Here is a 288,358-nt window from a genome sequence, read left to right on the forward strand (position 1 = left end):
TGATCTGTGATATCAGAACAGAGGCTGTTCTATAGCCTCAGAACAGAGATGATGAAAAATGCCAGAGGTTGGTGAATCTGTGGAATTCATTGCTGCAGATGACTGTGGAGCCAAGTGATTGGGTATATTTAAGGCAGAAGTTGATAAGTTCTTGATTGTTCAGGGCATTAAAGGTTATGGGGAGAGGCAGGAGAATGGGGCTGAGAGGGATAATGAATCAGCCTTGATAAAATGATGAAGCAGAATGTACCAAATAGTCTAATACTTCTCCTCTGGCTTATGGTCTTAAGCAGCACTTTGAATTTCAAAATGTTTCATTTCTGCTTTCAGATTCCCGTACCTCATCCAACACCTCGCCCCCTTCGGTATTCAGCATGACTTCTTGGCTCTTAATCCTAGAGCGCTCAGCGTACTTTGTTCATGATCAATATCAGTGATTTTGTAGAGGCCAAATGTCATACTTCTAAGCTTGTTAATGATATTAAATTACTTAGGATTCTAACTATAGAAGAGGATGCAAAGACACTTGCATGGGATATGACAAACTGAGCGAGTGAACAATGTCAGATAGAATAAAATGTTGCAAAATGTGAAGTTGTACGCTATAGTGAATGTTACTGAAAAGCAGGGTATTTCTTAATAATAAGAGATATTGGGTAAATTTGGGGTACTGCTTCGTCGAGCACCTCCACTCCATCCGCCGAAAGCGGAATTTCCAGGAGGCCAAACTTTTTAATTCACATTCCGACATGTTGGCCCGCAGCCTCCTCTTGTGCCATGATAAGGCCATCCTCAGTGGAGGAGAAATACCTCATATTACATCTGGATAGCCTCCAACCTGATGACATGAAATTTGAGTTCTCCTTCCTGTAGTAAAAATGTTCCCTCTCCCTCTTCTATTTCTCACTCTGCCTCTTACCTGTTCTCACCTGCCAGTCTCCTCCTCCTAGTATTCCTCTTCCTTCCCTTTCTCCTGTGGTCCACTCTCCTCTTCTATTAGATTCCTTCCTCTTCAGCCCCCTACCTTTCCCACCCACCTGGGTTCACCCATCACCTTCCAGCTATCCGTCTTCCCTCCCCTCACCTTTTTATTCTGGCGTCTTCTTTCCTTTCTACTCCCGAAGAAGGGTCTTGGCCCAAAACGTTGACTGTTTGATCATTTCAGTGGATGCCGCCTGTCCTGCATTGGGTAATACTGGTGTCAAAACAATATGGATGTGCTTGAGTTAAGTTACTGAAGGTCAACATGCAGGTGCATCAGGCAATAAGGAGAGTAAATAGTATGTTAGCATTTATAATGAGAGGATTTAATTACTCAGGTATAGAAATCTAGGGTCTTTGTGAAGCTGCAACTAGATTGTTGTTTGTAGCTTTTGTCTCTATATTTTCATAGAGCGATTGCAGTGATGTTTCACTTGCCTGGTTCTGGAGATCAAATGCTCACCATTTCTGGGGAGATTGAGCAGTATTTAGGAAAATGAGAGGAGATCTTATGGAAGTTGTTAAATGGTTTGACAGTCTAGAGGCAGGGAGGAGGTTAGTACTTTGATGTGTTTGGGGGACTGGGTGGTGAAGGGAAAGGAGGCACAGTTTAAGAAGGCAAGCAGGTCATTTGGCACTGAGATGAAGAAATATTTCTTAACTCGGAAAGTGGTGAACTTTTGGGGATCTTAATTCTGGAGGTTGTGGAGGTTCAGTCATTGAGTTCTTTCAGAATATAGATCAATAGGTTTCTGCATTTTAACAGATTCAAGCGATATGTTGATAAAGCTGGTATACAGGACCAAGGCAGGTCAGCCACAATCCTGATGAATGGCAGAAACAGCTCAAAACACCAGATGATTTGCTTCTTCTCCCATCTGGAGCAGCTTGGTAGCTTTACAACACCAGCTGTAAATTTGGGATTCAGTTCCTGCCTCTGTCTGTAAGGAGTTTGTACGTTATCCCAGTGACTAGGTTTGTTCCGCGGGCTGAGATTCTAAATTGGAGAAAAGCTGATTTTGATTGTCTCAGAAATGATCTAGCAAGTATGGATTGGGACAGGCTGTTTCCCGGCAAAGGTGTACTTTGTAAGTGGGAGGCCTTCAAAAGTGAAATTTTGAGAGTACAAAGCTTGTATGTGCCTGTCACAATAAAAGGTAAACATAACAGGTGCAGGGAACCTTGGTTTTCAAGAGAAAGTGAGGCCCTGGTTTAAAAAAAAAGAAGGCGCATTGCTGGTATAAGACCATAAGATACAAGAGGAGAATTAGGCTATTTGGCCCATCGAGTCTGCTCCACCATTTCATCATGGCTGATCCATTTTTCCTTTCAGCCCCAATCTCCTCTCTCCCCCACCCCCCCCATATCCCTTCATGCCCTGACCAATCAAGAGTCTATCAACCTCTGCCTTAAATATATATAAAGACTTGGCCTCCACAGCTGCCTGTGGCAATGAATTCCACAGATTCACCACTCTCTGGCTAAATAATTACCTCCTCATCTCTGTTCTAAAATGATGCCCCTCTATCCTCAGGCTGTGTCCCCTGGTCTTAGACACTCTCACCATAGGAAACATGCTCTCTACATCCACTCTGTCAAGGCCTTTCACTATGTGATAAGTTTTAATGAGGTCACCCCTTGTTCTTCTGACTTCAGTGAATACAGGCCCAGTGCCATCAAATGGTCTTCATATGACTAGCCATTTAATAATGGAATCATTTTCATGAACCTCTTTGAACCCTCTCCAGTTTCAGCACATCCTTTCTAAGTTAAGGGGCCCAAAACTGCTCTCAATACTCCAAGTGAGGCCTCATCAGTGTTTAACAAAGTCTCAATATTACATCCTTGCTTTATATTCTAGTCCTCTTGAAATTAATGCTAACCTCGCATTTGCCTTCCTCACCACAGACCCAACTTGCAAATTAAGCTTTGGGGAACCCTGCACAAGGACTCCCAAATCCCTTTGCGACTCAAATTTTTTATATTTTCACTGCATTTAGAAAATAGGCAACGTTTTCATTTCTTCTACTGAAGTGCATGACTATACACTTGCTGACACTGTACTCCATCTGCCACTTCTTTGCCAATTCTGCTAATCTGTCTAAGTCCTTCTGTACCCTCTCTACTTCCTCAAAACTTGCCCCTCTGCCTATCTTTGTATCATTTGCAAACTTTGGAACAAATCCATCAATTCTATCATCCACATCATTGACATATAATGTAAAAAGAATCTATCTCAGCACAATCACCTGTGATCACCACTAGTAACTGGCAGCCAACCACAAAAGGCTCCCTTTATTCCCACTCTTTGCCTCCTACCAACCAGCCACTGCTTTATCCATGCTAGAATCTATCCTGTAACACCATGGGCTCATAGCTTGTTAAGCAGCCTCATGTGTTGCACCTTGTCAAAGGCTTTCTGAAAATCCAAGTACACAATATCAACCAATTCTCCTTTGTCTATCTTCCTTGTTATTTCTTCAAAGAATTCTAACAGATTTGTCAGTAGTGGAAAAGCTTTTGGAATGTATTCTTAGGGACTGGATATATAAGTATTTGGATAGATATGGACTGATTAAGAGTAGTCAACATGGCCTTGTGCATGGTAGGTCACAGCTAACCAATCTTATAGAGTCTTTCAAGGAAGTTACCTGGAAAGTGAATGAAGGCAAGGCAATAGATGTTGTCTACATGGACTTCGGCAAGGCATCTGACAAGGTTCGCATGGAAGGTTGGTCAAAAAGGTTCAGTTGCTCGCTATTCAAGATGTGGTAGTAAATTGGATTAGACATTGGCTTCTTGGGAGAAGCTAGAGAGTGGTTGCTTCTCTAACTGGAGACCTGTGACTCATGGAGTCCCAAAGGGATCGGTGTTAGATCTGTTGTTTGTCATCTATATCAATGATCTGAATGATAAAAGCAGTTAACTGGATCAGCAAATTTGCAGATAACAGATTGGAGGTGTAGTGGACAGTGAGGAAGGCTATCATGGCTTGCGGAGGGATCTGGATAAGCTGGAAAAATGGGTGAAAGTATGGCAGATGAAATTTAATGCAGATGTGCAAGATGTTGCACTTTGGTAGGACCAACCAGAGTAGGTCTTGCATGGTGAACAGCAGGGTATTGAGAAATGTGGTAGAACAAAGGGAATGCAGGTCCATAATTTGGTGATAATAGTGTCACTGGTAGATAGGGTCATAAAGAAAGTTTTTGGTACATTGGCCTTCATAAATCAAAGTATTGAGTACAGAAGATGGGATGCTATGTTGAAGTTGTATAAGATGTTAACGAGGCCTAATTTGGAGTATTGTGTGCAGTTTTGGTTACCTACGTACAGGAAAGATGTAGATAAGGTGGAGAAGGTACAGGGAAAATTTACAAGGATGTTGCAGAGTCTGGAGGACCTGAGTTAGAAAGAAAGCTTGAATAGGTTAGGACTGTGTTCTTTAGAATGTAGAAGATTGAGAGGAGATTTGATGGAGGTATTCAAAATTATGAAGGGTATCGATAGGGTAAATGCAAGCAGGCTTTTCTCACTGAGATTGGGTGGGACTACAACCAGGGGTCATAAGTTAAGGGTGAAAGCTGAAAAATTTAAGGGGAACATGAAGGGAAGCTTCTTTACTCAGAGCATCGTGAGAGTGTGGAACGAGCTGTCAGAACAAGTGGTACATGCAAGCTCAATTTCAATGTTTTAAGAGAAGTTTGGATAAGTACATGGATGGTAGGAGGATGGTCAGCTATGGCCCTGGCTGCAGGTTGATGAGAATAGGCAGTTTAAGTAGTGCCAGGATGGGCTGAAGGGCCTTTTTCTGTGCTGTATTTTTCTGTGACTCTAAATAATAGAACTCATGAAGGGTTTTGGCCTGAAATGTCAATTGTTCATTCATTTCCATACATGCCGCCTGACCTGCTGAGTTCCTTCAGCAGTTTGTTTGTGTTGCTCTGCATTTCCAGTATCGACAGAATCTCTTGTTTTTAAAAGAATTTCCTTTAAGATTTTTAAAAAACCTGTCTATCTGAACTTAATCATTTGCCCATATCTTAGATTTTTTTTAAGATTATGAGGACACGCAGTCCTTTTTTATTATCATCTAGTAATGCATGCATTAAGAAATGTTTCTCCAGAATGATATCACAGAAACACATGACAAACCGACTGAAAAACTGACAAAAACCACATAATTATAACATATGGTTACAACAGTACAAACAATAGCCCCCCCCCCCCCCATAATTTGATAGAAGAACAGACCATGGGTACGGTAAAAAGTCTCAAAGTCTCTCAAAAGTCCCATCATCTCATGCAGACAGTGAACCTCCAGCGCCGCAAACTTGCCGATGCAGCATCCTGGAAGCACCCAACCACAGTCCGACTCCGAATCCGTCTGAAAACTCCGAACCTCCGACCAGCACTCCGACACTGAGCACCATCTCTGCTGAGCGCTTCGATCCTGGCCCCGGCAATAGGCAAAGCCGAGGATTTGGGGCCTTTCCCTCCAGAGATTCTTGATCGCACAGTAGCAGCGGCAGTGAAGCGGGCATTTCAGAAGTTTCTCCAGATGTTCCTCCGTGCTTCTCACGGCTGTCTCCATCAAATCAGGATTGTGCACGGCCCCATAGTTAACAAATACGATATCATTCAGAACGGCCGCGCGCGCTGCGTTGTGCCGCCATCTTCTCCTCCCTCTTCTGTGTTCCAGGTCAAAATTTGGGTAGTAAGTCACCTTGCCTTGTATGTTCTTTATATGCTGCATGCAACCACTATGCAGCTAAATGAGACAAAATTAAATAATGTCATTTGTGGGGCTTGAAGTTCACCTTCTATTTAGAGACTGAGTATCTAGACTCTTTGACTTGATGCCAAAGTCCTGGATGTAACATTCTGGAGCTGTGCCTAGTTTACTGTGCTGGGGTGGGAAAGTTTGTGAAGGAAGTGTGCTGAAAGTTGCATGTTTGGATTTTCAGTATTTGGTCAGTAAAGCTGGTCATCAGAACTGAATCCAGTGGAGTAAAGAGGTCAGTAGCAGCAAAGAGTTTAAACAAAAGCTGGCTTTGGAGCACTGATCATTAAGTGATTTTTTTTTAAATCTGGAGGTTGATGTACTGAAATTTCCTTTTGGCGGTGGGGGGGGTGTTCTGACTGGGGCCACTACACTTTTGATGTATAGTTTGGCTATGGGCGTGCAGGTCAATATTCAAAATACTGCAGCTTGAAGTTAAATAGAGAACATTTTATTAATAGAGTGTGGAGGATGGTAGTTGAGTCAACAGGAAAACAAGAGCAGTGGAGAATGTGATCTAAGATAGAGAAATATGAAGAGATACATTTTGGCTGAAAGAGTAGGGAGGAACAAAGGGAACTAGTTGGCATAGTTGTACAGGGTGTGCATGGGCAGAGAGCCTAGGAGTACATGTACATAATATTTTTATAGGTGGCTGAACTTTGTGAGTTCATAAAGCATATGGAATTCTGAGTTTCATGAAAGGAAGTATGGAATAGAAAACATTTATAAAGCAACACACATCAAACTGCTGGAGGAACTCCACAGGATAGGCAGCATCTATGGAAATGAATAAACAGCCAAAGTTTTAGGCTGAGACCCTTCAGGACTTTCTTTGATTTTATAAAACACAACTGGAATATTGTATGAAACTCTTATCATCGCACCTTAGAAAGGATGAGAAGCCCTGGGAGAGATTCACTGGAAAATTTCAAACGATGAAGGATTTTAGCTATTAATTGAAAATGGAAAAGCTTGAGTTATTCTCTCTGGAGCAGGGGGTTCCCAGTCTGTGGCCCACGGATCCCTCAGTTAATGGTGGGGGTCCATGGCATAAAAAAAGGGTTGGAAACCCCTGCTCTAGAGCAAGGAAGGCTGAGATGATGTTTGATTGAGCTATACAAGGCCATGGTGGAATTAGAAAGGTAGGTAGAGGAAAACTATTCCTATGAGTGAATGATTCAACGTCTGGGAAGTGAGATTAAAAGTTCTGGGGAAAAAAGACCCAGAGGATGTGAGAAGGATTTTTTTTTTTATCTACCCAAGAATAAGTTACAAGTTGGAACATGCTGCCATAATTTAAACAATTGAGACATCCAACATGAAATTTGATAGATGCTTTGAGGAAAAATAATTAGGAGTGTTACTAGAAAGGGTGGCAGATGGACTAGATTGTGATGTACAAGGGAACGGGATTGACTGGAATATCTTGAATGTCCCCCTGTGTCATAATGATTTGGTGGTTTTGGAATCATATAGCATTTCTTTAAAATATTCTTCAGAAATCAAAATTCTTGTCAATTGAACAGCAATTTACAACTTCTCTCAAGGGTTCTGAGGATTGGGCAGCTAAGTGGAGCTGAAACCAGTGATCAAATCAATCATAGCCTGATTGAATGATAGAGCAGCCTTAAAGGGTTGGGCAACCTTCTATTCCTTTTTATCTGCTCCAGAAAGATATGTGAAGTGAAAGAATAATGCTTTGAATATAGAGTACTGTGCAAAATGTATGGCTAGGCTGCCTAAAACTTTTGCTCAATACTGTAGTAATTTTAAGTATTGTACTACTGCAGCAAAAAAAAAACAGATTTCATGGCATATGTGAAGTGATAAATCTGATTCTGATACAGGTCTCTATTGTGGACTGAGAGTGGGAAGAGGGCAGGGGGAGGGGAATCATGGTTGGGGAAAAGGGGAAGGGAGAGTGGTGGGAGCTGGAAGCATTAGAGAGACATATTGTAATGATCAATAAACCAATTGTTTGGTATCAAGTGACTTTGCCTAGTCTCTCAGGGCGGGGTATGTCTGCTCCCACACCAACCCCTGCTCCTGGCATTCCTCTGCCACCTGTCCCACATACCTCCCACAGTGCTCCACCCTCGCTATCCCCAAATCTTTTGGATTTATAAACTCGCTTTCTGCTCCACATATGTATATATGCACTGTATCTAAGACTTCTGCACAGGTTTATATTATCCTTGGTATTGAGTTTGCGACTTATGCCCTTTAGCATTCAATAAGGTTTAAGGTATTGTAACCTTCAGGATTTTTAGCTGTTCCCAGGGATGTAATAACATTCCAGTCAAAAGACCTTTGTAGAGGGGAGCCTGGTGAGAGAGATGGTAGGCTGTCTGTTTTTTGCCAGAAATGTGTGAATTAGACTGCTTGGCTAGCCTAAGGACGACGACTCAATTGTTGACACCATTTCAATGGGAGCTGAAGAGAATTAATTTAAAAGCATAGGGAAAAGAAAGGAACACCCACACCTTTTATTAATAGAGAAATACTAATGGACAGAGCCAAAGTCTGCTTAATGTTTTAAGATGCAGAAAAGCAGATCAAAAAAATTGCATTACCATCACAACACCTTTGATTAAATATTAAGACACTTTGACAGAATTAATTCCAGTAACCCCATTTCTCATATTGGCATTTTTTGTGATGTATATTTAATTAAATAATGGTCCAAATTTTCTTGAATTGAGTCCTTTTCTTCCTCCTCCCCCCCCCCCAATCGCCCATTATATCGCTCACATTCCTCACTCTCCTGATCCATACAGTTGATCAGAGTGTACGGGAATCAAGTTAAAAGAAAGTACGAGGGGTGATTGATAAGTTCGTGGCCTAGGGTAGAAGGAGTCAATTTTGGAAAACCTAGCACATTTATTTTTCAACATATTCCCCTCTTACATGTACACACTTAGTCCCCTCCTACATGTACACACTTAGTCCAGCGGTCGTGGAGCATACGGATCCCTTCTTTGTCGAAGTAGTCCACAGCAGGGGTGATTGATAAGTTCGTAGAAGGGTAGAAGGACATGAGTTATTAACTTCAAACTTTCTGCATTATCACTCAGAGTTGAACTGCACGTGCATGTAACAAGAGCATCTTGGACCTCCAGGTGGTCCACAGCAGGAGTGATTGATAAGTTTGTGGCCTTGGGTAGAAGGAGATGAGTTATATGGCGCTCGTTTCATGCACGTGCAGTTCAACTCTTGAGTGAAAATGCAGAAAGTTCTGGAGGTCCAAGGCGCTGACTTCTACAAAGAAGGGATCCGTATGCTCAACAACTGCTGGACTAAGTGTGTAAATGTAGGAAAAATAAATGTGATAGGTTTTCTAAAATTGACTCCTACCTTAGGCCACGAACTTATCAATCACCCGTCATAATAAGCTGCTGGATAAACACATTCGGTCCAGCAGCATCAGTTGGGAGGGAGAGGAATTGCTGATGATTCAAGTGGGGACCTACAGGGTAGAAAGTGGAGTGAGAAGATAGCCTTCAAAATTAGGGTTTTGGTTTAGACCCATTTTCTGCCGAAGGCAGATTTGTTTATTCTGATTATTTTTCAATGACTTAAATAAATAAGGTGATCTTTTTAATGAGAGGTAAATAAAAAATCTGATTTAGAAATGTCTCTGTGCTTGAATTTGCAGATCAATTGAGTAGTTAAGTGTTGTGTCTGTGTACAACTACATATCAATTAAATAAACACACATAAAAGTTGCTGGTGAACGCAGCAGGCCAGGCAGCATCTCTAGCAAGAGGTACAGTCGACGTTTCAGGCCGAGGCCCTTCATCAGGACTCACGAAGGGTCTTGGCCTGAAATGTCGACTGCACCTCTTCCTAGAGATGCTGCCTGGCCTGCTGCGTTCACCAGCAACTTTTATGTGTGTTGCTTGAATTCCCAGCATCTGCAGAATTCCTGTTGTTTTCAATTAAATAAAGATGTGCGCATGGGATGTGGCTTTATCTGGCAAATTTACATTTCAGTGAGAGAGAGAACAATGTACATGCACAGACAACGGTGCATGCGCAGACAGCAGATCAATGCATAGTGCTGGGGGGGTGGTCATTGCTCTAAAAGAACTAGATCCATACATTACACTTCCTCCCCCTTTAGATTAATGTACCATAAAACTGTTGGTGATGAAAAGCTGTCAGTAGTGCCATCTTTCAAATATCTGGAGAGCATTCTCTCTGAGGATAGCGGCATTGACGACGACATCCAGAGCCGCATTAAACAGGCATCAGCTGCCTTTGGGAGACTTCGGCGTAGGGTCTTTCAGAACAGGAGCCTTCGTCCCTCCTCAACGGTTGCCGTATACCAAGCGGTCTGTGTCACCACCCTCCTTTATAGCTGTGAAGCTTGGGTAACCTACAGCCGTCACATCAAGTCCTTGGAGCGCTTCCACATAAGCTGCCTCCAGCACATCCTGGGAATTACCTGGCGTGAGCGGGTGCCTCACACTGAAATACTTGTAAAGACCAACTGCAGAAGTATTGAGGCCATGATCACCCAGCGTCAGCTGCAGTGGCTGGGGCACGTGATAAGGATGCCCCCATGTCAGCTACCCCACAGAGTGTTATACGGCCAGCTACATTGTTGTCGATCTCAGTTGGAAGGCCGAAGAAGCGCTATAAGGATCAGATGAAGAATGCTTTAAGGAAGTGCAAGATCAGACCCAAGGACCTGGAGGAGGTTGCTGCTGACCGTACCACTTGGTGACAGCTGCATAGGGATGGGGTTAGTATTCTGGAGATGGAAAGAACAACCAGAAGACAGCAGAAGAGAGCCAGGAGAAATGCAGCCATGGTTGCCACCACTACCACATATACATGTCCCACCTGCAATAGAGCTTGTGGGTCCAGGATAGGACTGTATAGTCATCAAAGATCTCACCACTAAAGGAATGGACGTCGTCATCAGATTTCGACGGACAACCAAAGAAGAAGAAACTATATATGTACAAAACATTCAATTTTCCTTTCATAAACCCATATTCCAAATAAACATGCTTTCACAATAACAGTCCACAAGTAACTTCACAGTTCTAAAGCTTCAGTCTTTTGGATGCCTCTGTACCTGTGAAGTGGAATTGGGTTTGGTAGGTGTCTTGTCTAAGACAATGTTCTCAGTTTTCCGTGTCACGCTGCTGTCATGGGATCATCACTGAGAGGTAAGTCCTGTGACTGTAATGTGCCCATCTTGTCAACTCAGGTGTGCTCTGCAGTTGAACATCCAGTATCTGCTCCACATGACATCTCGGTGTCTGATCTCCAACATTCTCTGTGTACGCTAGTTGTCCAGTTCTTGTTGGGTCATTCCTTGTTTCCCTTTGTATTTTGGAATTTGTTACCTGCAACTGGTCCACCAATGCAGTGTGGAACACTTCTGCTGGGTCACAGTATGAAGACTTTTTCTTCAGTTCCTAATAGTGGAAGACATGACAAGCCATTAGCGTTGCTATGTTGTTTGGTACTCTTGAACTCTATGTCATAAGAGTGGGCTCCTAGGAACAGTGCCCAACATTGTAACTGGGTAGCAGTCATCACTGGAATTCTCTTCTTGGGTTTGAAAATGGACACAAGGAGCTGGTGATCTGTCACTAGTGTAAACTTTTGTCCGTAGAGGTAGTGGTACAACTTCTTTTATTCCCCATACTTTGAGAGCTTTGAGTGCCAGTCTAGTTGGACTTTTCTCAACCATTCACATCCGAAAAGTGCTGGCCCTCCACTTTTCAATACGTAAAGCTCCAACTGTTGCGTTTGGCCTCCATGCATCACATTTACTTTCAGTTTGCCTTTGGGAGACACTTCCTCGCCTTGTAGATCTTTAGCATCACTGAGGTCTTCTCTAATGGTGTCTTAGAAAACAGTATGTTGTAACTAGCGTTTAGAATTATAGACAAAGCTGATTCTTTATCCAGCTGTATTTTCAGTGTTACAGCAGACATATCTATTGTGGCCAAGATGATTTTGTGATCTGCTTCAGTTATACTTATGCAGTTCTAGGCATGACATTTCACCTTTGTCAGGCTCTATGTTGTTTGATCCTGTTTTACATTCGGTAACTTTATGCATTTGCTTAGTTTTGTGTTTGAGACTTTTCACTCTGTTGTGCTTTTTGTCTGCCTTGCACGCCCTGTCTATGTGACCTTGTCTGTGACACTTACTGCAGACACTTTCTTTTAACCAACAGTCATTTGCATCACGGGAGGATTTGCCACATCAATAACATTTTTCGCTTTTTACACCATTCATGGACATTTTGTGCATTTCACATTCTAATCCCTTTTTCTGTAATTCTGCTGCATCCTTTGCTGCAGTCTCTAAAGATATTGCAGTGGTCTGTGCCCATTCTAAGGTTAGGTCTATTTCACATAATAGTATCTTTTGAGTGTTTTGACTATGCATGCCACATACATGCCTGTCCCTCTAAAGTCTTAGTACTGGGAAAGTTTACGCAGTTCTGCAATGTATTCAGAAAGGCTTTCATCTTTTGACTGGTTCCTTTTGTAAAATCTGAATTTCTTAGCTATTACCAGCATTTTAGTGCTCAAGTGATTTTATAAAATTGTTACAATTTCGTCGATCGTACTGCTTACTGGCTTTGCAGAAGTTACTAAATTGCATAAGAAACTGTACGTTCTTGGGCCTATTAAGCTAAGAAATGTAGGGGCTTTTTGTTTTGCTCCTCCACGTTGTTCGCATTACAATATAGGTCAACCCTCTCGATATACGACACCCAGTCTTCATTAGCGCTCTCAAATTCGTCAACTTTCTCAACTGAAACCATCACTGAGTTATTTTCGCTTTTAAGTTCAGCCCGTCTTTCACTGTCATTCATGTGTTTCTTTGTTAGTGTCCATGATGGCTTTCTCGTGCTGTTTACCTCTCGCTGTTTCGTTCTGTAATGGTGCGTAATTGTCAATGCAGCTTGTGATATTTTCTGACATTCAGGTTTGTACTTGTCGCTAACTTATTGTGTCTGTGCACAACTACATATTAACTAAATAAAGGCACGCACATGGGTGATGGCTTTAACTGGTGTATTCACATTGCAGCGACAGAGAGAACAATGCACATGCATTGACAACAGTGCATAAGCAGACAACAGATCAATAAGTAGTGGTGGGGTGGAGGGGGAGGTTCATTGCTCTAAAAGAAATAGATTCATACATTACAGTTGGCTACAAGTTTTCACATTCAGCATAACAAACTGATTTGGAGTTCAGAATTCAATCGTTGGATTTTATCCATATAGATCTGAGCAATTCATCAATGTAGGCAAGCTATCATCTGCAATGTTTCCGTAAGCCCTGATGTGCTATCACACTCATTGTGACATATACAAAATTGCTTCCCAAGTTTAATTTGAATAAATTTGCAGAGACAGCACAGTTCCTACATTGCTCCGATGAACCAACTGGGTACAAGATAGAAAGATTCCTGTTTTAGAGTTAATACTAATTTGAGTTTTAAACTAAGCTTCCAAAATAAGTTGATGTCACAGTTTTGCCTCTAAAACTGCTACATCAGTCACCTCACTTCACTCAACATTGAACTAATTCCACAACCTACAGGCTCTCTTTCAAGGACTCTATAACTCATGTTCTCAGTATTATTCACTTACTTATTTATCGTTATTATTATTATTGTTGTATTTACACAGTTTCTTTTGCACATTGGTTGTTAGTCTTTTTGTGTCGTTTTTCATTGATTTCTTTGTACTACTGTGAATGCCTGCAAGAAAATAAATCTCAGGTTAGTATATGGTGACATATATATAGCTAGGGTGCATAAGTTTTTTGCACAGTACTATAGTAATTTTACATATTGCACTGTACTGCTGCCACAAAAAAAAACCAGATCTCTTGACATAGGAGGGGTGAGTGATAAGTTCGTGGCCTGAGGTAGACGGAGTCAATTTTAGAAAACCCAGCACATTTATTTTTCAACATAGTCCCCTCCTACATTTACACACTTAGTCCAGCGGTCATGGAGCATACTGATCCCTTCTTTGTAGAAGTGGTCCACAGCAGGGGTGATTGATAAGTCCGTGGCCTAAGGTAGAAAGACATGAGTTATTAACTTCAAACTTTCTGCATTATCACTCAAAGAGTAGAACTGCACATGCATGTAACGAGAGTGTCTTGGACCTCCAGGTGGTCCACAGCAGGGGCGATTGATAAGTTTGTGGCCTTAGGTAGAAGGAGATGAGTTATACAGCTCTCGTTACATGCATGTGCAGTTCAACTCTTTGAATGAAAATGCAGAAAGTTTGAAGTTAGTATCTCATCTCTGACCTTAGGCCACAAACTTATCAATCACCCCTGAGTGATGATAAACCTGATTCTGATCCGTGTTTCTGTTGTGGACTCAGAGTGGGGAAGGGACAGGGAGAGGGGAATCATAGTTTTGAAAGGGGAGGGGAGGGGAGGGAGCAGGAAGCACGAGAGAGAGGGACAGACTGACTCTGTAAGATCAATAAACCAACTTTTAGGATCAGTGTGCTTGCCTGGCGTTTCGGGGCTGGGTGTGTCTGTACCTGCGCCACCTCTGCCCCTGGCACTCCTCTGCCATCTGTCCCACTCCTCTCCTGCAGCGCTCCACCCTCGCCATCCTCAACATCCTTTTCTCCCACCAGAGTTACAAACTCACTCTCCATTGCAAGTTTCAAAAGCCTTAGGCACCTTAGCTATATATATGTGCCCAGAACTTTTGCACAGTACTGTATATACTTTGATAATAAACTTGCATTGAACTTTGAACACTAATCCACATTTCAGAATGGTGTTGCAAAATGATACTTGAGATTCAAGATGTTTACACACAACGTGCCCGGTTCTCTGTTACAGCTGGCCTGTTTTAGATAAAAGCCAGCTCTTCCTTTTGTGTGAAGGAGGGGGAAATGAGACAAGTTGGGCAACGCTGCTGCTTAGTGGGCAGCTTGAGTGCATGTTTGGAAGTGGTCCAGTAACCTGCTTGTTCACTAAAGCTGCTGTGTGCTTGAAGGAAAATCCACACCAGGATAAACAGAAAAATACATATATTTGTAAATGAAGAATCATTTATTTTAAATTACAGAAAAGTGCAGAGCAATGTTTTTGATAATGGAGAATATTTTGAACTGCTTTGGACCAAATTGAGGAAAAAGCTACGTTGCACTAAGAATTGGATATGAGCACTATACAACTAAATGTATTTTACGGAAAGAAAAATGTTGATGAAGTTGCTTTATGTTATTCCTGCAAAATAAAATTAAATTACAGCAAAGAATTTGAAGGCATCAATCGGGAACTTTCTACTAGAGGCATAAAGTAAATGTTCTATTGTTCCAAGCTGGTCCACACAGTGAAGAAACTATATCACAAAGTACTTGACTGAAATTGTCAGCGCAATTCACATTCTCCAAATTATTCTTTCCAAAGCTGCTTTCATGAAATATTGTTACGCCTGAAAGTAATAGGAGTGTGCTACCTCGTCCCCACCTGCTGAGCTGCCAGAACACCTGCACAGATAATTCCTTTAATTAAAAAGACAAACTCAAAACTGAATGGAGATCGAGTCAGGTAATTGACAATAGCACTCAGCCTTCCTTTTGCAAGCAGTCCTGTCGGTTACATCAGGTAGTTCAGGTGGTATGATTCATGCAATTAATTTATTTTAAGGTTTCCATATCTCACACTGAACATTCTTTGCTGTTTCTGCATAGTATACAACTTTTATGGTATTTGTGTCAAAAATCAGCAGAATAATCATAGCTCTTTGAAAATTTCTGCTAGTCACATAGGTGCTGATCACAGTCATAAATAGTCACTGCCTATTTGATAAAGTAAGTGGTAATAATACATGTGCTGTTCTCTGGGTTTGCCAAAATCTGCTGACATTCTCTGTTTATGAAATAAATGGAAATTCCTGATGCTTGGAAGTGTTGTAAATGACTTAAGTACATTAGAGTCTAAGGAAGAGGTGCAGGAGTGGGCCATTTGACTCGTTGGGCTTGCTCTGCTAATCAACAAGCTCATTACTGATCAGATGCTTCAAACACCCTTTCTTGCCCTTGCCTTGCATCCTTTGATTACATTAAAACTCTGTTTTCAGTGCAGTCAATGAGCTCACAACCCTCGAGGACTGAAAATTCCATGGGCCTCAGCATCCTTTGAATGAAGAATATTTTCCTTTCTTTAAAATCTTAGAAGCTCCCTCACTCTGTATTTGACAGTACTCCTTAATTCTCAATTCTCCAAACAAAGAAAACATCTACCTAGTTGAGTCTTTTAAAGGTGTTGTTCACTTAAATGTGGTCACTCATACTCCTCTAATCTCCTAGAGAACTGAGTTCTACACGACTTGATTTCCCTATCTCCCACTAGTCAGGTGAATACATGTTGCTTTCTTTTTTAAACAAGTGGGTCAAAATTGTACATACTGCTCCAAGTGTGACCATATACTGTTTAACTGTATAACATTTTACTTTTGTACTGTGCTGGGGGTAGCAGATATGCAGAAGTCAGTGTAATAATACATTGCTTAAACAAATGTCTTGAGAAAATTGAGGCACAACATTGTTACAATTAACCTTGGTGGTGATTGGCTGTATCATTATGGAGTTAATTCAGTCGAAGGGAAAGACCAACAGCGTTCCTGCCATTGCACTGTGAGCTCCCAGTTCATAGCTTTGACCTGGAATCAGCATTGTGAATAAGATTTTTTTCTGAACAGTTATTCAACTCACATTTCCACTTGGGATAGAGTTAGTGTCCTTATTAGCTGAGCAAACATGCAGTTGTAGCCCCCTCAGTCTCCATCCCTTGTATGAATTTTTTCCCCTAAAGAGTAGAAGTTTTATGCAGGGTCAGCTTACAACTCATAAAACGTGTCCACCATTAGAAGGAGGTATGACTTGAGTAAATGGATGCAGAATAGGAAGAGCAAATATGGGGATCTGTTCAGTGCATGGATGCAATGGTTTAAAGAGCTGGACCACCATCACCTCAACCACCAATGGTGCCATGCTAGCCTTATCAATGATGCCCACCTTCCAGAGATAAGTCATTGCTTCTGAATTCAGTAAATGCATGATAGAAATTTTGGTCATCAGAAGCACTTAAATAGTAATGAATGTTCCTTCAGTACAGATCTCTAAATATTTTAAATGCAAGCTGATACTCAGTTTTTAATGTCAACGTACCTATGGAGGGCCAGAAGTACATTTTATGAATGTAATCGGCCACAGGATCTTACTGATTAAAGCTTATACTAGATCTATATATTAGATCTTTCCTCCAAGTTCTTTGTGTTGATGTTGAGTAGTGAGTTTCACCTTTCGTCTCCTACATTTTTAATAGATAAGTATGTCAAAATCCACATACAAATTGTTTTGTTGATACAGCAACACTTGAGAGAAAGGTAAGTAATGAAGTATCACACATGAAGTGCTGTCTTTGACTTCCCTTGTCAGCCACAGTTGCCTCATCCTCCCGTCAGAATGCTTCTTTGGCCTTTTGTCTTCTGAATTACTACAGGAAACTCCTGCCATTTTTTTTCTCTAGCATCCTCTCTTCCAATCATCTTTGACCAGCTCCTCTCTCATACATAGAACATAGAATAGTACAGCATAGTACAGGTCCTTCGGCCCACAGTATTGTGCTGACCCTCAAACCCTGCCTCCCATATAAGCCCCCACCTTAAATTCCTCCATATACCTGTCTAGTAGTCTCTTAAATTTCACTAGTGTATCTGCCTCCACCACTGACTCAGGCAGTACATTCCACACACGAACCACTCTCTGAGTGAAAAACCTTACTCTAATATCCCCCTTGAACTTCCCACCCCTTACCTTAAAGCCATGTCCCCTTGTATTGAGCAGTGGTCCCCTGGGGAAGAGGCGCTGGCTATCCACTCTGTCTGTTTCTAGTAATACCTTGTATACCTTTATCATGTCTCCTCTCATCCTGCTTCTCTACAAAGAGTAAAGCCCTAGCTCCCTTAATCTCTGATCATAATGCATACTCTCTAAACCAGGCAGCATCCTGGTAAATCTCCTCTGTACCCTTTCCAATGCTTCCACGTCCTTCCTATATTGAGGCGACCAGAACTGGACACAGTACTCCAAGTGTGGCCTAACCAGAGTTTTATAGAGCTGCATCATTACCTCGCAACTCTTAAACTCTATCCCTCAACTTATGAAAGCTAACACCCCATAAGCTTTCTTAACTACTCTGTCTACCTGTGAGGCAACTTTCAGGGATCTGTGGACATGTACCCCCAGATCCCTCTGCTCCTCCACACTACCAAGTATCCTGCCATTTACTTTATTCTCTGCCTTGGAGTTTGTCCTTCCAAAGTGTACCACCTCACACTTCTCCGGGTTGAACTCCATCTGCCACTTCTCAGCCCACTTCTGCAACCTATCAATGTCTCTCTGCAATCTTCGACAATCCTCTACACTATCTACAACACCACCAACCTTTGTGTTGTCTGAAAACTTGCCAACCCACCCTTCTACCCGCACATCCAGGTCATTAATAAAAATCACGAAAAGTAGAGGTCCCAGAACCGATCCTTGTGGAACACCACTAGTCACAACCCTCCAATCCGAATGTACTTCCTCCACCACGACCCTCTGCTTTCTGCAGTCAAGCCAACTGTGAATCCACCTGGCCAAACTTCCCTGGATCCCATGCCTTCTGACTTTCTGAATAAGCCTACCGTGTGGAACCTTGTTAAATGCCTTACTAAAATCCATATAGATCACATCCACTGCACTACCCTCATCTATACGCCTGGTCACCACCTCAAAGAACTCTATCAGGCTTGTTAGACATGATCTGCCCTTCACAAAGCTATGCTGACTGTCCCTGATCTGACCATGATTCTCTAAATGCCCATAGATCCTATCTCTAAGAATCTTTTCCAACAGCTTTCCTACCACTGATGTAAGGCTCACCGGTCTATAATTACCCGAACTATCCCTACTAACTTTTTTGAACAACATTTGCCTCCCTCCAATCCTCCGGTACCACTCCCATGGACAACGAGGACGTAAAGATCCTAGCCAGAGGCTCAGCAATCTCTTCCCTCACCTCGTGGAGCAGCCTGGAGAATATTCCGTCAGGCTCTGGGGACTTATCCGTCCTAATGTATTTTAATAACTCCAACACCTCCTCTCCCTTAATATCAACATGCTCCAGAACATCAACCTCACTCATATTGTCCTCACCATCATCAAGTTCCCTCTCATTGGTGAATACTGAAGAGAAGTATTCATTGAGGACCTTGCTCACTTCCACAGCCTCCAGGCACACCTTCCCACCTTTATCTCTAATCGGTCCTACCTTCACTCCTGTCATCCTTTTGTTCTTCACGTAATTGAAGAATGCCTTCGTGTTCTCCTTTACTCTACTCGCCAATGCCTTCTCATGCCCACTTCTTGCTCTTCTCAGCCACTTCTTAAGCTCCTTTCTTGCTATCCTATATTCCCCAATAGACCATCTGATCCTTGCTTCTTAAACCTCATGTATGCTGCCTTCTTCCACCGGACTATATTTTCCACCTCACTTGTCACCCATGGTTCGTTCACCCTACCACTCTTTATCTTCCTCACCGGGACAAATTTATCCCTAACATCCTGCAAGAGATATCTAAATATCAACCACATGTCCATAGTACATTTCCCTGCAAAAACATCATCCCAATTCACACCCGCAAGTCCTAGCCTTATAGCCTCATAATTTGCCCTTCCCCAATTTAAAATTTTCCTGTCCTCCCTGATCCTATCCTTTTCCATGATAATGCTGAAGGCCAGGGAGTGGTGGTCACTATCCCCCAGATGCTCACCCACTGAGAGATCTGTGACCTGACCCGGTTCGTTACCTAATACTAGAGCTAGTATGGCATTCCCCCTAATCAGCTTATCCACATACTGTGATAGGAATCCGTCCTGGACACACTTAACGAGCTCTGCCCCATCCAAACCTTTGGAACTAATCAGGCGCCAATCAGTATTAGGGAAGTTAAAGTCACCCATGATAACAACCCTGTTATTTTTGCACCTTTCCAAAATCTTCCTCCCAATCTGCTCCTCGGTATCTCTGCTGCTACCAGGGGGCCTATAGAAAACTCCCAATAGAGTAACTGCTCCTTTCCTGTTCCTGACTTCCACCCATACTGACTCAAAAGAGGATCCTGCTACATTACCCACCCTTTCTGTAGCTGTAATAGTATCCCTGACCAGTAATGCCACCCCTCCTCCCTCCTCCCTCCCCCCCCCCCATCCCTTTTAAAGCACTAAAATCCAGGAATATTGATAATTCATTCCTGCCCTGGTGCCAGCCAAGTCTCTGTAATGGTCACTACATCATAATTCCATGTATGTATCCAAGCTCTTAGTTCATCACCTTTGTTCCTAATGCTTCTTGCATTGAAGTACACGCACTTTAGCCCTTCTACCTTCCTACCTTTACACCCTTTATTGTACTTCTCTTTCCTCAAAGCCTGTCTATATGTTAGATCTGGCTTTACTCCATGCACTTCTTTCACTGCTCTATCGCTCCAGATCCCATCCCCCTTCCAAATTTGTTTAAACCCTCCTGAACCATGCTAGCAAACCTACCTGCAAGGATATTGCTCCCTCTCGAGTTCAGGTGCAACCCATCCAATCTGTACAGGTCCCACCTTCCCCAGAAGAGATCCCAATGATCCAAAAATCTAAAACCCTGCCCCCTGCACTAACTCCTCAGCCACGCATTCAACTGCCATCTCCTCCAATTCTTACCATCACTATCACGTAGCACTGGTAGTAATCCTGAGAACGCCACCCTTGAGGTCCTGTTCTTCAGCCTTCTGCCTAGTTCCCGAAACTCACACTTCAGGACCTCATCCCTCTTCCTGCCTATGTCGTTGGTGCCAACATATATCACGACTTCTGGTTGCTTTCCCCCTCGTACCAGGATGTCGTGCACCCGGTCAGAGACATCCCGGACCCTGGCACCCGGGAGGCAACAAACCATGCGGGTGTCTTTCTCATGTCCACAAAATCTCCTGTCTGTTCCCCTGACTATAGAGTCCCCAATGACGACAGGTCTGCTCTTCTCCATCCCACCCTTCTGCATCGCAGGGTCAGACTCAGTGCCAGAGGCCCTGCCACCGTGGCTCACACCTGGTCGGTCATCCCCGCCAACAGTATCCAGGACGGTAAATTTATTATTCAGGGGAATGGCTACAGGGGTGCTCTGCACTACCTGTCTACTCACCTTCGCTTTCCCCCCTCTGACTCTCACCCAATGACCTGCTTCCGACAGCCTGGTGTGACTACCTCCCTGTAGCTCTTATCTATGACTGCCTAATTTTCCCTTACGAGTCAAAGGTCATCCAGCTGCTGCTCCAGATTCCTAACATGGTCTTCCAGATTGCCCAGCCGCATGCACTTCTGGCAGATGTGACTCTACGGGAGAGGGGAATTCCCCCACGACTGCCACATCTCACATGAGAGGCACATCACTGTCTCAGGAGGCATTGTAAAGACTAACTGGGAGCAAGCTTATCCTCCTCCCATGCCACTGTAGTTACGTTTACTTAACTATAATACTGATATATACAATTTTAGGTTTTTCCCTCTGAAACTGTAGGGTGAATTCTATCAGATTATGATCACTACTTCCTGAGGGTTCCTTTTCACTTGGAAAAGGCAAAGAGGGGGATTAGAGGGTCATTTTTGGATTGGGTGCCAGTCCAGAGTCCTGAGGAAGGGTCTCGGCCTGAAACACCGACTGTTTATTCATCTCCATCGATAGATGGATAGATATACTTTATTAATCCCGAGGGAAATTTGGTTTTGTTACAGCCGCACCAACCAAGAATAGAGCGTAACTATAGCAATACAAAAATCCCCAACAATCAAACACCAAAATGCAAACTATGCCAGATGGAAAATAAGTCCAGGACCAGTTCTATTGGCTCAGGGTGTCTGACCCTCCACGGGAGGAGCTGCACGTTCGATGGCCACAGGCAGGAACGACCTCCCGTGCCGCCAAGTGTTGTATCACGGTGGAATGTGGCCGAAGTCCAACAGTAAGAAGTTCAATATCCAGTCTGCAAACACGTTCCTCGATCGTAATATACCCCGGATTGCACCATCAGTTGTTAGCCAGAACAGTAAGCACCAAACTCCTTTACGCTCGCTGTCGGTGCACTTCCGGTCAGTCGCAACGGTATTACCCACCAAACTCCTCTTCTCCAACAGTCTCTGTTGTCTCGACCTAGTCCTCTTTCCTCGGCTTTGTGATCCCCCTCTGTGTGTTTTCCTCCGAATTTCAGCAGGGGTGTCCGCCGCTCTGTTCGCTAAGCCGGCCGGTATTTGCTGGTCCGTGGAATACACAATGCGTCCTTGCTTCTGTCCCGCGTGTCAGGATGTAACCATTTCCAGCGCTAAAGAAAACTCAAATAAAACTCTCTCTACCAGCATGTTAGAGAGGGTGCAGCTTCGATGTGTTACCGTGAGAAAAAAAAATACAAAAAATAATGTAAATTAAAAAGTAAGAAGAAGAAAGTAAGAATAGATCGGAACTGCTGTACCAGGCTGCATGCACGACTGGCGCATGTGCATTTTTAAGTGCCTGACCTAAGTTCCTCCAGCATTTTGGGTGTTCTTCAGGGGTTTTTATCGGGCCTGCTACTTTCCACATTGTACATTAATGATCTGGAGGACGGAATTGTTGACTTTGTGATCAAGTTTGCAGATGATACCAAGATTGGTTGAAGGGTAGGTAATATTGAGGAAGCAGGGATGCAGATGAAGGACTTGGACAGATTGGGAAAATCGCTGAAGAAGTGGAGGTCAGAATGCAGCATAGAGAAGTGTCAGGTCATGGACTTTGATAGAAGGAGTAAAGTCACAGACTATTTTCTAAATAGAGAGAGGGTTCAGAAATTGGAGATGCAGAGAGGGATTTGGAAATGCAGGGTAACATTAAGGTTACCGTGCAAGTTGAGTCAGTAGCAAATGCAATGTTAGCATTCATTTTGAGAGGACTAGAATATGAAAGCAAGGATGTATTGCTGAGGCTTTATAAGTTCTTTGTCAGACCACGTTTAGATTATTGTGAGCGAATTTGGGCCCCATATGCTGGTATTGAAGACAGTCCAGAGAAGATTTATGAGAATGAATGATCCTAGGGATGCAAAGGTTAGTATACGAGGAGAATTTCAAGGCTCTGGGCCTGTTCTCATGGGAGTTTAGAATGATGAGCGGGATTTCATTGATAGGGTTACGAGCAGAATTATGCAATTCAGCCCATTGAATAGCCTAATTCTGGGCTGAACTAGAATTCAGAAAAGTTCTGAATTCTTAATATTGAAAGGCCTGGATAAAGTGGATGTGGAGAGGGTGCGTCCAGTAGTGGGGAGTGTCTAGGACCAGGGGGCATGGCCTCAGTATGAAAATCCGTTCTTTTGGAACAGAGGTGTGAGGAGGAATTTCTTCCGTCAGAATAGTGGTGCATCTGTGGAATTTATTATCACAAATGGGTGTGGAGACCAAGTCATTGGGCGTATTTAAAGTGGAATTTGATTGGCTCTTAATTAGTAGGAGTACAAAGGTTACAGGAAGAAGGCAGGAAATGGGGAAAAATAAATCAGTCATGATAGCATAGCAAAGCAGATTCAATGGGCCAAATGGCCTAATTCTACTCCTACATTTTATGGTCTAAACTGATTGAGTTTGTTTTGTGGTAGAAGATGCGGCGGGAGAGGGCAGGAGCCTATAATTGGAGAGAGAAGGGGTGGAGTGTGGGGGAGAGAATCTGTCCTGATTGGTGAGTGGATCTTTGGGATGGGTGTAGAAAAGAGAGATTAGGCATATGTGCTCTGGTCCAGGTGGGAAGGGACATCTTGTGCCTATGCTTTAAGTTGGTGTTTTTCTTGTGTTACGTACCCCGTAACTGGGTTGCCAAACCAGCAGAAATGGATCACTCAGTTGGAGTCTGGATTACTAGATCTAAGAAAGTTTTATTAAAGAAACAAGCAACACAGTAATCGAAAGGATAATAAATGCAACAGTTCAGCAATGATAAACACACATGTGCACAGAATTAAGATAACAGGATCAATCAAGCTCTATTGTTGTCTAGGGGTAAATGACCAATTTCAAAGTGACACAAAGTCCAGTTCAATTTAGTTCAGTTCGCAGTAATCGTTGCCATGGCGATGGACAATGTGGGGGGAAGGAGAGAGAACGAGAACGGATGATCGTTCCAAAACGGCTTCCACTCACAGACCAGCGATATTGCTCACAAGCAGCTTTCGGGCGAGTCCTTTGTGATGTCACCTGGGGTCACCGACTGTGACCCCTCCTCCAGATGCGGTCGATCCTCTGCAGTGAACCCGGCACCCAAGCAAGGGCGGACACACACCGGGTTCCCGCTGATCGTACCTTTCCACCCTGTGCGTTTGTGGCCCGGTACTTCCCACTGACTCGTGAGAGGCGCACCGCTTCCAGGGTCTTGTTACCTCGAGTGTCGTGTGTGTCCTGCCTTAGCGAACCTGTCCCTTTTTATCCCCCTGCTGGGGTATCGCCTGTCCATCACTTCAAACAGTTCAGGGTTCAAAGGGGGAGCTGCTCTAGACAGCTCTCTCTCCCGTCCCTTCATTATACATCTCCAGATCGCCTGTCCATCACTTCAAACAGTTCAGGGTTCAAAGGGGGAGCCGATCTTGACAATACCCAGACTGATGGCTCCTTCATTAACATCTCCCAAATGCTGCTCATTGCGTTCCTTATCTCTCCCTCCCCTGAGGACAGGTGGCAGACCAACTGCTGATGCCACTGGTGCTAGCCCAGGCCAGCAAACATCTTAATTTATGTGTATTCTCGTCACACTTGGTGGAAATGAGGGCGAATGCGAAGGGTAGTAGCATGATGGGAAAATTAAGCCTCTCTTGTCGGGGTCTCAGTGAATGGGTGTGTTGCTTTTGGGTGCTGAGCGATTAAGAGGAGTTGGATAAAGATATGGATTAGATTAGATTAGACTAGGTTCAACTTTATTGTCATTGTGCCAAGTACAGATACAAAGCCAATGAAATTCATTTAGCATCTGACCAGAAATGCAAACAGTAGTGTTATTTACAAAATAACTGCGAATAAAAAAAAGTGCTGCAGCACACAAATATAAAAGTACTGAGACAGTACAATACTGATGCAATACTGCTTAGCGCTGTGATGAGAGGTTCAGCAGTGTCACAGCCTCAGGGAAGAAGCTCTTTCTGTGCCTGCTGGTGCGGGAGCAGAGGCTCCTGTAGTGCCTACCGGATGGGGGGAGAGTAAAACGTCCATGGTTAGGATGAGATGCATCCCTGATAATGCTTTTCGCCCTGCCCAGGCAGTGTTTATGGTAAATGTTCTCAATGGTGGGCAATGGAGCATAGGTCTCAATAGATTTGAGGGTTGAATATTTCCCCTCAGTCCTCTGAAACAAAGGTTGGGTGGGAAGTGTTTTTCCTCGCTCATGGAAAGGGTCATTATAATGTTCACTCTGGGCTGTGGGGGGGGTGCAATAATTTTCAGTAGCTTAATCATTGCATCGTAACTTGAACTAGGCAAGTAAATTGTTTTTTGTACTCACCCCAGGTTTTAGTGGCAGTGGGTGCACAATGCAGGATTGCTTCCAGTTTTGACAGTGAGCTGCCAATAATATTGAGCAGCCAGGATGAAAGGCACATGAGTCACTTTGGTTCCGAAGGGTTGCTGTTCCAGATTCGACTGAAGTGCACCATTGGGAGAATAGAAAGTGTATTCCTGGCAGTGTCAGAGCTGAGGGAGGAGTGTTTGCCTCTGATACTAATGCTGAGATGCAAATTGTTGCATTTTCCCTATGCCAATAAATGCGACCCTCTTGAGTAACAAAATGCAACAACAAACTAATGACATAAGGTATTTTAAATGGTGCCTTTTCTGTGGCAAGTTATAGACAGTGGTACGCTATTGCCTTAGGGAGATGTGGTGTGTGGGATGGTCACGTGTCCCACATAATGACATCAAGATTCAGTATCTCTTCACCTCCATAGTTGTGGCAGATAATTTCATTCAGTGAATCGAGATAACTATTCAGTTGGATGATCTATCTTCTAAAGTTACAGAGAACAGCTATTAATTATATTTTTTTCTGTGTTATGTAATATGCAGTGTCAGGTAATGACTTCAGTGCAGTGATATTTACTCCTTATTAAGTGCTATAGAGCTGCTGAATTTGGAGAAAATTTCTGTGTCTTGGGAAAAGCTTTCAGACAGACTAATGGGGCTGCTGAAACACAAATGAATTTCATGCACAGTATAGGTGAGCATTAGGTCTTTGAATGTACTATACTTTGTTCTTTAAACTGCAGGGGACTGCTTTTTAGAATAGATTAACTGTTACCATAATGCAATACTGTAAAAGCTTTCCTGAAGTAGGTAAAGGCATTTTATATCTGTTGATTGTGATTTTATTCCACAGTTCATCTTCTATAAACAGCTGGAAGCTAGTTCCCAATATCAAAGTTATGAAGATGTGACATCTTTTGAATTTGCTCTGATTGATATCACAATTTTGTGTAGATCAGGCAAAGGTAGTATTATTGGTGTCCGATGCGTTAGAGCATGGGTGTAGAGGAACATCTACCCTGGTCACTGTCATAATAGGTTAATTCAAAATTAATTTATAGTCAATAGCATTATGCGGGAGTAAGCACGTAAGAAAATTAATAGTCAAGAAGAGCAATCTAACATCTGTACCTATGCAGTGAAGTATTTTTGGTGTGTGGAACAATGTGGATCAAATTGTTCCATCATTGCTGATGTTTTCTTCAGACCACATCTCCTCCCTCTTCCTGTAGAATGAGACCTGAATTATGTGCTGGATGAGCCCATGGTATCTAATGGTACCCTTGTCATGGACTTGCTTTTGGAAGCACCTTAAGGTATGCTGGACAACTTGCAGTTTATACTTGACACACAGGCTCTAGATGGAGGTTTGCCAATTCATGTCGCTCAAAGCGAATTAGCAAATTCTATAGAAATTAGCAAGTTGCTCTTATATACTGTTACTAAGGTTTTGTTAACAGAGACTCCTTCAATGGTTGAAGGATGTGGCTCTCTCTGGTTGCTGCATGAACCACACCCAGATGGGGAATGGCCAGGATAAGTAGACCACTGGCAGCTGTGGAGGGAGGAAGGACTGTGTGTATGTAGGAGTGCTTTTGAAAGGAAGGGGGCCTCTCCACAGAGATAAGTACATCCCCATATGACTCCTTGGTTAAGGAGGTAATGTTACATAATTGGATCCATTTCTTGAGAGATCCAGATCTACATCTCGGTGTGGAGTTACTAAATTTTGACCTAATATATACTGGAAATTTTAACATGTTGATTCAGTGCTGTTCATGCTCTTTAACGTCAAATCACGAATGTGAGGTTGTATAGTTCATTTTTCCCATCTGAGATCTCTTAGATTGTCAAGCCCTTTCAAAATGTATATTAAAATTTGCGGCTGGAGGTAACACCAAGTGCTTGATAGTTTTGTTTTATTTGTGGGTCTCAATATGATATCCAGATAGCATTCAACTGTTGTGCTTTAGAAATTAAGACAAAATGGTGTCTGCCCTTTTGCTACAAACTGCATCAAAGCAAAAAGAATTCAATGAAATTGTATTTACGTCTGAATTTTCAGTTTTGCAATGTGTAGCTCCATAATTCACTTCCATTAACTGTGGCTCATTTGGAAGTGCTCCCACCTCAGTGCTGTTACCATATGATTATATGGCAGAGTGCAGATAAATAATAATAATAATATGTACTCGCATGCAAGCCACATAATGCGCATGGAACTTTAATATGCTGTAACAACCTTATGTGTGATTGCAGCGAAGGAGCCTCAAGCAATGCTGTATTACAACATGGATGGTTTCATGTCTCAATGTTCCAAGGGTCGGTCTTTATATAAAAATGATACTGTATAGTGAAGGCAAAACGAAAGTGTACAGATGCATGTGATGACGGACAAACCCAATAGTGTTTTCCAGGGAAGCCAGAAAATTCTCAACACGCACTATACTTTTATATCTGTTCTTTCCTTTTGAAAAAATGTGTACAATGTATGTTTAAATTATTTTTTCTTGTGAATGCTGCTGTAAGTAGGTTTTCCATTGCATTTGTGCATACCTGTACTTACATCTATGACAATAAACTTGACTTTGTGCAACATGAACATTTGTATTCAGCTTTGCTGCTGAAAGCTGGCATAAGAGTTGTATGAAATAATTAACTCAAGTTTACAATCCCCTTCCATGTATTTTTACATCTTTGTATTTACAGGAGACTGTCTCTTAGTGATGTTTCATTAGGCATCCAAGAGAAGCTTGTGAGTTCAAGTGGAGATTAAGCACAAAATTCCGGGCTATGCTGTGGTGTACTGAGCTGCCAAAGGTGCTGTTTATCAGAGACGGGGCACTGTAGTTCACACATGTCCACTGTGTCCACTGTGCCACTAGCCTACTTTTCTGCTTTGGTTATATCTTGTAGAAACTACCCTCTTGACAAATTTTGACTTGGCTTCCCAGCCATATGTTCTACGAGTGAAGTTCTGAACAAGCCTTGTGTGAATTTGTGGCTTTCCTCCATAAACTGGTAATCAGAGCATTTGTTTGAGTAAGGCAGTAATTGCATAAAGGCAGTGTTAGGCAGGGACTATGATGATATCCTGATGGAAATGTGAAGCTGGCCTGAGCTCTGAGATTATTTTCCAATCTTGCTGTCAATCCATTGATTAACATTTCAAGTATTTGCTGGATATGGAACAAGGTTTGCTTACTTCTGCTATTGAGCATGGTTTACAAAGTAGGGGTCTTGGGATGTGCTATGCACTTAATCATTTGAAAATACCTCATTGTGCATACCTTGTCTGCAGATAAAATACCACTGCTCTTTGTCAGTTGGGTTCCTTTCAATTCATCAGCACAATACTGAGTCAATTATTACTGTGCCATTTATTCAACTTCGGTCTGAAACATTTCTCTATTTTTACAGGTCCATTTGAATTCTCAAAATAAATCTATCCGTTGCTAAGTATGCGTTGAAGTATTGAGACTGAACAGAGCATTCATGAATTTAGAAACTGCTATTTTTAGGCATGTGTAACTTTTGACCCATTTACAATACAGAGTCAAGAATGTCTGTAAGGAGCACTGATTTCAAAGCACCTGTTCACTTCTCTCATATTATCATCAAATTTGCTGCCATTTGGAGACTCACGAGAAGGAACTGTTTTTTAGACCAGAGGCGACATCCGTCTTTAAGGACCCTCAAAACCCAGGACATGCCATCATTTTATTGCCACCATCAAAGAGGAGATAAAGGCACCTGAAGACATGAACAGCTTCTTCCCCTCCACCATCAGATTTCTGAGTGGCCTACCTCACTTATTTTCTGCTCTCTCTTTGTACTAACTACTTAATATAACTAAATGTGTGTGTGTGTGTGTATATATATATATATATATATATATATATATATATATATATATATATATGTGTGTGTGTGTGTGTATATATATATATATATTCACAATCAAGCATACTTTCTTCAGCCAATGATTGGTGTGTCAAGGCCGACCTGGACGGGAAAGGCAGTTTCCCAGAACAGATAGCTTTCACCACATTGCGTCCAGATATAATCATATGGTCTGACACCAGTAGAGAAGCGGTTATTGGTGAACTCACAGTCCCCTGGGAAGACAACGTCGATGAAGCCCATGAGCGCAAGTTAACCAAGTATGCAGAATTAAGATCAGAGTGCAGAGACAGAGGGTGGAAGGTCTCATGCTATCCATTCGAGGTAGGCTGCAGTGTGTTTATTGCATTCACTTTCCAGAAGTGGCTGCGTGACCTTGGCTTCACTAGAAGAGAGATCAAGTCAACCAGCAGGGCTGTAGCTGAGGCAGCAGAGAAAGGATCAGCATGGGTGTGGGCCAAGTATGTCCAGAGGGGCAGATAGTCAGACAGTGTATACATCTTTTGCAAACCCTTCAGTAGTTGCATAGACACCTGAAGAGCAGACTATCTGTTGGATGGAAGTGACCAACAACTCTGATAGAGGCAGATGCCAAGTTTTTAAGCTTACCAGTGGGAGGTTCTGCTTTAGCATTGCTAGCCGACCATCTCGAGGGAATATATATGCTATATATATATATATTCATTCGTGTGTGTATATATGTGTTTCTTATTATAATTTATAGTTTTTAAAAATAGTATTATGTATTATTGCCACCAAAGAACAAACTTCACAGCATCTGGAGAAGTCGAAACTCAGAGTTGTATACTGCAAAAATACTTTGATAATAAAATGAATATTTGAGATATTAAACCTGATTCAGATTCACTCTTTGAAACTGACTGTGGCTAGAAGCTCATTAAGAAATTAGTCACTTTATCAGAAATAATCTCAAGGATAAACTGTACTACAAATATTAGTAACCGTGGACTGTATGGCCTTATTTGGGAAGAGAAGCATCCATATTTCTTTTGTTAAAGTGACACTCCAGAATTAGTGTTTGTAGGAAGCCAAACTGTAATTTTTATAAGGTTATCTTGAATAATTAAGATAAAAATGTAGCAGTAAAGTTGGAAATAGATGAAAAACTGATAAAACGATATAAATTCAGTGGTGAGGGTCAGTGTAAATGTCCAGTGTCACTGTTTCAGGGATGCAGTGGATTCTGGTTAATTGGGACACATTGGGACTAGTACATTTTGGCCCAATTAACTGGCTGCCCTAGTTAGGTGAAGTTTCATGGAAATAGTTAAAAGGTATTAAAAAAGCCAAACTCCCATTTAACTGAGTAGCAATTTCTGTATTTAAATGAAATACAGAACAAATTAGAACACTATCAATACATTTACAGTACTATAAAACCATGTTTTGGTTCCTAATAATTACCAACAGTGGAATCTACCTGCTGTGTTCTTTTGATTGATTGTAAATGATCAAAATCTGTGCATGCACTTAGTGCAGATCATGGACTCTCCTGATTCATACAGTGCTTTAAATGATTGCATCCACCAAATCTTCCTTTTCATTAAAACATACGATTGTCGATACCTTGAGGAGAGCGGCCACTGGAACTCAGTCCTTCCATGAAGAGTGGCCACCGCGCCTCTAACCGCCCGTGGCCTCCGTGGAGAGTGACCACTGACCTCCCCATATTTGTGCTGATGCTTCAGTCACCCTGGACGTTTCGAAATGGAGTCATTCATGGCCCCGTGCCCCATCTCTGTTCTTATGCACGAGGCAGTTCATGCTTGTGGCCCTCTCCAGGGACAGCAGAGCACTAGGTCATTCGATCGAACTCCAAACTGCATGTTGCAGGCTCCATCAGTTTCCAAAACACAGTCAAGTTGGTAACACAAGTTGATAATACAAAGACTGTTGAGATATCTTAAATGATAAAGCAACCTTTCTCTGTTCCGCCTTGTGTATTGTTGATCCTGATCGCATCATGTCACATGTTTTCTGATGAGCTGATCTGCAATCTGGGGGATGTTTTGTCCAAAGGAACCCGTTTGTAACCAGCTTCTTTCCAAGGTTTGGATGACCTCTGCCTTTTCAGAGCTTGTCTATTTCTTGTTGGGTCTTTACTGTTTCATCACCTTGATACTCTTTTTCACTTGAAGAGACCATCCCCAAATTCTGAAAGTGAATTTTGAAACGATCAAATATGGTGAAAAAAAAACTGGAAATCTACGATAAGAGAATTAAATTTAACAGAAGCTATGATCAGTCTCTATACCTCACTTGGCAGATTCGACGTTAAGGACTGGTTACCACTGGTAATGATGGAAGATTCTCGTGCTGAATGCAGAATAGCAAAAGTATGGAAGTATGCTGGATGTGGGTGAAAGCTGATCTCAGAGGTCTACAAGCGAGTAAGTGGAATGAAAAACCACTGCATTGAAATCTTCAGAATGGATGGCATAATTGAGGCAAGAATTTACGTTCAAGCTAGTAAAAGGGAACTGTGGAACTTCTCTAAAAGAAGCTGCTCTACACGTAGCAGAGAGTCAACATGGGCTCTGGTGGAAGATTGGAGCTGAGAACCCTGCTGTGTTGTATGAAGCAATTAGGTGTCGATTTGGTAAGGTGGTGTAAAATACAGGTAGTGTGAATAACTATCCTGATCCAGAAGTATATTCTGAATTCTTAAAAGCAATTTTCCACGAGACAAAAAGATTTTGTGACATGGAGGTAACCTGTTAATAGTAGCCTTTTTTAATTACCTCTCAGCTTTTCATTATCCTTTCAATTAGTAAAACTGCAAAATGGCTTGATATGTTAGTTTACATGCACAGCAGCTATCATCATCACCTCTGTGTGCAGAAAGACTTTAATATCTTATATGTATGTTCAACCAATTGCATCAATGTTCAGTGCTGTTTCTGGTGAAAGTACACCTTTCCTTCGTTCCATAAACCAACAATTTCCCTCCACTGCACCTTCCTCTGCCCTGGGTGATGCGTTCTCTGTTTCTAGGAGAATTTTAATCCGTTCAGGCTTCACTTAGTGCTTCTAAATCATGATGTTCTTTCTTTATTTTTTGAATATTGCTTTGATATAGGGTGGCTCAGAAATGTGTTTGTACTTTGAGTATTTATTATTGAATTTTGAATTATATTTCTGCCTATTTTAGAAACAATGTTTGCTGTGGAAAGCGAGGTGTCACAGTGGGCAGTGCTGGTACTGCACAGCTTCGAGTAACCAGTGTTCAATCGTGACATCTGGTGCTGTCACTGCAGAGTTGGCATGTCTGCCTCATGACGATGTGTGTGCTTTGGTTTCCCTCCACCTCCCACAGATGTGCTGGCTGCTCGATTAATTGGTTACCACAAGGTATCCAAGTATGGGTGGATGGAAGGAGAATCAGACTGGAGTTGATTTGCATATGAAAGGGAGGAATGGGATTACTCTGAGAAGCAGCATAACTCTGTGGGCCAAATGGCCTCATCATGTGTCATTAGGCAAAATGTGCTACTCTCACACTCAACCCTCAGTTTTTAAAACTTCCAGCTGATTATACCATGCATCAAGGCAAATTATTGTTTATTTCACATCTTTGGTCAGAGGCTTGTAAATATTGTGTATAATTTATGCTTTAATTGTGAATTCTACGTATATGATACCTGTGATGCTGCTGCAAGTAAGCACCTGTACACACGTGTACTTTGGCATATGACAATAAATTCTCTTTTGACTTGATTCTAGTGACGATGGGCACTGAACAAATCGTGAACAGCTTGTCGGAAAGCTTGTAATGTTCCCAGAGGAAACAAATGCACAGAGTTGGCCCATGAGTCAATGCAGCTCAATAGGGAAGTCTTGGTTGTATTCAGTGTAAATTTAGTACATTTAATTCCTACAATGTACTTCCAGGAAAGCGATTGCTTTCCCTTATGACTCACTGGTTGGTATTTTACAAGAGCTGGTGCCATACTGAAATGGACATTCATCATATCCTGGGCAGAGAATATTGCCAGACTCCTGTAGACCATCGTCACAGTTAAGTTGGCTTCTGTTGTTAACTGGGAACACACATATTTATCATTGTCACAAACTTCTGGACAGCTTTGAGGAGAGTTTTTTTGTCTTATATAGCCCAATGGCTATCACCAGTGACAACAAATCCAAATACCACCAGGAAGTTAAAAAAAAACTGGTGTCCTGGAACAACCACACCAACTTGGAGCTGAGTGCCCTCAAAACTGTGGAGATGCATATTGATTTCAGGAGAAATGTGTCTCCTCTCCACCCACTCACCGTCAACAATTTGACAGTTAGTACAGTTTCAACATTCGGGTTCCTGGGCCTCATTATGGTACAGAACCTCATGTGGGAGAACCATTTCTCATTCATTAACATAAAAGCTTGGCAGGGGATCTACTTGTTGTGGCAGCTGGTAAAGTACACCTTCCCCAGTACGTACTGGTACAATTCTACACTGCCATCACAGAGAGCATCCTCACATAAACCAGCAGTGTCTGGTTTTGGTGCAGCATCCTCTCATAACATATGAAAACTACAGTGAACTGTCAAGTCGCGGAAAAGGTCATTGGCTGCGGTTTACCATCATTGCAGGGATGGTATGTGTCCGGGAGAAAGAAGCCGACAGGAAAAATCATTGCAGACGTTACCCACCTTGCAAACTGCCTTTTCTAAGAGCTCCCTTCTGGAAATTGTTATAAGGCTATTAGAATATAAAGTTCACGCCATCTTAAGAGTTTCTTTCCCCAGGTATTTTATCTGATCAACTATTTCACTTATCCCCCATCACCCCCTTCATCTGTTACCCCCGTCACTGCACTGTAAACACTTTAAACCACATTTTGTAATGCTGTTTACATTGTAATTCCATGCTGGTATTTATGTATTTATGCACATTTTATTCCATATCTGTACTTTAACTTCTAACTTTATTTTTATACACACTGAGCGGCCACCTTAGGTATATCCATACAACCTTGTTAATGCAAAAACCTAATTATCCGATCATGTGGCAGCAACTCAATGGATAAAAGTATGCAGGTATGATGAAGAGGTTTAGTTGTTATTTAGACCAAACATCAGAATGGGGAAGACACATAAAAATTGCTGGTGAACACAGCAGACCAGGCAGCATCTATAGGAAGAGGTACGGTCGAATTTTTATGTGTGTTGCTTGAAATTCCAGCATCTGCAGATTTCCTCGAGAATGGGGAAGATATGTGATCTAAGTGACTTTCACTGTGGAATGTTTGCTGGTGCCAGAAAGGGTGGTTTGAGTATCTCAGAGACTGCTGATCTCCTGGGATTCTCATGCACAATAACCTCTTGGATTTACAGAGAATGGTGCGATAACAAAACTATCCAGTGTGCAGCAATTCTGTGGGCCAAAGCGCCTTGTTAATGAGACAGAGGTCAGAGGGGAACGGCCAGATAAAAAGGCGACAGCAACTCAAATAACCACACATTGCAATAGTGGTGTGAAGAAGAGCATCTCCGAACACACAGCACATTGAACCTTGAAGTGGGTGGGTTACAGTGGCAGAAGACCAGGAGCATACATTCAATAACCACTTTATTAGGTACTGTACCTCCTGTACCTAATAAAGTTGCCACTGAGTGTACAATTCTTTATATTTGTTGAATGTTGTTTTTTTTTGTTGCATGTCACACCCTGACCAACACACCACAACAACTACGGTGAATAAAGTTGATCCTTGGACAACCAATCCTCAATTAGTCGTCCAAACAGTATCAAGTGAAATAAAAAGAATTTGAATTCTGCTATGACAATTTGACAATGTAAATTTAGTTTTAAAGCAAACATATTAAGCATTTAGGAAAGGTATTAACCATATATAGTTAGCATAATATCAAATTGGTACAAAATCCAAACGACCGATAAAAAGCGCTTTTAGAAGGTAATCTATTGCCTACTGTGTATCAACAAATTGGTATGTTTGCTTACAAAATACAAAATCCAGGATATCAACTGAAATTTGCAAAGCTCCTGATGCATCTGCCAGATAAAATGGTGGGATGAGAAAGTGGAAACATTTTTTAAAAATCTGAATAATTAATAGCTATTAATTAGAGTAAGATGAAGGTTATTCTTTCTCATTAGGTTGGGCTGAATAGTAACTGATAGGGAGGAACCAAAAGGGTCATGAAAGAATGTCATTCACAGGGTAGGGGGAGGTGGAAGAGAAATATGTATTTTTTTTCAAGGACTTATTGCCTGCTAATTAAATGCATGGAAGACTGTCAAGACTGCTTAACTTGAGTGTGCATTAACATCTGTGTGCCCATCAACTCGGGGTAAAAAAAAATGATGTATTTCATTTGTCAGAAGCACAAGGGAGTTTTCAGTGGGATATTCTTAATGGAAAAGGAGGTGAAAGAAATGTGTAGAGGCCAGAACTAATCTGCCAGGTCATTGTCATCTTTCCTGGCAGGTGTGGTGAGCTGGATTAAGTGGCAAAGTCTGATCAGAAGCAACATGAGTGAAAAGCCATCAGTTCTGCTGGGGCAGAAAATTTGTTTGAAAACCAATATATTGTGCAAATTTGTTTTGAGTACTGTGTCTGAGAAAAGCTGACATCTTTCCTGTGCTGCACTTATCTATTTGAAAGAAATGTCAACACTCGGTAACCATAGATGTGATGGAAAACATTGGCCAACTAGAAGCAATTAGAACATTTTGAGGTAATTGCTTTCCACAAGGAACAATTACTTACAACTTTCTAAGTTAAGCCCTAATGAGTGGATGCGAGTGTTAACTATTTCTTTGTTCACTTCAACCATGATTTCTGCAGCTCTTGTAATAACTGGGAAAAGGTGAAAAGCAAATAATGAGATGTGGAATGTGTTACAAAGCTGCAACATGACTGAGCAGGGAATGAAACAGCACATGTGATATTCTCTGAATCCACCTGAACCCTGAGATTGTGTTAAAGTCTTAATATATTGAATTTATGTGCTGTTAAGCCACTGCAATAACCTGATATCCTGCAATGTTCCAAGTTGCAAATGATGCAACGTTAAGGCTGTCATTTCTGGATCAATGTCTTTATATATTTTATTAACAGCCTATCTCCATGCAACCTGGTAATAATTGGATAGCGGTCAGCGAACTGCAGGTAATTGGATAACACAGGATTATGCTGGAAATATGGCATGGAAACAGGCTATTTTAGCCCAGCAAATCCATTCTGCCTCTTTTGCTCCACTTGAGCCTCCTATAATCCCTCCTCATCTAAATCAGCCGCTATTCTGTTCTTTCACAGTTCTTTCACTTTCTACACAGTGGTAGCAAGTTCCACGTTCTTGATATTCCTTTGATAAGGAAGTTTCTTCTGAATTCCTGATTGCCTGTGGTTGCTGGTGCCATCGAAATTGACCTTCCTCCTGTTTGCAATCTTAACTAAGAACTGGTCGGGCACTGAGGAGCATGGTAGAACAAAGGGATTTGGGAATACAGGTCCATTGTTCATTGAAGGTGGTGTCACAGATAGATAGGGTCATAAAAGAAAGCTTTCAGCACATTGGCTTTCATAAATGTGAGAGTATGGGAGATGGGATGTTATGTTGAAGTTGTGTTAGACGTTGGTGAGGGCTAATTTGGAATATTGCGTGCAGTTTTGATCACTTACCTACCTACAGGAAAGATGTAAAGAAGGTGGAGAGAGTACAGGGAAAATTTACAAGGATGTTGCAGAATCTGGAAGACCTGAGTTCTAAAGAAAGATTGAATAGGTTAGGACTGTATTCTTTAGAATGTAGAAGTTTGAGAGGAGATCTGATAGAGGTTTACAAAATGATGAGGGGTGTAGATAGGGTAAATGCAAGCAGACTACAGCCAGAAGTTATACATTAAGGGTGAAAGGTGAGAAGTTTAAGGGGAGCATGAGGGGGAACTTCTTCACTCAGAAGGTTGTAAGAGTGTGGAGTGAGCTGCCAACGCAAATGCTGCATGCAAGCTTGATTTAATAGAAGTTGGGATAGGCACATGGATTGTAGGGAAATGGAGGGCTATGGTCCTGATGCAGATCGATGGGAGTAGGCAGTTTTACTGGTTTAATGGTTTTGGAATAGACTAATGAGCCAAAGTACCTGTTTCCCTGCTGTAGTTCTCTATGCATCTATGACCAGTTCTGTCTTTCTCCTTAATTATCTTGAAACCAGTAGAACTGTGATCACAAGATCCGAAGTGATACCCAACACATACTTCTGTCATTAAGGTCCACAACACAGAAAGAGGCCCTTTGGCCCATCTAATTGGGCGGGACTGTTATTCAGCTTAGTCCCATTGTCTTGCAGCTGGACCATAGCCTTCTATACACCTCCCATCCATGTACTTATCCAGACTTGTCTTGAATGTTGCAATTGGACCTGCTTCGACACTTCTGCTGGCAGCTCATTCCACAGTCGCAGCACCTCAAAAGTGATACTTTATAGTTCCACCACCTCAGCGTGTCTGAAGGCAAATCATTTTGCCCAATCTTTCAGGAGTCTGCGCTCAACGTTTCTTTATCAAGTATACTTCCTCCTTTTGTTGTGCCGATGAACTGAGGAGCTCTGTGCATGGATTGTCACTGTGCTCTCAAGGCTCCTTGCTCTTGCTTGCCTCTTGTAGTCTCTGGACCCCAACCCCCAGCCCCACCCCCACCCTTCACTTTGGATGCCTATTTGGCTCTTCTGTGTTGGTGCTTTCGCTCAGCCGTAGACTTCCTCTGTACCCATCACTGCTGGCAGGCAGTTTATTCTGCTCATCACTGTTGCTCAGAGCTGCATGCTCCTGTATCCAGCCTGCCTCTCCTATCATTTCAGCCTTCCCTAGGGTCACAAGGTTCCTAGGCATTTCTGTCACTCCAAGTGAGGCACCTCAGGGAGCTAGTTAAGCCGTAGCTTATGGTGCTGCATAGCCATGCTTCACTGCAGGGCTATTTGGAAGTATGTGTAAACTGAAGCATGTCATTTTTATGTTCACTATGTGGCAGGTGATGCGGGCTGGCCTGAATGATCCCTGGAAACATCACCTCAATGACGGAGGGCTTTTTGCACACAGACTGAAAAAGAGCTACAGCCCCAGCCCCACTTCCCAATTGTTGGTCTTGTGATTGTGATCTTTGAAGTGCTCACCTTAGCAATTTAATTTTAAGGATGTGTTGGCCAGTGAGTGAAAGGCACGTTCAGGAATAGAGGGATATGAAATGAAGGGAAAACATATAAATTGTTCTCTTTCCAAAGGAAGATAGAATTCTCAAGGTCACCTTTAAATAATGAGGTATGTATAATAATGTGACCAGATGGCTAAGACCAGTTTACTGGAAAGCCTATTTGAATAAATTATTATAAAAAATGCATGGGAAGCTCTGTTCTCATTTATTATGATCATTAATTAGAGCAGAGACAAGTGTCAGGTCTTCAGGGTTGACCAGTTGTATTTGCTTGCATTAAGTATGACGTATATAAATATATTGTGTGTGTGTATATATGTGTGTGTATGTATGTGTGTGTATGTATATATATATATATAGTGTGTATGTGTGTGTGTGTGTGTGTGTGTGTGTGTGTGTGTGTATATATATATATATATATATATGTATACACACACACACACACACACAAGACCTAGCTCATTTTCAGCATCAAGCTGTAAAATAAGAGCTAACCTGTTGCTTCAATTAGAACATGACGTTTATACTGGTTCTGTACTGTGCTTGGGTTTCTGCCAGCTTCTGCTCTCTTCTCTTTGCTTTTCATTGGTTATATTCCAACATTTTTTTTCTGTTTCCTTACACCCCAAGCTCTACAAAATAGTCCACACTGCAACGTTTTGGATAAACGTTTGTATGTGCTGCCCACCGTGTTCACTGAGGAGTCCGATCATCTTGATATAAATCTGGGATGCAGCTATAATTGAACATAATTGGGATTGAAAATTTTATTGAAAGGATAGTCAAACATCTCGCAAAGGCACAAAAATGCTTTCTGGGAAACAAGCAACACACACAAAAGGCTGGAGGAACTCAGCAAGTCAGGCAGATCGATGGAAATTAATAAATAGTCTGTGTGTTGGACCGAGAACCTTCAGGACCGGAAAGCCGACAGATTAAAAAGGTGGGGGGACAGGGAGGAGGCTAGCTAAAAGGTAATAGGTAAAGCTAGGTAGGTGGGAAAGATAAAGGGCTGGAGAGGAAGGAATCTGATAAGAGAGGAGAGTAGATCATAAGAGAAAGGGAAGGAGCTGGAGACCCAGGGGAGGTTGGAAGAGGTAAGAGGCTAGAGTGGGGAATACAAAAAGAGTGGAGGGCGAGGGCATTCCTTTTCGCCAGAAGAAGAAATTGATAGTCAAGCGATCAGGTTGGACGCTACCCAAATGGAATATAAAGTGTTGCTTCTCCATCTTGGTCATGCCCTCATCGTGGCACAACAGGAGGCTGTGCACCGAAGTGACAGAATGGGATTCTGGATTAAAATGTTGCACCAGTGGGAAGCTCCCCGTTTTTGGAGCTGCGGTGCTTGACAAAGTGGTCCCCCAAATTACAAGCTTGAGATTGATGTAAATATTTACCCGAATAGGAGGAACTTTACTGTGTACTTGGCTGTTAGAGCTGATTCGGTACTGGCTGATCTGAAGCCAATAAAATCATGCAAACACGAACCATTGTTACTTTGAAGTTTTCTTAACGGCTCCATGATACACTCCCATAAATGTTCTTATGCTGATCATTACATGTAGCATGAAGGAATTTAACAAAATCACACAAAGAAACATTCAGGAGTTGAAAAATGCCAGGTTTTAGTGTGACTAAGCTGAAGGAGTCTGAGATTTCCACTTGCACCAAAAATGATTGTGCATTAGATATATTTCTTCGTAATCTCCCATCATTTGCTGTTTCTAGACTTTTGCTTTTCAGATTGTTAAATATGAAATAATAAAATCTAAATTCTGGCTTTTAATTCTGTAATTCTATGAGAAATATCAGTAACAGATCAAATATTTAAGAGATCGTGGATCAATACCTTAACAAAGACACCAGGTGAAATATTTACCTCTCCAAGGACCTGTCCAAACTTTACAGCCTCCTCTGCACTGCTTAAATCGACTTGCCAAGTAGTGCCCAAATTTTAATTTAAGACCATCAGCCTCCCGTAAGGGAGTAGTAAATGAATAAACTACCTTTTTTAACCAAGTATCAAAGAAGTCAAACTAACACGATAAAGATGTGTGGAATCTTTGATTACTAGCTTGGCCATAGAAAACAGGGTCGTGGTGGAGAGGTGTTATTCTGACTGGAATTTTGTGGCCAGTGGTGTTCAGCAGGAATCGGTGATAGGATCTCTGTGGTTTGTGATTATATATAAATGATTTGGACATAAATGTACATTAGCAGATGATACAAAATTAGTAGATGTGTGGATGGTGAAGAAAGTCATCAAAGGAGACAGGATGAAGATCAGTTTTAGATTTGGGTGAATAAATGGTAGCTGAAGTTTAAACAGAATCAGGTTTATTATCACTGGCATGTGTCATGAAACTTGTGGCAGCAGTACAGTGCAAGACATGAAATTATTATGCCACAAATAAATACGTACGTAAATCGTGCAAACGAGGAATAACAGGGTAGTGTTCATAGACAGTTCAGAAATATGATGGTGGAGCAGAAGAAGCTGTTCCTAAACTATTGATCCTGGACACTGGGGCCTTCATACCAGGTGGTGATGCAACCAGTTAGAATGCTGTCCGCTGTATGCACAGAGGTGCTGAACCTATGGCACGCGTGCCCAAGATGGCACACTCAAAAGTTTTATGGGCATACAGCATAAAATTTAAATAAATTTGTTATAAACCCCACTTGTAATAAAAGATACTTTATGATTATCCTTAAAGCAAAATGAAGCAGCAAATAATTCTTGTTTTACAACCTGCATTCAGTGAGATGTTTTCACAGGAAATGTCTTGTGCTGGCTCAGCGCCAGCAGTGAGAACTTGTGACATTGGATGATACGCTTGAAATCCTCGCAGACCTGGTCTACGCATCAGTATTTGGATAGTAAACTGATTGGGCCAGTTGGTATTGGCTTCAGTTTGTTTATATTTTTTCTTCTGACGTTTGTGAATGAACAGAAAATATCCAGTAATAATAATTAGATTAGATTATGAGGACACGCAGTCCTTTTTTATTGTCATTTAGTAATGCATGCATTAAGAAATGATACAATTTGTTCCTCCAGAATGATATCACAGAAACACAAGACAAACCAAGACTAAAAAAAACTGACAAAAACCACATAATTATAACATATGGTTACAACAGTGCAAAGCAATACCATAATTTGATTGAAGAACAGACCATGGGCATGGTGAAAAGTCTCAAAGTCTCTCGAAAGTCCCATCATCTCACGCAGACGGTTGAAGGGAGAAACTCTCCCTGCCATGAGCTTCTAGCACCGCAAACTTGCCAATGCAGCATCCTGGAACCACCTGACCACAGTTCGACTCCAAGTCCGTCCGAAAACTTCGAGCCTCCGACACCGAGCACCATCTCTGCCGAACGCTTCGACCCTAGCCCCGGCAACAAGCAGTAGGCAAAGCCGAGGATTTGGGACCTTCCCCTCCGGAGATTCTCGATCGCACAGTAGCAGCGGCAGCGAAGCAGGCATTTCAGAAGTTTCTCCAGATGTTCCTCCGTGCTTCTCACGGCTGTCTCCATCAAATCAGGATTGTTCACGGCATCCTAGTTCACAAAAACGATATCATTCGGAGCAGCCATGCGCGCTGTGTCGCGCCGCCATCTTCTCCTCTTCCTTACAAATGGTAAATATTGTATGTAGTTTTACACTCCATGATACTTTATTTTAAATGAACATATTTATAGTAGTAAAACTCTATTTAAGTTTATCATTTGCACCTATATTAATATTAAACAATGAATACATGTAAATAAGCAACAGGACTCAATCCTTTTTCATTTAAAAAAATCCATAATGATTGTTACTAATTTGTTAATCAATGGTAATCTCTGCTGAATATTACTGTGGCATGTGAGAGAATTTTTAGAAGATTATTGCCAATTTGGACATGCACTCACACAAAGGTCCACCCATCACCCTTGTACTAGAGCTTTTGACCTGAACATACAAAATCTCCTCAAACTCCAAGTGAAGTAGAGCCACTGGTGTGTCTTTGTCATGATTGAATGTGTTGGGTCTAGGATGATCCTTTGAGATGTTGTGGCCCAGGAAAGTGAAGTTGCTCACCCTTTCCATTGCTGATCTATCAGTGACGACTGGTGTGTGGTCCACCGACTTCCCATTCCTGTAGTTCACAGTCAGTTCCTTGGTCTTGCTGGTGTTGAGTGCAAGGTTGTTGTAGCAACACCGCGCAATCACCCAGTCTGGGCAATTGATAGCTGTTGCACCTTTGGAGGTCAAATATCAGGAGAAAGTATACAGTAAATGGTAGTACCCATACTAGCAATGACATACAGAGAGATCTTTGGGTACAAGTCCCTAGTTCCCTGAAAGTGGCAATACAGGGTGGTAAAGAAGGTTATGGCATGCCTGTCCTCATTGGTCTGGGCATTGAGTTATAAGAGGCAGGAAGTCATATTGCAGTTGTATAAAGCTTTGGTCAGGCCGCATTTGGTATATTGCATACAGTTCTGGTCACCACATTACAGAAAGGATGTTGAGGCTTGAAGGGAGTGTAGAAGAGGTTCACCAAGATGCTGCCTGGATTTAGAGAGTATTAGCAATTAGGAAAGTATAAGAAAACTTGGACTGTTTTCTTTGGAATGTTGGAGGCTAAAGGAGACCTGACAGAAGCTTATAGAATTATGACAGGAATAGTCATTTTCCCAGGGTAGAAATGTTAAATTTTAAGAAACAAATAGATACCAGAAATGTTAGAGGCTTACCAGCATGCTACCTGAATTAGAGAATTTTAGAAGGAGAGGTTGTACAGGCTTGGGTTGTTCTCCCTAGTATGTTGGAGGCTGAGGGAAAACCTGATGGAGGTCTTTAAGATTATGAGAGGCATAGATAGGGTAGATGCTCAGAATTTTTTACCCAGGGTAGATATGTCAACACAACACAAAGAAGGCATTCCAACTGGTGAAAGATCTTACCAAAGAAAAATGAGCCAAAGTGAACACCATCCAAGACAAAAATGGCAAAAGTCTCACAGAAGAAAAGGAAATAATGGAAAGGTGGACAGAGTACTGTTCAGAACTGTACAACTACCAGAGCAAAGGGGATCCAGACGTGCTGAACGTGCGGGAATCTTCCAGTGAGGAAGACTATCCAATCATGCGTGAAGAAGTTGAAGCTGCAATACGATCACTGAAGTGCGGGAAGTCAGCAGGAGTTGACAACATCCCTGCTGAACTGCTGAAGCATGGAGGAGAGGCCACGATAGACATGCTTACCACCATCTGCAATAAGATCTGGCAGACAGGTGAATGGCTGACACCTTGGGCTCAGTTGCTGATCATTGTGCTTTCCAAGAAAGGCAATTGCCAACTTTGCCAGAATTACCGTACCATCAGTCTGATCAGCCATGTATGTAAGGTAATGCTCAGAATCATCTTGAACAGACTGAGACCTCAGGCAGAAGACATCATTGCCGAGGAACAAGCAGGCTTCCGTAAGGGCAGAAGCACCACTGAGCAGACTTTCAACCTCTGCACCCTTTGTGAGAAACACCTTCAGCACCAGAGAGAGTTCTACCACGTCTGCATAGACTTCAAGAAGGCATTTGACAGAGTCTGGCATGATGTCTTATGGACCACCATGAAGAAATTCAACATGGGGCAGAAGCTGATTCGTACAATCCATCAACTTTACGCCAAGGCAACCAGTGCAGTACTCGCTCAGGGCTCCATCGGGGAGTGGTTCCATACCTCTGTAGGAGTCCGTCAGGGCTGCCTCCTCTCCCCCACTCTCTCCAACGTCTTCCTGGAACGAATCATGAGTTTTTCCCTTGAAGATCATGTGGGCACTGTCAGCATCGGAGGGAGAAACATTACAAACCTAAGATTTGCTGATGACATTGATGGACTTGCAGGAAAAGAGGACGAACTGGCCAACCTTGTCAGCCATCTTTACAGAGCCTCCACAAAGTTTGGAATGGAAGTAAGTGCCCAGAAAACCAAGCTCATGGCTAATGCCAATGGTGCCATCACAACAGGCATCTCAGTCCATGGTCAGAAACTTAAGATAGTGCAGCAGTTCAAATACCTAGGGGCAATCATCAGTGATGAAGGATCAAGACCAGAAGTCCTGGCAAGGACCACACAGACAATGACTGCACTTTTCAAACTCAAGACAATATGGAGGGACAGCAACATCACCATGAAGTACAAGATCAGACTCCTGCGTGCATTGGCATTCTCCATCTTCCTGTACGCATGTGAGACACGGACCCTCACAGCAGAGCTACAGAGGAAGATAAAGGCATTGGAAATGAGATGCTATCACAACATCTTGGGCATCTCATACTTGGACCACATCACAAATGAGCAGGTTCGCGAGACCATCCAGCACCACATTGGCCCCCATGAAGACCTTTTCACAACGGTGAAGAAAAGAAAGCTGAGATGATATGGCCACGTAACAAGATCCAGTGGCCTTGCAAAGACCGTTCTACAAGGAACTGTGGAGGGGAAAAGAAGGAGAGGTAAACAGAGGAAAAGATGGACAGACAACATTAAAGAATGGACAGAGAAAACACTTGTGGTGACCCAGGCTCCGGCACCCAACCGTGACAGATGGAACAGACTGGTACAAAGCTTGTCGTGATGGTGCCCCGACAACTCCACCAGGAGTTAAGGGTGCAAGGAAGGAAGATATGTCAAACACCAGAGGAGATGCTTTTAAGGTTAGAGAGGGGAAAGTTTAAAGGCGATGTGAAGGGCAAGTGTTTTTATTTTACACAGAAAGTGGTAGGTGTCTGGAATGGATTACCAGGAGTGGTGGTGGAATCAGTTTGGTGGAGTTGAAGAAGCTCTTAGATAGACACAGGAATATGATGGGAAATAGATGATGATCAGGAGAACAGTTGGCACAACATTTGACCCAATGGCCTGTCCAGTGCTGTACTGTTCAATGTTCTACTAGAGGATACAGCTTTAAGTTGAGAGTGGAAAGTTTAAAAGAGATCTGAGGAGTATGTTTTTTTTCCACGCTGATTGGTAAGTGCCTGTAATGTGCTGCCAGTGGCAATGTTGAAAGCGGACCCCTTAGAGGAGTTTAAGAGGTATTTAGGCAGGCACATGAACCTGCAGGAAATGGAGGGGATGCAGATCCCTGCAGGCAGATACGATTAGTTAAGTTTAACATCATGGTCAGCACAGGGATTGTGGGCTGAAGGGTCTGGACATGGTCTATACTGTTTGCTATACCGTATTTCAACATAGCCTTGAATTATTTTTTAAAATTTTGTTGTACAATCATAGTTTGCAGCACTTGAATGTTGGCATGTTTCAGGTACAGCCTAGTGCCTCTGAGTCAACAGGAGTCTTGAGCACAAAATTATAGACTGACACCTTTTGCAAAGCTGAATGAGAGCCATACTGTGGATTGGTGCTGTCTTTCAGATGAGGCACTAAACTCAAACCCATCCACATGCTTGGGTGATTGATTAAAATTTTATTTGGAAAAGAAGAACAGAGGAATTCTCCTTGATGTCCAGACCAATATTAGTCCCTCAATCATTATTAGTGAAAATTATCCTGTTATTAGTTCTTTGTAAATTTCTGGGGTTATGTCTTTGGCATTTCCTAGTATGTGTCACAGTGGCACCAAGATTAATGCTGCAACCTCCCAGCTCCAGAAATCCAGATGCTTGCCATGCAGTTACCCTTTCTCCCCGTGACCATAATTGTTTCTCCCTGGTGTACTGGTTTCCTCCCATGTAACAAAGTTCAAGTACAAGTTTATCGTCATTCAATGTACACATGGATACTGCCAAACAAAACAATATTCTTCCGGACCAAGGTGCATACCACAGAACATATAATCACAACTAACATCATCATCACCATCATTACGTGCTGTGCTGTATGATGTGGGCAAGTGTGGTCTTTGACCATGATTGTTCGTGGCAAATTTTTCTACCGAAGTGGTTTGCCGCCTTCTGGTCAGTGTCTCCACACACAATACGTAAGTAATATTACCACAATTAAATTAACAAATAATAAGGTGCACTTACAACTCAAGTGAAAAAGTAAACAGTGTAGCACTACTGGTGCTTCATACTTGCTGAGACCTGAGTGGTGGCAGGGAATTCAGTAGTGTTACAGCCTGGAGGAAGAAGCAGCTTCCCATCCTAACAGTCCTCACCCTAATAGTACCTCCTGCCTGATTATAGCAGGTCAAAGAGACTTGGATGGATGGGAGGGAGGGATCATTGGTAATGCTAAGGGTGCTGCATATGCAGTTCTCCTGATAAATATCTCAGATGGATGGAAGAGACACCCCCAGTGATGCTCTCAGCAGTCCTCATATTCCTTTGTCGGGTCTTGCAGTCAGATGTCTTGATGTGCCAGTTGGTTAATTAAGTGTTTGCAATGATTTTCCCGTGGTGTAGGTAGGCGGCATGAAAATAGGAGGCAGGGAAGAAGTTGATGATGTGAGAGTAAAATGACCTTACTGGAGATGGGTGCTTGATAGTTGGGGTAGAAAAAGTGAGCTGAAGGACCTGTTTCTGTGTTGTTTGAATCTATGATAATTCTACATCAGTACAACTGATAATACTGACTTACTGATTATAATGATTTGCAATGATGAGAGGTAACCTTCCTTCTGTTGTTCTATCTTGTATAATTAAAATTGGAAGATGAAGTTCATTAATGAAATAACAGGTTACAAATGCACGTTCAGTTATGACACAGTATCTCAGCAGTAATGTTGCTAGAATAAAGTTTACAAGTTGAGGTCAGTGTTTTGAGATTCATATAAATTAAAAAGCAGACAGGGACTATATTCCTTAAATAATTGACAACTTATCATTAGACAGCTAACCTATTGAATGGAATCAAAATTATGAGCTTGCATTTAGCATTCTCTGTTGTCTCCTAGGCTTATATAGATAGATAGTTACTTTATTGATCCCAAAGGAAATTACAGTGTTACAGTAGCATTACAAGTGCACAGATATACAAATATTAGAAAAGAAGTAGGAAAGAATAAAAAAAAACCTCTAACAGGAGGGAGGTCATCACTTTCCTGGCTATATGTTAACTCATTATAGAGTCTAATAGCTCAGGGTAAGAATGACCTCTTGTAGCGCTCTTTGGAGCAGCACAGTTGTCTTAGTACAACTAAGTGCTCCTCTGTTCAGCCAAGGTTGCATGCAGAGGGTGAGAAACATTGTCCAGAATTGTCAGGATTTTTCAGAGGGCCCTTTGTTCTACTACAGCCTCTAGTGGTCCAGTTTGACTTCTATAACAGAGCCAGCCTTTCTAATCAGTTTATTGAGCCTGTTGGCATCACCCATGTTGATGCCATTGCCCCAGCACACCACCACATAGAAGATTGTACTGGCAACAACAGACTGGTAGAACATATGAAGGAGAGGCCTGCATACTCCAAAGGGCCTCAGTTTCCTCAGGAAGTAGAGGCGACTCTGGCCCTTCTTGTACACAGCCTCTCTGTTGATGTTCCACTTAAGTCTGTCATCCAGGTGCACCCCCAGGTACTTGTAGTTCTTCACCACATCCACGGCCTCACCATCAATAGTAACAGGGAGCAGTGCAAGCTTGGTCTTCCTAAAGTCCATCACCTCCTTTGTCCTACTGATGTTGAGCTACAGATGATTCAACATGCACCATTTGACAAAGTCCTCCACCAGGGCCCTGTATTCATCCTCCTGTCCTCCCTTTATACACCCAACTATTGCTGAGTCATCAGAGAATTTCTGCAGATGAATGTCTCAGTGTTGTGTCTGAAGTTCAAGATATATAGGGTAAAAAGGAAGGGAGCCAGTACAGTCCCCTGTGGGGCCTCAGTGCTGCTTTTAGCCATGTCTGACACACAGCTCTGAAGCTGCACAAACTGTGGTCTGCCATTCGGGTAGTCCATTATCCAGGATACAATGGAACTGCCAAACTGCATTGAACGGAGCTTTTCTCCCAGCAGTGAGGGCAGTGTAGTATTGAAGGCACTTGACAAATCAAGAAACATAATCCTCACAGTGCTGCCCTGCTTTTCCAAATGGGAGCAAGCTCTGTTCAGCAGGGAAATGACAGCACAGTCGACTCTAATGTTCTCCTGCTAGGCAGACTGCAGGGGATCGAGGGCTGATCTGAACAGGGGTCGGAAATGAGCCAAGACAAGCCTCTCCAGGGTCTTCATGATGTGTGAGGTCAGGGCCACTGGACAGTAGTCATTCAAGACCTTCATTTGGCCCTCTTTGGGTACTGGGACCACACATCATGTTTTCCTCACAGTCAGCACCCTTTCCAGGCTGAGACTCAGATTGAAAATGCCCTGGAGAACTCCACACAGCTGCTCAGCACACTCCTTCACGACCTTGGGGCTCAAGCCATCCAATCCCAGTGCTTTGCCATATCTGAGTTTCCCCACAGTCCTTCTCACTTGCTGAGTGGTGAAGGTGAATCCATGATGACTGGGGGATACATCTGTCCTTGTGAGTTGATGTGGCTGAATTGTTTGCCCCAACTTCCATAAAATGAATCCAGTCCTTTGGCTTTTTTTTTTCCAGACTGACCTTTCAAACATTCAGAATGGTGCTATAAGTAACATGTAAAAGTTCTGATGAGGGGCCTGGGCCCGAAATGTAGACTCTTTATTCCTTTCCGTAGAGGCGGCCCAACCTGCTGAGTTCAACAGCATTTTGTATGTGTTACTCTGGGTTTCCAGCATCTGCAGCAATTCATCTTCAAGTAACATGCATTTTTTTTTGGTATATTTATATCTTTCATGACAATGAATAGGTCAAGTGAGCAGAAGAGTGGAGCAGGGAATTTGCTTCTGAGAGCGGTGGGAATGGCAAACCAGGCACAGATGTTAGGATACTGGCATGTGTCAAGAAATAGGAGGAAGATTCCCTATTATGCTCCAGAGAAAAATGTATGAAGTATTTAAGAAGGCGTATAGACTTTATTAACTATGCTGTAGATGTTCAGAGCAGGAGGTCATAATAAAACTACATAAAGTTACATAAAAACAAGCTAATCTGTAAAGTTCTGGTTACTAAATTACAAATTACAAAAAATTGCAAAATATTGAAGTACCACTGAGCCTGCAAGGAAATCTTCATTGATGTTTCCTCGTCTGGAGGGTATGGTCACCAGGAGATTGACTATGCTGGGAATATTTCCTTTGTAACAGAGGAGACTGAGTGAAGTTTAAGGAAGAAGTGTAAAATTTAGATTACATTAAAATAAAATGTAAAATAGAGAAGGCACAGAGTTGAATTTATGGACTAAGCTTGGAGGTCAACTCAGATTAAATACTTGAAAATCAAAACTAATCTGCAAGTGTTGAAAATGTGAAAGGAAAACAGAAAATGCTGGGAGCACTCTGCAGGTTGGGCTGCATCTGTGGGAAAAGAAACAGTTAAATTTTCAGGTAGGGGACCCTTCGTCAGAGGGAATGAAGGATCTTGGACCTGAAGTGTAAATTCTGACTCGCTTCTGACAGATGTGACCTGATCTGAGTATTTTCAGTACTTCAAACACAAGAAAATCTGCAGATGCTGGGAATCCAAGGCAACACACACAAAATGCTGGGGGAGCTCAGCAGGCCAGGCAGCATCTATGGAAAAGTATAAACAGTTGACGTTTTGGGTGGAGAGTCTTCTTCAGGACTGGAAAGGAAGAGGAATCAGAGTGAGAGGGTTGGGGGAAGGGAGGAAGAATGACAAGGTGGCAAGTGATAGGTGAAACTGGGGGAGGGGTGAAGTAAAGAGCTGGGAAGTTGATTGATGAAAGAAATAAAGGACTGGAGAAGGGGGAATCATAGGAGAGGATAGAAGACCATGAAAGAAAGGGAAGGGGGAGGAGCACCAGAGGGAGGTGATGGGCAGGTAAGGAGATAAGGTGAGAGAGAGAGAAACGGGAATAGGGAATAGTGAAGGGGAGGGATGTATAATTACAAAAGGTTTGAGAAATCGATGTTCATGCCATCAGGTTGGAGGCTACCCAGACGCAATATAAGGTGTGACTCCTCCATGCCGAGTGTGGCCTCATCATTTCTGATAATAAACTCTTCTTCTATGGCTGAATGTAACCATGGTCTTTAATGGTCTCCTCCAACAGTGTAAATTCCTGTGAGTCACTACTTCAAGAAATAAAGATAGTTTTAGAATTCTAGCGTATGAAAAGAAATCAATTCATAAAGAGATTATTTTTAGAACTCTGATTGCTAGGGGCAATATGAATTACTTTTCCAAATTCTCTTGCTGGAGGAATGCACCCCTTCCTTACTTTCACACCATAGAAACAATGTACATTGTAAACTGTTGAATGATTAATGGAGTAATTTTAGAGATGCAAACAATATATGTACTGGAGATGCTGTTGTTTATATAATTCATGTTTTTCAAAACAGGCAGAAAAAAATAATTTATATTCCGAAAACCAATTAAAAGAAATTTTAGTGCCACTTGGGAAATCTTCCATATAGTGAAAATTTTTCAGGTCTTTCTTTCACCAGGTAACATCCCCCATCTCGCAGAGTGTTTTCAGACCATAAAACCTGCCCTATTGCTGCTCAGTGTAATTGTCAAACCTTGCGACGCTTCAGCTGCTTCCTCTGTGGTGTTGTGTGAGCTCAGTACCTCTTTTCAATGGGGCTAGTATTACCCAAACACTTGCCAATCACTGGACCATCTCCCATGCAACTAATTCGAATGCTTTTTAAATAGAAGTATATACAAGTTGGAGAGGAAGATCTTCCAGTGCACTGTTGGAATCCAAAGATCACAACATTCTTCCATCTTATAACTTCATTTATCTTAGCTTGCTGTAAACTCTACAAATCCTTGTGTATCACAGTTCGAGGTCTGCCATTTCTTTAGATTTAATCTTGAGTGCTGAACCTCAAGGTTTCTCCCTACGGGTGTGAAACCTCAGGATCTCTCTCCACGTGAAGTAAACTACAGAATTTACCTCTATCACCTGTCAGCTCGTACTCCTTCCCTGATCCACGCCCCCCCCCCCACCCTCTTATTCTGGCTTCTATCCCTTTCCCTTCCAGTCCTGGTGAAGGGTCTTGGCCTGAACCGTCGACTGTTTATTCCCCACCGTGGGTGCAGCCTGACTTGCTGAGTCCCCCTCAAGAATTTTGTGCATGTTGCTCAATATTTCCAGCACCTGTAGAATTTCTTGTGTTTATATTTTACCTCAAAGTGCTTTTGATATCATAATCTTCCCCATACATTCCCCAAGCCCAAGCAGTCTCTCTTTCATGGAGTTTGCTGGAGGACGGTATGATGTAATTGTTTAATATTTAACAAGAATTGGAGTTGTATTCTCTGGAGAATGATGATAGAATTAGTGACAGTATCTTTCGGCCCAAACTCTAGATTAGATTTTAACATAATAGTTACAGCATATTAAACAGGCCATTTGATCCATCAATTTGAGGCTTGAGTTTATGCTTCAGATGACTTCCCCCCCCCACCCCCCTTACTGCCATCCCTACTCCTCCCATCGGCAATTTTTCATCTATCCCCATTCATGTTTAGTTTTTCCTTAAGGGAAGTCCTTCAGCCGTGTAATCGCCATTCCATTTTGTACAGTCATTTGGTATGCTCCTCAAGTAATTAAATATTACGTGAATTTTCTCTAGTGCCTCCAAAATTTTTATAATATGTGAACTGGAGACGCTCACTCTGTTCCAAGTTTATCTAACTAAGGTTCTTAATCAAATGGTGTCAGCTGTGCCTCAGTGGGTAGTATTCTTGCTGCTGAATCAGAAAGTTGAGTTGGTCCCTCTCCAAATTACTTCAGCACAGAGGTGTCATCTACCAAATGAAATATTAAACAGAGGCCCTTTCTGCTTTCTTGTGTTAAAGATCCCTTGGTGCATTTTGAAGAGGAGCAGGTAAGTTCGACGCCCTCCCCCAGATTGTCGGTACCAAGAGTTATCCTTCCGTAATAATCACGAGAGAAGCTGGACGTCTTGAGAAAGCCACACACAGTGCTGGAGAAACTCAGCAAGTCAGCCAGCGTTTATGGAGTGAAATAAGCAGGCGATGTTTCAGATTAAGACCCTTCATCAGGACTGGTAAGGAAGGGTGAAGAAGCCAAAATCCTTCAAGATGCTTTAAATAAAAAAAAATCTGTTCATTGCTCTACGTGGGAGTTTACTGTGCACAAATTGTGCCTTATTTTATACATGTCACAGAAGCTACGCTTTAAATTTACATCTCCATGCCAACTTCTTCGGCAAGGACTCTCCGGCCTGCACTGGTCACCCCTTCTCCCATCTTCAACTGTCCTCCCATCTTCAACCCTCCTCCTTTTCCTGGACACCTGGCTCTGATCTTCTACCTGCTCTGGATCTTTTCATTGCCAACTGCCGATGAGATTTTAACATTCCTTCCTCCAGTTCAAACCTCACTCCTTCCGCACCAATCCTAGCCTCACTGTCAAACCCGCAGATAAGTGAGCTGCTGTAATAGTCTGGCGGACTGACCTCTACCTTGCTGAGGCCAGGTGACACCACCGAGCATATCTTTCCCTCCCCCCACACTTTTAGCTTTCCACAGGAATCACTCCCTATGCGACTCCCTTGTCCATTCGTCCCTCCCCACTGATCTCCCTCCAGGTACTTATCCTTGCAAGCAGAGCAAGTGCCACCACACTTGTCCCACAGCTCCTCCCTCACTACCATTCAGTGCTTCAAACAGTCCTTCCAGGTGAGGTGACACTTCATCCGCGAGTCTTTTGGGGTCATCTACTCCCGGTGTACCCTCCTGTGTATCGGTGAGACCTGATGTAGGCTGGGAGACCCGGGCACCTACACTCTGCCAGAAAAAGTGGGATCTCCCTGTAGCCACCCATTTTAATTCCACTTCCCATTCCCATTCTGACATGTCAGTGCAAGGCCTCCTCGACTGCTGCAATGATGCCATGCACAAGTTGGAGGACCAACACCTTATATTCCATCTGGGTAGCCTCCAACCAGATGGTGTAAACATCAATTTCTCGAGCTTCTGGTAATTGCCCCCCCCCCACCTGCCTTCACCATTCCCTATTCCTAATTCCTCCTCTTGCTCCTTCCCCTTTGCTTTCTTCCATGGTCTTCTATCCTCTCCTATCAGAATCCCCCTTCTCCAGCCCTTTATTTCTTTCACCTTTCAACTTCCCAGCTCTTTACTTCATCCCCTCCCCACCACTCCCAGTTTCACCTATCACCTGCCACCTTGTACTTCTTCCTCCCACCTTCTTAGTCTGACTTCTGTCCTTCCTTTCCAGTCCTGAAGAAGGGTCTTAGCCCAAAACATCGATGCTGAGTTCCTCCAGCATTTTGTGTGTGTTGCTTTCAATCTTATTAAAGTGTTTTAGGCCATTCTGAGACTCCGAAAGGCCCTGTATAAATGCAGATGATTTCCTCAAATCAAATGGCTGATTAAATTTAAGGCGAGGTTTGAATTTTGCTAAGAGCAAAGAAAGGCCGTGAAGTTCTTGCTACAGTACATACAGAACAGAGAGACCTGGGTACATAGATCTTTGAGGAGGAAAGATTAGTAGGGAAAAAGATCCACTGTTTAAACAAGTGTAAAATACAAAAGTAGGAAGGATATGTATTCTTAAACAAAATAATGGGATGGCCCTGGCGGTGTGGATGGACTTGATAAGGTGGGATTGTTCTCTTCAGAGAAATTGGAGAAGTGTTTAAAATAATGAATCATCTAGATAATGAGAATGGAGAGTAACACACACAAAATGCTGAGGGAACTCAGCAGGACAGGCAGCATCTATGGAAAGGAATAAAGAGTTTTGGACGAAGACTGTTCATCAGAATCTCTTGTGTTTACAGAGAGTAACTGTTCTCTTTGGCAGGATGATCAAGAACTGGACAACAGGAATTCAAAATGATTGAAGGGACCAAGCGTGGCATGAGGAATAATAATTGTTGTCCATCAAATAATAAACACAAGATCATAGTGGCCATTGGGGTGGTACAAATATATTCACTCATTGCATTACAAATAAATTCAGTAGATACCTGAAGACCATGCATAGCTGTGGAGAAAGAATAGGGGAATGAGATTAACAAAATTATTCTGAGAGAACTGGGATGGGCACAACTTACATTCATGCAGTCAAGTCCTGTCCTATTGCGATCACTGTTGTCCCTATGTTGGTCTGTTCTTATTTGTTCCAGCTCATTCCCTCTTCATCCAATGATGCCCTTTGTACTTTTTGCAAATGTCATTGAATGCCTATCTAAATGTTACAACTGCTGGTCTTGAATTGCCAGTTGAAGTGATCAAGTATGGACAATGCAAAGAACTAGGATTCATCGAGCTACTTACAGGATCTCAATTCTCTCTGTTTCATCTTCACTTCTGTTCTTGAATACGTTCAAGTGGATATATGTGCAAGAGTCAGGAAGGTGATAAGAGGGAGATGGGAATGCAAAACGAAGCTTACAGTCAGATAAACCAAATGGCCTATGCCTCTCTCTCCTATTTCCAGTGTACATAGGCTCAATTTCTGCAGTAGTAAATTTGCAAAATACAGTACAAAAATATCCCTAACCTCGGTGAGTATTTTTAAATTAAACATATGGCTGATAGCTCATTCAAACTGCTGAAAAATAGCAGCACTACCCTGTTCCACAGATGATTTTTACTACTGTCACTTACTAACCTGTTGTTTGCCTGTTAAACTCTAATGAGAAAGACAATAATATATACACAAAAGTAAATAGAATTGCTCAGGCTTGCAGAAGCTGCCTTTGTCACACTGAAGTACAAATATAAACGGACCAGTTCTTGCTGGACTGGATCTAGTGCTTGGAATCCCATTCATGTTCATATGGTCTGGGTACGTTGTGACTTGTCTTGCTGACCCAAATGTGAAGAGCATGTCTTGTTGTCTCTCAATCCTCAGTGTTGTGGTCCCAGTAGTGATATATGAAGGAAACTCTACCCCAAAATCACCACTAGGAGATTTGATCACTGGCAGAGATCCTGTCCCTACCTTCTGATGGATTTTTAGTAGTTTTTCAGTGTTTGTGAACTTTTTAAACTATGAAAATAAAGTAAGCGATGAAATATTAAATTACTTGGAAAAAAAGATAAACACTTAAAATAATTAAAGGCATTAAATTGAACAGATGTTTTTATAACCTTCACCTTTCTTCATAATTGCCATCTAGCAATTTCATTAAAATCTGTGGAGTACGAGATTCTGTGCAGCATCTAAGAACTATTTCCCCAGCAAAGAGGAGTAGGGTTAGGGTTAGGCCCTTTTAGCCCTTCAGGTCACCCTACCATTGAACACTATCATAGCTGAACTTCCAATTGCGTACCATGATCCCACCTTCTTGTATCTCTTGACCTATTTGTATTAAGAAATGTATTGATTTCCTTTGTGAATATACTTAACAACTTGGCCCCCATTGCCTGCTTTGAGGGTGAGTTTTACAGTTTCACCTCCCTTTGGGTGAAGAGCTTTTCCCTGAACTTGGCTCCAGTGGCTTTACCCATATCCTGCAGGTCTGGATTCTCAGCTAATTGGGAACATCTTTGTCCCATCCTGTTAGAATATTAACAACAGACACAAAATGCTGGAGAAACTCAGCAGGCCAGATAAAGAGCAAACAGTTGACATTTTGGACCAAGACTCTTCATCAAGACTCTCCTTTCATTCTTCTAAACTCTAGTCAATATAAGTCTAATCAACCTATTCTCTCCAAGTTCTACCACATCAGGAGCTAAGCATTAGTTGCACCCCCTCCATAGGAAAAATATCCTTCCTCAGACAAGGGGACAAAAACTGCACCGAGCTCCAGATGCACAAAGACCCCATACAGCCGAATTATGACATTTTCACTCTTGTACTCAAATTCTTTTCCATGGAAGGCCAATTTGTCTTTAAAACTGCTTGCTCTACCTCTTACCTTTCCCCGGTCTATCACCAGGCTTAGAATCAGGCTTATTATTATTGCCGTATAATGTAAAATTTGCTCATTTGTGGCAGCAGTAATAGTGCAAGATATAAAAATTAATGTAAATTACAAAAATAAATTAGTAGCGCAGAAGAGGAACAAAGAGTTAGTGTGGATGAGTTCATGGAGTGTTAAGAATCTGATTGATGGAAGGGAGAAAGCTATTCCTAAAATGTTGAGTGTGTTTCTTCAGGTTCTGGTACCTCCTCTCTGATGGGAGTAACAAGAAGAAGGCAAGCCCTAGATGGTGAGGGTCCTTAATAATGGATGCTGCCTTTTTGAAACACCACCTCTTGAAGATGTCCTCAATGGTGGGGAAAGTTGTGCCTGTGATGGAGCTGGCTACATCTACTGCTCTCTGCAGTCTCTTTTGATCCAGCACTTTAGAGTCTCTACACCAGGCAGTAATGCAACCAGTCAGAGTACTCTGTAGAAATTTGCAAATTTGGAGACATACAAAGTCTCCTTAAAGTCCTAATGAAGTAGAGCCACGGGCATGCCTTCTTCGTAATTGCATCAATATGTTGGGCCCAGAGCAGATCCTCTGAGCTCTTGATGCCCAGGAATTTGAAGCTGCTCACCTTATCCACTGTTGACCTCTGAGGAAGGTGAGTCTGAGTTCTCCCGACTTCCCCTTCCTGAAGTCCACAATTACTTCTGTCATGCTGACTTTTAGTGTGAGGTTGTTACAACACCATTCAGATCTATCTCACTCCAATAGGCCTCCTGATCACCAGCTGATAATGGTATATCTTCTTGTTTCTGGAGTTAGATTGGACAACCCTTATAGTAAAATACTATATCTTTCATGCATTTATCAACTCAGTCAAGTTGTCTCACACACATTGGATGTTCATTGCAGACTCCTTACAGATCACCCTTCCCTGACCACCCACCACCTTCAGCTTTATGTCATCCCTCACCTAGATCATCGATGTATATTGTGTGTACTTCAAGCTGAAGCACTGATTTCTGCGGCACCACACTAGTCGCTGCCTGCCACTTGAAGAAATACCCATTTTTTTCCTTCTCACTGTTTGCTGTCTATCTATCAGTTCTCAATCCATGCCAGTACATTACTCCAATCCCATGTGCTTCAACTTTCCACACTAACCTATGATGTGGGTCCTTATCAAAAAAAACTTTCCAAAAGTAAAAATACACCACAGTCTAAAAAACATTAAAAAGATTGAAGATCAGTTTTATTTGTCACATGCACATCAGTGAAACTCTCAGTTTGTGTCAGTGACCAAACTCTGAATATGTACTAGGGACTTCCTGCAACGTTACCATGCTTCCAGTACCAGCACAGCATAGCCACAACTCGCTAACCCTAACCTGTACATCTTTGGAATGTGGGATGAAAGCGGAGGCAACCCCGATGGACATGGGGAGAATGTACAAGCTCCCTACAGATAGAGACAGGAATTGAACCCCAGTCACTGGTGCTGTAAAGTGTTCCATTAGTGGCTGTGTTTTACTGTGTTGCCCCCTAAGCTCCAATAGGCAGTAGGTGGTGCTGAGTTACAAGGAGAGATTGGATCGGCTGGCATGTTTTCCCTGAAACCGAGCAGAGAGGTGACTTAAAGGTTTATAAACTCACAAGGGGCATAGATAAGAGTCACAGTCTGGACCCCTGAACAGGAGAGCCTAAAATTAGAGAGTAGAGGTTTAAGGTGAGAAAAGGAAATTTAAAGGAACACAGAGAGGCAGTTCTTTCCACGTTGTGGATGTATGGAATGAGCTCCCAGAGGAAGAGGTAGACACAAATATAGTTAAAGTGTTTAAAAAGACATTTAGACAAGTACATGGATAGGAACATTTTATAGGTAATGGGCTGAATGAAGGCAAATTGGAGAGCTCAGCGAGACACCTTGGTTAGCACAGACGGTTTGGGCCACAGGGCCTGGTATAAAACTCTATGACTTTCACACTCATAAACCCATGCTGACTTTGCTCAATTCCATTTATCTTTTCCAACTGTTCTGCCACTGCATCGATGGTAATAAGTTCTAGCAGATTCCTCACTCTGACAGATTAACCAGTCTGAAATTCTGTCTTTAATTTCATTTTTAAACTGTGGTTATACTTGCCACCTCCAGACTGGAAGAACTGCTCCAACCATGTGTTCATCTGATGCATCTTCTTGTTTCTACTCTGTTTGGCACTGAAGGAAGGCTTGAATTACTTGGAGGAACTTGCTGATTTATGAAATATTTATAGTATTCCACTTGCATGGCCTCAAGCCTTTTCTCACTCACGTTGTTTGTACCAACATTACCATGAGCTAGGGCTATTCATCCTGCTCAAGAATAATCTGCAGTTGTTCTGAAGCACCAGGGAGGAAACATACCATCTTGAAGTCTCATTTCTAGTCACAAAACCACTCACCTACTCCCTTAATAATTGAATCCCCCATGTCCATATCCCTCTTTTCCTTCCCTTTCCATGCTTGGTGTGCGGAATATGGCTTCTACTACTGTCTTCTCTTAAGAAGCCATCTTCCCCTCAGTATCAAGAGCCTTTTGAAGGGATGGACAGCCATGGGGAATTTCTGCACTACCTGCATTTTTTTTTACTCTAACCTGTTCTCTTCCTGTCTGTGAAATCTTTATCTGTGGTATGACCATCTCACTCAACGTGCCAGCCTTGCAAATATCATTGTGGATTATGCACCGCAGTGAATCGACCCACAGCTCCAGTTTGGATTTATTTATCATATGTACATTGAAACATGCAGTAAAATGCATTGTTTGCCTTAATAGCCAACACACCCAAGGATGTGCAGGTGTCACCACACACTCTGGTGCCAACAGAGCATACCCACAATGCTTGGCAGAATAACACAGAGCGCAACAAAATGTAACACAGCAAACAACAAACCCCTTTCCTCTCTCCCACCCTCCCTCCTACCCACCCACATGGATTGACCTCCAGCTCCAGGTCAGCCCTCTGGCTCTCTAAGCTTCAGCTATCAAGCTATGACTTCTGGACTTCCGATCGACCTTCAGTATCCTTGATATCATACCAGTGCAGGAGGGGGCTAAGGTCTTATGTCTCAGTTAACGTTAAATTAGCGGAAGCTAAAAGCCACTAATTACATTGGAACATTTTTTCACTCTGAACATTCCTGCCAATAATCTCAAGACTTAGTCTTTACTTCTGCCTAGTTTATCAACTATAAAGGCATGATAGAGTTATAGAGATGTAGATCGTGGAAACAGGTCCTTTGACCTAAAATCATCCATACTAATCCCATTCGCCTATCGAATCTCATCCCATTTGTCTGTATTGGGAAATACTCAACTAGTGCCACTTACCAGTCAACTGACCCCCCCCCCCACCCCACCCAATCATCACTTTTGAGTAGTGTGATCACCACCTTCTCTGCCCCAGCTGTGTTGGCGTGTGGCCAAGTAGTTAAGGCGTTCGTCTAGTGATCTGAAGGTTGCTAGTTGGAGCCTTGGCTGAGGCAGTGTGTTGTGTCCTTGAGCAAGGCACTTAACCACACATTGCTCTGCGACGACACCGGTGCTAAGCTGTATGGGTCCTAATGCCCTTCCCTTGGACAACATCAGTGGCGTGGAGAAGGGAGACTTGCAGCATGGGCAACTGCTGGTCTTCCACACAACCTTGCCCAGGCCTGCGCCCTGGAAACGTTCCAAGGTGCAAACTCATGGTCTCATGAGACTTAACGGATGCCTAAAAGTGATCACCTTCTTCATTGCCTCACATCTCTGTGAGGTGGTAAACTCTTACAGTTAGATCATCCCCAACTTTAGATGTCCTTGCAGCCTCACATTAAACTTTTGCCCTGCAAAGTGTAGTTAATCTCATCAAGTTGGAGTTTGATGGCTGGCACAGTATGATGAGCATGTGGACAGATGAGGCACCACTTTTTTAATAGGTGTGCAACTTCAGGTTTAGTTACTTACAGTACCTATAAAAAGTATTCACCCCCCTTGGAAGTTTTCATGGTTTATTGTTTTACAACATTAAATTTAAGTTGGTTTATTTGACACTGATCAACAGAAAAAGACGCTTTTGTGTCAAAGTGATAACAGACCTCTACAAAATGATCTACAATAATACATAAAATAATTGATTGCATATGTATTCACCCCCTTTAATATGACACAACAAATCATCACTGATGCAGCCGATTGGTTTTAGAAGTCACACAATTAGTTAAATGGAGATTTGGTTTTGGAGACCTGTGCACAGTCAAGGTGTTTCAATTGATTGTAGTTAAAATGCACCTGTATCTGGAAGGTCCAACTGCTGGAGAGTCAGTATCCTGGCAAAAACTACACCATGAAGACAAAAGAACACTCCAAGCATCTCTGCAAAAAAATGTTATTGAAAAGCGCATGTCAGGAGATAGATTCAAGAAAATTTTCAAGTCACTGAATATTCCTTGGAGTACAGTTAAGTCAATCATCAAGAAATGGAAATAATATGGCATAGCTGTAAATCTGCCTAGAGCAGGCCATCCTCAAAAACTTAGTGACCACACAAGAAGGGGACCCATGAGGGAGGCCACCAAGAAACCTGTGACAGCTTTGGAAGAGTTACAAGCTTCAGTGGCTGAGTTGGGAGAGACTGCGTATACAACCACTGTTGCCCAGTTGCTTCACCAGTCACAGCTTTATGAGAAAATGCAAAGAGAAAGCCACTGTTGAAAAAACTCACATGAAATCTCATTCAGAGTTTACCAGAAGGCATGTGGGAGTTAACAAATTTCATGACACGCGCCGGTGATAATAAACCTGATTCTGATTCTGATTCTGAAGTCAGCTGGAAGAAGGTTCAATGGTCTGATGAAACCAAAATTAAGCTTTTTGGCCATCAGACTAAACACTATGTATGGTGTAAGTGAAAGACCACACATCATCAAAAACACACCGTCCTTACTGTGAAGCATGGTGGTGGCTGCATCGTGCTGTGGTGATGTTCTACTGCAGCAGGCCCTGGAAGGCTTGTGAAGGAAAAGGGTTAAATGAATTTAGCAAAATACAGGGGAATCCTGGAGGAAAACTTGATGCCGTTTGCAAGTGAACTGCGACTTGGGAGAAGATTTGTTTTCCACCAAGTCAATGACCCCAAGCTTAAAGCCAAACGTACACAGGAATGGCTTAAAAACAACAAAGGTAATGTCTTGAGTGGCCAAGTCAGAGCCCAAACCTCAGTCCAATTGAGAATTTGTGGTTGGACATGAAAAGGGCTGTTCACTCAGGATCCCCATGGAATCTGACAGAGCTCGAGCAGTTTTGTAAAGAAGAATGGGACAAAATTGCAATGTGCAGACATGCAAAGCTGATAGAGACCTGTTTGCACAGACTCAAGGCTGTAATTGCTGCCAAAGGTGCATTTACTAAATACTGACTTGAAGGGGGTGAATACTTATGCAATTATTTTGCATTTAGTAATTGTAATAAATTTAGACCAATTTGTAGAAATTTATTTTTACTTTGACACAGAAGAGTCTTTTCTGTTGATCAGCATTAAAAAGCCAAATTAAATCCACTTGTGATTCAGTGTTGTAAAACAATAAAACATGAAAACTTCCACGAGTGGTGAATACTTTTTATGGTTATCTTGAGCATACTGTGCATGTCAATGATAAATGTCTGTGGTTCTGTTTGCGGTCTGATCAATAATCTGTTCTCTTTGCAAGTAAATGACAATGCTCTATCTTTAGGAGTGCAATGCCTTGTAATGAGCTCAGTTGCATTTTTGATTATTCAGATGTATTCAATTTAAGGAGCTTATGTCCAGCTAGTTTCAAAATGAAACATGGGAGTTGAGATGTGTAGCCTTTACATTCCTGATGTTACAAATAGTCTGAAATCTAATGAAAGGTCACTGACCAGAAATATTAACTCATTTTCACCCTGCTACATCTAGTCAGAATCTGCATAATTTTACCTTTGCACTAAATTATTGAGATTGGTTAAAATAAAATAATGGAGTACTTTAAAAAATAAGAGCCAAGATTTTGTAAGCAGTACATTTTGAAGTTGAAAATTTTTACAGGATTGAGGTGTTTCATTTGAGAGGAAAGCTTTCAATTTTAAATAAGTATTTTGCATTACAATGAGTTGTATAACATTTAACTTGTAGCTCCTGGTAAGTTGATTGTGGTGTTGGAAAAGTATCATTTAGTGAAAAGTAAATTTCAAAACTTTTATTTACTAACTTGTAATGATTGTATGTTACTATTATTTTGAGTTTACCATAAGCATGTTTCCCTTTTAAGAGCATTGCGTGCGTTTCCCTTTTAAGAACACCTTGCTTAGTTATGAGCATGTGCCGAAAATTGAATGCAATGAAGAAACAGAATAGTAGACTCCATTTTGCACATCTCGGATGTATTTTTATATTTCAGTAGTGCAGGAGCTAACCCATCAGAATTTGCACCGACCTAAAGTGCGTGAATGAAATTATAGCATAATTGTGATTATGAGTTTATATATTCATCCAGCTTTTGTTTCATCTCCCCCCTTTATTATATACGCAATGCACTGAATGTCTCTTCGACACAAGTATTTTTCAACTCTGATCCTCATCAGCCCTGTTACTTCATTCAGTGTGTAATGTCCGTATATCCTGAAGGCAAAAATACAGATACCACAACGAAATGGTTTGATTTGATTGTTGAAGAGTGTGTCTTACAAAGCATCAGCATGCTAGTTTGGTTAGCGAGCTGCATCGGAACTGCGTAATTACAGATAAAGGTCGCAGTCAATGTACTGTTTTCAAGTGCTTAAAGAGCCATTTTAATCTAACCTGTTAGGTGTGGAAAAAAAACCCGAGGCAAATAAAACAACAGCCAATCCAATTAAATTAATTTCTTGCTGGGCAGCTGAAGTTAAAAATGCCCCCTCACTGTTTCTCACATCAGATTATTAGTCACTGTAAAATTAATACTGCTAACTAGCCATCAGTTCATCTGAACAAAGCTATTTTTCTGTTATGTATCTAAATGTGTATGGGGCACACTTTTTTAAGTGTCCCAGTTATTTTCCACTGTACTGAGAACACTGTGTGTAAAGCCCTTGTAGTAAAAGGAGTTTAAAAGACACGTTTACCAGCATTTCCTGATCAAGTTGAAGTTTAATTGTCTTTCAACCATGAGCATGAATACAGCCAAAGGAAACAGCATTGCACTGGGGTCAAGGTGCCAAACACAGTGCCAACAGTTGCACACAGCACAAGTCACATACAGCACATATAAGATAGGGGTAAACATAGTCACACAAAAAATAATACTGCTCAAGTCCCTGAATGTCATGTCCTGTAGGTTGATGGTACGTGATGTTGTCGCCAAGAACAAGCCCACAGCAACCTGCAGGTGAATGCAGTCCAGCTTGTCTTCCACTGAGCAAACACTGGAGGGCAGCACCAGCAGAAAGGGACAGGCCCCAATCCAGCATGGACGTCGTGCCGTGCCACCTCTGGCGTCTCAGCTCCTGGGCACCTGAAAAAGACAACTCCGCGGCGTGAGGCCTAGTTTGTGCCACAACCAAAGCCAAGCAGCTCCTCCGCCATTGGTCTCGCCAGTAAACCAGCGAACCAGGCTTGCAGATTCTCTATTACCAGTGTCTTGTGATTGCAAGAAAAAGATCCAAGACTCGCTGTTAGACTGCACTCTGCCTTTGTACACTAATATCTATGCCTTTCTGTAGAAGGCAGTAACACGGTCTGCCCCACGTTCAGCTCTTCCGCTAACGAGCAACTCACTGATGGGGACAACCTACAAACTTGAAGTTCTTAATGTCCGGCAGTGTCCTACAATAGTAAAAAAAAAACTTATTTAAAAATGATAATAGCACCTTTGGTTTGACCCGGAGAGGTTACTGTCTCACACCACCATCTTACTGGAAAGTATGATCAGTGGCTCTGATCATATTTATAATGAGGCCCCATGTGCCACCTAGGCACTAAGGGTTCAGACGACGATATTTATAATAGAAACTTCTTATAAATATAAGTTCATAATTACAGATTCATGTGGAGGTGGCATAGTTGTGTTGTTCTTGTATCTGACCTCCAGAGAAATTGTGTTCCAATTAGTTATATTTCTTCATGAGATGTCAAAAATCTTGCTGTTTATTTTGAGGTATTAATATTGTACAAATATGTGCAGGTGAAGACCCAGTTTCATCTATGGGCCTTAATAAAGTGGCCACTGAGAGTATCTGCTGTTGTAGCCTATCTAATTCAAGACATGTTGCATACTCAGAGATGTCCTTCTACACACCACTGCTGTAATGCATGGTTATTTGAGTTACTGTTGGCTTCCTATAAGCTTGAATTAGTTTGACTGTTCTCCTCTGACCTCTCTCAGTAAAAGGTGTTTTCATCCACAGAACTGTCACTCACTGACTATCTTTTGATTTGTCGCACCATCCTCTTTTAACTGTAGAGATTGTCGTCTGTGAAAATCCCAGGAGATCAGCAGTTTCTGAGGTAGTCAAACCACCCCATCTGACACCAACAAGATTTCCATGGTCAAAGTAACTTAGATCACATTTCCTTTCCATTCTGATGTTTGGTCTGAACAACTGAACCTTTTGACCATGTCTGCATGCATTTATGCATTGAGTTGCTGCCTCATAATTGGCTGATTAGGTATTTGCTGTAAGGATCAGATGTACCTAGTGAAGTGGCCACTGAGTGTAACATCTCTGTAACATCACCCAAAGACAATAGTTGGTCCTGACTTTTCCATTCATTTACTTTTGGGCTCTGGGCATCACTTGCAAAATCAATGTTTATTGCTCTAGCACGAGGAAATCTGCAGATGCTGGAATTTCAAGCAACACACATAAAAGTTGCTGGTGAATACAGCAGGCCAGACAGCATCTCTAGGAAGAGGTACAGTCGACGTTTCGGGCTGAGACCCTTCGTCAGGACTAACTGAAAGAAGAGCTAGTAAGAGATTTGAAAGTGGGAGGGGGAGGGGGAGATCCGAAATGATAGGAGAAGACAGGAGAGGGAGGGATAGAGCCAAGAGCTGGACAGTTGATTGGCAAAAGGGATATGAGACAGGAGGCCTAGGGAGAAAGAAAAGGGGGAGGGGGGAAAACCCAGAGGATGTGCAAGGGGTATAGTGAGGGGGACATTGGGAGAAAAAGGAGAGAGAGAGAAGGAATGTGTGTAGATAAATAAATGACGGATGGGGTACGAAGGAGAGGTGGGGCATTAGCGGAAGTTTGAGAAGTCAATGTTCATGCCATCAGGTTGGAGGCTACCCAAACGGAATATAAGGTGTTGTTCCTCCAGCCTGAGTGTGGCTTCATCTTTACAGTAGAGGAGGCCGTGAATAGACATATCAGAATGGGAATGGGACGTCCACGGTCTGATATGTCTATCCACGGCTTCCTCTACTGTAAAGATGAAGCCACACTCAGGTTGGAGGAACAACACCTTTTATTCCGTCTGGGTAGCCTCCAACCTGATGGCATGAACATTGACTTCTCAAATTTCTGCTAATGCCCCACCTCCCCCTCGTACCCCATCCGTCATTTACTTATAAACACACATTCTTTTTCTCTCTCTCTCCTTTTTCTCCCTCTGTCCCTCTCACTATACCCCTTGCACATCTTCTGGGTTTTTCCCCCCCTCCTCCTTTTTCTTTCTCCCTAGGCCTCCTGTCCCATGATCCTCTCATATCCCTTTTGCCAATCGACTGTCCAGCTCTTGGCTACATCCCTCCCCCTCCTGTCTTCTCCTATCATTTCAGATCTCCCACTCCCCCTCCCACTTTCAAATCTCTTACTAGCTCTTCTTTCAGTTAGTCCTGACGAAGGGTCCCGGCCCGAAGCATCAACTGTACCTCTTCCTAGAGATGCTGCCTGGCGTGCTGCGTTCACCAGCAACTTTTATGTTTATTGCTCTAGGGAAGTTTCTGATGAGCTGTGGCTGTAAGCCTGCAGTGGTGATGGTACTCCTGTTGTGCTGGGTAAGGAGTCCCAGAGCAATAGACCTAATGATGATGAAAGGACTTCCAGGTCTGTGAAAATAACAAAAAAAAACAACAGCAGATATTGGAAATATATATCAAAACCATAAAATGCCCAAAACACTCAGGTCAGACCACACTTGTGGGTAGAGAAATGTAATCAAAATGATAAAGTTTAAGGGAAAGGGGGATTCTCAATATTCCTGTAAACAATGGATTCAGTACTGACTATGTCTGTGACTGCAGTGTGTTTGAATAACGTCTCACAGTTGCTTTCTTTGGAGCAAGATAAGGGTTAAAATTCACCCAGATCCACATAAGATACCTCTGGGCTTTTCACACCTTTTGATTTTGACAAAAAGCAGTACCTGATGGAAATTAGACAGAACATTCCTTTTTTAATTCAAGCATAAATTTGATGAATGTTCTTATCTTTGTCATTAAGTTGTGGCTCCAGGAAACCAGGTAGGACATTCTTTTCTTTAATTAAGGTGGCTGGAGTGTCTAACAAATTGATTGTACTTTTGTATCAATAGTCCATTGACTTGGCCGGAATAGTTATCAAACTGATTGTTCTTTTGTATCGGTGGCCTTGTAACTTCTGACAATTCTGACATCGGGCAGTGAACTTGTAGAACCGCCGGGGAGATAAGAAAGGGTCTCTCCCTGATGTCGTGTCCAAGGTCACTCGCCGGCTGAGCTCGAAGAAATAAACGGGTGAAAAGATAAGTAACGATCTTTTTGTGCTGTTGTTATTTGATCTAGCAAAGTTGCATTTACAAAAAGATTTACGTAGAACATAAAACAGCACAGCACGGGAACAAGCCCTTTGGCCCACAATGTTGTACCGAACTAGCTAAACAGCAAACCAAAAAAAAACCCTAACACTAATCCCTCCTACCTACTCACTGTTCATATCCCTCTACCTTCCTCACATTCATGTGCCTGTCTAAGTATTATTTAAAAGCCTCTAATGTATTTGCCTCTATCACCATACCAGGCGGTGCATTCTAGGCATCCACCACTCTCTGAATGAACAACTGCCCCTTACATCCCCTTTAAACCTGCGTCTTCTACCTTTCAATTCATGCCGTCTGGTAATTGGTACTTCAACCCTGGGGAACAGATATTCCCTGTCTACTCTACCTATGCCTCTCATAATCTTATCAGAAAAGATCTCTCATAATCTCTCTATCAGATCTCCCCTCAGCCTCTGCTGCTGCAAAGAAAAGAACACAAGTTTATCCAGCCTTTCAATGTAGCACATGCCCTCTAAACCAGGCAGCATCCTGGTAAACCTCTTCTACACCCTCTCCCAAGCCTCAACGCCCTTCCCATAACGGGGGCGACCAGAACGGTATGCAAAACTCCAGAGGTGGTCCAACCAGAGTTTTAGAAAGTTCCAACATAACCTCTTGACTTTTGGACTCAGTGCCTTGACTAATGAAAGCAAGCAATCCATAAGCTTCCTTAACCACAGCATCAACCTGTGTAGATGCTTTCAAGGACCATAGATCATAAGACATAGGAGCAGAACTAAGCCATTCAGCCCTTTGAATCTGCTCCGCCATTCCATCATGGCAGATCCCGGATTCCACTCAACCCCATACACCTTCCTTCTCGCCATATCCTGTAATGTCCTGACCAATCAGGAAACTTAACAAATTCTACCCCATCTAAACCCCTTGCACTAAGAAATTTCCAGTTTATATTGGGGAAGTTGAAATTCCCTGTGACAACAATCCTATTATTTTTGCACATTTCCTTAATCTGATTACATATGCTCCTCAATGGTGGGGGGGGGGGCGGGCGGGGTGGTGGTGCGGGTAAGGGTTCGGTAGATAGAACATAGAACAGTACAACACAGGAATGGGCCCTTCAGCTCTTAGTGTTGTACCAAAACAGCCAAAAAGTAAATCAAAAACCCCCAAACACTAAAACCTCTTACCTGCACAATGCCCATATCCCTCCATCTTCCTCACAGTCATGTGCCTCTGTAAGTGTCTCCTTAGGTCAGAGATTCTTTATTGGAAATGAAAAGACCGAAGAACTTTGTGAACCTGCAAGGAGGGAGTATGTCTCTGGTAGGGTGAAATTGGGGTGAGCATGGGCTTAGTTATAAGCAGTTTATCAGATAATGAGTAGGTGGGCTTCCAGCATTTTCTCTTTCTACTTTTATATTTTCTGATCTATGTCTTAGAAGGGAATCTGGAGATCACAACGTCTTGTAGCATTACACTGGCCCTCCAGCTGAGCAACACACCATCTGTCAAGCAGTATTCACACTAAGCCTGCACTGATCCCATTGTATTCTGTTTATGTTCCCTCAGGTTCTACTACTAACCAACACACCAGGGTACCTTACAGTGGCCAGTCAACCTACCAAGTCACAAGTCTTTGGGCTGTGGGTGGAATCTGGAGCACTCAGAAGAAACCTGAGCAGCTGCAGGTTGAATTGCACTGGAGATCAGGGTTTAACCTGGGTCACTATAGCTGTCAAGCTGAAAAATCTACACGTTTAGCCACTGTGCTGCCTAGATGGTAGTGTTCCAACCTGCCACTGCACCTGTACTTGGCAATGGAGGTCTCAAGCTTGGGTCAGAACAGCCTGGGCAACTAATTACAGTGCATTTTGTAGATGATGGTGGAATGGGATCCCAATCAAGCAGATTGCTTTAACCTGAACAATTTCACAACACATGCCGGAGATAATAAACCTGATTCTGATTCTGAATGGGGTTGAGTGTTGTTGAAGTTGCACTCATCCAGGCATAAAAAAGGGTATTGCAGTACACTCTTGACTTGCACATTTTGAATGGTGCAAAGGCTTTAGGGTGTCAGGGTACTTGTCTCCGACCTTCTCTTATACTGTAGTGATAAAATTTCTGAGGCAGATCCATTTCAGTACTTAGTTGATAGGGATCCTCGAGATCAGAGACTGCATGGTGGTGCCATTGAATGTCGAGGGCAAGAGATTAACACTTTTTTGTTCTAACTGGTTACTTCCTGACATCTGTGGCACAAATTTTCCTTGCTATTTATCAGTCGGTAATACTGGTAAGGTGTTGCTGCAAGCAGGCAAGAACTCCTTCATTTGCTGAGAGGCTGGCTGACTGCAATGACTCCCGATTGTAATGGAAGGGAAACAGCTGAACATGGTTGGACTACGACTGACAGGAGGATGTAATTTCACTGTGACAGGAGTATCCATGAAGGCTGTAGTAAATGGTGGAGGCTGCAGTTAATAATGAAATATTGCCAGGTGTATCTCTATATATGCACAGTATACTTTAGCAGTTTCTACTATGACGCAGTGACAAAGTTTTTTTCAGCAGTGGGAGTGGGGGGGGCATGGATCTGTAGAAGTTGGAAAAAGAAGACAATTTTTTTATTGAGCAATATTGTGACCGTAAGCTGCTCTCTAGTTATAATGGCAGATGAATACTGATGTAAATTTTAAGTAGCTGAGCCTCAGTCCTGATCCCCGAGCCACATGCGAGTTTCGTTTTGTCAGCTTGACAATGATCGCTCTGTCCAATCTGTTAATCAGTTCCCTAGCCATGTTAATAGCACACTACCCTGTGACCCTCTCGTTGTATCATTTTTCATGTGGCATTTTACAGAATGCCTTTGGAAATCCAAACGCTGGTTACTCACTGGTTCTGTCCTGAGCTGATTTCTTTGTAGGTCAGAAATGTCCATTTTCTATAATAACCCAAATCTCATCATTGCTCTGTTTATTCTGGCTGTAATTCTTTCATTTCACTGAATATTCAATCTAACATGACCTATCATTAAGCCAATGGAATATATACTACATCCAGTCATTAGTCGTTTGTTCATTATGTGCCATGTTGTACGACATAGGCGATCATGGTCTTTCCGTGACCATGATTGTTCTTGGCAAATCTTTCTACAGAAATGGTTTGCCATTGCCTTCTTCTGGGCAGTGTCTTTTCAAGACGGGTGACCCCAGCCATTATCAATGCTCTACAGAGATTGTCTGGCTGGCACCAGTGGTCGCATAACCATGACTTGTGATATGGACCAGCCGCTCATTAGACCATCCAGCACCTGCTCCTACGGCTTCATGTGACTCTGATCAGGGGTGAAGCAGGTGCAGCATCTTACCCAAAGGTGACCTGCAGGCTGGTGAAAGGAAGGAGAACCTTCCGTTCCCTTTGGTAGAGCCGTATCTCCACCCCTCCCACCCGCCAGTCATTAATAAATAGCACAAAACATTATTCTGCACAGTGATTACTAGGCACGTTAGCGTACTGCTTTATAGTGCCAGCAATTGGGGTTAAATTTCCGCCACTGTCTGTAAAGAGTTTGTACGTTCACCCCATGACCGCATGGGTTTCTTTTGGGTATTGTGGTTTCCTCCCAAATGCCAAAGGTGTGCAGGTTAGTGTTGGTAAATTGAGGACATACGATAACGCTGGAACACTGATGACACTTGCAGGCTGCTGGTCATTGACACAAATGATACATTTCAGTGAATGTTTTGATGTTTCAATGTACGTGTGACAAATAAAACTCACCTTTAATCTTTATTACTTTCTTGAAAGAAGCTTTAACACGTCTTGGACAGTTTGCATTAATCGGATTTCAATAAGTCAGGTGATCTGTAACCCAAGGAATCCTAAACGTGGTATCTACTACTCTGGCTCCTTGATGAATAAATTAGCAAATGATTTAAGGACCAGTATCTCCTGGACCTAATGGCTAGTTTTCCAAAAGAGGTAGCTGCAGAGATAGTGAATGCATTGATCGACATCTTCCAAAATTGCCATTAACATTAACTTTTTACATTGTTCCTTAGTTCCCCTTGCTGCTTCAATATCACTGCCTGCTGCTCTCTGTATATTTGTTTCATATTTTGTTTATTAATCATCATTCCAACAATTTAATCATCACCTGAACCTCCACAGGTTTGAGTTTGAAGTCTGACCAGCAGTCCTGGTTATTCAATTTGCCAGGACACTAATCGATCCACTCCCAGTGAAACCCATTTCAATGGGAGCAGTTTTCTCATTTTGCCAGTGCCATTTATCTCAAAGAGAGTTATGGTATCATAGTACCAGGTCCTTTAGCCACCATATTCTTATTGACTATTGAATTCCAAACTCTACATATCCTGTCAGTGATCTTCTGTACCTTGGTGACCCAAGTGCTCAAACAGTTTTTTTTTTAAGTGCTGTGAGAGTCCCTGCAGCTACCACTCACACAGCCAAGGTCCACTGAGAGACTATATAGAGCTCAACACCCTGAGATAAAGTCCCCCAGAGAAGCAAATACTCGCTGCAGCTATGGTTGTCGGGCACTGCTCTGATCTCCAACTAGCACCTGCTGCCCCTGCAATAAATCACCCCTCCTGCCAACCTTATGAAATGTTGACTTGTGTTCATTAGGGTTCGGGATGAGGTTCAGTTGACATGTGGAGTTTTATATGAAAATCAAAAAAAACTGCAGACACTGGGAATCTGAAATAAATACAGAAAATGCTGGAAATCTGTAGTGTTTCCAGCATTTTGTTTTTGTATTTTTTATTTCCAGATTTTTATAGTCCATTAGTTTTTCTACTAAAAGTTAATTTATCATGATTGTTGAAAGCTTTTCTTAAAAAAAATATGAAGCTACTCATTAAGTAGTAGAAAGTGGGTTAAATACTCACAGTCTGAAGGAAATAAAGAATCTCCACCAGCACTGCTGGCAGCAGGCAGCTTCTGCTTCCCCCTTCACCTGAATTCCCACGCTGATTTTCGCTTTCTGTCTAAGCCGCCCTCTGTAAGTTGCAATCACTCTCTCATTAATTTGTCCTGAATTTTACTGAAGAAAGTATTGTATATATTTTTAATTTTAGAGAAGCTTTTATGATGTCGGGAACTCGCAGCGGGGGCACCAGCATCTGGTTTTGCAGGAACAGGTGCTGAATGCTTTTTATCAGCCAGCAATCAAAACCATCAACAATAATGAGTTATAAACATAAGATTGTATCTGCTTTGGTGGATGTGTTTTATATGGTGGAGGAACTGTCTGCTATAAATAGAGCAGTGTAATAATTTTTGATGAAGTGATTATGGCATCAATCAGGGCTGATAATTGACTTAATTCTTACTTTGTAATATATGGATTAAACCTTCCTATGTTATTATGTTGGATGTTTGTAATTACATTGCAGGCACCTATATTATTCAGCTTCCCGATCTCTTACGAATTCATCTTAAACCAAGAAAATGTTCTTAAGGACAGTTGCAGAAATTTCTAATTTGTGGACTGTCTGCTGCTTCCCTTTTCTAAATGAAATTAGTGTTTAAATGTTTGCAAATGAAGATAAAATTTGGATAGTGCTGGCTCTGAGATTTGACGTAACAGGAGACTAGTCTGCACGCTGTGACCTTTAGCCTCGCTTTCAAACAGGCTCTTGTCGTCTTTGTTCAGAGGGAAAGAACAGCTGAAAATTGTTGCCTCTGCAAGTTTCTCCAATGCTTTGTAAAAAAAAAAGGCAGCAGCATACCAACGAGGTGCCTTGTTCACAGGTGTTTTCCTGGAATGAGTGCAAGAGCAACCTGGGAAAATTTGGCACAGCTCTCCTCTCTGACAGTTCCCTTTCTCCCTGTGGAGAAGCACCTGGCTGTTTTGGATGCCAGCCTGCCAGTGAGGTTGATATCAGTAACTTGCCATATGGAGAGTTACAGTTATATAGTAGCAATGTATAATGTAGTGCACTGCGTCTCTGACGTGCTTATCACTGACGCTTTAGCACTGCTATTGTTAGATTCTATACAGCCTCCTTCTGTATTCTGTTCAATTCGAAATTGTGCGGTGAACATGAGGAGACTACAGAGGGACAGAGATAGGATAAGTGAGTGGACAAAGGGAGTGCACCTGGCAAATGGGTCATATAATGGCAAATAGTGCAACGCTACTACAGTGGCAGTGACCTGGGTTCAATTCCTGCTGCTGTCCGCAAGGAGTTTGTATGAGCTTCCTGTGGCCACATGGGTTCCTTCCAGCTCCTGGGCTTTCCTCCCACATTCTGAAGACGTACAGGCTAATTGGTGAATTGATGTTGTTGACCAGTGTGGGCTCGTTGACATGGCTTTGACCAGCAGCCAATCCGGACATTGGAAGCTTTGAGAAGAGGGGTCTACAGTCAGGTCCACTGCCCGAGGATAAAAGGCGGCAGTGGGTCGGTACAACAACAAAAGAGCTTTGACCAGTGACCAATCGTTGTTTGTGATTGATTAGCAAGAGCAAATTAAAGGAAGGCGGGGCAAGCGCAGCAGCCATCGCCTGAGCGGACAGAGAGTGGCGATCTTAAGGCTTGAGCTGTTCAAGTCTCCAGCGAAGAGAGGCTTCAGTCAGAGAAAGCAGAGGAAAGAAAAGCTCAAGGTTAAGTTTTTTTTCTCTTTCCCTTCTTTATGTTTGCTCAGCTCAGAGAGTGGAGATGCCAGACAGGATAGTGGAGTGCTCCTCTTGCAGGATGTGGGAAGGGAGGGAGACCTCCAGTGTCCCTGACGACTACAACTGTGAGAAGTGCATCCAGCTTCTAACAATCCGTGTTAAGGAGCTGGAGCTGGGACTGGATAAACTCCGGATTATTCGGGAGGCTGAAGGGATGATAGATGGGACATATAGAGAGGCAGTTACACCCAAGGAGCAGGACACAGGAGACTGGGTGACAGTCAGGAAGGGGAAAGGTGCCCGTGACCATCCCCCTCAACAACAGGTATATGGCTTTGGATACTGTCAAGGGGTGGGGGGAATGACCTAACGGGAAAGTCACTGTGGTCAAGTCTCTGGCACTGAGTCTGCCTCTGTGACTCAGAAGGGATGGAGGAAGGAGGGGCATGCTCTTAGTTAGGGGAATGGACGGGGGTTCTGTGGGCAAGAACAAGATTCCTGGGTAGTATGTTATCTCCCAGGTGCCAGGGTCTGGGATATCTCAGATCGAGTCGTCAGCATTCTTTAGCGGGAGGGTGAACAGCCAGAAGTCGTGGTCCATGCAGGTGCCATTGACATGGGTAAGACAAGTGTTGAGATTCTGTGTGGGAAATTCAGAGAGTTATGTGCTAAGTTAAAGGGCAGAATCTCCAGGGTTTTGATCTCAGGACTGCCACCTGCGTTATTGAGGCCAGAACTAGGAAGATTATGCAGTTTAATATGTGGCTAAGGAGTTGGCGTAGGAGGGAGGGCATAAGTTTTTGGCTCTCTTCCAAAAAATGTGGGACCTATAGAGAAGGGGTGGTTTGCACCTGAACTAGAGGGTGACAAATATCCTAGCAGTAAGATTTGTTAATGCTGCATAGTGGGGTTCAAACTAGAGTTGCAGGGTGATGGGAACCAGAATGCCAGAACAGTTGGTGGAGAGGTTGTGGAAACAGATATTGGTAAGACCTCAGATAAAGTTAGGAATCAAAAGGTTCGACTAGTGTCATGAGCTGCGTATATTGCAAGGCAATAAGTATCATAGGAAAGGTGGGTAATAATGCTGAAGATGAGGTAGCTGGTTTACAAACAGAGGCAATGTGTAGTGAGGAGAGGCTGTTGATTGCTGTCAACAGGATTAGTTGCAACGTAAAAAGTGGACAAAATCGAAAATGACTGAAGGTGTTATATTTGAATGCACGCAGTGTATGAAATAAGGTAGATGAACTAGCAGCACAGTTGCAGATTGGCAGGTATGATGTTATGGGCATCACTGAATCATGGCTGAAAGAAGATTATAGCTGGGAACTTAATGTCCAAGGATACACATTGTATCAGAGGGACAGAGGGGGCGGTGTTGCTCTGTTGGTGAAAAGTGAAAACAAGTCATTAGAAAGAGGTGACATCAGATTGGAAGATTTTCAATCATAGGGCTAAGGAACTACAAGGGTAAAAAGACCCTGATGGGAGTTGTATACAGAGCCCCAAACAGTAGAAGGGATGTGGTCTACAAATTACAACATGCATGTCAAAAGGACAATGTTACAATAGTCATGATGACTTCAATATTAGATTAGATTAGATTATGAGGACACACAGTCCTTTTTTATTGTCATTTAGTAATGCATGCATTAAGAAATAATACAATTTGTGCCTCCAGACTGGTATCGCAGAAACACAAGACAAACCAAGACTAAAAAAAACTGACAAAAACCACATAATTATAACATATAATTACAACAGTGCAAGCAATACCGTAATTTGATAGAAGAACAGACCATGGGCACGGTAAAAAAAAAGTCTCAAAGTCTCTCGAAAGTCCCATCATCTCACGCAGACAGTAGAAGGAAGAAAACTCTTCCTGCCATGAGCTTTCAGCGCCACAAACTTGCTGACGCAGCATCCTGGAAGCACCTGACCACAGTCCGACTTCGAGTCCATCTGAAAACTTCGAGCCTCCGACCAGCTCTCCGACACCAAGCACCAAGCACCGAGCACCATCCCTGCCGAGTGCTTCGACCCCAGCCCCGGCAACAGGCGATAGGCAAAGCTGAGGATTTGGGGCCTTCCCCTCCGGAGATTCTGGATTGCATAGTAGCAGTGGCAGCGAAGCGGGCATTTCAGAAGTTTCTCCAGATGTTCCTTTGTGCTTCTCACGGCTGTCTCCATCAAATCAGGATTGTGCATGGCATCCTACTTCACAAATATGATATCAATATGCAGGTAGATTGGGAAAATCAGGTTAGTGCTGGATTGCAGGAAGGACAATTTTTTGAGTGCCTACAAGATGGCTTTTCAGAGCAGCTCAGGGTTGATTCTGGATTAGTTGTTGTGCAATGAACCAGAATTGATTAGAGAGCTTTAGGTAAAAGAACCCTTAGGGACAATTGAGTAAAGGAAATTACAGAGGCGTGAAAGAAGAGTTGCCCAGAATTGATTGGAAATATAAAATGTAGGGATTATGGTAGAGCAGCAATGGCTGGAATTTCTGGAAGCAATTCAGAAGGCACAGGGCATGTGTTTCCTAAAGAAAAAGAAGTATTCTAAAGGAAAGATGACACAACCTTGGCAAACAAGAGAAGTCAAAACCTAAATACAAGCTAAAGAGAGACCTTATAATAGAGCAAAAATTAATGGGGAAGTTAGAGGATTGGGAAGCTTTTAAAAACCAACCGAAGGCAACTAAAAAGTCATTAAAAAGGTGAAGATAGAATACAAAAGTAAGCTAGCCAATAATATTGAAGAGGATACCAAAGTTTCTTCAGATACATAAAGTGTAAAAGAGGCGAGAGTGGATATTGGACAGCTGGAGCACAATGCTGGAGAGGGAGTAGTGGGGGCAGGTAAATGGTGGATGAACTGAAAAAGTATTTTGCATCAGTCTTCACTGTGGAAGTCACTAGCAGTATGGAGGAAGTTCCAGGTGTCAGCAGGTCATGAAGTGTGTGAAGTTACCATTGCTAGAGAGAAGGTTATTGGGAAATTGAAAGGTCTGAAGGTAGATAAGTCACCTAGACCAAATGGTGTACACCCTAGGGTCCTGAAAGTGGTGGCTGAAGAGGCCATGGAGGCATTAGTAATGATCTTTCAAGAATAATTAGGTTCTGGAATGGTTCCGGAAGACTAGAAAATTGCAAATGTCACTCCACTCTTCAAGAAGGGAGAAAGGCAGAAGAAAGAAAACGAGGCCGTGGTCAGCATAGTTTGCTCAGGGGAAAATCTCGCTTAAAAAATCTTTTGGAACTCTTTGAAGAAATAACAAGCTGGATAGACAAAGGAGAAGCAGTTGATATTGCGTACTTGGATTTTCAGAAGGCCTTTGACAAGTTGCCAAACATGAGGCTGCTTAACAAGCTAAGAGCCCATTGTATTGCAGGAAAGATAAAGCACAGGTAAAGGAGTGACTGATTGGCAGGAGGCAAAGAGTAGGAATAAAAGGAGGCTTTTCTGGTTGGCTGCCAGTGAGTAGTGGTATTCCATAAGACCATAAGACAAAGGAGCAGAAGTCAGTCATTCGGCCCATCGAGTCTGCTCCGCCGTTTTATCATGAGCTGATCCATTCTCCCATTTAGTCCCACTCCCCCACCTTCTCACCATAACCTTTGATGCCCTGGCTACTCAAATACCTATCAATCTCTGCCTTAAATACCCCCAATGACTTGGCCTCCACTGCTGCCCGTGGCAACAAATTCCATAGATTCACCACCCTCTGGCTAAAAAAATTTCTTTGCATTTCTGTTCTGAATGGGTGCCCTTCAATCCTTAAGTCATGCCCTCTTGTACTAGACTCCCCCATCATGGGAAACAACTTTGCCACATCCACTCTGTCCATGCCTTTCAACATTCGAAATGTTTCTATGAGGTCTCCCCTCATTCTTCTAAACTCCAAGGAATACAGTCCAAGAGCGGACAAACGTTCCTCATATGTTAACCCTCTCATTCCCGGAATCATTCTAGTGAATCTTCTCTGTACCCTCTCCAACGTCAGCACATCCTTTCTTAAATAAGGAGACCAAAACTGCCCACAGTACTCCAGGTGAGGTCTCACCAGCGCCTTATAGAGCCTCACCATCACATCCCTGCTCCTATACTCTATTCCTCTAGAAATGAATGCCAACATTGCATTCGCCTTCTTCACTACCGACTCAACCTGGAGGTTAACCTTAAGGGTATCCTGTACGAGGACTCCCAAGTCCCGTTGCATCTCCGAACTTTGAATTCTTTCCCCATTTAAATAATAGTCTGCCCGTTTGTTATTTCTGCCAAAGTGCATAACCATACACTTAACAACATTGTACTTCATTTGCCACTTCTCTGCCTATTCTTCCAATCTATCCAAGTCTCTCTGCAGACTCTCTGTTTCCTCAGCACTACCGGCCCCTCCACCTATCTTCGTATCGTCAGCAAACTTAGCCACAAAGCCATCTATTCCATAATCCAAATTGTTGATGTACAATGTAAAAAGAAGTGGCCCCAACACGGACCCCTGTGGAACACCACTGGTAACTGGCAGCCAACCAGAATGGGATCCCTTTATTCCCACTCTCTGTTTCCTGCCAATCAGCCAACGCTCTATCCACGTATGTAACTTTCCTGTAATTCCATGGGCTCTTATCTTGTTAAGTAGCCTCATGTGTGGCACCTTGTCAAAGGCCTTCTGAAAATCCAAATATACAACATCCACTGCATCTCCCTTGTCTCGCCTACTGGTAATTTCCTCAAAAAATTGTAATAGGTTTGTCAGGCAGGATTTTCCTTTAAGGAATCCATGCTGAGTTCTGCCTATCTTGTCATATGCCTCCAGGTACTCTGTAACCTCATCCTTGACAATTGACTCCAACAACTTCCCAACCACCGATGTCAAGCTAACAGGTCTATAATTTCCGTTTTGCTTCCTTGCCCCCTTCTGAAATAGCGGAGTGACATTTGCAATCTTCCAGTCCTCTGGAAACATGCCAGGATCTATTGATTTTTCAAAGATCATCGCTAATGCCTCCGCAATCTCCACAGCTACTTCCTTCAGAACACGCGGGTGCATTCCATCTGGTCCGGGAGATTTATCTACCTTTAGACTAATCAGCTTCCTGAGTACTTTCTCTGTCGTAATTGTGACTGCACACATTTCTCTTCCCTGCCACCCTTGAGTGTCCGGTATACTGCTGATGTCTTCCTCAGTGAAGACTGATGCAAAATACTTGTTCAGTTCCTCTGCCATCTCCTTATCTCCCATTACAATTTCTCCAGCATCATTTTCTATCAGTCCTATATCTACTCTCACCTGTCTTTTACTCTTTACATACTTGAAAAAGCTTTTAGTATCCTCTTTGATATTATTTGCTAGCTTCCTTTCATAGTTATCTTTTCCCTCTTAATGACCTTCTTAGTTTCCTTTTGTAAGGTTTTAAAAACTTCCCAATCCTCTGTCTTCCCACTAATTTTTGCTTCCTTATATGCCCTCTCCTTTGCTTTAACTTTGGTTTTGACTTCTCTTGTCAACCACGGTTGCATCCTTTTTCCATTCAAAATTTTCTTCTCTTTTGGAATATACCTGTCTTGCACATTCCTCACTTCTCGCATAAACTCCAGCCACTGCTGCTCTGCCGTCTTTCCCACCAGTGTCCCTTTCCAGTCAACTTTGGCCAGTTCCTCTCCCATGCCACTGTAATTTCCTTTACTCCACTGAAATACCGACACATTAGATTTCAACTTCTCTTTTTCAAATTTCACGCCTCCCCCTCTGCCTACCTTCCTATCCTTCCGATACACCGTGTATCCTTGGATGTTCAGCTCCCAGAGACATGCATCCTTCAGCCACATCTCAGTGATGGCCACAATATCATACCTGCCAATCTGTAGGTGTACGACAAGATCATCCACCTTATTCCTTTTGCTGCATGCATTTAAGTATAACACCTTAAGACCAGTATTTGGTACTTTTTGCTTTGATTACACTGCAACTTTATTGCACTGCAACTCATCCCAATGGCTACAAATTTGCCCCATCACCTGCCTGTCTTTCCTGACATCTTTACTGCTCACTATCTTAGATTTATTTCTGTTTTCCCCTTCCTCCGCTTTGTCATTCCGGTTCCCATCCCCTGCCAAATTAGTTTAAACCCTCCCTAACAGCTCTATTAAACCTTCCCGCCAGGATATTGCTCCTCTTTGGGTTCAGGTGTAACCTGTCCTTTTTGAACAGGTCATACTTCCCCCAGAAGAGATCCCAACTATCCAAGAATCTGAAGCCCAGCCCCCTGCACCAGTCTCTCAGCCATGCATTCATCTGCCTGATCCTACTATTCTTGCTCTTGCTAGCACGTGGCACAAGTAACAATTCCGAGATTACTACCCTGGAGGTCCTGCTTCTCAGCTTCCTTCCTAATTCGTGGAAATCTCTCTTCAGGACCTCTTCCTTTGTCCTATCTATGTCATTGGTACCAACATGTACCAAGACAACTGGCTGCTCACCCTCCCCCTTCAGAATATTCAGGACCCGATCCGAGACATCCCGTACCCTGGCACCTGGGAGGCAACACACCATGCGGTTATCTCTATCAGGCTCACAGAATCTCCTGTCTGTTCCCCTGACTATGGAATCCCCTATGACTACCGCATTCCTCTTCTCCATCCTTCTCTCCTGCACAACAGAGCCAGGTTCAGTGCCAGAGACCCGGTCACCGTGGGCATCCCCTGTCAGGTGATCCCCCTCAACAGCATCCAGAACAAGATATTTATTGCTGAGGGGGACAGCCACAGGTGTGCTCTCCACTATCCGGGCATTTCCCTTCCCTCTCTTGACAGTGACCCGGTTTTCTGACCCCTGTAGCCTAGGGATGACTACCTCCCTGTAGCTCCTGTCTATCACCTCTTCACTTTCCCTGATAAGCAGTAGGTCATCAAGCTGCAGTTCCAGATCCCTAACACGGTCTCTGAGGAGCTGCATCTCGGTGCACCTGGCGCAGATGTGGCCACCAGGGAGGCTGGAGGTCTCCCAGGATTCCCACATCTGACACCCTGAACAAAGCGCTAACCCTGCAGGCATGCTATCTAATTGTACGGGAATGAAACAGGAAAAATAAGTCTACTCATCCACTTACCTCGCCAAACAGGCGAACTTTTTAAACCGTTGGCTCGTACCATTAGCTGTGAGAGCCCTGTTGCTCCTATCTGTCTAGCGTGTCCAATCCCTTAATAATCTTATATGTTTCAATCAGATCCCCTCTCATCCTTCTAAATTCCAGCGTATGCAACCCCAGTTGCTCCAATCTTTCAACATATGACAGTCCCGCCTTCCCGGGAATTAACCTCGTGAACCTACGCTGTACTCCCTCAATAGCTAGGATGTCCTTCCTCAAATTTGGAGACCAAAACTGCACACAATACTCCAGGTGTGGTCTCACCAGGGCCCTGTACAACTGCAGAAGGACCTCTTTGCTCCTATACCCAACACCCCTTGATATGAAGGCCAACATTTCATTAGCTTTCTTCACTGCCTGCTGTACCTGCATGCTTACTTTCAGTGACTGATGAGCAAGGACACCTTGATCTCATTGTACTTCCCCTTTTCCTAACTTGACACCATTCAGATAGTAATCTGCCTTCCTGTTCTTGCCACCAAAGTGGATAACCTCACATTTATCCACATTAAACTGCATCTGCCATGCATCTACCCACTCACCCAACCTGTCCAAGTCACCCTGCATTCTCTTAATATCCTCCTCACATTTCACACTGCCACCCAGCTTTGTGTCATCTGCAAATCTGCTAATGTTACTTTTAATCCCTTCATCTAAATCATCGAGGCGCCGAGCCTTGCGGTACCCCACTAGTCACTGCCTGCCATTCTGAAAAGGACCCATTAATCCCTACTCTTTGTTTCCTGTTTGCCAACCAATTTTTTAACCATGTCAGTACCCTACCCCCAATACCATTTGCTCTAATTTTGCACACTAACCTCCTATGTGGGACCTTCTCAAAGGCTTTCTGAAAGTCCAGGTACACTACATCCACTGGCTTTCCCATGTCCATTTTCATAGTTACATTCTCAAAAAATTCCAGAAGATTAGTCAAACATGATTTCCCCTTCGTAAATCCATGCTGACTCAGACCTATCCTGCCACTGCTCTCCAAATATGCCGCTATTTCATCTTTTATAATTGATTCCAGCATCTTCCTCACCAGTGATGTCAGACTAACTGGTCTATAATTGCCTGTTTTCTCTCTCCCTCCTTACTTAAAAAGTGGGATAACATTAGCTACCCTCTAATCCGCAGGAACTGATCCTGAATCTATAGAACATTGGAAAATGATTACCAATGCGTCCACGATTTCTAGAGCCACCTCCTTAAGTACCCCGGGATGCAGACCATCAGGCCCTGGGGATTTAACAGATTTATTAAATGAATATTCATTTCCCAGCCCTGGTCCTCTTGCAGCCATGTCTCTGTTATTCCCACAACATCATACTTGCCAATTTCCAACTGAGCCTCGAGGTCATCCACTTAATTTCTTATACTCCGTGCATTCCTATGTAATACTCTTAATCCTTTTAAAATGATATTTTTACTCCCCGCACCTTTCACATCGATTCCTATTGCACTTGGCCATACTCTCCGATCCCTTCCTGAGTTTTCACCCCTTTAATTCTGTTGTCTTTCTTAACTTTTCTTATTCTCTCTTTCCCTTTCACTCCATTCTTATATTTCCAATTCATCCGCCCACCCCCCCCCCCACTACTTAGTTAAAACACACCCGTGCAGCAGTGACAAACCTGTCTGGCAGAACGCTGGTCCCCCGTCTGTTAAGGTGCAACCCGTCCCTTCTGTACAATTCATCCTTACCCCAAAACAGATCCCAGTGGTCCAAGAATCTAAATCCCTGCTCCCCGCACCAGCTCCTCAGCCACACATTCAGATCGGCTATCTCCCTGTTCCTGTCCTCTCCAGCACAAGGAACTGGAAGCAAACCTGAGATAACCACCCTGGAGGTCCTGCTTTTCAGCCTTCTTCAGGTAGACTAGATAGATTAAGAGAATGGGCATAGTGGCAATGGAATACAGTGTCAGGAAGTCTATGGTCATGCTTGTTGATAGAAGAAATGAAAGGGTTGACTATTTTTTAAATGGAGAGAAAATACAAAAAACTGAGGCACAGAGGGACTTGGAAGTCCTTGTGCAGGATTCCCTTTAGCTTAATTTACAGGTTGAGTCTCTGGTGAGGAAGGAAAATTCAATGTTAGCATTCCTTTTACGAGGACTAAAATATAAAATCAAGGAAGTAATGTAGAGACTTTATAAAGCACTGATGAGGCCTCACTTGGAGAATTGTGAGCAGTTTGGGGCCCCTTATCTTAGAAGGGATGTGCTGAAACTAGAGAGGGTTCAAAAGAGGTTCATGGAAATGATTCCAGGATTGAATGGCTTGTCACATTTAAAAGCATTTGATGGCTCTAGGCCTTTATTCACTGGAATTTAGACAAATGAGGGATGACCTCGTTGAAACCTATCATATAGTGAAAGGCCTTGATAGAGTAGACGTGGACAGGATGTCTCCTTTGGTGGAGGAGTCAAAGACCAGAAGACACAGGCTCAGAATAGAGGGGTGTCCTTTTAGAATGGAGATGCAGAGCAATGTCTTTACCCAGAGATTGGTGAATCTGTGGAATTGTTTGTCACAGGCAGCTGTGGAGGCCACGTCATTATGTATATTTAAGGCAGAAGTTGATAGATTCTTGATTGGTCAGGGTATGAAAGGAATCGGGGAGAAGGCAGGAGATTGGGACTGAGAGGAAAAATGGATCAGCCACAATGAAATGGTGGAGGAGACTCAATGGGCCAAATGGCCTAATTCATTTCCAAATCTTACGGTTTTATGGTATCACTAAATCTAAAATCTAAATGCAGTATTGTACATTTTTTGCAGGAAAGATAAGGAAGCACGTTACCTAAGCAATGATAGATTATACAGCACTAAGGTATAGAAGGCATCGGGGTGTCCTGCTTCGTGATTTGCAAAGGGCTTTTGGAAATTTAAGTTAGAAATCTTGTGTTACTTACTGTTCATACATGTAGAACCTTCATTAGGAAAGCAAGCACAGTAAGAATAAAGATGAACAATTTATCTTTTTTTGTCAATGTGCATTAAAACATACAGTGAAATGCATCATTTTTGTTAACAACCAACACTCCAAGAATGTGCTGGGAGCAGCCTGCAAGTGTTACCACGCTTCTGAGACCAACACAGCATGCGCACAACTTTCTAACTCTAACCTGTACGTCTTTGGAATGTGGGAGGAAACTGGAGCACCCAGGGGAGTGTTGGTGTTTATTGCTCTAGAAATTGAATACAAAAGTTATTCTTCAGTTACTGTGTATTGGTCACTGGTGAGACCACATCTGGAGTTCCATGTACAGAATTGGTCCCTTTATTGAAGGGAAGATGCTAATGCATAGGAAACAATTCAGAGAATGGTTACTAGATTAATACCTGGAATGGGGATTGGTATGGCTGCCTTACCAGAAAAGGTTGGATAGGGTAGGATTGTCCTCACTAGAGTCTAGAAGAGTGAACAGCAACTTAATTGAAACTTCTAAGGTGCTGAGGGGTGGAAGTGGAGAGGATGTTTCTTTAAGTGTGAGAATCTAGAATTAGGAGTCAATGTTTAAAAATAAGTCGCTGTCCATTTAAGACAGATGAAGTTATCTCCCCCCCTCTCTCCCCCCTCTCTCCCCCTCTCTCCCCTCTCTCTTCCCCCCTCTCTCTCCCCTCTCTCTTCCCCCCTCTCTCTCCCCCTCTCTCTCTTCCCCCCTCTCTCTCCCCCCTCCCCCATGAGTTTTTGGAACTCTGTTCCTCAAGGGGTGGTGAAAGTGATCTGTGAATATCTTTAAATCATACTTCTGATTTAAAAAAAAGAGGTTGAAGGATTGCTGTGGGTGGATGAGCTCAAACTGTATTCAGATCTGCCATGATTTTATTAAAGGGTGGAACAAGTTTGAGGGGTTGATTGGTCACCTCTTGGTCCTAATTCACATGTTTTTATGTAACTACCAGCCACGCACTATGAACAGAAAAAAATTTATTGTTTCTCTGCACAATTAAATAATTACAATTAATGTACCGCTTCTCTCTGTAAAACGGTTTGTGGCTTTGAGTTTCATTAGTATTGGAATCAGATAATGAGAGAGGCAACCCCATGCCCATGTCCTTTGTTCATTTTGCCACGCTGATCACAGGCTAATGGATCTTTGTATCATGATGGTACCATCCTAACTTTACAAGCATCATTAATGCTCACAGTTGAGCTACTTTGAGAGAAACCTTTCTATTTATGTGGCGTCCTCCAGCCACTAGAGGGAGTTGGTAATATAACATCATCTCTTTGAAGCAACTTCATCACTTATACAAGCATCAGGAGAACTGGGCTCCACTATCACTTTGTGGGCGACATCCACGTCTGAATTTAATTGAATAGCTACCAGCACTGTTCAGAGATAAACTATGGTGCTATATTGTTCCTGTTTCAATAGCACCCCATTAGATTGGCTCTTTTGGTATTGAGCCAATTTATCTGAATGGACCATTCAGAGTTGCCCCTTTGACACAATGAGCCAAAAGTGATGCCCAGCCTGACAATGGGCAGTACACCTCAGTGGTGTTCATGTCCACATTGAGAAACAACAGGAGTTGGAAAATTAGTCTATAGTTGCCCTCAATATGAAAGAAATTGTATAGACATAAGTGACTGCAAATGCTGTAATCTGGAGCAAAAAAAAATCGAACTGTTACAGGAACTTAGTGGGTTAGCCAGTATCTGTGGAAGCAAGAAGGATGGTCAATGTTGGGATCAAAACCCTGCAATCGAGAGTTCTGATGTAGGGTCCTGACCTGAAACATAGACCACGGATGCAGTCTGACCCCAAGTTCATCCAGCAAGTTCAGAGAGCAAGATTGTTAGGTTCCTTGCTACCATTGAGCCCACTCCTCATTTTAAAAGCTGGAATTGTAGGTGAGATCTTTAGATAAGGTTAGTAGTGATAATGGCAGTAATGCTCCCTCCCCATGCTCAGTACAGAGTAACTATCTACCTGGGCTCACAGGTACAAAATGATCATTTGAATGTATCTGAGAGCTCACAGTCTCAACCAGCAGCTTCTATTAATGCAAGTAAGAAGGAATATAGATTGTTAAATCAGGCCAAGGAGAATCACTATATAACGTCTGTGGAGATTCACATTAAAATAACTTAAATCCGTGTCAGTTTTCCTTTAGCCAGAAGTGACTCTATCAGGAGTGCAGGGTCTTTTCCAATACGATGTGCGCTTCTTTGTTCTTTTGGGAGATATTGAAAATGGACTGATTTTTATTTTTCTGTACTTTAAGCTGAAAGTTTGAACTCTTGGTCATGCTGATCATTCGTGTGAGTGAGATTTATTAAAGGCACATGAGTGATGTGAAAAATGACAGAGTGGCATTTAACAAATGCTTCATTTATTTATAACAGAACAATTATTTGTTAAACTTTATACTGAAGGTGTGACACATCACATCTAAGACACTGTTTAAAATGCTTAGGTCTAGTGCATGGTAGCATAGTGGTTAGCACATTGTTTTACAGTACCAGCAACCCAACTTCATTTCCTGCTGCTGCCCGTAAGGAGTTCGTCCATTCTCTCTGTGACAGCGTGGGTTTCCTCCAGGAGCTCTGGTTTCCTCCCACAATCCAAAGATGTTGGTAGGTTAATTGATCGTTGTAAATTGTGCTGTGATTAGGCTAGGGTTAAATGGGGGGGGGGGTTGCAAGCTGGCAAAGATCAAAGGGCTGGAAGGGCCTATTACACACTTTATCTCAATAAATGCTTAATATATGGTTGATGGATCCCAGCAATGAGATTTCACTCTTGTGTCTTCTCCTCTTGGCAATTCTGAATATTTCTAACAAATATTTAAGAGGTTTAAGTGATTCGCAAAGTCCATTCCTGCAGTTCAACGGATAATTATATTGCTGCTGTATTTCTGAATGGCATAGTGAGCGCTGTGTTCTGGAGGAAGGTGAATTACACTATTTTGCTTCTGTGAAGCGCCACTGTTGGTTTCTGTAACTGTTGGCAAATCAGCTGACGTTACCATATTTGAAGTTGGCAATGAAAAGCAGTATTAGAGCCTGTTGCAATGAATAAGCCATCTACTTTTCATTGTCCAAAGTGAGATCATAGTGTCACCACCAAGCATAATCCAATGGAGTGAAACTGGAATTACTAGAAAAAAGTTAGAACCAAATTCCAAAATTATTAGACACAGAAGGATACTTGTCTCCACAGCCACTGATGTGATATATCTATTACTTTCAACTTAGCCTATGAAGAATCTATAGCGTGGGAGCATGCGATTTGACTTTGTGTACGTACGTCATTGTTTATACTGCACAAAATTCATCTGTTCTATCTACCTTGTTGTTTTCAAACATATCTGAAAAAGTCCCAGCCTTTTCCTTTTTCTGATAGATGTAATTGACAATTCAATACATAGCTTCAATTATTTGATTTGCTTACAGTTTAGAAATGAATTTCATTTTGATGTTGCACTTGACACTTGTCCATTTCAAGCTGATGTAGTTATTTTTTTACATCAGTTGTCAAAGAAGTGAGTTCTATGATAGCAATGCTTGATAAATGAGGTAGTGATGTCTGCTGACCAAGCATTTTATTCAGAACTGACAGTTATACAAACATGGTCCTGCTCAAACTGGAAAGGAATGATTCATCTGTGAAACCAACACTAAGCAGAGATAAATTAACCATTTCAAAGTTGCTGTAAAAATTTTATTATCGCAGGAGGTGGTACCCTATGGTATTGATCACAATAAGCTGACAGTTAAGGTGTGCGAGTGTGAATTTCTCTCTCTGACACAGTGCTGTCAAGAAAACAACCTCTCCCTTAATGTCGCAAAAACAAAGGAGCTGGTTGTGGATTACAGGAGGAATGGAGACGGGCTAACCCCTATTGACATCAATGGATCTGGGGTTGAGAGTGTAAACAGCTTCAAGTTCCTCGGCATCCACATCACCGAGGACCTCAGGTGATCTGTATACACCAGTTGTGTGGTGAAAAAGGCACAACAGCGCTTCTTTCATCTCAGACGATTGAGGAAGTTTGGTATGGGCCCCCAGATCCTGAGATCTTTCTACAGGGCACAACTGAGAGCATCCTGACTGACTGCATCACTGCCTGATATGGGAACTGTACCTCCTTTAATCGCAGGATTCTGCAGAGAGTGATGCAGACAGCCCAGCACATCTGTAGTTGTGAACTTCCCATGATTCAGGACATTTACAAGGATAGGTGTGTAAAAAGGGCCCGTAGGATCACTGGGGACCCAAGCCATCCCAACGACAATCTGTTCCAGCTGCTACCATCCGGAAAGTGGTACCGCAGCATAAAAGCCAGGACCACAGGCTCCAGGACAGCTTCTTCCATCAGGCCATCAGACTGATGAACTCATGCTGATTTAAAGTGTACTCTATATTACATTGATTGTTCTGTTTATTATAAATTACCATGATTGCACATGGCATATTTAGATGGAGATGTAACAGAGATTTTTACTCCTCATGTATGTGAAGGATGTAAGAAATAAAGTCAATTTGATTCACTTAGACACAGAAGTCACCTGGATGTCAATGAAGTAATTGTATTTAAGTTGCCCTCGTGTCTATATATGCAGTGTCAGGGTATGGTCACTATCCTTACGGAAATCACCTAGCCATTCACTGAGTCAAGTCTAATCTGTAATCAAACTCCAAACAAACAATTTACACTCTTTTAATCTCTCTTGATTGTAAACTCCATCAGTGCCAGAATTAGAATTAACACTTATCCTTCTATTAACTTCATTAACAAAAGTTTCACACTTGTATCACAATTTGCATGTAGAAGTGTTTTCTGGTTTCACGCTTGAATGATCTGCCTCTTTTTTTTAAGACCTTGGTCTCTGGTTCTTGATTTCCAACCAAAAGAAATATGTTTTCCCTTATCTTAAAACCACAAATCTAATCATTGTATAAACTTCTAAATTCCAGGGATTACAGAGGGTTCAGGCAGAGTATCATACCATTTAGCCTAATCAATACAGGCAGCTGTTTATTCTCTGCTTGAGCCTCCTCCCGCTTTCCTCATTCAAATATTTTGCCGTGACCATCTCCTCCCATCCTCCTCCGTTTATGCACCTTCACCACAGAAAGGCTAATTCCTTCATCTACCCCCTGTGTTAATGAGTTCCACATTCTCACACTCTTCAGGTAAAAATGCCTCTTCTGAATTCTCTGTTGGATTTTTTTGGATTTCTTACATATGAGAGAAGCCTCTGGTTAAGCTTGTTGGGTCTCTGTTTAATTTATGATCCTTGGGGTTCTTCTGGGAGTCAAAAATGATGAACAGTGTTAATTCCAAGATTTCAGTTTATTTTAGAGTACAAACAAACATACAAATAATATGCAAACTAAATAAAGAGCTGAGAAATGATGCTAACGAGTGTAAGAGAAAAGAATAATGATGGTTCTTCTGAAAAATCTATCACTTTTACAGATAAGAGAAATTCCTTCGATAGAAGTAAATTAGTTAATAGGTTACATGTTAGTCAGGCCACACTTGGAGTGTTGTCAACAGTTTTGAGCTCCTTATCTCAGAAAGAATGTATCGTCATTGGAGAGAGTTCAGAGGAGCTACATGATGATGATTCCGGGAATGAAGGGGTTAACGTATGAGGGATATTTGGCAGCTTTGGGCCTGTACTCACTGGAATTTAGAAGATTGCTTGGGGATCTCATTGAAACCTACTGGATGTTGGAAGGACTAGATAAGGTGGATGTGGAGAAGATTTTTCCTCTGGTGGGGGTATCCAGAACTAGAGAGCACAGCCACAAGACCTTTTAGAACAGAAGTAAGGAGGAATTTTTTTTAGCCAAAGAAAAGTCTGCCACAGATTGTGATGGAGGCCGTCCATGGGTATATTTCAAGTGGAAGTTGATAGATTCCTGATTGGTCAGGGCATCAAGGGATATGGTGAGAGGGCAGGTGTGTGGGGTTGAATGGGATCCGGGATCAGCCATGATGGAGTGGACTTGATGGGCTGATTGTCCTGATTCTGCTCCTACGTCTTATGGTCTTATGACTAAAACAATTACATCACATGGGTAATGTGCTAATACTTAATCAATGAAAAAATGAGAAAGGTGATAAACCGTTAGTTTAGCTGCTATGCTGCTTTCTGCCAGTGAGTGTGAAAATACATGATTTGTTAAAAGTACAAGTCTTATATAAAGTATTATGAAAAAACTGTGGTTTATAAACACACTCTTCCTTAGCAATGCAACAATTCTTTCTGTATTCACTACTTCATCACCTCTACTTTATTTCCCTTTACTATCCAAGTGATAATTACAGTAGATAGTTAAGCCATCTTTGGAATGTGAGATGAAACTGGACTCTCTGGTTATGTGGCAAACATACAAAGTCCACATGTATGTTACCCTGGAGAACCTGGATCTCTTAATCTTTGAGACAGCTGCACTGATGGTTGCTCCACAATGTCATCTTTATTATTGAAACATAAATTTAAAGCTCTCTATTGTAACTTTTTCTCAAGAAAAGAACCAGTCTGCTCATCCTTCCTCAATATATTTTCTCTTGTATTTTTGTTGTCTTCTCCTTATTTTATTCCTCAGTATATCAGTTGGATGAGAGATCTGCAAAGTGATCTTTCACGCATTCTAACTAGGGTCTGGTTTAAGTTTTAAATAACTTCCTTGTTTTTCAATTCTAGCGCCACACAATTATACTTGAGTGTTTGGTTTGCCTTTTTTGTGTTCTTGCTACAGTGAGCTACAACATTTAATGATAAATATATCTGCATTCTGAGAACCCCTTTGATTCCTAACTCAACCCTGCTCCCCAGGTTTGCGCCTTTCTAGATATAAGAAACCTCCTGTCTTCCTACCAAAAGGTACTATGTTTCACTTTAGCTAGAGGGTGGTGAATTTATGAAATTTATTGCTGCAGGCATCTGCAGAGGCCAAGTCACTGAGTGTATTTAAAGCAGAGTTTGTCAGGCTGTCAAAGATTATGGGGAGCAGGTAGAAGAATGGGATTGAGAGGAAAAATAAATCAACAATGTTTGAAAGGTAGAGCAGACTTGAAGGGCCATATTGCCTAATTCTGCTCCTTTATCTTATGGTCTGGTTTAGCTTAGTTGAACTCCATTTGCCAACTAAATGCCAATTCTGTAAGTTTAATAATATCCTCTTGCAACTTATTGCAGTTCTCCATTTTGAATCCATTCTGCAAATGAGGAAGGCAGGTTTTTGATTCTAATCTAAATCAGTATTGAAAGCCCTTGTAGAACACACCTATCCATTTCTACTGTGAACGCTCTCTCTGTTTCATGTCTTGAAGCCACCTGAGAATTAATTCTGCTCCTTGTCAGTGAATGAAGGGTGCAGGGATCTTTTTTTGTCACTCCTTTAATCAAGAGCATTTTGAAAATATAAATAAAATGCATTTACAGCACTGCTCTAGTATCTTCCTTGTAACCTTTTAATCAAGGTTCAATAAGTTTTGTGAAACTAGATTTTAGTTTTTGAAATCTGTGCTGATTACTCATAGAGCCACAAACGACTTGCAGCACGGAAAGAGACCATTTAGCTTAATGTGTCTGTTGTTAAGAGATTCATTGCTGGATGTTCTCTCCTTTTGGTAGGAATGATGTTTTTTTCCCTACTGCTGACTTTATATTTCACTAGGCAGGTTATATTCTTCTTAAATAAGGATATTACTTTAGCCATCTGCTAGTCCTCTGACCCTACAACTTTTCTAACAAGTTGCTAAACATGTGCATTGATGTATCTGCTGATTTCCGAGTTTCCTTAAAATAGAGTCATTAAAGACTCCAGCACAGAAACAGGCCCTTCAGCCCATCTAGTCCATGCTGAACCATTTGAAACGGCCTAGTCCTATCGACCTACACCCGGATCAGAGCCCTCCATACCCTTCCCATCCATGTACCTAAAACATTGAAAACAAAGTTGCATCCACCACTTGGACTGGCAGCTTGTTCCACACTCTCACCTCCCCGCTAAGTGAAGAAGTTTTCCCTCATGTTCCCCTTAAACATTTCATCTTTCACTCTTAACTCATGACCGCTAGTTGTAGTCTCACCCAACCTCAGTGGAAAAAGCCTGCTTGTATTTACCCTATCGATACGCCTTATAATTTTGTATACGTCTATCAAATCTCCTCTCAATCTCCTACATTCCAAGGAATAAAGTTCTAACCTATTCAATCTTTCCATATAACTCAGGTCCTCCAGTCCCAGAAACATCATTGTAAATTTTCTCTGTACTCTTTCAATCTTATTTATGTCTTTCTTTGCATGTAACGCTCAGCTATATTGGCTCGTATATGTCTAGGGGAAATCCCGCCCAGCACCTGCCTGAACGCTTCCCACTGAGTCGGTCGCTGCACCACTGCCGCCCGAAACAATCCCAAACATCAATCATCAGCCAGCACACGCAGTACATTTTACCAAGTACACTTTATAGATATTACTCAGTCTATGAGATTAATATAAATTTGATACAGAAAAGGAAGTAATGGGAAAAAAAGGCGCCAGACTTATCAAAGTCCAAGTTCTTCGTGCACAGCTGTTGGAGCTCAATCGATTCCTGACGACCACCCGGATCCTGTCGACTCACAGCTCGGGACCACCTGGAGTGATCGACCGGAGCCTTTTCGCACGTCCACCATCCTCCCCGTCTCTCCTCCGACTCCCCGCCAAAAACCCCATCTCCAGTCATATGATACAGCATTATCATCGGAAAACAAAACGATACATGACCACCCATTGGCTAATAGCACCCTGCTGTCTGTATTAACCCAAGCAAATGTCCAGTTAGAGACTTTCTCAGCATTTAACATAACAAAGAAGTATTCCCAAGTATAACATAACAAAGAAGCCATTTTAATTAGCCTACGCAGTAACATAAGAGATGAAACCCCCTTACATAGGTATGTGATTAAAGTTGAACACAGTACTCCAAATTAGGTCTCACTAACGTCATATACAACTTCAACATAACATCCCAACTCCTGTACTTAATACCTTGATCTATGAAGACCAATGTGCCAACAGCTTTCTTTACAACCCTATCTATCTGTGACAGCACTTTAAATGAACTTTGGACCTATATTCCCAAATTCCTTTGTTCTACAGCACTTTTTAGTGCCCTTCCACTCATTGCGTGACAACTACCCTGGTTGGTCCTCCCAAAATTCAACACCTTGCACTTGCCTGTATTAAATGCCATCTGCCATTTTTTTTAGCCCATTTTATCAGGTGTTCCAGATCCTACTGCAAGATTTGATAGTCTTCCTTGCTGTCCATTAACTCTCAATCTGCCGATTTGCTGATCCAGTTAACCACATTATCATCCAGATTGTTGATGTAGATGACAGACAACAACTGACCCAGCACCAGCCCCTGCTGCACCCCACTAGTCATGGGCCTCCAGTCAGAGGGGCCACCATCTACTACCACTCTCTGGCTTCTCCCACAAAGTCAAAGTCTAATCCAATTTATTACCTCATCTTGAATGCCAAGTGACTGAACCTTCTTGACCAAACTTGCATGTGGGACCTTGCCAAAGGCCTTGCTGAAGTCCAGATAGACAACATCCACTGCCTTGCCTTTGTCAATTTTCCTGGTAACTTCCTTGACAAACTCTATGAGATTGGCTAGACACAACTTACCATGCATAAAGCCATGCTGACTATCCTTAATCAATCCATGTCTATCCAAATAGTCATATATCTGGTCCCTTAGAATACCTTATTGAAAGGTATTAATAACTGGGTGATTTAAATATCTCTGCTAGGACCTATCAAGTTCTGCACTTGCCCCCCTCAGTGTCCGAGGGAACACCTTGTCAAGTCCTGAGGATTTATCCACCCCAATTTGACTCAAGACTGTATTTTGCATAGGGCACATGACCTTGCTGCTGCTTTGCCTCACTCCTAGTAGATCCTCATTGTGTTCCTAATTTGTTCATTTGCTCTCCTAATCCATTCATTTTACTCTTACCTGCTGACTATACGTCTCCTGTCTTCACTTGTTCTCCTATGTCTTTATTCATTTATGGAGTCTCGTGAGAGTTTAGCTGGTTCCTTCTGGATAATTTTGTTAATTTCTAGCTGCACTATCTATGTGACCATTTCAGCCTTTTGAACATATGATGCCAAAAACAACTCAGAACACTTTAGTTAGGCTTAACTGATGCTTTATATGACTGTTCTGGTCCAGCATTCCGTCAATCAATTGATGATTTTCTTTGGTACATGGAACATCAAAATTGAATGTTCTGAGTGTTTCAATCCCAAAGTTTCTGTTGATTGAGTATCCTTTAGTGTAAAACTCCGAAGGTTTACTGCTTCATGCCCCGAACACTTTTGTCACAACAACTTAAATTAGTGAATTGGTTTATTATTTTCACATGTACTGAGGTACAGTGAAAAACATTGGTTTGCATGCTATCCATGAAGATCATTTCACCACATCAGTGCATTGAGCTAGTACATGGGAAAAGCAATAATGGAATGCAGAATAAATGTTACAATTACATTGAGATTGTTGTGCATATAGATAATGATGAGGCAAGATCACGGCAAGGTAGATAGTGAAGACGAGAGTCCACCTTATCATTTACAAAGTCCGTTCAATAGTCTTAAATCAGCAGGACAGAAGCTGTACTTGAGCCTGGTGGTGCATGTTCTCAGGCTTTTGAGGAAAAGAGAGAATGTCTGGGGTGGATGGGGGTCTCTCCCCCATCCCAGATTTCCAGTTTCTGCAGTTTCTTGATTTTGCTCTGCAGTAATTAGTATAATATGTAAACCAGGAGTGAAATGACACTGACACCATGAATCCAGAGATGTTCTGTTCCCCAGAAATTGCTCAATTCCATGCAAAGCACGTTGGCCTAGAAATTCCAGTACATGCAAAAGGTTGTGACAGATGGATTTTCAGCAGGTTGCCAATAACTGCTTCAGCTGAAGGCCCACCCATGGCAGCTTCAGTGGCAGAAGAAGAGATGTGACTTTGAGTAATGATGGGAGGTTTGAGGGGAGCGGTCATGCCTGTACTTTGAATAAGAGAGACTGGGAAATTAGACGAAGATTGATAACATGAATGGTGGGTGTGAGTTGGCAGTGCTCTGAATTTGAGGTTAATGTTTCCATTGGTATGAGGCTTGGGGCCTGACAGGGTTAGAGGTTGCTTGGGTGGTATCTGAAGATCAGATGGTTGAGGTCTAGGTCTCTATGTGGCAGTAATGTTGGCACCTGAGCTTGATGTTGAAATGCGGCTCTGGGAAGTATATGAATTTATGGGCAAATTAATGTTTCATTTACTTTTCTCAGACTTTATTGTCTATAGATAATATCTAATTTCACATTAGTTTGGTGTTTCTGTGGTTCCTAATCCTAAAACTATAATCTGCCCCTCAATCACTAAACACCGTACAGTGTACCTTTTAAAGTGTCTGCATGATTTTGTTAAAAATGTACCAGTATATGTCTCACAGCTGTCAAGTGTTTACGATAGGATATAGTAATTAAGTCTGCTTAATTCAACCATGGACAAATTTTCAATTTCGTAGCCAAATGGAGGAAGTAAACTGTCTTAAAAATTTAAATAAGTACTCATTTTCCCAGTAGGTTAGTGAATTAGATTTTTTTAAAAACTAGAAAATGCAAGGAGGATCTGAGTGGTCTAGTGTGTTAGTAATTAAAACACTGCTTCTTTGCTTCTGCTATTTGACTTTGAGTCTAGTTCAGATAAATGAATTAAACTGGTGCCTTTATTTAATTTATTCACATCAATATTGTGCTCACTGGCTCAGTTTAAAATACTTGTAACTACTGCATTGATAAAAGTCATGCCTAATTTGTAGGATGAACTTCACAAAATTGTGGTCAAGTTGGAGACAGCACAAACAAAACTGCGGAAAAGTATTATTTATTTTCCATTAATTATGGTAATTTGTAAAATATCTATCCTGAAGCAGACCTGAAACCAAGGAATGGGTGTGCTGGTGACTTTCAGAAACCTACGGTCAGCAGGTTGGATGAGCTGGGAGCAGGGTATCATAGGAGCGGTAGGTTAAGCTGGGCATTATCGATTAATGAAATGTCATGTTGATACATAGGAAGGTCCACAGACTATCAGGTGCCAGCTAGATCACCCTGTGAAACAGTTTCACCAGCTGTTGGTTGCAAACTCTTCATCATCATCCCAGGGCACTTAAAGGTACTCTGCAGCAAGTTATTCTTTAAAGTATGATCAAACTTATTGGGTCAGAAGACTAAACAAAATATAGGAGTGTCTTCCAATTATTGACAGAAGGGTATGTTGGTAATTTTGAAGCCATTGAATTAAATGGTAGGTCTTTTATCACCATTATAAAAAAATAGTGCAATGCCTCATCAGGATCAACTTCACATAGGTTATTTTAGAAAGGGTATTGTGCCTAAACATTCAATCCATTTCCCTCCCCCTTCAATCAATATAATGACTGTTGTGGTTTATTGGACAATAGTAGAAGTGGGATTATCACTGCTCTCTCCTACCTCATCTGAATTTTTTCACTGAGTAACCCTGAAGTGTAGTATAGACTATAAAATAATGAACCAGAAACTTTCCATATTGATGTGGCTCAGTACCATCAGTGAATGAATGAGTGCATTTGTAAAGAAGAAGAATAATCATTATTGTCTTAACATATTGGTAGATTGAAATGCAACTACAGGTTAACCTACATTTTACATCACGAGGAAGATTTTTGTCAGTTTAAGTAAAATGGTTCTCATTTTGATGAAAAGATGCAAATAGTTCAGTTTACATATGTCATTTAATTGTGTGTAGGGGGACAGGAACATGCAATGCCTCTTGTCCAACTAATTCACTCTTCACATCCTTCATTGAGAGCTCACATGAATGAAGATGAGATTGATAGACTGGTATGTCTATTCAAAATACAATTTCATTTTATAGATCAGCCATTCCATGAGAAAATTTGTTTGCACAGTTTTGACTTACAAATCTATTTATAGCAAAACCTGTATTTCCACAAATGTATATTCTCATTTGTGAATTGGTTGTTGGAAATTTCTTATGTTGATGGATTTATTGGCATGATGCAATATGAAATAAGTAAACACAAACAAAAATATCGAAAGTAATTAATAACACTGGCATAACAACAGCTGAATAACTCCATGACCTTGCCCTCATCTTCACAAGAAAAAGCCAGCTGTTACTGATGGAACTGCAATCAGCAGCTGCAACATATTTAAATATATCACCATGGATAATGATGAATAGTAGAATGCAGGAGAGTTGCAAACATTTCACTGTAATTACAAAGAAAAATTATAACTCTCTCTCTTTCTCTCAATACTTTACATAGCAGAAAATAACAATGTGGCTGCAGACACTTGCATCTAAATCTGTGATGTGCGAGTTTTAATACTCCTATAATCAGGCAAAATAAATTTCCCATTAAAACACTGACCCAGAATTCCAAAATAATAGTTCTAGCTTTGCTGGACAACGTTTTGTATGTAAAAGCAACAAAGCTTTAAACTGCAACCTGTCATTAAGATTAGGATGTGTTTTTAGCTGATACCAATTTTCTTTTCAAGCACTGAATAGTATTGATCATTTGAGAGTGCATTATCCACTGCATTCACTTTCAGGAAACCCATGTTATTTTGCTACGGCCTCACTTTAATGAGGTTAAGTAGCAGATGGTAAAGTTATTCGACTGGTATCCATAGGTCTGAAATAATGGTGAGGAAACAAGAGTTCAAACCTCACATAATTTTATAAATATGGAATTAAAAAGGTGGTATCAGTAATCTTAATCATGAAAATAATGTTTTTGCTGTAAAAACAAGAGACTGCAGATGATTGAACCTGGAGTAGAGAACAAATTGTTTTGGAAAAACCTAGCAGGTGAGGCAGCATCTATGAAGGCAAGTGGGTGGCTGATGTTCTGAGTGCAGAGGGAAGATAAAGGTAGGGCAGGTGGAGGAGGTTCGTTACCTTCTTTTATATTTTACTCAGCCAGATGTACTCGTAGTGTTGCCAACATCTCATATTTTGCAAGAGTAACACGTACAAAATGCTGGAGGAACTCAGCAGGTGAGTGGACGTTTCTGGCTGAGATCCTTCATCAGGCCATATTTTGCAAGATTTCCCTTTCAGATGCAGTTGAGTGTCAGGAGTCCCCAGGATTGCCATAACTGTATAAATAAAGCAAACATTTTTCCCTGGAGTCCTGAACCATGTAAAAAGCAAATTTATTATCCAAGTGCATGTATGTTACCAGCACATATGGATGATAGAAAAATGGAGGGTTATGTATGAGGGAAGGCTTAGATTAATCTTAGGGTAGTTCAAAAGGTCAGCACAACATTGTGGGTAAAAGGCCTATATGATTCTATAGTGTTCTATATTTGCTCAATCTGTTACCTTGAGATTCATAGAAACATAGAAATCTACAGCACATTACAGACCATCCGGCCCACAATGTTGTGCTGACCATGTAACCTACTCTAAAAACTGCCTAGAATTTCCCTACTGCATAGCCCTCTATTCTATGAAGCTCCATGTACCTATCTAAGAGTCTCTTAAAAGACCCTATTGTATCCACCTCTACCACCTTCGCTGGCAGTGCATTCGACGCAAAACTTACCTCTGACATCCCCCTTGTACCTACTTCCAAGCACCTTACAACCATGCCCCCTCGTGTCAGCCATTTCAGCCCTGGGAATAAGCCTCTGGCATTTCCTTGCCGGCATCTACAGGGAAAAAAGAAACTGAATTTTGCAAAATACCAGATATAAAAAGAGAAAGAATGATACACACCAATGTGCAAAAGAAGGTAAACTGTGCAAATATAAATCATACTGAGAACATTAGTTGGAAAGAGTCACGGGAAGTGAGTCTGTAGATCGTAGAATGAGTTCAGGGTAGTGATGAATGAGGTTATCCGTGCCGGTTCAGGACCCTGATGGTTGTAGGGTAATAACTGTTCATGAACCTGGTGGTGTGGCACCTAACAGTTCTTTACTTTGTAATAGCAGTAAGAAGGAATAGTGTGGTGATACGGAAGAGCCCTCGGGGTAAGACTCCATTGTCTACTCAATCCTTGGCCAGACCAGGGTCCATGAAGCTCATCTGAGTCCTCAAAACCCACTTGTTGCCAGGCTGATCCCAGGTTACCAGGTATTAAGTTGAGTCTGGGCAGTCTCACTGACTATTACTAATTTCAAAGAGCTGTTTCAGGCACGATGGGCTGTACCATCCTCAAAGTTACCATCCCTGCCTTAGCTTCCGTCCCTGATTTTGCTCTTGTCATTTTGAAGTATGTAAATGATCAAGGATTTGAATCAGTATTGATAGTACTTAGCAATACCTACTCTGGGTTTAAATCTCATAACATAAGAACATAAGAAATAGGAGCAGGAGTAGGCCATCTGACCTGTTGAGCCTGCTCCCCATTCAATAAGATCATGGCTAATCTGGCAATGGACTCATTTCCACCTACCTGTCTTTTCCCCATAACCATAATTCCCCTACTATGCCAAAATCTATCCAACATTATCTTAAATATATTTACTGAGGTAGCCTCCATGGGTTCAACTGGGCAGAGAATTGCGTAGGTTCACCACTCTCTTGGAAAAGCAGTTCCTCCTCATCTCCGCCCTAAATCTCCCCAGAACCTTACGGCGATGTCCCCTGGTTCTAGTCTGAGCTACCAGTGGGAACAATTTTCCTGCCTCTATCTTATCTACCCCTTTCATAATTTTATATGTTTCTATAAGATCTCCTCTCATTCTTCTGAATTCCAGCGAATACAGTCCCAGGTGACTCAATCTCTCCATATGGTCTAACCCCCTCATCTCTGGAATCAACCTGGTGAACCTCCTGTGCACTGCCTTATTTTTGATTGTACTCTGTTCTGACAATCTCAACTGCATGAATCAAAGTTGAAACTGCAAAATTTGCTGCTCAAAAATTATGCGCACTCGGCAAAGGCGCATGTGGGACAAATTGAAAGTTGTGTGATTCACTAACAATTTTGTAATGTGTCAGGCATGATCTTTGATAGCACCCTCATCTCTCTGTCATATTGCTGTGGAATTATGTCCATTGTGATTTGAGCGTTTGAACTAGGCTGATGCTTCAATGCAGTAGAAGAGAACTGTCAATATTTGGGATGAGATGTTAAATTCAGACCTATCTACCCCCTTAGGCTGCATTGATTTAAGTAGAAAAGGATGTATTTCCTCAGGCCTCATGGATTTAAGATGATAAGGGTGTCCTCTTGACATCTTGGTACCTCAATCAAGTCCTGTGAAACTAGTTATCTCGTTCTTTCTTTAATTTTTGATACAGAATCATGGAAAATATATTTATAGAGCCTGTTTCATTACCCAAGTTCACAGTCTCTTGTAACAAATAAAATACTTTTGAAATACCATTACTCTTATTATTGAAGGAAAAGCAGCAGTTAATTTGCACCTCAATTACAACCATTTTTAATAACGTTAGATGATTTTTAATAATGTTAGATGAGTGATAAATTTTGTTTAGAATTGCAAAGAAATTCCCCATTCTTCATGGAGGAAAAGTATTGCTGTTCACTAACCCTGTTTGTGTAAGTTGTACAGAGAGTGAGAATTTCATTTGAGTTTCACAGAACAGAATTATTTTGTTCTTTAGTTTACTGCAACATGTCAGTTTTGTTTTTATAAACAAACGTGCAAACTAATTTCTAGCCATTTGCTGAGAAATAATGAAACATCTTCACATGGGAATATTAAGTAAGTACGTTATTGTCTCATTGGTGTTCAGTTCATGATTGTATATTTTTATAACATGGAAAGATTTAGTCTTTTTTAAAAGATTATCTCACATGTTGAAGACTGAGAAGCGCTTAAGTTACTTTATTCCAGCAGGAATGCTGGTACAATGAATGATCTTGTTGTGAAAGTAGCCTCCTTAGAATCTTGAGTGGGCTACCTGTAACAACCCATAAATCATGTTACCTGACACTGTAATGAAGTGGTTGAGCATGTAAAATATCTGATGGAATTTGTCCTTGGAACTTCTGTTATCCATCTGAAGCTTGACAGTGCTACAGAAGAGTCAGAACAAGGAACTATTTGATATTATTTGGGTTCAGTGTGCTAGGAAGCCTTGCCAGTTTTCAGCAGTTAGTTCGTGGTTCAACAATTGTTCATCTCAGTTTGGCATAAGAATAAATCAAGGAAGGTAGTGCACCCGTGGCTGACAAGAGAAATTAGGGATAGTATCAATTCCAAAGAAGCAGCATACAAATTAGCCAGAGAAAGTGGCTCACCTGAGGACTGGGAGAAATTCAGAGTTCAGCAGAGGAGGACAAAGGGCTTAATTAGGAAGGGGAAAAAAGATTATGAGAGAAAACTGGCAAGGAACATAAAAACTGGCTGTAAAAGCTTTTATAGGTATGTAAAAAGGAAAAGACTGGTAAAGACAAATGTAGGTCCCCTACAGACAGAACCAGGTGAATTGATTATGGGGAGCAAGGACATGGCAGACTAATTGAATAATTACTTTGGTTCTGTCTTCACTAAGGAGGACATAAATAATCTTCCAGAAATAGTAGGGGACAGAGGGTCCAGTGAGATGGAGGAACTGAGCGAAATACTTGTTAGTAGGGAAGTGGTGTTAGGTAAATTGAAGGGATTGAAGGCAAATAAATCCCCAGGGCCAGATGGTCTGCATCCTAGAGTGCTTAAGGAAGTAGCCCAAGAAATAGTGGATGCATTAGTGATAATTTTTCAAAACTCGTTAGATTCTGGTCTAGTTCCTGAGGATTGGAGGGTGGCTAATGTAACCCCACTTTTTAAAAAAGGAGGGAGAGAGGAACCGGGGAATTATAGACCAGTTAGCCTAACGTCGGTGGTGGGGAAACTGCTGGAGTCAGTTATCAAAGATGTGATAACAGCACATTTGGAAAGCGGTGAAATCATCGGACAAAGTCAACATGGATTTGTGAAGGGAAAATCATGTCTGACGAATCTCATTGAATTTTTTGAGGATGTAACTAGTAGAGTGGATAGGGGGGAACCAGTGGATGTGATATATTTGGATTTTCAAAAGGCTTTTGACAAGGTCCCACACAGGAGATTAGTGTGCAAACTTAAAGCACATGGTATTGGGGGTAAGGTATTGTGGATGGAGAATTAGTTAGCAGACAGGAAGCAAAGAGTGGGAATAAACGGGACCTTTTCAGAATGGCAGGCGGTGACTAGTGGGGTACCGCAAGGCTCAGTGCTGGGACCCCAGTTGTTTACAATATATATTAATGACTTGGATGAGGGAATTAAATGCAGCATCTCCAAGTTTGCGGATGACACGAAGCTGGGTGGCAGTGTTAGCTGTGACGAGGATGCTAATAGGATGCAGGGTGACTTGGATAGGTTGGGTGAGTGGGCAAATTCATGGCAGATGCAATTTAATGTGGATAAATGTGAAGTTATCCACTTTGATGGCAAAAACAGGAAAACAGATTATTATCTGAATGGTGACCGATTAGGAAAAGGGGAGGTGCAACGAGACCTGGGTGTCATTATACACCAGTCATTGAAAGTGGGCATGCAGGTGCAGCAGGCGGTGAAAAAGGCGAATGTATGCTGGCATTTATAGCGAGAGGATTCGAGTACAGGAGCAGGGAGGTACTACTGCAGTTGTACAAGGCCTTGGTGAGACCACACCTGGAGTATTGTGTGCAGTTTTGGTCCCCTAATCTGAGGAAAGACATCCTTGCCATAGAGGGAGTACAAAGAAGGTTCACCAGATTGATTCCTGGGATGGCAGGACTTTCATATGAAGAAAGACTGGATGAACTGGGCTTGTACTCGTTGGAATTTAGAAGATTGTGGGGGGATCTGATTGAAACGTATAAAATCCTAAAGGGATTGGACAGGCTAGATGCAGGAAGATTGTTCCCGATGTTGGGGAAGTCCAGAACGAGGGGTCACAGTTTGAGGATAAAGGGGAAGCCTTTTAGGACCGAGATTAGGAAAAACTTCTTCACAGAGAGAGTGGTGAATCTGTGGAATTCTCTGCCACAGGAAACAGTTGAGGCCAGTTCATTGGCTATAATTAAGAGGGAGTTAGATATGGCCCTTGTGGCTAAAGGGATCAGGGGTATGGAGGGAAGGCTGGTGCAGGGTTCTGAGTTGGATGATCAGCCATGATCATAATAAATGGCGGTGCAGGCTCGAAGGGCCGAATGGCCTACTCCTGCACCTATTTTCTATGTTTCTAAAAATGACCGACAGAAGATTTCTATAAAGGTGTTTAAGTTCTATAAACGAAACAAAGAATGAGGCAACTAGTTTCACTGGTCTTGATTGAGGCATCAAGATGTCAAAATAGTTCCTTATCATCTTAAATCGATGCAACCTGATGGGCTTCAATTTAACCTCTCATCCCAAATATCGACAGCTCTCTTCTACTGCATTGAAGCATCAGCTTGGTTTACTGTATGTGTTCAAATCACAAGGTTAAGCCTTATTTCCACAACATTGTGATAGAGAGATGTGGGTGCAATCAAAGGCCGAGCCTGATACATTACAAACTTGTTAATGAATCTCACAACTTTTCATTTGTCCCCCACACACCTTCACCCAGCAAGCATAATTTTTGGAATTGCTTTATTATTGTCTGCAATGTGGGAGGGCAGGTTCTAGGATCCAATGAGTGAAACAGGAGACACAAATTTAAAGTTGGTTATGTTAAGTATTTAAAAAACTGACAGTGAAACACTAAATCTGGCATCTAGCTAAACAAATATTCGCCTAAACTACCCAAAACCACTACATTATACGTTCAGTTACCTTTTAAATGAATGGATACTATGCTAAACCTCTCCAAATTATAAAACCCAAGAAGTAAGCATGCTGTGAATGGTACTTAACTAACCAAACTGTGGGGAGCCCATCTATGTCTGCAATGCTCTTTCTCAGTGATCCTTCAGGACTGATCGTGGATTCAGCCTAAGGTCAGGTCCCATGTGTGGCAGGAAAGAAAAAGGGCAAATCCTCTGCACATGTGATCTTTTATACCTTCAGGGTACCCAGAACAGGAGATGTGCTCCATTGAGCCCAAAAGCCACCCAATGGGAAAAGAGCATCACAAACTTTAAACTAATCAATCAGCACGATGGAAGTGGCTTTCTAACAGAGTTAACTTTGCCCACCCCCAGAGGACATTGTCACATGTGCCAAGTAAAAAAAATAGTTTTGTAAGGCATCTGTATATATAATGTCAAACCATAGGTACTTTAAGGTAGTACAAAGGAAAAACAATATCAGAATGCACAATAACGCCTACAGTTACAGCGAAAGTAAATTGGTTTATTATTGTCAGGTGTGTCAAGGTGCAGTGAAAAACTTGTTTTGCATGCCATCTATACCAACCATTTCATCACAACAATACTTCAAGGTAGCACAGGGAAAAACAATAACGGTATGCAGAATAAAGTGCTAGTTACAGAGAATGTGCAGTGCAGACAGACAATATGGTGCATCCTATAGGATGCAAGGTCAAGAGGCCATCTTATTATGCAACAAGACCATTCAATATTCTTATAACAGCAGGATAGAAACTGTCCTTGAGCCCAGTGGTACATGCTTTCAGGATTTTTTTTCCCCTTATGAACACCAATATTTGGGAAAACTTACTAAATTCCATTGGAACCTGGTGCAAGACCTACTGAACAACAATTTTTTTCAGAAGTGTTACTTCCTCAGAATTTTTTTTATTCATGATAGACCTCTTGAATCTGAACACAAATTTAATTTCAGGCTACTTGTATCATGTAGGAATTTGGAGAAACAGGAAATTAGCTTTTATTGAATATAATGCATTTAATTGCATTACAGTGCTGATGCTTTGCAATAATTCAACTAAGCTAAGTATGTTTTGTTGATGATTTTTGTTTGTACTCAGTGTCTGAGGCTTCTTGCTTAAGTGTCCAACAATAATCAGCCAGCATTGATGGATTCCAGTGGCCCTGATACTGTTTCTCCATGACACAATGTGCTGCTGAAACATTTCACCATGCTTGCTGCTGACAGTGCCAAGATTTGCAGGTGAAGAAGTCTAAATGGGAATGCAGAAAATAAAGCTTTAGTGACATATTGCACTTCATGGTTTTGTATGCTTGAAGCATGTTGTCAACCAGCTGCTTATAGCTTGGTGCTCTGTAGTTGCCAATAAAATTTTCAACAACATCCTTGAATGCCTTCCTTATGATCTTCTCCAGTGCCACTAGAAATTCTTCGAATTGCCTGTCATTGATGACCTGTTTGGTTTGCGGACCAACAAAAATCACTTCCTTAATCTTGGCAACACACATCAAAGTTGCTGGTGAACGCAGCAGGCCAGGCAGCATCTCTAGGAAGAGGTACAGTCGACGTTTCAGACCGAGACGTTTCCTAGAGATGCTGCCTGGCCTGCTGTGTTCACCAGCAACTTTTGTGTTGCTTGAATTTCCAGCATCTGCAGAATTCCTGTTGTTTGTGTCCTTAATCTTGGTATCAGTTATTCTGAGAAACGTCTGTCTCAAATATCGAAGTCCTTCACGAAAATGTATAGCTTTTCCAAAACCGGTACTGTCATGCAGCATCTGGCCTGCACAAAATAGAAAACTTTTCAGCTTACATTGTGGGGAACATTTTAATTGACATGAATTAAGAAATGAAATAACGTATATAGGAGATTTGTTGAAAATAGGTGTGTCTTAGGCTATGTTCCCTCTAATTTTTAGTAGTCAGTGTGCGCAAAAATTTTACGTTGTGCAAATTTTTTTCCTGTGACTAAAGTATGCGCACTGAACATACACATGGGACAGTTTATGTAGGTTTACAAAATATTTGATATAAAACTGCACAGAATAACAACAAAATAACATACATATTTAAGTCACACACATAAAAAATGCTGGTGAACACAGCAGGCCAGGCAGCATCTATAGGAAGTGGTACAGTTGACGTTTCGGGCCGAGACCCTTCGTCAGGACTAACTGAAAGAAGAGCTAATAAGAGATTTGAAAGTGGGAGGGGGAGGGGAAAATCCGAAATGATAGAAGACAGGAGGGGGAGGGATGGAGCCAAGAGCTGGAAAGTTGATTGGCAAAAGGGATACGAGGCTGGGGAAGGGAGAGGATCATGGGACGGGAGGCCTAGGGAGAAAGAAAGCCCAGAGGATGGGCAAGGAGTTATAGTGAGAGGGACAGAAGGAGAAAAAAAGAGAGAAAAAAAAGGAAAAGAAAAAAAAAAATTCATAATAAATAAATAAATAAACAAATAAGGGATGGAGTACGAGGGGGAGGAGGGGCATTAACGGGTTAGAGAAGTCAATGTTCATGCCATCAGGTTGGAGATATTTAATTTTTATCATATTTAAGTCACTCGGTTATTTTTTCTCTCTCCTGTCTTTGGCATTTACCTATTCTTTGTAAACTCTATCTCGACTAATAGAACTTCCATCCCATTGATAGCTTTTGATTCTCATTAACATATCCAAATGACATTCACCTAAATGGTTTCTCAGCTTGTTTTTGAGTTGATTCATTAGGCTAAAACCTCGTTCACAGTCCGCACTAGACGCAAGAAAGGTTCCCCCAATGTCCACCAACTGTGCAAGGTCACAAAACTGTTCATTTTGAAGTACAAATGCCACCATTTGAGCAAAGTTTGAAATCGGTTTGGATTTAATTTTTTCTTGCATGGAAAATTTGAAATCATTAAACTGTCTAACTATTACAATATTTTTAGCTAGAAAATCATGGTACTTTAGACACAAGGCATTAACTTGTCCATCGCCAAATCAAAAGCTGACCATCCTTGTACCTCAACTTTGATCTCCCCTGGGTTTGATTGTTTTCGCTCTCGCTCATCTGCACTCAACCATAACATGCGTAGCACTCCTGTAACCGGTAATGACAGGTTCTGTTGCCTGAGCTTTTATACACCGTCCAAACCTGATGTACTTGCCAAATGGCACTTCAAAAAGTCAAGTTTCTAAATATCATCCCACTTCTTTCCACTAGCAAATTCTCCAGCAACTTTCGCATCAGGACAATACAAACAGATAACTCCAGTTTCCAAATCATACATAAATATTTCTCGTAGCTGAACGTTCATGACCTCATGAGCTTTCAGTGTAACAGTTTCTACTAGTTTGTTAAGCCATTCATCTTTAAACAAATTTGCAGTTCTTTTGCACTTCATGCCCTTTGCTTCTTTTGAATTTGACATAGTGAATCAATATTTTTCCAATAAAAACTTAGTAAACTATCTACAGGATTTGAAACAGATCTTTGTAAACTTTACGATATGAACACTGTCTGCTAAACATGGCTGCCGCCATGATGCAGCTGTACAAACTGGAACAGGATAGGTGAGGTGACGTAAATTAGTGACGTGCATTGTGGTATTTGAAAAACCGACTAACTGGTTAACAGAAACAGTTAGCTAAAAGGTTATTTTCAATAAGTATAATTATTAATTACTACATTATTTTAGGTAATTAAACTTTTGTGCGCACATTAATTTCCTTTGAGTGCTGGTTGAAAAACGTGTGTGCGCGCACACATGCGCACAGCCTAGAGGGAACTATGGTTTTAGGGAAATTTCATGGTAATTTTCATGACCTGCAGCCTAAAAGCCGTAAGATACTCACAGAAGTATTCAGGAAGCAAATCTTTGTTGTCCAGTAACAAGTAGAAATAATCCCTTAAAGCTTTTGTTTTGAGTAGTGGCTCCATCTGTCTAAGTCGACAATAGATGCGCCTGGTTCTCCAGGGCACAGACCTGGGTGATGAATATGGAAACCTGGGCTGCCCAGACATCAAGATCCCCCTCTTGGCCTTGTGGATGTGGTCCAAAGGAATGCGAAGCAGTACATTTGGCATCAGCTTGGCTGCAGGAGCTGCCGGGAGGTGACGTGATACATCATCCAACAACCTTAGGGGCTCCACTCCGGATTTGTGTAGGGTTTACTCCTTAGCCTTCTCTTCTCCCGAAGATACCCACAAGGCAGTGGGATCCGTAACCCTGGATAGGGGCCCATACCGGGTACTGTCAGCCGGAGCCAGCTGAGCCCGGGACTCGTGTAAGGCAGGGTCATCACGCCCTGTAGTAGTGACATATGGAGCAACTACCCATTACCTACGCTGCATCGTTTGGGTACACTGCATTGTTTGGGCTAGGAATGACAAGTCCTCTTCTCTTTCTTGCCTGCATTTTGGATAGATAATTAGATCTTAGTCACCAAATGGGAGGATAAATTGTCTGTAAAATAAAAAAATTAAAAAGTTCTCTAGAAATACTGAGCAGGTCAGGCAAGTGAAGACAGAAACAGAGTTATTTCAGGTCAATAACTTTTCATCAGTGCTGTTAGAGTTTCCAGGTTTTCAGATGCAGAATAAAGAGAAGGAGGAGAGAACAGAAGAAAAGGGGCAAATCACAGGAGAAACATACACAAAATGGTGAAGAAACTCAGCAGGTCAGGCAACATCTATAGAAAGGAATAAAGAGTCAACATTCTGGGCTGAGATCTTTCTTCAGGATCACAGGTGAGATCCTTCATTGGGTCGTGATAAAGAGTCTCAGCCCAAAGTGCCAATGCTTTATTCCTTTCCGTAGATGCTGCCGGACCTGCTGAGTTCCTCCAGTCCTTCGTGCGTGTTGCTCTGCATTTCCAGTGTCTGCAGAATCCCTTGTGTCCAAGACACAGGAGAGTTTTGTTATAATGGCATACAAAGAGCGAAGTGTCGGAAAGATAACCCTTTGACCATGGAACATCATCATCAGGCAACAATGAAAGGATTCAGGAATTCCTCGAGTCAAAAAACTGCTGCAGGCAAGTGTTGCTTGGATTAGTTGAGTCCAAGGAGCATCGGTCGCAAGTTAGTCATAGTCTGTAGCTGCTATGCCTTTGGGAGGGGAATGTGATCACAGACGTGGCTGTGCTATGGGTGGGGTTGGATGTGGCTGTTGGGTTGAGATACCAGAGCTTCAGGAGCTGGAATGAATGGCTGACCTGGGCATTGGGAGAGGAAGTGGTGCCCCAGGAACAGGATGTTGTTCAGATCTCAAGGACTGGGAAGGTTGAGACAGTAATTGGATTGCGTGATTGAGAGTCAGTGGCGTGTGGAGTCAGGTATATGGAAGATGAATCTTGGATACAGCAATATATTGGCACTCAGTGGTGGTATGAATCCACAGAGATAAGATGAGCTATTTCAGCAATGTTTGGTAATTCATGGATGAATTTGCCAAGATGTTATACTTACTTCCAATGTTATAAATTTAACTATTTCAATGGTTGAATTTAATATCAGAGAATGTATACAGTGTACAACTTGAAATTCTTACCCTTCACGGGCATCCATGAAACATCACCCCCCACACACAAGCAGCAGTTAAAAGTATCGACACTCCCGCTCCCTCTACTTTCACCAGCAAAAGCACCAACTCCCCTCCACATGCAAGCAATAGCAAAGCCCCCAAAGAGACCTTGATCTGGAGTCCATCAAAAAGTACAGTCCATTCCAACACTTCAGCATCTCAGACAGTCTCTTTCTCCCTCTTCTCTCTCTCTTTCTCCCCTCTCCCTCTCTCTCTCTCCAGAGAGAGATCATTCCTGCAACAATGAAAGCGGGGGACCGGCAGCTCATTGTTTTGATGTTACAACCTTCCACATCGCTTCTCCTAGTCCCCAGATTTGAGAACCAACAGGCTGTCAACTCACCATCAAAGGGAGAGAGAGTGGATCATTTGAGTGTCACAGCACACACCACCTGCTGTCTTGATGCTTCAGTCAGTGACATCGGTGACAAAATGGGTTGTCCAAGGGGCCGCACCCCAAAGGCGCGCGTCTTCCAGCCGTGCCTGGAGATATCGAAGCGCCAGACCTCCTGGTGAGGCTGAGAATGAGAATACATTGCTCGTGGAGAACTGTAGTTTGAGCTGCAACTGTAGATCACGGACTCCAGCAGGACCCCAGTCACCTGACGTGAGAAATGAAGAATAAGCTGTTTCACAGATGAACTGGAAGAAGTCACCCGGGTCTGGCACCAACTATTTAATGTTCCTTCAGCAGCAACACTTTCAACACTAATGTACACTTCTCCCTTAATACAGCACAGAAGAAGCATAAAGTATGGAAGAAAGAAAAGAAAGAGGCTAGGAAAGTGACGCAGTTTGTTTCTTCCCTAATGTAGCATTATGTGGAATTATAAAATAGTTCCTTAAGGAAGTGGTAGCTGGGGTGGGGTAGTGGGGATGAGGTCCCACTTCCTATTAAATGCTCCCAATGGCATGTGACTCAACCACCCTCTGACAACCAAGTCCTGGGCTTCACATGTGGGTTAGCTACTAAGCCCAGCAGAACCGTTTCTACTGATAGGAGGAGGGAAAAGGTAGGTTACTGGCGCCTTAAAACCAGTTGTTTCAGATGGGGCTCAACAGCCATGGTTGCCAGCTCATGTAGAAGAAGGGAAGCTCTGATCTGAAACCTCTGCTGCCTTATACCTATACTCGCACATGGGGAAGGCTTCAGGAGTAAACCCCGAGAAAATTTCTGGAGCTGGAGTCCCTAAAGTAGTCCTACATTGAGTTCAACGCTGACTGGCAACTCCTGCGATGCAGTTGGTGCTAAACTGTGTCGGTCTCTTCCATTCCTTTCAATTCATCAGATGCATGGAGAGGGGGAGCTTGCTACATGGCAACAGCTTGCTCTCCTTATCATACTGCCCTAGCTTGCGTATGATGTAGACAGCTAGGACACAGCATCCATGTTTGACCCCAACCAGTGGAGGATCTCTAGACTTTCAAATAAATAGAACTAACGATTTGATGTTATCCTTCGATTTGATGTCCACACACCGAGGCACTATCACAAAACAATACAAATGATAATAAATCAGAACAATATGTGGAAAGTCCAAAGTGCAAACTTTATGATTTATAACTATTTTCCAAAAGGAACTTAAAATATAATTCCTCTCATGTTCTATCAGGTATTCTGTACTTCCAATGCATATGCAAATAAAATGTATGATAATTGTAGCTCAACTCTACAAGTACTTTCTTTTATTTGCAATTATGTGACTTAATTAAAGTGTCCTGCTGCCATCTAAACTAGCTTCAAAGCTAAATGACTAAATGTTCCCTATAACTTTGATTCTATTGACTACAAAAAGTACGGGTTGCATTTTTCAAAAGTGCAGTCTTTCTCTTCCATGAATAAATTGGAAATGCTATTTGTTTTACCTTAGGGATTGATCCCCTGTCTAGGAATAGACTGTTCTCTGTATCTTCAGTGTTAAAATTATACAGTGGCATGCAAAAGTTCGGGCACCCCAGTCAAAATTTCTGTTACTGTGAATTGCTAAGCAAGTAAAAGATGAACTGATTTACAAAAGGCATAAAGTTAATGATGACACATTTCTTTAATATTTTAAGCAAGATTATTTTTTTATTTCCATCTTTTACAGTTTCAAAATAGCAAAAAAGGAAAAGGGCCCGAAGCAAAAGTTGGGGCACCCTGAATGGTCAGTGCTTAGTAATACCCCTTTGGCAAGTATCACAGCTTGTAAACACTTTCTGTAGCCAGCTAAGAGTCTTTCAATTTTTGTTTGTGGGATTTTCACCCATTCTTCCTTGCAAAAGACTTCTAGTTCTGTGAGATTCTTGGACCTTCTTGCATGCACTGCTCTTTTGAGGTCTATCCACAGATTCTCGATGATATTTAGGTCAGGGGACTGTGAGGGCCATGGCAAAACCTACAACTTGCGCAGTTGAGGTAGTCCATTGTGGATTTTGAGGTGTGTTTAGGATCATTATCCTGTTGTAGAAGCATCCTCTTTTCATCTTCAGCTTTTTTACAGACGGTGTGATACTTGCTTCCAGAATTTACTGGTACTTAATTGAATAAATTCTTCCCTCTACCAGTGAAATGTTCCCCGTGCCACTGGCTGCAACACAAGCCCAAAGCATGATCGATCCACCCCCGTGCTTAACAGTTGGAGAGGTGTTCTTTTCATGAAATTCTACACCTTTTTTTCTCCAAATATACCTTTGCTCATTGCGGCCAAAAAGTTGTATTTTAACTTCATCAGTCCACAGGACTTGTTTCCAAAATACATCAGGCTTGTTTCGATGTTCCTTTGCAAGCTTCTGACAGTGAATTTTGTGGTGAGGACGCAGGAAAGGTTTTCTTCTGATGACTCTTCCATGAAAGTCATATTTGTGCAGGTGTCGCTGCACAGTAGAACAGTGTACCACCACTCCAGAGTCTGCTAAATCTTCCTGAAGGTCTTTTGCAATCAAACGGGGTTTTGATTTGCCTTTCTAGCAATCCTACGAGCAGTTCTCTGGGAAAGTTTTCTTGGTCTTCCAGACCTCAACTTGACCTTCAATGTTCCTGTTAACTGCCATTTCTTAATTACATTACAAACTGAGCAAATGGCTACCTGAAAACACTTTACTATCTTCTTATAGCCTTCTCCTGCTTTGTGGGCATCATTTATTTTAATCTTCAGAGCGCTAGGCAGCTGCTTAGAGGAGCCCATGGCTGCTGATTGTTGGGACAAGGTTTGAGGAGTCAGGGTATTTATAAAACCTTGAAATTTGCATCACCTGGAGTTTCCTAACGATGACTGTGAGCAAGCCATAGCTCTAACAAGCTAATTAAGGTGTGAGACCTTGGTAAAAGTTATCTGAGAGCTCAAATCTCTTGGGGTGCCCAAACTTTTGCATGGTGTTCCTTTCCTTATTTTTCACTCTAAAATTGTCCAAAACAAAAATAATACACTTATCTTGCTTAAAATGTTGAAAAGAATATTTCATTTTTAACTTTATGACTTTTGGAGATTAGTTTATCTTCTACTCACTTAACTATCCACAGTAACAGAAATTTTGACTGGGGTGCCCAAGCCTTTGCATGCCATTATACCTATTCCATCTATCAATATCTCATTCTTTCCCAGATCAGAAATCTCCAGAGCTCATTTACGCTTGTCTTCATTTATTTTCTGAGACTTCTGAAATGAAAGTATAGTTTCTATCACTGATTTATTCAGCATCCTTATCTCAGACTTTGTATGACCCCGTACAATTTTTTCATCAAAGAACCTTCAGTGTCATACTAATGATTCAGAAAACATAGGTACCACCATCTCTCTTTATATAATTTATGGTACAGAAAGGGGATTCAGCTTAACTGCTTTTTTCTGTTTATAAGCTCTACACAAGCCATCTCAGCTCACCATAGCAATGGGAGAATTCTATGCCAAATAATATGTATTTGTAAAGTTTGCCAAGTTTAAATTTGAAGTTGAGTTTACTACATTATAACAGTTACTGGACTTGTAAGATACCTCACAGGAACTCGAATAACTGCTGACTTCATTTTCTGTTGTTATTTGAGGAGAGGGGCAGTATGAGTGTGAGGGCAGTTTGCTGTTCTCAGTGTCGGATGTGGGAGGCCCTGGAGTCTCCAAGCCTCCCGGACGTCTACATCTGCGCCAAGTGCATCGAGATGCAGCTCCTAAGGGACGGCGTTACGGAACTGGAGCTGCAGCTCGATGACCTTCGTCTGGTCAGGGAGAGTGAGGAGTTGATAGAGAGGAGTTGCAGGCAGGTGGTCACGCCAGGGCCATGGGAGGCAGACAAGTGGGTCACGGTTAGGAGGGGGAAGGGGAAGAGTCAGGTAATAGGGAGTACCCCGGTGGCTGTGCCCCTTAACAACAGGTACTCCTGTTTGTGTACTGTTGGGGGGGACAGCTTACCCAGGGGAAGCGACAATGGCCGTGCCTCCGGCACAGAGTCTGGCCCTGTAGCTCAGAAGGGTAGGGCAAGGAAAAGGAGGGCAGTTGTGATAGGGGACTCGATAGTAAGGGGGTCAGATAGGCGATTCTGTGGACGCAGTCCAGAGACCCGGATGGTAGTTTCCCTCCCTGGTGCCAGGGTCTGGGATATTTCTGATCATGTCCAAGATATCCTGAAGTGGGAGGGTGAGGAGCCAGAGGTCGTGGTACGTATAGGTACCAATGACATAGGTAGGAAAAGGGATGAGGTCCTGAAAGGAGAATATAGGGAGCTAGGAAGGGAGTTGAGAAAAAGGACCGCAAAGGTAGTAATCTCGGGATTACTGCCTGTGTCACGCGACAGTGAGAGTAGGAATGCGATGAGGTGGAGGATAAATGCGTGGCTGAGGGATTGGAGCAGGGGGCAGGGATTCAAGTTTTTGGATCATTGGGACCTCTTTTGGCGCAGACGTGACCTGTACAAAAAGGACGGGTTACACTTGAATCCTAGGGGGACCAATATCCTGGAAGGGAGATTAGAGAGAGCTACTGAGGTGACTTTAAACTAGAATGGTTGGGGGTGGGAATCAAATTAAAGAGGCTAGGCATGAGGAGGCTAGTTCACAACAGGGGGATGGGAACCAGTGCAGAGAGACAGAGGGGTGTAAAGTGAGGGTAGAAGCAAAAAGTACTAAGGAGAAAAGTAAAAGTGGCAGGCCGACAAATCCAGGGCAAGCATTAAAAAGGGCCACTTTTCAACATAATTGCATAAGGGCTAAGAGAGTTGTAAAAGAGTGCCTGAAGGCTTTGTGTGTCAATGCAAGGAGCATCTGTAATAAGGTGGATGAATTGAAAGTGCAGATTGTTATTAATGATTATGATATAATCGGGATCACAGAGACATGGCTCCAGGGTGACCAAGGATGGGAGCTCAGCGTTCAGGGATATTCAATATTCAGGAGGGATCGACATGAAGGAAGGGGAGGTGGGGTGGCGTTGCTGGTTAAAGAAGAGATTAACGCAATAGAAAGGAAGGACATAAGCCGGGAAGATGTGGAATCGATATGGGTAGAGCTGCGTAACACTAAGGGGCAGAAGACGCTGGTGGGAGTTGTGTACAGGCCACCTAACAGTAGTAGTGAGGTCGGAGATGGTATTAAACAGGAAATTAGAAATGTGTGCAATAAAGGAACAGCAGTTATAATGGCTGACTTCAATCTACATGTAGATTGGGTGAACCAAATTGGTAAAGGTGCTGAGGAAGAGGATTTCTTGGAATGTATGCGGGATGGTTTTTGAACCAACATGTCGAGGAACCAACTAGAGAGCAGGCTATTCTGGACTGGGTTTTGAGCAATGAGGAAGGGTTAATTAGCAATCATGTCGTGAGAGGCCCCTTGGGTAAGAGTGACCATAATATGGAGGAATTCTTCATTAAGATGGAGAGTGACATAGTTAATTCAGAAACAAAGGTTCTGAACTTAAAGAGGGGTAACTTTGAAGGTATGAGACGTGAATTAGCTAAGATAGACTGGCAAATGACACTTAAAGGATTGACGGTGGATATGCAATGGCAAGCATTTAAAGATTGCATGGATGAACTACAACAATTGTTCATCCCAGTTTGGCAAAAGAATAAATCAAGGAAGGTAGTGCACCCGTGGCTGACAAGAGAAATTAGGGATAGTATCAATTCCAAAGAAGAAGCATACAAATTAGCCAGAGAAAGTGGCTCACCTGAGGACTGGGAGAAATTCAGAGTTCAGCAGAGGAGGACAAAGGGCTTAATTAGGAAGGGGAAAAAAGATTATGAGAGAAAACTGGCAGGGAACATAAAAACTGACTGTAAAAGCTTTTATAGATATGTAAAAAGAAAAAGACTGGTAAAGACAAATGTAGGTCCCCTACAGACAGAAACAGGTGAATTGAATATGGGGAGCAAGGACATGGCAGACCAATTGAATAATTACTTTGGTTCTGTCTTCACTAAGGAGGACATAAATAATCTTCCAGAAATAGTAGGGGACAGAGGGTCCAGTGAGCTGGAGGAACTGAGCGAAATACATGTTAGTAGGGAAGTGGTGTTAGGTAAATTGAAGGGATTGAAGGCAGATAAATCCCCAGGGCCAGATGGTCTGCATCCTAGAGTGCTTAAGGAAGTAGCCCAAGAAATAGTGGATGCATTAGTGATAATTTTTCAAAACTCGTTAGATTCTGGACTAGTTCCTGAGGATTGGAGGGTGGCTAATGTAACCCCACTTTTTAAAAAAGGAGGGAGAGAGAAACCGGGGAATTATAGACCAGTTAGCCTAATGTCGGTGGCGGGGAAACTGCTGGAGTCAGTTATCAAAGATGTGATAACAGCACATTTGGAAAGCGGTGAAATGATCGGACAAAGTCAGCATGGATTTGTGAAAGGAAAATCATGTCTGACGAATCTCATAGAATTTTTTGAGGATGTAACTAGTAGAGTGGATAGGGGAGAACCAGTGGATGTGGTATATTTGGATTTTCAAAAGGCTTTTGACAAGGTCCCACACAGGAGATTAGTGTGCAAACTTAAAGCACACGGTATTGGGGGTAAGGTATTGATGTGGATAGAGAATTGGTTAGCAGACAGGAAGCAAAGAGTGGGAATAAATGGGACCTTTTCAGAATGGCAGGTGGTGACTAGTGGGGTACCGCAAGGCTCAGTGCTGGGACCCCAGTTGTTTACAATATATATTAATGACTTGGATGAGGGAATTAAATGCAGCATCTCCAAGTTTGCTGATGACACGAAGCTGGGTGGCAGTGTTAGCTGTGAGGAGGATGCTAAGAGGGTGCAGAGTGACTTGGATAGGTTGGGTGAGTGGGCAAATTCATGGCAGATGCAATTTAATGTGGATAAATGTGAAGTTATCCACTTTGGTGGCAAAAATAGGAAAACAGATTATTATCTGAATGGTGGCCGATTAGGAAAAGGGGAGGTGCAACGAGACCTGGATGTCATTATACACCAGTCATTGAAAGTGGGCATGCAGGTACAGCAGGCGGTGAAAAAGGCGAATGGTATGCTGGCATTTATAGTGAGAGGATTTGAGTACAGGAGCAGGGAGGTACTACTGCAGTTGTACAAGGCCTTGGTGAGACCACACCTGGAGTATTGTGTGCAGTTTTGGTCCCCTAATCTGAGGAAAGACATCCTTGCCATAGAGGGAGTACAAAGAAGGTTCACCAGATTGATTTCTGGGATGGCAGGACTTTCATATGAAGAAAGACTGGATGAACTGGGCTTGTACTCGTTGGAATTTAGAAGATTGAGGGGGGATCTGATTGAAACATATAAAATCCTTAAGGGATTGGACAGGCTAGATGCAGGAAGATTGTTCCCGATGTTGGGGAAGTCCAGAACAAGGGGTCACAGTTTGAGGATAAAGGGGAAGCCTTTTAGGACCGAGATTAGGAAAAACTTCTTCACAGAGAGAGTGGTGAATCTGTGGAATTCTCTGCCACAGGAAACAGTTGAGGCCAGTTCATTGGCTATAATTAAGAGGGAGTTAGATAGGGCCCTTGTGGCTACGGGGATCAGGGGGTATGGAGGGAAGGCTGGGGCGGGGTTCTGAGTTGGATGATCAGCCATGATCATAATAAATGGCGGTGCAGGCTCGAAGGGCCAAATGGCCTATTCCTGCACCTATTTTCTATGTTTCTAAGTTTCATCTCTTCTTCCATGCCACTTCTCCTTTACCCTCAGCTCTTCAAATATTCATCCACCCTCCAAGTACTCGTAATAATCCAGATTTCACCACCCAGAGTGGGGGACAGAGGCAGAGGATTTCAGAGACACACCACCCTCTGCAGGAAGACGTTCGTCACAGAGAGCTGCAGTGTCACAGAGTACTACAAAATGAGAGCAGGCCCTTCGGTTCATTTCCTCCATGTTGAGCTCATCCCATTTGCCAGCATTTGGCTCGTATCCCTCTTAAACATTTCCTTTTCATTTATCTAACCAACTGTCTTTTAAATGTTGTAATTCCAGCAGTTCCATATACCCACCACCCATTATTTGGAAAATCATACTTTGAGGTCTTCTTTAACCCTCCCCCTCCCACCTTTACCCTGTTGAATTTGTCTCCCTTACCCCAGGAAAAAGACTGTGACAACACATCTTTTCTATGTCCCTTATAATTTTATAAACCTTTCTAAGGTCACCTTTTAGCTTGCTCTGCTCCAGGGAAAACAGACCAGTCTACCCAGCCTCCCCTTATAACTTAAATCTGTGCCACATCTTTCTGAACCTTTTATGCCCCCTCTCCAGCATAACCGTGGCCTTCTATAGTGTGCCAGACAGAAGTGTACACAATATTCATCAACATATTGTACAGCTGTAATATGACATCCAACTTTTGTACCCATTCAGATGAAGGCCTTGTGTATCCACCACCCTGACCACCTGTGTCGCCACTTTCAGACAGCTGTGTCCTTGTATGCCCAGGTCTCTCTGCTGTACAACACACTCCAGGGCCCTGCCGTTGTGCATGCCCTGCATGCTTTAACTTCCCAAAATGCATCCTGTCCAATGGCCATTCATTGGCCTGCTTTCCCAGTCAACCTAGGTCCTGTTGTAGCCTTATGCGAACTTATTAATCACACAAAGTTAAATTCTCATCAAGATGATTAAAATATCAGACAGACGACAGTTGTAGATCGGGAAGATGCAAGAATCTAAGCTGGAATCTCTGTAATTTCTTCCATTACTTTCCACAATGTCCCTGGAGGTACATAGTGAGGCCCTCAGGATTTACCTACTTTTATGTGTTAGTTCCTGCTCTTTCATACTGGCGTGGTGTTTGACAACATCACAGTTTTCTTTGCAAGATCTCCTAGCTTCTATGACCATTTCCACAGTAAATACAGATGAGAAGTATTAATTTAAGACCTTGCCTATCTCTTGTGGCTCCAGATACAGACCTTCATACTGGTCCTTTTGCTCTTAATATACTTGTATAATCTTTTGGTATTTTCCTTTACCTGAATTTCTACAAACCTCTGTTTTAAACCCCTTATCCTGTAGTTAGGTGCCCTTGTTTAAGACTGACCCACTGATGAAAACATCTGAACATCTACTCTGTCAAACCCCCTTAGAGTCTTAGCAGCACACATAAAATGCTGGAGGAACTCAGCAGGCCAGGCAGCATCTATGGAAAAGAGTGCAGTCGAAGTTTTGGGCCGAGACCCCTTAGAGTCTTGTGTGTTTGAATGGCACTCCTCAATTTTCTAAATTCCAAACTATTTAGTATCTCTTGGTGGGGCAACGCTCTCAGCCTTCTCTAGTGGAGTATCTTCTTTAGTCTGCACTCAGTGTTACTGTATCTGTTACTGCGGTGGCATGTTGGTGTAGTGACAGTACCAGCGACCCGGGTTCATTTACTGCCCCTGTCGGTAGGGAGTTTTGTACGTTCTTCCCGTGACTGCATGGGTTTCTTCCGGGCACTCCGGGTTCTTCCCACTGTCCAGAGACACGCTGGTCGGTAGGTGAATTGGTCATTGTAAGTCGTCCTGTGTTTGGGCTTGGGTTATTTCAAGGGTTGCTGGGCAGTACTGCTCAAAGGGCCAGAGGGGTCTATTCCACACTGCAGCTCAATAAATAAAATAAATCTTCTTTTGAGTAAGGTGGCCAAACTGCACACAATAATTCAGGTGAAGACTCACTAACACCCTGTACAATTGCAACAAATGATCCTATTTTTAAACCCCAATTCCCTTGCAATCAGGCCAAAATGCAACTGGCCTTCTTGACTACTTGCTGCATCTACAGTACAGCATGAAAGTTTTAGGCACATACGGTATATATGCCTAGGATGTCTAAGAATTTTGCACTGTACTGTAGTAAGTTTATGTATTGCACTGTACTGCTGCAGCAGCAAAAAACAAATTTCTTGACATATGTAAGTAATGATAAACGTGATTCTGATATGGGTTTCTTTTGTGGACTGAGTGTGGGATGGGGGCAGGGAATGGGGAATCACTGTTGGGAAAAGGGGAAGGGAACGCGAAGCACAGAGATGTTCTGTAAAGATCTATAAACCAATTGTTTAGAATCAAATAACCTTGTTAGAATCAAATAATCAAATAACCTTGTCTCGGGGCTGGGCGTGTCTGCATCCATGCGTGGCATTCCTTCTCTGCCACCTGTCCCACAGCACTGCTCCCTCGCCATTCCCAACTCTCTTTGCTCCTGCCAGATTTACAAACTCGCTTTCCGCTTCCCATTGGCAAATACAGTACTGTGCAAAAGTTTTGAGCACCCTAGCTATACACATGTGCCTAAGACTTTGGCATCATACCGTAACTGATAGATTTTAAAAATTTATTTGGTTCTTAAGAGAGTGCATTTTCTTTTAAAAAGGCTATTAAAAATGGTTTGATGCTAACAATGAAATCACAATTGTACCACTAAGTCCATTTAGGAGAGCGTTTACTTTTGGAACCCAGAATCAGTTTATTATCACCAACTTGTATGACATTAAGTTCTTATGTGTCTTACATTGTTTTTGTTTCTGGCAAGAGTATAGTAAAACAAAACATAAAATGCTGAGAAATTACAAGAATAGATAAATAGATAAAAAGAATAATAAGGCATTCAGGGGTTTATGGCCTGTTCAGAAATGTGATGGTAGAGGGGAGGAAGCTGTTCCTGAATCATTGAGTGTGTGTCCCTTCCCAATGGTGGTAACAAGAAGAGGGCATGTCCTGATTGGCGAGGAACTGCCTCGGTAGGTGAACTTAATGCTGGGAGAGCCAGCTGGGTTTATTCCCATTGCTGCATTTTACATTAATTTATATTTCTCTTAAGGAATCATTTATTCCTTGTATGATTTTGCTTCAAGTAATTCAAAATAATAATCTAGATTCTGGTTTTCTTTCAGAAGTATTAACAGAACTCAGATCTTTGGTCCAGAAAGAAGAGGATGGGTTTCATCTGCCACTCATCAATAAGTTAAAGAGAAATTTATAAAATTTCCTACTTATGGACCAAATTTGTCTAATTTGGATTCTAAGTGATCAAGAAGATGAAAGCATCTCAAGCCTTTGGAGCCAATTAATTATTTTACTAGCTCCAAAGCACTTTGGTATGACCTGTGGTCACTTTGGACTCTTTGAAGTCGATGACTGTGATAATGTAGTAAGCTCAGCAGCCAGTTTGAACTTGGCAAACTCCCACAAACAAATAGAATTTTTACATTGCTCTGGTGAGCTGAGATGGCCTGTGTGAAGCTTATACACAAACTAAACCAGTTGAGCTAAATCCCCTTTGTGTCCTAAAAGTTCTGTGAAGAGAGAAGGTATTGGTGATGCTTTAATGTGGAGATTCTTAGATGAACTTGTACCAGATCTTACAAAGTTTGGTACTGGTTAGTTATTGTTACTCGTACCAAGACAAAGTGAACAGCTTGTCTTGCGTACTGTTTACACAGCTTAATCATTACACAGTACATTGAACTAAAATAAGGTAAAGCAATAACAATGCAGAATAAAGTATAAAAAGCTACCAAAAGAGTGCAATGCAGGCGAATGATAAAATGCACGATCATTGTGAGGCCAGAAGTGCATCTCATTGTATGAGGTCTGCTCAGAGTCTGATAACAGTGGGATAGAAGCTGTCTTTGAAACTGGTGGTATGTGCTTTCAGGCTTTTGTATCTTCTGCCTGATGGGAAAGGAGAGAAGAGAGAATGTCCAGACTGAGTGGGGTCTTTGATTATGCTGGATGCTTTACTGAGGCAACATTGAGTATAGACAAAGTCCATGAAGCGGGGTTGGTTTCTGTGATATGCTGAGCTGTGTATACAACTCTGCAGCTTCTTGCGGTCATGGTCAGGCCAAGCGATACCAGCTTCAATGCATCCAGACAGAATGTATTCTATTGCTTACGGAGGAGGAGGCAAATCATGAAGGATAAATCCCGACAAGGCATTCTCTCGAATGCCACGGGAGGCAAGTGCAGAAATTGCCAGGGCCCTAGCAGAGATATTTTAATCATCCTGAGCAACAGGAAAGTACCAGAGGATTGGAGATGGCCAGTGTTGTTGGTTAAAAAGGCTCTAAATATAAGCTAAGCCATTATAGGCAGGTGAGTCTGACATCAGTTGTAGGAAAGTTTTTGGAAAGTATTCTGAAGGACCGGATATATAATTATTTGGATAGACCTGGATTGATTAGGGATAGTCAGCAAGGCTTCATGTGTAGTAGATCATGTCTAACCAAGTTTATAGAGTTTTTTGAGGAAATTACCAGGAAAGTAGATGAAGGCAAGGCAGTGGATGTTGTGTACATGGATTTTAGTAGGGCATTTGACAAGATCCTTATGGGAGGCTGGTCAAGAAGATTCAGTCACTCAGCATTCAGGATGATGTAGTAAATTGGATTAGACATTGGCTTTGTCAAAGAAGCCAGAGGGTGGTAGTAGAGGGTTGCCTCTCTAGTTGAAGGCCTGTAACTAGTGGTGTGGCACAGGGGTCAGTGCTTGGTCCTTTCTTGTTTGTCATCTGCATCTGGAAGATAATGTGGTTAACTGGATCAGCAAATTTCCAGATGACACCAAGGTTGGGGGTGTAGTGGACAGCGAGGAAGACTATCATGGCTTGCAGGGGGATCTGCATCAGCAGGAAAAATAGGCTGGAATTGGCAGATGGAATTTAATGCAGACAAGTGCGAGGTTTTGCACTTCAGTAGGACTAATCAAGGGTAGGTCTTACACAGTGAAACGTAGGGCACTGAAGAGTGAAGTACAACAAAGGGATCTGGGAATACAGGTCCATATTTGATGTCACAGATAGATTGGGTCGTAAAAGCTTTTGACACATAGGCCTTCATAAATCATTGTATTGAGTACAAGAGATATGATGTTATGTTGAAGTTGTATAAGACGTTGGTGAGGCCTAATTTGGAGTATTGTGTGTAGTTTTGGTCACCTACCTACAGGAAAGATATAAGCAAGGTTGAAAGAGTGCAGAGAAAATTTATAAGAATGTTACCTGGTCTGGAGTTATAGGAAAGTTTAAATAGGTTAGGACTGTATTCTTTAGAGTGTAGAAGATTGAGAGGAGATTTGATAGAGGTATACAAAATTATGACAGATATAGAGTGGGTAAATGCAAGCAGGCTGTTTCCACTGAGGTTGGGTGGGACTACAACCAGAGGTAATGAGTTAAGGGTGAAAGGTGAGAAGTTTAAGGGTAATGTGAGGGGAAACTTCTTCACTCAGAGGGTTGTGAGGATGTGGAATGAGCTGCCAGCACAAGTAATGCATGCGAGCTTGATTTCAATGTTTAAGAGAAATTGGATAGATACATGGATGGTCATCTATGGTCCCACTGCAGGTCGATGAGAGTAGGCATTCTAAGTGGTTTCAGCATCCACTAGATGGGCTGAAGGGTATGTTTCTGTGCTGTACTTCTCTATGACTTGATAATGAATCAGTAAAAATTAGTAAGAGTTGACAGGGGCATGCTGAATTTCTTTAGCCTCCCAGGGAGGTAGAGGTGTTGGTGAGCTTTCTTGGCTGTGTTATCAACATGGTTGGGCCAAGACAGGATATTGGTGATGGTCATATCTAGGAACTTAAAACTCCCATCACCATTGCTGTAGACAAGAGCAGGTGCACCATCTCCCCACTCCCTTTCTGTTTTGTTGACATTTTTAAGATGAGATACTAGATAAATCAGTGATGGAAACCAAGTTTTCATTTCAAAAGCCTCAGAATTTAGGTACAGAGAAGAATGAGTGAGTTCCATAGATTTCTAGTGCTGGGAAAGAATGAGATATGGATGAGTAATATGAGTATAGATTTTAACACTGACAATACAGAGAACAGCCTGTTATTCATGGATAGGGGATCAATGCCATAGTAATACTTCACTGTATTTGGATGTCAAACATCAATTGCAAGCAGCATTTGAGTGATTTATTCACAGAAAAGAAAGATTGCGCCCTGAGAAAATGAAGCTTGTCCCTTTGTAGTCACCAAAGGCGAAGTTACTGGGAACATTTAGTAATATATCTTTGACAACTCTTTTACCATTTGGTGGCATTTTAGATGACAGCAGGCAACTCTAATTAATTCATGTCATTTCAATTGAAGCTAAGTACTACTTGAGTTGAATGGCAATAATCTTGCATTGAGCACAGAGATGAGGAGGAATTTCTTTAGCCAGAGGGTAGTGAATCTATGGAATTCATTGCCACAGACGACTGTGGAGGCTGCTTTTGGGTATATTTAAAGCAGAGGTTGACAGGTTATTGATTAGTAACAGCGTCAAAAGTTACAGGGAGAAGGCAAGAGAATGGGGTTGAAAGGGTCAATAAATCAGCCCTGATGGAATGGCGGCGCAAACTCAATGGGTGGATTGGCCTAATTCTGTTCTTATGATGTACAGTGTTATGATCGACAGTTTATTTGCCTGCACATTGGGGTACAGCCTATTTAATGTATTGACTGATTTTCATTTGTGTCTCCATGTGTTGCTTTGTAATGCAGTACTGTGCAAAAGGCTTGGACACATATATGTCCAAGCTAAGGTTCTTAAAACTTTTGCACAGTACTGTATTTGTCAACATGGAATGGAGAGCAAATTTGTAAACCTGACGGGAGCAAAGGATGTTGGGAATGGTGAGGGTGGAGTGCCTGGGAGGGGTGTGGGACAGGTGGCAGAGAAGGAGTCCAGGGCGAGGTTGGCATGGGCGCAGACACACCTAGCCCTGAAACACCAGGCAAGGTCATTTGATTCCAAACAATTGGTTTATTGATCCATGCACAATGTCTCTCTGGTGCATCCCACTCCTTCCCTTCTCCCTTCTACTTTTCCCAACCATGAATCCCCTCTCCCTGCCCCCTCCCACTCTCAGTCCCTGATAGAGACACATAGCAGACTCACATATGCAATGAAATTTGTTTTTTTTTGTGGCAGCGGTAGAGTGCAATATATTCAACTACTACAATACTGTGCACTATAGCTATATATATGTGCCTAAGACTTTTGCACAGTACCAAACATCCTTAGTGTGTGTACAATTGAGGGATTATATCAATTGACTAGGTCTATTCATTTGTTTTATCCACTAGAAACCAATTAATCCTCTTTCATGTTGATTTTGGACAGAAGCAAAATATATGTGACTTTTCTTGCTTCTTAACTGTCCTAAACTATTGGTTAACTCCCTATTGAGTCTTTGCAGTTGCTGCAGTCAGCTTCAGTGTGTTTGTCATTTTCCTTGCTTTTTCATCATTTTGTTTCCATGCTTTATGTCTCTTCAATGCTATACTGAGCAAGTATTCCATTATTGAAGGTGTTGCCTCTCAAAAAATATTAATTAGCTAAATTCACAGTATTGGATGTAAGTATAACAGCTTGGCAAATTCCTTCATAAACCAGTGCTATAAAAGTTGCTGAAATGGTTCATCATATGTGTGGAATCGTGCTGTGACCAAGATTGCTGCTTTGCTTCACATTCAAAATGAGAAGCTTGCCCTTCACTCTGTTATCCCAAGACTCTTTACAGGGAGGAGGTCCTGAAGAAAGATTTCCGGGAGTTAGGAAGGAAGCTGAGAGGCAGGACCTCCAGGGTAGTAATCTCAGGATTGCTATCTGTGCCACGTGCTAGTGAGGGCAAGAATAGTCGGATCAGGCAGATCAATGGGTGGCTGAGAGACTGGTGCAGGGGGCAGGGCTTCAGATTCTTGGATCATTGGGATCTCTTCTGGGGGAAGTATGACCTGTTCAAAAAGGACGAGTTACACCTGAACCCGAAGGGGACCAATATCCTGGCAGGAAGGTCTAATAGAGCTGTTAGGAGGGTTTAAACTAATTTGGCAGGGGGATAGGAACCGGAATGATAGAGCAGAGGAAGGGAAAACAGAAATAAATCTAAGATAGTGAGCAGTAAAAATGTCAGGAAGGACAGGCAGGGGCAAATTTGCAGCCGTTAGGATGAGTTGCAGTGCAAACAAAGCAAAAAGTACCAAATACGGGACTTAAGGTGTTATACTTAAATGCACGCAGCATAAGGAATAAGGTGGATGATCTTGTCGTACAGCTACAGATTGGCAGGTATGATATTGTGGCCATCACTGAGACGTGGCTAAAGGATGCATGTCTCTGGGAGCTGAACATCCAAGGATACACGGTGTATTGGAAGGACAGGCAGGTAGGCAGAGGGTTTGGTGTGGCTTTATTGGTACGAAATGATATTAAATTATTAGAAGGAGGTGATATAGGATTGGAAGGTGCAGAATCTTTATGGGTTGAGCTAAGAAATCGCAGGGGTAAAAGGGCCTTGATGACAGTTATATAGAGACCTCCAAACAGCTGCAGTGATGTGGACTACAAATTACAACAGGAAATAGAAAAGGCTTATCAGAAGGGCAGTGTTATGATAATTGTGGGGGATTTTAACATGCGAGTGGATTGCGAAAATCAGGTCAGAACTGGATCACAAGAGAGAGAATTTGTAAAATGTCTACAAGATGGCTTTTTAGAACTGCTTGTTGTTGAGCCCACTAGGGGATCGGCTGTACTGGATTGGGTATTGTGTAATGAACCAGAGGTGATTAGAGAGATTGAGGTGAAGGAACCCTTAGGAGGTAGTGATCATAACATGATTGAGTTCACTGTGAAATTTGAAAAAGAGAAGCCGAAATCCGATGTGTTGGTATTTCAGTGGAGTAAAGGAAATTACAGTGGCATGAGAGAGGAACTGGCCAAAGTTGACTGGAAAGGGACACTGGCGGGAAAGACGGCAGAGCAGCAGTGGCTGGAGTTTATGCGAGAAGTGAGGAAGGTGCAAGACAGATATATTCCAAAAAAGAAGACACTTTCGTATGGGAAAAGGATGCAACCGTGTCTGACAAGAGAAGTCAAAGCCAAAGTAAAAGCAAAGGAGAGGGCATACAAGGAAGCAAAAATTAGTGGGAAGACAGAGGATTGGGAAGTTTTTAAAAGCTTACAAAAGGAAACTAAGAAGGTCATTGACAGGGAAAAGATGAACTATGAAAGGAAGCTAGCAAATAATATCAAAGAGGATACTAAAAGCTTTTTCAAGTATATAAAGAGTAAAAAACAGATGAGAATAGATATAGGACCGATAGAAAATGATGCTGGAGAAATTGTAATGGGAGATAAGGAGATGGCAGAGGAACTGAACGAGTATTTTGCATCAGTCTTCACTGAGGAAGACAGCAGCAGTATACCGGACACCCAAGGGTGGCAGGGAAGAGAAGTGTGCGCAGTTACAGTTACGACAGAGAAAGTACTCAGGAAGCTGAATAGACTAAGGGTCAATAAATCTCCTGGACCAGATGGAATGCACCCTCGTGTTCTGAAGGAAGTAGCTGTGGAGATTGCGGAGGCATTAGCAATGATCTTTCAAAAGTCAATAGGTTCTGGCATGGTTCTGGAGGACTGGAAGATTGCAAATGTCACTCCACTATTTAAGAAGGGGGCAAGGAAGCAAAAAGGAAATTATAGACCTGTTAGCTTGACATCGGTGGTTGGGAAGCTGTTGGAGTTGATTGTCAAGGATGAGGTTACGGAGTAGCTGGAGGCATAGACAAGATAGGCAGAACTCAGCATGGTTTCCTTAAAGGAAAATCCTGCATGACAAACCTATTACAGTTTTTTGAGGAAATAACAAGTAGGCTAGACAAGGGAGATGCAGTGGATGTTGTATATTTGGATTTTCAGAAGGCCTTTGACAAGGTGCCACACATGAGGCTGCTAAACAAGATAAGAGCCCATGGAATTACAAGAAAGTTACATACGTGGATAGAGCGTTGGCTGATTGGCAGGAAACAGGTGGGAATAAAGGGATCCCATTCTGGTTGGCTGCCGGTTACCAGTGGTGTTCCACAGGGATCCGTGTTGGGGCCGCTTCTTTTTACGTTGTACATCAACGATTTGGATTATGGAATAGATGGCTTTGTGACTAAGCTTGCTGACGATACGAAGATAGGTGGAGGGGCCGGTAGTGCTGAGGAAACAGAGAGTCTGCAGAGAGACTTGGATAGATTGGAAAAATGGGCAAAGAAGTGGCAAATGAAATACAATGTTGGAAAGTGTATGGTTATGCACTTTGGTATGCACTTTGGTAGAAGAAATAAATGGGCAGACTATTATTTAAATGGGGAGATAATTCAAAGTTCCGAGATGCAATGGGACTTGGGAGTCCTTGTGCAGGATACCCTTAAGGTTAACCTCCAGGTTGAGTCGGTGGTGAAGAAGGCGAATGCAATGTTGGCATTCATTTCTAGAGGAATAGAGTATAGGAGCAGGGATGTGATGTTGAGGCTCTATAAGGCACTGGTAAGACCGCACTTGGAGTATTGTGTGCAATTTTGGGCTCCTTATTTAAGAAAGGATGTGCTGACGTTGGAGAGGGTTCAAAGAAGATTCACGAGAATGATTCCGGGAATGAGAAAGTTAACATATGAGGAACGTTTGACCGCTCTTGGACTGTAATCCTTGAGTTTCGAAGAATGAGGGGGGACCTCATAGGAACATTTTGAATATTGAAAGGCATGGACAGAGTGGATGTGGCAAAGTTGTTTCCCATGGTGGGGGAGTCTAGTACGAGAGGGCACGACTTAAGGATTGAAGAGCGCCCATTCAGAACAGAGATGTGGAGAAATTTTTTTAGCCAGAGGGTGGTGAATCTATGGAATTTGTTGCTACGGGCGGCAGTGGAGGCCAAGTCACTGGGTGTATTTAAGGCAGAGATTGATAGGTATCTGAGTAGCCAGGGCATCAAAGGTTATGGTGAGAAGGCGGGGGAGTAGGACTAAATGGGAGAGTGGATCAGCTCATGATAAAATGGCGGACAGACTCGATGGGCCTAATGGCCGACTTCTGCTCCTTTGTCTAATGGTCTTATGATAACTTTATTACTGTGATGTGAGGAAGGATTTGTTGTTGGGCAATTTGAGGCAGATAACTTGCCTTCCTTTGAAATAATTTCTATTTCAAAGTGTACTTTACTCAGAAAAATACTAACATATACAATACAGAACATCCAAATCAAAATGCTCATCACAGATTTTGTTACGTCAATTACCTAAATGTTTGTACATTGTCAGTTAACATTTATCTACAGTTCTTCAGCCAACCAGTTCATGAGGTTTTACAAACAAGAGAAAATCTGCAGATCCAAGCAACACTCACAACACGCTGGAGGAACTCAGCAGGTCGGGCAGCATCTGTGGAAACGTCGACTCATTGTTTCCACAGATGCTGCCCGACCTGCTGAGTTCCTCCAGCGTGCTGTGAGTCTAACATTTTCCGCAGCCCATTGTCTAACTGATCTGTGATCAGAGGTGTTCTGGATAAAGTGTTTTGTGACAAGACAGGTGATGCAACTAAAATGAGCATTCAAATAAAACGTGGCTGGACCCAAGTCAGGTCGAGTTTATTTATAAGAGAATGAAGTTTTCTTATAGAAGTTTATAAAATCATCAGGGGTCTAGATAAGGTCGGATGGTCATAGTCTTTCCCCCAGGCTTGGGAAGTCCAAACCGAGAGGCCACAGGTAGAGGGTAAGAGTGGAGAGACTTGAGAAATCTAAGAGGCAACTTCTTTACACAGAGGGAGGTGAATGAGCTGCTTGAGGAAGGGAGTGTGACGAGTACAGTTGCAACATTTAAGAGGATTTTGGATAGGTGTTTGGGGGGTTATGGGGTGAATGTAGGCAGCTAAAACTGGTAGGGAGAATGTTATGGTTGGCATGGACCATTTGGGTAGAAGAACCAGTTTCCATGCTGTACAACTCTTTGAAACATTGCCATATGCACAAATTCGGCGAGGTACAGATACAACGTACTTGCAGCTGCATCACAGGTATGAGGGTTCAGACAACACGGAACGCACATTAATTATACTGGGTGGTTAAGAAAGGAAAAAGAGACTGTGCAAAATAAGACATTTCTGTAAACACACACTCACAGAGGCAGTAGAAAAGTCCACGGTAGTGCAAAAATTGGTCCATGGTGTTCCTTTCTGAAGTGGTTTGTGAAGTCCTCAGTGCGTCTTCAGGAGGAGATTGCAGTGTCTTTTATGGACATTACGGAGACTCTTATTCTAGTGCATTGATAAAGAACTCTTCACTGCAGCTTGTGTCTGGATTTTTATAAGTGGTAATTTTAACTGTTTTGATACTGTCTTGGGACATTGCACAGACAAGGGAGACAGATAAGTGTGGAACCAGTACTGTCGGAATCAACATACAAAAACCTCAGCAATGTCTCTTCTTGTGGCATAACATTGACTTTAATGTATTGACCAGGGTGTCAAGACAAGCCACCTGTGACCAGTGCAGTGTAACAGAGAAATGTGAATCAAGCTGTTTATGCTGCCATAGCCTGGCAAGTGAATAAGGCAATAAATTGGTAGAGGTGTCGTTGTTTTCCGTGCCTGACCGTTTGGTGCTGGTGTTGTTTCAAGGAAGTGGCAAAGAGTATTTTTAATGCAATGTCATTTTGCTTCTCTCACCTCAGTGAACATAGAATATAGAGCATAGAATAGTACAGCACAGTACAGGCCCTTCGGCCCACAATGTTGTGCCAACCCTCAAGCCCTGCCTCCCATATAACCCCCCCACCTTAAATTCCTCCATATACCTGTCTAGTAGTCTCTTAAACTTCACTAGTGTATCTGCCTCCACCACTGACTCAGGCAGCGCATTCCACGCACCAACCACTCTCTGAGTAAAAACCTTCCTCTAATATCCCCCTTGAACTTCCCACCCCTTACCTTAAAGCCACGTCCTCTTGTATTGAGCAGTGGTCCCCTGGGGAAGAGGCACTAGCTATCTACTCTATCTATTCCTCTTATTATCTTGTACACCTCAATCATGTCTCCTCTCATCCTCCTTCTCTCCAAAGAGTAAAGCCCTAGCTCCCTTAATCTCTGATCATAATGCATACTCTCTAAACCAGGCAGCATCCTGGTAAATCTCCTCTGCACCCTTTCCAATGCTTCCACATCCTTCCTATAGTGAGGTGACCAGAACTGGACACAGTACTCCAAGTGTGGCCTAACCAGAGTTTTATAGAGCTGCATCATTACGTCGCGACTCTTAAACTCTATCCCTCGACTTATGAAAGCTAACACCCCATAAGCTTTCTTAACTACCCTATCCACCTGTGAGGCAACTTTCAGGGATCTGTGGACATGTACCCTGAGATCCCTCTACTCCTCCACACTACCAAGTATCCTGCCATTTACTTTGTACTCTGCCTTGGAGTTTGTCCTTACAAAGTGGACCACCTCACACTTCTGCGGGTTGAACTCCATCTGCCACTTCTCAGCCCACTTCTGCATCCTATCAATGTCTCTCTGCAATCTTTGACAATCCTCTACACTATCTACAACACCACCAACCTTTATGCCGTCTGCAAACTTGCCAACCCACCCTTCTACCCCCACATCCAGGTTGTTAATAAAAATCACGAAAAGTAGAGGTCCCGGAACCGATCCTTGTGGGACACCACTAGTCACAATCCTCCAATCTGAATGTGCTCCCTCCACCATGACCCTCTGCCTTCTGCAGGCAAGCCAATTCTGAATCCACTTGGCCAATCTTCCCTGGATCCCATGCCTTCTAACTTTCTGAATGAGCCTACCGTGTGGAACCTTGTTCAATGCCTTACTAAAATCCATATAGATCACATCCACTACACTACCCTCATCTATATGCCTGGTCACCTCCTCAAAGAACTATCAGGTTTGTTAGATACGATCCGCCCTTCACAAAGCCATGCTGACTGTCCCTGATCAGTGAGGCTGAGAGTTCAATCTATAGAAAAAATCTTGCACTTTCCACTGGAAGTCTCAACACCTTCACAACCAATCAGCTACTTTTGTAATTTTTGTAATATAAGAAATGCGTTGCTGTTTTCTGTCCCACACATGAAGAGATCTGGTTTTGCAGAGTGGTTAAAAATTGTTCAAACTATTCAGCAAACTGGACCCCATCAGTGGACAGTTTTCATATTCATTCACGAGATGTGGACGCTTCCAGAATATGTTGATCAATTCTAACTCTCAAATCCTCCCTCTCCTCATCCAACCGCCACTTCAAGTAAAGAAGAGTGGCTTTTATATACTCCTTTTCTGGGCACTTCAGTGTGTTGTAATGTAAAAGAAATTAGAAAAAGTTAAGTTCTGTCTGTGTTGTTACTTGTGCCAACCCAGATATTTACCTCTAATCTACTCTTAACAAAAAAAACTAATAGAGCTGAATGCAGAGAATGGAGGGATATGGAGGCAGAAGAGATGAGTGTAATTAGGTATCATTAACACAGGAACGCACCTTTCAGTACAACATTATGAGTCAAAGGGCCTGTTTCTGTGCTGTACTGTTCTGTATTAAAACAAAATGTCTTCTCTGTCACCATGCATTAACTTGTATAGGTCTAGCAGGTGCTTTAAGAAAATGGCTAAGTGCTCTACAGTCTTGTTACAAATAACAGACCATATTTCAAGTACATGTGTCTGTCTCAATCGATGATGGAATTAGTTCTTTTATGGTCTGAATTATAATGAATAGATCTTTTGACAAATGTTGCGAATGCATTTGCTAAAGAGTTTTGATTCTTCATCAGAGACTTTGCCCTTACTAGTTGGTCAAGTTCATCTTCAGTGATCTGCATGGTCTGAATTATAATGAATAGATCTTTTGACAGATGTTGCAAATGCACTTTTCTAATGCATTTGCTAGAGAATTTTGATTCTTCCTTGGAGACTTTGCCCTTACTTGTTGGTCAGATTCATATTCAATGACATCCAGCCCTTCATGAATTGTCTGCCACTATCTGGTTCTTTCATCAGCTATTTATTACTTGGCACTGTGGTCAAATCATAACATATTTATGACTCTACTTAAAGCAATGTTTAAATCTCTATTCTGTTTTATCAATTGGTTTCTTATCAGATGAAAAATCGTCACCACAAAAGCCTTGGGGCATTTAACAATAGCATATTCTGTGGACTAAAGGTGTCAATGAAGCATGTGAGCTGGATATTTGGGCATTTTCTGGTATCTGTCTCTTGCTGTCATAACATTACGTTTGCAATGAAAGCAGCATAGGTAAGGGCAGTTAATCTTTTTGATTTTTATACATTGTCTGTATATTTTGGTTCCATTTAACATTTTAGTTCGTCAGTGAGACTTTATATTTTTAGATTTTGTATTAGGTGACAATTTTTTAAAAAATTCTTGTTTAACTTCCTGTGATTGATACTTTCCTGTCCCTGATCAATGTTCCCTCTAAGCTGTGCAGGTGCATGGCCATGCAATAACTGAAATGCTCCCGTGCACATAGCCTTTGTTGCCATGCAGCTGGAATTTTCTACAAGCTACGATGCTGAAGATTTTTGATCTATCCACAATATCAGGTAGCATTAACTGTCCTTGACAATATTTTAGAAAATCTGACATCTCTTTGTAAATTCCTTCAGAAAAGCTGTTTCAATGCAATTGAAGCAATGTGGTAGGCAAAAGCAAAAAATAACAGTTACAGTCACAGTATCTTGGCAATATCATTTATTGAAGTGACAAAATGAAAGATCTGCTTGCATTGATAAATTCTGATGTTGATACTGCACCTATTATTCAATTCATTCAATGTGTGTATAATCACTTGGATAACAGATTTCCTGAAGATGAGCTAAGAGAATGGCAAGCTTTTGACCCTATTGCTATTGCAAATGCAGCTAATTTTGAATTTGGAAACAAGAATGTTTTATGACTGAGAAAAAATACTCAGCTGCTATTATGAGCAACGACAAAAGCGCTGCCTCAAAGATATTGCAGGAATACTGTGATTTCAAATTTGTCATTTCTGAGAAAGTTAAGACTGGTTCAATTAATATGTTCACTGATACATTGAACCACATACTTAGAAATGAAGAATTTGAAGAACTGTCAATTCTCGTTGACATCGTTGGAACATTTCAAGCTTCTAATTTTGACTGTGAACGTGGATTCAGTCTTATGAATTCAATCAAATGTAAATCTAGAAACAGCCTAGAACAGGAACATTTGGATGATCTAATGAGGATTAAGATGCATCTTTCATCTGGATGTGAAATTCATCTGGATGGTGTTAATAGACAATGGGAAAAAGTTTATGAAATGTGAAACATATTCTCTGTTGTACTATATTTAATTATACCCTTCAATTGTTAAATAAAATCAAAAGTAGGTTATTTTTCAGTTTTTATTCTGAATATTCATAGTATGCATATTACAAAAAAAACATTTAAAGTGCTGTACAGTTTTCAGGTTGTGTAAAAATTCCCTGCTCAGAGCTATTATATTGTTGGTCCATGCAGCTGTAAAATAATTAGCAGAAACATTGTTCCTGTTATTGATTTCTATGCGGTGAGAGGTTTTTAAAGGTGGTTTAATTAAGACTTGAACCAAAATATATTTATACAATCACCCTGATCTTTCATTCTTTCCAACTCTGACTGTGTTTACATTGTGCACCATCCACAAAATGCACTGCAGTTATTTGTCCAGCCTGTACCAATTGCACCCCCCCACCCCAAATCCTCACTCTCTTCCACTAAGAACAAGGAGAGTAGATGCAAGAGACCGCAGCACCTTCAGGCTCCGTTCCAGATCTTATGTTGCCCTGCTGTGAAAGTGTATTATTGCTTTGTTACTGCGGCACTCATTATCCAACAACAACTGAGGGGCCTTTCCCCAGAAGCTCTGCAGTGGTTCAAGAAGGTAGCTTAACACTCCTTTCCTAAGGACAGGAAGCTATGGACCATGTCTACTGACCTTGCCATTGGCATTCATTTGACCATAAAAGGTTAAAAGAGAACACACCGACTGTATTGCAGCTCTAATGCACTAGTTGTTAGACACAGTTAGGTGAGCATGATAACCCATCAGGGGTTACACTGTATCAGCTTCAGTAATTAAACTCTTTTTGTGTTTATTCCAAAACCACTTGTTAATCAGGCAACTATTAATTGAGTTTTCTCTGCCTCTCCAAGTCTATTAATTCATACCAACTCCCTGCTCCACCAGGATATCTCTGCTCATGTTTACTACTTGTGTAGGACTTTTCAAAACAATCCCTTCATTCCCCCCCACTGAACTGAGAAGTTCAGGGTCAATTCACGCTTCATCAGTCTTCAGGTCATACCACTCTACCACGCAGGGGCCTTGGACTGATATTATATTTTTGTGACTGTGTGCTATCATAACGATACGTGCTGTGTGTGACTGCATGTACTGTGTTTTGCATCTTGGCCGCGGAAGAACATTGTTTCATTTAGCTGTATGTGTGTGTATGTCAGAACGACTATTAAACATAGAAACGTAGAAAAACCTACAGCGCAATATAGGCCCTTCGGTCCACAATGCTGTGCCGAACATGTACTTACTTTAGAAATTACCTCTGTTTTCCTAAGCTCCAAACTTGAACTTAAAGCCTCATTCATGAGACTAAACACCATAGAAATCATAAAATTATTCCTACAGTATACCCCTAAGATAATGAGGGATTGCATGCTTAGGGAACTGTCTGTATCGTGATTTTCCATCTCATCAATTTTGCCAAAAGTTGTTAAAGTTTGTTGTGTCTTTTGCATTTTATGCTAAATTCATTATTTTTCTCAGATTAATGTATAACAGCAACTTTCTTATTCTGTATGTCAGTTTTTTTGGTAGTGATTTTTGAATTCTGTGATGGTGAGTTTTCATTCCTCAGACTTGCCTGATAGTGGTACACTGAGAAGGTGGTCACTGGGTCTATCCAGAGTGCTCCAATTTCTTTTTAACACAATCCAGGCAGTGCTGTTCACTGCTCCTTTTCCCTACAGCCCGGCTCAGTTTTTGCTTGACAGTGTCTCCAAACCATTCCACTTGTTTTGTTTGAAAAAAGAGAATGATTTTCCTCACCTCCCCTTTCATTTTTTCACCAATCATCTTAATTCTGTCCTCTGGTTCTCCTCACTCCAGTGGAAACATTTTGCTATCATTTGCTTTGCAGATAATGTGAAGAACAAATTGGCCATGATTTTGAACACTTGTTTCAAATCTCCACAACTTTCTGTGCTCTAAGGAGAGACTATCCAAGAAACTGAAGTTTCTCATTCCTGGGATCATATTAGCCTTTGCTGCGTTCCTGCTAAATCTCCCACATCTCTCCTAAATTTTGATGTCCAAAAATTGGACAAACTGCTGCAGTTGTGTCCAAAGCAGTATTTGTAACTTTAAAAGCAAAATACTGCATATTCTGAAAATATTGCAAATACTCAGTAGATCCAGCAAGCAGCTGTGAAAAATTAAAATTTGTTAATGCCTCAAATTAATAACGTCTTATTTGATCTCATGAAAGGATATGAGGTTGAAAAATCAATTTTATTTTCTCCTTCAGCATCAGTGTTTTCTGTCTTATTCAATATCACATCTTTGATTTTGTTTTCTTTACATTTGTTTATGAGCACCAGAATCCCATAAGGATGATAATTGACTACTCGACCTGACCTGCCATCTTCCAAGGCATTTAAGTGTATATCTCCTTGTCTCTCCAATTCTGTATCTCCTTTAGAATTGCACCCTTCAAGTTATATACAGCCTCTCAGAAGGTAAAAGAGCAGAGTCAGACCATTCTTCCCATCGATTCAGTTCTGCCATTCAATTGCAGCAGATTTCCCCCCCAACTAAAGCTTGTATTTTCAAATCATTTTATTTTTCCTGCTAAAATCCATTATTCCACACTCATTGCATTAAATCCTTTCATGTTCACTATGGCCACTTGAACTCCAATTTTCATTTTTCCTGCACATCCAAGTTGCGTATCATCTTACATAAAGTTGTGCATGAACAAAATATAGTTTGATTCTTCAGGACAGTATGAAGTTCCACTATCAGAGGTGCTTTCTGTCAGATGGGATATAAAGCCATGGGCTTGGAAAGGATTCTCAGCCAGATGTAGAAGAGGCAGAGCTGGAAGCTTACATGATATTGTGCCAATACCTGACACGATATCTGCATATCCATCCTTGTCCATACATTGTTTTCTTATGGGTATAGCAGCACCTAAAATTTGATCCTTCAAATTAAGTTTTCATAATTTCAATTGGTCCTCCTATCGATTTTGATTTGATGGAAGACCACAAACCTGAAACCTTAATTTTGTTTCTCTCTCCAAAGGCACTGCCTGACATGCAGAGTAACTGCTGCCTTTTCTGTTTTTATTTCAGGTTTCCAAAATCTGCGGCTTTTTGCATTTCAGCATGGTTTAGCTAATATTGGCCACACATTGAGCATAATTTCTCTACAATTCTAGCAAGGTTGAAGTAGGGTCTGGATTACTTTTATTGTGGGCTTATAAATAGTTACTAATACTATTAATGAGTATAGTATATCTTTAATTGAAACTCTTTCCTCTCTCCACCTTACACTCCAGGTAGTTTGGGACCCTCTTACTTGTACAAATCAACCCGAAGTTTGCCTATGGTGGAATTCATTTGCAGTTAAAACTTATCCACGTTGGACTTTGTTCCGCCTCTTAGTATTGCTTCAGCGACTGTATATCATTAAACCTTTTCTGAGCTATTGCATTAAGCACTCACAATAGAGAGAGCTTAAAGTCATTGATGTTTCCCTTTTAAGAAGAAAAGGCTGAAGATAAACCATTTTAAAAAAGAAAATTGAAGGGAAATTATATTCACAGACAATCAAATACTTTACAGACTCAGAGTTCATGAAGGTTTTGGTGCTCCTGGGAGCTGGAAAATGTCATCTGTGAAATTAAACTGGTCAGGGTTGAATAATGTTGCTTATAATATTAGATTAATATCCTGGAGTTTATTTTGATTACTTTTGGGGGCAGGGAACTTTCCCTTCCTTTTCATTTTTGCTCTCATTTGTTACCACCCACAAGATAGAGGCAGATTGCGCACAGATCACACAACGGGCTGAATGGCTTTTTCTCATTTTCTGCTTTATTAAGATCTTGCATCATGCGCTACCAGATTCATCTTCAATTAACATCTGACAAATCCCCTCATCATCTCAGCAATGTGCTTAGGTGATATATATTGCACAAATCTCTATGATCGGTTTGCAGCTTCATAATTACCTTCATGCTATCTATTACTCAGTCTGTCTAATTAATGTGGAAGTTCAGTGTGGTCATTTTTAGATGCCATTTGAATGTGAATGCAGTCCTTTGTGATGACAAGACTCAAGAAAATACGTGCATAGCAATCTAGCATTCTTAATTCCAGGATTGTTACCAGAAAGAGATTTGGAGGGTCAGTGAGGGGGAGGGAGGAGGAGTAATTTCTCCCAAGTCAACGTAAATAATCCTCTACCATCGTAGGCCATAAAGGCAGCATCAATATCCAAGCCCTTTAAAAGCCTTGTAAAATAATAGATATATTAAAATAACTGTTATGAATAAAGTAACACATACAAAATGCTGGAGGAACTCTGTAGGTCAGGCAGCATCTATGGAAAGCAATAAGCAATCAGCATTTTGGGTCGAGACCCTTCATCAGGACTTGACCTGAAATGTTTATTCATTGCCATAGATGCCTTCCGCTCGTTACTCTGGATTTCCAGCATCTGCAGACACTCGTGTGTTTGTGTGTTATGAACAGGTATTGGGTAATGGGATTGAAAAGGGTTGTCTCTGTTGAAGAACAACATGACTGGTGGAATGCAACTATTATTATGTTTAAGAAAGTAAAAACGAGAGTTGTCATAGAACTTTAGTAAGAGATGTTAATAAGGGACATGGTCATGATTGGAAATTCATCAAGTGCAGTAACAGGTTTAGGGAGACACTTCTAAGTCGTAATGGATGTAAAGCTAGAACAGCAGACAGCAAGTCAATAGTGGCAGTTCTAAAGCTTTACAATGTGTAACGCTTATTACAGTTGTTAACCCCTTGATTGGATCTAGAGTTATTGACTTGACTTGAATTGCTACAGTGTTGGGTACAATGAAATGTTATGTGCATGTTGCACTGTATATATAGTGTATCAATTGAATTGAAAATATATCTAAAGGAAAATCAGCTTGGAGGGAGGTGAAAGAGACTGCAGGTTCCGGAATCTGGACTGAAAGAAACAAAATGCTGGAAAAATTCAGTGGGTCACTCTGCATCTGTGGATTGCTAGTTTAAAACAGTACTGCAGGAGGGGAGGTGCTGTTTGAAGCTGGTAAGTCGAACTATGTGGGGAACAGATGGGGAAGGTGAACAAGGTGAGAAGAAAACCAGGTGGACAGGATAGTGTGTTGGAAGAGATCACTGGGTGTGTGGGTTACCTGAAAATAGAAAATCCAGTGTTCACACTACTGCGTTGTTAACTACTCAACAGGAATACGAGACATTGTTCTTCCAATTTGCATTTGGCCCTTCCGAAACAATGGAGAAAGACAAGTACAGATGTGTCAGTGTGGGGTAGGGAAGCAGAGTTAAAATGGTACGTAGCTAGTTATAGACACTGTGCAGGTGCTCTGCAAAATGGATGCCTAGTCTACTCTTGGCTTCACCAGTGTAGTGGAGGCCACCTTGTAAGCAATAGATCAGGTTGAAAAAGGCGCAGGTTCAAAGATCAAAGTAAGTTTATTATCAAAGTACATATATATTATCATAAATATTCTTTGATAATAATAGATGAACCTCTATATCACCTAGCAGGCTTTAGTTCCTTTGAAGGTGGTTACAGAGGAAGGTTCCAGAAGCTAAGAGAGGAGTGGGTGGGGAGGGATGACAGGACTGGGGATTCATGAGCGGAAAGGTCCCAGAGAGTTTATTCCATTGCGCCCCCCCCCCCGCCGCTTTCTGCCCCTACCTGGAGTTTGAAAAGTCTACCACTATCCTCTTCCTCATTGATGTTTTGACAATAACTGAAACCACAGGCCAGCTTTTTCACTGTGACATTTAACTCTATATTCCAGGTTCTTCTAAATTGTGCACTGCATAGGCCACAGTTAACCTTGGTTAAATATTGGAAAGATAACTTTATTGCCCTTGATTCCTGATACAAATTCTGCATTCTCTCCAGTCACTCTTTCTTTTTCTGGGTTCACAGGGCTGTGAGCAACCTTTGTGGTCAATTTGACCGTAAGCTGTTTTTCACATCTAATTTCCTTTGCAAAGGAAACTTTTATTTGTCCTGCAACGCACATCAAAGTTGCTGGTGAACGCAGCAGGCCAGGCAGCATCTCTAGGAAGAGGTACAGTCGACGTTTCGGGCCGAGACCCTTCGTCAGGACTAACTGAAGGAAGAGTGAGTAAGGGATTTGAAAGTGGGAAGGGAAGGGGGAGATCCAATATGATAGGAGAAGACAGGAGGGGGAGGGATGGAGCCAAGAGCTGGACAGGTGATTGGCAAAAGGGGATACCAGGCTGGAGAAGGGAGAGGATCATGGGACGGGAGGCTTAGGGAGAAGGGGGGGGGAAGCTCAGAGGATGGACAAGGAGTTATAGTGAGAGAGACAGAGGGAGAAAAAAGGGAGGGGGGGAATAATAAATAATTAAATAAATAACTAAATGGGGGGGTACGAACGGGAGGTGGGGCATTAACGGAAATTAGAGAAGTCAATGTTCATGCCATCAGGTTGGAGGCTACCCAGACGGAGTATAACGTGTTGATCCTCCAAACCAATTTGTATTTGTCCTGTCTTTGTTTCTGTCATGGCATATCCAGATTATTTTTTCATTTACATTTGTATATCCTCCTTACCCCCAATAGTGGACTTTTCATGGCAACTCCAAATGGTTCATCTTCACCCAATACCTTGCCCAAATTAATTTCTATCCTATCTTGAGGAAGTCAGGAGCCTCTTTAAAAAATATTCAGACCTGTTTTCATCATTTCATTTTGCAGTTTATACTTTGTGATTCATATTGTTTAAAATTATTCTTTGTTTCAGATTAAAGTAGAATGATATCATGATGAAGTCAATGAGATTAATTTGGAGCTCCCTGGAAACATCATTCACATTTTCTCATGGCTAAAAGGCCCAGCTCTCAGAGCAATCCCATCAATCCAAATCTCCACACCACAGCTCTCCTTTCCCTACAAACCAATCTCTCACCTACCTCCCTGATTTTCACATCGCCCATTTATAGGCGGGAAGGGGCAACTCAGTGTTGCCAGTTAATTTGCTAACTCACACATCTTTGCAATGTTGGAGAAAACGGGTACACCTGACAGAAACAACACGTAGTCACAGGGAGAAAGTGCAAACTCTATATGGACAAGGACAGAACCTTGGTCACTGGAGCTGTGAGGAAGCAGCACTACCCACCACGTCATTCAACCTTGCCACCACAATCACAGCTTTGCCTAATCACTGCCTGTCGTAACCCTTTTCTAATTTTGTTGCCAGTGTGCCATTGGATCCTACAGTGGTTGAGCCTGGACAGAAAAATTGAAAGAAATTGCTGTGGACTTTTATCTTTTCAGCCTTGTGCTGGCTGTGAGATCACAGGGAGCCTTGTATGCACACAAGTCAGCAGCAAAGAATGGCAAGTGCTTTGCTTGGTTGAATAGTCAAGTACAAGAATTCAATATATCAGGACAAAATGTTCTTATTAAAGTTCTGACTATATATATATATATATATTTAAGGGCACAGTTCAGACAAGTACGCAATAGGTTTATTGTAATCTAGGTCACTTACTTCATACACCAACATTCATTTTCTGGCCTTTGGCTCCACTGTCATGAATTATAACTGCCTTGACCTTGAATTTACCTGGTGATGTACTGTGTTATTACATCTTCATAAAAAAACTGAAAAGATTATTATGAATACAACTATTGCACCACAGCTGAAGGATTTTTTTCTGTATTAGTTGTCAGGATCTCTTGTCCACGTGAGATGACCTTTGCAAGATATTCAGCCGTTCTCCCTGAATATTAGTGCTGACATTTTCAGCAGATCTGTTCTTGATAAACCAATTGGAATCTGTGATAATGTCCCTGTTCTGCTGATTTTTAGTGGGTGTTGATATTTCAATATTACCTAATTACTTTGTTGCTGTAATTGTAAGTGTGAGATTTATCACATTAGCATCATACTGCTGGATTGTGAAGGCCAAGGAATGACCTTCTGCACTCAACAACAAGCTCAGTTCCAGTAAATAGAGTTGGTAGAGATCAGTTGTGATCTGAATAACCGAACGAAAGAAAAAAATCAGATCATGAGAACAAAAATAAGTCATTCAGCCCCTTGAGCTAGCAATTATTCAGATCACAGCTGGTCTCTACCGGCTTCATTTACTGGCCTTGATTCTATAACTCTTAATGATAGAGTCTCTTGTGCTCTTAATGATAGATTGATATTGCAATTATCAGTTTTGAAATTGACCCTTTGCATCAACTGTTTTGGAAGGAGATGATTGTACATTTTCGCTACATTTGATAATACTTAACCCCGCTTCATATATCAGTCCGCTTCAGATAATGATGGGTAGTCTATTAGTCGTTTAGATTCGTTTAGATTTTTTATACTGGCCCATTGGTCTGTTTTTCACCATTCCTGTCTTAACTGTTTTAAAACATTCTGGATTTTTTCTTGGCCCCATAGTAGATAAACTTGCTATATTTTTGCCTCCTCTAGTAGTATATTGATTTGACATTGCAATTTTCCTTTTCTATCTGCAATACCTAGTCCTCTATGTTTGCTCCACTCGCAGGTAGTTTGAGTAGAGCTCAGAAATGTATGGACAACTTTGCCCCCCTCCCTCCCATAATTATCGAAATTAAGGCTAATTGTAGAGTTTGATTGGAGTTCTTGGAATTCCCAAAAAGAAGTGATTAACCTTTAGAACAATCTAAGTGATGCAACCTTTTTTTCACTGGGTTGCTTGGCTACAGACAGTATTGAAAAAAGACAGCTTTTTTTCTCATAAAAGTTAAAAAAAAATTGTAAGCCCTTATTTATTGCAATAATATTGGAGGTGTGGGTAAAAAGGCATCTTGACGATCACAAGTCAGTTTGTTGTATGAGTTTGTGGCACCACTGACTTAGCCATTAAGAGACTGGAGATGAAAACAGGAAATCATGAAAAACACTTCAAGAATTTGTCCAACTGCAGGTGACAGTCGTAGGTCAATTATAGTTCTATTTTCATCCAACTAAAATGTGTTACCCACAGACTAAACCTACACCTAACCACTCAGTTATTCCAGGCAAAACCTTTGAGCGTTTGCAATATTGTACAATATCTGCCTGATTTGTGAAAGTGAATTGCCACCCTAAGTTCAAATTTAGGAAGCTGCCTCCAAACAGTGAAATCTCAGACTACCTCTTCGTATTGCAAAATCTGATTCGTACATTCTGTGATGTGTTAACTGCATTTGAAACTCAACTGATGAAAAAAAGGCTCTGTAAAATTTGTTTTAGAGGTTCCAAGTTTGTTTTTTCTAAAGTCATTGAGTCATAGAAATGGACCTTTTGTCCCATTGTCTGTGTTGAACGATTAAACCTGCCTAGTCCCATCAACCTGCACCTGGACCATGGCCCTCCATAGCTCTTCCATCCAGGTATCTATCCAAACCTGCCTTAAACGTTGAAATCAAAATCGCATCCACTGCTTGTGCCAGCAGCTCGTTTCACACTCTCGCCCCTCTCTGAGTGAAGAAGATTCCCCTCATTTTCCCCTCAGATACTTCACCCTTCACACTTCACCCATGACCTCTAGTTGTAGTCTGACCCAACCTCAGTAGAAAAAGCCTGCTTGCATTTACCGTATCTGTACCCCTCGTAATTGTGTATATCTTTATCAAATCTCCTCTCAGTCTTCTGTGTTTTAAGGAATAAAGTCCTAACCTATTCAATTTTGCCTTGTAACTCAGGTCCTCCAGTCCTGGCACCATCTTTGTAAATTTTCTCAGTATTCTTTTAAACTTATTTACATCTTTCCTGCAAGTAGGTGACCAAAACTGCACCTAATACTCGAAATTAGGCCTCCCCAAGTTATATACATCTTTAACGTAACTTCCCATCTCCTGTACTCAATACATTGATTTATGAAGGCCAAGGTGCCAAAAGATATATTTGTTTATTTGTTTGTTTATTTATTGTGATACAGCACTGCTCAGCTATCCCCAGATTTAACCCTAGCCTAATCCAGACATCCCACTCTGCAAAAACTGATTTCAGGGAGGTAGCATCATCAATTTGCGGGAGACTTCCGGGAGAGGTGGGATGTCTGCAATAGAGTAGCTCCTTAGCAGCCAGCCAGCTAGTTTAAATAACATTAGCTATGCTAATGAACGAATGACACCTGTTAAACTCACCTCAACATGTCTTTTACAGTCTTAACCCACCATGGGCAATAGAAAAGTCACTGTTGCAAACAGTGCAGCGAGCAACACTGTCATTATTTTTGACCCCTATTAGGCAGGGGTACACTTTAGTGTAGTCTGGGGTGACGTACGTTTTATATTTTCTTTTTTTTTGGAACATTCTGCCATGGCGCGCTCGCGCTCTCTCTCGTCGCTCGCGCACTCTCTCGCTTGCTTTCTCACTCACGCGCTCTCGCTTGCTTTCTTTCTCACGCTCTTGCTTGCTTTCTCTCTCCTGCTCTCTCGTACTCTCTCTCTCGTGCTTTCGCTTGCTCTGGCGCTCTCTCGCTTGCTTTCTCTCGCTCGCTCGCTCTCAAAAAAATTGATTTCCGTGATATTGTATATAATTTGCGGGCATCAGGGAGCCACTATTCATATGCGGGAGACTCCCGGAACTTCCGGGAGAGGTGGGATGTCTGCTAATCACATGTCAATTTACAATGACCAGTTAACCTTGGACTGTGGGAAGAAACCAGAGCATCCAGAGGAAACCCACGTGGCCACACGGGGAACATACAAACTCCTTACAGACTAAAACCCTATCTCCCTGTGCCGCCACCTTCAATGAATTATGGACCTATATTCCAAAATCCATTTGTTCTACCGCTCACTGTGTGAGACCTACACTAGTTGGTCCGCCCAGACTGCAACACCTCACACTTGTCTGCATTAAATTCCATCTGCCTTTTTCATTTGATCCAGAGCTCGCTGCAAGCTTTGATAGTCTTCCTTGCTGTCCGGTACACCCCCAATCTTGGTGTCATCCACAAATTTGCTGGATCCAGTTAGACACATTATCATCTATAATAGATGACAAATGACAACGAACCCAGCACCGATCCCTGTGATGCTCCACTAGTCACAGGCCTCCAGTCAGAGTGGCAACCATATACTATCACTCTCTGGCTTCTTGTGCAAAGCCAATGTCAAATCCAATTCACTACCACAACTTGAATGCCAAGTGACTGAATCTTCTTGACCAACCTTACATAGGGGACCTTTTTAAATGCCTTGCTGAAGCCTGTGCAGACAACGTCCACTCCCTTGCCTTCATCAACTTTCCTTATAACATCCTTGAAAAACTCTGTAAGATTGGTTAGACACGACCTACCATACATAAAGCCATACAAACTCTTCATAACCAATCCCTGTCTATCCAAATACTTGTACATCTGGTCTGTTAGAATCCCTTCCAATAACTTTCCCACTATTGATGTCAGGCTCATCAGCTTATAATTTCCTGATTTATTCTTAGAGCCTTTCTTAAACAGCAGAACAACAATAGCTATCCTCCAATACCTTACCTGTCAATAAGGATGATTTAAATATCTCAGCTAAGACCCCTGCAGTTTCTGCACTTGCCTCACACAGGGTCCAAGGGAGTACTTTCTCAGGCCTTGGGGTTTTGTCCATCCTGATTTGCCTCAAGACAACAATCATCGCCTCGTCTGTAATCTGTGTAAGGTCCATGACCTTGCTGTGTTGCAAGGGGCAGCTGGAGGAAGTGGACCCAAGCGCAGGACACAGGCGTGGAGACGGATTAGGACTTGACTTGGACTTGGAGCCAGGTCTGGGACATGAAGCCTTGACTTGGACTGGACACGAAGCCTTGACTTGGACTGGATACGAAGCCTTGACTTGGACTGGACACGGATCCTTGACTTGGACTGGACACGAAGCCTTGACTTGGTCTGGACACGGAGCCTTGACTTGGACTGGACACGAAGCCTTGACTTGGATGGGACACGGAGCCTTGACTTGGATGGGACATGGAGCCTTGACTTGGACTGGGACTCAGAGCCTTGAAAACAAAACAACGACGGACCACTTGCATCCTGGCTCAGAGCAGCGGCAAAACGGCCTGCAGCACTAAGCTGGACACGAGACAAACAAAGGCAAACAATGACAGACCACTCGCATCCCGGTTCAGAGCAGTGGCAAAATGGCCGGCTACACTCAGCAGGACACGATACGACAAAAACAAACAACAACAGACTATACGTATCTTGACACGGAGAAGCTCATGAAGACAGTTCCTTATTCTTGGCGGCTCAGAGGACGGTCCCTTATTCTTGGCGGCTCGGAACGTTCATCGCCACCCTGGCTACGGTGATGGACCAGCCCCAAGTAGCTGTAAGCCGGGGTTTTTTTCCTGCTGGTTCAGATGAAGATCAGGTGCCCTAATCAAGGAGCCCAGTGGAACACAGGGAAAAGGAAATTAACTGAAATGAGTAGTTAACGGACTGGACCATGACATGTAGCTACTTTGCCTCACTTCTATGGACTCAGTCCATCTCCCGAGTAAGTGCAGATGCAGATAAAATCCATTTAAGATCTCCTTCATCTCTTTTGGCTCCACGTACAGACTACCCTTCTGAGATTCCAGAGGACCAGTTTTGTCTCTTGAATCTTTTTGCTCTTAACATATCTGTAGAAGCCCACAGAATTCTCCTTCATTTTGTCTACTAGAGCAGTCTCATGCCTTTTTATAGACCTCCTAATTTCCTTCTTAAGTGTTCTCTTTCATTTCTTATACTCCTCAAGTATATCATTTATTCTTACCTGCAATGCACCTCCTTTTTTTTAACCAGGGCCTCAATATCTCTCAAAAACTAAGGTTCCTTCAACATATTCTTGCCTTTTATTCTGACAGGCACAAACAAAATTTGTACACTCAAAATTTCACTTTTGAAGGTCTCTCACTTACCAAGTACACTTTTGCCAGAAAATAGCCTGTCCCAATCCACATTTGCCTGATCATTTCTGATACCATCAAAATTGGCCTTTCTCCAATGTAGAATCTCAACTCACGGACCTATCTTTTTCCATATTTACTTTGAAGCTAATGGTATTATGATCACTAGATACAAAGAGTTCCCTTACACAAAATTCTGTCACCTGCCCAGTCTCATTTCCTAATAACAGATCAAGTATCACACTCTCTCTTGTTGGAACTTCTACATACTGATTAAGGAAACTTTCCTGAATACATCTGACAAACTCTATCCCATCCAGCCCTTTTACAGTATGGGATACTCAGTCAATACGTGGAAAGTTAAAATCACCTTCTATAACAACCTTATGTTTCATGCAGCAGTCTGCAATTTGTCTACAAATTTGTTCCTCCAAATCCCATGAACTGTTGGATGGTCTGTAACATAGCCCAATTAACATCGTCATACTTTTCTTAATTAAAAACGTAAACACGAGGAATTCTGCAGATGCTGGAAATTCAAGCAACACACATCAAAGTTGCTGGTGAACGCAGCAGGCCAGACAGCATCTCTAGGAAGAGGTACAGTCGACGTTTCGGGCCAAGACCCTTCGTCAGGACGTACCTCTTCCTAGAGATGCTGCCTGGCCTGCTGCGTTCACCAGCAACTTTGATGTGTGTTGCATACCTTTCTTATTCCTCAGTTCCAACCATAAAGCCTCACTAGTTGAGATCTCCATTGTGTTCTGACTAAGCATTGCAATGCCATTTTCCCTGACTAATAATGCCATCCCTCCCCCTTTAATTCCTCCCGCTCTTTCATATCTAAAACAATGGAACCCTAGAATATTGAGCTGCTAGTCCTGCCTCTCCTGTGACCAAGTCTCATTCATGGCTACAATATCATAATTCCATGTGTTGATCCATGCCCTGAGCTCATCTGTCTTTGCTACAATATTTCTTGCATTGAAATATACGCAATTCAGAACATTCGTTCCACCATACTCAACCTTTTGATTCCTGACTTTGTCTAAGGTCTTAACACCATGTCTCCATAACCTCTCCACTAATTGTTCTGGTACTTTGGTTCCCATTCCCCTGCAACTCTAGATTAACCACCCCATCATGCAGTAATAGCAAACCTTTCCACTAAGATATTAGTTCCCCTCCAGTTTAGGTGTAAACCTTTTCTTCTGTACAGGTCCCGCCTTCCCTGGAAGAGAGCCAAAAATCTTAAGCACTCTGTCCTACACCGACATCTTAGCCACATGTAAAACTGTATCACCTTCCTAGTTCTGGTCTCACTAGCACATGGCATGGGTAGTAATCCTGAAATTACAACCCTGGAAGTCCTGTCTTTAACTTAGCATCTAGTTCCCATAAATCACTTTGCGGAACCTTGCCCCTCTTCCTACCTATGACATTGACACCGACATGGACCACAACCTCTGGCTACTCACTTAAGAATTTTGAGGGCTTGATCTCAGATGTTTGGAACCCTGGCACCCGGGGGACAACTTACCATCCGGGAATCTTATTCTCGCCCACAGAACCTCCTTTCTATTCTCCTAACTAGCGAATCCCCTATCACCACAGCGTGCCTCTTCTCCCCACCCCCCACCCCTTCCCTTCTGAGCCACAGAGCCAGACTCAATGCCAGAGACCAGACCACTGTAACTTTCATCCCCTCCAACAGTATCGAAAGTGGTATATCTGTGGTTGAGGGAGATGGCCACAGGGGTACTCTGCAATGGCCCTTTCACCATCCTGACTGTCGCCCAGTTTTCTGTGTCCTGCATCTTGGGTGTACCTACCTCTCTATATCACAAACAAGAGAATATCTGCAGATGCTGGAAATCCAAAGCAATGCACACAGAATGCTGGAGTACTCAGCAGGCCAGGCAGCATCTGGGGAAAAGTGTGAACAGTTGACATTTTGGGCAGAGACCCTTCAGCAGGACTGGACCAGTCCTGATGAAGAGTCTTGGCCCTAAACATTAGTAAGGGCATCAATGGTTACAGGGAGAAGGCGGGAGAGTGGAGTTGAAAGTGATTATGAATCAGCCGTGATGGAATGTTGGAACAAATTTATGAGCCAAAAATCATAATTCTGCTGCTATGTCTTATTACAGTCAGGTAGTGAGTTATCTTACTAACATTGAAGGACAGATTCAGGGGTATCGCGCCTATGGACGTGTGCCCAATGATGGCGCGTGCAAAAAATATTTGTTGGCACGCAGCATGCATTGCCGCCCCTCAATTTTTTTAAACCTCGCCCACGATAATGATCAGATAATAATTACCTTTACAGTCGAATGTGGCAGTAAATGATTTTTTTACAACCTGAGAACGGTGAGATGTTTTCACAGGAAACATCTCACACCGGCTTGGCGCCAGATAGATGGTTGTAAGAACGTAATATTGATGATTCATTTTGAAATCCTTGAATATCTGATGTACGCATCATATCAAGCTGTTACAATAAGAACACAATTTAGAAATTTTTTTTAATTGTTTTTTAAAAGATAATTAATAATTTTTGAATAGGTTTTCTAAAATACTTTATTTACTTTAATGTATCTCTGTTATACTTTAAATTACTAGTAAAGCAATGAATACACTTAAATATGGAATAGCACTTATCCTTTTTCCTTAAAAAAGTCCATAATTATTGTTACTAATTCATTAATTAAGGATAATCTCTGCTCAAGATTACCATGGCACATGAGAGAGTTGTTTGCAAGATTTTTGTTGGTTTTGGGCACACAAAAAAGAATCGCCACCCCTGGAGTAGGTTGCCTTTTGGAGGGTTACTGAGTGATGGTATGTCTACTGCCCCCATTCTTGATGGTGGCTTTAAGGGACTCTTCATTTGCTAATTCAACATGCCTAGGATATGAAACACAGTACACCATGGTCTGTTGTTCAGGCTGCCTACTTAGCCTTCAACATTTGGCTTTTGGGCATCTAAAATATGTTCAGAATATGGTCCATGAGCACTTGACTAAGATATTCCGCTTACCATTTCAGCTGTGACTCTTAAATAGACGTGTGATGGTAATAAAATCACTGTCTTTCTTGTTCAATTACCAACCAGAATTTTGGCATTTCCAGTATCTGTAAGAAAATAATTAGTTAATATAAATTATAGGAGCCTCTTGACTTTATGCCAGGCTCTTTTACAGATAAGAGTACCTCATTTGTATCATCTTATACCAAAATGCTAACCAGTACAACATAATAAAACTATTCACATCCCAGCTCTTAAACAGAATACCTATTATATCTTCAATTCTTCCTCACATGCTACAGTTAAGTAGTGGTAATATGCTTGTGAATTTACAGTAGTGTGGAAATGAAGGATTAGGCTGTTGGGCTGATGGATGAGACCTACCAATCTTTCTGTCAAGTAGCTTATCTTCATTTCTACACCACTGTACTCCCACACACCCTTTATAGTTAAAACATTGGGAGTGACACACCTGTCACTCTTGCTTCATCTGACGTTATTTAAGATGAGCTTTTAAAGTAGATATTATACATAGAGCAGTTAATTTTTAGAGGGAAGCAATTTTAAAATACATGTCACAATGCTGTCTCTTTCAGATAGTTTTGAGATACTGAGGCTCTTCGAGCTTCTCTCCAGCTTCTTTGCATCACCTACAACTGATGTCCCCTTTTAAACAATCTTTTTAAGACTATGCCATGAAAATGGGCAGGTAACTCCAAAAATTGGCTGTAGTTCACAAAATCTGCATCATTTGCGCAGGTGAAGTCCTAACAAATGGTCTCAGACCAAAGCGTCAACTGTTTATTCCTCTCCATAGATCCTGCCTGGACTGCTGAGTTCCTCCAGCATTTTCTGTGTGCTGCTCTGGATTTCCAGCATCTGCAGAATCTCTTGTGTGTAAAAGATCATATGTCTATATTTTATACCAGAAGCAAGAAAAATCACTTCATTCAAAATTCAAAGAAGTTGAAAGTAAATTTATTATCAAAGCACGTATGTGTTGCTATGTACTACCATGAGATTCATTGTCTTGCAGGCATTTTTAGGAAAAACAAATACAATAGGGATTTACGAAAAATTATAAGCTGATGAAGTCTGACATACAACCAATATGCAAAAGAATATAGACTGTGCAAATACAAATAATACTGAGAACATGAATTGTAAAGAGTGCTTTAAATTGAGTGTGTAAATCATAGAATGAGTTCATAGTAGTAGTGATTGAAGTTTTCCACCTGGTACAGGGGCCTGATGGTTTTAGGGTAATAACTTTTTCTGAAGTTCATGGTGTTGGACCTGGTGGATGACTTCTGTACCTCCTGCCCAATGCTAGTAGCTGGAAGAGGGCATGGCCTAGATGGTGGGGGGTTTTGATACCGGATGCTCCATATAAATGGCAGCACTCCATGTAAATATAATTCATCCTCTTGTTAAACTTCCATCATTACCAGAACATCATGGCTGCTATCTACTGGTGCACAGCAGAAACTCATTAAGCTTTTTGATAGTATATCCCTCCTGTTGTGTGTTTAATGTTTGAGTAATATTGTAAATATATTGTTTGATTAAGCATTCTTTGTTTAAATAATTGATTACGGGTTATTTGTAAAACTACATGAATAGCATATGGTGTTACGCTACCCCCCCTCCCCCATGTCGTACGTGTGTGTCTCACTAAAGTGAAAATGAAACTAAGGCACACATTCCCAGCTCCATGCTTTTGCTTTCAATTAGCTTTATGTTATGGAGTTTTAAAACATGACAGTGACAACAGGAAGTTTTAAAGCGAATCCGAGATGACTACCTATTTGTTGAAGCACAGCAAGAAGTTCAAGTTTTTTTAAAAAAGCGCTGCGAGTCACTTGAGTTTAAAAAGAGAAATGCACAGCATGTGCTTCTTCTGAAAAGGGCAGAAACAGTTGTGTTAAAAGATAGAAAACGGACTAAATTCACAGGTTCATAAACAGAAAGGACAGGTTGATAATGATCATAAATTTTTTTAAAAAGCAGAAATAGCTGGCTACATTGACACATTCAATTGCACAAGGGATAACTGGATATTGTATACTGAGTGAATTGAACAGTATTTTAAAGCTAGTGAATAGCCAATAAGAAGCGAATGCCGGTATTGCTGAATGTATCGTAATTAAAGGCATACAGTCTACTTAGATGTTTAACTGCACCAACTAAATCATTATTGATTGCAGAACGCTTAGGTTTTCTTAAGCAAATTCAAAAGGAAAGGGAGTTCATTTCAGTATATGTAGCTGAAATGAAGAGATTGTCTGAGCATTGCCAGTTCAGTGATGAGTTTAATGACGCACTGAGAGATCATTTAGTTCGTGGAATGTTACAAGAAAACATTTTAAAATGACTCCTAACTGAAGCGCAACTTACATTTAAAAGAGCAGTTGAAATAGCTTTATCAATGGAAGCAGCAGACAGAGATGCAATTAAGCTATAGTCAGGAATGAAAGTGAGCACAAACAAAATTACAAACTAATCAAGAACCAGCCTGGCCAAACGAATTGTGTTACCATTATAGTAGGGACTTGCATAGACCAGACCAATACAGGTTTAAAGGCGAAACTTGCAGATAATACATCAAAGTAGGACACATACAAAGAGCATGTCAGGCAGACAGAAGTAAATAGACTCCACAGGGAAGAGACAAAGAAAAAAAGTCAAACTGCAGTTTCAAAAAGAGTACTAATCTGCATGCTGTTGATAAAAAACCTGATAATGAAGAGCGTGACCAAGGACTAGGTAGCCTTGAGATTTACAATGTGAAACTAATAATAACCAAGCATTATGGCTTACACCACAAGTGAACAACAAATTAATTAAAATGGAATTTGACTCTGGCTTGGCTGTTTCAGTCATTCCACAAAATGAGATTGAACAGCATTTCAAGGATACTAAACTGAAACCGACAGATATCCAACTAAAAATTTATACTGGAGAAAAGATAACTCCTATGGGAATGACATTCATAACGGTGAAATACAGCAGTCAACAAGCTACACTGGGCTTGTGTGTGGTAAAAACAGGAGGGCAAGCAATGTGGACTCATAATTGGCTGAGACAACTACAACTTGATTGGAGATCCATCCACCAATGTATGCCACGTTCCAATAGACAATACGTGTAGGAGGAAGCCATTCAGCCCTTCGAGCCAGCACTGCCATTCACTGTGATCATGGCTGATCATCCACAATCAGTACCCTTTTCCTGCCTTCTCCCCATATCCCTTCACTCCACTATCTTTAAGAGCTCTATCAAACTCTTTCTTGAAAGAATCCAGAGAATTGGCCTCCACTGCCTTCTGAGGCAGAGCATTCCACCGAACCACAACTCTCTGTGTGAAAAAGTTTTTCCTCAACTCCGTTTTAAATCGTCTACCCCTTATTCTTAAACTGTGGCCTCTGGTTCTGGACTCCACCAACATTGGGAACATGTTGCCTGCCTCTAGCATGTCCAATCCCTTAATAATCTTATATGTTTCAATCAGATCCCCTCTCATCCTTCTGAATTCCAGTGTATACAAGCCCAGTCGCTCCAATCTTTCAACATATGACAGTCCCGCCATCCTGGGAATTAACCCTTTGAACCTATGCTGCACTCCCTCAATAGCAAGAATGTCCTTCCTCAAATTTGGAGACCAAAACTGTACACAATACTACAGGTGTGGTTTCACCAGGGCCCTGTACAACTGCAGAAGGACCTCTTTGCTCCTATACTCAACTCCCCTTGTTATGAAGGCCAACGTGCCAATAGCTTTCTTCACTGCTTGCTGTACCTGCATGCTTACTTTCAGTAACTGATGAACAAGGACACCTAGATCTCGTTGTTCCCTGTAATAGAGTCAACTGAAAGCAAATTAAGAAAAGTACTGGGTGATGCCACAGCAGTGGTCAGGATGGAAATGGAAAACTCAAACATATCAAGGATAAAATAATATTAAAATGAAAAAGCTACATTCAAGTTTTAAAAAAGGCATCTGTTTTTTATACCACCTTTGAGAAAGTAGCCAGTGAGCTAGATTGCATGGAGGCTGAAGAAATTCTTTCCAAGGTTGAGTGGACACCATGGGCAAAGCCAGTGATTCTAGTAGCCAAAAAAATTGGATTTGTCAGAATCTGTGGTGATTCTAAGGTCACCATCAACCCAGCACTGAATGTAGATCAATACTCTATGCCCAGGATAGAGGATATCTTGGCAAATCTTTTTGGAGGAACACGCTTCAGCAAAGTGGAATTAGTTTAGGCCTAACTACAGATGGAGATGGGAGAAGAGGCCAAAGTGTTTCTCACCATAAACACTCACAAAGAGCTTTAAAGTTCAAAAGTTCAAAGTAAATTTATTATCAAAGTACACAAATGTCAACGTATAACCTTGGGCATACTCAATAAATCCATTATAGAATAATACCCATAATAGAATCAATGAAAGACTGTACCAACTTGGGAGCTCAACCAGTGTGCAAAACGCAACAAACTATGCTAATACAAAATGGAAGAAATAATAATAGTTAGTTAAAGTTAAAGTCTGTCCCGAGCCTTTGTGGCAGGCTGGTGCTTATGCCGGTTTCAAATAATAATAAATAAATAAATAAATAATACTGAGAACATGAGATGAAGAGTCCTTGAAAGTGGATCCATTGATTGTGGGAACATTTTAGTAATGGTGTAAGTGAAGTTGAGTGAAGTTATTCTCTTTTGTTCAAAACTCTGATGGTTGAGAGATAACAGTTCCTGAACCTGATGGCGTGAGTACCTTCTTCCTGATGGCACCAATGAGAAGAGAGCATGACCCAGGTGGCAGGGGTCCCTGATGATGGATGCTGATTTCCTGCAACAACACATCATGTAGATGTGCTCAGTGGTGGAGAGGGCTTGACCCATGATGGACTGTGCCATATTCACTACTTTTTGTAGGATTTTCCATTCCAGGGGCATTGGTGTTTTCATACCAGGCTGTGATGCAGCCAGTCAATATGTTCTCCATGACACATCTGTAGAAGTTTGTCAAAGGGTAGATATAATGCTTAATCTTCACAAACTCCTGAGGAAGTAGAGGCTCTGCCAGGTTTTCTTCATAATTGCACTTGCATGCTGGACCCAGGACAGATCCTCTGAAATGATAACACTGAGGAATTTAAAGTTGCTGACCCTCTCAACCTCTGATCCTCCAATGAGGTCTGGCTCATAGACCTTTGGTTTCCCCCTCCTAAAGTAAATAACCAACTCCTTGGTCTTGCTGACATTGAGTGAGAGGATGTTGTTGTGGCCACTCAGCCAGATTTTCAATCTCCCTCCTATAGGCTGATTTGTCACCACCTTTGATTTGGCATACGACTGGGTGTTATCAGCAAATTTGGTTGTGGCAGTGGAGCTGTGCTTGGCCACACAGTCGTAAATGTAAAGTAAGTAGAGCAGAGGGCTAAGCACACCAGCCCTGTGGTGCACCAGTGCTGATGGAGATTATGGAGGAGATACTGGTGCCAAGCTGAACTGACTGGAGTCTGCGAATGAGGAAATCAAGGATCCAATTGCACAAACAGGTATTGAGTCCAAGTCTTGAAGTTTATTGATTTGATTTAAGGGGATGATGTTGTTGACTGCCGAGCTGTAATATTATCTATGTTGCTACAGTAGACTTATTTTTGGAGTAGCATCTGCATCTGAACTCTGGCAGAAAGCTATGTACCAAATACTGCAAGGCTGCCCAGGCACTCAGTGTTACGTGGATGATGTAATTGTTACTGGTGAGGATGACAAGGAATATCTCCAAAATCTCAGCACAGTGTTGAAAAGGTTAGAAGATTATGGGTTTAGAGCATGATGCAACAAGTGTGAATTCTTTAAACCAAGCATCACTTTCTGTAGTCACACCATTGGCACACAAGGATAACATAAGTGTGCTAATACAATGCAAGCTGTGGTGGATGCCCCAAGGCGAAAGTACGTGTCACAGTTGTGGTCATTTTTAGGATTTGCCTGTTATTGTAACAGGTTCCTGCCAAAGCTGGCTACTGTGCTGAACCCCTTGAACTCATTACTATAGATCGGGAAGAAGTAACAGTGGACAAAGCAGTGTGAAATGGCTTTTCGAAAGGTAAAGGAAATGGAGACTTCAGACACTGTACTCACACATTTTGATTCACAGCATCCAGTGAAGCTTGCCCGTGACACCTTGCCTTATGTTATAGGTGCAGTCCTGTTACATGTTATGAGTGATGGAAGTGAACAGCCTGTAGCCTTTGCATCACATTATTTTACTGCTGCAGAGAAAAATTATGCAAAGAGTTCTTGAGTGTGGTTTGGGATGTAAAACTTGTACGGCAGGGAGTTTACTCTCATTACTGATCATCGACCACTAGTGTCCATTTTTAGTCCACAGAAGGGTGTTCCACTAACAGCAGCACTACCAATGCAGAAATGGGCTCTGTTCCTTGGAGGACAGAATTACAAGATCAAATTTAAGAAGACAACTAATCATGGAAATGCTGATGGAGCATCTTAGAGAAAAGAGATGAAAGGTGCCCAGAGCTGACAGAACTACTTCCTGCAGTCCCAGAGTCAACTCTACAATTACCACGGTTGAAACCTCAGGTCAGAGAAGCTGAGATTGTTTCACAGCCACAAGTCTCACCTGCCAAGCAGAATGACTCCCCATATCAGGAAAGATATCATCATACAAGAGTAAGAAATCCTCCACAGCGATTAAATCTTCAGTGCTGAAAATTTAAAATATACTCTGCCCTGGATGTCTAGTTGAGGTTATAGCTCAGAAAGGAGTGTTACACATTTAATAATACAGTAAAATTTGAGTAATATTGTAAATTTACTAATTAAGCATTCTTTATTGTTTAAATAATTCATTAAGGGTTACATAAGACCTTAGACCCCACTTGGAATACTATGTTCAGTTCTGGTCACCTCATTACAGGAAGGATGTGGATCCTATAGAGAGAGTGCAAAGATTTACAAGGATGTTGCCTGTATTGGCGAGCTTGCCTTATGAGAATTGGTTGAGTGAACTTGGAGCGACAGAGGATGAGGGGTGACCGGATGATGAGAGGCATTGATTGTGTGGATAGTCAGAGGCTTTTTCCCAGGGCTGAAATGGCTAACCCAAGGAGGCATAGTTTTAACGTGCTTGGAAGTAGATACAAGGGGGATATCAGAGTTAAGTTTTTCCACACAGTGCGTGGAATGCACTCCCAGCAACAGTGGCAGAGGCAGATACAATAGGGTCTTTTAAGAGACTCTTAGATAGGGACATGGAGCTTAGAAAAATAAAGGGCGATACAGTAGGGCAACTCTAGGCAGTTTCTGGAGTAGGTTACATGGTCAACACAACATTGTGGGCTGAAGGGCCTGTAATGTGCTGTAGATTTCTATGTTCTATTTTAAAAGAATGTGAATGACTTATGTTATCACACCACCACGTCATACGTGTGTGTCTCGCTAAAGTAAAAACAAAACTAAACACGAATTCCCAGCTCCGTGTTTTTGCTTCCAATTAGTATTGTATTTTGTATTTGCAAAACTTAACACCTCCCTTCTCTCTAACCATCAATGAAAATCTGACAGTCCCATGGATACGACTCACATATGGTTCTAATTTGGATTTTATTGCCAATGTTTCATTAATCCTAGAGGCAAATTTTTTTTAGAATTTTGTAGTGAACAGCATTATAAGAGTACCATTACCACATGAAATTCGTTTTTGAAGGTGAAAGCCTCCTCATGGAGGCTTTCACCTTCAAAAACTATCTACACATATGAATCAGAATCAGATTTAATATCATTGGCATATGTTGTGAGTTTGTTGTTTTGTGGTAGCCATACATTACAAATTGTAAACATATTGTTAAAGAGATTTCTTCGACAGAAGAATAGAAGAAAACCTCAAGTCTGCCTCACCATTCAGTATGATTATGGCTGATCAGTGCTAGCCTCAACTGAATTATGGTCATTCCCCATAACCCTCAATTCCTCAATCTTTCAAATAATATTTATTTGCTTCCACTATAAATGTATCTAGTTGCCTGTCCTTCACCACCCTCTGAGGCAGAGAATGCTAGAGACTTACCTTATTCATATGCAGGTTCCATGTAGATACTAAGCTGCCTTTTGTTTCCTCTTACTGAAGTGAATGATGTCACACTTTCCCATTAAACTTCGTTTGCCAGGTTTTCACTGAATCACTCATTCTATTTATATCCCATTGCAGAATCATAATTTCCTCAACATAACATGCCTTTACACCTATCTTCATATCATCAGCCCACTCGGAAATCTTACATTTCATTCCTTCCTATAGGTTACCAATGTAAATAGTTAACAATTGAGGGCCAGAGGTTGAACCATTCATTACATTGGTCCAGGCTAAACACAGCTAAATAATTCCAGTTCTTTGTTTAGTAAATGACAGTGAGTTTTCATTCCATACTAACTAACATACTACCTAAAATGCCGTAGCTCTTAATCTATGCACAGCTTCTCATATAGGAGCTTGTCAAATGCCTTTGGGAAATGTCAATACACAGCATCTACAGGATCCCCTGAATCCCTCATCCTCAAAGAATTTGAGCAATTCTTTGTGCGACATAATTTACCTCTCCTAAAACCTTACTGACTAACTTTCCTAAATGGTTAGTTATGCCAGGCTCCTTTGATTATTGGCTCTAGTCTGTGCTCTTCCCCATGCCTGGTTCCTTTAGAAACATGATAACAATTGTCAGTAGGGTTCAACAGGGGATTAAAGTGGAAATCCTCCTGCATTTTAAGCATGAACTGTAAACCCTGAATCAAAATAGAGTCCTAAAAGGCCTTAGATGTGTGTGGTGTAAGTGTCAGACAAAAGAGGGATTTAGTTTACTGACGGGGAAAAAAACTGTAAATGTCAAGTTGTAGAAATATGTCTTGTTGCTGAGATGGGGCTTTGGTGCATTAATGCAATTTGGCAGATGCTGGACAAAACTGGTTATGGTTATGTCACTGTCTCATATTGCCTTTTCCAATGGGAGACATACATCTAATCCCTTGTACACACAATCTCTATGATATGTACTTCATTATGATCTTGCACTTTTTTTTCCATTTACCTGCACTGAAGTTTTTTGGTAGCTTATTCACGTTTTTGCATTATTGTTTTACCTTATACTTAATGCACTATGTATGAACAGTATGCAAGGCAAGCATTTCATTGTATCTTGGTACATGTGACAATAATAAACAAATACCAACACATAGCTCATCTCTGTTTCTGTGCAATGCAAGGTGGATCAGGGCTGAACTTGCCAAAAGCCTTCTTTACTGAAGAGATCACATAGCTATCATTAAAACAAATCATTGGGAAATTTATGGTGGCACATTTGAACCCAACGGCCTCTCAGGAGCCAACCAAAGGTACATTCTTCTTTTTAAAAATGTGTTGTTTATGATGGTAAGACCACACTGGACTCCAAGAACAATGGATGCAGCAGGTCTACTGCATCAGTGATCTGTTCGTTATTTGGTACAGCCAGCCGGAGTGCCGAAGGAGCTGGCACTCAGGTCAGAGAAGAAGAAGCTAGCGCTCGGGCTGGAGAAGGAGAAGCCACTGGACGGGTTGGAGAAGAAGAAGCCGGCGCTTGAGCTGGAGAAGGAGAAGCCAGTGGACGGGCCAGAGAAGGAGAAGCCAGCGGATGGGCCAGAGAAGATTCGGAGGAGCTGACCTTGGTGCAGATCATTTTGCTCCCTGCTACTCGAAGGCATCAGAGTTGGTGCACGAAAGCAGCATGCAGTGTAACCATGTGTGACTGTCTTGGACATTCCTCCTGCGATCACAGGACCCTGTTAGACATTGATAATGTAAAATGCTGCTGGCCTATTTCCCTTGTTTGGTGGAAAACAGACAGCGAGGCAGCAGTGTGGCCTCAGTTGTAGCAAGGACTAGGCCTCAAGCTGCGGGCTTTCATGCTGCTGCAGTCCAAGTGAGAAGACACTGGAGGTAGTGTAGCCTGGTGTTCATGCTCAGTTGGAGGCTGGTCTCTCCCGTCAGTGTTGCCCTCCAGTGTTCAGTCAGTGAAATGACAGGCTGGATTGCCAGGAGCTGTACCATCAATTTGCATGTTGCTCAGGGACTTGGACTATACATGTGTTTTCTTGCGTGACAATGTGTGTGTTTTTTTTCTCTCTCTCTTTCTCATTATTTTGAATGTATGTTATGCATCCAGGCTCCAGAGAAATGCTGCCTCATTCAACTGTATCCATGTATGGTTTGAATGATAATTAAGCTTGATTTGATTTGTTAGAAAGGAAAATGATATAGTGAACCCAAGGAGGCCAGATGCCATTTCTGACGATGTACGATTCTCAGATTCTCGTAGAGCATTGAACACGAAACAGTACAGCACAGTAACAGGCCCTTCACCCCACAATGTTGTGCCAAACCAGTTAAATTAATAATCAAATGCCTAACTTAATTAATCTCTTCTGCATACACAATGTCCATATCCTTCCATTTTCTCACATGGCTGTCTTTAAAGTCTCTAATGTTTCTGCCTCTATCACTACCCCAGGCGGCTCATTCCAGGCATCCATCACTCTCTGTGTAAAAAAAAAACTTGCCCTCACATCTCCTGTGAACTTACCCCCCTCTCACCTTAAATGCATGCCTTCTAGTATTAGACATTTCAACCCTGGGAAAAATACTCTCTTCTCTAGGTCTCTCGTAATCTTATAATCCTCTGTCAGATCTCCCCTCAGTATCCACCACTCCAGAGAAAACAACCCGAGCATGTCCAACCTCTCGTTTTCACACACAGGTAGCATCCTGGTAGACCTCTTTTGCACCCTCTCCAAAGCTTTGACATCCTTGCTGTAGTGGTGCATCAGCACTCCAGATTCAGCCTAACTAGAGTTTTATAAAGCTGCAATATAACTTCCTGAACTTTGAACTCAGCACATCAACGAATAAAGGCAAGCATGCCATATGCCATTTTAACCACCCAATCAACCTGTGTAGCCATTTTCAGAGATCTATGAACTTGGACTCCAAGCTCCCTCTGTTCATCCACTCTGCTAAGGATCTTGCCCTTAGTATATTGTCCCTTTGCATTTGACCTACCAAGGTGCCACATTTCACATTCGGCTGGGGTTAAACTCCATCTGCCATTTCTCTGCCCATATCTGAAACTGACCTATATCTTGTTGTATTCTTTGCCAGTCATCTGCAAACTTACTAACGCACCCCTCTACATTTTCATCCAGGTCATTTATATAGATCACAACCAACAGAGGTCCTAGTACAGACCCCTTGCAGAACACCACTAACCACAGTCCTCCAGCTGAAATAAATACCTTTGACCATTACCCTCTGTCTTCAATGGGCGAGCTGGTTCTGAACCCAAACGACCAATACACCATGGATCCCATGCGTCTTAATTTTCTGAATGAGCCATAGAGGTTACCCATGCTCTTATGCTCAATGGCTCTATGAATTGGTTTAAACCTTTATTTGGCAATTGGCATATTTCCATGGTGAGGGCGATTTTTTGACGTGTTTCGAAGTTCTGATTCTTCGGTACATGATTTTCTAGCTGGGCCATGCAGATGAATCACCCTGGTTCAGTTTTTGAGCTAACTGAGTCAAGATGCTGTTGACGTGTGGGTGCCGCACTGACCTCAAAAGGGGGAAGATCAACCATGTTCCTGCTCGTGATCCTAATGAGCTTCCTAATTTTGGTATTCAAATCTCTATAGACTTAAAATCAAGTTACAGTCCTGGGACTGCCACTTTTGTATAAAATGCTGAACTAAGACCCCACCTAGCTCTCAAACGATTGCTTTATTGATGGAGGGATTATTTGGGGAGCATTACCTTGGCTGATATTGAACCCTCAAACAGATTACCTGGCTATTATCACATAGCTTTTTGTGGACCATGGTTGCCATATTTATGGCTTTACAGTGGTAACTGCTGTTGACTGTGGTGGCAAACAACGTAGTCAGCCAGAGTACGTGAATCCTTTGTCAGTGAGCACCATGCACTTGTGTGTGACTGAGATTCATTTAATGCACATGATCTGCATGTAACTATTTTGCACTCACTGCTTTTCTTCTGGTGAAATTGTCCTGCTTTTGTTGGCAGAAGTTGCTTTAGTTTCTGTTTCACAAACAAGAGAAAATCTGCAGATGCTGGAAATCTCTTTTACCAATCAACTCCCCAGTGCTTTACTTCACCCGCCCCACCCCGCTTCCAGTTTCACCTGTCACTGTGGTTTCTTCCCTCCCCTCCCCCATCTTCTTACTCTGACCCCTGATCTCTTTTTTCTACAGTCCCGCTGAAGGATCTTGGCCCAAAGTGTCGACTGTACTCTTTTCCGTCGATGCTGCCTGGCCTGCTGAGTTCCTCCAGCATTTTGTGTGTGTTGCTTAGTTTCTGTTTCCTCTTCTTTAAACTAATGTTTGACTAAATTGACTTTACTTACTGAATAATAGAAATTTTATTATGTGTAATTTAACTCACTCAGCTTTAAACATTGGCAGATGTCAATAAATAGTCCGATAATTGAAGCATTTCAATGGCAGTATATTGCTTTTGGACATCTGGAATTGCATAAAGGGAAATAATTCTTTCCTTTCACTGTGGATTGTGAATGCCTGGTCATAGCTGCAATAGTACATGTACAAATGGTGCCCACTCTGTGAGTACACTTGTGTATAATGACTACATAACTGAAGCTCAGCATTACATACCAAAAGCTGTTGGCCCTTACAATATGAACTGAGGAAACTGACACTAAAATTAAAAATAATATGGATTATACTCACGTCTCTCCACAGATTGGAGAATAAACACATGTTGCTATAAATGTCTTAGTGTGTATTGATTGTGAAAATGTAGACCTGAGTGGATTGATTGTTAAAACGTAGATCAAAATGGATTAATCATTAAAACACTTGCTTCTAGAAAATTATGAAAGCAAAAAAAAATGAAAAGTACAATTTTTAACATGAATTTACCCTATGAGCACTGAGTTTGAGCTGTCAGCACTACATTAACATATCTCAAACACTAGAGCATTGATGGAACTATATTCATTCATTTCAGAGATCACTAAATTCTCCATTGGTTTATTCTGAAGATGAGATGTTGGTAATTACAGCAGCATTGATTTTGATAACAATGGCAGCATTAACCTTGTGTCCTGCACTCCCTTCCATTTATGTATATAAAAAACACATAAAACATCTCTTGCAACCTAAGTACCCGCTGTAGCAAACCAACTTGTGATAAACATTTGTCCTCGCTTGTATTGTTAACTAGAATTAAGTATTGGAATGAGATTTTTTTTATATCTCTCTCTGCTATCACAGTCGTATAGTTCTTGTAGAGATTAATGGAATATATTTTACGCACTTACAGTGTGGCCGGGAACTGTGACTGATGGAATAAGGAATAACAAACAAAATTTATGGATGAACTGCAGGAAAAAGACCTGGATGCACGGGACCCCAAAACGGATCAACCCTGCTGGGTCAATGTAGACGGTAAGGATTGAGTTACAACAGTAGGTTGACTCGGTAGTTCTTTAAAGCTTTTGTCTTTAAAGATGTTTTTGAAAAGAACTTTAGGTGCAAACTTGGGTGAACAGTCTTGGAAAATCCCACCTATTTAGCACAGTGAGAATATCCTTATCTCATGACCTCTTAATAGCTCACCACAAAGGGAAATGAGGATGGACAATAAATGCTGTCAATACCAGTGACACCCTCATTACAGGAATGAAAAGAACAGATCAAATAGTACACCAAATCTAATTAACAAGACTCATAGAGAATGGATTGGGGAGATAGTCTGGATCATAGAGTCATAGAACACCATAGCGCAGAAACAGACCCTTCAGCCCATCTAGTCTGTGCCAAACTATTAATCTGCCTAGTCCATACCCCTTCCACCCATGTACCTATCCAAATTTATCTTAAATATTAAAATTGAACCTTATATCCATCACTTCTGCTGACAGCTTGTTTTACAATCTCACTGCCCTCTTGAGTGAAGAAGTTCAGGATTAAAATCAGATTTAAAATTCCGGCATATGTCATGATATTTGTTGTTTTTGAGGCAGCAGTACAATGCATTACATATGTAAGGGGGTTTCTTTTTTTATATGTCACTGCGTAGTCTAATTAAAATGGCTTCTTTGTTATGTTATAATTGAAAGGGCTTCTTTGTTATGTTAACTGCTGAGAAAGTCTTCCCGCTAGCAGTTTGTTTTGGATTATCTATTGATAAGAGGATGAATGAACCAATTTGGATAGTTGTTATGGTTTTGGTGTGTCTGTGAGATATTGTATGCACGGGGGTTTTGGGGCAGAAGGTGGGAGAGAGAGAGACAGAGGATGGACCAGGTGCTGTGAGTCCACTAACGGGGTCGGACCCCGAGTGGGGTGTTCGGCGAGGAGAGGAGACGGAGACGGACTTGTGTGGAGCGTCTGGTCAACCACCGTTGTTGGTCCCAGGCGGCCGGTGGAGGTGATCCGAGGGGTCGCAGGGTGAAGAAGGGTCCTGAGCTCCAACTGTTTGTGCACGAAGAGATTGAACTTTGATAAGTGTGGCGCCTTTTATTTTCCTTTTATATTTTATTCTCTATTAATTATATAGTTCAAGTAATATCTATAAACTGTAAATCACTTAATCGTATCTGGTGTATTGTCTGTTATTTGGGCGGGGTGGGGTACATCACACAGCATCCACACAAACTAAGTACCCAGTTTGGCGGGGCCTAGGGCTGTTTACCTAGACGACAGCAAGCCGAGCAAATCTGAGGCTGGCCAGGGGGGCTACACATAATATTAGAAAAACACTAAATTGCAGTATGCAAATATATATAATAGTTAAGTAAAGTAAGTAGTGCAAAAATAAAAATAGTAAAAAAGTAGAGAGGTCATGTTCATGGGTTCAATGTCCATTCAGAAATCGATGGAAGAGGGGAAGAAGCTGTTCCTGAATCATTGAGTGTGTGCCTTCAGGCTCCTGTATCTCCTTCCTGATGCTAACAATGAGAACAGGGCATGTTATGGGTGATGGGGTGGAATTCCGCTTCCGGTTCCCTTTAAACACTTCACCTTTCATCCTCAACCCATGACCTCTAGTTCATGTCTCACCCACCCTCAGTGGTAAAATCCTGCTTGCATTTACCCTACCTATACCCCTCATAATTTTGTATACCTCTATCAAATCTCCCCTCTTTTTCCTACACTCTATTGAATAAAGTCCCTGTAATTCAAGTCTTCAAATCCTGGCAACATCCTTGTAAATTTTCTCTGCACTCTTTCAAGTCTGAACAGGACTACTTGAAGAAGAATCTGTTGCAACAAAACAAAGCAGTGAAACGGTTTGTTTTCAGTGATCTATGAGGAAATGGGATAACACTGAGATATGAGCTGCCCTTTGAATAATAAACATCATTATAAGAACAAAAATTCAAATCTTTGACATTTGGATAATTATATATGAATTGTCATGATTTTAATTTCCATTAACAGTGTAGTATGCTATCTTAATTGAACTACACTGCAGTCAGTTGGAAGTCTTCTCTGGTACTGAGAGAGTAAGATAGCGAGCCGAGGCTCCAGTTCTTGTCAGCAGCGAGCTAAATGAAGGAAGTCATCCATTAAAAAACAGGGTTTGACAGCCTTCCCTGCCAAGATACTAATGCAATGTGGACTCATAACTCCTTTCTGGTTGACTGTACAGTGTATTTCTTCTGAGGAGGCAGTCAAAGATAAAAATAAAGATTAGCTTTATTTGTCACGTGTACATCAGAACATCAGTGCATACAGTGAAATGTGCCGTTTTCCGTCAACAACCAACACAGTCCGAGGATGTGCTGGGGGTTGCCCACAAATGTCGCATGCTTCTGGTGCCAACATAGCAAGCCTACAAGATGCTAATCCTAACCGTTTGGCTTTGGAAACTGGGAGGAAACGGGAACACCCTAAGGAACCCATTCATTCATGGAGATTACTTACAAATGCCCTGTAGACAGCGGCAGGAATCAATCCCTAATCTTACAGCGGGTGCTGTAAAGTATTACACTACTTGCTACAGTATATTTTATGTATTTTGTGACTATCTGGAGAAGACAGATCTCAGAGTTGTATTCTGCATCCATACTTTGATAATGAACCTATGAACCTTTCAACACTACCGTGCCACCCTAACTTATCCAGCTTCTCTTGCCCTTCGTGCCAACCAGTTTGGATGTTTGAGAGTATGTAATTGTCAATAAATGTGACTGGGTCTCTCTCATCGTATTCCTTTTGCTCCTTCCAGTGGCATTGTTATGAAAATGTATAAAGTGCTGGAAATCCAAAATAAAAGTATAAAAAAATTGCCGGGGACACAAGGCAGATCAGGCAGCATCTATGGAAAGAAAAATATGTTAACATTTTTCGTTCAAAGTCCTTCATCTGAATTAACTTGTTTCCTTGCTTTCCCAATTTTGTCAAAGAAACATTGTGAAATGTTAACTCCCTTTCTCCCTCCATAGCTGCTGCCAAACTTACTGAATGTTTTCCAGCATTTTTCTTTTTATTCCACTAGTCGTCTCCCGAAAGTCGCTTTAAATGGGACAGTGGCTTTACTTTCACTTTTGAAAGGGCACTTGGGACCTATGCCATATTTCGTGTGCCAACTGAAGACAGTGGAAAAATCAGCTGGAATTTATTACAGGCAGTGGATCTGCGGCTGCCTCTGTAGTGCACCTGCTGTAATTGTAGACAGTCCTCACTGTTTACGTTGCACACGTACAAATACAATTACAGTAGCACACATTGTCTCGTTTGAGCTAGCACTGCGTCAAACCCATCATATAAATAAAAGGATCGGGTCTTGATATGAAAACCTCCATTCTGGATCCAAATTTCCTTTTCGGTCAGGAGACAAGTAGACTCAAATCAACCATCCTTCTGACCTTCCCTTGGTCTGCTCTGCATCCTAAAAGTAGGAGCTATCCAGCTTGCAGTTGGAGAGGAGCTTGAGGTCAAATGAAGCCGTGAAGAGACAGGTGCAGTGCTTAGATTCGAGGTTAGGTGTGATGCATGGAGAGCCTGTACTTGGGAACAAAGTGGTACCTGCTGTGTTTGCTGAGCAAGAATAATCGGAACATAGGGCTTTGAAAATGTGACAAACAGATGGTCAGATTGGCAACATATGATATAGAAGAGCAGCACTGTGAACAATGATCTCGTATAATAGCATTGCTCTCTGAAATTAATTAGCATCATTAGATCAGATAAGGCTATATCCTCTGTTTTAGGAAACAAGTACCATAAATGTTAGAATAAATTTTACCATCAAATTTACTTGGACAGAACCCGATCATGTGTAACTAAAAATACAGGTGGTGGAAATCTGAAGTTAAAAACGGAAAATGCTGGAAGCACCCGGCAGATCAGAAAGCATCTTTGGAATGAGAAACATGTAAGTTTTTTAAGTTGGTCAGATTAGATTGAATTAAGCGCTTCATCTTTTGTTGATTTTCTTTGAGGCTCATTTTGTATCAAAGAATGTCATTGGACATCTTGATGGAGATTGAGAACAAACTGGACTCATGCAGTAAAACTCCAATAACCTGCTATCTCTTTGTCCATAAATCCTGGTGATTCGGTATCTGGCCTTGGGATACTGTTCCTACATTCACTGGCGCCCTGCTCCCATGCTTCTTATTAACATATTGGGGATCTCTTGCCTGCTTGTTTTAAGTGCATGGATCCTGTTCCTATGCTCATATTTGGCACACCAGGTCTTTGTTCCCATCCTGATTTTAAACACACTGGATATTGTATCATCCTGCCTTTGAATTTGTCTGGTTCACTGGGAAGTGTATCATAGTACTGTGTAACATGTCTAAAAAAAGTGAATTGAAAGTGTTAATGGATTATCATCCAATATGCAAAAAATCTGCATCTTCAAAATGTGGTACCTCCTGAAGGCAGCATCCGTCATTAAGGACCCTCGCTATCCAGGGCATGCCCTCTTCTCATTCCTCCCATCAGGGAGGCGGTACAGGGCCCCGAAGACACACACCCAACTTTTTAGGAACATCTTTTTCTTCTCTGTGACCGGAGTTATGAACTCAAGAACATAACCTCGCTATTCCTCTTTTACACTATTATTTACTATTGTAATTTACAGTGATATTTATGTCCTGCAGTGTACTGTAGCCACAAAACAAATTTCAGGACATATATCAGTGATAATAAACCTGATTCTGATTCTAACTCCAATTCAGTCAAAGTCCCAAGAATACCGTGTTGTCGAAGTGCTGTTAGTTTTAAGCACGTACTTAGCCACTTAGAGCAGTGATTTTAAATAATAACAATCCTCCCAGTGATTAATTTGCATCATTCAATTACAAATGGGATAGTTCGTTAGTTTGGAAAACTAATACTGTGTTATTGTAAAGTGGCTGATTTACGATGATTCTTGTCCAATTGCCAAACTCAAACCTCTGCACCACACCCTTTAACTTTATTTTTTCCGCTATTGAAACAGTTATACTCCTTTGAACTTCATTGATTTGTTATTTCCAATTTGCTGATATGTTTTACTTCCTTGGCCCTGCAACCTCTCTGACTCACTTCATAGATACCTACTTAAGTTCAGTTTCTTTAGAAACAGAGCCCTCAGCCTGCTCAGTCTGAAGTCATCCTACAGTTTGCGGGTTTATAGAGGATTGTGTGTTCATTATAGAAGGGCAAGTATTTCCAACTCATTAGAATTCATCCAGCAAACATACTTAACAATAATTCTAATATGACTTCTGCACTCAGGCCCTCCTAATCACAATTTCTTGGTTTACCCTTTTTTTTACCTTGGTGTAATGTTGTTGACCCATATTTCATGACTTTGGCCTTGCACATTGGTTCCTCTGTAGTAAACTATCACAGTACTCTATGTTAATGTGTAAATCTTTTAAATTTCAGTCATTATTAATTAAAGAAATGTAGAGTAATACAGCACAGCAATGAGCCCTTCGGCCCATTATTTCCATTTTGACCTTTTGCTCATCTACGGTAGCCCCACTTGCCCACATTAGGACTGTAACCTTCTATGCCTCCCTTATTTAAATGTTTCACTCAAGGCTGCTTTCTGCAATATGCAAAACATGTCCAGAGAACACCATGTTAGCAGCTCTCTGTAATCTGATTCAATATTAACTGTTCTATAAACTAAGGTTGTTAGAAACAAAAAAAGAATGTATATGGATTACAATGTACCTGTATAGGTTGAGCGAGCTAGGGCTTTTTTCTTGGGAGTGAAGGAGGATGAGATAGAGGCATACAAGATGATAAGAGGCAGAGATTGAGTGGACAGCCAGTGACCTTTTACCTCCAGGGTGGAAATGGCTAAATCCAGAGGGCATAACTGAAAAGCGGTTGAAGGAAAGTATTGAAGGATGTCAAAGGTAGGCTTTTTTACACGGAGAGAGGTAGGTGAGTGAAACTCAATGGTGGTAGATGTAGATACATTCAGGACATTTAAGAGACTCTTAGATAGGCCTATGGATGAAAGAAAGATGGACTGCTATGACAGAGGAAAACATTAGATTGATCTTACAGTAGCTTAAAACATCATAGGTTGAATGGCTTGTACTGTGCTATAACGTTCTCTGTTCTCAAAGCAAGGGATGAAATAGGTTGAGTTTACTGTTAGATTGATCTTACAGTAGATTAAAACATCATGGGCTGAACGGCTTGTACTGTGCTATAATGTTCTCTGTTCTCTGAGTAAGGAATGAAAATGTTGAGTTTACTGTTAGAGTTAATGGGTAGATGTTGGCAAGATGCATTACTTCTGCCATGGGTGAAAAAATATATCTCTGAGTATGATTCCTTTCTCCATGGAAAAATTCAAGATTGCTTGAATTTGCAGTTCCAACATTTGTACAAAGGCATTGCACAGAAATTATCATTCAACCATGAATTCAGTCCATCATAATTAATTAATAATACAGAGAACATGAGTTGTAGAGTCCATAGGTTGTAGAATCTATTCACTGTTGAAGTTATCCACTCTGGGTCAGGAACCTGGTGATTGAAGGGTAATAGCTGTTCCTGAACCTGGTGGTGTGGGCCCTAGGGCTCCTGTACCTCCTTCCCAACAGCAGCAGTGAGAAGACAGCATGGCTTGGATGGTCCATGCTCATGGGTAATTTTTTTTTGCCTTTTCTTTGATCAAAAAATGTTTTAATCTTGTTTTGCAGGAGGATCTTTCTGAAAACTGTTGATGAAGGTAGATATAAACCAGTGCCTCTGCATTGGCATCATGCAGACTCTCACTACATCGGCTAACTTTACAGGGAGAAATTAAACCCAGCCAATATTTCATGTTTGTCGAAGCACAGAACATGGAAACAGCAGGTATGTCAATTAATTCATAAATTATTGCAGAATTGAAAAAAAAAGTGCCAAAACTTTGACATCTGTTCCTGTTTTGAACAGAAAAAGCATTATAAATGGCCTCACTTGAGAATAGGGGAATGATCAATACCTCTGAGAGTTCTGGATAACTTCAACTACTTGAGCCATTTACTGATGAGGAAGCAGAATAGTTATGCTCACAGAAAGGTTGAAGGGCATTAGTGCCTTGAAATTAGACTGAATAGCTCTGCCATGTTTGACACAATGTGACTGAAAATCACTTTTACCTAGATGAGGTAACAATTAAACAACTATTTCCAGGTCACTTCTTGGCACCAATTACACCTTCCAGACTACCGTCCCCGTTCGAAAATTTAGTGTGATTTCTAACAACCCTTCTCCCCCCCAACAATATCAGCTGATGGTTCTTTTAATGCAATAGTCAGCTCTCCTGCCCCCACCCCAAAGCCAGTGGGCTACCAGCCATAGAGCTGCCAAGTCTGGCCTCGGGAGAGGATGAACGAGGCGGCACATTTCTGGCTACAAGAATGCGAAAGATCAAGGCTGTAGTTTCTGACTTCGGGGTCTTGGGCACAGATGAGATTTTCTGCAGCACCCAGTGTGCAAAGGGATAACTGGTGTCCCACAGATTTTCTGGGTGTGCTCAAGTTTATAGGCATGCTTGATGCCTGTACTCCCTGGAGTTCAGAAAAATGAGGGTGATCTCATTGAAGTGGATGTGGAGAGGACGTTTCCTATTTATCTATTTAGTGATACACCATGCAGCAGACCCTTCCAGCCTTCTGAGCCACGCCAACCCAACAACCCCACAACCCCGATTAACCCTAACCTAATCACGGAGAAAGAATGACTACTTAACCTACTCGGTACGTCTTTGGACTAAACTGGAGCACCCGGAGGACACCCACGCATTCCACAGGGAGGACATGCAGAGACTCCTTACAGAACAGCACCAGAATGGAACTCCAAACTTCGGAATGCCCTGAGCTGTGATAAAGTCCTGGGGAGTGTAGGACTAGAGGGCACGGCCTTAGAATAGAGGGTCATCCATTTAGAACAGAGGTGACGAGGAACGTCTTTAGCCAGAGGGTGGTGAATCTGTGGAATTCATGGCCACAGACGGCTGTGGAGGCCAAAGCAGTGAGTATATTTAAAGTGGAGGTTGATAGGTTCTTGATTAGTAAGGCCATCAAGGGTTATGGGTAGATGGCAGGAGAATGGGATAATAACTCAGCCATGGTGGAATAGCAGAGCAGACTCGATGGGCTGAATGGTCTAACTTAGCTCCTATGTGTTAGCATCTTATAGTCGATAAGTGGTGAAATCCTCCTTCTGCAGACTTAACATAAAGACTTTTCTTTTTATGTTGTAAACAGCTTTTTGTAAATTTTCTGGGGAAAAAAATTTGCATTTAAATGAAGCCTTTTATGATTCTCAGCACCTTTACAACCAACTTTGAATTGCGGTCGCAGTATTAATGCAGTAAATTATGGAAAATCGGCTTCGATTGCATGCTCTAGACTTAGTGTATAATAACAATTATGTATTGAAGTTCATGTTTGACTTCAGTGGAATCCAATTTTAGAATAGAGAGTTCAACGTCAACTAAATTTCATCTATACAGCAAAGAACATCTATACAGTCAAAATTTTACTCCATTTTCTCCTTTGTCTCCTGTTGTAAACCTGAAATATTTAGTGTACCAAGATGGGTCTGGAGGGCTATAGTTCAGGTCCAGGTTGATAGGACTAGGCAGAGTAATAGTTTGGCACAGACTAGATGGGCTGTAGTACGTCCATGGTTCTAGATTGATGGTTGTAAAATGACATGCTTGAAGATTTCACATGTTTAAGATGAAAACTTTCCTGGCACTGATCTCCAAAATGTTATGTTATCCAGGAGGGTTAAAGTTTCTAAAGAGGAAAGTGCAAAGAAGAGATGATCCCTCAAGCTCATTGTGAGCCTGTCCCCTCTTAACAAAGAGCACTGGATTACAATGGAAAGCTGAGGGGAAAGAATCGAACAGGTCTAGCTAGTTGGAACATTAGATTTATTTGGGGAATACAACTGGTGAGATACCATGACTGTAGAATAAAGCTTAGAATGGAATGAATCAGAATGATACACCATGTACTGATATAATACTTTCTCATTAATTGACATTGCATTGACTTTTACTCTGAGTCATAATGATGGTGCTATGGGAAATGAAAATGTAACACTGTACAGGGCACTCAAGAGTGCTTATTTGATTTGATCATTAAAACAGATTACTGGAAAAACAAAAACTAAAAATCCATACTGCAGCTAATTTTGAGAATGTTTGTTTTAGATGTGTCATTCCAAAGACAGGTTCTCAATTCACAACACTTATATCTTTCATAATACACACAAAATGCTGGAGGAACTCAGCAACTCAGGCAGCATCTTTGAAAAGTAACTCTTCCATTTCATGCATTTCTGCTCGTACCCCATCCTCCCGCCACCCTACAGGGGTAGGGTTCCTCTTGTCCTCACCTACCACCCCACCAGCCTCTGCATGCAGCACATAATTATCTGCAACTTCTGCCACCGCCAACAGGATCCCACCACCAAGCACATCTTTTCCTCCCCCCCCCCCCCTTTCTGCTTTCTGCAGGGATAGCTCCCTATGTGACTCCCTTGTCCACTCGGCCCTCCCCACTGACCTCCCTCTTGGCATTTATCCTTACAAGTAGAACTAGTGCTACATCTGCCCCTACACCTTCTTGTTCACTACCATTCAGGGCCCTAAATAGTCCTTCCAGGTGAGGTGACACTTCACCTGTGAGCCTGTTGGGGTCATTTACTGTGCTTGGTGCTCCCAGTGTGGCCGCCTGTACATTGGTGAGACCAGACATAGATTGGGAGATCGCTTCACCAAGCATCTACACTCCGTCCGCCAGAACAAGCAGGATCTCCCAGTGGCCACCCATTTTAATTCCACTTCCCATTCCCATTCCAATATGTCCATCCATGGCCTCCTTCACTGTCATGATGAGGCCACACTTAGCTTGAAGGGACAACATATATTCCGTTTGGGTAGCCTCCAACCTGATGGCATGAACATCGAATTATCAAACTTCCAGTAATGCCCCCCAATTCCCCCTCCTTCTTCACTTCCCATCCCCTTTTCCCTCTCTCACCTCATCTCTTTACCTGCCCATCACCTCCCTCTGGTGCTCCTTCCCCCTTTTGCTCTTCCATAGCCTTCTGTCTCTTTCACCAATCAACTTCCCAGCTCATTACTTCATCCCTCCCCCTCCAGATTTCACCTATAACCTGGTGGTTCTCTCTCCCCTCCCGCCACCTTTTAAATCTAGAAACATGGAAAACCTACAGTACAATACAGGCCCTTCAGCCCACAATGCTGTGCCAAACATGTCCTTACTTTAGAAATTACCTAGGGTTACCCCTAGCACTCTATTTTCTAAGCTTCATGTACCTATCCAGGAGTCTCTTAAAAGAGATTCCACAACCGTTACTGGCAGCCCATTCCACGTACTCACCACTCTCTGCGTAAAAAACTTACCCCTGACATCTCCTCTGTACCTACTCCCCAGCACCTTAAAACTGTGCCCTCCCGTGCTAGCCATTTCAGCCCTGGGAAAACAGTCTCTGACTATCCACATGATCAATGCCTCTCATCATCTTATACACCTCTATCAGGTCACCTCTCATCCTCCGTCGCTCCAAGGAGAAAAGGCCAAGTTCACTCATCCTATTCTCATAAGGCATGCTCTCCAATCCAGGTGACAGCCTTGTATATCTCCTCTGCACCCTTTCTATGGTTTCCACATCCTTCCTGTAGTGAGACAACCAAAACTGAGCACAGTATTTCAAGTGGGGTCTGACCAGGGTCCTATATAGCTGCAACATTACCTCTCTGCTCCTAAATTCAATTCCACAATTGATGAAGGCCAATACACCACACTCCTTCTTAATCACAGAGTCAACTTGCGCAGCAACTTGGAGTGTCCTATGGACTCGGACCCCAAGATCCCTCTGATCCTCCACGCTGCCAAGAGACTTACCATTAATACTATATTCTGCCATCATATTTGACCTACCAATATGAACCACCTCACATTTATCTGGGTTGAACTCCATCTGCCACTTCTCAGCCCAGCTTTGCATCCTATTGATGTCCCGCTGTAACCTTTGACAGCCCTCCACACTATCCACAGCACCTCCAACCTTTGTGTCATCAACAAACTTACTAACCCATCCCTCCACTTCCTCATCCAGGTCATTTATAAAAATCACGAAGAGAAGGGGTCCCAGAACAGATCCCTGAGGCACACCACTGGTCACCGACCTCCATGCAGAATATGACCTTTCTACAACCACTCTTTGCCTTCCGTGGGCAAGCCAATTCTGGATCCACAGAGCAATGTCCCCTAGGATTCCAAGCCTCCTTACTTTCTCAATAAGCCTTGCATGGGGTACCTTATCAAATGCCTTGCTGAAATCCATATACACTACATCTACTGCTCTATCTTCATCAATGTGTTTAGTCACATCCTCAAAAAATTCAATCAGGCTCGTAAGGCATGACCTGCCTTTGACAAAGCTATGCTGACTATTCCTAATCATATTATGCTTCTCCAAATGTTCATAAATCCTGCCTCTCAGGATCTTTTCCATCAACTTACCAACCACTGAAGTAAGACTCACTGGTCTATAATTTCCTGGACTATCTCTACTCCCTTTCTTGAATAAGGGAACAACATCCACAACCCTCCCATCCTCCGGAACCTCTCCCGTCCCCATTGATGATGCAAAGATCATTGCCAGAGGCTCAGCAATCTCCTCACTGGCTTCCCACAGTAGCCTGGGGTACACCTTCTCCAGTCCTAGAGATTTATCCAACTTGATGCTTTCCAAAAGCTCCAGCACATCCTTTTTCTTTTTTTTTTGTAATTTATTTCTTACTGAAATTCATCATCAAACATGCATTTCCATAAGATGTATTTCAGATACTATACATATATATCATATAGTCATATTTGTCACAAATCACCACATATTATTTATCTGAGGTATACACTTATAGAAAGGAGAGGAAAGAAAGAACAATCGAAAGAAGAAAACTATGTACAGAGTAGGGAGTGATTTTTGTTTACAACATATTCATTGACTTGTAAGAATAAAATCAGGCCTATGAGGTGTTATGTAGTTAAACGATTTTTTCCAGTATGAATAAAATTGTTCCAACTTATGATTAACAGATGCTGTTATCTTCTCCATTTTGTAAATGTCCATTGTAATTTCCATCCATACATTTAAAGTTGGGCTTACCTGTGATAACCATTTCCTGGTAAGGGTCTTTTTACCAGCCAGCAGCAGTACATTCATTAAATATTTATCTCTTTTCAACCATTCTTGAGGTACATACCCAAAATATATGGTCTTACTCTCTAAGGGTATTTCACATTTAAAGATGTCTTGTAGGGCATTATGTATCCAACTCCAATAGTCTTTGATAATGGGGCATTCCCAGAAAATATGATAATGGTTTGCATTTTGATTTCCACAATTTCTCCAGCAAGCAGGGGAGTTACTATTATAATGGGACTTCTGAGAGGGTGTAATAAAATATCTTATCAAGTTTTTCCACCCGAACTCCCTCCATTTCTGTGAACTGGTACACTTCCATTGATACCTCCATATTACTGTCCAGTCTTCCTCAGATATTATTACCCCTCCTTCCTTCTCCCATTTTGCTTAAATGTATGAAGTCAAATGTGTTTTAAGATTTGACAAACCCTTATAAACACTTGAAATTATTCTACTACCATTGTCTAAATTATATGCTTTTCTAAATAGCTCTATCAGACATGTACTTGCCTTGGTTACATTTTTAACCGTCCTATTAACATACTGTTGCATCTGTAATACCGGTAAAAGTCTTATTTTTCTAATAAGTGTTTCTCTTTGAGCAGTTCAAAACTGAACAGTGTTCCTTCTTTCATTATATTGCAAATAGCTGTTATTCCTTTAGCTGTCCAGTCCTTAAATCTGGCATCCAGTTTATTTGGCGTAAAATCCGAGTCATATGCACACCTTTTAAGAATTGCAATGTCTCTCTCTAGTTGATTTTCTTTTATATTAGTTTTCCATATTTTAAGAGTCCACGCATCCTTTTTCTTAATGTCTATATGCCCAAGCTTTTCATTCCTCTATAAGTCATCCCTACAATTGCAAAGGTCCTTTTCCATAGTGAATACTGAAACGAAGTATTCATTAGGTACCTCAGCTATCTCCTCTGGTTCCATACGCACTCTTCCCCTGTCACACTTGATTGGTCCTATTCTCTCACATCTTAAGCTCATACTCTTCACATACTTGTAGAATGTCTTGGGGTTTTCTTTAATCCTGCTCGCCATCTCATGGCCCCTTCTGGCTCTCCTAATTTCATTCTTAAGCTCTTCCTGCTAGCCTTATAATCTTCTAGATCTCTATCATTACCGAGTTTTTTGAACCTTTCGTAAGCTTTTCTTTTCTTCTTGACTGGATTTTCAACAGCCTTTGTACACCACGGTTCCTGTACCCTAACATCCTTTCCCTGTCTCATTGGAACATACCTATGCAGAATGCCACGCAAATATCCCCTGAACATTTGCCACATTTCTGCCGTACACTTCCCTGAGAACAACTGCTCCCAACTTATGTTTCCAAGTTCCTCCCTGATGGCTTCATATTTCCCCTTACTCCAATTAAACGCTTTCCTAACTTGTCTGTTCCTATCCCACTCCAATGCTATGGTAAAGGAGATAGAATTGAGATCACTATCAACAAAATGCACTCCCATTGAGAGGTCTGACACCTGACCAGGTTCATTTTCCAATACCAGATCAAGTGCAGCCTCTCCTCTTGTAGGCTTATCTACATATTGTGTCAAGAAATCTTCTTCAATACACTTAACAAACTCCACCCCATCTAAACCCCTTGCTCTAGGGAGATGCCAGTCAATATTTGGGAAATTAAAATCTCCCATCACAACACCATTCCAGAATCTGTCTCCCTATCTGCTCCTCAGCTCTTTCTCTCCAATCCTGCTGAAGGGTTTCGGCCTGAAACATCGACTGTACTTTTTTTCCATGGGTGCTGCCTGGCCTGCTGAGTTCCTCCAGCATTTTATGTGTGTTGCTCAGATTTCCAGCTTCTGCAGATTTTCTCGTTTATGGAAAGGAATGAACAGTCTACGTTTCGAGCCGAGACCCTTCATCAGGGTCTTCCCTTCTGATTTTTTAAAAGAGAAACTACCCTTAAAATAAATTTAATAATTGTATCCCATTTTTTTATAAAAACACCTTTTCCCTTAATTTAGTTCTTTCCCTAGTCTGAGGTAAAGCATTATTGGATCTTTCAGGTGATACATTCTTTTAGAGGTCAGCAAAGAGAAGCTTCAAGAAACATGTAAGAATGTCAGATAATAAGAACTGATATTGAGGTTTAAATAGAAAACATGCAGTAATATATTGGTGCCATATAGATTGATGTGCTCCCTGATCTCTGATGTGCCAATTCCTTGATGAACCTCATGGCTGTGAATCATATATTCCACTACCTTGTGCAGTGACAAGGTGGACAAGATTACTGTCTTATCCTTAAGTTGCTTTGACCCTCATTCCAAAATGAGGGGATTCTTGGCCATGAATTTGGAGCCTTGCACTGTACCAAAAATAGCATTTGAATGTTTGTGCATTTAATATTTAGGAAAAAAAATGGGAAGTATTTAAAACATGATAAAATCTGCAGATGCTGGAAACCCAAAGCAACATTCACGAGATGCTGGAGGAACTTAGCAGGTCAGGCAGCATCTATGGAAAATAGTGAACAGTCGATGTCTTGGGCCGAGACTGAGAGGGAAAGGGGGAGATGCCTAAATTAAAAGGTGGTGGGGGGAGGGGAAAGAGGCTACCTGAAAGGTGGTAGTTGGGAAAGGTCAAGTTCTGGAGAAGAGAGAATCTGATAGGAGAGGCGACTGGACAATAAGAGAAAGGGAAGGAAGAAGGGACCCAGAGGGAAGTAATAGAAGTGGGGAATAGAGGGAAGGTGGGATGGTGGAGGTGGGGGAATTTTGTTTACCAGAAGGATCAGGTTGGAGGCTACCCAGGTGGAATATAAGGTGTTGCTCCTCCACCCTGAGGGTGACCTCATCTTGACACAAGAGGAGGTCATGGATCGACATGTCGGAATGGGAACGGGAATGGGAATCGGAATTAAAGCAGCTATAATTAATTTATGGTTACATTTTAGTAAGTTTCAGTAGTTGCCTGTTACTTCCAATATACACATAGATGATCATGTTGTAACTGAATGGTGTCGTTAAACAAATGGCCACTTACTTCCTGCAGGAGATATTCAGAATTGCTTTTAATTATAATATTAATCCATAGCATTTAAATCTCTTACTTTTTGTGCACCTAAGTTCCTATCTCCACATCAATAACAGAAACTGCCTATGTAGACTTGACATGCTCTAATTACACTTGTTCCCATTGAAAGCCTGGCAGTAGCCGTAGATAGAATAATGCAGTCATTGTATGACAGGTTTACAGTGGGGAGTCTGCATCTGTACGTATGAACTTAGAGTAGGAATATAAAAATAACTACATTTGAGTTCAAAATGGGAACTGGATTTTTGTCATGTGCTGTGGTCCAAATATCTAATGGCTTCCTATACCAGTTCACTTGGACACCACACTTGGCTTTGACGGAACAGCTGCATAACTGTACAATATTCACCAGTAAAACATTTAAGAAAGTCCATCTGTATATATCCCGTATCTACAACTCAGTGTTCCAGTCTTTTTATCAGTAATATTCATCCTTACCCCAGCAACACCACAGTCAGGAGCATATCATTTAAGTATCCAGCTAATGCAACTTCCTATTTAGAATTGTGCAGGATAATTTCTAGTGCAAACCTAATATTTATGGGCAAAATCTTCAAAATGCCTGTTCGTTCCTCCATTTCCTCTTCCTGTGCAATCTCCCTTCACCTGAAGATTGCACGTTCAATCATCTAGATAATATATAGAAACAATAATATACATCAATAAGAATTGTCAACGGACAAAGGTCAGCTGAATTAACATTCTAGTCGAGCCTTGTTGTGGTTGTAAAGTAGATTCTAATCTGAAATATCAGAGTTTACATTCATAGTTACTTAGGTATGACTCTTTCAAAACATTGATTATTTTCCTTTTGCCCCAGTGTCAGATTTTAATGAAATATTAATTAACAAATTAAATGAATGAATAATTTTTGGAATAATGCTGAATTGGGGCCAAGATGAAAGCTAAGCTATAACTGTAATCATAATGAGATTTTCAAGTTGTGCCATATCCTTTCAATTTCAATAGAAGTAATTGTGATCTGATAGGAATAATAAATTCCTTATGGTGGCCACCTCAGTTCCCTTACGCCAAAATAATTCCTCTTGGTTCAAATTGAAAACATTTGTGTATAATTTTTATCTCTCTCTATTCATGCATTTTAAATTATTCATCTGCATAGCCTTAGAAGAGAACTGGAGTGCTGTATGTTAACATTGTTTAGCCTTTTCTCTTTCCATTTAGAATCATGTGGAGCAGGGAAAATTCTGAAGTCTTACAGCGCGGCAGATGCCGCCGTTACCTTATCATCTTTCACTTCACCAAAAGAAAATGAACTTGGCCACAGGGTGTTACCTTTACCTACTTCAAAAGAGGGCAGCACATTGGACCCGCCCTCTCCTCTGAGACTAGCTGATGTGCCTGAACATACTTCAAATGATTCCTCTGCACATGCCATTTCCCTTACATCTTGTGTTACAAAGGGTGTGAGTTACTTGTCCGTACCAGAAGATTCTGACAAAGCCCCATTGAGGTATACGGAGCCGAAAGGCATTTCATTGCTGTCTGATGATTGTTTGATGCAACAGAGCAGAACCTGTTTGGGCTGCTTCATTGAATCGAAAGAAAGCATTGATGCAGAGCCTGGAATAAGCATGAAGATAGGTGACATGAACAGGGATTGTGACACCTGTTCCGTCTCCGATATAGGGATTCAGTGCATGAGTACAGGAGAAAGTGGAAGATATGGGGATCAGCTGCTTTCAGACCAACTGCTAAGCTTTACTGTGCACAAGTCTAGGACTACAGACAAAAGAGATGTGGAGAAATCTGACAGTGAGTCAGAAGATATTACTCAGAAACATTACTATGAAGGATTACTGCTGGACAAATGCAATGGAGAGGAAGCTTTACTATCAAATCCCAGTCAGGACTGGGCTTACTTCGAATCTTTTATTAGTGAAAGCAAAATAGAACTGCTTGACCTGTGCTCCAAAAATGAGCTTTCAGTCAATCTTTTTGCAGAGGAAGAAGTGGACAATTACATGTTTGATGATGAATCGACTCTCAGCAGTGATGTCTGCTCTTTAAAGATTAGGTACGAATCTTTTCAAGACAATGTCAGAGAAAAGACAAACGCACTTCAGGAAGAGGCGCAGTTGAGCTTTTTTCCTAACGTAATTTCAAACTGCACAAAAAAGGAAGGCAAAGCCTCTGTAAAAATGAATTTAGACGCATCACAAATCAAATCTGATGAGATTGATATCTGGGATGATAAGGACCAATCGGAAGAGAGATCGGGATTGCAGAAGTACAGTAGCACTGTGGACGTAAAGCTTTATGCAACTTCTAAGAGAAATCATTTCTTTGAAGCAAATCATTCAGTCGAAGATTCGGGAGAGTACAGCGATGATAGTTATGGAACAGATTCCTCGTATGACACCCTCAAATGCAGCCTGGATAGCACAGGGTATCTCTCGAGACAAAATGCAAATTGCTCTGGGCAACTAAATTATGCACTGCGTGCCAAAAGGAAAGTGCGGTATAGTGATGACTACCTGTATGACGTTGACTCCATAGAAAACGAAAAGGTTTCAGGGAAGAAAGAATGGGTAGCAGATGGTCCGAAGAAGGAGGACGATGATGAATGGTGTCCGCGAAAGCGTCGAAAATCAGCTCGGAGGGGACCGCCCGTTATTATTAAATATATAATAATTAATAGATTCAAAGGTCAAAAGGATATGCGAGTAAAAGTAAGTAAAATCGATGCCACCGAGACAAGTGTTTGTCTAACCGAAGAAGCATTAGGTAAATATGAAAAACTTGCCCCTTTAAAGGAATTCTGGCTCCAAAGACAACCTGAACGAGTGTTGTCGGTGCCTACTGAGAGAAGGAAGAGGTTGCGTTTAAATAGCTCAGTATCTGATGTGTTTCTTTCTCATCCTGCCAAGAGGAAAAGCAAACCGTTTGCGAGCAGGCACCGGGCTCGGAGGGTTCGGCTTGAGCTAGGCCCCAACAAGCAGATTGCGTGCTCCTTCGACCCACTTGAAACCCAGATGCTGACTCACGCAGGAAGGGAAGAGGTGGCCTTTGTAGACTCTCAGACATTTGCGATTGAAATCCCTAGCTGTGAAAATGGCTTCTGCTCCACCAACATTACGTCAGGGACAGCTTCAATGAGAGGCAAACCACAAGGGAAGTTTGAGAACAGAGTAAAGGAGAAGGGGCGTCTAAAGAGATTAAAGTTAAAGGCAGAGGCCAAACTGAGAAACACCAGCAAAAAGCACAAGGTGGAAGTAAATGACGACACTGAGGCAATGACAAATGTGAGCGAGATGGATTCAGCTGTAAAGAGACAGAATAGTTCAGGTAACCTCCTGGCTGATTCTATTCATTGTGCTCCAGACAACACCCATTCATCTAAGTTGTGCCATGCAAAGGCTGCTGCTAAGAATTCTTCATTCTCACCAGCCACCTGCTCATCTGACAAGACTGTGCCATCTGCCAATGCTGCAGCTACTATGCAAGTAATCCCTGGGGGGTATTTGCAGACGTTGCTGGAGGCATCTGATTCCATCAGCCACAATGGGCTCTCTTACTTCCCGAATCATTCAGTGGTTGCCTCCAAGGAGCAGGGCCATTTCAACCCCGCGAACTTGACACAGAGCTGCGTTCTGTCCCCGCCCTCTGAATCCGAGCAGCAGCAGTCCCCTCTTTACCAGCAGGAAGCGCCGTGCTTCGAAAAGTTGTGGCATGCAAAGCAGGAGTACTCAGCCGTCAGAGTGCCCACCATTCTGCCGATGAGCCTGGATGGTGCAGTATCACTGCCGGCAGAAGCTGCCAGCCTTTCAGGAACCATTACTGATACCTATCAACAAATAGATATGCACAGTGACGGGCTTGTACTTAGCAAAAATTATTCCCACAGCCAGCCACTGCAGTCAAATACCAGCTATCAATCATGCATAATAGAAGACAGTGATGGCAATTTTCAGCTCCATCGAGATTCAGTAGCTACAGATGACACCAGGCTCATCAGTTTTGATTCAGTGGGTTCTTTGTCAGCAAGCTCCAATAATTTTAGCTCTTTAAGTTTGAAGTCATGTGAAAATGATGGTGAGGATGATATGAGTGATGACTTCTTAGCTCATTGCAGCCCCAAGCTGGTAATTCAGCAAAGCATCGACGAAGTTGCCCCTCTGAAGGAATCCGCAGACCTCCTTGACATCTCAAACTTTACCCCCGACCGGTTCAGGCAGGTGACACTGTCTGAAATTTCCCCGCCGATTACCCCCGATCTCTCACCTGGAATAGTGGGGCCAGAGGTCAAAACATTAGGCAAACCCAAAGACTTTCAGGAACATGTTCAAGCTCTTCTTGGAGAGCCTACTGAAATGAAGTGGGGTACAGTATCGCAGCCACACAATCAGTCAACTGAGGCTTTTATCCTGAATAATCAACAGTTTCAGTTTCACTCCTTTAATAACGAAGATACCTGTGAGCTGACTCAAAAGGATGCATTTGATAAACAAGCTGGTGTGGTGAAATTAAATAATAGCAGAGGTCAAAAACCTAAAAGGAAAAGTACCTCCAGTAAACATGTGAGCCCAAACCAAAGCTCAAATCCAAAAGGTGCGAAAAAACCAAGGAAGCCAAAATCTGCTAAAGCTGCAGAGAAAACTCAAAGCAGAAATAATTTGCGTCAGAATCCTGGGACTTCCAAAACTCCCAAGAAATCGAGTGGTGCCACACACTCTAAAAGGAACGATCAGGTGCAGCTGCCTACTGCCAATGCCAAGTCATTGGATGCTCTCATTAGTAAAAACAACATATCCCCTTGTGTCCAGTTGCTAAACGAGTCCTTTCCACAATGTGGTCCTACAGCTGTGCGGGGTAGAAAACAAACTGGGGGTAATTGTACCTGGCCTTTGAGCAAAAAGGCTGGTGAAGGTTGGGCTGGGCACAGTGTTACCAACAGTAACAACTTGTTAGTTGACGATCAGAGGGAATTTGAAGAACCAAGTAATATACTTTCTAACATTGCCTCTGGAATGGCTGAAGTCCAGCGTTTTATGATGGCTTCTATTGAACCAATATGGAGTCCTGGAAGCCATAACATTGTCTCAGCTTCATGCCAGTCTGTTGAGGCAAATAGCCTGAAGTGGAAAACCTTGAATATTTTGGGTGGTACCACGTCAGAATCGAAAAGGAAATCAAATAGTTCATTGCCTGTGAAAAACCGGAGAGCAACAGCCAAGGCCTTATGTAATAAAAATCCTGCAAAATGCACAGTTCCTCATACTGCACCAACTGGTCCGAGCAATGAATTTAATTTCAGCTCTGGTATACGAAGTGGCATTTTTGACAGAAGCTCTGACACTTCAAGTATTCCTGCCAGTAATGGCCCCATCCACAAAAAAATGTACCGTCACAAAGCAACATTAAAATTGTCAGGAGATGAAAAGATTAAGATAAAGAGAGCAGAGCGTGAACAGCAGCACAAGAACCCATTTGTGACAGCCTCTCTTGAAAAACTGAGGTAATAAATCAGCACAGTGGCTGTGATGCACCCTTTACATTCCCAGCACCTTCTACGCCCAGGCACTGCCCCTTATTTTCCCCCTTTTTAAGCACGAATTGCATGCAAGAGGCAGTTTCTCCCCACCCCCTACCCCCTTTGCAAAAGGAATGATTTGCATGAAAACTCCTAGAATGGCAAACTTAATTATGAAATAACTTTTGTTCTGACTTGGCTGTGGCACAATTAACACAGTTGTTATTAGTACTGTTATTTCACTTCAGTTTTTTTTTCCATAATCCTTAACAACGTTTTAGTAGACTACATTTTCTACAGCTGCTGCAAAAAAAAAAAAATTGAAACCCTTTGAACCATGGAGTAAATTATTTGGTTTTCCTGCAGCAAAAATGGCTGCAGTTTGCTCTCAGTAAAAATGGGGCCTTTGAGTTTACCTGTGTTTGAAGAAGATTTTTGTTTCCAGCAAAAACAGTTGTGAACACATTTAGTGTTCGTCAGGATAATGTTTCACAAAAGAAGAATTGTTCAGAGGCCTTGTCAGTGATCAAACAAAAATGGAATTGCTGGAGTTACAAGAGATGTAATTATTGTGTATCTTGCAGAATTCAGTACCTTTAGTAAGAGTCCAGGTTCTGTGCTCTTAATGAGAGATAGAACACCTTTGCTTCACCAGTGTTGATGGACAATAACACATGCACTACTTGCAAAAATCTGTGCCAAACCATGAACAAGTGTAAAGATAATTTTATGACAGTAGGAACATTACAACTTTGATCTTAATTTTTTTCTTTATATATGTTTTTAAAAAAGAGAGGGAAATAAAAGACAAATTGAACTTATTATTCCAGTAATTTTATGGCAAGTCCCTTGAAGCACCTGCAGCTCACTGTGGATTATGACACCTCAATGATCACCAAAACACTGACGGCTAACACGTTCTGCAGTGGTTCCACTTTGCCAAATATGCTTACCTCATCTGCTTGGCAACACGCAAACTCACTCTGGGGAGTCTAGATGGAATTAACTGGTTTGTGTTCAATCTGAGCTTTATCGAAAACTCGAGTATGGGGTATTTACTATGCTTGGACCAAGTCTGAGAAAAGAGGGAAGTCCTGTTCGTGTACTGAATGGATATATTCTTACCGTGTGATGATGGTCGTGATGGATAATTGGAGTTCACTAAGGTAAGTGCTTTGATAAATTAGTGATGTTTATTTTAAAAGAAGCCCAAAATTCTTCACATAATTATTCTAATGGTAATTAATGTCATAAACTCCAGGGAAAGTAAATTCTAAAAGAGGATGTTGAAAAGCTAGTTGAAGTTGGTGAGATGGCTGACCATGATTCACTACCTTCAAAGAGTTCAGTCATTCAGGGAAATCAAAATATTTCAGAGTATTTTCAATGTATCGGATTACAAAATTGGACTAAATATCTACCCACTGCTAATTTAAATAGTCTATACTGGTCTTTGTACCTGAGGTGATTTTGTGACTTAGATGATTACAATGACAAATATGTAAACAAGCGAGAGAAGACTTAGAGAGTGCGTTGTGAAAGTTATTGGTAAATTGCCTGTTTAAGTTGAATTCTACAAAACTAGAAAACACAAACACTAGGTGTTGAGTGGCCATATGTTACTCTGTCTTTAAACAGTTACTGAGAAGCTAGATTTAGGAAGATATTTAGCCCTTTGTGGCCCCACCTTCATTGTCCGACTCTAAAGTTGGTCAGTTCAGAATGTTATGTTGTTCCTCTCCGCTCCTTGTGGCACATCCTTGCTATTTGCTTAGTATTTTGTCTGTTCTTTACAAGGCCAAGTTTCTAACTCAATGGTTAACTTAGCACAGATGGAAAGCATGCAAGGAGCTGGCTGGCTCTTGAACCTGGAACCACTTGCCTCGAAGTCCAGTTTTGATGCCACTGCACCACCAGCTGGCAAGTTCTGAATGTGGCCTTGAGCAAATCCATTCCTACAGCCATCAGCTATGATCTTATCCCATGTTTCGGAGTTCCCTTCTCAAACATTTTTCTTGTCTTCCTTTGAAAATTTGCTCAAATTGTATTTTCATAAATCACATTGTATTAATTAATACCCCTATTATTTTCTTTGTCCTTACATGGTGTGGTGGTTGTCCACGGTGTTGAACAATGACAACAGGAAATCTGTGGCGGGAGAGTTTTTAGAGCAGAAAAGCCGTTGCACTGGGGCAGTTCCACTCTCCTCTGATACGAGAAGTCTGGGTCCTCTGATACGAGTGGTTGTCATATCTGGGGTCTTCCTTGGTTGCAGTGGATGACTATGACTTCTGTGCCTCCTCATGCCCTTCACTTTCCACAGAGCGTGACAGAAACACCTTCCTGGCTCTTGGATCTCACTGTAAATCGCATCCATCCAGTCCGCTGCAGCTGACTTTACATGCACTAGCACCGGGATGTGAGGCCCACCGGCCACACTCACCTGCCTGGTGAAGCGTGGCCGCCATTGCATGCAGGCAGCTACTGGGAGCCACAGGTGTTCCTTTAAGAAGTGTTCGCAACATTTATATGTGGCAGGAGTACTGTGTTGACCTTTCTATTTGATTTATCTTCCCTAGCAGAAGAAAGTTGGGGAACTGACGTTTTTGAGCTCGAATGTTAGCAGTTAGATGGACCAAATGGGCTTTACTATCATCTCCATTTGACCTTGTGTAGTTGCCGTTGTGAATCAATCTCTGAATTGAACTTGCTACATTTTCTGCTAGAATGTACCCTTCGGGAAGATGAAGCTGCTACACAAGGAATGAGTCTTGTAGTAAATCATTATGGGACAACATTCATAGATATAATGAATTTTAGAATTTGGGGAGCACAGAGGCGGCTGTTTGGACCAACAAGTCTACTTTATCTTTCTGCGCAAACCATCCAGTAGGATCATCCCCAGCTCAGGGGTTCAGAATCAGAATCAGGTATATTATCACCGGCATGTGTCGTGAAACTCGTTAACTTAGCAGCAGCAGTTCAATGCAGTACATAATATAGAAGAAAGAGAAAAATAAATAAATAAATAAATAAATACGTATATTGAATAGACTAAAAATTGTGCAAAAAATAGAAATAATATATATTAAAAAAGTGAGGTAGTGTTCAAGGGCTCGATGTCCATTTAGGAATCAGATGGCAGAGGGGCCTTTCTATTAACCAGACTGGGAACCCCTGCCCTAGCTCTTTTCTGGTGACAATTACTTGCCCATGTTTTCTGCTTTTGGCAATCAATTCCAGGTTATGATGCTTGCAGTGTGGAAATGTTGAACAGTACAGCATAGGAATGACCATATTGCACTGAGCTAATTAAGATAATGATGCCTAATTAAATTAATCCCTTCTGCCTGCACATGCCCCATAGCCCTCCATTTTCTGGATGCTTATGTGCTTATCTAAAAGCATCTTTACCAGCCCTGTTGTATTTGCCTTCACCAACACTCAGCATAGTACATTCTAGGCACCCACCACGCTCTGTGTAAAAATGGAAACTTACCCCACACATCTCCTTTGAACTTTCTCTCTCTCGTCTTAAATGTATGCCCCTACTATTAGACCTTTTGATCCTGGGAAATGATGGTGGCTGGCTGTCTATGCTTCTCATAATTTAATAAACTTCTCTGAGGTCTCCATTACACTGATCTCAATGGAATGAAGCTGCCTATCTCTCAACTGTGCTTGGTCAAGACATTCCTCACTGAGCACCAGATCTTTTCTCAGATTTCACTACCAGATTCCTCCATCTCTGTGGACAACAGCACTGCCTGTCTGCACTGGAAACCTTACCTGCAGCTCATTCACTTAAGTATCTGATAGGTTTAATTTTCCTCCCCCATTGCTGCTCAGAGTGGCTGATTATTCAACTTCAGAAGCTGACTGGCTTATTCATTCTCATTTAGAGATTAAACTTGGTAACCGTTACGATCCAACGAGCCTGCACTGCCCAATTACACTCAGGTGACCAATTAACCTACTAACTGGTACATCTTTGGAAAGTGGGAGGAAATGGGAGCACCCGGAGGAAACCCATGTGGTCACAGAGAGAGAATACAAACTCCTTACAGACAATGGCGGGAATTGAACCTGGGCTGCTGATGCTGCAATAGCGTTAGACTAACCGCTGCTCTACTGTGCCCCCTTGTGACAGGCTTCATGCCTATCAGCCCAGATTCAGATTTATTCATCACATGTACATCGAGACGTACAGTGAACTGTGCCGTTTGCATGAACAACCAACACACCCAAGGGTGTGCTGGGGGGCAGCCTGCAAGTGTCGCCACACATTCCAGAGGCACCATAGCCTGCCCACAATGTTCAGCAGATCAAAACAAGCAGCAAAAACGACAACAGCAGAACAAAACAAGAAAACAACAGCAAAGTAAGCCCCTTTCCTTCCCTCCCACACACAGGCACAGACTGGCTCCAACCCCAGTACAGGCTACTTCCAGGCCTCCAGTCCCTGGCCCCAGACTCTCGGACTTGCAGACAGATACATTTCTCAGGTGTATTTCCCACTTGTCTCTGGATATTGTGGTACCCTTAAATCCTGGCCCTATTTTGCTTCTGCTCTTCAATCCCTCCGGTAGTTCCTCCACCACTAGCTTCTGGCCACACCTTACTGTGAACCTGGAGGCAAGCTTAATGACGCTCTGTGCTTGCTCCATCGGATCAAAGTTAATTTTCTGTAACTGCAGGTCTTCTGGTCGCATTCCTGCTTCCCCATTTTGCGTTCACCACCAGAATGTATGCATTCTGGCAACTATGAACCACTATGGCTGCGAAAGTTGAGTTTCCCCAGTATCCAGTCCCAAGTGCAATTGGCTGCTGCTCTGGACTGAGCTAGTTCTCTTTCTGCATTTCTATCATTTCAGGTGTTATGCACTCTCAGACCCCTGGTCTCCAATCTCCAGCATTCCTCAATGACTCAGGGATGATAGGGGCAACCACCATCCCAGGCTTGATTCCTAATTGCATATAGTAAGCTTACAGTACACTTTGGGTGGGGCCATGAGTTAAAGGTGAAAGGTAAAATGTTTAAGGGGAACATGAGGGGAAACCATCACTCAGAGGGTCATGAGAGCTGCCAGCAAGCTCGATTTCAAAGCTTAAGACAAGTTTGGATAGGTGTATGGTTCAGGTGCAAGACAATGGGACTAGGCAGTTCAAATGGTTTGGCACAGACTAGATGGGCTGAAGGGCCTGTTTCTGTGCTGTACTTATCTATGACTTTCCCTCAGTGCCTCCTTTGGCATCTTCCAAAGGCTGTCAAGGCATTCATCGCTACTTTATGTGTAGTAGCAGTCTCGTACCATTCTGTGAAGTAATTTTGCCATCCTCCTTCCCATCCACCCTGCTTCGTCAGTACTGTGTCTGTGAAGTCTGCCAATGATCAGCTGTCATTGTGTCCCCCCTGAAATGTTTGTTCACTTGTGAGGAAAGCCTTCATCACACATGAGCTTATGGCAAATGACTTCATTACCAGGGCTGAGTAGCCAGCTCCTTCCCTTATGTATTCCCTCCTTGGTTGGCAATCCCTCTGCCACCTGTTTGCCCAGACTGTTGAGGTGTAGAGATGTGGATAACACAGAGAAAATGATGGAGGATCTCAGCAGGTCAGGCAGCATCTATGAAAATGAATAAATGGTCGACATTTTGGGCCAAGACCCTTCATCAAGACTGGAAAGGAAGGGGGAAGGTGCCAAAATAAAAAGGCGGGGAGGAGGAGGAAAAGTTAGAAGGTGATTGGTGAAGCCAGGTAGGCGGTGGGGGGGGGGGGTGCGGGATGAAGTATGAAGCTGGGAAGTGACGGGTGAAAAAGATGTTGGATCAAGGGAAGTCAAAGCTAATGTAAAAAAAGAGGGGGCATTAAAAAAAGATGTTGAATCCTTATGGGTTGAGTTAAGAAAACTCAAGAGTAAAAGGACCCTGTTGCCGTTATATACAGGCCTCCCAACAATGGCTGGGATGTGGACCACAGTTTACAACAGGAAATAGGAAGCGTGTGTCAAAAGGGCAATGTTAAGATAGTCATGAGAGATTTCAACATGCAGGTCAATTGGGAAAATCAGTTTGGTAATAAATCTCAAGAGAGTGAGTTTGTTGAATGCCTACAAGATGGCTTTTTAGAGCAGTTTGTCATTGAGCCTACTAGGGGATCAGCAATACTAGATTGGGTGATAGGTAATGAACCAGAGGCAATAAGGGAGCTTAAGTAAAAGAGACTTAGGTGCCAGTGACCACAATATGATTGAACTCAACTTGAAATTTGATAGGGAGAAAGTAAAGTCTGATGTAGCAGTATTTCAGTGGAGTAAAGGATATTACAGTGATGTGAGAGAGGAGTTGGCCAAAGTAAATTGGAGGGAGCTGATGGCAGGGATGACAGCAGAGCAGCAATGACATGTGTTTCTGGGAAAAATGAGGAAGGTACAGGACAGACGTATCCCAAAAATGAAGAAATACTCAAATGGCAAAATAGTACAACCGTGGCTGACAAGGGAAGTCAAAGCTATTGTAAAAGCAACAGAGAGAACATACAACAAAGCAAAAAATAGCAGGAAGGTAGATGATTGAGAAGGTTTTAAAAACTTACAGAGAGCAACTAAAAGAATCATTAGAAGGGAAAAGATTAAATATGAAAGTAAGTTAGCAAACAATATCAAAGTGGATAGTAAGAGCTTTTTCAGGTATGTAAAAAGTAAAAGAGAGACGAAAGCAGATGTAGGACCATTAAAAAATGAGGGTGGAAAAATAATAATGGGAGATAAGGAGATGGAAGATGAACTAAATGAGTATTTTACATCAGTCTTCACTGTGGAAGACTCTCGCAGTGTGCCAGTTGCTGTAGTATGTGAAGGAACAGCAGTGAGTGCAGTTACTTTTACAAGGGAGAAGGTGCTCAAAAAGCTGAAAGACCAGATGAATTGTGCCTTAGGGTTCCAAAGGAGGTACTGTTAGAGATTGTGGTGGCATTAACAATGATCTTTCAAAAATCATTGGAATCTGGCATGGTGGCAGGGGACTGGAAAATTGCAAATGTCACTCCACTGTAGCTCCCTGGTAAGCCTCAAGCTCGCTCAGCTCACTTTCGTCTAGGGGGAGCAGCCTTCGGCCCCGCCAAATTGGGTGATCAAGTCTGTGTGGATGCTGTGTGATGTACCCCACCCCAACAACTAACAGACAATACACCATATGTGATTAAATGATTACACTTTATAGATCTTACTGGAACAATGTAATTAATAGAGATAAAATATAAAAGGAAAATAAAAGGCACCAAACTTATCAAAGTTCAACCACTTCGTGCACACAGTTGGAGCTCAATTAATGGAGTCCTCTTTCCACCATTCGATCCCTTCCGACCCCCTCTACCCACTGCCTGGAACGAACCACAGTGGTCGACCAGAGTGTGCCCAGCACGTCCAGTCCTCTTCGGTTTTCCTCCCCAAAACCCTGGGCCTCGGACTCCCGCTCGGGGTCCGTCCCGTCGCCCAGTTTACAGCATCGCGTCTCCTCTCTCTCTCCTCATCCGCCTTCTGCCCCAAAGCCCGCGAAAAACAATAGCTTACAGACACACAAGGAAGAATAACATCTATCCCAATTGGTTAGCAAATGAATACAATCTTCATTATCAGTAATATAACCCAAACAAGCTGCTAGAGAGAGAACTTTCTCAGCAGTTAACATAACAATGAAGCCATTTTATTCTAACATAACAAAGAAGCCGTTTAGCCTCAGCAGTAACTTAAAAGAAGAAACCCCTTACACCACTCTTTAAGAAAAGAGGAAGGCAGCAGAAAGGAAATTATAGATCAGTTAGCCTGACCTCAGTGATGTTAGAGTCAATTGTTAAGGACGAGGTGATGGAGTACTTGGTGACAGAGTACAAGATAGGACAAAGTCAGTATGGTTTCCTTAAGGGAAAATCTTGCCTGGCGAACCTGTTGGAATTCTTTGAGGAGATTACAAGTAGGATAGAGAAAGGAGGTGCAGTAGATGTTGTAAAGTGTGTTTAGGAAAGTTTTCTAAATCAATATAGAGAGGTACCAATCAGAGAGGATGCAATATTAGATCTCCTATTAGGAAACGAGTTAGGACAGGTGACGGAGGTATGTATAGGGGAACACTTTGGTTCTGGTGATCATTACACCATTAGCTTCAACTTGATCATGGATAAAGATAGATCTGGTCCTCGGGTTGCGGTTCTAAACTGGAAAAAGGCCAAATTTGAAGAAATGAGAAAGGATCTAAAAAGCGTGGATTGGGACAGGTTGTTCTCTGGCAAGGATGTGATTGGTAAGTGGAGGCCTTCAAAGCAGAAATTTTGAGAGTGCAGAGTTTGTATGTTCCTGTCAGGATAAAAGGCAAAGAGAATAAGAATAAGGAACCTTGGTTCTCAAGGGATATTGGAACTCTGATAAAGAAGAAGAGAGAGATGTATGACATGTATAGGAAACAGGGAGCAAATAAGGTGCTTGAGGATTATAAAAAGTGCAAAAAATACTTAAGAAATTAGGAGGGCTAAAGGAAGACATGCGGTTGCTTTGGCAGTCAAGGTGGTTAATCCAAAGAGCTTCTACAGGTATATTAAGAGCAAAAGGATAGTAAGGGATAAAATTGGTCCTCTTGAAGATCAGAGTGGTTGGCTACATATGGAACTGAAAGAAATGGGGGAGATCTTAAATAGCTTTTTTTTTTGTATTTACTAAGGAAACTGACATGGAGTCAATGGAAGTAAGGCAAACAAGTGAGGTCATGGAACCTATACAGATTGAGGAGGAGGAGGTGCTTGCTATTTTGAGGCAAATCAGAGTTGATAAATCCCCAGGACCTGACAGGGTATTCCCTCAGACCTTGAAGGAGACCAGTGTTGAAATTGCAGGGGCCCTGGCAGATATATTTAAAGTGTCGGTATCTATGGGTGAGGTGCCGGAGGATTGGAGGATAGCTCATGTTGTTCCGTTGTTTAAAAAAGGCTGTAAAAGTAATCCGGGAAATTATAGGCCGGTAAGTTTGACGTCGGTAGTAGGTAAATTATTGGAATGAGTACTAAGAGATAGGATCTACAAGTATTTGGATAGACAGGGACTTATTAGGGAGAGTCAACATGGCTTTGTGCATGATAGGTCTATTAGAGTTTTTCGAGGATGTTACCAGGAAAGTGTATGAAGGGAGGGCAGTGGATGTTGTCTACGTGGACTTCAGTAAGGCCTTTGACAAGGTCCCGCATGGAGGTTAGTTAGGAAGATTCAGTTGCTAGGTATACATGGAGGAGTAGTAAATTGGATTAGACATTGGCTCAATGGAAGAAACCAGAGAGTGGTAGTGGAGGATTGCTTCTCTGAGTGGAGGCCTGTGACTAGTGATGTGCCACAGGGATCAGTGCTGGGTTCATTGTTATTTGTCATCTATATCAATGATCTGGATGGTAATGTGGTAAGTTGGATCAGCAAATTTGCTGGTGATACAAAGATTGGAGGGGTAGTGGACAATGAGGAAGGCTTTCAAAGCTTGCAGAGGGATTTGGACCAGCTGGAAAAATGGGCTGAAAAATGGCAGATGGAGCTTAATACAGACAAGTGTGAGGTATTGCATGTTGGAAGGACAAACCAATGTAGAACGTACAAGGCAAATGGTAGGGCACTGAGGAGTGCAGTAGAACAGAGGGATCTGGGAATACAGATACAAAATTCCCTAAAAGTGGAATCACAGGCAGATAGGGTCGTAAAGAGAGCTTTTGTTACATTGGCCTTTATAAATCAAAGTATTGAGTATAAGAGTTGGAGTGTTATGGAGAGGTTGTATAAGGCATTGGTGAGGCCGAATTTGGAGTATTATGTGCAGTTTTGGTCACCAAATTACAGGAAGGATATTAATAAGCTTGAAAGAGTGCAGAGAAGATTTACAAGGATGTTGCCGGGACTTGAGAAACTGAGTTACAGAGAAAGGTTGAATAGGTTAGGACTTTATTCCCTGGAGCGTAGAAGAATGAGGGGAGATTTGATAGAGATATATAAAATTACGATGGTTATAGATAGGGTGAACGCAAGCAGGCTTTTTCCCATCAGTCTAGAGGAGAAAAAGACCAGAGGACATGGGTTAAGGGTGAAGGGGGAAAAGTTTAAAGGGAACATTAGTGGGGGGCTTCTTCACATAGAGAGTGGTGGGAGTGTGGAATGAGCTGCCAGATGAAGTGGTAAATGCGGGCTCACTTTTAACATTTAAGAAAACATTGGACAGGTACATGGATGAGAGGTGTATGGAGGAATATGGTCCAGGTGCAGGTCAGTGGGACTAGGCAGAAAAATGGTTCAGCACAGCCAAGAAGGGCCAAAAGGCCTGTTTCTGTGCTGTAATGTTCTCTGGTTCTATGGTATATTTGGACTTTCAGGAGGCCTTTGATAAGGTGCTATACATGAAGCTGCTTACCAAGTTAAGAGCCCTGGATATTACAGGAAAGTTACTAATATGGATAGAATATTGGCTGATTGGTAGGAGGCAGTGAGTGGGAATAGGATCTTTGTCTGGTTGGCTGCCAGTGACTAGTGGTGTTCTGTAGGGGTCGGTGTTGGGACCAATTCTTTTTATGCTGTATATCAGTGATTTAGATGATGGAATATATAGCTTTGTTCTAAGTTTGCAGATGAAACAAAGATTGATGGAGGGGTAGGTAGTGTTGAGGAACCAGGTAGGCTGCAGACGGACTTAGACAGATGAGGAGAATGGGCAAGAAATGGCAAATGAAATACAATGTTGGAAAATGCATGGCCGTGCACTTTGGTAGCTGAAATAAATGTGCAGACTATTTTCTAAATGGGGAGAAAATCCAAACATCTGAGATGCAAAGGGACTTGGGAGTCCTTGTGCAGAACACTCTAAAGGTTAACTTGCAGGTTGAATCGGTGGTGAGGAAGGCAAATGCAATGTTAGCATAAGTTTCAAGAGATCTAGAATACAAGAGCAAGGATATGATAATTAGGCTGTATAAGGCACTGGTGAGGCCACACCTTGAGTATTGTGAACAATTTTGGGCTCCTCATCTCAGAAAAGATGTGCTGGCATTGGACAGGGTCCAGAGGCAATTCACAAGGATGATTCCGGGAATGAAAAGGTTGTCATACCTTTAATAGCTCTGGGTCTGTACTCACTGGAATTTAGAAGGATAAGGGAGGGATCTCAATGAAACTTTTCAAACGTTGAAAAGCCTAGACATGGTAGATATGGAAAGGTTGTTTCCATGATGGGGGAGTTTAGGCACAGCCTCAGGATAGAGGGGCATCCATTTAAAACAGAGATGTTGAGAAATTTCCTTAGCTAACGAGTGGTGAATTTGTGGAATTTGTTATCACAGGCAGCTATGGAGACCAGGTCATTGGGTTTATTTAAGGCAGAGGTTGATAGGTTCTTGTTTGGACATGGCATCAAAGGTTACAGGGAGAAGGTGGGTAGTGGGGCAGAGGAGGGAAAAAAGGATCAGCCATGATTGAATGGTGGACCAAACTCGATGGGCCAAATGGCCTAATTCTGCTTCTGTGTCTCATGGTCTTATAGAAAAGGCAAATAACTGGAGAAGGAAGAATCTGATAGGGGAGGAGAGTGGACCATGGGAGAAAGGGGATGAGAAGAAATAAGAGGCCTATCCAGACAGTCAGGTTTGTATATCTTGGGTAGGAGGGATAAATGAGCAGCGTGAGGTAAAGGAACTATATGTTTGGTGATTGTGGATGGGAAATCCCCTAAGTTAAAGTTAGTGATGGTGTGGGGTCCTTTTCAAGGGTTAAGTAAGAGGAGGTGCCTAAAAGTCGCTGGCTGGCTGACCTGAGCAAAGTAGAGGTCAGTCCACCACACTATATCGGCACCTTCTTTGTCTACAGGTTTGATGGTAAGTTTCGGATTGGTGTGGAGAGAGTGAAGGGCAGTTCAGAGAGGCTAAGGTTCAAGGAGAAGAGAGAAGTGCTGAAGTCCAGCCAGTAGATGGTATAGGTTTTGTAGCCTAATTATGATTCCCTCCTTTGTCCTCTGGCATTTTCTCCTCTTTTGGCCATCCTCCCTTTTTCAAACCATCTCATATTTTATTGAAAAGCTGCGCCTTCTGCTACATACCTATGTTTTAATGTCTTACACTGCGGTCTCCTCTTTTTTGTTTTACTAGACTCTTCAATCAACTTTTCATCCTTGATTTTTAATGTCTTTCCTCTGACTTCTACTTCCTGCCTATCCATAAATAATCTCACACCACAAATGTATTTGCTGCCCCTCCCCTGTGCACTTCCCAACCAACCCACCAACCAAAGTTCACAGTGCTTGGTCGATCACCAATGACATGGTGGAAATTGCAGCACCATCCTTCCAACTTCGATTTGGCTGGACATAGAGTGGAAAGTAGAACTTTCACCTCTTATGCTAATGTCAGCTTCCAAAGAATAATTAGTGAACATCAAATTAAAAAAATAAATGTTAATATAAGCAATGTTTTCAAGACTGAGATACATATGTGAGTGTGACCTATTGCATCACTGATGAAATCCAAAAAAAAGGTAGTGTTATGAAATTTCTATTGTATAGATTTCGCTGTTTTTAATTAACTTTCTGGCCGTGAGTATAAGTTCCAATTGATAAATGATTCAGTAAGGTTTAAAATAAAAAAGACAACCATAATTACCCTTTTGACCTTATCATTAACAAGGTTTCTTGGGCACCGAAACACTTCTTTCCTACCCAATATCCTGAGTGCAACATTGTCATGAGCTAGTGATGAAACATCTCAAGAGATCCACGTCAGGGCAGTTTATATGAGAGAGGTGAAGCAATAACTAATCTGGAATCTGATTCATTACATTTCAACTTTGGAGACCTGTATTTCATCTGGTTCCTAGGAGAGAAGATGAAGAGAAGGAATTCTGCTTTTAGATCGATTATTGTAAGGAATGATAAGTTAATTAAACAAAGGAATTTCCCCAGATCAAATTCAAAGTAGAAATTCAAAAATCTTCAAATAATTCCTTGTGATTATGCCTGTCATGTGTAAATTTAAATCATCACTAGGAACGATATTTAAATTAAAGAAAAAATCATGATTAAAATATTGGAAATCTGATATATTGGTTCTACTTAATGTGAAAAGAAACAGCATTGAAAGCTGTCTGAAATCCACTATCCTTTCCAACCCTGCTTTCTTTATGCACCTGTAATAGAAAACAATAATAATAATGATAATTAGAATTTATTTATAGAACACTTTTCATATAAAAGATGTAGTTCAAAGTGCTTTACATGGGATAAAGTGCAAGCATGAAAATAAAAGATGGATAAAAAGACAAATCGGTTTTGAGTTGGTGATTAAAGATGTCAATTGAGTCTACATCCTTTATAGTTTTAGGTATTGAATTCCATGGATTAGGAATGTAGCTCAAAAAAAGGCTGACCTGCCAATTATCTTTTGAGGGTGATTGTTTAAATTTGAGAGACCGGTGGAAGAAGACCTGGGAGCTCAAGCAGGATTATAAAGCGAAAATGATTCTGTGGTGTACTGCAGTACCAGACCATTGAGAGCTTTAAAAACAAGTAAGAGAACTTTATAATAATCAATGCAGAGTAGCTAGGTCGGGAGTGATATGCTCCCTCATCCGGGTTTTAGTTAAAGGTCAGCAGCAGCATTCTGAATGAGTTGAAGATTGCCAATCAATTGCCTTGGAAGGCCAGTAAAAGGTACATTGCAGTAATCTTGTCTGTTCGGGAAAACGAGCAGGTTGCATTTTGTCCAGTTCATCCTGTTTCAATTTGTAGATTGTCTTGCAAGCGGTTTCAAATCAAAGTGGAAAAATTGAAACAATGTGATTTGCATTTGCTAAATATTCTGACCTGAGAATGAGCTGGAATTTTGTCTTAGGCCAATTACAAATCCAACACAGCTGACCAGAAATATTGCCTCTGATGCATCAGACTAAAATGTCATTGAGCTGGATGTTGATGTAAATCGATCTTTCAGTGAACAAATTCTTGTTAATTAGTCGTTAAGACTGAAGTTTAAAATAAAAATAAATCAATCATTATTATTTTTGACCATATTATTAACTGAGTTGATTGGCCATTAAAACACTGTTTTAGGTAATATCCAGTGCGGTATTCTGGTGATCTAATGTGAGTTAACATCTCAAGGGATTCATGTCATGGCAGTTTATATGAGAGAGGCAAAGTAGTAATGCAAAGTAGTTATGGATAAAAATCATGATGAACGTTCAGTCGGCTGCCTGCCTGGTACTGGATGAGAAATGATTCTGATGAATTTAATGGAGGGTTATGTTGCTGTTTTCTGAAAGATTGAGCAATTTACCATGAATGTAATCTTGTGATGATGAACAGTGACTAAATCAGGGGTCTCTGTAAAGATATTTTAAGATTCTTATAAAGATGGCCACAAAAAAAATTATCTTTTGAGGAAAGGATTCAAGATGTAGGGACAAAATTTAAAGTTAAGAATGACAACAAGGAAAAATAAATTAGGTAATGTTTGTGGGGAATTGATGATTTGTTCAATGGAAAGTGAAACAAAAAAAATTACAGATTTTTAAAATAATTAATTAAATGTATTTTCATGGAAGGGGGTACAAGGCTGATTATATTACAGGAGAGAATCTTTTGGGTTCAGAGGAGAAGCCCAGTTACATCCAGCTTATAGCCCTTATGTCTAATCTAACATATTGGTGTGTACTAACAAATGGCAAGATGGATTTTACGCATCAGCTCCCTTTTAAAATTTGATCATTAAAGAGATTGAATAAAAATCAAGTTTTCTCAGCAATTTTTTTTAAAAGGCTTAAATATTTAAAAAGTAGGCTCCCTCCAATGGCTCATTTCTAGTGCTCAGGGAAACAGGAGGCCCTAAGTCTGATTGTCTGAGTCAGCTGATTAAGGCCATTTTACAAAGGACTGCTCATGTCACCTGTGGAGTACAGAAGAAGGAAATGTATGTAGGGTGCCAGATTCTTGCCTGTGTTACTTCCCAGGGCCTCTTGCTGCAAAGTACTTGCATGGATATGTTCAATGAGCTCATCATTTTTTCAGTGGCTTAGAAAGGTCAACACAGTCAGGCCAGAGTGAAGAAGTGAACAAAGCTAAAATGTCTTACTGCATCCGGTCTGGCTTAAATCATTATGCATAAAAATAAATTATCTTATTTTCCAGAGACAGTATCATATGTTTTAATCATGACAAAGCACACACCCAAAATCTTGGTTCCTCATCGAACTACTCTCACCCAAAATAAAATCTAAATAGCAAGCAGGTTTTGGCTAAAAAATAATGAATAGGGTTACTGAGAACATAGTTTTCACACTGATTTTCAACTGACTCGTTTCTTTTTCTATACACACTAAAATGTAAAGCCATACCTCTTGCAGATAAAAGTCAACGACATACCCAGTTTGTCATGGATTAGAGAATTAGCCCTAGTTCTGTTTGCACGTTTGATGAGGAGTACAAAATTTGCATTTAGTTGGTGACTTTCCTGATGAGAAATCCCTATTTTTAACAGCCGTTGGAGTACTCCAAAGGTGTGGTCGTTCACCCATAGCAGATCTCTCACACTTATATTCCGGGGTTTCTTGTCTCTCAATTCTTCAAACAGTGAGCAGTAGAATTCTAGAAGCAGGGTGGTGACCTCCTGAGCATCACTTTCCATGAGTGTCACGTGCTGCAGCTGGTTCTTGGACTATCTGCACACCTGTAGAGCTATTAGTCCATGCATGGAAAATGGCCAGCTATGTTGAGTGAGAATACCAACCCATGTAAGTTGAACATTTTTCACTAATCATTCTGAGCAAAGCCACTCTGCCTGAACCTTCGGTAAGGATAATGTCACTGCCTGAACTGAACTTACTTTGTCTAAAAACATATCCTGTACAATGGAGTAACTAGTTTACTGTTACTTTGGGTCCAGTGCTTCGTGTGGCATTTTATCTTTAATGCATTTTTTTTCCCTCTCTGACTTCCTCAGTCAAACACCAGGACCCAGGGTGAAGCTCAATGGGTTGCTACAGTGAACTCAGCTGCCTACAGTTCTGGCCATTATTTTGCTTATTGCCTTTCAAACTTCTACCTTCTGAAATTTGAATGTAAATACAGAGCTTAAAAGAGAAGCAAAGATACCACTGAGCTGCTCGTGTTTCATGGTGCTAAAAGAGATGCATTTCCTAAATTGAAAGGGAGAAATTAAAAACTCACAGAATGTAAAAATAAAATGTTTTGAGATGTATCACAGTACAATGCTAAAACATTTTAGTATTGTTTGCCTTTCTTTAGAATGAGCTTTATAAATATTGATCTGTAGAGTTAAAAAAATTCTAAAAATGAACTTTGACGTCTATAAATTCTTGTATATTTTTCAGTGTGCCAATTTGTAATATATTTTGTAAGTGTATATTTTTCTTAGCAGTGATGTGATGTGTTTGGATGTGTGCGTAACCCTCTTATTCCTCAGGGTGTTAATAAAAGGACGTAGAGTTACATTAACTGCTCTGGAAAACCAAAATACCGAAGAGAGAGAGAGAGAGTGAGTGAGAGAGAGCGAGAGAGAAAAGGCAAGCATTTTGTGGAGGTTTTGTAATAAACTGAATTCTGTTGTGAAAGAGTGTAGTGAAACAGTGAAAAAAAAACACACAAAAAAAAGTTTGCAAAAAAAATTGTGGGCTCTTTGCTGTTTTATAGACCCCTTCTTTCTCCTGTAAATTATTCTGACCTTCAGGTTTTGTTGTAATTGTTGCAGAGGTTTTAAATATTTGTGCTTTCAAATGCTGTACGGTACATGTAAATGTCATTCTTGTTAACTTGATGAGTTTTTGTAATACTGTCATTTATCAAATAAATGTAAAACACAGAAATTAACATTTTGAAAGAATGATTCTATGAAGACTGCTTAAGCTATTGTTCAGAAACAGATCTGCATCAAAAAATTTAGCTAATTGACATTTTTGGTGTAAATTACTTTTTTTAAATAAAAGTTGTTCGAAGTCAAACACACTACATTTTTACAGTACTTGGAAAATATGTTTTGTTGTTTTTATGGTGTTGATGCTGATAGAATTCTAATTTTTAAATCCTGTTTTTGCTACTGAATGCCATTCCCAAAAAGGCAGCTTTAATCTTATTATTATGTAAAGCTGCAGTATGTTATATAAAATACAAAATACATATATGTAAAATATATCTTGCAAGTGGTATGTGTCACACATTTGTTACCTGCCCAGTACAAGCTGGTTTGCTTATCTAATATATAGTGTTAGCAATTTTACAAAAGTGAACGTGTTCCAATCTTTCAGTTTCAACTGGTTCTGTGCGTAATACCAGAGGACTTTTATCGCAACTGTTGTTTTGTGCCCATTGCATGTCAAGTTGCTCCTTCCCCCACCCCCCCAATAAAAAATATTGTTGTGGATAATTGCAAGGTCAGTAGATTACATGGTGTGTTTTACAGCATGCTGTTATCCATAAGCACTTGCTTTTAAAGAAACACTATATATTATATAAGCTTACAGCTGTTTCGGAGTGAGTTACAGATTGTAGCACAGTCGAAAGATACATAAGGCCCTCAGAGAGTACTTGACTCTTGCTTTTGTGGGACTTGATGCAAATTCAGTTATATGTAGTACAACCTTTGTAACATGTTCCAAATCTGTATATTTAACCATATTTTACAGTGAATATATATAGTAAAATATGGATATATCTGTTGTAAAACTGCTGTAAGAAAATGTGATTATATACTTCAGGTGACATGCAGAATATGTAAAACTGAATGAAACGTTTGATATTTGTTTCTTTCCTGCTGCCTTTTTTTAAAAAAACAATGCATTCATTATAATTTTGAATTATATAATGTATTGCAGTTTTAAATCTACTTTGAGGGGAAATTCAGAAGAATACAGGAAATGCTCTAAATGGCACCGTCTCTGTAAGCTTATTAATGAACCCATTGGGTTTAATTTTCAGTAGTTGTTTGAGTGTGTGTTTGAAGGAACAGTTTTCTGCAAGTATTGTTAAATATTTATTTTGTATAAAGTTTGTGAAATGGTTGCATTCATTAGTGTTTTTTTTTATTGTTTGCACCTTAACCTGTTGCCTGTAATCACAAGTTGATGGAATGATCGCGAATGGTATAAGTTATTTCTTTTGTTGAATAACATCAGCACTTTCTTCCCCTTAAACCCACAAAGGGAATCCGTATCATTGTGCTGAAGTATGTCATGTTCTTTTAAATAAAAGTGTAAACAAAGTATTTAGAAGTTCAAATATGTTCCCCCGTACATCAATCAGTATTCTATGCACAGTTATTAGTAATACTGAGGTTCTAGTTCTATGTTTCAATTAGATGAAAAAAATGGTTTTAAGTTACACCTGATTTTCTTTAAATTTCACTTTCACCACAAATTATTCCAGAAAAAAAGTATAAAATTGCTTTGCTGGTTCATGTTTGCTTTGTTCTGTAGTTTCAGCAGGATGCAGGTGTGTTTGGAGCACCACTGTCGAGCTGGTACCTGACAGCTCCAGGATCACAGGCCTGATTCTGACTTTGGTTGTTGTCTGTGTGGAGACTGAACTCTGCGGGTTTTTACTAGGTGCTGCTGTTCTGTGCTGGCAGTTCAATTGGCTATGTAAATTACCCCTTAATGCAGGCAAACGACAAAAGAATCAAAATGGGATTCATGTGCACGCAAGAGGCAACAAGTGCATGGCTACAAGAGATAAGGAGAGGGACTAATGGGATAGTTGACATAGGCCAGATGGGCTGAATGGCGTCTTTCTGTGTCATAACATGTAGGTACTGTTGATATTTAAACCATTGAAGGAATTAGGATTCAAAGGGGGAGTATTCAGTCCAGCAACTCTGCATCAGCTCTGCTTGGCATCAGTGATTCTCTTCACATGTCAGTACAATTATGTGGAGGTAGAAATAAGGCATCTAATGCTTTTTTTACAAAAGGCAGGGGACATTGACAGGTAACAATGTGTGACTTGTCTCTTGCATCTCCTTCTTGTTCAATAATATCAGTAGTGTAGCTGGACACTTCATCCCCTGCAGTTAGTGAGAAAGGGAACATTTCAGAAAGAGGTATGGGAAGGAAATTATTGAAGCCTTAAAGACATGAATATTTTTTTCCTATCCCTTTGTACCACAGATCATCTCTAGAGAAAATAGTTGTCAGATAATGCTTTATCTCAAATAGAGCTATCCAACAATGAGCCTGGCCCCTGTCATGTGTACGGATCCTACCCAGAGATGAGACAGATTTGTTCTCTGTCTTTGTGCCTTTGTTCTCCCTGTGTTTGTTAGAAGTTAGAAGCTGAAAGCCAAGGTAGTCTACTCAAAAGACCACTTCTTAGTCTGACATGCATGCGTTGCCTTATAGTCCTGTAGATCCTGAATCTACAATTGCTACATTGAGGTTCTAATTTACAGGATCGTAAGACAACATATGCATGTCGGACAAAGAAGTAGCTCTTTCGATTAGAACATATTGGCTTTCTGCTTCTAACTACTAACAAACATTCACAGTCACATCCAGTCTCTGGACTTTTATGGTCATAAAATTGAGGTGCAAATTGTGACATTACTTTCTATCTGAACAGTGCAGAGAGTATCAAAGAGAGGGCATTAGCATTTGCTACTTGACCAAGTGAGCCAGATGTGAAGATTCAGATTTATCTAGAATATTAGTAAGGCTACATAAGCAATATTATTATCAATAATGAACAAACCGCCAGTCAACATGACACTGGAGTGGATATGTGCAACTTCCCACTTTCAAGCTGCACATCCTGTAGTAGGTCACGTTGACTTATAACAATATTCTGTTGTTAACTGTATCTAGCAGTTTTGCTGATACTAAACTCTTAAGCCAGCAGCACAGAAGTTGCAGGGCAAGTGTTCCTTAAAAATAGCCGAACTTTTTAAAAAAATCCCAGCATACAACAGCTCATTGAAGTAAATGAAAATAAAACCACTGTCGATGCAGGAAGATATCATTCATGGGCAGAAAAGCAACGGTAATGTTTCAGGTTGAAGAACTCGGAAAAAGAGAGAAAACAAGTCTGTTCCACTTTCCAGAGATCTTGGGGAAAGGAAGGATAGGACAAAGGGAATACCTCTGAAAGGGTGAGGCCAGGGGTACCATGAGGATAAACTGTCGATGAAGTAACTGGGTTGGAAGATTAACAAGGACAATTGTTAATCTAATGAAGAATAGGAGATTTACAGATTGCTTCATTAGGCAGTTAGAGAAGGAAAATGTAAACAAAGGAATGTGAAAGTTGCAAAATGCGAAACTGTAGTGGAGAACAAAAGAACAGTCAATATTATACATGCAGGATCTACGGCAGAACTGGCCAATTATGAAGCAGCAAAATTCAATTTACCCAATGTACGTTGAATTCAGTAGCACCTGGAAAGCCGCCAAGTGCCTGGATGAAAGATGAGATGGTGTTTCTCAAGTCTAGATTGGAATTTATGAAAACAATGAAAGAGGCCACAGACAAGGTAGGACAGAGTGGGAAGGAGAAATAAAGTGGCAGACAACAAGAAGCCCATGATTAAGCACAGGTACTCTGCAACTTTGTCACCGCATCTGCATTTGATGTCCACAGTGTAGAGGAGACGCCATTTTGAAAACTTGAATGCGGTGCATGGGATTGGAAGAAATGCTCTTGAATTCTTGATTCTCCTAGAAAGTCTGTTTGAGTCTTGAGCAGTTAGGAATGAAACTATTGTATTGGATTGCTGAAAAGTGAGGGGAAATGTATCTGCTGGTGGAATCTCATTTGTTCTGGCAGAGTAGCAAAGAGTAATCCAATGAATCTGGAAACTATTGAGGACCAGGAGAACTTCCTCCTCCCTCTGTCCAGGAGGAGGTGAGTCAAGTAAGAGCTGTGGAAATTGGATAAGCACTTATGGAAGTACTTGAAGAATATTTGTTTTAGCAAATTTGAAATGGTGTTTATGCCTATTTATGTCTGAAAATATAATGTGAATTGACAAATTATGCTAATGTCTTAGGAAACTGAAAATACCATAATTCGACAGTGAGGATTTAGAATTTTTATGTATTATAATTGAGATTTCAAGCATTTGAAGCCATGGTACTGTAGTTAGTGCCACGGTAGCGTAGCAGTTAACCCAAAGCAATTGCAGCTTGGGGTATTTCAAAGTTTGGAGTTCAGATCTGGCCCCATCAATAAGGAGTCTGTATGCCTTCCCCATGGAATGCCTGGGTTTTCCCCACAGTCCAAATACGTACTGGGTAGGATAATTGGTCACTGTAAATTGTCTCGTGAATAGGTTAGGGTTAATTGTGTTTGTGGAAGGCTGCCACAGTGGTGAGACTTGAAGAGCCCACTCTGCACTGTATCACCAGATGAAAAAAAAGAAATCACTGGTTCCTTGTGACTCTACCACTCTTTGAATAAGAAAAAGAGCCAAATATGACAAGTTCAATCGTACCCAGATCTTGAGTTAGGCTCCATACATTGGCAATGGGGAGATGGCTTGTGCGATGCAGTGTAGTGAGTAAAGTTTGTCTGAAACATTTTGCCTTTGGTGTTCGTGTAAATAATATATAAACCATCAGGCAGATTTCCCAAAATAGAAGCAGAATTTAAATCCCCAAGCAAAATAGCCAATGTAAATTAGCAGATGATGAAAGCAGAAATTTGCCCTATCATTCTGCTACTCTCAAAATTTGGGCAGAGACATAAATCAACTGCAGAGTTATGTGTAAATGAGTGTCACATTGAAATCACGATGAGTGAATTTTTGTCAAGGCATGAAATGTTTATGAAATACAGTATCTGAAACTGATGCAGACAAGGATGGAGGCTCACAGCTTTAATAGCTTTGTGTTGAAGGTAAGCTCATTTACAGAGCCCAAGGGGTCAGGTAAGAAACTAATAGCTTTTAAAATGAAGGAAAAACAGCAATGCTTTCACATTAGACATTGAATGCAGGGTTGATTTCAACATTTAAGAGAAATTTTGAAAAGTATATGGGTGGGAGGGATATGGTTCCAGATGTAGATCAATGGTTCTAGGCGGTATGAAGTACAATGTTGGAAAGTGTATGGTCATGCACTTTGGTGGAAGAAATAAATGGGCAGACTATTATTTAGATGGGGAAAGAATTCAAAATACAGAGATGCACAGGGACTTGGAGGTCCTTGTGCAGGATACCCGAAAGGTTAACCTCCCTGTTGAGTCAGAGGTGAAGAAAGCAAATGCAATGTTGGCATTCATTTCTAGAGATATAGAATATAAGAGCAGGGATGTGATGTTGAGGCTCTATAAGGCACTTGTGAGACCACACTTAGAGTATTGTGTGCAGTTTTGGGCTCCTTATTGTAGAAAGAATATACTGACATTGGAGAGGGTTCAGAGAAGAATCACAAGAATGATTCTAGGAATGACAGGGTTACCATATGAGGCACGTCTGACAGCTCTTGGGCTATATTCCCTGGAGTTCAGGAGAATGAGAGGGGATCTCATAGAAACATTCTGAATGTTAAAAGTCCTGAACAGATTAAATATGGCAAAGTTATTTCCTGTGGTAGGGGATTCTAGGACAAGAGGGCACAGCTTCAGGATTGAAGGATGTCCATTTAGAACTGAGATGCAGAGAAATTACTTTGGTCAGAGGGTGGTAAATCTATGGAATTTGCTGCCACGAGCGGTTGTGGAGGCCAAATCATTGGGTGTATTTAAGGCAGAGATAGATAGGTTCTTAATTAGCCGGGGCATCAAAGGATATGGGGTGAAGGCAGGGGAGTGGGGGTGACTGGAAGAATTGGATCAGCCCAAGATTGAATGGCGGAGCAGACTCGATGGAACAAATGGCTTACTTCTGTGTCTTATGGTCTAAGATTAATGGTTTGGTATTGACTAGATGGGTTGAAGGGCCTGTTTCTGTGCTGTAGTGTTCTATGACTGTATTAGCCAATTATTGTTATGAAGTAGAACTGTTTGGAGTGGGGAAGTGACTATTATTTGTCTATTATATATGAGCTTATAATGCATTGCATTTGCTCATCCTCTTGTATATTTCTCTCATTGGGCAGTTACTGTAATGCTGCTGCAGTACCAGGAACCTGGTTCAATTCCCCTAAGGCTATGTAAGGAGTTTGTATGTTCTGCCCATGACCGTGTGGATTTCCTCCAGGTGCTCCGGTTTCCTCCCACATTTCACAGACTTATGAAACTTAGGATAATTGATCATATGATGTAATTGAGCGGTGCGGGCTTGGTGGGCTGGAAGACCCTGTTAGCGTGCTGTGTCCATAAATAAATACATCATGACTGCTCATCATTGATGTCTGTATCTTTAACTCACTAAGCAAGAGGTACTGAAATTCCTTCATCAGACTTCTTGAAGGCCTTCAAAGCTAGCCATTATTGTGGGACATTCTGATTTTATGCCATTGAAACTACAGAAAAAGATAATAAATATTCATGTTAATGGATTCACATTGGTAATATTTGGAATGTAAATTTGATAAATTAGAACATAGAAGAATTCAGCATGGTAAAGGCCATTCAGCCCAATGATACTGTGCCAATCTCGAGGGCAGTTTATACTAATGGCAACTGTTCAGGGTACTGGTGAGGCCTCATCTGGAATACTGCATGCAGTTCTGGCCCCCTTACTTGAGGAAGGATATACTCAGTTTGGAAGCGGTGCAGAGGAGGTTTATCAGAGATGAGGAGAGATTGAGTCACCTCGGACTGCACCCACTGGAATTCAGAAGGATGAGAGGAGATCTTATAGAAACATAAAATTATGAAAGGGATAGATAAGATAGAGGCAGGAAAGATGTTTCCGCTGGTAGGTGAGACTATAACTAGGGGACGTAGCCTCAAGATTCGTGGGGGATTTAGGACAGAGATGAGGAGGAACTGCTTTTCCCAGAGGGTGGTGAATCTGCGAAATTCTCTGCTCAGTGAAGTAGTGGAAGCTACCTCAATAAGTATTGGTTGGATAAATTTTTGCACAGTAGGGGAATTAAGGGTTATGGGGAAAAGTCAGGTAGGTGGAGATGAGTCCATGGCCAGATTAGCCATGATCTTTTTGAATGGCAGAGCAGGCTCGAGAGGTCAGATGGCTGACTCCAGCTTCTATTTCTTATGTTCTTATGTAAATGCTGTTCTCATGTATATCATCATATCCTTCCATTCCCTTCATATTCTATGTATCTATCTTCATTTTCTTCATGTCTCTATCGAAAAGCCTCTTAAATTTCACCAAGCTGCCTGCTTCCACTACTACCCCAGTAGCACATTCCAGGCACCAAACACAAACCATGTAGAAAAAAAACTTTGTTGCTCTAAACTCCCCCCCCCCCCCACAATTTTAAAAGCATCTCTTTTGCATTTTGACATTGGCACCCTGGGGAAATGATTCTGACTGTCCACACTATGCCTCTCATAAATTAAAAAAAATCTCGAGTAACAGGTTTCCCCTCATCTTTCAATAATCTAGGGGTTCACCCAGCCTTTCCTTATTGTTCATGCCCTCTAATCCAGGCAGCATCCTGGAAAACCTCTTCTGTTCTCTCTCTACAGTCACCACATCCTTCCTATGGTAAGGTGACCAGAACTGTATGCAATACGCCCAGTGCTTTCTGACTAAAGTTTAATATAGCTGCAGCACAACCTGTGTACGCTGATACTCAACACTACCAATAAAGGCAAAGGCAAACATGCCACGCACCTTCTTTACCACCTTACCCACTTGCATAGCCACTTTCAGTGAACGGCTGATGGTGCAGTGAGATCAGTGCCGGGCTTGAGAACGGAGGTTCCCGAGTCCGATCCAGTGACAGACCGCTCCTGAGAGCGCTCTCCATCTGTGCCGGGTTGATGTCGAGCTCGCAACTCAACCTTGTAAAAAAAAACACTGCCACCTCCAGTTTAAATTCCCACACGGAATATTGTGGAGGATCAAATACCCAAACCCAAACTGTGGACCTGGACCCTAAAATCCTCTACCTCAATGTCATTAAGGGATCTACCATTATCTGTACATGTTCTCCTCACATTTGACATGCAACACCTCACACTTGCCAGGATTAAACTCCGTCTGCCACTTCTTTGGCCATATCTGTACCTGAACTACTCAATCCTATGATAATCCTTTACACTGTCCACAAATCCACCAATCTTGGTGTCATTTGCCAATTTGCTAATCCACCCAGCTACATTTTCAGCCAAATCGTGAAGATATAATGTCCCAGCACCGACCCTTACAGAACACCATTGGTCACGGACTCTGAGCACATCTTTCTACCTTTATCCTTGAGTGGACTTACCCCCCTCCTTAATTATCCTCTTTTTCTTAACTTAAGTATAAAATGCCTTGGGATTCTTCTTGAACAACAGGAATTCTGCAGATGCTGGAAATTCAAGCAACACACATCAAAGTTGCTGGTGAACGCAGCAGGCCAGGCAGCATCTCTAGGAAGAGGTGCAGTCGACGTTTCAGGCCGAGACCCTTCGTCAGGACTAACTGAAGGAAGAGTGAGTAAGGGATTTGAAAGTTGGAGGGGGAGGGGGAGATCCAAAATGATAGGAGAAGACAGGAGGGGGAGGGATGGAGCCAAGAGCTGGACAGGTGATAGGCAAAAGGGATACGAGAGGATCATGAGACAGGAGGTCTGGGAAGAAAGACGGGGGGGGGGGGACCCAGAGGATGGGCAAGAGGTATATTCAGAGGGACAGAGGGAGAAAAAGGAGAGTGAGAGAAAGAATGTGTGTATAAAAATAAGTAACAGATGGGGTACGAGGGGGAGGTGGGGCATTAGCGGAAGTTAGAGAAGTCGATGTTCATGCCATCAGGTTGGAAGCTACCCAGACGGAATATAAGGTGTTGTTCCTCCAACCTGAGTGTGGCTTCATCTTTACAGTAGAGGAGGCCGTGGATAGACATGTCAGAATGGGAATGGGATGTGGAATTAAAATGTGTGGCCACTGGGAGATCCTGCTTTCTCTGGCGGACAGAGCGTAGGTGTTCAGCAAAGCGGTCTCCCCAGTCTGCGTCAGGTCTCGCCAATATATAAAAGGCCACATCGGGAGCACCGGACGCAGTATATCACCCCAGCCGACTCACGGGTGAAGTGTTGCCTCACCTGGAAGGACTGTTTGGGGCCCTGAATGGTGGTAAGGGAGGAAGTGTGGGGGCATGTGTAGCACTTGTTCCGCTTACATGGATAAGTGCCAGGAGGGAGATCAGTGGGGAGGGATGGGGGGGACGAATGGACAAGGGAGTTGCGTAGGAGCGATCCCTGCGGAATGCAGAGAGGTGGGGGGAGGGAAAGATGTGCTTAGTGGTGGAATCCCGTTGGAGGTGGCGGAAGTTATGGAGAATAATATGTTGGACCCGGAGGCTGGTGGGATGGTAGGTGAGGACCAGGGGAACCCTATTCCTAGTGGGGTGGCAGGAGGATGGAGTGAGAGCAGATGTACGTGAAATGGGGGAGATGTGTTTAAGAGCAGAGTTGATAGTGGAGGAAGGGAAGCCCCTTTCTTTAAAAAAGGAGGACATCTCCCTCGGGATTCTTCTTGATCCTGCTCGACAAGGGTATTTCATGACCTTCCTAATGAGTTACTTGAGTGCTTTCCTACTATCTTTATATTCCACAAGGGCCCAGTCTGATTTTGGCTTCCTAAACCTTAGGTATGCTTCCTTTTCCTTCCTGACTAAATCTAGGACTCCTTGGAATTTCTAAGGTTCCTTCACCATCCTTGTTCTTACTCCTACTGGAACATGCCAATCCTGAACTCTGATGATTTGGTTTTTAAATAATCATGTCAGACATGGGCTGCTCCCAAACACCATCACTTAGCTCCCATCTTACCCGGTCGTAACATGCCTTCCCCCAGCTGAGTACCCTCCCACAAGATCACAATGGTTCAGTATAATGTCAGAGAATGTGTACAATATACAACCTGGAATCCTTACTCTTCGCTGACATCCACAAAACAGAGAGAAAGAAACCTAAAGAATGAATGACAGAAAAACATTAGAACCCCAAAGCCCCCCTCCCATGCTCAAGCAGCGGCAAAGCATCAACCATACTCCCTCCACCTCCTCCCACTTGTTCCAGCAGAAAGCATCAAACACCCCAACACCCACCCACCAAGCAACTGCAAGCACCCAGAGAGCATGATCTATAGGCCATCAAAGACTACTGTCCATCCTAATACCTCGACATCTCTACAAGCAGCGTCTGTCACTTACAAGGGAGAGAGATATATATGGCTCCTGCCACAGTGAGAGGGGAGGCCAACAGCTCGCTCTTTCTGATTTTATCCTTGCTCATAATTATCTCAAAACGTAATGAGCCGTGGTCAGTATTCCCAGAATAGTCGCCCACTGTCAGGTCTGTCACCTGGCCTGGCTTATGTGCCAAAGTGAGACTACTCAGGAAGCTGGGGATAACCAATCAAAGTGAGGCCTTGTCAAAATTCCTGCCAAGGTTGTCATAGAATCATGACCATGATACACCAAGTGTGGAGCTCTCAAAGATTCCACCCAACCTCTGCCCATTGCTATCTCCTCACAAGACTTGGCTGAGTCCATGCTGACTGTGCTTTACAAATAACACTGTTTATTCCATTTAACAGTTCCTAAGTATGCTTCCTACTGGAAAGATAGTTGTAAAATTTTCATTAACAATAATGTCCATTCTTGTACTTCTGTGTATGGTATTTTTTTGGATCCTCACACTTTAATTCTCTTTTTATTTTGCACAGAGGGGGTTAGTCTTTTACTGCTCACTTTCTGCCTTCCTGTTTCTCTTTATTTTCACCTCTGCACTTGGAATACTCCTCAAGATTACCTTCACTATTGAGCAAGAAGCAAAATCCTGAAGGAACTCAATGAGCCAGACAGTGTCTGTGGAAGAAATGGATAGCTATTGTCTAGTGTTAATATCTTAAATATCTGATATAAACTTCCTCTTTGGACATTCTTTGCCTTGTATCCTTCTCAATGCATGACTTGAGATATTCTTTGTGAGGACCTACCTTGAACACCTCACTCTGCAATAATAAATCTAAAAATATTGCTTCCAGTACGTGTGCCAAATCATTTCTGCCCTTGCAAAATTGTCTTTATCTTAATTTAATTAAGATTTACTTATGTCTTTCTTTTTTTTAGATTAGACTAGATTATGAGGACACTCAGTCCTCATTTATTGTCATTAAAATGATACAATGTTCCTCCAGAATGATATCACAGGAAACACAGGACAAACCAAGACTAAAGACGTTTCCCTTTTGCATAATTATGTCAACCCTGATTGAATTGTGAGCACTACCACTCAAATCCTTTCCCATAAATGCAAAATGCTGGAAGCACTCTGGAGGTCAGGAAGCATCTGTGGAAAGAGAGTTGAATTGACTTTATTTCTTACATCCTTCACATACATGAGTAAAAATCATTACATTATGTCTCTGTATGAATGTGCAATGAGCAATTTATAGTAAGTTGTAATAAATAGTATGTACAGTAAGATATACAACAGAACAGCCAATATAGCATAGAAATACAATTGTATCAGTGTGAATTAATCAGTCTGATGGCCTGGTGGAAGAAGCTGCCCGGAAGCCTGTTGGTCCTGGCTTTAATGCTGCGGTACCATTTCCCAGATGGGAGCAGCTGGAATAGATTGTGGTTGGGCTGACTCGGGTCCCCAATGATCCTTTGGGCCCTTTTTTACACACCTGTCTTTGTAAATGCCCTGAATAGTGGGAAGTTCACATCTACAGATGCACTGGGCTGTCTGCACCACTCTCTGCAGAGTCCTCCAATTGAAGTACAGTTCCCATACCAGGCAGTGATACAGCCAGTCAGGATGCTCTCAATTGTGCCCCTATAGAAAGTCCTTAGGGTTTGGGGACTCATGCCCAACTTCTTCAACTGTCTAAGATGAAAGAGGCACTGTTAAAGATGTAGGTTTAGGTTCAGATGAAGGATCTTCCACCTTAAAGGTTTACTCTGTTTCTCTTTCTATTGATGCTGTCTGGCCTGCTGAGTGTTTCGGGCATTTCTGGTTTTATCTTGGACTTCTGGCATCCACAGTAACTTGATTTTCCTTTCCTGCTGATAACTTCTGACACCTGCTCAAACTCAAGTTCAAGTTAAATTGTCAATTCAACCACAGCCAAACGAAACAGTGTTCCTCTGGGGCGAAGATTCAAAACAAAGTACCATCAATTGCACACAGCACAAGGAACATATAGCACATATGTTTTATTATTAGCATAATTATAACAGTGACAATAATAATAATAATATAGTCCAAGTCCCTGAGCATAATAGCCTGTAGATTGATGGTGCATGGATGTTGTCCTGGAGCCATGTTTCTGCAAGAACGAGTACACAGCAATTCCTCATCACACAATAGTGCGGCTGCCAATGAATGAAATCTAGCTCAGTCTTGCTCCTAAAATTCTAGACTATCCAGACCTGAAGGTTGGTATCAACAGGGCAAGCTGAAGAGCCTGACTTTGTGCTGTATGACTTTATGATTCTATAACTTTCCTCTCCCAACAAAGGTGTTCTCCTGAACTTTGAACTCTTCATTGTTACTGCTTGACTAAGAGTGGTCTTTATCCTGCACCCACACCCAGTCCTTTGCGCACACCATTCCTAAATTCTTCCAGGGATTTGAAAGGGTAGAAACTGTGGGAAATTTCTGCTGGACATTAATCCAGAGTGAAGTGTGTACTCTTAAAAATTACAAATAGGTAATTTAACACCATCTTATGTTAATTTGGCACCTTTAATATAAAAAGCCCTTCACTGAAACATTATTAGACATAGCTTGATACTGAGGCACACAAGGAGACAAACATGGGTAGCCAGAGCTGACTGAAAGAATTGGCTTTAGCCAGTAGTTTAAAGTAGAGTGGTGTGGTTAAGAGAAGCCTGGAGACAAAAGAAATCAATATATAGGTTTAGGGAGAGAATTTCAGAGCTTAGGACCTATACAGCTGAAAGTCTATCAGACAATGATAGCCATTAAAACCATGGAAACAGAGGGACCAGGAGAGGAGTGTAAATATCCTACCAGTTATAAAGGTTATTCTTTCAGGTGGAGAATCAAGCAGAATTTTTTCCCCAAAGGGCAGCAAACTTCTGAAAATTCTCCTAAATTGGGGTCCATGGACCCCTTGCTTGATGGTATTGTTCCATGGCATTAAAAATTAGGTTGTGGACCCCCAGCTTCAAATATAGACGTTTCATTAGGGGCAATCGGAATATTTAAAGCTGAAGTTAATGTTTTTTAGGTAAGAGTAGCAAGGGATATGGTGCAATTTGGGGTGATGGTAAAGTATGAGATATAAATTTGCCTGGGTTCATTGAATACTGAAGCAATCCAAAATACTCAGGAGTTGCTCCTCAATTTGAGCATAAACTATGCAATTAACAATAGTTAAATGTGAGAAAAGTTCCAACACAACTTTAACCATGTTGTCTTCCAGCACAGAGTCAGAGAGATTCAGCACAGAAACAGGCCTTTGGCCCACTGAGTCTGCTTTGATCAACTACCACCTATTCACATTAATCTAGTTTTCTATTCTCCTAACAGTTTCTACCACTCATCCACATAGAAAGTGCAGCTTGCACTGGACAATCAACCAACCCACCTGCATGCCTTTGAAACATAGGAGTCCCTGGGGAAATCCCGTATGGTCACCGAGAACAGGCAAACTCCACACAGACAGCACCCAAAGGCTAGGATGGAACTTGAGTCTTTGGCACTGTGAGGGAGCAACTCCACTAAATGTGCCACAGTGCTGCCCAATTTAAGATGTGCTTTCTACACTCAATGGCCACTTTACAAGGTACCTTCTGTCCCTAATAAAGTGGCCACTGGGTGTAAGCTCATGGTCTTCTGCTGCTGTAGCCCATCCACTTCAATGTTTGGTGTGTTGTGCATTCAGAGGTGCTCTTTTGCACACCACTGTTGTAACATGTTGTTCATTGAGTTACTCTTGCCTTCCTGTCAGCTTGAACCAGTCTGGCCATTCCCCTCCGACCTCGCTCATTAACTCGGTGTTTTCACCCACAGAACTGCCACCTACTGTCTTACTTATTTGTCCTTTGCACCATTCTCTGTAAGCTCTAGAGATGGTTGTGCATGGAAATCCCATGAGATGAGCAGATTCTGAGATACTCAAAACCATTCCATCTGGCACCAACAATCATTTCTCCGTCAGTCACTAGATCACAGTTCTTCCCCACTCTGATATTTAGTCTGAACAGCAACTGAACCTCTTGAACATGACTGCATGCTTTTATGGAATGAATTGCTGTCACGTGATTGGCTAATTAGATATCTGCATTAATAAACAAGATGTACCTGATAAAGAGTCCGCTGAGTGGGTAATAACCAAATTCAACAACACTTTTTGCCTGGTTACCCTCACAACCTTTAAGCTGGATAACTGTTAAAGAAATATATGTGGCATTCCACAGTGACAAATGGTTCTCAGCTCCGTACTTGCATTGAGCCTACAGTATGTTTCTGATGGAAGGTAATGTGTGGTGAGCTGGAAGGTGAATGGAAGCTTCTGACATGGTAGAGTGCCCTTTGAGAATTGATGTCAAATCTAGTACTGGTTTTAAAAAAAAAGGATGACTCATGTATGAGCTTCACAGGATGTTTCAGAAGAAATATGTAGCAGAATAATACAATTGAAAAAAAAAACAAGCTACCAGCAGCTAACCTTGTGTGAAAAGTAAAGGTTACTGTTATTAATTGTGCTACACGAGCTAAACAGATGCTGACAACAGAGATGATGTCAAAGCTTTTTTTTAAAATGCATGTATTTACAGAGAAATAAAATAAAGCAGTTTTGGTCAGAATCATAGAAACGGGATAGTGAACTATGGTGAAATATATATTTATCAGGAAATCTCTTCCAGGCAAAGAAAGCCTTCATCTGTTGTTAGACCCGGACTAACATTTAGCATATTAGGCAGCTCACTGGATGTATTTTTTGTTGCATATTCAGCGGCTTCTTTCAGCAGTGAAAACAATAAAACCATACCAAACGACTAGAACCTCAGCTGCTTCCCCGACGAGAACATACAGTGAGCACTCAGCATCTTTTTATTTCATCAAATGTTTGGGTAATGTTCATGAAATGAGATTGAAGTAAAGAACCTGAACTGCTAGCCTGTATTTTGGGTGTCTGCTCTGTTCTTGTAAATGGTGTCTGATAGCATCCCTTTGGAGGGTTTCATTGCAACAGCCTGAGGTGACTTATTCTCCATACTTTCCCCAATTTTGAATCAGAGTTTCAGAGACACTTCCATTTAGGTTTTCCCCATGACAATGCTTTGAAAATTGTTCCTTGGTGACACATGTAAAATAGACACTGTAGGTTAAGGATTAGCTTTGTTTGTCATGTGTACATTGAAATGTATTGTTTGTGTCAATGTCCAACACATCCCAAAGATGTCACTATGCTTCTGGTGCTAACATAGCTTACTAAACTTAACCTATGTACCTTTTTTTTAACCATGGAAGGAAACCAGAGCAGCCAGAGGAAATCTGCACAGTCACAGGGAGAACATACAAACTCCTTACAGAGAGCGGAGGGAATTGAACCCCAGTCTTCTGACTGCTGTAAAGCATTACATTAATTGTGATGCCACCACAGTGCTAACACTAAGCAAAAGGCCCCGGTTCTGTGTAAGGTTTCCTGAGAGGGAAATTCTCACCTGCCTTGGGCCCCAGAAATCAGATGTGATAGAACAGGCTAGGAATGCATTTCTTCTACTGGCTCTGCAATGGCAGGGTCAACAGCGAAAGTTAGGAAGGCAAATTACTGGGGGATAGAACATAGAACGGTACGGCACAGTACAGGCCCTTCGGCCCACAATGTTGTGCCAACCCCTAAACCCTGCCTCCCATATAACCCCCCCCCACATTAAATTCCTCCATATACCTGTCTAGTAGTCTCTTAAACTTCACTAGTGTATCTGCCTCCACCACTGACTCAGGCAGTGTATTCCACGCACCAACCACTCTCTGAGTAAAAAACCTTCCTCTCATATCCCCCTTGAACTTCCCACCCCTTACCTTAAAGCCATGTCCCCTTGTATTGAGCAGTGGTGCCCTGGGGAAGAGGCGCTGGTCGTCCACTCTATTTATTCCTCTTAATACCTCTATCATGTCTCCTGTCATCCTCCTTCTCTTCAAAGGGTAAACTCCTAGCTCCCTTAATCTCCGATCATAATCCATACTCTCTAAACCAGGCAGCATCCTGGTAAATCTCCTCTGTACCTTTTCCAATGCTTCCACATCCTTCCTATAGCGAGGCAACCAGAACTGGACACAGTACTCCAAGTGCAGCCTAACCAGAGTTTTATAGAGCTGCATCATTACCTCGCAACTCTTAAACTCTATCCCTCGACTTATGAAAGCTAACAAGCTGCAGAAGTTGGTGAACACGGCACAGCACATCACACAAACCAATCTTCCATCCTTGAACTCACTTTACACCGCATGCTGTCGGAGCAGTGCTGCCAGGATAATCAAGGACACGACCCACCCAGCCAACACACTTTTCGTCCCTCTACCCTCCGGGAGAAGGCTCAGGGGCTTGAAGACTCATATGGTCAGATTTGGGAACAGCTTCTTTCCAACTGTGATAAGACTGCTGAATGGATCCTGACCCGAATCTGGGCCGTACCCTCCAAATATCCGGACCTGTCTCTCAGTTTTTTTGCACTACGTTACTTTCCATTTTTCTATTTTCTATTTATGATTTATAATTTAAATTTTTAATATTTACTATCGATTTGTAATCCAGAGAGCAGGAAGCGCAGAATCAAATATTGCTGTGATGATTATACGTTCTAGTATGAATTGTTCGGTGACAATAAAGTATAAAGTATAACTACCCTATCTACCTGTGAAGCAACTTTCAGGGATCTGTGGACATGTACCCCCAGATCCCTCTGCTCCTCCACACTATCAAGTATCCTGCCATTTACTTTGGAATTTGTCCTTCCAAATTGTACCACCTCACACTTCTCTGGGTTGAACTCCCATCTGCCACTTCTCAGCCCACTTCTGCAACCTATCAATGTCTCTCTGCAATCTTCGACAATCCTCTACACTATCCATTACACCACCAACCTTTGTGTTGTCTGCAAACTTGCCAACCCACCCTTCTACCCCCACATCCAGGTCATTAATAAAAATCACGAAAAGTAGAGGTCCCAGAACAGATCCACCACTAGTCACAACCCTCAAATCGGAATGTAGACCCTCCACCACGACCCTTTGCTTTCTGCAGGCAAGCCAATTCTGAATCCACCTGGCCAAACTTCCCTGGATCCCATGCCTTCTGGCTTTCTGAATAAGCCTACCGTGTGGAACCCTGTCAAATGCCTTACTATAGGTATAGGTAGGGAGAGTCAGATCTAGGATTAGTGTGAGCAGGAGCATTGCAGAGTGTGCATTAGTGATCAGGAGTGTGAAAAACAATTCAAGCTGGATGGTCAGTCAGCTTGGTTTCTTGGTGGTTGATGCCTAACACATGCTCAGTCTCAGAGTGAGAGCCTGCCAGATGCATAAGCAGAGTCCAAAAGATGTTGGTTGTGAATGGTGGATTGTTAAACATGAACAAGGAAGAACATACTTAAAGGACAGCCCCCCAGTAAATAGTCAGATGCTTCAGACTCAGTAGCCGCAGATCAAATACGATTAGTCACCAACAACTACCTCCTAAACCCCCTGTTTCAGTGAGAGTGACCCAGACATTCTTTTCAGCCTCGATTCTGCAAAATAAGTTCACACAAGTGTCCCAAAAATGTATATTCTGTCATTAAATATGCCTTCTACCTTCTGTCTATATTTCAAGTCATGCACTGAGCTTTGTATAAGTACACTTCACAGACAAATGTGAGTTATTTCCAGATAAAATTGAGTTGGAGACTGTGTACAATCATAAGAATTTCTGGACCGAGTGTACTCACTCTAAGTTGGAGAGATGAATCAGCCAACTGTGCTAACTTATCTCTCAAATGATGAGTAACACTGTTTATTAGGCATATAATTCCAACGGAAGTGATTGAGTGCGTTCAGAAATTTGATTCACTTGATTGGGTCACAAGGTTAGGAATAAATAAAACAGGGAGAAACTGTTGCCAATTAGTGATAATTTTTCAAAACTCGTTAGATTCTGGACTAGTTCCTGAGGATTGGAGGGTGGCTAATGTAACTCCACTTTTTAAAAAAGGAGGGAGAGAGAAACCGGGGAATTATAGACCGGTTAGCCTAACATCGGTGGTGGGGAAACTGCTGGAGTCAGTTATCAAGGATGTGATAACAGCACATTTGGAAAGCGGTGAAATCATCGGACAAAGTCAGCATGGATTTGTGAAAGGAAAATCATGTCTGACGAATCTCATAGAATTTTTTGAGGATGTAACTAGTAGAGTGGATAGGGGAGAACCAGTGGATGTGGTATATTTGGATTTTCAGAAGGCTTTTGACAAGGTCCCACACAGGAGATTAGTGTGCAAACTTAAAGCACACGGTATTGCGGGTAAGGTATTGGTGTGGGTGGAGAGTTGGTTAGCAGACAGGAAGCAAAGAGTGGGAATAAACGGGACCTTTTCAGAATGGCAGGCGGTGACTAGTGGGGTACCGCAAGGCTCAGTGCTGGGACCTCAGTTGTTTACAATATATATTAATGACTTGGATGAGGGAATTAAATGCAGCATCTCCAAGTTTGCGGATGACACGAAGCTGGGTGGCAGTGTTAGCTGTGAGGAGGATGCTAAGAGGATGCAGGGTGACTTGGATAGGTTGGGTGAGTGGGCAAATTGATGGCAGATGCAATTTAATATGGATAAATGTGAAGTTATCCACTTTGGTGGCAAAAATAGGAAAACAGATTATTATCTGAATGGTGGCCGATTATGAAAAGGGGAGGTGCAACGAGACCTGGGTGTCATTATACACCAGTCATTGAAAGTGGGCATGCAGGTACAGCAGGCGGTGAAAAAGGCGAATGGTATGCTGGCATTTGTAGCGAGAGGATTTGAGTACAGGAGCAGGGAGGTACTACTGCAGTTGTCCAAGGCCTTGGTGAGACCACACCTGGAGTATTGTGTGCAGTTTTGGTCCCCTAATCTGAGGAAAGACATCCTTGCCATAGAGGGAGTACAAAGAAGGTTCACCAGATTGATTCCTGGGATGGCAGGACTTTCATATGAAGAAGGACTGGATGAACTGGGCTTGTACTCGTTGGAATTTAGAAGATTGAGGGGGGATCTGATTGAAACGTATAAGATCCTAAAGGGATTGAACAGGCTAGATGCAGGAAGATTATTCCCGATGTTGGGGAAGTCCAGAACGAGGGGCCACAGTTTGAGGATAGAGGGGAAGCCTTTTAGGATGGAGATTAGGAAAAACTTCTTCACACAGAGAGTGGTGAATCTGTGGAATTCTCTGCCACAGGAAACAGTTGAGGCCAGTTCATTGGCTATATTTAAGAGGGAGTTAGATATGGCCCTTGTGGCTACGGGGGTCAGGGGGTATGGAGGGAAGGCTGGGGCGGGGTTCTGAGTTGGATGATCAGCCATGATCATAATAAATGGCGGTGCAGGCTCGAAGGGCCGAATGGCCTACTCCTGCACCTATTTTCTATTCCTATCTCATTTTTCATAAACTTGATTATAGCCAATCTTTCGATCACGCTGAGATTTGCTTTGATTTTGCTTCCTTTATTTGGGTTTATGGATGTGAGTACCCGCATCTACTTGTGTCAAAGATTTTCAACAGGCACAGCAAAATAGATCCTGCAGGTGTTTGTGCTGGCTTCCAGACACATTCCTATTAGCTGAACGAGACCTGTGGTGGCGACTGCTTGTAGTACTCACCCATCTCCAGCCAGTGCAGGGACCTTACATTGTTGACACCAAGATGAAGCATTCACTGGTCACAACCAGAAGTACTTGCCTGGGAAATTGATTTCTTTTGGCGTGTACGAGCACAAGAGACAATTCTTTGTGGAGATTGAACAACCGCTGGCCATCACAAAGAGCAACTTATATTTTCATTCTGGACTATCATATTACCAGCAGCAGACATCTGCATGAGGAGGGCAATTGGTAAATGCCAGCAATAGGGGTTGGGTTTGAAATGGAGCCTGAAAGACCATTCCTACAGTACTGTGCAGAAGTCTTAGGTAGAAATATATTGCTAGGACTTTTGCTCAGTACTGTAACGATTTTATGTATTGTGTTGTACTGTTGCCACAAAAAAAAAACAGATTTCATGACAGATGTGAGTGATGATAAACCTGATTCTCATATGGGTCTCTATTGTGGACTGAGAGTGTGGAGAGGGGAATTGGGAAAAGAGGAAGGGACAGGGGAGGGAGTAGGAAGCACTGGAGAGACATTATTATAATGATCAATAAACCGTGCAAATAAGCTTGCCTGATGTCTCAGGGCTGGGTGTACCAACCTCCTCCCCTGGTACTCCTCCTCTGCCACCTTTCCCACACCCCTGCTGCGGTGCTTCACTCTCACCATTCCCAACATCCTTTGCTCCCACCAGATTTACAGACTTGGTCTCCACTTGACATTGATAAATACAGTATTGTGCTAAAGTCTTAGGCACCCTAGCTATATACTGTATATATGCCTAAGACCTTTGCACAGTACTGTGCATGATCTTGCATCTTATTCAGATGTGCATTCACCTGCTGAATTTAAGGATCTAGAGTAGATTACATGTTAAGTACACTTTACCGGAAGCAAAGTCAGTTTTGCAAAGGTCGCCTTAACCTATCATTTTACCAGCTCACTAGACTGATTCCCGGTAGCTGAGATGGGTCAATATTCTCTGGAGTTCAAAAGAACAGAAGTATTTCTCTCCATAGATGTTACATGACCTTTGAGTTCCTCCAGCACTTTGTGTGTGTTGCTCAAGATTTGCAGAATCACTTGTACTTAGGAACGTGATCTAAGTAATCCCCTGAAAATGCTGAGGGGCATTGACAGTGTAAGTGCTCAGAGGCTCTTTCTTCTGGGAGGAAAGTCAGCAAGGGGGAGTAGTCGCAGGAAACAGGGTCGAGAGCCAAGGAGAAATTCTGTTATCCAAAGAAGTACTTATGATGTTTCAGATTTATGATGTGTTCTAGTTCTGGCTGCACCTTCATGTTACTACTTCGAATCGGAGCGGTCTGCAGGTAACGAACACTGAGCTGAACTGTACTGAAATATGCCTTTTGATTTTGTGTTTTTATATTCTGTGTTTTCACTCGGGTTTTTTGTTGTTGTTTGGGCAGTTTTTTTGTGCAGGAGTGGGAGGGGCTTTGATGCTTGATGTTTTTCTTTGAACGGGTTGGTTCCATGGATCTTTGTTTCATGACTGTCTGGGGAAGACAGATCTCATGGTTGTATTATGCATACAAAGTAAAGTAAAGGCATCCTTTAGTCTTGCGAGACCATGGATCTGCGCCTGGAAAGTCTTCACTCTCCAGGGCGCAGGCCTGGTCAAGGTTGTATGGAAGACCAGCAGTTGCCCATGCTGCAAGTCTCCCCTCTCCACAACACCAATGTTGTCCAAGAGAAGGGCATTAGTACTCATACAGCTTCACGACCTTCAGGTCGCTAGTCCAATGCCTTAACCACTTGGCCACTGCATACATACTTTGATAATAAATACACTTCGATCTTTTTGAACTTTGAAGTGTCATTTGGAATTGTCTTGCCCAGAGCCTGTACAAGGTTAGTATAACACTTTACAATGCCAGCGATCGGCAGATTGGGATTCAATTATTGCTGTCTGGAAAGAGTTTGCTTGTTCTCCCCGTGACTACATGTGTCTCCTCTGGGTGCTTCAGGCTCCGATTTCCTCCCACATTCCAAAGATAAACGGGTTAGGGTTAGTAAGTTGAGGACATGTTATGTTGGCACTGGAAGCACAGTGACACTTTTGGGCTGCCCCCAGCACACCCTCGGACCGTGTTGGTCGTAGATGCATTATACTGTACATTTGGATGTACATGTGACAAATAAAGCTCATCTTATAAAGCTAATCTCATTCAACATTCACAAAAAATCTACCCAGAATGCCATGAGAACATGGGGGTCTTTTATAAGATCATAAGATATAGGAGCAGAATTAGGCCATTTGGCCCATCAAGCCTGTTCCACCATTTCATCATGGCTGATCCAATTTTCCTCTCAGTCCCAATGTCCTGCCTTCTCCCTGTACCCCGTCATGCCCTGACCAGTCAAGAATTTATTGGACCTCTGCCTTAAATATACATTAAGATTTGGCCTCCACCGCCGGCTGTGGCAAAGAATTCCACAGATTCACCATTCTCTGGCCAAAGAAAGTTTCATGTAAAACAGGCTGCAAACCGAAGAAAATGTGAGCAAAGTCCTTCTCTTAGAAAAAGATTAATTGAATTTAACATCATCTGTTCTCTCTGTAGAGATTTTACCATCTGACCATCTGTGGAGTGTCTGTGGAGTTAAACCAACTTCACCCGGAGCTGAAAAGATCAGAGCTCTTCTCAGTCAGGACTAGCCTTCAGTGAAAAATGCAGACACTGGACTAATTGGATTAAATTGCATGGATTAATAAGGAATAAACTAGGCACGAAAAGAAAAATCACAAAGGGAGAGTTTTGCATCAATCAGTTGGGTTCCTTTGTATTATTAGCCGCTTTTAGACACACACCAGGGCAACTTGCACAGAAACCTAAGAAAAATCAGATTAATCTGCACAGACAGGGCCAACGCCAGGTGAGTTACATCCAGAATCCATACTGGAGATTATTCCATGGGAGCTCAAGTAACATTTGAGACTTAACAGCTGTGTAAGATTGTAAACACCATACAAAATCTGCAGCAAATCAAAATTCATGTATAGTTTCTTGTATTATATTATTTGTAGTGTTATTAACGTACGGAACTCTAATTCGTACGTTCAAGGAGCTTTATTGTTACTATAAACATAAGAAGCTCTGAGCTGTATCGCACTGAGTCTTGACCAACTTTATGCTGCTGGGCAGGTTCTGCTTCAGACAAGATAATAAATGACGGGGAGGACTAAGCAGAGATCTGCAAACTCCATAGGATATGGGAATTAATTGAGTTATGATCAAGGTCTTATAATGATCCAATTAGTGGAGCAGGATCCAGGGACTTATGGACTTGTTCCACTCCTATTTTGTTCTGACATGCTTTGCATTTGCAAATACAGTCAGTGGCCACATGACGAAGTACACCCTGTACCTAATAAAACAACCACAGAGTGTATGTTTGCAGCCTTCTGTTGCTGTAGCCCATCTCCTTCAAGGTTCTATGTGTTGTGCATTCAGAGATGCTCTTTTGCACACCACTGTTGCAATGCGTGGTAATTTGAATTATTGTTCCCTTCCTGTCAGCTTGAACCAGCCTGGCCATTCACCTCTGACCTCTCCCCCCCCCTCAGAACTGCTGTACAACTGGAGACAAAGAATTAACAGTATGTTAACCCTTTTATTCCTGGGATCATTCTCATAGACATCCTTTAGGCCCTCTTCAATGCCAGCACATCCTTTTATAAAATAAGGGGCCCAAAACTGCTTTCAAAAACTGTTTCTTCTGTTTGCGTCAGGCATCCTTACCAAGAACCAATTACTACACTCTTTCTTAGCAAGAACTCTGTTTAACCAAGTTCTCTTGTGGGCTAGCCCTTGCAACTTTACAGTCACCAATTTCAGCCCATAACATTACTTGAAAGCTTGGACTTACACATGGAACTTTTAACATAGTATGTTGTGACACAAGTAAAAGTAAGTTATGAAAAGTAAGTGCTGTTTCAAATAAAAACTGAAAGGGGTGGGAATATTTGGCAAGTCAGGCAGCATCTGTGGAGAGAGAAACAGGATTAATGTTTTGAGTTGATGAGCTTTCATCAGAAAAGTCTATTAAGTATGGCCAGACTGGTCGATTCCAGATAACTGAGTTGTTTTTTTTGTTGCTGCATGTCAATCCCGCCCAACACACCACAGCAAATGTTAATGCATATGGCTTCAAAAGTTGATCCTTGATCTTGGAAAATCATGAACGAGGAAGACATACAGGATTGAGGGAAATTTCAAGATTGTGATAGCTGTTGGTTAACACTAAGGCAGTTTGGAATTAGTAGCCATGAGGGAAGCAATTTATCCTTCAGGTTCGGTAATTTGTTTTGTCTCCAAAGTACAGGGATAGTGGTGGATACAGGGGGAGAAAATGCATCTTCTACACTCAGTGGTCACTTTATTAGGTGCACGTCCTTGTTAATGCAAATATCTAATCAGTCAATCATGTGGCAGCAACTCAATGCATAAAAGCATGCAGACATGGTCAAGAGGTTCAGTTGTTCAGACCAAACATCAGAATGGGGAAGAAACTTGATCTCAGTGACTTTGACTGTAGAATAATTGTTGGTGCCAGACGGGGTGGTTTGAGTACCTCAGAAACTGCTGATCTCCTGGTATTTTTATGCGGAATAGTCTCTAGAGTTTACAGAGAATGGTAGGACAACATAAAACATCCAGTGGATGGCAGTGAATGGCAAATGCCTTGTTAATGAGAGAGGTTAGAGGAGGATGACCAATCCTGTTCAAGCTCAGTAACTCAAATAACCACACGTTACAACAGTGGTATGCAGGAGAGCATCCCTGAACGCACAACACTTCAAGCTTTGAAGAGGATGGGCTACAACAGCAGAATACTATGAACATACACACAGTGGCCACTTCAGCCGGCACCTAATAAAGTGGCCACTGACTGTATTTCTTCCCTCGGCTTCTGTCTCTGACTGAGAATCTCTGCAATTCCTTCCAGAGCAGATGGTTACCAAGTTACATTGGCAGAAAGCTAGGAGCAGCTTGCTTGCTAGTCATCTCTTTTGGGGAATCTGTCATTCGGGAACTTTAAAAAGTGTGCTACAAACTTCTTTGACTAACACAAACATTTAAAATCCTTGGTTAAAGTTTGCTATTTTTTATTTAAGGTGGCAGAGGAAGGGTGAGGCAGTCTTCCCAAAGTCAGTTCGGATTGCCTGTGATCCCATGTCACCCTGTACACTGGTGATTCATGTAGTCACGTGACAACTTAGTGCTTCACAAGAACCAATGGCATCTGAATATGAAATATGCAGAAGTGCCATTTTACTTTGAAATCTCAACAAGCTTCTTTGATTTTCCAGAATTCAGCTCATTGACAAAACAACTTGAATGATGAACAGACAGTGCTTATTATTTAACAAGCAATCTGGAGTTTGCAAGGAGGAAGTTTCCAAGTGATTAAATATTTATTTATTTATTATTTTACTTTGCAGTATAACACAGTGATACAACTTGTTAGGCTTTCCGGCCTAACAAACCTGGGTTGCCCAATCCCACCCACATGACCAATTAACCTACCAACGTCTTTGGAGTGTGTAAGGAAACCGGAGCACCCAGCGGAAATTTACTTGGTCATGGAGAGAACGTACAAACTCCTTACAGCCAATGGCAGCATTGAACCTGGGTCACTGGTACTGTAAAAGCATTGCTATAACTGCGAAGCTACTGTGTAACTTGATTCAAATGTAGCTTGTCTCATTCCCCAGCATCTTCTCATTATTTATAAGTAGCATTTAGGTGGTTCAGTGTGGTTGGTTGTTATGCAGTATAATGTGGGATATATCAGGCAATATGGTTGGTTATCTCCTCCCAAAGCACATTACATTGTAGTTGCAGGAGGCGCATGGTCCCCAGCTATGCCTGCCTTTCCATTTGCTCCTCAACTCTTTCCGCTGCATTGACGACTGCATTGGTGCTGCTTCATGCACCCATGCCGAGCTCGTCAAATTCATCAACATTGCCTCCAACCTCCTCCATGCTCTTTAAATTCACTTGGTCCATTTCTGACACCTCTGTCCCCTTTCTCGATTTCTGTGCTTTCACCTTTGGGGACAAATTGCCTACCAATATGTTTTATAAACCTCCTGACTGTCACAGCTATTTGACTACACGTCTTCCCACCCTGTCACCTGGAAAAATGCTATTTCCTTTTCTTGGTTCCTTCATCTCTGCCACATCTGTTCCTAGATGAGGCTTCCCTTTCCAGGACATAGTGATGTCCTCCTCCTTCAAAGAATGGGGTTTCCCTTCTTCCACCATTGACACTACCCTCACCCGCATCTCCTCCATTTCCCAAACATCTGTGCCCATCCCATCTTCCCAATGCTCTAACAAGGATAGAGTTCCTCTTGTTCTTACCTACTACCCCATGAGAATCTGCATCCAGCACATCATTCTACGCAACTTCTGCCATCTTCAATGGGATCCTACCACCGAACACATCTTAACATCCCCCTGCCCCACTCTCTGCTTTCTACTGTGATTTCTCTCTCCATGATTTCCTTGTCCATTCATCCCACCCACTGATGTCCCTCCTGGCACATATTCCTGCAAGACAGAGAAATACTACATCTACCCATTATCCTCTCCCCCTGGCCACCATTCAGGGCCCCAAACAGTCCTTCCAGGTGAGGCAACACTTCACCTGTAAACCTGTTGGAGTCATCTATTGTGTCCAGTGCTTCTGATGTGGCCTCCTCTACATTGGTGAGACCCGAAGGAGATTCAGGGATCGCTTTGTCGAGTTCCTTTGCTCCATCTGCAATAAGTAGGATTTCGCGGTGGCCAACTATTTTAATTCCAATCCAATTCCACTCCCATTCTGACAAGTTGGTTTGTGGGGTCCTCTACAGCCATGATTTGTGGAGCAAACCTTATGTTTTATTTGGGTAGCCTCCAACTTGATGCATGAACATTGATTATTCCAACTCCCCCTTCCCTCTTCTTCCAATCCCCACTATGGTTCCCCTCTTACTTGTTCGTATCTCTTCACCTGTCTATCATCTCCCCCTAGTGCCCCTCCTCCTTCCCATTCTCCCATGGTCCACTCTCCTCGCTAATCAGATTCCTTCTTCTTCAGCTCTTTACCTTTTCCACCTATCACCTCCTTGTTTCTTACTTCAACCCCTTCCCTCTCCCGCACACCTAGCTTCACCTATCACCTTCTAGCTTGAACTCCATCCCCTCCTCCCTCCTTATTCTGGCCTCTTTCCTCTTCCTTTCCAGTTGTGATGAAGTTTTGGCCCAAAACATCAACTGTTTATTCCTTTCCATAGTGCTGTCTGACCTGAGGCAGCACTATGTGCTCCTCCAGCATCTTGTTTGTGTTATTCTGGATTCCCTGCATCTGCAGAATCTCTTGTGCTTACATTATATTTTATCTCAGTGCCTTTTATGCACACTTTGAAAGGAAGGATAGAACTACAGCTATGAGGATCCTGCAGCATCCGGTGATCCTGTGACCTCTGTCTCAGAAGCTGACGTCAGAACGTCTTTCAAGAAGGTGGAACCTTGCAGGGCGACAGGCCCCAATGGTGTACCTGGTAGAGCTCTGGAAACCTAAGGCAACCAACAAGAGGTTGTGCTCAAAGACATTTTTAATCTCTCATTGCTACAGTCGGAAGTTCCCACCTGCTTCAAAAGGACAACAACCATACCAGTGCTGAAGAAGAGAAGGGTGAGCTGCCTTAATGACTCTTGTCCAGTAGCACTCAACAGTTACGCTGGTAAGTGCTTTGAGAGGCTGGTCATGGCTAGAATCAACTCCCAACTAAGCAAGGACCTGGACCCACTGCAATTTACCTATCGCCACAATAGGTCTACAGCGGACACGATCTCATTGTCTCTTCCAAATTCAAACACACCATAGTTTGTGAAAACCAATGAAATACAGTAGGAGGGTTAATCTCTTTCCAATTCAGCAAAATGGATCTTCTGGCCATTAAAGTAAGAAATGCAATCATCCTACGTGCTGAAGAGGTTAAATAATTTGAATCTATCATTGATAATCCAAAGATAGCAGTAATTGGATGAGGTATATTCAAGACCATTGAAATAATGTCAAAAATATCTTTCCAATATTTTTCCAGCAAAGGACATGACCAAAACATGTGAGTTAAAGAAGCTATCTCGAAATGACATCTATCACCTATTGGATTAATATAAGAATAATAATGAGATAGTTTATCTTTGGACATATGAGCCCTGTGCACTACTTTAAACTGTATCAACACATGTTTAGCACATATAGAGGATAAGTTAACCAATTGAAGAATTTTTTCCCATTTTTCAATCGGTATAATAATCTTAAGTTCTCTTTCCCAGTCAGCTTTGTCTCTTCACGCATCTTTACATCACCTGGACAATACTAATACTTACGTCAGGCTGCTGTTTGTTGACCACAGCTCAGCACTTAACACAATAATTCCTCAGTTCTGATCAAAAAGATCCAAAACCTGGGCCACTGTATCTCCCTCTGCAGCTGGATCTTCGACTCTCTCACCGGAAGACCACAGTCTGTCCGGATCAGAAATAACATCTCTACCTCACTGATGATCAATGCTGGTGCACCTCAAGGATGCGTGCTTAGCCCACTGCTCTACACTCTCTACACCCATGACTGTGTGGCTGGGTACAGCTCAAATGCCATCTATAAACCTGCTAACAACACAACTATTGTTGGCAGAGTTTCAGATGGTGACGAGAAGGCGTACAGGAGCAAGACAGATCAGCTGGTTGAGTGGCGTCACAGCAACAACCTCGCACTCGGCCAATATCAGTAAAACCAAAGCATTGACTGTGGACTTCAGAATGGGAACGTAGACCAGTCCTCATCGGGTGATCAGTTGTAGAAAGAGTGAGCAGTTTCAAGTTCCTGGGTGTCAACGTCTCTGAGGATCTGTCCTGGGCACAGCATATCGATGCAGTTACAAAGAAGGCAGGACAGCAGCTATATTTCATTCGGGGTTTGAAGAGATTTGGTACGTCGCCAAAGACACTTGCAAATTTCTACAGTTGTATCATGGAGAGCATTCTAACTGGCTGCGTCAGCATCTGGTGGAGGGCTGGCACTGCACAGGATCAAAGTAAGCTGCAGAAAGCTGTGAATTCAGTCAGCTCCATCATGGGCACTAACCTCCCCAACTCCTTCAGGACATCCTCAAGGAGCGATGCCTCAGCAGGGCAGCGCCCATCATTACGGACCCCCAACACCCAGGACGTGCCCTCTTCTCATTGCTACCTTCAAGGAGGAGGTACAGGAGCCTGTAGGCACACTCTCAAAGATTCTGGAACAGCTTCTTCCCCCTCTGCCATCAGATTTCTGAATGGACATTGAATCCATGAACAATGCCTTACTATTTTTTTCTCTTTTCGAAAAGTAATGGATATACACCCAGCCCATCACAGGAAAAGCCCTCTCCTCCTTTCAGCGCATCTGCAAAGAGTGCTGCCACAAGAACGTGGCATCCATGATCAAGGACCCTCACCACTGAGGCCATGCTGTCTTCTCCCTGCTGCCATCAAGAAGGAGGTACAGAGCTTTAGATCCCGCAACACCAGGCTCAGGAACAGTTACTACCCTTCAACCATCAGGCTCCTGAACCAGCCTGGATAACTTCAACACTGAACTTATTCCACGGCCTATGGACTCACTTTCAAGGACTCCGCAGCTCATGTTCTCAATATTGCTTCTTTATTAACTATTATTATTTATTATTCTTATTTGTCTTTTTTGTACTTGCACAGCTTGCACATTGGTTGTCTGTTATTCTTGGTATGTAGTTTTTCATTTATTCTATTGTAGTTCTTTGTTCCACATGAGTGCCTGCAAGAAATGGAATTTCAAGGTGGTATACGGTGATATACACTACACAGCCACTTTATTCGTCATCTCCTATATGGTGACCAATACGTACTTTGAGAATAAATTTACTTTGAACTTTGTGAACATTCAGTTATTCTATATCTGAGACAATGCAGCTGGATATCCCTACCCAAGATGCACTGCGTTTTATCTGGACTCATTTGTGGAGTCTGCTTGCAAAGTAAGCTGAAGCAAATTACAATTGAAAATATTTGCTAAAGGAAGAAACTGCAGATTCCCCTCACTGATCAGCACAGAGTTGGCAGATTCAATCAGCAAAGTATGGTTTGGCTCGCTGCTGGGTTTTTTTTTTGACATGCAGGAGCTGTTTATTGCTGTGTAAACTCAGCGGCGTTCTGAAGCTCTCTAACACAACCATGAATCACCTGGTTATTAATTTGGAAATGTACCAGGCTGTTCGTTTAAAATGATCAGTGTTACCCGCAATTTAACAACATTCTGCCTGGGACTTGGTTGCTTCGCGTGGAGTTGACATGACCCAAATTTCTGGGATTTTGTTGTCCCCCAGATAATGAGAGAGAAAAATGAATTCATTGTCCAGATGTATCACTGTTTTGCAGTTCATTGCCTTTTGGATCGGGGTTTTAATTGGGCACGACTGGCAGAGTCACAATTGGAGAAGTTCATGAGACTGAAGACCATTTGGCACATTGCGTTCAGACCAGCTAAAAAAAGGATTTGTTTATTTATTTATCGATTTATTGATTGAGATGCAGCTCAGAATAAGCCCCTCTGGCACCTAAGCTAGAAACCCCCGACTTAACCCTAGCCTAATCATGGGACAATTTACAATGACCAATTAACCTACTAACTGGTATGTCTTTGCACTGTGGGAGAAAACCAAAACACCCAGAGGAAATCCATGCAGTCCATATGGAGGACATATAGACGCCTTATAGATGATGTCAGAATTGAACTCCAAACTTTGACGCCTGGAGCTGTGAGACTGTCGTGCTAAACGCTACGGTACCACAGTCTGTAGTCTGGCTAATTTCAGCTCTTCAGGCACTCAAGGATTTTGCTATATGTAATGAAGATTTCCACACCCACCACCTTTCAACTGGAGAGTTCCAAAGTCAAAAGTTGAGTTTGTTTCCACATGTACATGTATACATGGTGCAATGAAAAAGTTACTTACAGCAACATCACAGACACTAGCATCACATAGACAGTCCGTTATAAAATCGTAACTTATATACAATTTTGCAAGAATAAACAGAATTAGAACAAAAGTCAATTCTCGTGCAATATGATCAAAGTAATCATAGTGTTGTTAAGCTGTACTGATTAGGGTTCTGCTGGTTGGTTGAGGATCTGAATGGTTGAAAAGAAGTAGCCGTTCCTGAACCTGGTGCAGTAGGATTTCAGGCGTCTTTCCTCCTGCACGATGTAAGAGGATGGCATGTGGCGGATATTGAGCCAGAGCTCCCTTTAGGTACTACTTATGGTGGGAAGGGATGTGCTGTGGGCTAAGTCCACTGTTCTGTGCAGCTTCTTTTGTTCTTGTGCCTATGAACTTCTGTAGCAGACCATAATGAAAACAGTTTTGAATGTTTTCAAGATTACATTGTAAAGTTTTGTTAGCGTGTTCAGTATAAAGCCGAACATCTTTAACCTCTAAAGAAGGTAAACCGACTAATCTCCATTACTCTTATTCAGGGTGAATATTTATTTTAACCGCTTTATAAATCCGTTTTCTAATCTGTGTGCCCTACTGAGGGAATTAGATTACTCATTCATTTACATCTCATTATTTTAAACACCTTGATTAAATCTCTGCACGATCTCCTTTGCTGCAAAGAAAACAATTGCAGCACAGGCAAATTTGTAAATTTGCAATTCTCCAATGATAAAGAAAACTTGCTAGAAATGCTCAACAGGCCAGGCAGCATCTGTGGAGCACTGAATGTTTCCAGTGGGAGACCCTTTATCAGAACCCAGTAAGTTTTGACAAAGGATCTTGGACCTGAAACAGTACCAATTTCCCCTGCTACAGATGCCCTCTGACCTGCTGAGATTTTCCAGTATTTTCTGATTTTATTTAAGATTTACAGCATCTGCAGGTGTTTGATTGAAAGTCTCCAACCCCAGCTATGTCTTCACAAGTTTCCTCTACACTCCCTCATGTGCTAGAACAATCTCCTTCCAGCATAGTGACCGAAGTATTGAAGCGATGCTTTAGAATTGAAATCAGGTTTATTGTCACTGACATATTGAATGTCGTGAAATTTGTTGTCTTGCAGCAGCAGTACAGGAAGATATAAAAAAGTACTATAAGTTATGAAAAGACATATACAAAAATACTTAGTGCAAAATTAGTGAGGTAATGTTCAAAGTACATTTATTATCCAAGTATACATGATACAACCTTGAGATTCATTTCCTCACAGGCAGCCACAAAACAAAGAAACCCAAAAGAACCGATTGAACTACAGTCCGTCAAACACCCGATCTGCAGAGAAAGAAAATCATGCAAACAATAAACACAAGCAAATAGTGTTCTGAACTGAAGTCCTTCCCCAGTTAAATGCGAAGCGGTGCAGTGAGCTGAACCGGCCCATCCCCTGCCTCGGGCCCCGACACCCTGACCTTGTCAGCCTGGCCATTCAGAAATCTGATGCTGGAAGGGAAGAAGCTCTTCCTAAAATATTGAATGTGTGTCTTCAGGCCCCTGTATCTTCTTCTGATGGCAGTAATGAAAAGAGGGCATGAACTAGATGGCAGGAGCCCCAACAAACACATCTTTACCTCCTCCCCCCTCCTCCCTCTGTTTTTCACAGGGATCTCTCTCTCTCCAGGATCCCCTTGTCCATTCATCCCTCTTCATTAATATCCCTCCTGGCACCTATCCCTGCAAGCAAAGAACTGTTACACCTGCCCATTCGCCTCCCCCCTCACCTCCATTCAGGGCCCCAATGAATCCTTCCAGGTGAGGCAACACATAGAAACATAGAAAATAGGTGCAGGAGTAGGCTATTCAGCCCTTCGAGCCTGCACCGCCATTCAGTATGATCATGGCTGATCATCCAACTCAGAACCCTGTACCAGCCTTCCCTCCATACCCCCTGATCCCTTTAGCCACAAGGGCCATATCTAACTCCCTCTTAAATATAGCCAATGAACCGGCCTCAACTGTTTCCTGTGGCAGAGAATTCCACAGATTTACCACTCTCTGTGTGAAGAAGTTTTTCCTAATCTCAGTCCTAAAAGGCTTCCCCTTTATCCTCAAACTGTGACCCCTCGTTCTGGACTTTCCCAACATCGGGAACAATCTTCCTGCATCTAGCCTGTCCAATCCCTTTAGGATTTTATACATTTCAATCAGATCCCCCCTCAATCTTCTAAATTCCAACGAGTATAAGCCTAGTTCATCCAGTCTTTCATCATATGAAAGTCCTGCCATCCCAGGAATCAATCTGGTGAACCTTCTTTGTACTCCCTCTATGGCAAGGATGTCTTTCCTCAGATTAGGGGACCAAAACTGCACACAATACTCCAGGTGTGGTCTCACCAAGGCCTTGTACAACTGCAGTAGTACCTCCCTGCTCCTGTACTCGAATACTCTTGGTATGAATGCCAGCATACCATTGGCCTTTTTCACTGTCTGCTGTACCTGCATGCCCACTTTCAATGACTGGTGTATAATGACACCCAGGTCTCGTTGCACCTCCCCTTTTCCTAATTGGCCACCATTCAGATAATAATCTGTTTTCCTGTTTTTGCCACCAAAGTGGATAACTTCACATTTATCCATATTAAATTGCATCTGCCATCAATTTGCCCACTCACCTAACCTATCCAATTCACCCTGCATCCTCTTAGCATCCTCCTCACAGCTAACACTGCCGCCCAGCTTTGTGTCATCCGCAAACTTGGAGATGCTGCATTTAATTCCCTCATCCAAGTCATTAATATATATTGTAAACAACTGGGGTCCCAGCACTGAGCCTTGCGGTACCCCACTAGTCACTGCCTGCCATTCTGAAAAGGTCCCGTTTATTCCCACTCTTTGCTTCCTGTCTGCCAACCAATTCTCTATCCACATCAATACCTTACCCCCAATACCGTGTGCTTTAAGTTTGCACACTAATCTTCACTAACACTTCACCTGCGAATCTGCCAAGGTCATTTACTGTATCTGGTGCTCCCAGTATAGCCTCCTTTACGTTGGTGAGATCTGACGTAAATCGGGGGGGCGCTTTGTCGAGCACCTTCGCTCCATCTGGAAAAGTGTTATTTCCCAGTTGCCAATCATTTTAATTCCTAGCCCCATTCCCCTTCCGACATGTCGGTCTGTGACCTCCTCTTCTGCCTCAACGAGGCAACTCTTGCGGCGGAAGAGCAACACCTCATATTCCATCTAGGGAGCCTCCAACCTGATTGTATAAACATCAGTTTCTCCGTCCAGTAACTTTTTTCCCTTCCCTTTCCCTTCTTCTCTATTCCCCACCCTAGCCTCTTATCTCTTCTCCTCACTTATCTAACACCCTCCCCCCTCCACCACTGCCGGTACCCCTCCTCGACCCCCTTCTCCCATGATCCACTCTCCTCTCCCACAGATTCCTTCCTCTCCAGTCCTTTGCCTTTTCCACCTGTCACTACCCAGCTTCTTACTTCATTCCCCGTCCCCGCCCACCTGGCTTCACCTACCCCTTTCCAGCTTGTACTCCTTCCCCTCTCCCCCTCCGTTTTATTCTGGCTTCTTCCCCCTTCCTTCCGAGCCCGGATGAAGAGCCTCGGCACGACTCTTTATTCATTTCTACCTTTGTGAGTGTTGCTTCCTCTCCTTTATTCTTCGTTCCTCGTCCGTCAGGGCACAGTTAGAGCAGCAAGAGTGGCCCGAGGGGCTGGGTTTCGTTCATTGTGTAAGATCTGGGAATTCTGGGAGAGCTACAGCCTCCTGGATAACCACATCTGCACGACATGCAGCCAGTTGCCGCTCTCGCTGAGAACGCGTTAAGGAACCGGAGCTGCAATTTGATGAGGTTCAGCTCATACAGGAGAATGAGGAAGTGGCAGATAGGAGCTGCAGGGAGGTAGTCACCTCTAGGTTGCAGGAGGCAGGGAACAAGGTGACTGTCAGGAGAAGGAAGGGAAATGGGCAGCCAGTGCTGGGTGTACCTGCAGCCGTTCACTTCAATAATAAGTATACTGTTTTGGATATTGTTGAGGGGGATGATCTGCCGGTGGGGAGCTGCAACAACTGGGTCTCCGGTACTGAGTCTAGTGTGGTGGCTCCCAAGAGATTAGAGGTGAAGAAGACTGCAGGAGCAATAGGACAGTCATGACCAGAACAATAGAGATGAGATTCCGGGGATGCTATAGAGACGCCCAGATGATACGATGCTTCCCAAGTGCCAGGGTCAGGGATGTCTCTGATTGGGGTCCACGGCATTCTAAAGGGGGTGGGTGAGCAGCCAGAAAGCCTGGTACATATTGGTACCAATGATCTAGGTAGGAAAGGCAAGGAGGTCCTGAAGAGAGACCGAGAAGTGGTGGACGAACTGAATAAATATTTTGCATTGGTCTTTACTGTGGAAGGCACTAGCAGTATGCCAGGGTCGAGACTGTCAGGGAGCAGAACTGAGTGAAGTTGCCATCACTAGGGAGAAAGTGCTTAGGAAACTGGAAGTTCTGAGGGTAGATAAATCACCTAGACCAGATGATCTACAGCTCAGGGTTCTGAAAGAGGTTGTTGAAGAGATTGTGGAGGCATTAGTAATGATCTTTCAAGAATTAATAGATTCTGGCATGGTTCCGGAGGACTGGAAAATTGTATACGTCACTCCACTCTTCAAGAAGGGAGAGAGGCAGGAATTGTATGCCAGTTAGTCTCACCTCAGTGGTGGGGAAGATGTTGGAGTTGATTATTAAAGATGCGGTTTCTGGGTACTTGGGGGCACATGATAATGTAGTCCAAAGTCAGAATGGTTCCTCAAGGGAAAATCTTGCCTGACAAATCTGTTGGAACTCATTGAAGAAATAACAAGCAGGATAGTCAGAGAAGAATCGGTGGATTTTCAGAAGACCTTTGACAAGGTGCCACAATACACAATACACTGCTTAGCAAGTTAAAAGCCCATCATATTACAGGAAAGATACTAACACAGATTGAGCATTGTCTGATTGGCAGAGGAAAAGAGTAGGGGTAAAGGGAACCTCTTCTGGCTGGCTGCCCGTGACTAGAGGTGTTCCACAGGGGTCTGTGCAGGGACCACTTCCCTTTATGTTGTCTGTCAATGATTTGGATGACAGAATTGATGGCTTTATTGACAAATTTGTAGACAATACAAAGACAGGTGGAAGGGCAGGTAGTACTGAGGAAGCAGGGAGTCTGCAGAAAGGCTTAGATTAGAAGAATTGGCAAAGAAGTAGCACTGGAATACAGTGTTGGGAAGTGCATGGTCATGCACTGTGGTAGAATAAATAAAAATGTAGACTATATTCTAATTGGAGAGAAAATTAAAAAATCCAACATGCAAAGTGCTTTGGGAGTCTTCGTGCAGGATTTTCTAAAGGGTAATTTGCAGTTTGAGTCGGTGGTGCGGAAGGCAAATGCAATGTTAGCATTCATTTCGAGAGGACTAGAATATAAAAGCAAAGATGTAATGTTGAGGCTTTATAAAGTACTCATGAGACCTCACTTGTTGTATTGTGAACAGTTTTGGGCCACTTATCTAAGAAAGGATGTGCTGACATTGGAGAGGGTTCAGTGGAGGTTCACAAAAATAATTAAAAGGTTCATCATATAAGCAGTGTTTGATGGCTCTAGGCCTGTACTTAATGGAATTCAGAAGAATGAGGGGATCCTATTGAAACCTATCAAATGTTGAAAGACATTGACAGAGTGGAGGTGGAGAGGATATTTGCTATGGTGGGCTGGTCTCGGACCAGAGGGCACCACTTCAGAATAGAGGGACTTTATACTTTATACTTTATTGTCGCCAAACAATTGGTACTAGAACATACAATCTTCACAGCGATATTTGATTCTGCACTTTCACACTCCCTGGATTACAAATATTAAATATTTAAAATAGTTAAAATTAGTAAATATTAAGAATTTAAATTATAAATCATAAATAGAAAATAGAAAAATGGGAAGTAGGGTAGTGCAAAAAAAACCTAGAGGCAGGTCCGGATATTTGGAGGGTACGGTCCAGATCCGGGTCAGGATCCATTCAGCAGTCTTATCACAGTTTGAAAGAAGCTGTTCCCAAATCTGGCCATACGAGTCTTCAAGCTCCTGAACTTTCTCCCAGAGGGGAGAGGGGCGAAAAGTGTGTTGGCTGGGTGGGTCGTGTCCTTGATTATCCTGGCAGCACTGCTCCGACGGCGTGCGGTGTAAAGTGAGTCCACGGATGGAAGATTGGTTTGTGTGATGTGCTGCGCCGTGTTCACGATCTTCTACAGCTTCTTTTGGTCTTGGACAGGACAACTTCCATACCAGGTTGTGATGCACCCTAGAAGAATGCTTTCTACGGTGCAGCTATAAAAATTAATGAGGGTTTTAGGGGACAGGCCAAATTTCTTTAATTTTCTCAGGAAGTAAAGGCGCTGGTGGGCCTTCTTGGCAGTGAACTCTGCTTGGTTGGACCAAGTCAAGTCATTTGTGATATTGACCCTGAGGAACTTAAAGCTTTTGACCTGTTCCACTTGCGCACCACCGATGTAAATTGGGTCGTGCGGTCGGCTACTCCTTCTGAAGTCAACAACCAATTCCTTCGTCTTGCTGACGTTGAGGGATAGGTTATTGTCTTTGTACCATGCCACCAGGTTCTTAATTTCCTCTCTGTACTCAAACCCATCATTACCAGAGATACAGCCTAAAATTATTATGTCATCAGCAAACTTATATATTGAGTTTGATGGAAACTTGGCTACACAATCATTTACAACAGAGATGAAGAGGAATTTCTTTAGCCAGAGAGTGGTGAATTTGTTGCTGTGGAGGGCAAGCCATTGGGTGTATTTAAGGCAGAGGGTAATGGGCTTTGATTGGCCAGGGCAAGAAGGGTTACAGGGACAAGATAGGAGATTGTGCTGAGGGGGAAATGGATCAGCCTTGGTGAACTGGCAGCGCAGACTCGAAGGGGCAAATGGCCTAATTCTGCTCTTATATCTCATGGTCATGGTTTTAATGATGAATACCACTTTTTTGAGGCTTCCACATTTGAAGGTGTTCTGGATGGTGGGGAGGCTATTGCCCTTGATGCAGCTGGCTGAGTGTACAATCAGGCACAACCTTCCTACTGTTACAGCAGCCCGGTCCACTTCTATATCATGTCACACATGATGTAAATTCTATTGATAGAGAGACAGAAATGGTGTATGGTTGGTTTAATCTGTATTTAAAGCACTAAAATAGCTTTAGTTTAGACCAAAACAAATGAGTACTCCCTTTCTGGGTGTCTTACTGACCATCAGGAAATTCATTCTCATTTTTTGACTGGATTTTTATTCTCCATCCAGTTTTTTCTAGCAGAAATTCCACTAAACGACATCAATATCCAAAATGCATGAGTAGTGATCCGCAAGATGTCAGTTTTTATTTACCTGTAGGAGAACCAGGTTTCACCAATACCCATTCCTCTGAAATTGGACTATTTCAGCACCCTCAAGAGAAAATCTGCAGATGCTGGAAACCCGAGCAACAAACACAAAACGCTGGAGGAACTCAGCAGGCCAGGCAGCATCAATGGAAAAAAGTACAGATGATGATTCGGGCCGAAACGCTTTGGCAGAATATGAAGGGTTTTGGCCTGGAACATCAACTGTATTGACTTCCTTGCCTGCTGGGCTCCTTCAGCATTTTGTGTGTGTTTCAGCACCCAAACTGTATTCAATTTTTAAGCCGTTCAACCACACATGGCTACTCGTGAATACAGCCAAACGAGACAGCATTATTATGGGTCAACGTGCTAAAAGCACATTACCAGCAGTCTCACACACGAACACAATCACGGAATAAGAATCCCAACACCAACAAACACACCCTCCCCCCACTGCTGGTGCAGCTTGTTGCCCAGTCTCCTGGCACAAACAAGTCAACAAACCCATACAGAATATCAGTAAGATACAACGGGACAGAACATGCATGCAGATAGTGCAGGTGCCCCAGCCCACCAGTATCACCTGATGACTCGCCCTGGCCCCTGCCAGGTGACACCGAGGTGAGTGTGGGTCTTCAGGCTCCCGTGCCTCCTCCCCAGTGGTAGTAACACAAAGAGGGCCTGACCTGTATGATGGGGGTCTTTAATGGTTGATGCCTCCCTGAGATCCATGATTTCCTATGAGCTGAAGTGCAACCTTACACATGTGCCTTGACTGCTTTGCCTTGGGTCAAATTGCTGTCAGCTGCTGCTGCCGCCACTGGTTGGTCTCTGGCGCGCCACACGGCTTACCTCTGCTGACTGCTGCATTAGAGAGATCACCAAATCTCCAGAGTCAAAGAAAGGAAACTTCATCTGCTTCAAGCTGGGCTACGTGCTGACCGATGGGAGAAGTGGCAAAATGCTGCCAGGGAATGAGGAGCTGAAACCAGCAGAGTCGGTTCCAGTGTTGCCTCACACAAGGAAAGACAACCTCAAAGTACCATTCTGACCCAGGTATTAAAAAATCAATAGCATTTTGATTCTCCATCCCTAGGATAGAACAGAGATGGTCTACTTCAATCAAAGGGAGATCATACTTGCTGAAATCCTCTGCACAGTGCCAGTAACTGTCCTGGGTTCCCTCCCGTCCACATTGGGCAAGGTCAACCTGCTCAAGTAGCCACTGGCTGAAGATCAGGATGCAGGAGCTCTTTATTTTTGTATAAGGGTCCGGAAGGGAGACAAAGGGGTGACAAAAGCACAGAATCCATTAGCAATCTCATTCCTGAGAATCAATGGTGAACCAAGCACCAGCAGATCCATAAGTGTTAACAAAATATCTGCATTCAAATTGAAACTGGTACAGGCCCGGCTGGTGGCGTAATGGCATCAGCATCAGACTTTGGGACGAAAGGTCCGGAGTTCGAATCCAGCCGGCTCCCCTGCACGCTTTCCATCCGTGCTGGGTTTCGAGCTGGTGATCTTTTTGGAAACTCACCCAGCAGAAGGCAGTGGCAAACCACTGCTGTAATTTGCCTCGTACGTCTCTACGTCAGAGAGACGTGGAGGGAAATCGTCCGCTAACCAGAGAAACTCCGGATGCGACGCATCTTTCTTTTCCTACAGGCAGATATCCTACATCATTATACTGATTAGGAGTGCTGTTAAAGAATTACATCGGATGTGATCCTCAACGGCAGGCCAGGCCCTCTGAAGGAACGCCAGAAACCCTCATTGTCACATGACTGATCTATCGGACAGATACACGGTGGCATTGCCCGCTTGCTTCTGCCATTTGTGCACTTTACTGTGGCTTCAACCAACTGCTACATTCACCACAAAATAAGGTAACAAATTTCTTCTAAATCCCTGCATGTAAGGAGTAATTATTTGGCAGTTTTTTCCCCCCTGTTTCTCCTTGTCCTTTTCCCCGAATGTTGTACTTTGAAGGCAGTGCTCGTGCATTGATTCTCGGCTATAATTGCAGAGATCACTGCACGCTATACAGTACACACTGTTCTCGGCTCCCAGGGCAGACCTGCTGAGCCAGGGAGTCTCCGCAGTCTTATCTCAAGCCACACACAGCTTGCATTACAACGAAGGATCTGGCATATTGATGCAAGGCTTGGGACTTGAAAAGGATTATTCTGATTTGGCAAGTTTTGTGTTGTTTGAAATTTCCTGTAATCATAAAATCTCAGGACTCATTTATCCAAAGATTGTAGTGGAACATGACAACTTGCAATTTTGCTTCAAGCTGTAAATTTGGGCACTGTGGTGAATTTCTAATTCACCATATCATTGTGCTGAGGCAGAAAATGAACTTCGACAGATTTTCCTGTGGAACGTGAGGTACCTCTTGTACCTAATAAAGAGGCCTCTGAGTATATTTCTGTATGTTCGTGGTCTTCTGCTAGCATAGCCCATTCACTTGAAGGTTTAACATATTCAGAGATGTTCTTCTGCACATCACTGTTGTAACTCGTGGCTATTTGACTTACTGTCACCTTCCTGTCTGACCATTCTCCTCCTACCTTCCTGATTATCAAAGTGCTTTTGCCCACAGAACTACCACTCACTGGGTGTTATTTGTTTGTCGCACCATTCTCTGCAAACTCCAGAGATCTTTGTATGTAAAAATTCCAGGTGATCAGCAGTTTTTGAGATACTCGAAAAACACCCCATCTGGCACCAACAATCATTCCACAGTCAAAGTCAATTACATTACATTTCTTCCCCATTCTGATGTTCAGTCTTAACAACCACTTAGTCTCTTGACTATATCTGCACGCTTTTATGCATTGAGCTGCTGCCATGATTGGCTGATTAGGTATTTGCATTAATAACCTGGTGTACAAGTGACACACACAAAACGCTGGAGGAACTCTGCAGGCCAGGCGACATCTATGGAAAAGAGTACAGTCATTGTTTGGGCTGAGACCCTGCGTCAGGGCTGGAGAAGGGGGAATCTGACAGGAAGGCCATGGAAGAAAGGAAAGGGGAAGAAGCACCAGAGGGAAGTGATAAGGTGAGAGAAGGTAATGGTGAAGGGGAGGGGGATTACTAGAAGTTTGAGAAATTGATGTTCATGCATCAGGCTGGAGGCTAACAAACAGAATATAAGGTGTTGCTCCTCCAACCTGAATGTGGCCTCACCACGACAGTAGAGGAGGCCATGGACTGACATGTCGGAATGGAAATGGGATGTGGAATTAAAATGTGTGGCCACTGGGAGATCCTGCTTTTTCTGACGGATGGAGCGTAGGTGCTCGGTGAAGCAAGGTGCTACTCCAAAATTAATCCATCAATGAGGACATGCGGCCATAGGTGGAGACTGGTTAAAGGGAAATGTCAGTCTAACATCAGAAAGCATTTCTTTACACAGCGAGCTGTGCATACAGGGACAGACAATGTAGTTGTGTAGCTGAGAGTAGTATCTTAGAGACTTTTAAATCTAAGCTCAATAGTTATTTCAACACTCTATGTGAATATGAATTTGGGCTGATTGGCCTGTTCTTGTCCAAAACTTTCCAATGTACTAATGTTCCATAAACCCATAAATACTACCTCACTAGTCCTCTTCTGTACTATTTTTATGTAACTTATAGTAGATTTTGACATCTTGTCTCAACCGGGGTTATTTTTTAAAAATGAAAAGAGATTTTTTTTGGTTGGTCAGTTAGTATTTTCTCAGGGTTACCTCGTGGGCATGCAGTATTCCTTGGATCGTTTACCTTTTGTGTCTGATTGCTTGTCTTTGGACTAGCTCAGGTTTTTCACTTTGTCTTGCAGTTGTCTCATTTGGGATCATGGGGGTTGTTAAGCTCTCTTTGTATCTATCACTTTTATTCAATTTGGGACCATTTAATTAGGACGGGACTTTTGAATTGTAGTTGTTGGCTTTAGGGATTACTGCTTCATCTGGACACCTATGTTTTCTGATTGGGCCTGAATTCCTATGTGTTTCAGGGCCTATTTCAAGGGGGCATGCCAAACCATCTTTGCTGGGTTGTGTGATTCCTCGTTGAGTTCTGTGTATCAGGAGTGATTTCAGTTTGTCACAATTCTGTATAGTTTGCCTGAGCTCTTGATCGTTTTCCTAGTTAATTTTCCGAAATAAGTCTTTAGTTTTGTTTGAATTGCTGAAGTCTCTGTGATTCCTGCACTTGAGTTCGCTCATGACCTTTACACTTAACCATACTGCTGCCAAAAATCAACAAGCTTCGGTGATAACAAATCTGATTCTGATTCTGTACGAATGGTCCCTTTAAAGGCCATCTCCTCCCCCCCATCCTCTTTTCCCCCATCTCTAAGCCCTGTCTCTCTCCTCCCTCCTCCCCCTTTCTCTCCTCCCTCTCTCCACCCCACCCCACCCCTCTCCTGGACCATTTCAGAGGCTGGTTGATAGTCAATCACGTTAGTGGGTCTGGAGTCTTATGCAGTTCAGATCAATAAGGAAAGTGTGTTATTTCACAGACAGCTATGGCTGAGTCACAAGGGGCCTTATAACAATTCTGTCATCTCATGGTCATCCTTACCAGTGCTAACTTGTCATCTGAGTGATGAGATTCAGACATATACCTGTATCAATGGAAAGTAAGTAAATTAAGCTGTAACCTTTATCCCAGCCTTTCCTGTGTCAAACCAAGGACTGATGAAGCCATCATCCACATGTTTACTCCACGCGGACTTGGGTATTCCAGTTCTTAGTGCGTGTCCTGCTGCATTCTCCCCTCGGTAAACTGAAACAAAAACAGAAATGCCGGAAGATCACATCCATTCAACATTTAAGAAACTCTTAGAAAGGTACACGGTTGAAGGAAAAGAGGAAAAGGTTAGATGGATCTTAGAGCTGGTTAAAAGGTCAGCACAACGTCATGAACTGAAGGGCCAGTACTGTGTGCTGTTCCATGTTCTCTCAAGCTGAAAGGGAAATCAGGCAATGTTTAGGTTCAGTTACCCTTCTTGGAAGCATTAGCTGACTTATTCAACTGTTTTTTTTCCTCTCCACAGATGCTGCCTGACCTACTGTCTGTGTTTCACTGGTTTCTCTTTCCACAGATGTGGGTAGACTGGCTGAGTTCTTCCAGCATTCTGGTTTTGTTTCGGATCCCAGCATCTGCAGTTTCAAACAAGAGAAAATCTGCAGATGCTGAAAATCTAAGCAACACACACAAAATGCTGGAGGAACTCAGCAGGCCAGGCAGCATCTATGGAAAAGAGTACAGTTGACTTTATGGGCCAAGACCCTTGGCCAGAAATGTCAACTGTACTCTTTTCCTTGATGACGCCTGGACTGCTGAGTTCCTCCAACATTTTGTATGATCTGCAGTTTCATTTGTTTTTCAAAAACCATTTGTTATTTCCTGACTCGCAACAAGTTGTTTTCATTCACCCCCAGAAGGTCCAGAGGAGATTCACGAGAATGACTCTGGGAATGAAAGAGTTAATGTGTGAGGAGCATTTGTTGGCTTTGGGCAATGTACTCACTGAAGTTTGGGGGGGGCGGTGGGTGAAATCTCAGTAAAACCTATTGAATATTGAAAGAGAGATCATGTAGAGCATATTTCCTACAGTGAGGGAGTCTAGGTCCACGGGACACGGATACAGAATACAAGGATGGCACTTTGGAACGCAGATGAAGAGGAATTTCTTTAGCCAGAGGGTGGTGAATCCATGGAATTCATTGCCACAGACAGCTGTGGAGGCCAAGTTATTGGGTATATTTAAAGCGGAGGTTGATAGCTTCTTGATTAGTCAGGGCATCGTAGGTCACATGGAGAAGGCAGGAGAATGGGGTTGAGAGGGATAATAAATCAGCCATGATGGAATGGTGGAGCAGACTCAATGGGCCAAATTGCCTAATACTGCTCCTATGTCTTATGAAGTTTGAAGGAAAAGCTTTTTACTCTTTTCCTGGAGAGCAAAGATTTAAAAATTAGCTTTTATTTGTCACATGTACATCAAAACGTACATTGTTTGTGAACAACCAATACAGTCTGAGATCAGCTGAGAGTAGCACCTAAATGTCACCAGACTTCCATATCCAATGTAGCATAGTAACAACTTACTAACCCTAACCGCTACATCTTTGGAATGTGGGAGGAAGCAGAGCATTAGAAGGAAACCTTCACAGTTGAGCGTAGACCATACAGACAGCGGTGGGAATTGAACCCTATTCTCTAATTCCAGGTGCCGCAAAGCATTATGCTAGCTGCTACTCTACCATGCCTCAGCAATGGCATGAACACAAATTTCCTGGCGCCTTTTCAAAGTACTAACTTTACATCTGTCTTAGTTGCTTTGTCCAGAAGCACTAGTTATGTATGCAGTATCCTGGATTCACACAAGCTCCCATGAGCACTTTGGGCAAGTGTCAGTAGGAGTTGGTCAACTGAAGCAGGCATCAGACTCAAACCACAGGAGCAGCAACTATTAACACCCGACAAGGGGGGACTGGGGTGCTGTTATAGTCTGGCAGATTGACCTCTATCTTGCCGAAGCTAGACATCTCCTTTACATACTGCTTGAAAAAGACCCCACCAAGGTGTATCAGGCGACTGTCTCCTGCACCTGCTGAGTTCCTAAGGTGAGGTAATGACGATATATTTTAAAATAAGATGGAGTGTGGCTTGGAGGGGAAGCTACAGATTCCATGTAGGTGAAGCCTATACACATTTACACATTTTAATTCCACATCCCATTCCCATTCTGACATGCCTATCCACGGCCTCCTCTACTGTAAAGATGAAGCCACACTCAGGTTGGAGGAACAACACCTTATATTCCGTCTGGGTAGCCTCCAACCTGATGGCATGAACATCGACTTCTCTAACTTCCGCTAGGCCCCACCTCCCCTTTGTACCCCAACTGTTACTTATTTTTATGCACACATTCTTTCTCTCACTCTCCTTTTTCTCCCTCTGTCCCTCTGAATATACCTCTTGCCCATCCTCTGGGTCCCCCCCCCTTGTCTTTCTTCCCGGACCTCATGTCCCATGATCCTCTCGTATCCCCTTTTGCCTATCACCTGTCCAGCTCTTGGCTCCATCCCTCCCCCTCCTGTCTTCTCCTATCATTTTGGATCTCCCCCTCCCCCTCCAACTTTCAAATCCCTTACTCACTCTTCCTTCAGTTAGTCCTGACGAAGGGTCTCGGCCTGAAACGTCGACTGCACCTCTTCCTAGAGATGCTGCCTGGCCTGCTGCGTTCACCAGCAACTTTGAAGTGTGTTGTTAGGTGAAGCCCTTGTATTTTCTTGTGGTAGATTCATGCATCTAGGAGGTACTGCCTGAGTAGCAGTACATTTTGTAGATAGTCCCACTTCTGATCTAATGATGAAAAGATCACTGATTAAGCAGCTGAAGACGCTTGGGTTCAGGACAATGGCCTGAGATACTACTGCAACATCCAGAAACTGAGATGCTTGACAACCATCAATGACAGCCATCTTGCTTTCTGTGAAGGATATGACTCACCCAGTTTCTTCTGGTTCCTCGATGCCACATTCAGTCACACAATGCCTTGAAGTTAAGTGCAAGAAGCAATCATTCTCACCTCATTCCTGGATTCCAGCACTTTGGACCGTGGTGTCAATGAGGTCTGGATCTATGTGATCCTGGCAAATCTCAAATTGGATAAATGTAACCAACTTTCAGTGGGAAGTGAGGTGGAGATCAGCTATCATTTTGTGGAAGTTGGCTTTTTATGTGTTTCTATTCTGAAAGGCTTGGTGTGTTGCCTTTAGAGTTTACATCTGAATTAGTGGCACACACAGATAGATGGATAGGCTTGTAAAGAGAGCTCTTGGCACATTGGCCTCCATAAATCAGGGCAATCTGTGCAGGAGTTGGCATGTCATGTTGAGTTGTAGAAGACGTTGGTGAAGCCTAATTTGGAGGATTTTGTGCATGCTGGTTATCTACGTACAAGAAAGGCATCAATAGGCTTAAAAGAGTGCAGAAAGGATGTGGCCAAGAATTGAGAACCCAAGTTATAGGGAAAGGTTGAGTGGGTTAGACATTATTCCCTAGACCATAGGAAAAAGACCCCACCAAGGTATGCAAAGATTATGAGTATAGATAGGGTGAATGCATGCAGGCTTTTTTCCCTCAGGTTGGGTGAGACCAGAACTGGGAGATCACGGATTTAGGGAGCTAAGAGAATCTGTGGGAGAATTCTTCTTCACTGAGAGGATGGTGAGAGTCTGGAATGAGCTGCCAGCAGAAGTGGTCAATGCAGGTTCAATTGCAACATTTAAGAGCTGTCTGGATAGGTACAATACATGGAAGGCAAGTGGTTTGGAGGGATAAAGACTGGCTGCAGTTAGATGGGACAGGCAAAAGATCAGGGCAGCATTAACTAGATGGACCAAAGGGCCCATTTCTGTCTTTTACTGCTCTATGATTATTTGAGGATCGTGGTGCTTCCAAAACAAGGTAAAATTATGGATCTGATTGCTTTATCATATATTTGATTTTCCCTCTTGCAAAGGTTCAAAGGTTTGTTTTATTATCAAAGTGTGTATGCATAATACAACCCTGAAATTTGTCTTCTCCAGATAGCCATAAAATACAGAAAACAATATAAATAGTTGAAAGAAAGACATCAATCCCCGCCACACAAAATGAAAAAGAAATAAAAATCCGCAAACCCCAAAAACACTCCCAACCCCTCCCTCGCACAAAAATTAACAGATCACCCAAACCCCCAGCCTGCCAATACACAACATGAAAGAATGGGTGAGAACTCAGGAAAAACATAGAACCGAAAGAGGCCAATATGAACTTCAAGCAACACACATAAAAGTTGCTGGTGAACGCAGCAGGCCAGGCAGCATCTCTAGGAAGAGGTGCAGTCGACGTTTCAGGCCGAGACCCTTCGTCAGGACTAGCTCTTCCTTCAGTTAGTCCTGACGAAGGGTCTCGGCCTGAAACGTCGACTGCACCTCTTCCTAGAGATGCTGCCTGGCCTGCTGCATTCACCAGCAACTTTGATGTGTGTTGCTTAATTTCCAGCATCTGCAGAATTCCTGTTGTTTGCAATATGAACTTCAGTTAGTTTAAACTATAGTCCAATCCATAAATCTCAGAATTTCGATAACATCTCCGAGAATATCGGGACCCCGCGGCCCCTCTGATGGCAGCAACTCAAACTAGCGGCCCCTCCCGTGGCAGCTTATTTAATGCCACTCTTGAGCATGCACTACTTCTGGGATCTTCTATGACACATTCTGATTTATTGTGGGTACAGCATGCCCCTCACAATTGGGTGAACAGGACATCCAATTTGAATTTGCCCCTAGCCCCAAAAATTCTTCCTCCATTGCTGGCCTTGGTAGCCTTATAGGGGCTGACCATTCTCATAAAATCTCCGTGTTAACAGCTGCAGTACAGCAGCAGGCCTGCTATCAAAACAGTGAAGAGTCCAGTTGAGTTTGAGAAATGTCAGTGAGTTTTCACATAAATTTAAATAAAGAAAGAAGCGAACATAGAACACGGAACAATGAACAGTGCAACATAGTACCAGCCCTTCAGCCAGTGATGTTGTGCCAAGATTTTGACCTACTCCAAGATCAATCTAACCCTTCCTTCCCACACAGCCCTTCATTTTCCCTTCATCCATGTGCTGATCTAAAAGTCTCCTAAATGTCATTGAATCATAGAACACTACAGCACAGAAGTAGGCCCTTTGGCCCATCTAGTCCATGCCATACTATTATTCTGACTAGTCCTATCAATCTGCATCCAGACCATAGCCTTCTATACTCCTCCCATTCATGTATATATCCAAATTTCTCTTAAATGTTAAAATCAAACCCACATCTACCATTTCTGCTGCTCGCCCTTAACCCATGACCTCCAGTTTTAGTCTCACCTAACCTCAGTGAAAAAAGCCTTGCTGGTATTAAAGATTTACTGTAATGTATGAATCTATTTCTTTTAGAGCAATGACACCCCCCCCCCCCCTTAGGACTACGTGTGGATTGTTGTCACTCTCTCGCTGCAATGTGAATACACCAGTTAAGGCCATCACCAGCGTGCATGCTTTTATCTAATATATACAGGTGTTCCCTGCTTTTCAAACGTTCGCTTTACGAAATCTCACTGTTACAAAAGACCTACATTAGTTCCCTGTTGGTGTTTTCACTGTTACGAAAGAAAAAGCAGCGTGCGATAAAAAATCAGCATGCAAAAAAATCGGGGCGCGATAAAAGGCAGCGCGCGCCCCGAGCAGCTGCTCTCCCCGGGAACTGCATTCTAGCCAGCATTGCTTAAACACATGTCTGTGAGCAGCCGTTTGCAAGATGAGTTCTATGGTATCAGAAAAGCCTAAAAGAGCTCGTAAGGGTGTTACACTTAGCGTAAAACTAGACATAATTAAGCGTTTCGATCGTGGTGAACGAAGTAAGGACAAAGTGAGTTTGGCTTGTGGAAGCTGACGAAGGTGATGTTGAAGAGGTTTTGGCATCCCATGACCAAGAACTGATAGATGAAGAGCCGATGCAATTGGAAGAGGAAAGGATAACAATCAAAACCGAATGCAGTAGCGAACAGACTGAAAGTGACTGTGTGAGATTTTCGCTGCAATGATAAAGTACGACTTTAATTTTGAAAGGGTACATAGGTTTAGGGGATATTTGCAAGATGGTTTGAGTCCTTACAAAGAATTGTGTGATAGAAAAATGTGTGAGGCTCAGCAGTCAAGCAAGCCTTCCACATCAGCCATAGCAGACGACGAACCTCGACCTTCGACACCGAGGTGGGTAGTCATAGGAGAAGATGAGCCGCCTGCTCTAATGGAAACAGACGATGAGATGACACCCCAGTGTCCCACTACCCCAACCCCCAGGCCACGGACAGATACCGATTCGCAGAGAATGCAGCGGTAGCCGGGAGGCACACAGCACATCTTAAGAAAAAAGCCGACATAAACATGCTAATTAATTAGGTGCCGCCCGACACATAATTGTCGGCCCAGATCAGAGACGACGCAATTGGAAATCGGCACTGATCTGGGCCGACAATTATGTGCTGGGCGGCACCTAATTAATTAGCATGTTTATTTCAGCTTTTTTCTTAACGATGTGTTGGGTGCCTCCCGGCTACCACTGCATGCTTCGCGGCAATGTATCGCTCGGCGGCTTGGAGGGTGGGGGCCACTGCACCTCCCAAACTGTGGCGACTCAGTCTAACACACCATCATCAGTGTGCTCGGCTCTGAACCAATTCCGGTAAGTGATACTACACTGTACATACATTATTTCTACTTTATATCGGCTGTGTATTTTTAAGTGTTATTTGGTATGATTTGGCAGCTTCATAGCTTAAAGGTTACTGGAGAGCGCTTGCGCCGTGTTTTTGCCAACAGTGCTTGCGTGAGATTTTCTGCCGACGGCTCTTGCGTGAGATTTTCGTTACAGATAACAGTGCAGTAATGATTGTGGAGAAGTATTTCTACTTTATATAGGCTGTGTATTTATCATATCATTCCTGCTTTTACTATATGTTACTGTTATTTTAGGTTTTATGTGTTATTTGGCATGATTTGGTAGGTTACTTTTGGGTCTGCGAACGCTCACAAAATTTTCCCATGTAAATAAATGGTAATTGCTTCTTTGCTTTACGACATTTCGACTTATGAACCATTTCATAGGAACAGTCTACCTTCGGATGGCGGGGGAAACCTGTATGTACGAGGGGTGATTGATAAGTTCATGGCCTAAGGTAGAAGGAGTTGGTTTTAGAAAACCTTCCTAGCACACTTATTTTTCAACATAGTCCCCTCCTACATTTACACACTTAGTCCAGCGGTCGTGGAGCATACGGATCCCCTCTTTGTAAAAGTCGGCGTCTTGGACCTCCAGAAAGTGGTCCAAGCAGGGGTGATTGATAAGTTTGTGGCCTAAGGTAGAAGGAGATGAGTTATTAACTTCAAACTTTCTGCATAATCATTCAAAGAGTTGAACTACACGTGCATATAACGAGAGCTGTATAACTCATCCCCTTCTACCTAAGGCCACAAACTTATCAATCACCCCTGCTGTGGACCACTTTCTGGAGGTCCAAGACGCCGACTTCTACAAAGAGGGGATCCGCGTGCTCCACGACCGCCGGACTAAGTGTGTAAATGTAGGAGGGGACTATGTTGAAAAATAGATGTGCTAGGTTTTCTAAAATTGACTCCTTCTACCTTAGGCCACAAATTTGTCAATCACCCCTCATACTTGTGCACAGACACAACAAATTGGCGATGAAATTTGAAGCTGAATATCAGAGAATATCAACAACTGCACTAACAGTTACAGGACAAAACAGCGAGAGTTAAACAATACGAGAAAGCCGAAGGACGCGTGAGTAATAGTGAAAGGTGCACTGAATTTAAGGTGAAAATAACGTGGCGATGGCTTCAGTTGGGAAGGTTGATGTATTTGATAGCAATAATGAAGGCTAGGAGTCATATACTGAGATGGTTGAACTGTACTGTAATGCGAACAATGTGGAGGAGTAAAATAAAGCCCCTACACTTCTTAGCTTAATGGGCCCAAGAATGTGCACTCTTATGCAATCTAGTAACCCCTGAAATGCCAGAAAGTAGAATGTGTGATGAAATTTTTACAATTTTACAAAATCTCTTGAGCCCTAAACTGCTGGTAATAGCTGAGAGATTCGGATTTTACAAAAGGAACCAGTCAAAGGATGAAAGCATTTCTGAATACATTGTAGAACTGTGCAAGCTCTCCCAGTACTAAGATTTTAGAGATGGACTTTCTCGTGCGTTAAGGGACAGGCTTGTATGTAGCATGTATAGTCAAAGCACACAAAAGAGGCTTTTAGATTAGACATTGACCAATGCAATATCATTAGAGACTGTAGCAAAGAATGCAGCAGAGCTACAGAAAAGAGGTTAGAATGTGAAATGCACAGTATCCATGAATGGTGCAAAAAGCCAAAAATGTTATCAATGAGACAATTCCTCCCATGATGCAAATGACTTGGTTCAAAGAAAAAGTCTGCAGAAAGTGTCACAGACAAGGTCACACAGAGACAGACAAAAAGCACAACTGAGTGAAAAGTCCCAAACACAAAGCTACGCAAATGCATAAAGTTACCAAATGTAAAACAGAATCAGACAACATAGAGTCTGACAAAGGTGAACTGTCATGCCTAGAACTGCATCGTATAACAGAAGCAGATCACAAAATCATCTTGGTCACGATAGATGTGTCTGGTGTAAAACTGAAAATGGAGCTGGATACAGGGTCAGCTTTGTCCATAATTCCAGAGGCTGACTACAACAGACTGTTTTCAAAGGTACCATTAGAGAAGACATTAGTGATGTTAAAGAAATATACATATGAAAATGTGTCTCCCAAAGGCAAATTGAAAGTAAATGTGACTGTAAATGGAGGTCAAACACAAGAGTTGGAGCCTTATATGTTGAAAAGTGGAGGACCAGCACATTTCAGATGAGAGTAGTTGAGAAAAGTCCAACTAGACAGGTAGTCAATCAAAGCTCTCAGTGTGACATCAATGGGCAATGGCAGATCAAATGGTTGTGCTAACCAGAGACTGGCACAGCTACTTAATGTTAATGAAAAGGTGTTTGAGAAGGGTATTGATAAACTAAAATGCAAGGCAGCCAGAACTGAACTGGATGAAACAGCAACACCAAGATTCCATAAAGCGCACCCAGTGTTTACACACTATGTTCTAAAGTGAACGCATGAACTTCTGAGCTTGGAGGCATCTGGAATTCTCTCCAAGGTTGAGTGGAGCAATTGGGCCATGGCTACTGTTGGTGATCAAGAAAGGAAAGACTGGAGCCGTTCACATATGTGGGGATATCAAGGTGAGCATCAACCTGGTGCTGCGTACTGTGCAGTATCCCCTGCCATGAATAGAAGACATTTTTACACCTTTGGCAGGCGTGGAGAGGTTTTCAATGATTGACTTGTCACAAGCCTATCTGCAAATAGAGATTGAGGAGTCAAGCAGGAAGTTCCTCATAACCAACACTCACAAGGGACTGTTCCAGTATAATCGTCTTGTCTTTGGCATCACATCAACTCCAGTAATTTGGCAAAGAACAATGAACCAAGTGCTCCAAGATATCCCAGGAACACAATGTTACCTTGATGACATCATCGTGACTAACAAAAATGATGAAGAGCACCTCCAGAACCTTGTTAAAATGCTTACCAGGCTGAGTGAGTATGGTCTGCGTGCAAAGAGAGAGAAATGTAAGTTTTTCAAGAATTAAATCTCATATCGTGGACATGTCATTGACAAGCATGGCTTACATAAGTCACAAGAGAAGACTGAAGCAGTGTACAGGTACCCAAAATGGAAAATGTGTCACAATTCAGCTCATACTTGTGTCTTGTAAACTACTACCACAGGTTTCTGCCAAACATTGCTACACTGCTGCACCCATTGAACACACTGTTCCAGACAGGAGCAGAATGGGAACGGTTGGAACGATGTGAAAGAGCATTCAAGGAGACAAAGAGACTAATAACATCCGATGAACTGCTCACCCATTATGACCCATCCCTGCCCATCAGACTGGTGTGCAGTGCGTCCCCTTATGGCATTAGGGACTGTTTTCTCACACATTATGAAAGAAGGATCTGAATGCCCGATTGCGTTTGCTTCAAGATCACTGACGAGCGCAGGATGGAACTACACACAGATCGACTGAAAGGCCTTTAGTCCAGGATGGGGAATAAAAGAAGTTCCACCACTACCTCTACGGACAAAAGTTTACTCTAGTGACAGATCACCAGCTCCTTGTGTCAATTTTCAATCCCAGGAAGGGAATTCCAATGATGACTGCTACCCGGTTACAACGTTGGGCACAATTTCCTAGCAGCCCACTCTTATGACACAGAGTTCAACAGTACCAGACAACACAGCAATGCTGATGGCTTGTTACGTCTTCCACTGTTGGTAACTGAAGAAGAAAAGTCTTCACACTGTGACCCATCAGAAATGTTCCACACTGCATTGGTGGACCAATTGCCAATAACAAATTCTGAAATACAAAGAGAAACAAGGAATAACCCGACATTGTCGGAAGTCTATGACATCACCATGCAAGAATGGCCAGCTCATGGTAGCCCTATGTTTCCAGACTTCTCAGCGAGTCGAGACCAACTGTCAGTCTGTCAAAGAACGCTGATGTGTGGATCTTGTGTTGTGGTTCTCTTTAAACTGTGCACCAGACTGTTAAAAAATCTGCATGAAGGACACCTGGGTAGAGTCAAGATGAAGAGTTTCACACAGAGCTACGTGTGGCTGCCAGGAATAGATGAACAGATTGAAGACTTGGCCAAAAGATGTTCGAGATGACAGAACGTTCAAAATGCACCCCCACAGGCACTGTTACACCCAGGGGAGAGGCCATCTTCACCATGGTAAAGAGTGCATATTGCCTTTGCTGGGCCATTCATAGTCCCAATGTTCCTGATTGCTGTGGATGCTCATTCGAAGTGGCCGGAGGTTATACCAATGAAGTCAACCACCTCAGCAAAGACTGTCTCCACCCTGAGGACTATCTTCACCAGAACAAATTGTGAATGACAACAGACCACAATACACATCAGAAGAATTCTGACTGTTCATGAAGTAAAATGGCATCAGACATTTCAAGTCATCTCCTCACCATCCAGCAGCGAAGGGGTTAGCTGAAAGGTTTATCCAAACCTTCAAGAAGTCCATTAAAGCAATGGACGAGAAGGACATTTCTCACAAGGTGGACAGCTTTCTTTTTGTGTATTGGAACTCTGTTCATGTAATGACAAACCAAACACCTGCATTGCTTTTCATGAACAGGAATCTGAGATCTTGCATAGACCGCCTGAAACCAGAAGTGCAGAATAAACAATTCAGCCAGTTGCCAAATGAAGCAGCAAGGAGCTTTGAGATTGGACAGGAAGTCCTAGTGCATGATTACCAAGAAAACAAGTGGACACCCGGTAGGATAGCAACAAAAACTGGACCACAAGTTTATGAAGTGCATATTGGAGATCAGACGTGGAAACGTTATATGGACCAGGCATTGGATGCTCAATTGAAAAACACACCTGAGTCAACTGCATCCATCAACACGGATACAGTACAGTCACCGGACCTAACTCTCAGTGATGATGTCACAGCCATCAGTGACAGCGGAAACCCAGAACGTTGTCTTAGACAAGACACCTATCAAACCTGATAACACTTGACTGGTCCAGAGGCGCTACCCTGAAAGAAACAGAGCACCACCTGAAAGACTGAATCTTTAGAACTGTGAAGTTAGTTATGGACTGTCATTGTGAAAGCATGTTTATTTGGAATATGAGTTTATGATAGGGAAATTGAATGTTTTGTATATATACAGTTTTAAGGTGCATAAATCTAAAGAGGGAGAAGTGTAATATATGGATCTATTTCTTTTAGAGCAATGACACCCCCCCCCTTAGCATTGTGTATGGATTGTCATCTACGCATGCACATTGTTCTCGCTCTCTCTTGCTACAATGTGAATACACCAGTTAAAGCCATCACCTGTGTGCACACTTTAATATATATGTAGTTGTGCACAGACACAACAATTGCTGGAACCACTAGATCCCAAACTTCTGCACCATCTAAACAACAGCACAAGTAATTGACCACAGACAATGCGGAAGAATAAAGGAGTACGGCCAACAACTTGCTACTGGTCACCGAGGAAGCAGTGGATGTTACCCCTTACTAATTTTAATCTTGTGTCAACATTTGCACTGATTTGGGAGACAGTAAATCATTTGCTTGCAGTGATTGATTGTAGAAATCTAAATAAAAGTCAGCAAAAGAAAGAGCCTTGTTTACACGTTGGCCTCAACTATTCTCTTCCTCTCTAGTGATGCCTCGCAACAGTTGGGATTCTTCTGACGTGTACTGTTCACTGCCACCTCTTTAACAATCAGAACCGAAGATTATCTTGAATATCATTTCCTTTAAAAGCTCTGTTTGGTTCTTTAGTTCGTGAGTGTCATTTGCAACAGAGGTGGAAAAGGATAAAAGAGATTCTGCAGATGCTGGAAATCGAGAGTAACACACGTAAAATTCTGGAGGAGAGGAATAAACTGTTGATGTTTCAGGTCGAGACTTTTCATTAGGACTGGAAAGGAAGGGAGAAGAATCCTCTTTTGGCTTCTTCTTGAGGCGGTAAAGGACATTTGGATTTTCATTGTGATCCGTGGTACATAGCTGAAGGTAAACAAACTGGTCAGTGTCCAGTAATAGTAACCCGATTACCAGCGGACTACTCAAGCAGAACCCCACACTGGAAATAAGTGAAGCACGTTTTAAAACCTATGAGGCCTTTGCAGAAACAGATTCCGCATCTGCTGTGACCAATGGCATGTGCAGCTTGCAGCTGCTCTATTTTTCCCTCTGGATTAAGTCAAGACATGTCATAAAGCCTACTGAGTCTGCCTGAAAGCACACCCTTATTTACTAAGGTAGTACCTTAATGTGGTAAGTATTGAACTGGCTGAGTCACAGACCTTAGAAAACGGCCAAACTGGCCTATGTTGAATAGCATAAGCAGAAATTTGCTTCCGTGTTTATTCTGTGACCGCAGCAACCACCATCAGGGAGATCCACTGCAATAAGTTACCAAAGCTGTTCAGCTGCAGTTCAAAACTTACCTCAGCCCGTGAGAGCACTATTCACATCCAAGTTACTTCCAATGCAAGAGCATGATCTGTATCTGTATTAACTATCTCCTCATCATCACTCAGTCAGATTTCTGGATCAATCCAAAACACATGAGATGTTGGAAATCCAGAGTAACACACACAAAACGCTGGAGAAACTCAGCAGGTCAGGCAGCATCTACGGAGAGGAATGATCAGTCGACGTTTCAGCCAAGACCCTTCGTCAGGACTGGAAAGTAAAGGGAAAGAAGCCAGAATAAGGTGGGTTAGGAGAAGGAGTACACACTGGCAAGTAATAACTGAAACCAGTGATGGGAAAGATAAGTGGGTGGGGGTAGGGAGGATGAAGTAAGAAGCTGGGATGTGATAGGTGGAAGGAGTAAAGGGCTGGCGAAGAAGGAATTTGATAGGAGAGGAGAGTTGACCATGGGAGAAAGGGAAAGTGGAGGAGCACCAGAGGGAGGTGATCATGGAAAAGAGAAGAGAAGAGGGGAGAAATTACTGGAAGTCAGAGATATCTATGTTCATACCATCAGCTTGGAGGTTATCCAGATGGAATCTGAGGTGTTCTTCCAACCGGACAGTGGCCTCATCACGGCAGTAGACGAGGCCAAGGACTGACATGTCTGAATAACAATGGAAAGTAGAATTAAAATGGGTGGCCACCAGCAAAACCCACCATTTGTGTCCGTCTGAGTGAAGATAATGAACAAAGCAGTCCCCTGTCTAAATCAGGTCTCACCAATGTAGACGAGGCCACACTGGTAGCACCAGATACAATAGACCACCTTGAAAGACCCACAGGTGATGTGTTGCCTCACCTAGAAGGACTGTTTGGGGCCCTGCATGCTGATGAGGGAGTAGGGACAGTTGTAACTTTTATCACATTTGCAATCTTAGAGTGTTATAGTGTGTTAACAGCACATTGACTGCTATGGTGCTGTGGCTTAAAATATTGGCCCATTAGCACAAGTAGAGATGGCTATGGATATATTGGTCTTGCCAGTGTAGCCATACTCTCAGAATTGGTGCCTTTAAAGAGGTTTTCCCAGTTACTGATTGCTAGTCACCCACAAACCTGTCTCAGGTCATCTATTGCAAAAACTGTCATCCACTCCTGTACTATCTACTTGTGGTTATCCAAAGCTCTGCTGCTCACCTTCTCATTCTGTCTACAGCAGCTGACCTATACCAGATCCCAAATAAGTAACACTTCAGTTTCAAAATTACCACTCTTTTAGCATCTCCAGTCTTTTCCACCCTTATCTCAATAACCTCCTCCATTGGTATAGCCTTTGCATTATTAATTCTCCTCCAATTCTGGCACCTTGTGCACCCCTCAGTTCAGTTGTTGCTCCATTGGCTACTATGCAGCATCAGGCTCTGAAATTCCCTTCAGATACTTCTCTACTTCTCTTTCCTAGCTTTACTATGCAATGGTAGTCTCGCAGTGTCAAACTCCAAGGGGCCATCGTTGACCAGTACTCACTGAGGCTTCAAGAGCAGGGCAGTTGCAAACATCTCACTCCCTGATACCCCAAAGCCATTCCCACTCACTACAAGGTACAAATCAGGAGTGCATTGGAATACTTTACACTTACTTCAATGAGTTCTCTATACTACTGCCACAAAGCTACAAATTTCACCACACATGTCACTGATAACAAACCTGATTATGATTCTGAGTGTAGCTCCAACAACATACAAAAGATTGAAATCATCGAGGACAGAGTAGCCTGTTTAATTAATTACCCCACTATCCCTCTTTGTTCAGCCCTTTCCCACCTACATTTGTGACACTTCTCGTGCTCTCGATTTCCATGCTAACTTTCAATTCCCCGGCCCTGACCACCTGGTGTTCACCATTGGTGTCCAGTTCCTATATTCTTCACTCCCCCATCAACAAGGCCTTAAAAACTCTCTGTTTCTTTCTCAATAAAGGAACCAGCCAGGTCCACTCCACCACCACCCTGCTCCATCTGGCAGAACTGGTCCTCACCCTCTACAATCGTCCCCTCAGCTCCTCTTACTTTCTCCAGACTTGAGGGGGAGCCATGGGCACTTACATGGGCCCCAGCTATGCCTGTCTCTTCATTGACTACGTAGAACAGCCCATGTTCCAAGCTTTCCCCGGTAATGTGGCCCATCTCTTCATCTGCTGGTTCATGCACCCATGCTGAGCTTGTCAATTTCATCAACGTTGCCTCTAACTTCAACCCTCATCTTAAATTCATTGAGTCCATTTCTGACACCTCTCTCCACTTTTTCAAGCTCATTGTCTCCCTCTCTGGAGACAAACTGTGAACCGACATCTTTTATAAACCAACCAATTCCCAAGGCTACCTTGACTATACCTCTTCCCACCCTCTCACCAGTAAAAATGCTATTCCCTTTTCTCAGTTCCTTGTCTCTGCCACATCTGTTCCCAGGATGAGGGTTTCCTTTCCAGGACGTCAGAAATATCCTCATTCTTCAAAGAATGGTGTTTCCTTTCCTTCATTATTGAGCTGCCCTCATCCTCCATTTTCTGAACACCCACACTCACCCCATTTTCCCATCGCCTTGACAGGTATAGAGTTCCTCTTGTCCTTACCTACCATCCCATGAGCCTCTGCATCCAACATATCATTCCCCGCAACTTTTGTCATCTCCAAAGGGATCCTACCTCCAAACGCATCTTTACCTCCCCCCCTCCATTTTCTGTAGGAATTGCTCCCCCCACGATTCCCTTGTCCATTTGTTCCTCCCCGGTAATCTCAATCCCAGCACTCAGCCCAGCAAGCAGCCTAAGTGGTACACCTGCCCATTCACCTCCACTCAGGGCCACAGACAGTGAGGCAAATGAGGCAACACTTCACCTGCAAATCTGCTGGGGTTGTTTATTGTGCCCAGTGTTCCCGATGGGGCCTCCTCGACAATGGTGAGGCCTGTCATATATTGGGGGACCGCTTCGTCAAGCACCTCCATTTGAAGGCACTTCCGGGAACTTCCCCATGGTCAAACATTATAATTCCCACTTCCATTCCTATTCCCATTCCAACATGTTGGTCCATAGCCTCTTCTTGTGCCAAAATTAGGCTACCCTCGGGGTTGAAGAACAACATCTTATGTTCCAACTGGGTAGCCTCCAACCTGATGGCATGAAATTCCATTTCTCCTTCCAGTAAAAGAAATGTTCCCTCCCCCTTCCCTCCTTTTTATTCTGCACTTTGGCCTCTTACCTCTTCTCACCCACCTATCACCTCCCCCTGAGTCCCCTCCTCCTTTCCTTTCTCCTATGGTTCACTCTGCCTTTAATACCATCATTCCAAATAAACAGAGTTCTAAACTCTGAAACCTGGGCCTTAGCACTCAGATCTGCAGCAGGCTCTTCAACTTCCTTACAGACAGGACCCAGGCTGTAAAAATAGGGGACAAGCTCTTCTCTGCAATCACTCTGAGCACCGGTGCCCCACAAGGCTGTGTACTCAGCCCCCTGTTGTACTCACTGTACACCCGTGATTGTGTAGCCAAGTTTCCATCAAATTCAATATATAAGCTTGCTGATGACACAACAATTGTAGGCCGTATCTCAGGTAATGATGAGTTTGAATACAGAGAGGAAATTAAGAACCTGGTGGCATGATGTGAAGACAATAACCTATCCCTCAACATCAGCAAGACGAAGGAATTGGTTGTTGACTTCAGAAGGAGTAGCGGACCGCACGACCCAATTTACATCAGTGGTGCACAAGTGGAACAGGTCAAAAGCTTTAAGTTAATATTACACACAGTAATATTGTGTGTGTGTGTGTGCTGCACTAATTCAAGAAACTGGCTCACTACCATCTTGTCAAGAACAGTCATTAATAGGTAGTAGGCCCTGTAATTAATGATCACATTTGAAAACGTCACTCCGACTACAGCAGGGACAACCATTTAATTCCACTACCCATTCCTATTCTGACATGTTGGCCCGTGGTCCCCTCTCCTGCCACAGCGAGGGCACTCTCAGGTTGGAGAGTGTTCCATTCCAGTAGTCTCCAATCTAACAGCATGAACATTGATTTCTTTAACTTCCAGAACCTTCTACCCCCTCCAACTTCTCTCCTTTTCCATTCCGCATTCCAGCTCCTCTCCTCCTTCCCTTTCTCCCATGTCCACCCTCTCCTATCAGATTCCTTCCTCTTCTGTGATTTATCTTTCCCACCTATCACCTCCACACTTCTCACTTACTACTCCATCCCCACTCACCTACCTTCTCCCTTACCTGGGTTCACCTATCTCCCACTTAATTATTCTTCTTCCTTTCTTTCTAGTCCCGATGAAGGGTCTCAGCCCAAAATGTTGACTTTTTATTCCTTTCCATAGATGCTGCCTGGCCTGCTGAGTTCCTCCAGCATTTTGCCTGTATCAGTGTAAGTGAAAACCTCTTTACTGGGCCCACATCTCTGAAGGTCTATCCTGGGCCCAACATATTGATGCAATGAGAAAGAAAGCACACCAGCAGCTAAACTTCATTAGGAGTCTAAAGAAATTTGGTATGTCATTGTTAGGTACATAGGTCATGACTGAAGACAAAAATGGCTGGAAGCGCTTAGCAGTATAGTGCAAGGGTGTTTATTAAGTGTGCCAAAAATCAAACTTACAAAAATTAGTGAAAATAGTGAAAAGAAAACTGCCAATATTTACAAAAAGATACTTACCAGAAAACACAATAATAGCTCCATACTATTTGTCCGGTGTAGACTCCTCACAGCCCCTATCTCTCTCTCTCTCTCCCACTGAGAGTGATCTGCCCCTTTTTTTAGGCACCAGGACATTCCATCTTTAATTACCAACAAAATTGATTTAAGCCTACACATGAATTAGAATATGATGCTCCCCACAATGTAGTTACAATCATTTTACAATATAAACAGAAGAATCTACCAGTCTACAAACAATATAGACACATTTACACATCCACATTACTAAAGAAATTGAACACTTCATTGTGTATGGTGGGAAAGACACCATAAAGCCAACCCTTTAGGACCCATTAATAGAATGTACTGGGGGAAGACATTGAAGAGCGCACACTCAGTGCGAAGACAAGGCAATGTTTGTGTAAATTTGCTTGCGTTAGGAGTGCGTCTATCGAGCACTCTTCTTCACAGTCATCAAAGGTTCAAGCAGGTTCTTACCGTATCATTGTGAGCATTATGACTGGATGCATCATCACCTGGTTTGGAGACTCCAATGCACACGGTCAGAAAACATTGCAGAGGGTTGTACACTTGGCCAGTTCCATCAAGGGGAATGGCCTCCCTGGCATTGAGGACATCTTCCAAAGTCAACGTCTCAGGCAGATGGCTTTGTCTCTGAGGACCCCCATCACCCAGGACATCCCACTTCTCATCTCTACCATCAGGAAGGAGGTAGAGGAGCCTGAAGACACACACTCAGTGTTTTAGGGCCAGCTCTCCCCTTTCCGCCATCAGATTTCTGAACAGACCATAAACCCATAGACACTACCCTAACATATTGTTCGCCTTTTGATGTACTTATTTATTTTTATTACATTCCTTATTGTAGTTTATAATAATTCTTATACATTTCAATGTACTGCTGCTGCAAAACAACAAATTTCACAACATATGGAGGGTTGTGGTCTGAGTACAGGTCAGTGGGACTAGGTGAGAGTAAGGGTTCGGCTGGACTAGAAGGGCCGAGATGGCCTGTTTCCGTGCTGTAATTGTTATATGGTTATATGTTAGTGATAATAAACCTGATTCTGATTCATCTTACACTATCATCTCTTTTCATTATACTTTCTCCCCTGGTCTCCACCCTGTTGTTCATCTTCCTTCTTCACTGTATAACCTGTATACAGCACCATGACACTTTTTGGTTCTGATGAATGGTCATTGACCTGAACCATTAACTCCACTTTTCCCCCTCCACACCTGCTGCATGTACATTCCCAGCATGTTCTGGTTCCATGTCCGATAAATGAAGACCCGCACTGCCCACCGGGAAACATTTTCTGCTCAACAACTCTAACTGTGGCTAGAAAATTCATTGGAAATAATCTTCTGCCTCCTTAACTTCCTGAAGAAACTCTCCGGCACGCTTACTATTGTCCCTTGGTAACAAGACGACTCAGCTGGTTCAGAATCAGAATCAGGTTTATTATCACTGGCATATGTCTCGTGTGGGCACGTGGCCAAGTGTTAAGACATTGGGCTAGCGACCTGAAGGTCGTGAGTTCGAGCCCCAGCCGAGGGAATGTGTTGTGTCCTTGAGCAAGGCACTTAATCACACATTGCTCTGCGACGACACTGGTGCCAAACTGTATGGGTCCTAATGCCCTTCCCTTGGACATCATTGGTAGTGTGGAGAGGGGAGATTTACAGCATGGGCAACTGCTGGTCTTCCATACAATCCTGCCCAAGCCTGCGCCCTGGAGAGTGAAGACTTTCCAGGCGCAGATCCATGGTCTCGCAAGACTAATGGATGCCTTTACTTTATGTCTTGAAATGTGTTAACTTAGCAGCAGCAGTGCAATGCAATAGTGATAATGTAGGAAAAGCTGTGAAGTACTGTAAGTATATATAATATATCAAATAGTTAAATAAGCAGTACAAAAATATAAATAATGGAAGTAGTGAGGTAGTGTCTGTGGGTTCAATGCCCATTCAGAAATCGAATGGGACGAGGGAAGGAAGCTTTCTCTGAGTCACTGAGTGTGTGCCTTCAGGCTCCTGTACCTCCTACCTGATAGTAACAGTGAGAATGGGCAAGTCCCGTGAGGTGTGGGTCCTCATTTGTCGATGCCACCTTTTTGAGGTCACTGTTCCTTGAAGATGTGGTGGACACTGCGGAGGCTAGTACCCATGATGGAGCTGACTATCTTCAGCACTCTCTGCAGATTACTTCGATCCTGCAGTCGCGCCCAGCCCACCCCTCTCCCCGTACCAGACGGTGATGCAGCCAGTCAGAATGCTCTCACGTTACACCTGTAGAAATTTTCAAATGTTTTAGGTGACATACCAAATCTCTTCAAACTCCTGATGTCTTGCTTTCTTTATAGCTGCATCGATATGCTGGGACCAGGTTCAGTTCTACTAACGTGGACGGTGAAGGGTCTAAACCTCAGGGGGTCTAACAGTAGCACAGTTTCTATAGGACTGATAAATAAGCTACTTTTGCAGCATCATGCTGCATGAAATGCAACAGCTCGGAGATAGGGAAACACTTTGTTGTAGTCAATCCATTTCAAGATCTGATGTATTGTGTGTCCTGAGATGCTCTGCTGCACACCACTGTTGTAACATGTGGTTATTTGAGTTACTGCCACCTTCCTGTCAGCTGGAGCCAGTCCAGCCATTCTCCTCTGACCTCTCTCTCATTAACAAGGCATTTTCACCCACAGAGCTGTTGCTCACTGGATGTTTTTGTTTGTCACACCATGCTCTGTAAACTCTAGAGGCTGCTGTGTGTGAAAATCCCAGCAGTTTCTGCGATACTCCAACCACCCAGTTTGGCACCAACAATCATTCCACAGACAGTCACTTAGATCATATTCTTCCCCATTCTGATATTTGTTTTGAACAGCAACTGAACCTCTTGACCATGTCTGAGTATTTTTATGCATGGAGTTGCTTCCATATGATTGGTTATTAGATATTTGCATTAATGAGCAGATGTGCAGATGTACAGGTGTACCTAATAAAGTGGCCACAAGCATATACATCAACTTTCCTTGTGCTGAGTTCTATAAACTTAAACATCAAAAACAATAGAAGATGCAGTCTAACATGGGTAAATGAAAATGGTGTATGCGGGCATAGACACGATGGGCTGAAGGGCTGTACAAATTTATGACTCTGTGATGATATAAACAGTAGCACATAGTCTACGCTACTAGTCTAGAATGCAGAGACCTAGACTAATAATCTGAAGATATGAGTTCAAATCTCACCTCAGCGACTGGGAATTTAAAATCCATTAGTTCTATAATTAAAGAGATGGTAGTTATGGTGATGTTGAAATGGGCAGGTTGCTTATAAAACTCATCAGCATGGGCCTTCTGAAATGGCCAAGCAAAGCTCTCTGTTGTGTCGAGAAATACAGACTGAAACATTCCAGGTCACTTTCTCAGGGTACTTAGAGATAGAGTCATAGAGTCGGAGGAGTATAACACAGAAACAGGCCCTTTGGCCCATCCAGTCCATGTCTGCCTACCTCTATTGACCTGCACCGGGTCCAAAGCCTTCCATACCCCTACCATCCATGTTCCTATCAAAGCTTCTCTTAAACGTTAAAATCGAGCTCGCATGGACCACTTCTGCTGGTATCTCATTCCACATTCTCACGGCCCTCTGAGTAAACAAGTTTCCCCTCATGTTCCCCTTAAACTTCTCATCTTTCACCCTTAAGCCATGACCTCTCATTGTAGTCCCACCCAACCTCAATGGAAAAAGATAAGCAATAAATGCTGAGCTTTCTAGCACTCTTGTACACTTATGGAAAATCATCTACTATTTGGGCAATATTATCCATTGAGAACTGATGAATATAAAATGTATTCAAAATCAAGATGTATAGTGAGGAGGTGCACCATGCCTTAAAACTCACTGTAACATATATGAATTAATTGATTTTAGGAGTGAATTTCTTTACGTATTCTAACAAGTAATCAATTTCTCTTCGTATGTTACTGTAATTATTTAAATGTATAACTGGGTAGAACCAGTCTGCCTGTGCTGTAGTAAATCACAGCAAGGATCCCATTCGTTACTGTAAACTTTTAATTTGTTTAATGAAGTATTCTTGCTGTTCGAGTGAATCACCAACAAAGTTCCATAATCTTAGAGACCCTGTCTCTGATGTACAGGGTATAGAATAATATAGCCAATACAAGGAGTGTTTCAGTTTCTTCACTGTTGTCTGGCAATGATTTTGAGTTTAAAATCTTGTATCAGGATGCTGCAAGTATCAACCTTCATTATATTAACAGTGTTGTTTACCCAAGTTCAGATTCAATTTAATCTATTTTATTTTTATTCCAAGTTATTTTAATTCTTATATTCTTGGTTTGGTCAGTGCAAGTATTAACGATGACTATTGCCTTGTTAAACTGCCCTGAGGAACTACTAAATGTGGTTTTCTTCCCTGAAGAAAGTCATTTTTACCTTCTGAATAAACCTGGCTGTTAAGTCACTATCACAGAAGACAAATCTCACCCACTTCTGTGCAAAAATGAGAGATTTTTGTCTGCTTGAGGACTCACATTGTTCATGTTAATTAGTGAGGTCTCTGGAACAGGAGTGAATGTGTAAGAAGATGGTGGGGAATGGAAGTGAGTGTGTGTATGAAATTGATAAAAAGCTTTATTAAAAATATACTTCTCCGAAAGACATAAACAAAGCCCTTCAACCATCTGAAATGACAACTGCTGAAGCAGAGGCCTTGCCAAGGGTTTCAAAATGCAGTGGAAATATTGCAGAGGCGTCTCAGCGGGATACTGTGCCTCTGGCACTAGTAGAGTGTTGGAGATTACAAGGCAGAGAAGGAGATTAAAACATTTTCAACAGTTATGTAAGGGAAAGAGTTTTCTTGAGAGTATAGCACTTAGCTCTTTCCATGATGTTTCTCTTGTCCTCTTTTTCATCTCCGCTGCCAACTGATTAGTTATGGATAAGTGAACAGCCAGTTGCTTGTTCTGGGTATCTGCCAGTACTACCTGGAATCAGCTGCCGGAAGACAAAACGCCTTGGGATTTTCTATCCCCTCCCACATATTTCCTCTTCTGCCTCTGTTCGGTGTTTTCAGTTAATAGTGACAATATTAACACTAATCTAGCAGAGACAGTGAACGTCCATATGTCATTGTGTCCTGCCACTTCACTGGCGTATTCCCAACTCTTTCATTCATACTGCAGCGAGATCTCTCTGCTAAGAATATAAAAATAAATATATTCCACAAAATAATTGCTTGTAAAGTATTTTTAGGATCCCCAATGTTGTGAGAGGTGTGATAGGAATAAGTGTCTTTACTTATATTCACTGAAATTTTATTTTAAAAAAATTACAAGAAATCTCTGGAAGTTGTCTGACTCCGATCCACCAAGAAGCATGTGGTGGCTACCTACGCATCAGCCTCCCCACGTTAAACAAAGTCACACACAGGTTATCTCCATTAAGGGAATCCACCCTTACACCCTGGATTAAGTCCCGCAGAATATATGCCTCCTGGATCGTCCTCTACAACAACCTGAGGACCCAGCACTAGACAGTCCCTTTGGAGAACGTCATACTCGACACGACCGTTCAATTTTGCATCTTGTGTGGAGAAGTATTAATTGTATTACTGTGAATATTACCCTTGCATGGTTCAGGTATCAGGGAACGAAGCGCCTTTCCTCAGTCTGCTGGTTGAGTTCTATTAAATGTGTCAAACAGCCAGGTTTAAGTTTCAAGAAACTTTTGACTCTTTGAACAAGCGTGCAGACAAAATAGGATTGTCAACTAGAAACGCAAGACAGCCTGCAGATACTGGAAATCCAGAGCAGCACACACATAATGCTGGTGGAGCTCAGCAGGTCAGGCAGCATCTATAGAGGGGAATAAACAGTGGACATTTTGGGCCAAGACCCTTCATCAGCACTTGAAAGGAAGGGGGCAGAAGCCAGAATAAGAATGTGGGGGAGGCAAGGAGTACAAGCTGAATATTTTCAATTCCACATTTCATTTGCCCCTTCTCTTTTCTTCCCTTGCCCTTCCACTTTCTCTGGTTCTCCTCCTCCTTCCCTTTCTTCAATGGCCCGCTGTCCTGTCCTAACAGATTCCTTCTTCATCCTTTTACCTCTTCCACCTACCCTCTCCCACCATCTTACTTCATCCGCCCTCACCCGCTGGCCACCCACCCACCTATCATTCTCCCTCACCTGACTCCACCCATCATCTGCCAGTTTGTACTCCTGTCCTTCTCCCCACCTTCTTATCTGATGTCCGTCCGCTTCCCTTCCAGTCCTGCTATGAACTAGGAAGCACAGTTCTAAAAAAATGGTCAAGGAATGGGGGTGGGGGTGGGGGGTGGAATCATGTGCATAAATTGTTAAAAATGGCAAGAGAGCAACTAATGGAACATACAGGATCCTGGGCATAGTTTTCAAAACCAGGCAAACCATGAGCTTCATAAAACTCTGGAGATACAAGAGACTGCAAATGCTGGAACCTGGAGCAACAAACAATCTGCTAGAGGAACTCAGTGAGTTGGGCAGCATTTAAGACCATAAGATATAGGAGCAGAATTAGGCCATTTGGCCCATCAAGTCTGCTCCGCCATTTCATCATGGCTGATCCATTTTTCCTCTCAGCCCCAATCTCCTGCCTTCTCCCTGTATCCCTTCATTCCCTGACTAATCAAGAATCAGTCACCTCTGCCTTAAATATACTGTAAGACTTGGCTTCCACAGCCACCTGTGGCAACAAATTTCACAGATTAACTACTCTCTGGCTAAAGAAATTCCTCCTCACCTCCATTCTAAAAGGATGCCCCTCTATTCTCAGTCTGTGACCTCTGGTCTCTGACCCCAACCATACAAAATGTCCTCTCCACATCCACTCTATCGAGGCATTTCAACGTTCAATAGATTTCAATGAGGTCACCCTCATTCTTCTGAATTCCAATGAGTACAGCCCCAGAGACATCAAATGCCCTTCATATGAAATGACTTTCAAACCCGGAATACTTTTCATGAACCACTTTTGAACCCTCTCCAATGTCAGCACATCCCTTCTTAGGTAAGTGGCCCAAAACTGCTCACAATACTCCAAGTGGGGCCTCATCATTGCTTTATACAGCCTTAACATTACATCCATGCTTTGGTATTCTAGTCCTCTCGAAATGAATGCTAACATGGTATTTACCTTCCTCACCACTGACTCATCCTGCAAGTTAATCACTGGGGAATCCTACACAAGGACTCCCAAGCCCCCTTGCACCTCAGAGTTTTGAAATTTCTCTCCATTTAGAAACTAGCTCACCCTTTCATTTCTTCGACCAAAGTGCATGACCATAAAATTCCCAACTCTGTATTCCACCTGCCATGTTGTTTCCCATTCTTCTTATCTATCTAAGTCCTTCTGTAGCCTCTCCACTTCCTCAAAACTACCTGCCCCTCCACCTAACTTCGTATCATCTGAAAACTTTGCCATCAATTCCATTATTAAAGTCATTGACATATAATGTGGGGGGAAGCAATTGTTCCTGGGTCCAGGTGAAAGGTTTCAAGCAACAATTCTTTCCCCACACCACCCATCCTTCCCTCATCCCTTGACCCATTGAGTTCCTCCAGCAGGTTGTTTGCTGCCGTATAACATTCTGATTTGGCCACAGTGGAGGTAGTCTACCCAGTACTAGGTACTGGGGTTTAGAAAAGACCTTTTAAAGACAATAGGGAATATTTACTGGGACAGTTCCAGTTATGTGAAGAAAGTGGAGAAGCTGCCATTTTCTTGTTGTGTGTGAGAGAGAGAGAGAGAGAGAGAGAGAGAGAGAGAGAGAGAGAGATAAAATCATGGAGGGTCAAGTCAGAGTAAATAGATAGAAGAGTGAAGCTGCAAATGGTTGGTGTTAGGACTAAAACTGACTTTACGAGTGTCCTGATGAAGGATCTCAGCCCGAACCATCTAATGTTTATTCCCTTCCTTAGGTGCTACCTGATTTGCTGACTATCTCTAGTGTTTTGTGTGTGCTTCTCTAAATTTCCACCATCTGCAGTGTTTTTTTGTGTTTATTAGAAGAGGAGAATTGTTCTTAACCCAGTAATGTGGATTTTTTTGCTGGGGCAGTGGTACAGGTAGTTTCAGGCATGACACTTAAAAGAAAACTGGAAAGTACTTTGAAAGCAGGTGTTCCCAACCTTTTTAATGCCATTAGCCGAAGGGGCTGTGGACCCTAGGTTAGGAGCCCCTGAAGGAATGTTTTAGGGAGGGACGATGGGGAATGGAACAAGCTGAATTGCTCCTGCATTGAGCAGGAATAGATGGTGTGGAGTGAGAGGTTCCTCATGTGCACCTTACGTTCTCATCTTTCTGCAATTCTACGTTCATGGCTCAGGAATAAGAGAAGTGATAATGTGGCCCACATGTCATTCTCTGGATGCTGAGTGAGCCAGTGAACTAATGTGCTGACCATGTAGTATGAAGCAAGATGAATTAATTTGCTTGGTGAAGGTCTTTGGGAAGGTCCAGGATTTGCCTATTGTGCCCATTCTCTTATCCTGTACAGGGAACTGATGATTCATTGGGGTCAGGGAGGATTACCTTAACTTATTTCTTTAAATTCTAACTATGAGCATCTTCACTTGCTGAAATACCTTCACTGTCCCATTTTATGGGGTTCAGACACTTGATCTTTATTGCATTATCTCTTCTAATGTTTTCCAGACCAAACTATTCAGCCTGCTTTCCTACAGATTTGCAGGATCCATTTTGAAAGCGGGAATGGAAAGATGGTATTCATTTTAAACCCAGCTATTTTAAAAGACAAAGTTAAAGACCGAATTTTTCTTAACTTCAACATAATGGAAATTTCTGCTTGCATCCATGTTCTCTGTTTCTGATTCGTCACATTGCAGTGAGAGCTTTTCACATAATCAGAGCTTCAGAATGGAAGGACTGCAAACTCAATTTTGTTCTTTATTCAGTGCCAGAAGAGTCAAGAACACAATATTGAGGTTTCTCCTTTCAATGCAATGCACATCCTTCTACATCCTTTCGAACACACTTCACCTGAACTCATCTAATGCTTATTTCTTTATCCGTTCTAACTTACTCTGTCCTGATACTCGAATTTTCATTTCATTATTCCCACCTGATTGCCTTCCTTTATTCCATCATGCCCCTCTTCCTTACACTAATGCTTCCTCATTCCATTTTATACATGTTGTCATCACCACTACTAGCTTGAGTGTTTTCTGCTGTTAATATCTCAATCCATCTTCTTCAGATGTGGACCCATTGATGCAGTTGAAGGCCAGAATTCTTGTGATCTTTTGATTATCATCTCATTGGAGTGAGCTGTGATGTTTGGTCAACATACAAGGGATTCTACAGATGCTGGAAATTCACAGCAACACACAAAATGCTGGAGGAACTCAAGCAGCCTCTACAGAGGGGAAGAAACAGTTAATGACTTGGGCCAGGATTCTTCATCAGAACAAGTATTTTGGGCAACGTATTTATTGCCAGATGACTAGACTAATGTATGATGCTGAAGGATAGGCAAAAGACAATATGGTTTGAAGAGCTATGCATTAGCACAAGTCCAATTCAGTTTCTCTCACTGATACCCAGTCAAACTCCAGCAACTTTGATAACTACTTGTAACGATTGTGAAATAATTGGTAAGCTCCAGACCAAATGCCATTTCAAGTTTGTTGTCAATGGTATACATAACAGATTAGCCTTGTTAAGCATTAGCATTATTTGTCATATTTTCATTGAAACATACAGCAAATTGTGTCATTTGCGTCAATGACCAAAACAATGACCCATAAGTGTTGCCATGTTTCTAGTGTCTACAACTGACTAACCCTAACCCCAACCTATACTTCTTTGAAATTGGTATTAATGCCATGAAAATATGCTTTTTGCTGCAGTAGCACACTGCATTACAAACATGACAACCATAATTTACAAAAACTTAAATTAAGATAAATTATACATGATTTACAAAGGCACAATAAACAAAACTAACATAATAGCATTAGTGCAAGTTGAGGGAAAAAATAGTCTGAGTTAGAACTAGAGGTTTTTCAGTTCAGTTCAGGAACCTGATGGTAGTGGGGAAAAGGCATGTTAGAATCAGCCTGATGCTTGTGTCAAAGAAGTATACTGGCATCGACATCTTTTGAAGTTGAACTGGAAAAAGTCTGGTCAAAAATTTGGTACCAGATTCTCAGCGTGCTGGGAACCTGAGATCGGGGCTAAGGCCTGAGCAATAGGAATTATGATGGGGCCTGGGGCTCTGGCAGCGAGGAGCAGGAGGGGTCTATGTACAATATTTTACAATTGGTCAGACTTCTACCTTGTACTTTGAGAGCCAACAAGATTCTCGAATACAAGGAGGGTGGAAGTCTGAACTCCCAAGACTGAAGCACTGAACACCCTAATAGTCCAAACCCGCCAGGGCCTAAGGCTGTAATAGCCTGATAACCTTAGGCACCAGAGCCTCAATAAACTAAATCTTAAAGATCTCCAACACAGGGACTTGCCCTGCTACTGACAAATCGATATCTCAACAGTAAGCAAAGCCTCCCCTCAAAATTGTTGAACTGTTGCGGCACAAGTCTGCCCCCAACATGCTCACAGCCTATGAATTAGCCCCTGTGTATCTTTACCCAAACACCTCAAACCTCCTCAGCCTGACCGGTCAGCAAGCAATTCCCAGACCACCAGGCATAATTCCAACAAATGGGACAGATGTTGAAACGAAGTAGAGCTGTCAATCCTAGCATAGCATTTCAGCCTCCTGAGCCTGCCACCTGCTCCTTGGGCAACATATTTCACATAAACTTGTTTGAACTCCCTAGCAGAAAGCCAGTCTGGGTGCATCAAGGCAAGTGGAATTGGCCAAAGGACCATAGGAAGTGGGTCAGATCGATGTGGCATCAAGTGGAAAGGCTAACATTTTCAGATGGTGAGAAGAAAACCACAAGGGGGGTGGGGCTATTGACCATGAGATCATAAGGTATAGGAACAGAATTAGTCCATTTGACCCATCGAGTCTGCGTTGCCATTACATTATGACCGATCCAATTTTCCTCTCAGACCCAATTACCTGCCTTCTTCCTGTATCCCTCCATGCCCTGATCAATCAAGTATCTATCAACCTCTGCCTTAAATATACATAGAGACTTGGCCTCCACAACTGACTGTGGCAAAGAATTCCACAAATTCACCACTCTCTGGCTAAAGAAATTCCTTCTCATCTCCACTATAAAAGGATGCCCCTTTATTCTGAGGCTGTGTCCTCTGGTCTGAGACTCTCCCACCATAGTAAACATCCTCTCTACATCCACTCTATCAAGACCTTTCATCATTCTTCTGAATTCTAGTGAACACAGGCCCAGAGCCATCACACACCCTCCATATGACAAGCCATTCAATCCTGGAATCATTTTGGAACCCTCTCCCGTTTCAGCACATCCTTTCTAAGATAAGGAGCCCAATCGTGCTCACAATACTCCAAGTGAGGCCTCCCCAGTGCTTTATAAAGTCTCAACATTATATCCTTGCTTTTATTTTCTAGCTAACTTAAAAATTATTCCAGGTTCAAAAGTCATTTCATATGAAGGGCATTTGATATCTCTGGGCCTGTACTTAAGTTAACTTGAAATGAATGCTAACACCACAGACTCAACCTGAAAATTAACCTTTAGGGAATCCTGCAGAAAGACTCCCAAATCCCTTTGCGCCTTTGATTTTTGTATTTTTGCTCCATTTAGAAAATAGTCAACTCTTTCATTCCTTCTACCAAAGTGCATGTCTATTCACTTCCCAACACTATTCCATCTGTCACTTATTTGGTCATTCTCCTAATCTGTCTAACTCCTTCTGTAGTCTCTCTACTTCCTCAAAACTAACTGCCCCTCCACCTATCTTAATATTGTCTGCAAACTTGACTATAAAGCCATCAATTCCATCATCCAAATCATTGACAGAATCGGTCCCAACACAGGCCCCTGTGGAACACCACTAGTCACCAGCAACCAGTCAGAAAAGGCTCCCTTTATTCCCAGTCTTTGCCTTCTGCCAATCAGCCACTGGTTTATCCATACTAGAATCTTTCCTGTAATACCATGGTCTCATAGCTTGTTAAGCAGCCTAATGTGTGGCACCTTATCAAAGGCCATCTGAAAATCCAAGTATACAACATCAACCAATTCTCTTTTGTCTATCCTGCTTGTTACTTCTTCAAAGAATTCCAACAGATTTGTCAGGCAAGATTTTCCCTTGAAGAAACCATGCTGACTATGGCCTATTTTATCATGTGCCTCCAAGTACCCTGAGACCTCATCCTTAATAATCGACTCCAACATCTTCCCAACCACTGAGGTCAAACTAACTGGCCTATAGTTTCCTTTCTTCTGCTTCTCTCCCTTCTTCAAGTGTGGAGTGACATTTTCAATTTTCCAGTCTTCCGGAACCATTCCAGAATCTAGTGATTCTTGAAAGATCATTACTAATGCCTCCACAATCTCTTCAGCCACCTCTTTCAGAACCCTGGGACATACACCATCTGGTTCAACTGACTTATCTACCACCAGACCTTTTGGTTTCCTACAAACCTTCTCTCCAGTAATGGCAACTTCACACACTTCATAACTTCTGACACCTGGAACTTTCACCACACTGCTAGTGTCTTCCACAGTGAAGACTGATGCAAAATACTTATTCAGTTCATCTACTATTTCCTTGTCCCTCATCACTACCTCTCCAGCATCATTTTCCAGTGGTCCATTATCCAGTCTCACCTCCCTTTTACACTTGGTGTATCTGAAGAAACATATTACCTCCTGACAGAAAACTAACACCCTAACCCATAGTGCGAAAGGTATGGAGAGGTGGAAATGGTCAGTAAATTAAATGTTCCTATGAAAGATTATGCATGTAATATTTTTTGTCTAACTGTGGAAATTCCGAAATAGCCCTTGGGCTGTTTACACTGCCAGCCTTTAAACTGCTCTAATTGTTCAGAGATGTAACCCTGACCTCAGAATGGAGACACACGATTCCACAGTTCCTGGAAATCCTCAGAATCTTGAGGCAGAAGAAGAGAACAAGATCATCCAGGGTTCCATCTCCTAATCACTATCTGGTCCAAGCCTCTTCTGAAAATGTGTTGAAATGTTGGGTGAAGACAAGATTAAGTCCCATTTTGTGGTGCACTTTCTCACAGATCAATTGATGATGACGTTACCTTTTGAAGTCAATTGCTGTCTTGCTGTTTGAGGCAGCAGCTTCCTACCAGGGTAGGGAACATCAAATCCCTGTTAGCGTCAGGATATCTGCAGCTTCTAAGCATAGCAGCCGCTGAACCACGCTGTAACGTGGTTCAATGCCTGCCACTGTCTGTAAGAAGTTTGTTGGTTTGTCCAGTGACCACGTGAGTTGCCTTCAGGTGCTCCAGCTTCCTCCCACAGTCCAGAGACATAAGGGTCAGCAAGGCTTAGTAAGCAGTGGGCATGCTGTGTTAGTGCTGGAGCTGTGGTGACATTTGCAGGCTTCCCCAGCACATCCTCAGACTGTGCTGGCCATGGTTGCAAAACAATGCAATTCCTCGTACATTTTGATGTTACAATGTACACACGACAAATAAAGCAAATCTTTGCCTATTTGGGCAGGGCTACAGAGAGCCCAAAACATCTAGCTGCTTCTTGTGATATAGTATCTCCTCTTTCATTAAGGGCACTAGAGCCTCAAAGTAGTAAAAAGGTCTCTGATCTTGGCAACCCATTTGTAAAGGTTTCGTCACCATACACAGAGACATTATCAGCACTGTTCACTTGTGGTGTGTCCTCCGAATGCTTGGCCTTTATATACTTATCAATCAGTTGATTGGTCAACATTACAGAAACTCGGCTGTGATGTAGGGAGGGGGTCTCATTGTTGATTATTGTGTGGCAAACTCTACACATTATGGACTGCAATTTTGCCCACATTGGCTTATAAATAGGATCAAGGTCTATATATCTGTTTACAGAAGAATTTTTTGCAGAAGACCATGCTTCTAGGAATTCTCTTGCATGCCACGTGTTTGCTTATGCCGTGATTTTCACTGATGCCCAGTCAAATTTGTGCCCCTCTCGATCTTCATGGCTAGAGACTGAGAGAGTTGGTCATGACACTTCCCAGCCAGTTGACATTCATGCATCCTTGTGGATAGTTCTCTCCCAGTTTGGCTGACGTAATATTTGCTGCATTGGGTTTTGTAGACCACATTGATCTTGTCCAATAGCTTGGTTTGTTCTTTAGCTCTGCAGAGTTCTCTCCTCAATGTTTACTGTTCACTTATGCGTGACTGAAATTCCATGTTCTTGGGGTAGTCAGGCTGTCATTTCTGAGGTACTTCGAATGTATGAAAGGACAACCTGTTCGGTTCCTTCATGGTTGGTATATTGTAGGCATCTTTGTATTAAGTTACGTGGGCATCCGTTTCATGCCAAACTGGGAGAAAACTATCCACAAGGATAATGCTGAGAACATGTATTACAGGATGCTTGAAAATGAGTCAGTTCGGTGTTGAAGTGAGTGAAGTTATCCACGCTGGTTGAGGAGTCTGATGGTTGAAGGCTAATAACTGTTCTGAACCTGGTAGTGTGGAACCTAAGGTGGGTGGGTGGAAGGTAAGAAGGAATGGGACTTGCTTCCCTGTTGATGCTTTGTCGCTTGTGTTCTGTTCTGTTGCGGTCATGGTGTTATTCTGCCAAGCATTGTGGGCATGCTATGTTGGCACTGGAATGCATGGTGGCACTTGCAGCTGCTGCCTGGCACATCGTTTGGTGTACTGGCTGTTATTGCAAATGACACCTCTCACTGTATGCTTTGATTTACGTATGATAAATAAATCTAAATCTAACCTAATCTAATCACACTCTGCCAGCTGGTCTAAGTCAAAATTGACCACATCAGCCAAGGCATTCATGAAGGGAAGGAGCTTTACTGAGTTTCTCAAGGGCTGCTGATGGAATTGCACACCAGCACGTTGTAGCATTTGGTGGGGTAAAAATTAAACTGCTTTCAAAGGGGAATGTGTTTGAACTCAATCCAGTTCCCCAGTGGTCATAAGCCCACCAAAGTACACTGGTGATTGGCAGCAACTGCAAACTAAATTATAAAGCAAACTCTTTTCACAATATGACATAAATAGTGCCGCGTCAAAGTATTTGCCTCTGCAAAACAAAATTTTGCAAAATCCTGACACTGCAGCAGAATAGTAATTATTTCCTCCTATTATGGGTAGAGAATGGTTTCAGTGATGTGGAAATTAATGGAGAGATCATATGTAATGTAACACTGTTCAATGGTTGGGAGTAATGATGTGCATATTTAATGACACAGTGAAAGCCAAAATGAATTTAATGTATTTGGCCTTTGCCTGCTGTATTATTCAATGGCAAAAGCTTGAAGAGTTCATTAAGCAACACTGGAAGCTGTAGTGTTACATTCAGCTTCATGCAAGAGATTAAGATTAGGAAGGTTACATTTCTTTCAGAGAGCAAACTTTAATGTTAGCCAAAGGAATTTATTTAGGAAATACAGTCCAGCTGTTACTCCATGGTCAATGTTATTTTGTTATATTCCTTTGCAAAGACTGCTTCCCATGGACATTAGTGCTGACTCCTGAATGTTAGGGAAGTGTTTTGCTTAAAGACTATTTCCTTGATAACTTCTCTTACAACCATCAGGCTCCTGGACCAGGGTTGATAAATTCACTCCCACCAACACTGACATGATTCCTCAACCTATGGAGTCACTTTCAAGGACTCTACAATTCATCTTTAGTATTATAAGACCATAAGATATAGGAGCAGAATTAGGCTTTTTGCCCTTAGACTGATCCATTTTTCCTCTCAGCCCCAAACTCCTGTCTTTTCCCTGTATCCCTTCATGCCCTGACCAATTAAGAATTTATCAACATCTACCTTAAATATGTCTTGGCCTCAACAGCTACCTGTGACTTCCACATATTCACCAATCTCTAGCCAATCTCTAGCCAAAGAAATTCCCACTCATCTCCATTCTACAAGAACTCCACTCTATTTTGAGGCTGTGTCCTCTGGTCTTAGACTCTCCCACCATAGGAAACACCCTCTCCACATCCATTCTATCAAGCCCTTTCACCATTTGATAGGCTTCAATGAGGTCACACCTCATTCTTCTGATTTCTCGTGAATACAGGCCAAAAGCTATCCGATGCTCTTCGTATGACAAACCATTCAATGCTGGAATCATTTTCATGAACCTCCTTTGACCCCTCTCCAGAATCAGCACATCCTTTCGAAGATAAGGTGACCAAACCTGCTTACAATACTCCAAGAGAGGCCTCGCCAATGCTTATACAGTTTGAACATTACGTCCTTGCTTTTATTTTCTAGTCCTCTTGAAATGAATGCTAACATTGCATTTGCCTTCCTCACTATTCCTTTGAGCATATGAGATTGAGGGGTTATTTGATAATGGTGTACAAAATTATGAGGGATACAGATAGGGTAAGTGCAAGCAAGTATTTTTTTCCATTGAGATTATCTATCAATTCATTCATTTATTTATGTATGTATGTATGTATGTATTTGTGCAACATTGGCTGTTTATATTTGTGTGCAGTTTTTCATTGATTCTATTGTGTTTCTTTGTATTTACTGTGAATGTCCACAAGAAAATGAATTGCAGAGTGGTATTTGGTGACATTTATGTACATAAATTTATTTTGGACTTTGAACTATGAAGTGTGGGGTCACTGACAATTACATTGCTGCATCTTAAAAAAATGGGGGCAGTTCCAATGGTGTCAATATAGAGCTGACATAACCAAGAGTACCTGAAATTGTTTTGCTTACTCAGGCAAGTAATGGGAAGTTCAAAGTTTGAAGTAAATCGATTATCAAAGTACATATGAGATTGAGATTAATTCTTTTGCAGGCATTCACAGTAGAACAGAATTAATGACAAACTATACACAAACTGTAGTCTGCCTTCTAAAAGGTAGGCTAAAATACGTTCACGCAAACTTAAAAAAAATACTGTAAAACAACAGATCATTCCTATTGATAAATCAGCAAATCAATCAAACCTGAACTAGAGGACCTGAGTTATAGGAATAACTCAAATAAAGTGGAAATGCATCGAGCAGCAAATCATCTTTTATTGAAGGCAATCAATAATAGAAGGTACTGGTACAACAAAAATATTGAAAATCCTATCACATGGTACATAAACTCAGTTCTTAAAGGTATATAAAACCTGACAAATAAGACATAAGTCAATCATGAACAGGCCTTTGGTCTTGCACTGTCAATCTTTATCAGCTAACCTTTCTGTGCATTTCACACCACCAAAGATGTATCCCTCTATCCTTCTTCCTGAGCTGCAGGCTGTCTCTGTGTTGTAACACAAAATTTAAAGCAATTAAACCACACAAAATGCTGGTGGATCTTGGCAGGTCAGGCAGCATCAGTGGAGGGGAATAAAAGTCCACATTTCAAGTCTGTGATTAAAGCAGTTACATTTTTGTTCAAAAGGAGGCAAGATTAGTTTCTTAGCTCACTATTAAATTTTTAATCCATCACCAAATTCAGTTTGATATATTCACTACTAATGAGCATGTGTCATAGAGACATAGAGCGCTACAGAGCTTCCACGAATTGTCAAACTGTTATTTGGCCTAGTCCCATCAACCCTTCATACTCCTCCCATTCGTGTATCTATTCAAACTTCTCTTAAATGTTCCAATTAAACCCGCATACACCACTTCCTCTGGCAGCTCTGTCCACACTCGCACCACCCAGTGTTCAGATCCCCCTTAAATACTTCACCTTTCATCTTTAGTTGAACTGGAAACATGATCTCTAGCTCTAGTCTCATCGAATCTCAGCAGTAAAAGTCTGCTTGCATTTATCCTATCTGTATTCCTCATGATTTTGTATACCACTGTCGAAGCACCCCTCAGTCTCATACGCTCAAAGGAATAAAGTCCTCACCTATTCAACGTTTCCCTCTCACTCAGGTCCTCAAGTCACAGCTTCAGAATCTGAATAAGAAACAGGTTTAATATCACTGGCAGATGTCATAAAGTTATGCAGCAGCAGTGCATTGCAATACATAATAATTACTGAAAATTACAGTAAGTGTGTGTGTGTATATATATATATATCTTCATTTATTTATTTATTTGTGTGTATGTATGTGTTAAATGAATAATTGAAAAAGACGAAAAAAATAAGGAGGTAGTATTCACAGGTTCAATGTCCATTTAAGGAATCAGATGGCAGAGGGGCAGAAGCTGTTCCTGAATCATTGAGTCTGTGCCTTCTGGTTCCTGTACCTCCTCCCTGATGGTAGCAATGAGAAGAGGGCATGTCCTGGTTGAAAGAGGTCCTTAATGATGGATGCTGTCTTCTTAAGGCATTTTTCCTTGAGGACGTCCTGGATGCTCTGGAGACTTGTGCCTATGATGGAGATGACTGAGTTCACAACCCCCTGTAGGTGGAGTACTACCACCTCCCCCCATACCAGACAGTGATGCAGCCAGATAGAATGCTCTACACAGTATACCTCTAGAAAGTTACCGGTGTTTTTGGTGACATACCAAATCTCCTCAAACTCCGAATTAACTATAGCCACTGTCATGCTTTCTTTATAATTGCATAGATATTTTGGTCCCAGATAGATCCTCAGAGGTGTTGGCATCCTGGAATTTTGAAATTGCTCACACTTTACACTTCCGATCCCTCGACAAGGGCTGGTGTGTGTTCCCTCGACTTACCCTTTATGAAGTCCACTCAGCCAGTTGATCCATCTCGCTCTTATATGTCTTCTCGTTACTATCTGAAATTCTGCCAGTTGTGTGATCAGCAAATTTATAGATGGCATTTGAGCCAGGCCTAGCCACACAGTTATGGGTGAAGAGAGAGTAGAGCAGTGGGCTAAGCACACACCCCTGAGGTGTGCCAGTCTTGACTGACTTGTTGATTTATAAATGGGATCGATTCATTGTTTTAAAGTAATTTTTCTTATTTTTCAAGGGACATATTTTAACCTACTATGCTTAGGAGACAGTCTCTGTTTAAATAGCACTGATTTGATGCCTTTCACCAGGAAGGTATCGAGACATGAGCAGCATGGGATACTAGTCTGCCATCAGTTATTTGGAAACTAAATTTGTGAAGTGGAGCAAACCAGCTTTAAGTGTCCTGTTGCTTTGGTCAACTGGTTCATGAATGGAACAACTCATCTAACACAATGTGATAAAACCGCACATTGGATCTTTTAGCTTCTGTTGTTTGCACAGGAAATGATCCCTGCATATCTAGAATAGTGTAGTTTTTAAATCCCTGGAGTAGTGCTTGATCCCAGTTATTTAGACCCAGAGCTATGTGATTGCCCTGAGCATTGATCCAACGAAATGGATCCCAGACGACACCGCCATAATGAAATCCCCTGGTTTCCTTGGCTGCAGAAGTCTAGGAAGGACACTCCCCAGTCTTGCCAGACTTGCGAGAGTGAGACAGCTCTCCCACTCCAAACCCTGGGCTGTGTGGATGCTGTGTAATTTGCTACCCTGTTACAAATTAGTGTCATGAAATAACAGACAGCACACAGCGTACAATTAAAAGAATTATATTTATGAATCTTAACTTAACTAAAAGGTTAGTAAAGAAAAACAAAAAGGGGCCATTTTAATTAAACAGTCAAATGTGCTCAAGTTGGAGCTCAACACTTCACTGATATTCACTGATCCTCATTCGATCTCAGCGTCTGGCTTCATCGAATCATGGTCCCTCACCAGGTTGAATCCTACGACCAGTTCTCTCCAGTGTCTTCTCTCTTCATCTCCCCCGAACAAAAGCCCCAAGCCCAACCTTAGAGTCCCTCACCAGAAAAACCTCCCCCCAGTTCCACCGTCTGAACTGGATGACACACATTCCTCATCATCCCCGTATCTTCAACAATGACCCAAACAGGCTGAAAGCAGAGCAGACTGCTCTTACAGAACTGCTAAATGAAATACCTACAGCATAACAGTAAAGATGTGAACCAGGGCATTGCACTCTGTCCCCACCAAAATAGTCATATCCTCATGACTTTGAAATAATTTGTCATCCCATCATTAATAACATCATTTTCAAAGAAATTTCGTGATGTCAGGATCTCCAATCCATTTATAAATGGCAGTGACAAATCTCACTAGGGGATAGTCATAACATTCTGTTTCCCCAGTGGGCCAGCTTATCTGGGGGTCTCCTGACTATTTGAGACTTTCTTATCCCATCATCTGCTTCTTCAGTTTCAGACACCCCTTGGGATACTTCTGGGTGTACTTGGCGAGAGCTCCCCCTGTCTATTACTAGTGCCTTCTAACAACTCAGATCTCTTTGGCACTTGGCTGAGCTCAGATCCATTCCCGGTTATTTTAGAGCCCTGTCTCCCTTCATTGTCCAGGTGCTAGCCTACCTGTCCACTGATACTACCCCGCCCCCCATTCCACCTGCCTCAGCGTGAGAAGGGTTAGGACTCTCTTCCTCAATTAGTGGGGAGTTAGCGAAAGGCAGCATATATCACACCCCCATTTCCTCATTCTCTGAGTCCGTATCCCATTCAGGGGCAGGGGCCGGTCTAATCATTCCCACTGCTGGTCTTTCAGACACCCCACATCACTGCAGAGTCCCCCTACTAGGTGTAGGGTCCAGGTCAGACCCTGGGTCAACACGCACCTCTCGTCCCTGAGGTAGAAGGTGGTTCAGGTGGAGAATCTTGTCAGGCCAATTCCCATCCTTTGGTTTCACTTGGAAAACCGGTACATATGCCATCTGCCTCTCCACTATATAGGGCATAGCCGCCTAGTGGTCAGCCAACTTATGCTGGGAGAACCTAAACTTTTGATCACACCTCTCATTTCCTTGATTCTGCTTGGTAGCCAAAACCTCAGTTAACTCGTAAGCCTTTTTCAGCTCCCTTCTCATCAGACACATACTTCAGTTGAGCCTTCTGCGGTAGATCTTCCTCGCTAGTGCCAAAATAGAGGACAATGGGCAACTTTGCCATGTGCCCAAACATCAGATAATATGGTGAGTACCCAGTAGCTTTATTCTGTGTACGGTTGTAGCAATGGACCAGATGTCCAATATGTTGACTCCACTTGTTCTGTTTGCTGATCTCCAAGGTTCCGAGCATGTCTAGCAAAGTTCGAATCACCCTGCGAGTAGTAAGGCATAGTCCTCGACTTCTCGACTCCAAGCATGCTCAGTAATTCATGTACGAGCCTACTCTCAAAATCCTGTCCCAGACTGCTATGTATCCACTGAGGGAGGCCATAATAAATGAAATACTCCTCCCATAACACCTTGGCTGCTGTGGATGCCCTCTGATCCTTGGTAGGGAAGGCTTACGCATATCTGGTGTACTGATCTGTAACGACCAAGACATTCACCATGTTGCTGACGTCTGGCTCTATTGACAGGAAATCCATATACACCAGGTCAAGTGGCCCCACACTCTGCAAGTGGGACAATAGAGCGGCCCTCATGGACAGCATCTTTCTCTGTATATTTTGAATGCATGATCTCCAGCTTCATTCAGGGCCAGTAGAACTGATCTTGGAGCACCCCGTAGGTCTTGTCAACCCCCAAATGGCCAGAATCATAATGAAGCGACTTCAATACAATCTCCAGTACTTCTCAGGCAGAACCAGCTGGGAACTCCGAGGCTGGTCCAGAGGCGATGTCACCCGGTATAGGATCTGGTTCCTCAACTTTAATCTGGGCCATTCTCTCAGTAGCAGAGACACTGCAGAGTGTTTTATCTTGTCTGCTTGGGGAATGTCCCCTTTTGCAACTGCTAACTAAATGGTACCGATACCCGGATTATCTCACTGAGCAGCTACCACTTTCCCAGGACTCAATTCCGGCAACTGGTTTGTGGTTTGCCTTCAGCGCAGTCAGATTGCAGGAAGCATGTAGAATGGCACCATTAGAAGCTCCCAAATTATCTACTGTTCGATCCTGCCGATGCCTTTACTGTGCCTTCACCATGATGGAAAACTGGCACATGGCTTTCATTCCAGGGCAGGAACGCTCTCTCACTCTCCATCCCTGTCCAGCCCTTCATGCACACTTCAGGACAATGCATCAGCATCAATGTTCCTACTTCCCGGCTGGTACTTTAGGCTGAAATATAGGCAGACAATGCTGCCAACCATCGATGACCTGTGCCATCTAATTTCGCTGAGGTCAGGATATAAATTAAAGGATTGTTGTCCATCCTCACGTCAAACTTGGCACCATATAAGTCACTTAACTTATCCACCACAGCCCATTTCAATGCCAGGAATTCCAACTTGTGTGTGGGATAGTTTTTCTCAGAGGGTGACAGACTCCGGCTGACAAGTGCGACAGATCTCAACCCTGTGCCCTGATCCTGATACAGAACACCCCTAAGATCTCTCTGCTGGCATCCGTATGCAGTTCATACGGTAATCGGGGGTCTGTAAAAGCCAGCACAGGCGCTTTTGTCAGCAACTGAAAGGCCTCTTCATATTTCGCAACCTATTTTGCTCCAAAAAGCTCTGAAGGGCTGTGATAATCTTTACCATCCTCTCCTTTTGTCATCCTCCGTTTCTTTTCCCAAGGGAGGGTAACCTCACAGAAGCTGATTTGAAGGGTGACCTCACTTTAGAGGAGTCCTTCATGAACCTCCGATACTACCCACAGGATCCAAGGAACAAGCTCAGTGCACTCACATTCTGGGGCCTTGGCCATCTGGTCATCGCCTCTATCTTAGACAGATCCATCCCATGACACTATGTGCCCAACGTAAATGACAGCTGTCTTACAGGACTGGCACTTGTCCAGGGAAAGTTTTAACCCTTCAGCTTTCAGGCAGACCAGCACCTTCAGTAACCTCGCTTCATGTTCCTCCTAGGTGAACCTGAACACTATGAGATTCTCCAGCTGCACCAACACCTCAAGCAAGTTCATATCCCTCACTGTTTTCTCCATGACATGCTGGAAATTTGCCGGTGCTCCTGATACACCCTGGGGCATCCTTTCAAACTGGAACAACCCCAGGAGACATATGAACACTGTCTTGTCTTTGTCAGCCTTACCCATGGGATCTGATAAGCACACTGAACTACTTCGCACCACTCAAGACAGGCCAGTGCGTCTTTGATCCTTGGGACCGTATAATGGTCAGTGCCTGTATGCCTATTCAGAGTCTGATAGTCCACACACAACTATACCTTCCCATTCTTCTTCCTGGCCACCACTATTGAAGACACATAAGGGCATCTGAACTCAATGATGTTCACAGCTTTCTTCAACTTCCACAGATGCTGCCGAATGTCCTCCGCCTCTGCAGGCGCCATTCGTGGTGACCTTTCTCTGAATGGGGTATCCTCTGTCACCCGATTGGTGTGGCGAGTGCTCTTGGAACACCCTGCATTAAACTTGTCAGTAGAAAAGACATCTTCCGGCTTTAATACCTCCTCTTCCAACCTCCAGGTACTGGGGAGGCCCCAAAGTTGATTGACTGGACAGTCGACTTTCCCTTTCTCGGAGAGAGTTTCTCCTCGGCTTGTCCTACCGGAACACTAGACATTACCATCACCGGACAGAAGAGTGCCAGCGGTGACCTCCCTCTTCGTAGTGTTCCTGACAATCACTGCCATCCTGTTCACCTGTACAACTGAGGGTTTCTGACCAGTACGCTGGCAGGTAAACATGACTCCTCTTCGCAAGAGAGCCTCGGCCTCAGGAATTCCGGGAAATTTGGGGTTTCCCATCACTTTCGCTACTTCCCCAGGCTGTAACATGACTGGTTTTAACTGGGTGAACCACACAGTCCCTTGTCTAAGCTCATCATCCAGCCCAGTGTGGCCACGTTACTTCCTCAAAAGCAGTTCGAAACATTGGGTGAACGGACAATGTTTTCAGAAAGCTCGCTCCAACTTTCGCCTTGCAGGCTCCCATTCGCCTTCTCACAATAGGAGTATTCGTCCCCACAAGAATTGAAACTTCGTCCCTCTCAACAGGGTCCAGGCAAACCAGCACTAATGTATCAAGGACCTCAGACACTCCCACATCTGCCTCCAAAAACTCCAGCTTGAACGACAAGTAACCATCGTGTCCCTTTTCACCACGGACGATAGCGGCTGCTCACCTTCTCACAGGAGCCCGTTCACTTTGTCAAATGGGCTGGCCGCACCCACCGATGACAACCGGGACATCTCAGTTCTCAACTCTGCCACGAGCTCCTTTACCACTCTCCGGGATGGGCTATCAGTAGTCACTTCAGCCAAAGGAGCTACTACCAAGGACTGTACCCCGCTGTCAGAGGCTCCCCCACACCTCTGATGTATTCACCTCCTCTCTTACTTCTCTGATCAGCTCAACAAATGGGGGGGGGGGGCATCTTACGAAACAGTCGGAGACCGCAAGCGATCATGTCTTGTGACTGGGCGCGTTTCGCTATTTGGTCCATTCTTAACTGATTCACCTCCACCGTTTGAATGGCCGCAATCAACTGAGCTGCCTCTCTAGCTGAAAAATATAGGTGGAAAGTTTCTTCCCCTTCTCCCCTTCCCCTTCTCCTGAAACATGTTCTGAAACCCCGTCATAAGCTCCATCGGGCTTCCTGTCATGCCAAACATATTTTCTGGCTCTTGCATGTAGCCCACAGGGGTTACGATAGGGCTCTGTGTCTTTACGGGTCTCACTTCTTCACCAGCCGGCCCCTCAAGCTCTCTAGCAATTGCTATCTTTTTATGTCATCAGAGCACTGCCGCTCACCCAGCATCTGAGGGGTCTGCTCCGCCTGAGTCTCATACTCCTCTCCACCCTCGGGAGTGGGCTTCACTCCTGAGAATACTCCCAGCTTTCGATAACTAGGACCCTCCGCCTGTGCACTGGGCCATTTATTCACTGGAGAGGAGAGGGCCGCTACCAACTCAAAATGCTCAACCCTCGCTGGAGGACTCATTGGACCACTCCTCCTCCTCACTCCACAGAAATGACAGCAACCTGTCTTTGAAGTCTCCGCCCCCAGCTACAGGAGACTTAGCCTCTGATTTGGCACGTTCGCCCTCACTCCCCTCCTCCCGTAAGGTATGGACAGCCTACAGCCCGGGGGCCCAATAGTACCGGGCAGTCCCACTGCCATTACGTCAGCGCTGGTCTGAACTAAAACAAAGTCTTTGCCCGCCATTTTATCAAACCTCCGCTCCATAATCGTAACTGCTCCTACTGCTTTGACGGTACGTAAAGTTTGAATTACAATTCATCGAGGCTATGAACATTCAATACACACACATTCATTATCGTTAGCGCCGTGGATTCGCACCACCGCTCAACCCCTACAGCATCCATAACCACGTATCGTAATCACTTCACCGGACAATAGTTTAACACAGGCTTAAACACACAACCCACTGGATCAATGCTCCATTGAAACCAATCCCAGACGACATCCCCACAATGAAACCCCCGGTTTCCTTGGCTGCGTAAGTCTAGGGAAGGCACTCTCCAAACTCGTGAGATTGAGCTGCCCTCCCGCCCCAAACCCCAGTTTGTGTGGATGCTGTGTACTTTGCTACCCTGTTACAAATTAATGCCACAAAATAACAGATAGTACACCACATACAATTAAAGGGATTATATTTATGAATCTTAACATATCTAAAGGGTTATTAAAAAAAATCAAAAAGAAAAGAGTCCATTTTAATTAAACAGGCAAACGTGCACAAGTTTCACCATATTCACCTCAATCGATCTCAGCACCTGGCTTCATCGAATCATGGTCCCGCACCGGGTCAAATCCTACGACCAGTTCCTTCCAGTGTCTTCTCTCTTCATCTCCCCCGAACAAAAGCCCCAAGCCCAACCTTAGAGTCCCTCACCAGAAAAACCTCCCCCCAGTTCCACCGTCCTAATTGGATGGCTCACATTCCTCATCATCCCCGTATCTTCAGCAATGACCCAAACAGGCTGAAAGCAGAGCAGAACAGACTACATGAAATACCTACAGCATAACAATAAAGATGTGAACCAGGGCATTGCAGCTGTATCTAAGAAAATCACTATTGAACCACTACTGCTCTGTAGATGTAACTGTTAATTCATTTGATTGTAATGGTAACTGACAAAGTTGC

The 288,358-nt window shown here is 42.3% G+C and overlaps 1 protein-coding gene across 1 annotated transcript; it reads left to right on the plus strand.

Moving 5' to 3' along the window:
- The first annotated feature begins 42,103 nt into the window (after nt 1-42,103).
- nexmifb (neurite extension and migration factor b) lies at nt 42,104-201,298 on the plus strand. Its single transcript, XM_072270915.1, has 5 exons — nt 42,104-42,153; nt 163,382-163,506; nt 170,229-170,385; nt 180,015-185,489; nt 200,321-201,298. Exons 3-4 carry the CDS (start codon nt 170,352-170,354, stop codon nt 184,310-184,312), a joined length of 4,332 nt encoding a protein of 1,443 aa, XP_072127016.1. The 5' UTR covers nt 42,104-42,153; nt 163,382-163,506; nt 170,229-170,351; the 3' UTR covers nt 184,313-185,489; nt 200,321-201,298.
- Nucleotides 201,299-288,358: the final 87,060 nt, after the last annotated feature.

Source organism: Mobula birostris, chromosome 10, assembly GCF_030028105.1.
Source record: "Mobula birostris isolate sMobBir1 chromosome 10, sMobBir1.hap1, whole genome shotgun sequence".
In the NCBI taxonomy this organism is placed as follows: domain Eukaryota; kingdom Metazoa; phylum Chordata; class Chondrichthyes; order Myliobatiformes; family Myliobatidae; genus Mobula; species Mobula birostris.

Bases quoted from the DNA above. Each gene is read 5' to 3' on its own strand.
- nexmifb (XM_072270915.1), top strand. From the start codon at position 170,352: ATGTTTGTCGAAGCACAGAACATGGAAACAGCAG. The intron at 170,386-180,014 runs GTATGTCAATTA...CTTTCCATTTAG, and splicing joins ACAGAACATGGAAACAGCAG to AATCATGTGGAGCAGGGAAA.